The sequence below is a fragment of the Sebastes fasciatus genome, chromosome 22, assembly GCF_043250625.1.
Source record: "Sebastes fasciatus isolate fSebFas1 chromosome 22, fSebFas1.pri, whole genome shotgun sequence".
Classification (NCBI taxonomy): domain Eukaryota; kingdom Metazoa; phylum Chordata; class Actinopteri; order Perciformes; family Sebastidae; genus Sebastes; species Sebastes fasciatus.
The window spans coordinates 4,856,775-5,085,758 of record NC_133816.1 but is presented as its reverse complement, the minus strand read 5'-3'; the positions used below and the strand labels follow the sequence as shown (position 1 = coordinate 5,085,758).

The 228,984-nt window shown below is 40.9% G+C and overlaps 6 protein-coding genes and 1 non-coding gene across 20 annotated transcripts; 6 read left to right on the top strand and 1 right to left on the bottom strand.

Moving 5' to 3' along the window:
* Nucleotides 1-34,023: 34,023 nt before the first annotated feature.
* Nucleotides 34,024-56,764, bottom strand: LOC141760805 (B-cell scaffold protein with ankyrin repeats-like). 2 transcript variants are annotated; one of them, XM_074623883.1, is made up of 16 exons: nt 56,636-56,764; nt 55,837-56,232; nt 53,497-53,639; nt 53,272-53,410; nt 53,041-53,183; nt 51,850-51,964; nt 50,926-51,122; nt 43,824-43,887; nt 43,373-43,585; nt 40,481-40,543; nt 38,166-38,332; nt 35,759-35,822; nt 35,531-35,560; nt 35,210-35,289; nt 35,009-35,043; nt 34,024-34,487 (listed from the first exon to the last, which is right to left on the bottom strand). In XM_074623883.1, the coding sequence occupies exons 1-15, from the start codon at nt 56,646-56,648 to the stop codon at nt 35,011-35,013; spliced, it is 1,860 nt and encodes a 619-aa protein (XP_074479984.1). In that variant the 5' UTR covers nt 56,649-56,764; the 3' UTR covers nt 34,024-34,487; nt 35,009-35,010. The 2 variants fall into 2 exon arrangements, with proteins under 2 accessions (XP_074479984.1, XP_074479985.1); XM_074623884.1 differs by having other exon boundaries at nt 35,759-35,819.
* A 4,587-nt stretch (nt 56,765-61,351) lies between these two features.
* Nucleotides 61,352-141,609, top strand: LOC141760213 (protein phosphatase 3 catalytic subunit alpha). 3 transcript variants are annotated; one of them, XM_074622822.1, is made up of 14 exons: nt 61,352-61,702; nt 97,926-98,126; nt 108,746-108,870; nt 109,392-109,503; nt 109,948-110,093; nt 110,867-111,006; nt 115,744-115,821; nt 116,840-116,934; nt 125,318-125,443; nt 126,122-126,193; nt 129,493-129,577; nt 130,933-131,030; nt 134,810-134,839; nt 139,859-141,609. In XM_074622822.1, exons 1-14 carry the CDS (start codon nt 61,642-61,644, stop codon nt 140,059-140,061), a joined length of 1,572 nt encoding a protein of 523 aa, XP_074478923.1. In that variant the 5' UTR covers nt 61,352-61,641; the 3' UTR covers nt 140,062-141,609. The 3 variants fall into 3 exon arrangements, with proteins under 3 accessions (XP_074478923.1, XP_074478924.1, XP_074478925.1); XM_074622823.1 differs by lacking the exon at nt 134,810-134,839; XM_074622824.1 differs by lacking the exons at nt 134,810-134,839; nt 139,859-141,609 and adding an exon at nt 131,559-131,753.
* A 2,583-nt stretch (nt 141,610-144,192) lies between these two features.
* Nucleotides 144,193-153,497, top strand: LOC141760540 (uncharacterized). 4 transcript variants are annotated; one of them, XM_074623418.1, is made up of 12 exons: nt 144,193-144,394; nt 146,756-146,812; nt 147,528-147,758; nt 147,875-147,985; nt 148,239-148,337; nt 148,691-148,729; nt 149,247-149,288; nt 149,420-149,461; nt 150,342-150,440; nt 150,572-150,596; nt 150,684-150,766; nt 152,639-153,497. In XM_074623418.1, exons 1-12 carry the CDS (start codon nt 144,334-144,336, stop codon nt 152,650-152,652), a joined length of 903 nt encoding a protein of 300 aa, XP_074479519.1. In that variant the 5' UTR covers nt 144,193-144,333; the 3' UTR covers nt 152,653-153,497. The 4 variants fall into 4 exon arrangements, with proteins under 4 accessions (XP_074479519.1, XP_074479517.1, XP_074479518.1 ...); XM_074623416.1 differs by having other exon boundaries at nt 149,220-149,288; XM_074623417.1 differs by having other exon boundaries at nt 144,194-144,394; nt 149,247-149,294.
* Nucleotides 153,498-159,851: 6,354 nt separating this feature from the next.
* On the top strand, nt 159,852-162,840 carry LOC141760730 (DNA damage-inducible transcript 4-like protein). Its single transcript, XM_074623793.1, has 3 exons — nt 159,852-159,948; nt 160,198-160,351; nt 161,403-162,840. Exons 2-3 carry the CDS (start codon nt 160,261-160,263, stop codon nt 161,891-161,893), a joined length of 582 nt encoding a protein of 193 aa, XP_074479894.1. The 5' UTR covers nt 159,852-159,948; nt 160,198-160,260; the 3' UTR covers nt 161,894-162,840.
* Nucleotides 162,841-169,089: 6,249 nt separating this feature from the next.
* On the top strand, nt 169,090-204,092 carry LOC141760220 (sperm-associated antigen 17-like). 8 transcript variants are annotated; one of them, XM_074622847.1, is made up of 49 exons: nt 169,090-169,348; nt 170,681-170,821; nt 171,349-171,408; nt 171,548-171,676; nt 171,839-172,001; nt 172,301-172,513; nt 172,653-172,834; nt 172,913-173,059; nt 176,095-176,170; nt 176,277-176,395; nt 176,720-176,920; nt 184,013-184,117; nt 184,284-184,434; nt 184,559-184,771; nt 184,921-184,958; nt 185,049-185,165; nt 185,308-185,462; nt 185,648-185,757; nt 185,846-185,925; nt 187,063-187,320; nt 187,444-187,558; nt 187,732-187,872; nt 188,032-188,142; nt 189,142-189,323; nt 190,230-190,338; nt 191,414-191,577; nt 191,722-191,821; nt 192,404-192,543; nt 192,778-192,922; nt 193,088-193,530; nt 193,679-193,864; nt 194,044-194,192; nt 194,620-194,750; nt 195,009-195,142; nt 195,234-195,422; nt 196,861-196,974; nt 197,220-197,268; nt 197,738-197,828; nt 197,938-197,988; nt 198,992-199,085; nt 199,237-199,345; nt 199,548-199,587; nt 199,727-199,791; nt 200,220-200,356; nt 201,583-201,761; nt 201,965-202,025; nt 203,074-203,221; nt 203,616-203,769; nt 203,865-204,092. In XM_074622847.1, the coding sequence occupies exons 1-49, from the start codon at nt 169,241-169,243 to the stop codon at nt 203,872-203,874; spliced, it is 6,507 nt and encodes a 2,168-aa protein (XP_074478948.1). In that variant the 5' UTR covers nt 169,090-169,240; the 3' UTR covers nt 203,875-204,092. The 8 variants fall into 8 exon arrangements, with proteins under 8 accessions (XP_074478948.1, XP_074478949.1, XP_074478951.1 ...); XM_074622848.1 differs by having other exon boundaries at nt 172,650-172,834; nt 185,052-185,165; XM_074622850.1 differs by having other exon boundaries at nt 172,650-172,834; nt 189,142-189,299.
* Nucleotides 177,024-177,094, top strand: trnag-gcc (transfer RNA glycine (anticodon GCC)). Its single transcript has one exon. It is a non-coding gene; the product is annotated as a tRNA-Gly (tRNA).
* Nucleotides 204,093-204,362: 270 nt separating the features above from the next.
* LOC141760226 (transmembrane protein 151A) lies at nt 204,363-225,203 on the top strand. Its single transcript, XM_074622862.1, has 6 exons — nt 204,363-205,253; nt 216,790-217,131; nt 218,548-218,682; nt 218,955-219,094; nt 219,209-219,248; nt 220,306-225,203. The coding sequence occupies exons 1-6, from the start codon at nt 205,185-205,187 to the stop codon at nt 221,521-221,523; spliced, it is 1,944 nt and encodes a 647-aa protein (XP_074478963.1). The 5' UTR covers nt 204,363-205,184; the 3' UTR covers nt 221,524-225,203.
* Nucleotides 225,204-228,984: the final 3,781 nt, after the last annotated feature.

Below are 228,984 nucleotides of genomic sequence, written 5' to 3'. Positions count from 1 at the left end.
ACTTTATCTAGCAGGAAGTCATTAAGGCAGAATTTGTGCAGATTTTTCATTGGTTTATGACTAAGGGAAAGATTTGCATTAGTGTTTGGTGCAGACAATGTAGAGCTCATGATTTCAATACAAAAAGGAAACAGCCTAAATAATAGCCTATTGACTTGTTTGAAATCTCATATTTCTCTCTTTGAAAATCCACAAGGGAAGATGTTTCAGTAACCAGTACTCCACTTAAAGCAGTAGTGGGTAGAATTGGAGCAAATGTGATTTTTATAAACGGTCATTATATCCTGACAATAGTGCATGAGACAGGTAATCTGAAATAAATCATGTGCCTCTGTGTCCTCCAATGCTCCTAATGGCATCTGCAAGATTTCACAGACCGGAGGAAAACAACCAATCACAGCCGAGCTGGAGCCCTGCCGGCTCTGAGCAGCTGTCAGTCACTCGCCATCTCCAATCAAACGGTCAAACTAGACAGCGCTGATCAAATATGAATCAATATTCTGTTACTGTAATGCCTATTTCTCTCCTCAAATGTTTTCAGAATCATCTTGTAGTGTACTGTTTAGCTATAAAATGAGAAAGTTTGTGACCCGGCAGCCATGTTGAGATCAGTCGAGGAAATACCAAGCACCGCCCACCTGCCGGAGCACAGTCAATAGGAACACTCAATAGGAACGCTCTCTCTCTGAAATGACCTGTGATTGGCCAAAGTCTCCTGTCACGGGATTTAAAGTCTAAAAACAGAGCCATGAGGAGGTGCAGAAGTCTAGTTTTTTTTTTATCGTTCACTTAAAAGAGCCGGCTCTTTGAACCGGCTCTTTCGCGATCGACACATCACGAGTTGGTAATGCTTTGGGCTCCAGTAGGGGGGCTCGCGCTGGGCGTGATCTGTTCATCCCTCTCTCTCACTATATCACTATAAGGTAAATACCGTCCACAATGCAGTAGAAAAGTTGGAAACACATGTTGATAAGAATTTGTAATGTGTTATTGTTGTTCATTATGAGAGAAAAAGTGCACATCTTGTACTCTGTGTAGTGTTTGAAAGTTCCTTGCTGACTCTGTATTTAAGGTAACTTAGCTGTGTTTACCCTGTCGTTAGCATTTAAGATAGGCACTGTTCCATTCACATCTGTCTGTGCAGTGGTTTATTGTATCACTGTTTTAGGTGAATTAATGTGTCAAGTGAGCTTTCATATGTGAGACTTCATGCTGTAGTAAAATTAAGAACATCTACAGTTAAAAGATGTTTAAATGGTTTAGAGGAAGTTAAAAATATAATTTAGTCATGACTAACATGACATGATGTGAGTTTTTGTTTACATTGCAGCTGTCAGACTCCACAACCAGCACTGCTCCCAATAGACCACATACACTTACACACCGAAAACTGACAATAACTGCACTATACTGTATAATGACCGTGCAATATCATTATCATTATTACTACTAAGGTGTAATTCATACTCTGCAATATTTTCAGGTGGAATTTCATTTCATTCTCCCTGTGCAATATCATTATCCACTTGTGCAATTTTGTTAATGGTCTGTTTATTGTCAATACTGTATATACTGCTCCTATTTCTATACTTCCTTCTATTTAAATGGTTCATATTTTGTTACACTTTGTTTAGCTCTTTTTTACCGTGTTAGCTGATGCATCTTGTTTTTTGCACTATCCCCTTTGCTGCTGTACACTGCACATTTCCCCACTAATAAACTAATAAAGGAATATCTTATCTTATCTTATCTTATCTTATTTAAAATGTAACTCAATACAGATACTAGTGAAGGGAAGAGCTGCTTGTTTGATTTATTCATTTATTTCCACTGTTTAAGGGCACAACATGAGCATACCCCGCTGGCTAGCTCACGGCCGCCGCTCTGCACTGCTTTCATACGGCGGCTACAGCCGACAACGCTGCCCCGACCAACGGCGTTGTCACAGAAGCGTAGCATCCAGCCTCAGGTAAACACTGTTAGCTCTATAAGCACAGTTGCCATTGTTTTCACTGTTAGCTGCAAGCCGTCGCCATGTTGAGAGCTGTGTAGAGGCAACAGAAATGCTCCCAACCTTGCATTTGCACCTTTAAAGGAATAGTTGTGGTTCTCGCAGTAGCTAGTCATAGGTAGCTGTTCCCCCCTGATTGTAGTCTTTATGCTAAGCTAAGTTAACCATCTCCTAGCTTCATATTTTACAGACACTATTAAATGTGGCACTGATCTTCTCATACAACTCTCAGCAAAAAAAAAGCATATTTCCCAAAATGTCAAACTATTTCTTTAACTAATAGCTGTTATGACAATAGGGTGTGCTTCACTAAAATATATTTTGGAGATATCCAAAGGGCAAGAAATTTCACGAGAGCCCGTCTCTTTTGATGAAGAGCCTTCGTGAAGGAACACTCAAGATCTCAGACAACAGCCTGCGTCTGTTTGCAAAAATGCAGTTGAAGAGAGCTCAGGGAATAAAAGAGGGCTGTCTGAAAAACGCACTAGTCCTAAATAGTACTCTCAGCTCTGTGTATTCCCACACAAATTTGCATAAATTTCATAGTCTAAGTCATGGACTGTGGCAGGAGCGTGTTATTAGTCTATCGTTGCGTGGTAGTACAGGCCGATCACACTGAGGGTCGTTGTTATCTCATTGAAAGCACCCTGGTATTACACCCGGCGGATTGAGAGTGGGTCTTAAGATCGTGGGATTTGTTCACATATTAAAGCATGTCTGTTTGGATGCGCAGAAAAGAAACAGGTGTTCACTGTTTGTGTGTGTGTGTGTGTGAGAGAGAGAGAGAGGAAGCGAACTCATGTGTGCGTCTTTGTGTTGCCCCCCCGTGATGTTTATTCGAAAGCACACATAGGATGAGAACACGCCGTTCATGTGTGTGTGTGTGTACATGTGTGTGTTTGTGTGACTTGACAGAGGGGTGGGGGTGCTTTATTGAAAAGTACTCCTCTCCTCCCCTGTTCAACATGCTGGATTAGCACCAGCAGTTTCCCATGGAGCCGTCCCCTCCCAGCCCCCTGGCCATTTGCATAAGGCGCAGACAGGCGGAGATGTGACAAACAAACCTGGCACACACAGCGCCGGCTGCCTCCTTTTACATGAACTCTTTCCCTCGTTCCCCTCGCCACGACAAGAAAGAGACACAAGATAGAGCTCGGGCGAAACCCACCTGCGCACCATAAATGTCCAAGGGTCTACAGTGTAAATAAAATTAGGTTTGAGGCCTGGTGATCATAGTGATTCACAAGTAAAGAAAAGCAAAGGGCTGAAGGAGGTGAGAAAGGCTTTCATTGCTCTGTCATTTGGACAAAACTCCCCTGAATCAAAGTATCCTCCCCCCTCGTTTTTCTCTCCCTCCAAGATGGTAATGTTCACCTTAAAACATCTTTACTGTACTGTAGCTACATAACACAGCTCTCTGCACTGCTGTCCGGCAGCCAAGTTCCTATCAAGCCCCTGATTTATGGCGCTTGATGCATTCCTTGGCCCTAGCGAGGAGGCAGTTTAGCTGAAATATGAGAAGAGATGCAGAGAGAACACACTCAAAGTGTGTTTCAGTTTAGCCTGCCTGTGCACCACGACGCTTAGAATTTTGTCCGTGCAAAACCTGAGAGACAACTTGGGACATTTTTTTATCTGTAGATGGCGAAATATTTCAGCAATGTGGCACGGTCTGTCCGCCTCATCAGCATGTCGTGTTGGGTGATAACAAAAAGAAGAACTGTAACCCAGCTGTCATGAAGCCCACAAAACCCCTTTTGTTGGTTGTGACATGCAGTTTTCGGCCTCCTAAATTACATCGGGATTAAAAATGTTAACTGCAACTCCTTTCCTGTCCACTTACATGTGGAAAATTGCATGCAGGTGTATGACGGAAAGAAAGATCAACAACTTTACAGTAGTATTTTGTCGTAAATGGCTTTCTTGCTCGTGTGGTAAAGACCTGTAATCAATCATAGAGGCTTTAAGTAGCTGTTTCTCTTCATTTGGGTCTTAATGCAAAATTGCTGATAAACTGAAATCTGATAAACGGAAACAGACATTTCTAAAAAAGGAAGGAAAAAAAAGTCGGTGTATGAAGCGTTCGCTGCGCGTTGCTTTGTCTGCTCCCAAGTTACAACAGTGTGATTACATGCTTTATTAAGTGCTGAAGTGCTCTCCCTGAGTAAAAGCAGATGTCACCACAAGGTCTGTCACTGAGTCTGGATCTGGGTGCCTGTGGTCAGTGTCTCAGCCCGCTTGTAGCTCCCTGTGGTTTCCCATCATTCAGCACACAAAATCGTCACCAAACGAAAAGTTGGTGAAAATGCAGACCAACAAAATCACTGCATGTTTCTATTTCCCTGAACATATACAACAGCAGTATACAGTGTGCTAGAAATAAAAACACTAGCCAGATGTTCTCTACTGCTATTAATGATGTGGCCTGGCATGAATATTTCACAGTTAAGTGAGTTTATCTGCTGGACAAGGGACCAACGCACATACACCGAGGGCTGCACCAGACCTAGTTCAGAAAGAAGTTGATTTTTGTGTCATAGGGAGGAGGGTAACCGTCCATAACGCCCTTGTGTTGGTACAAGCACCCACTCTACTAATAAGCAACACACTACATCACTACCAGCTCCAGCAGGGCTGCTAGTCTGGATATGAGTCTGACCTTTGACCTTTATATTAAGGAGAACAAATGAATGATTTCCATATTAGGCCACATTTTATCACATTTGTAACACCTGTTCTTGTTATTGTTCATGCCAGTCAGGAGACTGCTGTTCTCATCCTGAAGAAAGCTGTTGGCTGAAACATCTGCCTGCGAGCCAGCGCCTCACTAGAATAGGTGATTGTTTCACCTCAAGTTTTTTATTACATCACTTCACACCGTATTATAGATCACATTAAACCACATCAAAATCATTAGTTTGTCAACACCTCCTTGATCAACAGAGGCAAGGAGAGGGCCAGGGCAGGGCCCAAATGCGAGGTTGAGGGGATGAGGTTGTAGGGTACAGATAGTAAACCTGTAAAGTGTTTTCAGAAATGTGTTTTTGGCTAAATTGGTATCATTTATAGGGATGTCACAATATCAGAAAATTAGTAGTCGATACCAATACCAGAGAAATTCCACGATTCTCAATACCAATTTGATCCCACAGTAAAAAACGAAAGTAAAAACAGTAAATCCCATGTACTTCAACAACTTTATTACCATTTGCATAGTGGTGTTTGTTAGGAAGTTAAACAGGTTCCCTCTCTATTATTTATTTTAATTGCTGTGAAAACATCTCCTTCAAACTACTGGATTTATTCAAGTTTCTTGCCAAAAACTACATTTTACAAGATTTCATTTGAACACACCATGATAACGTTAGAATTTACCTTCGCCCTCATTTTTACTGAACAGACGCCTCATAACGTAAATCAATGGCACCTCCCGTGTTGAAATCGGCAGGACGATAGCTAGTTAACCTTCAGCAGTCCTGCATGGAGCTAACAGCTAACGTTAACTAGCTCTCGTCCTGTCGATTTCAACATGGACTTGTTGTTCGCAATGTAGCATTTTCAGGGAAAAAAAGGGGCATGCATCCCTTGGACACATCAGCATAGTGAGTTTACTGCGTCCCAAACACATTTTCAATCGTCCCCCGGATGACGGGACAAAGTTAGTCTCGAGTCCTGATGGTACTAGCGGTACTGTGGAAAGACGATAATGAAATTGACAGAGGCAACATGTGAGTAAAAAGGCTTGATATGCTATTTGAAAAGCAACTTTTGTATCTGACACATAAACGGGCAGGGTGCACACCCTCATGCACGCCACTGCATTGTGTATTATCACATCACAGCACACATTTACCCATGAAAAACGAATCTTCTGGGTATGAAAACAACAGACAAAGTAACTCTGCCTTTATATAGTACACTACAGCATCATGTCTGAGAAATAAATCTAAGAAATATGGCATCAGAGTATTTCAAAGGCTAATGTAGCAGCTAAATTCTTAAAATATGTGGTATTCTGCTTTAATCTGACTCTTCACATATGTGCTCGCTGAGTTTCCCAACACTGGGAGAGGAACAATGGTTGGGATTGACCTACCATAGTATTAATGAATCATCGCACATCTGCAAGTGTGTATGCCCATTTCGGTGCCTGTTAATGTTTGTTGACTTGTGTGTGTGTGTGTGTGTGTGTGTTCCAATGGTACTGTGGCACTTTGGCACCTGCGCTACATTATAAACCTAAAGGCTCGGATAATAAGCTGCAGGTGCACTCCTGGCAAACAGAGAGGAGATGCAGGGGGTGGCAGTGCTGGAGTGTGTGTGTGTGTGTGTGTGTGTGTGTGTGTGTTTGGGGAAATGGGGGGGTCACCTGCTGTTGCTGGTGGCACTCTACATTAGCAAGTATATGACATCACCCTGGCTCCTATACCTCGCTCTAAACAGCGCGTCGACTGGACTTTTTTAGCAGCCGGAAACGACGACTTCTTCCAGGAAATTGGCTTCAAAGCGCTCCGACAAAAGAAACCAACTCTTTTGTCCATCATTCCCTCCGGTCTGTGGCGCTGTCAATAATTATTGATGTTAATTACCGCGATGATTAGGGTAATTTCTTCATAGCCTGTGTTGGCAGGTATGCAAAGTAAAGATGGGCTGATGGAACAGACCACAGACGGGGCTTCTCTCATTGACAGTATAGAGTTGAAGTGACAACCAATAAGGAGGCAATCTACTTCATAAAAATGTAATTAGGTGATGAATGGTGCAACGTATAGACTGTGGCATAGTAATATTGCACTCCCACCTGTGAAAATACTAGCTGGAATAATTGTTTATGTTGGGGGGAAGCTGCTTTATGTACATAAGACTGGCAGTATCTTAACTATGGTATCCATAAACATCTGCCTTATGTAACCCTGCTAGAAGATACAGCTGCATATATTACATTCTACCAAGATAATGGTCCTGCAGCACATTGAAGTTAGCATTTTAAAAGTGACAAAAGATGTATTTCCAGTGTGAGATATTAAAAAAAATATTGCCAAGCTTGAAAATAACGTTGCAGACGTCACAAAATCTTTTTTCCAGCTCTTTTCTGTTGAAGATTGATGAGTAAAATTCACATCATTATGGCTTTTCGAATCCCTCACCTGCTTAACATTTACTGTACTTTCTGCTGAAGCCCTGCTATACCCTCGGTTAATGGCTTCCAGACTTCATCTTGGCTGAAGCACTTCGGTGTGATTGAGCGAGAATTCTCCTCTGAAGCTGGAAACTGTGACCGACTTCTGCTGAGATTTGTTTGTATGTTTAACATGATACAAAAGGAGTAGGTTTAAACCTTTCTTACAGCCTTTACCTTCAAGGTTAAGGTTGTATCTGGGTCCCCGCCAACTGTTCTCTGCATTGCATTTTGGTTTCAAAACGTATTAGCGCTGCAACTGTTAGCTTAACATTAACAAAGAGCATCAGCCGACCTGAAACAGGCTGTCTGGATGTGAAGCATATCAAAATGACAAATTTAAAAATCCTTGGTTTTAGAAGTAAGGTAGCGAGGCAGCATACAACATATGGCGCCGCGCGTTCAAACCTGGCAACAGGCAACGGATTAACAATGAAGATTTCCTCTAAATAAAACAAAAAACCCATCAAAAAAGGACCATCATTAAAAAGGGTAACCTTCACTTTCATGTGCCCATGGGAGTGAGCGCGACAAGAGAGGGAGACTTTTTGATTCTTTCAGCTGCATTCAGAGGGAGACCGAACATGCACTGAGCTCTCGGATCTTCTCATCCACACTTTCCCATATGGCATATGGATCCGGGTGTAGATGGAAGGATAAGACGAAGAAAAAAAAGAGTCCCATATGTGTGTCTGTTTCTCTTCATTAGCTCCCAGCCAAACAGAAGTACCTCCTCAGCAGCTTGATTGAAATTAATGTTGTTAAAAAATGTCAAGACGGACGCAGTTCATTAACACAAGGACTTGACATCACAAACGGGAATGTTCTCAGAGATTTTGACATTGCCTCGAAAAAAGACTTAAATCTAGGACATATATATGTTAGAGTGCGTTTAAAACATTCATTTGATGTCCCTCCCATCTAACACTGCCGTTGGTGTATGAAGGAGGAAGAAAGGAGTGTTAAGACCAGTCAAACAACATGACTGCCAGTCATAACCTGACATGACCCTGACATGATTTTTACTGTAAGATACAGCTTGGTACAGATTATTCCTGGAATTTATATCAATGTTAAACAGAATTCATCGAGACATTTCAGTTTTTTACTATGCAACCTTCAACCTGCAAAACATATTTATTTTGTTTGCCACTTGGAACACAATAAGCTGTAAACATATACTGTATATAAGAAGTGGACGTAGTCACCATGATGTCACCCATTGGTTTGTTGAATACGGTGTTGAAGCCTCGAGTTCGGCATTTTGTCCGTCGTCATCTTGGTTTTTGCAACCAGAAGTGACACGAGAGGGTGGAGCTAAGAACAACCGAACGCTGAATAAGACATTTTAGGTGACCAAAAATGTTACAATCAACTTTCATGAACTGAAAAAACATTGTGAAAGAATTAAACTCCCAGACCGGACAACGCCGTGGTAGCGACTTGTCGATCACAAGATAGCCACACTCTAAAGCATCCCCTGCTTTATGGTCCATTTGACTCTAAATGGGACCATAATTTACCAAAATGAACACGAGTGAAGCTTAATGTTACACATAGTCATCTATCCAATATTGATTAGAGCAGCTTTGAGGCACATTATCTGCCAACACATGTCACAGTTTAAAAACACAATTCTGCCACACAAGAGCCGTTCTCTGTATTTAAAGGAATAAATGCCCCGCTGCGGTTTGAACGGTTGAAGCCCCAAAACTTGAAGATTCCAAGCCAACTACTTAAGTTCAATCCATTAATGCCGCAGCTCCGTTCCCACCGCAGTGACCCCTCCCTCCGCTAGCTACCAAGTCTAGACAAAGTACCCATTGTGCCACTGTCCTCATTCTTCCTGCAACACCACCAACACCCTTTTAAGAATTTCCCTATCCCCACCCCTATAAACCTAAATTTAGTCATATATACCCGCATCTAAATTTGAGAATGTAGATTTTTGATTCATAGATAATGACTTGCCAAAACACCACTTGGCCATAAATTGGGCCTGACATCTTTATCTGGATTAAGCACTTAAATGTTACCTGTGATGTTAATGTCCAGTCAATGTCCAGTCCTGTGACCTTGGGTTTTCAGCTGATGAAGATTTTAGAAGTGATGCCCTTTTTTCTTTTTCTGTCCATTTTTTTTGGACTTTTTTTTTTAAACAGAAACCTCACTTGAGGTTTGAGGGAAAACTGGTGTCACATTGGGTCGCTGTCTGTCAAGTGGGCATCGTTCTTCACAGATGATTCACTGAATTAGACCCACGGCACCTCCGGGGGCTCATCAGGAAATTCCAGCATCCTAAACCAATCCAGTTCTGACAACCCTTCACTGCGTTGAAAGGCGTGTGCAATATTTCTTATCACACAGACACCATCAATTTGCACATGGCCTCCCCCTTGACACTTTTTGCCCACGTGATGTCCCTAGCGGGATGGGGGTAAAATCCGCTGTTACCTCGAAGAAGGTGTTGACACTGGGCCCGGCACCAATGAATTGCACCGTTGCCTCAATTAGCTGCTCGGGATCTTGTGTCAGAGCCACGAGGACAACTGGGCGATGTGATACTCTGCAGTGGAGGCTCTGTCGCTTACCTGGTGGCCCCCATAGTGTGTTTTAGCGTATCGTATCTCCCGCGCACGCTAACGCATACACGCTCTCAGCTCTTTTTACATGGATTCGGCAGAAACGCAGCCACGGGGGCCTCTGCAGGTCCGTGACTCCTCCTTGGGCCAGGAATGCACCTCTCTAACCAGGGCCAGGCCTGACGGGGAATAAGTTACAACTGATCTGATGTAAGATATTCTCTGGAAACCGGTAGTTGCCAGCAGGATTAAGGTTAAGGAGCATTCCAGTGCTAGATCAGCGCTTGGGGGCATCATGTAGCTCGGAGGAAGGAGCGCCGGCAGAAGGGGGCGAGTGTACCTCCCTGTTACCCCCTAGCCACCCTCCTCCAACCGCCATCTGATGTGAGGTAACATGTGAGGGCGAGCTTCCATCTGTCCACGGTATACGCTAGCAGAAGGTGCAGCTAATGAGGCTTGATTTGCTGCTGCACCTGCCTCCAATCTGGGGGGTGATGGTATAGTGGTGATGGTGGTTGTGTGTGTGTGTGTGTGTGTACTGGGGATGGTCTATCTCAGCAGCCTCTCCTCCTCCTCATCCACCCGCCCCCTCTCCCCCTCAAGGTGTAATCATTGGTTAGCTTGTATGGGAGCGCCTGCAGGTTGATGGACCCTGGGAATTCATTAGGAAGTAGGTGAGGACTTGGGTTGAAAGGGCCTTTTGACCTGCCTCCAAACACCCTCACGTTACAAAGCAGAGGACGATTCAAAGGGAGAGAGGAGTCAGCCAACTTGTCGATGCGTCTTCACTGCTAGGGAACATTTTGACGCTCATATTGTAGCTCCGCCAGCTTTTTTCTTTGCAACAATTCCTTATTCAGAACCAGTTGTTGCATCAGAATCTGCGGCTAGTTAAAGTTTATGAAATGCAACCAAAACAAGTTGTGTTTTTTTTTTAGTAGTAGTTGAAGATGAGGTTGTTTCCCTCCAGATGGTGTGAGGGGGAGGCGTTATGTCCACATGTTAAATGCAGCATGTTTATCCCCCTTCTCTGTTCCCTGTCACAGATACCATTTGACACAAGAGCTCTTCGGGGGCCAGTTATTCCAGACCATTGAATCCAGATCAAAACCAGCCCTGTGTTTTTTTGTGACTCAGTTATTCGGCTCCCCCTTTTTCTTCACAATCAGTAGCTTCTGGAACCGAGAGGGGAGGCAAATCCTCACCGCAGCACCGCATTAGAAGCCACAAATATGACCAGCTCTCTGGAGGCTGACATCCAGACACACACAGTGTGTTTTCAGGTCTGTTGTCACTCACATTCTTGTAAAATGCTGCATTTGAGCACTTAAATTAAAAATAAAATAAATAAATAAATAATAAACATAAAAATAAAATAATAATAACAGTAATAATAAAAATATAAATAAATAATAATAATAAAAAATTAAATATAGAAAACCCAGTGCCATGTGGTTCGATGTAAAAATGTTATTTTGGTGGGAAAAAAAGATAGAAAAGAAAACAAAAGAGAAACTTATACTTAATTATAACTTACTTAAATTAAAAACAAACAAATAAATAAATCAATAAACATAATAATAAAATAAATAATAATAATAAAGAAAATAAAGAAAACCCAGTGCCATGTGGTTTGGTGTAAGAATTTTATTTTGGTGGGGAAAAAAGATAGAAAAGAAAGCAAAAGAGAAACTTAAAACTAGTAGTGATAAAATCGTTGGGAAACCTGCTTTGCAAGATGCGTGAATAATCCACACGGTGATGTCATCGCCGACAAAAGCTGTGTGCCACTCTTGATTATTTTCAAATTAGCTTCCCCATTCAGAAAAGACTCCTATACGTGGAGGCCCAAATTAGAGCTTGCATATTAATGAGTGACCTGGGCACACTGGTAATACTTCACACATTCACATTTGATTTAGAGAATATAGTTGAGCTGGACACCTTTCCGTCAACGCTTATGAACCAAACTCTGTGGATGTTAACTTCATCAAAAAGGCGTTTTGAGTTTTATCAGGTCTCGTATCAGCATGCTACAGAGTCGCTGAACATACTGTACGCTTGACCATGTTATTCATCAGCATCTGGAAGGAAAAGCACATCCTTGATTTGCATTCCAGCCACCCTACTTTATGCTACAGCTCATGATTTCATGAATACTTTATGGCTCAAGTTTGTCCAAATGGGCTCCCATTTCAAATTAGTTGAACTTACCACAGTATCTGACCTGAAAGTAAAAAGATACCACTCAACATCTATAAATAATGGGAGCGACCGTGGCTCCTCGCAGCCCTGCAGACGCTCCCTAAGTTGCATTTTATTCTCACTCTTCTTTTAAAAAAAGACATCAAATCTGAGAGCTGCTGTAAATCAGAGCTTCGTCACCCGATTGAATCGAGCGCTGAGAGATAAATCCGAGGCCTTTTGTTGAAATTATGAGCCGGCTCCATGGGAAAAGAGTTTATGCTGCGAATCTGAGAATGCTGATCATCCCATCGGGCTCATTTGTTTACTTTCAAATTCCCCCTTTTGTGTGGTTTGGAATTGGAGCAATGTTTGTGCTTGCTTTGGCCAAGGGGGAAATCACTGGAGATGTGATTAAGAAAATGGATACTGCCCTCTTCTGGTGGAAACAATGATCACTTCCATTTGAATCTATAGCAATTACACAATTACTACAGTAATCAGAGCAATTAAAAACCACAAGATGATTTAAAATCTTTGTTTGAGCTTTTTTCCCCTCAGAAAACAGACTTCTCCTATCATTTCATCTATTATATTTTCCCTAAATTCATAGTTTTAATAGCATATATGTGTGTGTTTGTGTATGTGTGCATATGTGGATACCACTTTCCCAGCTCCAGCATGTGAGACAGGGGAAATAATTCAACTCTAGATCCTGAAATAAAAGCAAAATTAACAATTGCTAGTCAATTTACCAGGCAGGCCCATCCTGCTCTAACCAGGTAATTGTCCAAGGCTTTTAACGACCACTGCAAATCATTCATTAAAGCGATGCATAAATCCCATATGTTTTCCTGCGCCTCTCTCTTGTGTATAATGGTGCTCCATCCTCGTGGCTGACGTGGGTCAGATCTTCAGGCAGGTGGCTGGGAAACGGAGGCAGATGGGCCCGAGCACGCCACCGCTGAATCTGTGAAGTTCTCTCTTCACTTTCAAGCCGCACCGATGGGCCCTTGAATTATTACCGGGCCCCCCATTCATAATTAGCCCGGGCCTGGTGGGGACCAAAGCCCCACTAATGATGCCTTTGTTGACGCTGATCCACGCTGCACAATCAACAAGAGGGGGACGTATGACTGGGAGAAGCAGTCCCACGTTGGGCGATAACGTGCCTTCAGGGCAGCCTCTCTAAAACAATCACGCACGGTTGCAGCTCTCCCCTCGTTAGAGATGAGTGTTCACATGGGGCGTGAGACTGAGTGAGTAGCCTATATGCATATATGTGTGTATGTGTGTGAGAAAAGAAGCTTGAAGGTCCTCAGATATGCCAGTTCCCACAGGCAATATATAGCTATTTGATTCATAAGCTCTCCAACAACAGTCATTATACAGTATGTTAAAGATGTCTCTATCCTTCCAACAAGATTCAGTCAAGTTTTTTTTTTTGTTTTTTTTAATGTATGTGCTTAATTTCCAGCGTGGCTTATTCTTGTTCTTCCAATATATATCAATTAGACTACATTTCCCGAATGTTGTTCTCGATTTGTTATAAAAGACATAGCCATGAACACTTTTTTTTTTTTACTTTATTTGGAAGACATACCATTAGACAATATGCGTTGAAATTGAACGTTAGGCTCGATTTCAGTTGAGCTGCAACGATTAATCGATCAGCTGTCAGATTTTAAATTTATCGCCAACTATTTTGATAATCGAGTAATCAGTCTGAGTAATTTTTTAAGAAAAACAAGCTGATTCCAGCTTCTTAAATGTGAATATTTTCTGGTTTCTTTACTCAGTAAACTGAATATCTTTGAGTTGTGGACAAAACACGACATTTGAGGACGTCCTCTTGGGGTTTGGGAAACACTGATTGACATTTTTCACCATTTTATAGACCAAAACAAATTGATTAATCGAAAAAATAATCAACAGATTAATTGATATTGAAAATAATTGTTAGTTGCAGTCCTAGATTTCAGCATTTTCCCCGATCTTCCAATGGTATCATATAAGGAAATAGTTTGATATTACGGTTTTCAGGTAGTTTAAAACAACAGCTGAGTTGCTGATGTATGTCAGTGTAAAACTGTGTGCACTTGAGACAATTTTGATGATGTTTAGACCACTGCAGTTAGTGTTATCTCTAGATTCTCATTCAGACAGATGAATAAAAGCATCACTATTGTGAACTATAGACCGGTAATATGTGCAGCATCATATTATATATATTCTTAATCTAAGGTGAAACTTAAACCAACACATTTCAAAGCCAAAAACATTTCAGGATAAAATTGCAGGAACTCTCAAATACCATCTTGTTGGCCAGAGGACACAGCTATGTGGCCCCTAATGACCTGAATCCTTCTGAGTTACTCTTCAGCAGAGATGGAGGAACTAGTATTGAGATTTTTTCCTGTCAATAAAAGTATCAATATCACAATGTAAAATACTCTATTACAACTAAAAGCCCTGCATTAGATTCAAAAGTATGAGGAGCTAAATGCACTAGTATCAGAAAAGTACTCATTAGATGGCATAAATTATAAGATTGGATTATTAGTACTGATATTCCACAGTTTGTTGAGGTGATGTTAGTCTTGAGTATTTTATTTATTTTTGGATTTTTAAAAATATTTTACATGACCTAATATTTATGAGATGATCATGTAATTTATGTCAAATAAATGTTGGGATATGGTAAAAAAATTCCCTTTAATATGTAGCGGAGAATGTATAAAGTAGCATAAAATGGAAACACATGTAGTCATAAGGTTATTTGACTCCCACATAGTGCATTAATGTACGAGAGAAAGACATGATTATGGACACTAGTATGGTTGATTGGGCAGGAGTCTCAAGATACCGAAAAGTTGTACATTTTCAGATGATTTTAAATAAGTGATTTCATAATACTTAACGGAAATCACACTTTTACAAATCAATACATCAGCCCACTGCCTCCCTCTGCCAGCTCTCCTTCACCTGCCCATTTCACCTATCCAGTTCAGAAATACACTCCTACGTACAAGTGCAGATGAGAGGAAAGGTCACATGCAGGTCTGAAATAATATCTCTCTTTCTTGTTCTTGGTCACGACAACTCATCTTCAAGTTGAAGAAAAGGAAGAAAAAAAGGAAGAAACACGTGTTGTGTCATATTTCACGTATGTCCATGATATTCCAGATATTTTACATATGAGACAATTCCTTGAGTTTCCTTGAGAGGATGCACTTGAACATCACTTGAGCCTCCACCACTGAAGGAGAGTGATTTTTTTGGCAGCTCCTGTCATCTTGTCTGCCATTGGGAGAGCTGGCAACATGGTGGCATCAACATCTGTTAGGAGCTAGAGGAGGGGAAGGATTTATTTTGCACTTTTTGAATAAACCTACAAAACACTGGTCAAATATGCAGTTTCTAATGGCTGCTGGTGAACTTCGGAGGTGACGGCAAAGATAAATGTTTGGTAGCGCAATGCAGATCCAGGATGAGGTTTTTAGTTAAAGTGTGTGGGGGTGCAGTGAATGCAGCAGGGAGAAGACGCACGTCTATCCAAGAGGGGGTGGATCCCAAAGTCCAGAAACTTGGCTCTTTTTCAAATGAAAGTGTTTTTGTGCATTTATTAGTGTGCATTGACAGCCTGTGTTAAACGATTGCTCTCCACCCACTGGTTAAGTCCAGCTTTGAAGTTACACGTGAAAGGATTACCAAAAGAAAAGAAAAAAAAAAATTGGAATACACTCTCACTGATTGCATTCACTTCCAGTCAAACTTGAGTGATGTTGGCTTTTACAAGGAATTGGTTTTAAGTATGTAGACAGAGTGCATCTGGCCAAATTCAGTTCAATTAAGTTGAACTTCTTAAATTTAGATGAACGTAGCAAGAAGCATTGTGTTATTGTTACCTTAGAATGAGCCGTTTATGTCTACATACGGAGTTGGTTCTCTTCATGGAGCCGGCTACCATGTTTCTACAGTAGCCTAGAACCGACAAACCAAACATTGGCTCCATATAGGGCCATTCACATTTTTGCGTCGGCCACCGTAGTTCTCCTACACCGGAAAAGCTTCAGCTGGTTTGCAATCTGCAACCTCACCACTAGATGCCGCCAGATCCTATGTACTGCACCTTTAAATAAACAGTTTGACAGTTTGAGAAATAAGCGTATTGGCATTCTTGCTGAGAGATGGATGAGAAGATTTATACCACTTTCTGATCTATAAACTAAATATGAAGTTACACCCAGCAGCCTGATAGCTTAGCTTTGCATAAAGACTGTAAACTGGGAACAGCTACACTGGCTCTGTGCAAAGGTAACAAAATTAGCGCACAAGCACCTCTAAAGCTCTCAAAACTAGTTCAAATTGTAATGTTTGAGTAATCCATAGAAAATCCAAGACACATAACTCCCCCATAAAACCACATTTGTAGCTATAACTGGCTGTTATCCCGTTTCCAGTCTTTATGCTAAGCTAAGCTAATTGGCTGCTGGCTGTAGCCTTATATTTACTACTGACATGAGAGTGGTATCAATCTTCTCATGTAAACTTTCATCAATAAAGCGCAAATTAAATGTCAAACTATTTTTTTTTTTTAAAGCTACTACGAGGAACTTTCATTTTGTGTTGATTTTGGCGGTCCCTGTGGATAAAAGTGTTACTGTCTCCGAACACCCTTGAGTCCATTGAGAAAACTTCTCATTTTACTGCCAGTCTGCCCCGCACCATCCTGGTTCTTGTTCTCCCGTGCCTCCCAACAATACGGCCTGGGCCTCCAGCAGTGTGGTGTCGGTGTTGGCTCCCAGCGGGGACCGGCGGGGAAGCGGGGTGAAGCTCTGCTCCTGGCCGGAGGAGGAGCTGCTGCTGCCGGGCACGGAGCTCTCCACCTCCCACTGGAGCTCTCCACCTCCCACTGGAGCTCTCCACCTCCCACTGGAGCTCTGACTGCAGGTCGAAGGCAGCAGCGTAGCCGGATATGCGTCTGTCCACTGTGGGCTGGTATAGCTGCCGGAGGCCCCGCTGGAGTCTGAGCTGAAGGAGTTTCTGGTGAACCTGCATGATTTTGTCTGATATCGCGCAGAATCCGACCTGGTGGCACCGATGAAAAGCATTAAGAATAACTATATAGAAATAGCCAATTCTTCTCGCTGATGGTCTTGTGTAGGTCATATAGAGGCATCAGTATTAAATTGAGACTGTTTCATAACCAGTTAAAAGTTCCTCACAGTAATTATAAAAAGTTTTTGAACAGCAGGAAAGTCTCAGGGCATGTAATATCTAAAGGATGCATCCCATATTGCTAACGGAATATTAAGACCTTTTCAGCCTTAATACTCACCAAGGTTCACTGTACTGTGAGTTAAGCCCAGAAATGTAAGACGTTTAACCATTTAACCACTCAACTACGGCCCTCTTTTTGATGACTGTTTCATAAGTGTCTTGTTAATGTCAGCCTGGCATGTTTTCCGAGATCTAATAATTCCGCCTTTGGCACACAGCTCTTTGGAAACATGCTTGTTAAGATGTTGTTACAGTTGTGTGAACCCTGCGATTAACAATGTCTGAGCAGCGCGACTCACTGATTACATTGAAACTAGGATGCAGGAAGTCAGCTGTGGAGAAGCCCTTGATGGTTTTTGGCATGTTGGAGAGAGACTGTTTGCAGCCAATTGTTCAAAAGTCTTGTTGTTTCACAGATCTGAGCAGAGAGCATTCAGTGATGCAATGAACTGATGAAAAGAGGAGATCATAGCTGTGGCATAGTTGTAAAGTACGATAAGTGAAAGCTTAAAAGTAGCAGCATTGACTCCGTAGAGAAAACCAGGCTGTTTTAGATTCCTCCAACTTTTACTAAATCACATATGTTTCTGTTTATCACATGGCTCAGTTAAACACCTCGTGGGCACCATTTTTAGAAAGTGCTTGCAATCAGCCCAGAAGCTAACAGTTTCCAGATAAAAATCCCACTTTCCCCAATACTTTCAGTCCCCCCGCTGACCTCCCTGTCAGCAAAACACATAACATTTACCTGGTCAACAGTGCACGGCTTCTTAAAAGAAATATATGAAAATCCATAATGTGAAATGTGATTTCCTCTTGTTTCCGGGCATACTTTCGGGACAGACGCGGGGCAGACAGCCACAACTGTACCTAGTAGATTAGACTTCTCCACTTCTTCCTGTTTCATTCCATCCAGGTGCATACTGGGAACGCTGCCATGTATATCCCTCGGTGCACAACAGTACAGCGCAGCTGTGGAAGCCACCTAAATTTGATTCCTCTCGTCGTAGCCTAGCAACGGTGGGTATTAGCGCACACAAGCTGGATGGGTGCAGTTCTGGTGCCAGAGGCAGGATGGGCGCCTGGTTGCAGCTCATTGGCAGATGACATTGAGTGAAAGCTGGCATTCGGAGATTAGGGGATCAGATGCTCACAGTGCTCTATGCAGGAAGTAGTATGAAATGTAAAATCAATGCCAGGGGGGGCTTGACAGGTTCTTTACACTTGACGTACAGATGTACACAGATACACCATACATAATGTTGTTACACACCACGTAAACCCACATTACATCAACTCTGCTTTAATTTGTTGGGAAAGCTTTTTTGTAACAATCCAGTATCTCGTATGAAAATGCAATATTTGCTGATGTAAAACAAACTATTTTAAAAAATCTGTTATCAGATCTTGGCTCCTGCTGCAGATAAGAAAAGTGGCCCAGGATTTGAGCAGATGTACTGGCGTCTTTCCAGCAAGCACAAATTCCTAATGTCACCTTTGCTATTGATTTACTTTGAATAAATAAGCTACTGTTTAGACTTGTTGTGTTAGGAACTCAGCACAGGGGGCGTCCTGGCAGCTTGGTGGCCTAATATGTGTGCACCGTGTAAACACAAATTGCTGGTTTGAAACCAGCCCAGGACCTTTGTCACATGCCTATCTTGTGTCTCTACTTCCTGCAAACCCCCACCAGCCCTCCTCCCAAAAAATAACCTTAGGACAACACAGCCAAACAATACACCTCTTGTGGATTTAAAACACAAGCCCAGTAGCATTTCCACTGGCTTGAGGCCGCTGAGCGGGGGAGGCAACTCTTCCCCTGAAAGCGTTGGCAGCTACGCTAGCTTCTGTTTGCTAGAATACCAGATGCCTCACGCCACATGCTTCAACCACTTTGATTTCATCTCCGTGCAGTTGTTGATCAGATCGCTCTCTGTTTGACGCAACCTGCCTCCCGTCTCCCTCGTAACTTTCATCTTCTCCAAGCTCGGGCAGGCGGGCGGCCGCGGCTGTCTTGAGATGTCACCCGGTGACGTGCAGTGTCCATCTGGTATACGTTGTAATGGGCCCGGATGAATGAATGGACAGCCACTCCACTGCTTCCTTTATGACTCTCAGCAGTGGTGCTGTCCAACTTTGATTCCCCAGTTATTAGGGAATCGAATTCCCCACTGAGGCGACGCCCGGAGGAGAGGAAGAGAAAGAGACACACAAAAAAGAGTGTGAAATCTGTGGCAGCGCTACAGAACATACTGTACAGCCCACCACTGCTCTCTTCCTGGAGCCTCTTCTTTCTTTGTGTTTCCCTGTAAACATGTTAACGCCACAATCAGCACTTTAAAACTGGAAGTTAAAGATGTAGCGGCAAACCGATGCGTTAAATTGTATGAATCTTGTCTTTTTGGCTCAGGTGAAGTGACATTTTAGGCTTGTTTAAAGAGCAGAAGATCACAAAAAAAGCAGCCTGAAGGTCATGTAATGAACCAATCACCCTACGTCAGAGACAGACTACATTGGGTGGAGAAGCCTCCGGGGATTTTCCTTCATCTTAAAAACTATCGACCGCTTCCCTCTGAATTTAAAGGGCTCCTACTGGATCCCATCACAAGGGGATTAAAGAGGAAAAGGGCAACTGGGATCACTTGGAGAGCAGACCCCTTCCACTTGAGCCAACACTCAAGCAGGGATGAAGTGGAGGCGCAGAGACGACCCAGAGGGAGAGAGCGCAGAGGGAAGGGAGAGACGGGGAGGTGGCATAGTTTGGATTCCCAATATGTGTCCGGGGAATCCGAAGCGAGGCCAGATGGCACAGGCCTGCCGGTCTTTGGGAATCACAGCATACGGCGGCGGGACGCATGGCAGAAGGTAGCGGGAAACAGTGCCGGGGTCAGCTCTTGATGTTGGACGCTCCCCGGAGCGGTTCCTTCCATCCCTTTGAACAAGAGAGCATCTCCACACAACTGTGTCGCTTCTCTGCTTAATGCGGCAGTTGACTTCAAACGCCCGCGCTATTCCCTCCTGCCCAAAGCCTCCTGAGTTCGAAACATATGTTATCAGACCTGATGAAAACGCTGTGCCAATAACATGCCACTGAGCGCCACACATGGACATATGTGTTCTGTTTTCGCCGCAACTTTCATCTCGTACAATTTCATTTGACTCACTTGTGAAACCGACATGTGGGAGACCACGTCACGAAGCTCGCTTCTCGGCGCCTGTCACGCCGGTGTGCTTTGCTATAGAGTGAAGCACGATATGATGGCAGCCAATTATATCAGTCAGCTCTCTGAGACAGATGTCCAATATAACCTGGTTAGCGCTAATAGGCAGATTTTTAAACAAGAGTAATTATTCATCGCTCACAGACCCAGTAAAAGAGACGGATGCTAATATCTGATGCTGAATGTGTGTGACAGGTGTTACCACCAATTTCCCTCAGTCTCCTGTGGCAGCGGCCACTATGAAAACATCTTAAAACACGTCTACATCCACATTGTAGTGATCTCACATATTTTAACACATACTCTTTGACTTAGGGAAAGGAGCTATTCTGCATGTGCATACTGATTATCTGCCTCTATTTCTGTCTAAATAACAGTTTTTTGGAAGCCAAGTATGGTGTTATGATTGTTGTTGCATCTCCATATCCGTGTATAGACTAAGATCCCCTCGTTATTCTCATTAATGGTCCATCTGTCATCTTGGCAGAAGCCCACTGGTATAGAGTTAGCTATGATTAACATTTAATCTATATGATTTTCTAATGAGAGCGGGGTGCCACACTCAGTAATGATTGATTTGTTCGCTTTTTTAATAATGGCTACGGTTGTTGAGGGAGATGTTTAACTGTGTGCTGATTATGATGCCATTGTTTTCTGAATATCACACAGTGCTACTTCTTAATATGAATTGCGCAACTGTCGTTGAGGGGTGCAGTTATTATTGTAGTCGTGCACACTAGGGAGGATGAAAACACTGTCACTCAACCGTAAGTGATGCCACTTTCTGTAGTTTGGCTTTTGATAATCTTCATATCTCAACGTTACAGACACAAGAGTTATTGTATCATGTAGTTTGCTTGTTATATCCATTAGGATTGCAGCTAATTATTATTTCTATTAGCAGTTAATCTCTTAATTATTTTTTTTGATTAGTTAAAGGTGCCAAATTTCAAATTCAGAGCATGACTATGTTTGAGGGATTGCCTCCACATGGCTCTCAATATGGCGACGGCTGAGCCGGTGGCTAGCAGCTAACAGTGCTAACAGCACGAACGGTGCAAATTACGGCAACATGCTGACAGGGCTAACAGTGTTAACCTGGGGGGGGGGGAACCCGGAGGGTGGGCGCTACACTTCCATGATGACACATTGGAAATATGCTTATTAATTTTTTTTGCAGAGAGTTGGATGAGAAGATCAGTACCACTCTCATATGTGTCTATTAAATATAAAGCCACCGCTAGGAGATGGTTATCTTAGCTCAGCATAAAGACTGGAACCAGGGGGAAACAGCTAGCTTCAACTAGCTACTGCCCCATAAAACAACAACTTGTCTTTTTACACGTTGGTTTTTGGTTTATTTCCCAAAAGGTGGAAGTATTTCTTTAAAGCCTCTAAATTTGAAATTATATCAACATGGCGGCTACCAGCTAACGGTGCTAACAGCACGAACAGTGCAAACAACGGCAACAGGGCAAACAGAGCAAAAAGTGTTAAACCTGGGGGGGAACCGAAAACCGCCCCGGTTTCTGCGCCGTCGGCGCGGGACGGGATAGCGTGATCAGTTGTAACCGTTGTGTGAGCGCAGTGCAGAGCGGCAGCATTAGCGGGCTAGCCAGTTGGGCCCACACTCTGGACTCAAATGCATGCTTGGCAGTTGTCACTTCATTCTCTGCTCAGGTAGACATTACTCCACTATATCTTTACATAGCAAATATTTTAGTTTATAATAGTTTGCTGCCATATTGTTCAGAATTTCAAATTTAGCACCTTTAATCATCTGTTTAGTCTACAAAATGTCAGATAATAATGAAACGTAGTCAACTCAATTTTCTTTATATGGCTCAAAAAGTGCTTCACAATCAGCACATGATACCATCAACTCATACACTTAGATAAGGAAAAAACTCCCTCAAAAAAAACTTTAATGGGGGGGAAGGATCAAAACTTCGGGAAAGACTTGGGATCCCTCTTCCAGGATGGACAGACATGCAACAAATGTTGTATGAATAGAGTAGACAGAAAAAACGATAATAAAATTACACCGAAATTAAACAGAATGATAATAGGGTACAAAAATATGAAGAATACGGATCCGTAAGCCATCAAGCAACGACCGGGTGCTACCAAAACAGGTAGAACCTGGGTCAGACAACCTCCTCCCTACCACCCATCTACCAACAGTTCAAAACCCAAAGATATTACATTTAAAACAATATAAAATGGAGAAAAACAGCAAATCTTCACATTTGAGAAGCTTGAGGCAGCAAATATTTGGTGTATTTGCTTCTTACAATTTGTCATTGGCCACAGAGTGACCAAGTAAAGGGCTAAGGAAATCAATGGGATGTTAAGAAAAAGGATAATTAATGATGAGATTGAGAAAATACTGGTTGCCCGTCCAAAGGTGTACAAGTCAGAAATGATAGACTGAAAGGCGTATTGTTTTGTTTTACCAACGCAGGTTTTTACTGTCGTTAACTCGCTCTTCTAACTCATACTCAAAAAATATATTTGCTGTCATATTAATGAAAAAAATAAAATACCTCCACTCCTCACACACTGCAGATGCCTCAAGACACCAACTTGCATTGCAGTTGTCCATCTATATGAGCAACGTAGATCTGTAACCTTCCATAGGCTCACTGAGACATCTGCCATACATGGTGACATGAATAGAGCTGTTGGCTTGAGTTCAAGCTTTCGAGAGTGCCTTTTGTCTGTGAACGGCCCATTGTGGATGGATAGGAGGATGGTGTTTACGGTCGCCGCTACCTCCGTGGCCCCCACAAGGAGGATAATGAGATACAGTTGTTATCAGTGACAGCCGAGGGCCACGAGGAGTTGTATCGGTCTGGTGTCTCCGCTCTGATCCTCCCAGGGTGAGAGAGAAGATTGGGATGACACTAATGTCGAAATTGCTCCTTATAGGAGGCTAGAAACCACACATTGGGACTATGTTATATATAAAAATGTTTCTGAGCAGGAAATATGACATGAATTTTAGATTGTAATTAATCAGTTGGTCCAGTTTGTCAAAGGACTTTGCAAATTAAACAGTAATACTCAGGATCTGTTGACTGTTTAATGTAAAGTATAAGCAGGGTTGAAAAAGTAAATTACAAAAAGTAAGTCATCACTTCACTAATTACTTCATAGCAAAAGTAATTAGTTACATTACTTTAATTACTCAGGCTAGCTCTGTCAAATGTGCCTTTAAACAACCTCAAGTCCTCCACACACACAGATGCACATATTCTGTATTTAACACTTGTAGAAATAGAAAACAAGACATTGTGGTTTAACAAGACGCCAGCCCACGGTTTGGAGGTATTTTACTGACCATCAACAGCTAACGTTAGTTTAGACATGCTGAACAAAACCAGGTGACTGAAGGTTTACTAACCAAATGTACAGCCTGGTCTCATTTCCGGGGGCGTCAAATCCTGGCACTTGGGCAGTAGCCCTCAGCGTCTTGATACAGACGCACAAGACACCCTTTAGCGTCTGTATGAGACGCACTGGGTTGTCAACTTATCCCAATGTAAACCTATCAGCGTCATTATTAGACGCCCAGAGCAACGGACGTAGTATGAGGGAGGGAGGGAGGGAGGGGTGGTTTCACCCATGGGGTCTGGCGTTCGTGTGCCATGTGAAAAAAAAAGTTGAATTATTTGTACTGATGACGTTATGTCCAACACGTTCTCATCCCAACTCGTCACATATCGCCACTTTGTCACGCCCCTTGAAACCACTATAGTTACCCTGGCATCACTTTAGGATTAGGCAACAAAACCACTATAGTTAGGTTTAGGAAAGAACTACATGGTTGGGCTTTGTAACTACTGTTTGTACAGCGAAAATGATGCTGAACGTTGTGAACACGGGACACAAACGAACGGATGATTTGAACGTGACGCACGGGACATCCGTCAACATCAGTCTCCTGGATGAAAGCTTTGTGTTTGCTGGACCCATCCACCTCCCCTCTCGCCCACCCGGCGTGTCTCTTTGCGCTTTTTAAACTATGTCACCACACTACTGGCGCACTTTCTTGGAGTGTTTACGGTGTTTACTTTATAGTTAATGGAATGCCCGGTGCGTTTCATACTGTGAAAAAGCCTCTGTATTTGACGCCCTGGGAATGAGAGCAGGCTGTTATGTCACGTGACATATGTCCGTACCTAAAGTTACGTTAAAACTGTAAAACTATTTTAACCTAACCATGAGGTGTTTTCGTAACCTAATCAAGTAGTTTTGTTGCCTAAACCTAACCGCCAACGTTTGACAACGTTAACCACGTGTCACAACGTTAACCGCAACCTTTTTTCACCAAGTTAACCACGTGTGACAGCGTTAACAGTGCGTGAACCTTGAGTGTGAATATACTACGCAAAGTGCTGATGCTGTGGGATTCTGCTCAGGCAGTAAAATATGACGAGTAGGGATGAGATCATGTTGAAATGTGGGTAAAGCCGGAGGCTAAAGAAGCTGGCAACTAACTCAAAAGTTATCTTGTAAATAACACAACTTGTGAGTTAATGGTAGGTGCATTTCTCCTCTCCAGCCCCCGTGCTAAACTAATGCGTCCCACAAGTCCAAGCCAACCTCCAAAATGTTGAAGTATTGAAGCCTCACTGAGGTAAGTAACTGCAATGTGATTACTGAATTTCAAATTGTAATCCCTTTCACTACTCGCTGCTGAAAAAAGCATTGGCATAACTGTCGCGTGTTAATGTGTTTCTGCCCAACACTGAGAAGTTTTGATATGAAATATACCTTTATCTGAACTTTGACATTTCTGTTACTCAACCAACCTCCCCCTACACACAGATGCCATTCATCCTTATCTCACAGCTCAGGCCAAACATAAAAGCGAATCAGTGGTGGCACACTTTATCCAATATCCATGCTGGATGTGTGCACAACATCTTAATTGATTTGTTCCAAAACCAGATGAAGTGAGTCACAAAAAATCTGCGCTATATGCCCCTAGATAAGTGCAAAGAAACACAATTTCTGCTTTGAAGGGTATCCAGCAATTATGTGTGGTATTTGCGGACAAACGCCATTGTTCATGGAATTTAGGGTCGAAGCTGAGGCCCTTACAGATGATTTATGTATTCAGCTGGGGATGGGGGTGGATAAAATGGGCAAATTTCATCTGGCTGTAGAAAGCTGCAGCCCAGCGGGCCCGGAGAAGGCTTAAACATAAGCAGGACGGGTGCCAGGTCCTCTCCTCGGCCATTGTGCTTTAATTAACCTACATAGGAGCTGACTGCTTAAATGTGCAGTGATAGATAAGGCCCCTTGGATGATTGATTTATTTACTGCACATGCTAGTGATTTCCATAACATTACTACCCCAATTACTAGCCATATAAGGCACAGAAGTCATTAACAGCCAGCCTCAATGTATGTATGGGCATGAATGTACCAACATACAGTAAAACATGTATTACAGTGGATGTTAGCTACCAAAAACATGCTTCACAAAACTGGAATCAGGAGGAACAATCTCGTCAGCCAAGGTCAGTGATGTTTCAGTGAAGGACGGCGAGGGACAATTACGCTAAATGATTAAGAGATGGTGGATCCACGACTCTTGGAGACATTGTTTTACAAAAGCACACCGGCTTTGTCAAGTGAAGTCTGGCACGGGCCCAGCAGCAGTCTGAGGCTGTGATTGCAGCAGAACGTCTCCATCAGAGAGCACTAGAAGGTAACGGTGGGATTAAAATGGGCACTGCTGGCACATACAGGCGGGCAGAGTGTTTCTTTTTTTTTTTTTTTTTTTTTTCGCTAGGCCATTGTTCCATATGTGCTCCACCTGCGCCTCTCAGAGCCTCGCGCCAAACACACGGCCGGCAGGCTCCACCATCCTTGCTGATTGGAAGTTGCCATGGTGACGCTGGAAGCCGGTGCTGAAAATGGGGATGGTGGGGGCTGGTGCGCTGTAAATCTCAACATGGTATTTTTTTAATTTAGGAAATTGGCAAAGGAAGTGTAGTAAATGAATCGTCGTTAATAATAATTCACATATGGGACAAAACACAATTAGGCTGTTTTTGGCTACAGGCAAAGAGCAGGCAGCTCCCTCTAAAAATGTGATCTCATCTCATCAAAGGCACTTCAGCTCTCCCAGTAGTCCTGAGTGAGGACATAGTACGTCTCCATCTGATAATGATGTTTATGGAAATAATATCAGTGAAGATAATCATTGGACACAGAGAGCAGCGAGATGGAGACATCAATCATGTAGTGATGACCCATAAATTGATTCCTTATCAGTGCATGCAAATGGATGGTATGAAGGATTCAGTGCATAGGCTTATTAGACAACTCACAGAAAACTCATATTTATTTTTTTCCCTCTGGGAAGCTTACCCACTACCCAACGCTGTTTTGTTTCATAAGTTATTTTTTCATAAAGTGTTTGGTGTGCAGAGGAGAGGCGAGCTGCAAAGCTCACCCGTAGCTTTTAATAACACGATGGCCACCATCCAGCTTCAGACGAGTGCTGGGATTGGCTGATCCCTTCACACCCTGGCACCTGGAGAAGCCAGAAGTGTGTGCGTCTGTGTGTGTGTGTATGCATGTGTGTGTGGGTGAGAGGGAGAGGGAGAGGGCGAGAGAGGCTGTTATTGGTGGCTGCACTATTGGAGGCGTGACATGACGAGAATCAAAGGCCCTCACCTGCAACCAAGTGAGAAGAAAAATCATTAAAATGGTTTCAGGCCAAAAGCCTTTGCATAAAACCCAGAAACTTTTAGCTTAAAAAAACATTTTCTCCTGGTGTTAAATTCAAAGTTCAAAGTACATTCAAGTAAATTCTTGGCTCGGGTTTTGGTATTTGCAGCAGGTGTGTGTGAGGGAGTATGCGAGGAGGAAAACCTCCCCGTTTCAAATCTGCAGGGCTTGAGTTTGTACGAGGCAGACAAAGCTGCATTGATGCTCACCACTCGCCGTGGTGACCCGCATATTTGCCTGTGATTAGCAGCCCCTGCTGAAAACGGCTGTGCAAATATGATATGTACATTTGCGTGTTTGTCGTCATTCGTTTGACCATTAATCCATAATCCAAATTAAACTGGTGGTAAACAGCGTTGTGTGGATGCGCGTTTGATTGTTCAGCTGTGGTCTGCAGGATCATCCAGAGGGTTGATATGTGCAAAAAGGAGCAGCATCGATAAAGATGAATTCATTAAATCTCCTTGCTCTGACGGAGAACGTAAAAACTATCCTGATCTCAAGATGTCTTTTTTAAGTTGCTGCTGTCTGCGGGGCTCTTGCGCCGGCTTATCCAGTGCGGATGTGACCTTTCCGAGTCATTGAAAATGCAGAGTAGCAACACACAAACTGACCTGCAGAGGAATTAGCCGCTGCTCCTTTCGTCTCCTGCAAACCCAACAGCTTGAACACGCCTGGGCGCTGCCTCACAAAGGCGCTCTACGGAGGAGGCCTATTAATCTTCCCAAAGCCTCAAAAAGCAGAGGAGCCAGCGTGGGCCCCTGAGTCTGGTGCCTGGGGCCCACAGACAGGGGCCCTTGGCAGCCTCCGCGGGGTCACTCTTGGCCCCCGATCAAATAGGCGGGGGCGGGACAAGGGCACAGGACGGCGTACCTGTGCCCTTTAGCAGATGCCAGGCTGAGGCGTGCTCCGGGGAGAGGTGAGAGGATCAGCCCCGGTGCTGCTGGCCTTCACCAACATCAATCAGGACGGAGCTGCTGCTTCTCCATCATTAAAGAGGAGATAGATGGAAAGCGGGGCAGCTTTTCTCTCCGGTGTTCAAGGCCCAACGTGGAGTCAATAAGCACTCGAGTGAATAAGCAACACCTGTGGCACCACTTTTGCCTCGACTGTTGTCTTTGTTGTTCAAATTATCATGTGGAGACATACTTTCACTACCAGTTTGATCCCTTGATACATGGAGCGATAATACCTTGACAGCACAACACATACATTGTGGGTGTTTGTTGAAGCATTGTTAGTTAGTGGAAGGATTGTTAGTGTTTTTCAGTCTTTTGTGGGATCTCAATAGGACACAATGATCGCTGCCCTACAGAGTGTGTAGTACATACTGTAATGAAATAAACAACCCTGATGCCTTATGGGTAGCAGTTGTACTAGTAGGTGTACATCACCATTTTATGGATCATTTGGGTAAATATAACGAGATAGTCTGTCTGTTCATCTGCTACACACTGGTGACAAGCTTTCATTGAAATGAGTCCTAAAACCTGTAAATGAGTTCCCTTGTTCCCTACTCGTGAATTTTGAAGCTTTTACATATCTTAAAAAAGGCGGTTGCTAAAAAGTGGCTAAATAAGACTACTAAATGTCATTACGCCGAACTCTAGTCCGCCTTTGGCTTGGTGACGTGAAGTCATGCGACCGTGGTGTAGTTAGTTTATAGCGTAACGTTAGCTTTTTACTTCTCGTGATTGAAGTTACGCTTCAAAAATCATAAAAGTGGTGTTAATTTGTGAAGATTATCTTGCTGAACAAAACGTGTAAGCATCATAAGCGTTTGTTTGCCAGAGAGTTGATTTTCTGCAATGATCCAAAATCCAAGGGAACAATTCCATTGGGTTTTTATCGAGGGAACCAGTGCGATGCTAACTTCATGGTTGGCCTACAAAAATACATCATCCCTGGAGCACTCTATATCTTATTCCTTGGTGGTTGGTCAGACAAAAAATGTCCCTACTATTGTTGTACAAAAACTATTAAAAACACAGCAGGGAGCCGCACTGTTGCACTGAGTGATACGTTCCTTCATTATAATGAATGTGGGCGCTGTAGCTTATTTGTCGATCCAAGTACACCGGCCTGCTCCTGTAAATACTCACAAGCACACCAAATGTGTATTCATTTGTGGCTGAAAATAGTCCCCCAACAAATGCACTTTTTTCTCCTGTTTGAGTAAAGTTTGCTAAAAACCACAGTGCCCTGCTGTTTTAGGAAATTACTAAACCTTCTTTTAAATAAAGAAAACTATATATTTGTGAGCCTTTTAGAAAAAAAAAAGAATTACACATTCGGTAAGAACTATTGGGCTAGAGTAGGGGAAGTCGAAAAGTATTTAGAAACAGACACATTCCAGGTCTGTTTATGGGATTTGTTGACAATAAGGAAAAATATAGAATAACAACAATTTTATTTAAAATTGTATGTTATATTTATAATATTTTAAAGCATTTTATGAAACTCATAATTGATCATAATTAAAACATAATGATATCATTATGTCCAATCTCTAGCAGAGTTCAAATTCTTAACTCTAATACTGCTAAATCATTTATGTCATTTATGCAATGATATTAATACAAACGTGTGGTTCAAAAGGTTTATCTTAAAATATAGTTAATCACATAAACCTCTTACACTCCTTGTTTCATCATCAGTGAGTCTTTGTGTAATACCAGTTTCCTACCAGTCCCAAGGGTGCAGTTTTGAATCCAACACTGACCTTTGACCTTTGTGGAGGAGGTTATGGGAAACCAGAGTTTCACCTCGGAGATCAAAAAAGAATCCCATTGTTAATATCATCTACATCCATTAACCATTTCAAAGCGATGTGTGTAAAAAAGGAGTCACTGTAGGAAATATAGGCAAGGTGCTGCCCTCTTTGAGAGATATTCCCGAACCCTCTGCATAAATCAGAATTAAAAGAAGGGAGAAGAATGCAACTCTGTGCTCTCAAGTCATTCATCAACAGAAAACTGTGATTTAAAATCTCTGTTTTTTTTAATATTTTACACCCAGGATGTGAACCGAGGTTTGCTCCGATCTCTCCAGAATAATTTATCCTCATTCACATCATTGAAATTTGTTGTAGTCTGAAAATAAGTTTGTGTTTAATATGTTGTTTTTTTTGACACAGGTCAATGTTTTTTGAATCAAAAACAATAATCGAGTTTCCTCAACTGTTAATGCTCAAACAGCAAACAGGAAACATTCCATTTTACTCGATTACCTCGACGTCGTCCAAAAGCAAAACCATAAAATTATCCTGTTATCGTGTTAAAGCTTCGGCATCCTTCCGCTGGGTCTATTGCCTCTTAAACAAATAGAGCTCGCTCGGGCTTTTCAGTGTGTGTAAGGACTTGTCAGAATAGATGTACCCTGCTGTGGCTGCTGCTCTTTTCACCCCACAGCCCGCGAGGACCGAACAGAGCTCTACTGTGCCTCAGCGGACATTGAAATTCCCCCGACGTTTGTACAGTGAATTCCATTTCCTTTGCCTTTTGATTCATACTTTTTTTTTCTACCCCCTTCTCTCTTCTTTTTTTTTTGCCGTGAAGTACCTTTTTGTCCCCTGTTTGAACTTCGGTGAAGAATTACTCTGCAAATGGAGGTTGGGGTCAGACAAAATGGGTGAAGTGGGTGATTTGAGAAGGGGGGGGGAAACTATGAAGAATAATGGCTTGCAATGACTAAGGAAACGCATTAACAGTCTCTATAAACGAGGGTTACTCCTGTCAAGGCTGTGGGCTGTTTCTATGAGTGAAAATAGGACTGAACACTTCTTAAAGTGGTTTAAAATGATTTGAACGTGCAACAATTGATGATGAGTCCTTAAGAATATAGTTTTCATTGACATTTTGAAATTCCAGTTAGTTGAATCTCAGAAACCGTTGCTCACTAAAACACTATTTTTGCTTATTGCATTAGCTGTAATCCATGCTTGCTGTTAGTCGACACATAATCATCTTATTGGTGGTTAAAAAGGAAGCAGGAAGGTCAATATTGGACTGTATACGTCTTCCTTGCTTCTGCACCCTACAGTCCGGCCGCTCGGTGTCTCTGTATCCAATCGAAGGTGTCCACAATGACCAGGGGGGTCAGCTCAGAACAGCTTGTTCTCATCGCAGTGAGGCTCATCTATACTGTATGCCGGTTGTGGATTAGGGGATGAAAGAATGCCACTGACTGTGAAATTGCCTGATTTTTATCGGGGATGTTGGGGAGCAGCTGTGCACAATCCTCTGCCCTAATCCTGGGGTCGGAGAGAGGACCTAGCAAGAAGGGGAGGTGTGTATGCGCCTCCCTGTGTGTGTGTTGCATGCAAGCCAAGGTGTATAATGGAGAAGTTCTAAATGGTTGTGTTTATGCATGCTCCTTCAGTAGACTAGTTATCCCTGATAAGTTGTCCCACTGTTTGTAGTCCCGTGAGTGTTTTTGCAGCAGCGTGGAACCAGCGGCGTCGCCGGGATGCAGGAAAAGGACTCAGCCGACGACTGAGGCGACAGCTCGGCTTTTCATGTTTCAACCGGTCGAGGCCATCGCCAGTTAAGAACTGTGTCATAACAATATTAGTGATGCGTTGACTGTATAATCCTGTCTCTCCACTATCTGACCAAGCCTGCTGCTGGAATAGAGAGCAAGAGGAAATCCAACTGGGAAGTTTGTCAAGATTTTTCAATTCTTCCGTTCACTGCTGAAGGGAAACTTAAAGCTGCACTAATCAATTTTTTTCGTATGAGTCAAATGACTATGAGTTATGTTCATAGTTACAAACCCACACACATTATCACCCAGCTCTGCAGTTACCCCTCAGATCTACGGAGTCTTTTAGCATCTTTCAGCTAATTGTTTTGGTTTTAGCGTGCGCTCAAATGTACTGTTTTGGTTCAGTCACACCACTCTCATCAGCGTCGTTTACAGTCACAGCAGGCAGCTGTTTTCAGCAAGAAAGCTTTGATAAACACACTAAACGGCAGACAGACAAAGTTAGCGACCTGCTAATGAATGTTGAGCGTTTAGCTGCTATCGGGAGCCAGATGTTTGTCTCAGGAGTTGGTGGAGACCAAAAAAACTAAAGCCAAATGGAGATACTTTGGCAATTCAAGTATATTTCAATGCTTATACTTTTGTATTTTTAGTTAAGAAACATTTTTGATTGTAGGCCTTTTACTTGTAGCAGAGTATTTCTAGTACTTTTACTAGAGTAAAATATCGGAGTACTTCTTCCACCACCGAAAGTCCGGCATTGAAAATTTTGCGTAATCATAAATTTAAAATAAAATTAACCTTTCACATTGCCTATTACCAGAACCCTTTAAGATGTATTAGTTGTAAAATATTACAAAATAGATGTTGAATAGAAAGTCTCACTAAATGGAAAAACCTCTGCTATAACCCCCAAAATTGTCTAAATACACAGCACTTTGTTGCTTTTCGCTGCTGAACACAGGCATTAAAAACTAATTTACAGGATAGAAAGAGTCAGTTTGGTCAACCAAATCATATCATAATTAGTGTTTGGATGTGGATATACAGGGTTTTTGAAAAACAGTGAATCTTTGATCCCTCGTCTCTGATGTGGCGCTGCCCGCATATAGAAGCGTGGTTGGCGTGGGCGACACATGCCACTGAAGCTCTCTATCTGCTTGTCTCTCTGCGACTGGGGGGAATCATTTCTTGTGGCGGCGCTCAGATGTTTGTGTACACGACGAATCGAGGCCTATCTCGGTGGCCATGCCTGACGCACGGACTGAAATACACTCAGCAGGTGACAGGCAAACATATGCCTCAAATGCCATGGGGTCCTGAAGCCGGATCATCTCCAAAGGCTAACTGGCAGGTCGAAGTAGGGACGGCATTAATACATATTATTCACAAAGAGCATGATTGAACAGAAAAATGTGCCCGGCGTGTACCCAGCTGCTTTGTTGGCACACGGCTCAGCCTCTGCCTGGGTTTCAAGACTGAGCTTGGATTTAGCCATGCATTCACTGAATTCCCCATGCAGCTCTTATTCATTCATTCAGGCACAGGCTGGCCTGTACCAACAAACTGGTATCTCTATGTGTGTGTGTGTGTGTGTGTGTGTGTGTGTGAAACCGACTGTGTGCGTTTGTGCCAATTCCTGAATAGTTTTGTAAATCGCAGCAAATTCAGATTTTTGACAAGTATATACAGGAAACGTTTATTATTCAGAAATTGAATGGATGTGATTTAAAAGGGCCTCTTTCAGCTTTATTTATTTCATTATTGTAAAACTGTTTGTTACACACAGATGCTGAACACAATGAGTTTCCCAGGAAAATGAAGCCTTTGACCTTTAATTTTACACTCACTTGCTGCTACAGCACCCCTCTGTGGATGTTTCTATTCATCCCAGTGAGCTGAGTTATAATAGTCCTACAGTTTCCATTTTATTTCAATTATACTAAATTAGTAGATTCGATTTGACATGTCTTGGCCGATGCGAACCAAGATTAAGCATTTCCTGTTTGCTACCAGGCCCAGCGGGAAGCACTGCGCTGATGTTCTCACCTGCTGCATGAGTATTTTACGTTCCCTTTACATTCATAAACATGTATGGACACTTTTTTTTTTTTTTTTATCATAGCTTGCCTCCCAGCCATCAGGAGGTCAGCAGGTGCTTCTAGGCTTGCCAGATGTCTTTGGTTGCTTCACACAGTGAGTGTGTGATGGATATATTTAGAGATACAGCGCCCTCTAGAGGCAAAGGTGTGAAGGGTTGCAGGCCAATGCTTGCTGGTAAATGGATTCCCTTTCCCAAGAACACAGACCCATGAAAACATATGACAATTGCCATTTAAACATTTTTATATGGATATTTAATTTCATTTTTCACCGTATGAAAGATTCATGAACAATATTTATTATAATTTTAGTAGAGTAGAAGAAATAGACAATTGAAAAGTGTCATTTTCAAAATGAACAAGGTAGTTGTTGACATGGAAAACTTTTAAGATTAAGATAAAATGATACTAAAGATGCAAATTTGATTTCAAAAGTTAAGTTACACACATTGTACATTGTATATGTGATTTTTCCTTAAACCAGAACTTTACTATTTACTATCATAATTTCTTAAAAGAGGCAAAAAAAAGCTGAACAATCAGTAAGAAATACATCAAAAATCATTTCACTTGTTAATTGGAAATACAAAACTTTGTTAATAATACAATTAAATCGACAGATTATGTTTTCAAACAGATTATACCTGATATAATTGGTGGATGAATAGAGTCTTTGTAGAGTGATGGAGCCTGTAAATATGGAAAATATGAAACAATTGATGAATAAATCTGAAAATTAAAGGTGCTCTATGTGATATCCAGAGCATTAGTATAGCAGCAAATTACAATTTGCTATATAAAGATATAGAGGAGTAATGTCTACCTGAGCAGAGAATGAAGCCACTCTGTGTTTGTTTTAATCCGAGCATGCTTTTAGTGCATATTCGTGCATGTGAGCGTGCCCTACTGGCTAGTTTACGGACGCTGCTTTGCACTGCTCTCATATGGCGGTTACAGCTGATAACGCCGTCCTGAACGACGTAGCGCCCACCTTCCGGTTATCCCCAGGTTAACACTGTTAGCTCTGTCAGCACTGTTGCCTTTGTTTCTACTGTTAGCACTGTTAGCTATGAACCGCCGGCTCAGCTGTCGCCATGTTGGGAGCCATGCAGAGGCAATAGAAATGCTCCCAATCTCGCATTTACAGCAGCACCTTTAGGTTCAGTAGAAATGTTTTAATATGAAACTAGATTCATTGTTTTAAGTCTTACCTTCACCGTTTGTCACCTTTCGAGAAGAAACTTAACTGCAAAACAATTCAGAGGGACACTTGTTATTGGTTAATTAGGCCTTGTTTACTGTAACATCATGTCTATCTCAACTCCAATAATAGCCTATGCAATATCATGCAAACTTAATACATGTATGCTAATTTCTGCCAAGCTTTCCTTTGGCAATTAAAGTAAACTCACATGCTGTCCTTTAAGTGGCTTGCTGTAAAAATTAGACTCCACTGCTCGGCTTCCTCTTTGATTTTCACTCACTGCAACACCTGGAGGGAAATGATCCAATATGCACAGCTGAACAGAGAATTGTTCAGTAAAAGGAAATAAAAGACTCCCATTTAGTGCGAGTGAAACTCACTCGATCAAAACAGGGCACCGGGGATTTGATTAAATAACACTTCCCCGAAGATTAATTCCCCACCACTGCAACTGGGACTGGAGAAACTACAAAGGCATGCAAACACCAGTTTTCTCTGTGCACACTGAGATAAGTTTTTAAAGACTCACTTGGCGTGTGATGAACGATGTTGATTTTATCTGTGGGGGAGAGAGAAGAGTTTCTAAACCATCTACAGTATACAGTTTAATACTGTAAGGTGGCTACTTGCTCCAACTTTAACTGCACTGCATAGTATTTATTTTGAAGTTGAAGTTCCAGGAAAGCTGAGCTCTGTGGAGCCTCTCTGTGATGACAGCAAAGCTTAACCCTCATACCCAGGATGGAGGAATATTTACCATAGACACTGTCATCGGCCTTTCTGCTGTTGACGATACTGGCTCTTGGCTGACTCGACTTCTGCTGCAGAGGCAAAGATTAGTGCTTTAATATTAGACCGACACACAGAAAACACCTATTTATCTACAAATTATGAGATTTCCATAAATGAGATTTGCCTCTGGAGGTCTGCTGGAAAACTCACATTCTGCAAATAACGTCTAAATATGCAGCAAGAAGCATGAAAGAGTACTAAGTACATTTACTCAGTACAATTTTGACATACTTGTAGTTTACTTGAGTATTTTTATGCTACCTCATACTTCTACTTCACAACATTTCAGAGGGAAATATTGTACTAATATCTATAGTTACTTTTCAGATTCATATTTTACATTGTCATATTTTGATGTCAAAGAGACATTTCCCTCTAAACTTCCCAGATTGGTTACATTTAAATAAATCACAAAAAGCGGTAAAATTATCAATATTACACAAATAAATGCAATGATGAGATAAAAGTCTTAAATATCAATACAAATTTGCGTGGAACAGTTTAGTTTGTTCTTCGTTCCTCTCCCGTTAATCATCTCTTATCTTTATGTTGTGATGTTGGAAGGGCCCGACCCTTCATTAAACTACCCAGCTGTTACTGCACATGAAGTAGTAAAAATACTACTTCATGTACAACAGTACTTATTGATGCATCAGAAACAATCTAATAATGTAATAATATATCAATCAAAGACAAATTAAAGACTTTCACTTGGAGTATTTTTAGATTATTATAATTTTATAGAGGACCTATTCTGCTTTTGTGTTTTCCCCCCTTTCCTTTAGTGTGTTTTATAGTTTTTTGTGCATGTAAAAGGTCTGCAAAGTTACAAAGCCCAAAGTTCACGACAAAGAGAGTTACTCTCCCCCACAGAAATACTGCTCCTGAACTGCCTGAATCGCCTCGGTTGAAATCCCGCCTTTTCTTCCGTAACGTAGTGATGTCACCAAGTAATACATTTGCATAATACCTGCCTAGCAGCTAGTTTGGCACACCATCAAATAAAGCTAGTTATAGCGGAGCGGAGTCTGAAGAGTATTGTTCGGTTGACCAATCACAACAGAGTGGGCCAGCTGGACATGAAAAGGATATGAATGCTTCTTCCATCACTAATCTCACTTTACATATGTGGGTATTGTGACCTTTTTTTTTTGCGACATTTTAGAAAAAAGTAAAAAAACACACGAGACTGCTTCTTCTACACAAGCATATAGGATTGTTTCACAACCTTTGAAACGAATGATAAGTCTGATAATTAATTTGGACTTCTCAAGCACAGGTGTTATGAATAACATTAAAGCAGCCATCATTAATTTGACTATTTACACCTGTGTTTTTCCAACTGTGATGTGACAGCTGGAGGCAGGACTTTAATTTAACATTCATATCAGTCTATTGTCATGGCGACAGCACCGTTTCGGTTTATTTTTCTACCATTTTCTGCCATTTATCCCTATCTGACCGTTCCATAACAACTCCTGTCGTTCCCTCCCAGCAGGTGTCCTCAGCTCTTCCCGCCGTTCCCCGACCACCTGATCGTCCGTCACCTGCCTGCACACCTGTCCCTCTTTCCCCTAATTAGCCACTTGGTATGTATACTGGCCCACTTTCAGTTTGATCCTCTGTGTGTTCCATTACCCATACTACCATACTATTTAGTATGCCAGAAAAAGATTTAGTATTTACATAGTATGTTAAATGCAGTCAAAAATACCAGAATGTCCTACTACATCCGGTTGCATTTTTGCAGTATGAAAGCCAGCATGCTTTTCCGGCTATTCTGACCCGCAGTCCTCTACACAGTGGATATATGAGCAAGAGGGTCAAAGTTCAAGGGACAATGTTATGACGAAGTAGTATGTCCCAATCCTCCATTCAACAGTGCATAAGGGCAGCTGCAGTACGCACTTAAAGTAAGAAGAAAAAGTATGCGATTTGTAACGTAATCCTTGTTTTAAAAGCATCAACACTTGATTGGCTGACATGGGAAACAGACAAATAAGTTCACCAATCACTAATCAGTTTTTTGTCTGTTAAACAAGCTTGAAACAGAGCCACACCACCCACCTGCGATCACATTATCCCTTCTTGTATTGTGACAGTAATGTATGCAAGACAAGCAGCGATAAGTGGCCCTTCATCACTATCTCTCCTCTCTGTGGGGCCGTCCAAACATTTGGGGCTAAGCTAATGTTGTCATAAATAGCCATTTCCTTGACTCTATGGTATCTTGTACCTTCATGCTCTACTGTGAGTAGATTGTTTTGCAGCTTGGCACAGCACGAGCAACAGATGGTTCTAGTTTTATTAGGGTTCGGTCCTATTCATTCCAAGTCCAGTGTGAGTGAGATCGCAGTGTGTGATAGCCCTACCTGCTGGACGCCGTCCATGCCCTTCTGAACCCGCTGCCAGTCCACAGTGAGTGAATCTGCCTTCACCCTCTGCTGGAGCTCAATGAGCTGCTGCTGCTGGAGCCCGTTTGTCTGGTTTGGCACAAAGGTATCATAGGTGGAAGAGATGCTGTCTTCCCGCCCACGTGCTGCAATGAACAACAATTCAATAAAAAAAATCTGACCAAAAGGTTGAAAACAGAATAATCACCACACATGTGAAGACAAGTTAACAAGCCAGATTTCTGTGACAGAAATAAGACAAGACAGAGTATAAAGCCACTCCAGATGGCATTCATAGAGAGGATTGGTTGCTAATGTGATTTTGCTCAGCACATCTGTAATGCCAGTGAGTCATGACGATGGCAAGTAATTTTCTGGGTGACCGTGATGATCTTTGGTTCTGTCACTCAGTGTCACCAACAGTACAGCAAAGCAGAAAAATAGCTTTGTATCTCTGTAGCAGCTCTTTCACACATTGATTTTTGTTCTCATCCTCTTGGCACCCAAATGTGTTTAAATGTGCTACCTTCTCTTTTTATTGCTTTTTTACTGTTTGTGTGCCCATTACTGCTGGAATAATGGCTTATTCCCCCATGGTGATCACTACCATTTTAATTCATTTAAATTAACAAAGCATCACTAAGAATATCAACATTAACTGATACCGCCCAGCAGGTAATTCCACCAGGTAATCCATCATAAGGGAAGAGTCAGCAAAAATCAGTGGCACAGTAAAAGTCCTGCTGTTATGTGTAAAACATTTACAATCTCAAAGTCATTTAAATTCTGTCCAGAAAGTAGAAATGGAGATGCATTTTTAGAGACAGTGCAAGCAGAAATTCATGGCTTTTTTATTGTATCTCGCGTTTCGTTATTTTTGCTAAAAAATTGATGACTGCAACTGTCTTTTTGTGAGTGAATGATAAAGCCACCCCAACTAGAGCAGAGTGTGGTGATTTAGGTGTACATGCATTAATATGCAGATGAAAACTGAGACGTACCATAATATCGCAATGTCCCCAGTTTGATTCCGACATGGACCTTTGTTTTGCAGTCATACCTCGCTCTATTTCCTGTCCACACGATTCGACTGTTATCAGGCCATTAAATAGGCGTTATCAGTTGCCATAAGCCTCATAGATGTGGGTCATTGTGGGCCTACTAAGCCTACTACGTTGTAAAAGTGAAAGCGAAACTTAAAAGCAACGCGTTCTAACATGTAAAAATTAATGAAATGTTTTGAACACAACCAAATCGTCTTCTTTAGGTTTAGGCAACAAAAACACTTAGGTTTAGGGAAAAACATTGTGTTTTGGCTTAAAGGTCCTAAATATGATATCAAGAGCATTAATATAGTGCCAAACACCTATTTGCTATGTAAAGATATAGTGGAGTAATGTCTACCTGAGCAGAGAATGAAGTCTCTCTCCCTCTGTGTGTGTTGTAATCTGAGTTTCTCTGTGCTTTGTTGACATAGCCGGGCCTTTTAGTGCATGTTCGTGCATGTGAACGTGCCCCACTGGCTAGCTCACGGCCGCCGCTCTGCGCTGCTCTCATGTGGCGGTCACAGGTGATAACGCCGTCCCGACCAACGCTGTCGTCATGGAAGTGTAGCACCTACCTTCCAGTTCCCCCCTCAGGTAAACACTGTTAGCTTTGTCAGCACTTTCAGCGTGTTTTGGACTGTTAGTGCTGTTAGCTGTGAGCTGCTGGCTCACCGTCGCCATGTTGAGAGCCGTTGAGAGTCAATAGAAATGCTCCCAATCCCATACTGTATATAGCACCTTTTAAATAACTGTTTCAAAAGTGAAAGTGAAACTTAACGCTTTTCGGATTTCCGCTTCTGCTCCTGTCATAATTACTACGGTCATTTGAGGTTGCTGTTGTCTTCTTTTATTCCTTCGTTCAGTGATACACCATGTGAATAGATTATAAAACCTGATATTGGGTGTAGCAGGGCCCTAATGACCCACATCTCTACGGTGCTTATAGCCCAACCTGACAACAGTCTAATATATACATACAGGGTTGTTGAGTTTGAAAGACATGGGTGTTTACTAGGTAGGGAAGATCTAACAAAAAGATGCTATCGAGCTTTTTTGTAGCTTTATTCATTTTAGAGACGAAAAGTCAGGATATGCCGGCCTCTGCTGCTTTGGTATCGATCATTCTGTCTCTAATCTGTCTCTTGTGAGCTCTCCAACGTTATGAGAGTGCAATACTGAATTGCTGGAGTGATCCTTTAAGTGTCACATCTATTGATCTGCCTTTTTCCCATATCACCTGACACTCACATTGTTTGGTGGGAAGTGAATACAGATCAGCATCGCCCTGTTGTGTCTTCTTCTTCTGGAACACTGTGAACAGAGAGCAGCTTACAAATGACATTATATATTATAATTATTATTATATAACATAACATTTATTTAGTAAGCTATATCATACATCATTTTCTACTTTTTTTGTGATGAAATTATATTGATTTTAAAGATATTCATTAAAAAATATTAACAAAATAATTACATAATTCAAAACATAAAATAAAATAATAAATAAATAAAATGAAAATAATAAAATTATCACTAATAAAGATAATTCAAAATAAACCCCCTCCTGAAAAAAATAATTTTCTTACAGTTGAGTTCCTCTCAGTGAAAACATTGCAAGGCTGCTACAATTCAGAGCTGATTTGACAGATTTCTACAAAAAGGTTCCTGCATTTTATAAATTTTTCCACAAGATGGCGTCATATCCTAAACTTACAAACAACCAACTGACTACAGAAAGCTAAATGTGAATACACAGCAGAAAAAAAGAAAAACATCCCATTAATGTTTCAGAAAAATACCAATATAATTGAATGTAAATAAATGTGAAATGACGTTTATCCTGGTTTGTTATTCCAGTGCTTAAATCAGTGTTCCTCTCAGAGAAAGACGCATACACACATAGAGCTCTGGATTGAATTAAACGCCCTGAATGATGCTTTTTGGTTTTGGTAGAGAGCACTCAGAATGAAAGGCTACACTGTTCAGCTGTCAGAGGCGGAGGAGCTGCGGCTGCGTGGATTGAAATTCAACATCCACACCCTGCAAGATAATCCCACCTCTGACCATTTCCTCCATGACGGCGTCTCTCTTTTCCACTTCATGTTTCAAACACAGCCTGCTCATAAGACAAGCCCGGCTTTATGGCTTAATTCAGAATGAAATTCACATGACTGGCCTTGCTTTCAGACTGTATACATTACTCTCCATGTAGTTTACATGGAGAGTAATTTCACTCTGTGGGATTGAATTTCATTCACATTTCAGCATTTCAGTCTCATTGAGCTCTGCTGCTGCGAACAAAAGAAAACTCCTCATTATTTCCACTTGTGCCGTGGTCTCCAATAACTGGCTCCTCGCCTGATCCTCCACCAAGCCTCATCTCTCATCTCACATCCTTCACTGCGGCAGTGGGAGCGAGGAGCAAAAAATGTGATCCTTGTGTGGTTTTGAAGCTCCACTGTCTCAATAGATGGAAACCCTCAAAATCCCTCTCCTTTCTCTTCGTGCGCTCTGGGGACAAGGACGATGGAAAACATGTGTAATGACTTATTCTGGCTGACTTGGCCTTGGTCTGGCCAAGATTGGTTGCAGATGGCAAGCCCCGGTAGTTCCCTCTCTGTTACTGAGGGGATGGCTGGGATGCAGAGAGTTCAGCGGTGCACTCAATTTCTTTTTTCGCTTTGTGGGTCCCATCGGGGCAGAGAGTTAGCTCACTGGATACTATAAAAAAAAAGCTGCATAATGGAGATAGGGCGCCTGTTGCACATCATTTTTGTGTGTTTTGATCGTGATGGTTAGTGAAGGAGAGATGAGCGTAATATCATCTGTGGGAATAACAATTAATTGCGGATGCATGTTTTGCATTTGCGAGATGAAAGGGAGAAGTCGCGGATGTTTTAATGATTTATAAGCCTTAATAATACCACTCACTTTTGGATGTTTCATCTTCATGAAATATTCACGCGGCTGAAATTGAACAGTTAGGGGCTGTGGGCTCTCGGCGCAGGCAAATCTTTCCTCACTTTTTTTTGTTTGTTTTGCGGCGGGGAGCGAGCATGTTCTCGTGGTTTATGGGATCAAAACAAAACTGCATCTCTGCTGTGTTCAGCACTGACAATGGCGATGCACATTCCAGGCACTTCCTCCCTCCCACATGAGCTCCCAAACTCCCCTTCACATACTGTGCATAGCAGTGTTGTTTTGACTCCAAATCAGCTCTATCATGTCTGTGATTTGGAAGAAGAAAGGGGGCCAAAGGATGCACTACGCATTCTCATCCTAGCTCATCCCAGCTCATCCCAGCTCGTCACATACTGACGCTTTGTCACGCCCCCCTTGGCATCACTTTATTTTTGGCATCAATCACTATAGTTACCCTTTAGGATTAGGCAACACAACCACTATAGTTAGGTTTAGGGAAGAAGTACATGGTTGGGCTTAAAAGTACTACATTTGTACAGGGAAAATGACACTGAACGAACAGCTCAGGGCCGGCTCTAGCCCTTTTGGTGCCCTAGGCGAAATTTGGATTTGGAGCTACAAAAATTAAGATTTTAATTTTCACTAATAACTGTATTTATTATAATATAAATAAACAATTGGCCCCTGATATTGTTGGCTTAAAAGTTTTAAGTCAATTTCAGTACAATGAGATTTACTGGGGTGAAAAGTGTATTTCATTCTTTATTTATTTATTTATTTATTTGTTGATTTGTTACCTCAATGCAGGAGATGAGGAAGGGCGCTCACCAGCATTTTTTTTTTTTAATTTAGAATTAATTTAGAATTTTTTTTTGAGGGTGATCAGCGCCCCACAGAAGGTGGCGCCCTAGGTAACCGCCTATATTGCCTATGCCTTAAGCCTTCCCTATAACAACTGATGACGCAGGGGATGCAAACATCTGTCTGCTGGATGAAAGCCTTGTGATTGTTAGACCCATCCACTTCCCCTCTCACTCTTTGCGTACTTCCTCTGAGTGTTTACTGTTGCCTCGGATGGGTTTACATTATAGTTAATGGAACGCCCGGTGCGTTTCACACCGGCGCTAAAGGGTGCATTGTGCGGCGGTACCGAACGCCAACGTCTGTATTTAAAGCCCTGGGAGTGAGAACGGGCAGTGATGCAACAAACGTTACCTTTAGTGATGTAAGGGGTTCTGTCCTCCTGCAGGGTGCTCTCAGGCCGAGGTGTGGGTGCTGGTGGGCGATTGGCAATAGCCACTGCTTTTGTTGAGTTCATGATGCTGTCATATTCATCATTCAGCTCCAGTGGTGCGTAGATATCCTCATCCTCCCCCTCTTCATCCTCTCCTTGTTGCTCATCCTGTTCACGCTTGGTGGAAGGAGTCCCTAATGCACAAAGTGTTACCGTCACGATGAAGTTCTGCACGCTGCTTTTTTGCTACTGTCATTTCACAGCTAATCGGAAGCAAACGCTACACGCTGTGCCCATCAGCAAGGGGGAAATATTCAGTGGTCGGAAATGAACCCAGCATAATGATGTGCTGGAGGTGGGGAGAAAAACAAAACGATGCCATTATCGGCTTTCCTTTGTCCTCTTTCCACTTCCCATCAGCCCCTCACTCACCTGCACCGCTCATCATTTCGTACACACCGGCATCCCCATTGTCCTCGCGCGAGTTGAACATATTCTGCAACCACAGAGCATGAAGAGATGTGTTTTATGCTTCATCCAAATCACAAAGAAGCAGCTCAATAGAGGCAATTTAGAATTGAAGGAAAGAAATGTCTAATGTTGAAGCCGGGCATTTGCTATGTGAGAGTGGATATTTTTGTCTCAGTATTCATGCATGCTTGACGAATCTTGATACAATGCAGCCTGATTTTTGTAATCTCTCCTTGGCTCACTACATCCTTCCTGTCGGCTCATTTTCTCACCTGAATCTTCCTCCCAAGGCACAATAATAAAAGCTAGATGACTATCCGCTAAGCATGTTCTAAGCTTTGTCACACTATATAGGCTAATATCAGCCTCCACGTCATGCTTTAATATTCAGCGTTTTTATGTCAGGTGTGACAAACGTCCAGATTATTAATTGAGGTTTCTCACCGCATCTGTTAGGAGAAGCAATTTCAGGGCTATTGCAGGAATTAGAGAGGTGTGCTGTAAGTAACCCTGCCTGACTGCTGCTGGATAACAGAAAGCAGTTTTCCCTTTTGACAGCAGAGCTGCTGCAGAGTCGGCCTATTTGCTAATAGCATGCTGAGGGACAGACGGGGGTATGATCAGGGTAATTATGAAATCAGACAATCTTCCCCTTTCAGTCCAAACATATCATTTAGTGAGCAATTCAAGACCCTTGGCTTGATAGTTAGACTGCATCCGTAATTAGATTGAGATACGGATATTAATTTACTGCCATCTTTCAACTTCTGATAGAGATCATGTGAAGAACTGAAGAGTTGCATCATTCCTTTTGACTCACATTGAAAAGCTGCTTCCTTAGAGTATCTGTATTGACAGAGAAACAAGAAAGGGAAAGCGAAAAATGATATTTGACGATGTACATAACATTTTCTCAGATTTGCACGAACCACTACAGTCAAATAAACTGTATTTACTATGTATTAACGGGGACATATCATGAAAAACTCACTTTTTCAGTGCTTGTGCACATGCATTTGGGTATCTGGAGTGCCTACCAACCCACAAACTGTGAACTGTGTCAGTTTTTTGTTGGCTGCCTCGATCAGAAAACATGTGATTCAACAAGCCATTCAGATTTGGCTCCCCTTCCTATGTCACATACAGACTCATTAGAATACATCACCACACAACTACCTTTACATAGGTGCACCCAGTGGGATACGTCCAGGTCTGAAAAGTGAAGCCAATGCAGAAGCCCTTAAAAATGAGCCTACTTCTCACTTGAGTTATTACCTCAGTAAACATTGTAAACATGAGTTTATGGTCTCAATCACTAGTTTCAAGTCTTCTTCAATACAGCATGATGTTCTTTTAGTGAATTATGGTCCCATTTAGAGTCAAATAGGGTATGCTTTAGGACGCGGCTACCTTGTGATTGACAGATCGCTATCATGTCTGTGTTTTCGTCGTGAAACTTTAACCCTTTCACAGTGTGTTTTCAGTTCATGAAAGTTAATTATAACCTTTTTTAGTCGCCTGAAGGTTGTACTTAGCTTCACTCTCTCGTTTCACTTCTGGCTGCAAAAAAAACAACGACATGGTGACGGCCAGAAACCAAGATGGTGATAGACCAAATGCCGAACCCGAGGTTTCAAAACTGTAGTCCACAAACCAATGGTTAACGTCACGGTGACTACGTCCACTTCTTATATGCAGCCTAAGGGTGCACCACGTTTTTCTCGCAAGCCAATCAGAGCAGACTGGGCTTTTTCAGGAGAGGTTCTTAAAGAGACAGGTGCTAAAGCGGAGCGTTTCAGACAGGGACAGACAGTTTGAAGAAAATAGTGGTTTTTGAGGTTTCTTTCAAGTATAAAACCCAATACACAAGTATGAACTTAGAAATGATCATGATATGTCCCCTTTAAAACAGCTGCTGAGCTGTAACGTAAAATTTTGCCTCCAAACAGACATGGCAACAAAAGACTCATAATGCATATGACAATGCCTCTGAGTTACATTTGATTCTTTTATCAATTTAAAATGATATATTTTGAATTCAATAAGAATAATATAAACCTTTGCAGATACAGCTCACTTTGATGGAGATATCCTGCATATAACCGGCCATGCTCTGTGTGCAGTTTCCAAGCAACACAGCCACTCATGACTCAATTACAATATTACACTGTTCCTAGTATTGCAAATGACTTATTGGTTGCCATGAATGCATTACTTAACAGTGGAGGTTCATAACCGGCCCAACAGGTAGAAAGGATGGGTTAATTACCACCCCAGCTTGAACATTGAATTATAATAGTTGGATGCTGTGCTTGAGCACAGTGTGGTATTTTCAGAGGTAATTTCTGGACAGGGGAGGGGGAATTTATTTACTAACCACGAACGCTGAATCATTTTACAGATGTCTGAAACTACAGGAGCCCCGGGCATTCCAGACAAATTCAGTTTCACCGCCGCAATCCAAGCAGCAGTGCTTCAGACAAAACAGCGGGTTTGATTTTGTTAGAGGGAAAGCAAATCTCAAGGGAATCTGGTGTAAGATAAGGAGTGTAAATGTGTTTTCAGCAGCTGAAATGGTCAAAACACAGGCCGGCTAGTCTCGGCTCTCAGTGCCAGCATGCTGGCTGTGTTTTGACATAGTGGTTTCAGGATAAGAGTGTTGGATGCGTGGCAGATTGTAGAGTGTTTTGGCGACGGCCAAAATGCCGTACTCGAGGCTTCAAAACGGCAAGGCCACAAACCAATGACTACATCCATTTCTTACGTCTATGGCTAGTACTCTACTCTACCTTCATTGGTTGGGTTGGTTAGGTTTAGGCATGAGGAGTGAGATTGGTTAGGGTCAGGGTAAACCATTAAGAGGTAGAGTAGGGTGGATCATGCGACTGACGTCATTCTGTTTTTTGTTTGTTGTATTTTCGAAACAATGGTGGTTTGTTTTCAGGATAATGGGCTGTCGGACAAATGGGCTTTCGGTCCAATGGGACATTTTTCAGACTATCTGGGTTTCGGAATAATGGAACGTCGGGACAAGCGATCATACACTAGCGGAAGTATGATCTGAGGGAACATAGGGCTGAGGGAACATAGACACATGGAGAATTTCCTAATTAGCACTGAACATAAAGTTGAGATATTTCAGTCTGGACCAAAGTGGTGGACTGACATTGCCATCCATAAAGCACCTCTGCTAGCATAAAGACTGAGTGTAACATTGTTCAGTAGTAATGCACTACACACGCAACATGTAACCTGAGGGATGAAGATAAGCGTATCATTCAAATGATAAACAAATCTCCGGAGTTTTGCCAGTGATGATTGTGCCGTTACTGACCAAACCAAACATAACATGCAAAATCCCTGGTTTAGAGTGTACAGTTGGGTGTCACACAATCTGTCTCTCTTGCATTTGAATAGGAGTATACAGTACACAAACACAGCATGCAGCACGTAAATAGCTCTTTGTAGCCTTTGGAGGGCCGTACAGTTGCGAGCTAATTTGTATTTATCGAGCCCTGCTCTGCTTTGATCTGAGAGCACAACACAGCGGGATCTTGGTAGGTGCGCAGAGTCCATCTAAATGCCAAGTGACCCAGTATTGAAATATTAAATAAGGACAATGTGTGTTTGTGTTAGTAATAACGATGAGCAGGCACAATATTGCGGTTTGTGGACATAAAACATCGTAGATAACAGCGGAGTATTTTCTATATTTATATTCTAGTTATGCTCTCCCTGAATAATTCAGCTTTCCCCTCCGGAGCGGTTCACAGCTAATTAACAAAGAAGTGTGGTGCCAGGGCAGACTAGTGGATCTGACGCAGGCCCTGTGAGTGATTCAGCCTGTGCATGAAGCAGGGGACCGATCCATCTAGGATTTATTGACAGAGTGCTGCTACACTGACGCCCAAATCACTGATGCATCATGGGTTGATTAATTGGAGGTGGGGGAAACACTGCAGACGAGTTAATGAAACTGCCTTGCAAAAAAAAAAAGGAGCAAGAACAAAACCCCACGTACTTCCTCTCTTATACTTCCTCTAACGCACCACACAAGCGTGGTTTTGGCTGTTAAGATGAATTTTAATTACCCTCCAAGAAAACCACAAGTGTCAGTTGCTTGTGCATGTCGGATCTGTCTGTTATGTCACATCTATAGGCTTGTCGAAGTCCCTGTGGGGAGACCTCTGTTTGACTCTACCGCTCCCCTGTCAGCTCAGCCGACTCACTTTGACTCGCAGCGAGCACTTTGACTCACTAGAGCAGTCTGATCAAACCTCGCTCCATCTGCAGTCACTCTCAATTAGCACCGTTGTTAGGGGGATAAATACATTTGCAACAGCTGTCGGAGTGTCTAAATTTCCCTCGAGGGCTAATTCTCTATAGGTTGATCTGAGCCTTCAGAGAAAGTTAAAAGTTGTCAGTACTACTGTATAAGGGGACGGGGAGCAGAGATTTTCACATGAATGAATGAGCATTATGCTGCTGTCTGTTACAAGATGACACATAAGGGATTCAACAGCTGATACAAGCTTTAAAGGGTTGCACCAATACAATGGAAGTGAATGGAAGTATTGTGCTCACAACATTGAGAAATTGCATTAAAAAACTTTGACAGCAACATTTCTTTTCAAAATCAGTGCCCAGTGGTGGAATGTAACAAAGTACATTTATTCAAGTTCTGCACTTGAGTACAAATTTGAAGCACTTGAATATTTGAAGTGAAGTATATTTCAGATGAACTTTTAAATCCACTACTTTTTATGACAGGTATAGCTACTTTGCAGGATAAGATTGTATGTCCTACAAAACATATGGTTACCTTCCAAATGTGATGCAGTGCTATAGGCCTAGATGAAACTACTCAACGGGGAATGGGAACTGTGGAGCATTCTGGGACGCGCCGCCATTTTTGGAGTAAATATCACTAGTCTGTTCATCTGTCATCTGTCAATTGTTCATCATCAGAAATGTATAAAGTAAAGCCCATATAAAGAGAAGCTGACAGAGGCAAACGGGAGACATATTACAAAATTGAAATAGTTAGTGAATGATATCAATCCTTACGAATAAGAAGGGACCTTGACAATTTGCCTACCATTACAGTCACTGATGTGTTTTGGCGTTAGTGAACACCTGTCAGCAGTTCAAAATATGTAAATCTTTGGAGGCCAATGTCCAATTTACAAACGGGTAGGTAGGCTATATCTACATGCTAAATGCCAACTACAAAATCATCCCGACAAAGATAAAATAGTTTATGTTAGCCTAACAGAATAATAAGAAAACGTTGGTTACTGCATAATTAATCTACTGGTATCTTGCAGAATGAAACCCATAACGTTAGCCTACCTTTGTGTCTGACTGTACGCTATATATACTACAATTTGGCTTTTGAATCATATTCACCGTGTAGTGTTTTGTGTTATCTTTTGACACTCGCAGTAAACAACCAACACTCTTATCCTTCATCCTCCAAAGATGGGCGACTTGCTGTCGGTGACGTTACATTCCCGTTCCCTACAGCTAGTTAAATATAGCTCCACATCGACCTCCTAATACATTCAAATGCTGATTTCATGTTAGCAAGCTAGCACCTACAGCAGGCCAGCTTAGCTTAGCAGAAAGACTGGAAACAGCTAGCCCAATAGCTCACTAATTAACATCTTATATCTTGTTTGTTTAATCCGTACAGAAACCAACGTGTAAAAACAAAAATGTGACGCTTTATAGGGGGTTATTATGTGCACACTATTTCCTGGTCGGGACCATAGGCTATCTTCAAGGAGTCTCCAGGAAGTCAGTGCGCCAGGCAAAGAAATAGTGTGACCTCCCAAGATGTAATTTTTACACTTTGTACGGATTAAACAAATAAGATGTTACAATTTAATTTAAAAATGAGTTTTAGGGGTGCTGGAAAGTGGATTTTTTGGTCTGTTTTAGCTTTAATAGATAGATAGAGCAGAGCTAGCTGTTTCAGCTCTATTGATTTTTTTCCCATCAAAAGGGATCAGGTGGATTGTTCATTTGCTTCTTGCATTGTGTGCATCTGTAATGTTTGGTTAAGTATTTGCAGGACACACCAGAAATGATGTGATGTTTTCAGCCTGCCATCTTGGCTAACGCTACACCACTGGGTACATCATGTCTTTCTTTTAATGATAATGTCCTCGCTGCCTAATGAAATTAGCATCGGAAAGAAACACAATGATCCTCGTGTGTCCTCCAGATTCATCAGATAAAGGGATGTGCATGCATGCAAGGGATCTATTAAATTTGGATTGCTGCTCTTGTGTTACACTCCTCATAGTGAAATGGGAGGTTGAGCTGGAAGAGGCTCTTCATATTAACATGGCAGCCATTACGCAAGAAAATCCCGACATTAGTGGCTGCATTAATTGTCTGAATGTATGCAGACGACCTGCGCTCTGAGCCAATTGTGCATGCATGAACAAACACAGCCTTTCTAAGTCTCTGCGGGGGTGTTCCATTAGGAACCTGGCAGGCCAATGAGGGGGGTTACCATCAATCCACTAACTATGCCATGAGCTGGATGCAAAGACACTAGTTAGGAGAGAGCGAGGTCGCCCCTGACATACAGGTCACTCTCCGTGCTTTCCACCTTTCTATCCTCTCAATTCTGTTCATTATTGATAACCACTCGCCACTCACTCGCACTCCTAACGCTGTATTGGTGTTAGTAAGAGCATTCCTGAGTGCTGTACTGCAGATCTCAAGAGCTGAGGTGCATACAGTACATTGTGCTGTTTTCCTCAGCTGTCAGCAGGTAAATGAAAACTATAAGGAATCCCATTGAGGTGACATTACATCCAGCCAGCTTCTAGATAGACAAATAACATCATCGGGTGGATTTAATTAGCTCATATAGCACTGAACATGAGAAGCTGTCATCAGATATTGGCATTTTGAGAAATGTCTTCATTGTATGGAGGGTCAATAAAGCCAATACAATATTGAGGAATATCAACTGGAGCGAGGTGAAAATTATCCAGACAAAAGAAATAAAACCCTATTTGAGAGTTGCAAATATGGAAGTAGTTACCAGTGTCTCCTTCAATAAGACGTGAAGCTCCGTGTGGCCTTGACTCTTGGCGATCTCAGTGGGAGTCTGTCCGTGGCGGTTGGCTGTGCGCAGCGCTCGTTCAGCACCTGGACACTGGAGGAGCAGGCTGGAGACGCTCTTGAATCCGTACTGGGCGGCAAAGTGGAGGAGCGACGGTGCATCTGCTTGGCGCAGCTCTGATGTGGATATTTGCACGTTTTGATAAGGTTGGGGGAAAAAAAAATAAAAAATTGACAGCACCAATTAGGCCTGAATTTGCATTTGCACATAATATTCCCTAAGATTTCCCCACTCACCACAGGTGATAACTTGAAGTTGGCCCTCAATCTAACACAGTCAGGAGAGTCGAAGAAAGACAGCTTGGAGGCACTTATTGACCTGTTTGTCATGGGAACATTTCCCTGTGCCCTTTTTAGCAGAGTTAAGGATCAATTTCGGTAGCTGATGAAGCCATCAGTCTGCTGAATAATGAGCCAAGAAATAATGGAGGGCTTTCTTTTTCATGGTGGATAATGTGCACCATGCAACAGGAACACATTCCAACTGTGAGACTTATGTTCAATCCACAGTGTTGCATAAACACATGCTTGGAGTGAGAGGAGTGAATTGGCATTCTGTTGTGGTTAATGCATTTGCATAAATGCTGCGAATGTCTCATATGGCATCATTTCATCATCACTTGGTACAACATGTGACATGTTACTTATGTGTAGATCTGCACTAGAACTGTGTGAAAAAAGTGTTTTCCAGTAAATAGTTTGAGATCCTTGCTCATGTATCCCTGAAAGTCCAAACAGCATTTAAAGTAAGTTGTACCAGTTTGGGTTTTCCTCTCAGTGTGATTACTCAGCAGATGTTTTTTTCAATGCAAAGTTCTGAGTAAGCAATCTTACAGTGCTGTACCTCTTTCAGGAGTGTTTTCACACTGCAGTCCCCGAAAGCCTCCGGTGGGCATGCTCTCCAACAACATGGAGGACAACTTCTGATCCAGTTTCTCCACAGAGGACTCACGAAGAGCCTGAAATCCACAGGGACGGACAGTTCAGGAGCGGAACACATTTTTGGAATAATTATTTGAGGTGAGGCAAGTAAGCACAGTCTTAAATAAAAGTCAAAATTGATGAGAAAACAAAAGCAGCGCCTAAAAACAGAGGATTTTATGGTGAAATACAGTCTACAAAGGCACAATAGAGATGCCAAGTTGAATATAACCATGCACATCAGAGTCCAGTTGTGTCAGTGCAGGCTTTTAGTTTGAAATTCTCTTGGCAAATTCTTTTTTTGGCATTGCTCAAGTTTGCCTCTTCAGCAGAAGAGACCTAATCAAATCAAGTGTTCATGGCAGTAGGAAGGCTGAAACCTGCCGTCTCTTCATTTCCAGAGAGGAGACTGTAAGTGGTGCGCATGAACATCAGCAAGAAATATGCAGATTCAATTAATCTTCTGTTTTTCTGGGTCTTTCTAATGACTTGAAGTGGATAGATTATTAACAGTGTTTTGGGGCGGCACTTGACTAATTTCTATAACTGTGTTCCATAACGATGAGTCACTCTTAAGTAACATAACACATTCAAAGTGCCTCCGAAGAGTTGCTTTTATAGAGGAAGGGGGAGAATAGGACAGCATTCAAATGTGTTTCCTACATTACTAAATCAATGATTGATAGACTTATTTGAATACATTTGCCAGTGTAAGAGGTATGCTCAAACAAATGAATACTGTAATATTACATTTATTATTTACAGAAAGTAACATTAAATTAATAAAGTTTAGAAATATGAATGCACATCTTTATTACAATGATGCTGTTGAAAAGTTTACCCATGTTACCAACCAGTCTGCAACTCTCCAGACTATGATTTCATACAGAAAAATAAAATAAAACCCGTACTACTTTCTATTAAAGGGCTCCTCCATTCAGTATTATTACACTCCCATAAAGTTGGGGGGATTGACAACAAACAGATTAAAGAAAGAATGGTCAAAAGCAAAGCAGCAAATGTCCTGACTTTTTGTCCCTGATGGGTCTAGCTTGAAAAATCAAAAATCGTACATTTCCCATAATGCAACTCAACATCCCTTTAATGGCGTTACCTGACACATGAAGTCCACAGGGTCTGCTGCCCTCGCTAGCAGGGAGGTTATTTCCTCCATGTTGCTGTAGTACTGCAGCTGTGCCTTGCTCAGTGGCACCCCACCGCTATACACAGTCACTCTCACATTTCCTGCTGGAAAATCTGCAATAGAAACAGAAGCTGTACACGGGCATGTCTAAAACAGTTATCTAAAGTATTTAAATCATTAGTTCGTTATTATTTTGTTCACCTGGTGCATTGACGCACAGGATCCGCTCATTCCAGCAGACGGGCTTCACTCTCAGCATCTGATTCTCACCAGTGAACTCAACCTCAGCGTCGCTGCCAGCCGACTCATTTTTCAGGAGAATGAACACTTCCGTAGAGCGCTGCCAAAGAGACAGTACAGTGAACTGCAATGCAGTCAAAGTTTTATGAGAAAAAGAAATGGCTTACTACTAACTGAGTGTCTCACCCCGCATGGAACTCTGGAGGGAACGACCGCAATGCTGGATCGGACAATCTGGCCTCCAGGTGACTGCATTTGTTCCGCCTTTTGCTCTGATCCTGATAGTTTACGAGTCATGGGGTTGACATTTGCCGCTGTGGCTAACACACCTACGAGAGATGGGACATTTACTGTAACGTCATTGTCTACTAAATGCACCAGTGATGTCAACAAAATGGGTTTCAGATAGGCTACCATAAGCTATACAGGTGCATTTTTAGCCACGCTAGCAGCCTGGCTCTTGGATGGAAATGTTGGTCAGTTGGTTCACCATCTTGGTCCAAACTGAAACATCTCACTAAAAGATGCATTGCCAATAAATTTGACATTTATGGTCCTCAGAGGATGAATTATACCGACTTTGGTGATCTAGTGACTTTTCCTTTAGCACCATGATCAGCTCAAAATGTCAAAGCTTCATTACTAAATACCTGCAAAACTAATGTCATTCCCATCAGCCTCCGCTGTACTTTGTGATTAGTGGCAATTTGCCAATGTTAGCATGCTAGCAAACCAAAGTAAGATGAAAATGGTGATCATTACACCTTCTTGGCACAATAACATTGTCATACATGCTAGCATGTCATTGTGAGCATGTTAGCATACCTTTAGCTCAACACACTACTGTATCTCAGTCGCCAGAGCCGCTAGCACGGCTATATAGAATCTTTGTCTTGTTATTTTAAACCAAATTAGGTTAAATTACATTAAAGGGGACATATGAAAAACTTTTGAAACACTTTTTCAGTACTTGCGCACAAAAACATGTGATTTAACAAGTCATTCAGATCTGACTCCTATTCCTATGTCACATGCAGGCTCATTAGAATATATCGTCCACGGCTTGAGAACTACCTTTGCAAAGGTGCACCATGTTTTTCTCGCAAGCCAATCAGAGCAGACTTTGGGAGGTTTTCTTAAAGAGACAGGCGCTAAAATGGAGCGTTTCAGACAGAGGGTGAATACAGGTATATTCAGACTGACAGGATGAGAAAAATAATGTGTTTTTTGAACATTAAACCATGTAAACATGTTCTAGTAGAAACCCAAAACACAAGTATGATCCTGAAAATGAGCATGATATGTCCCCTTTAAATCCCAAACTCTCTGGTAGGCTACATATTGTTAAAGCTGACATTTTGAGTGATGCAAATAGAAAATAGAAATTGAAAAGGTCATTTTGGAGGTCATTTTCACGACTGTTGATTTGGCTTTTCTGGCATTTATTAGAGAAACCAGTCATGAAGTGCACATCCTTCACCTGTTTACACTGAACCTCATCAAAACACCCACATGTCTGTTGCTAACAAACAGACAGCATCATCCTGTATGAATAGGGAAAGTACTTCTGGGTTAAAATATAACTGTTCGTGGGAGTCTGGCCTGAATCACTTCACTGTATCAGTGCAATCAAGTGCACTTGAATTTGCATGACTAACGAAGATTATCGTCAGTGGTGGCTGAAGAGGAAAGACTGGCTATTTGCATCAGATGTTCCTCCTGCACACACACACACACACACACACCTGTTTAAATACAAGCCACCTCCTCCGCTTTATGATTTTATACAAATAGTGCAATTAGGAAAAACAGGGAAGGAGGCGAAGGATAATTGGCAGCTAGGGCAGATGAGGACATGCTAAAGATACACACAGTTTCACCAAAGAAGTCTCTGCGGCTGCTGGCACCTAAAAAACATTGGATGTCAATCTGCAGCACACACAATTCACGGGGAAAAAAAGTCAGTAAACAGGTTTCCAAGCTGCCGCTCAGGCATTCTCACAAATAATGAGCATTCTTTCCCTTCGTATTTATGGCAGCAGAACGGTGAGGCCATGTGAAATATTTTCCTGAAGGAAGAGCATGATGAAGAGGGTGATTGTGTTCTGGGTTTGCAAGACTAGGAAGCACACTGGGACTAAATTGCACTCTGTTTTACCATCATGCATCAAGATATTTCAATTCATTAATTAATTTTATTGCAATGATCATCGGTGAGTAAAATGATAATGTTGGAAACTGTAGCATTTGGATTGGAATAACACTTCTTAGATTGAATATAAGCACACGATGAGGTGGGATTTGATACCTCACTGGTTTCTGAAATAAGGTCAGTGACCTCCAGGGGTCTTTGAGGGCATCCTAGGAGGCCCCCAGTAAATGATACAAATAATTTGATTTCACAATTAATTAATTTTGCAGAAGCTGGCACAGTAGAGGTGGAATAATGTGAAAGAGCATTTATTTTGCACTTGATATGTGATGAAAAAAAGTCAAAAAGACAAATTTTGAGAGCCAATATCCTACCTTTTCTCACGATATCAATCACAGTGGACGTGTACTCATGAGCATCTTGTTCACTGGAGACCTGCAGGCACTCGTCGCCGTTCAGGGGCACCAGCTCCAGCAGCGGGGTCAGGCTCTCGACCCCGCACAGCAGCACGACCACACGGGCCGCAGGATGCAACACGCGGGCCAGGAAGAAGCGCTGCTTCTGGCACAGGCCCTCCAGCATGCCCTTTGAAAGGACCAGGAACTTGCAGGCGTACTGGGCCAGCCTGAGGAAGTCATCCTGCCGGCTGGACACTGCGGCGATGTCATAGCACCGGATCCCGGCCTCTGGGATTGGACCGGCGAAGGCTAAATGCAGATAGGTGGCCCATTGCTCTGCCTCCGTCTCATAGATGATTAACAGCTGCTCAGCTGCAAGAAAAAGTATTCAAGTATTCTAATGAAAAAAACATCATATTCCCACTACATTAACTACTGCATATTTATAGCAAAAGAGTCTCCAGACTTTTCAGCAGCTGACCCACATAGTGGAAAAATACTCTTTGCTGTCACTGTCAGTGTAGCATATTAAAATATAACACACTTTGACATTGACTTATACAAAAACAACCAAAGCTTTTTACTTTAAAGTTTTTTTCAATATTGTGCTAAGATATATTGAGCCAATATTAATGAAAATGTTGCTCTGAGCATCGCAAACAATCATAAATCAGCAAGACTCATACAGTATATTAAAGCAATGAATCATTTTCATCACCCCAGTAAAAATGAAATGAATGAATAAATAATTAATGCAATGGGACAGCTAGCTTACCTGCCTGGCTCATGGCTACGGTGCTGTTTGTCCGCTGGTCTTACTTCACAGTGACATGGAAAACAGCACTGCTATTGTCAGGAGGAGCTCAGATAAGAGGAGTTTCCTGCTACACCGAAATGAGATGAGAATATTTGAATATCACGCCTGTTCTCTGGTCTGGTGATAAGGAAAGTTTGTTCCATGGGAGTCTTTTTTTACAGCACTAATTCCATGGCAGCACTTCTAAGTAATTTAATCAGTGGAATTAAATGTGCTTCATGCTTGTGATAGAATATTCTCAAAATTGATTCTGTGGTTTGGACATCAAAAGCTTACCATCCAAGTTTAGTTTTGCTGTCAGCATGTTACTGGCACTGCCAAACCTGGTATGCAAAATGGGTAGTTATAAATGTCATAAAAGGCCAGTTTTATTCACTGAAGAGGGCGGCACGGTTAGATGAAAAAGGTCACTGTTTGTAAAATTTGGACATTTTTCAGTTATAAAAATGACCTTTGGCCTTATTCAAGTGTCCTATTAGTATACATCTTTTAAAACTTAAAATAAGAGAGTATGCTTTCAGTTTACTTTTTATGTACTTATCAGAAATATACTTAACAAAATTTTACTTAAATATACTTGGCTTATACTCACAGGTATACAGAAAAGTCCAAGTATACTTGGCTTATACTGACAAGTATACCGAAAAGCCTAAGATAAGATAAGATAAGATAAAATATTACTTTATTAGTTTATTAGTGGGGAAATTTTCAGTGTACAGCACCAAAGGGGATAGTGCAAAAAACAAGATGCATCAGCTAACACAGTAAAAAAAGAGCTAAACAAAGTGTAACAAAATATGAACCATTTAAATAGAAGGAAGTATAAAAATAGGAGCAGTATATACAGTATTGACAATAAACAGACTATTAACAAAATTGCACAAGTGGAAAATGAGAATGAAATGAAATTCCACCTGAAAACTTTGTACGTATGAATTACACCTTAGTAGTAATAATGATAATGATATTGCACAGTCATTATACAGTATAGTGCAGTTTTTGGTGTGTCAGTGTAAGTGGTCTACTGGGAGCAGTGCTGGTTGTGGAGTCTGACAGCTGCAGGAAGGAAGGACCTGCGATAGTAGACTTGGCTTATACTGACAAGTATACTGAAAAGTATATTTGGCCTCATACTTACTTTTTGATAGAGTAGCCTATTAGAGTGTGTGAGAGTTTGTAAATGTATGTTTTGATATGAATTTACTTCATACATTAAGAATTTTCTAATTTTTTCCATTCTCCGTTAACCTTGGACGCATGCGAGAAAAACTAATTTTCACTAGTACTAGTACTACTACTGCTCCTAAAAGGAGCAAGGCTCTTTTTGTAATTCATAAATCATTGGCTAAGTACTAGAAGTTAAAGAAAACTTACAAGTATACTTGCAGTAAAAACTATTAAACTAGTAATTTACTGAGAGTATACTTTAAAGTGTATTTTCATAAACTAAAACATGGGTTACACGTATATAACTAATAAACTAACAGTATACTTATAAGTTCACATGTAGTATAGTTCACTTCATAGTATAGCATGCTTTACAAAATACAACTTAGATGTAAACTAGTTATGCACTCAAAAATTACTATTCTTACACTTAAAGTACACTTAAAAGTATACTTTTATAAACTAAAAAAATGGGCCAGTTTAGTCCCAAGAAGCATTGAAGTATCACACTTACAAGTATACTACTAATACATTGACATTAGTATACTTATTACATTAAGTATACTTGGAAAATATACTTGAACTTTACTTCATAATAATAACTTGTATACTACTAATACTAATACTAATACTTGTATACTGTAAGTATACTACTTTTTCGCAAGGGTGGATATATCTTCATGGAATAAAAACTACTCAAACCAACAGTGGAAGTAGTCTAAACTGAAACACAAACAGAAAATCATATGTAAAATAGAATAACAAATAAAAAAAACCATAGCTTAGTATTTTATGATACGCCATTAAAAAGACAAGAGCACAGCAAATAATGAACTCAAAGGTCGCTGTCAGGCAGACAACAGGTGATCAGAGAGAGGGAAAAACTTGAGTCACAGAGTTTAATTAAGTCTGCAGAGCCATGGGTGAAAAGCGGAGCGCTAGAACCTGAGGCGTGTTAAAACTAATGATCTGGTGTGAATGTCTCCACTACAGGCAGAGACAAAAAGGCTGTGGGATGCTCTGACCTACACACACAGTCCCTCACTAAGAGAAATGTTAAACTCAGGGCTTCATTAACTGCCTCCACCTGCCAAACAACTGACTCATACCACACCAGTGTGTCGCTAATAGCAGTTTGCCACCATTTATATCCTTTGTGCAGCAGTAGTGGGGTAGAACTGAAATGCACAACTGTTGAGAAAATGAGCCGGTGAAAGTTAAGGTCTCCTTCAGGCAAATTGCCGGTGCCGTGTACCTGATGAGTCACCAATGAAAGATCACTCTGTTCCATGCAGATCCACACACTTCCACTCACTCACATTGTCCGTATGCCCACTATTATCCAAACACAAAGACAGCCCGCTAAATCCTCTTCTAGATATGTGGTGAGTTCACCTGAGGAGAGTCCTCCATAGCAGGCAATAAAGCTATCACAGCCAGCTACTTGGAGGCAAATAAAATGTCAGGTTAACCATGACCTCAACGTGATATGTTATTACCACTGTTAACAAACAGGACTGAAGCTGCAGATCTTGTCCTGAGGGTGGCACTAGAGGAAAAGTATTGAAGAATCCAAAATAGAAAGCTCAGCAGTTCATTGAAACTATCAGGATTCATCCTCAGGGAACTATGAAAATCCAGAGCAAATTTCACTGAAATGGTGACCTTTAGTTAGAGGTCGAGATATATTTCTGCTGTTATTGTCGTTGACTAAAAAGTGGAGAAAAATGAAAATAATGCAGATAATTTTTTTTTTGAGTGGCCCTGATATACGGAGGCCCATTTTTGCCAGTAAAATAAAACAAAGATGAAAAGTTAGTCATGACAAAAATAACAATAAATAAAATATTTTATTTTCTATCTCATAATTTATATATTTTTTAAATCTGATAATCTTTTACTTACTATCTGAAAATATTGACTTTTTATCTCATAATTTATGACTTACTATCTCATAATTTCGATTTTTCATCTCATAATCTTTTACTTAGTATCTGAAAATATTGACTTAATCTTATAATTTGTGATTTACTATTTTATAATTTAGATTTTTAATTTCATAATATTTTACCTGAAAATAGTGATTTTTTATCTATCTGAAAATATTTACTTTTTATCTAATGATTTTTACTAACTATCTCATCATTTTTATTTTTCATCTCATAATCTTTCACTTACTATCTGAAAATATTGACTTTTAATCTCATAACCTTTTACTAGCTGAAAATATTGACTTTTGATCTCCTAATTTGTGACTTACTATCTTATAGTTTTGAATTTTCATCTCATAACCTTTTAATTACTATCTGAAAATATTGATTTTTTTATCTCATAATTTGTGATTTACTTTCTAATTTTGACTATATATCTCATGACCTTGACTTAGTAAGTCAAGACGATTCCCGTTCATTGGTTTTAGAACATCTCGCCTGAGAGCTGCAGTTGAAAACTGGCACACTTGCACATATACAGAAATGTTGATTAATGTCTAATTAATGTCTGTATAAACAATGATAGGCTTACCATGAACATTTTTATCATTTGTTTTATTTTTTACTTTTCTTTTCTTTTTATGGTGGACATGGGCTTCCATACAGACAATATATTTCAAGAGTCCAAATACATTCTCAATAGATAGACCATTTGTGCTAATTCAAAATAGTATCTGCTTTTGTGAACATATATTGGATACAAACAAATTATATTTTTTTATCTGTATATTTAAGTATTTATTGTGCATACATGTCTCTATAAATAAAAACAGGCTTGCCATGAGGATTTTTATCATATGTTTTATTTTGAACTCTTAATTTAATTTTTAATTTTTATGGTGGAAATGGGCTGCCATACAGACAATATATTTCAAGGGTCCAAATATATTTTCAATAGATAGACCATTTTTTTGTGCTAAATTCAATATAGTATCTGCTTTTGTGAACATATATTGGATAAAAATAAAAAAAATACATATTTTTGTATCTGCATATTCAAGTATTTCTTATGCATACAAATGTATTATAAGGAATTCATACCAGCCTGAGAGCTGCAGTTTTTATAAATTGGCACACTTACACATATACAGAAATATTGATTAATGTCTAATTCATGTCTCTATAAATAAAGATAGGCTTACCATGAGCATTTTTAGCATTTGTTTTATTTTTAACTTTTATTTATTTATTTATTTTTTATGGTGGAAATGGGCTTCCATACAGACAATATATTTCAAGGGTCCAAATACATTTTCAATAGATGGACCATTTTTTTGGTGCTAAATTCAATATAGTATCTGCTTTTGTGAACATATATTGGATAAAAAAAAATTAAAAAAACATATTTTTGTATCTGTATATTCATGTATTTATTGTGCATACAAATGTATTATAAGTACTTCATACACAGGACAGATTGACACAGAAACAGCCCTTTAATAAAAGTGAATGTGCAGCCTGAAGGGCTCTCCACCAATCGGAAGCCTCGGTGTGAGTTGTGTAGGCGGGTCCTTTAAGGGTTAGCATGTTTGATTGCACACTGCGCTCAGACAACTTGCTACAGAGTAACAGTAAATGAGACACAGAGCAGCTCCTCCAGCTCCAGCTCCAGACACACAGAGCACACAGCAGCAGCAGCAGCACTGAAACTGTAAACCCTGTTGCAAGTATTTTTGGCCGCTGCTCGGACCGAGTGAGATCACTGCGGTCTCTTTTCTCTCGGCTACAGACTCAAAGAGTGAGCAACGCAGGGACCGCTTTTCAGTCTCATTTCTGCTAATATCTCAATATTATATCACACTGGAAATGTCCGAAAACAAGCCGAATGATGAGCCGAAGTTATCTACGACGGACAGGGTGGTGAAATGTAAGTGTTATTCTTCAGACTAGTCGCTAGCACACAGCTCTCTCTCTCTCTCTCTCTCTCTCTCTCTCTCTCTGAGCAGCAGCAGAAGAAGCTGATATCACGGTCGTATAGCACGACAAATAGTGAGCTGGCTATGGAGGCAGAAGGGTGTTAGCCGAGCTGTGACAGCAGCAGGCAACTAGGAAGTGAGGGGGTAACTCCAGGTTGTAGTCCAGAGCAAGAATTTGTCTAGAAATGTGTCTGTGTACATGCATTGTTTTCATTAGCAACAGAGCAGTGATCCAGATGCATGATCCACATCCACACAGCTTTTACAGTATATGCATGCACATATTGCACAACCAGTGCATTCAACCCACCCAAGGGCGATTTCCCCTCATTTTGCATGCATCACCAAGCATAGTCTGTTTTTTTTTTCTTCACCATTGCACAATACTACTTGATGATGTCGCCCTATGTGTTGTAATAATCTCTCTCATTTTGATTGTGTTCATGCCATCATATGGGGGTGGTGCTTCCTCTGCCTCCTCCTGTGTACATTTTTACTGACATTCCACCTTTGCAGTCTAGCATAAGAATGCCATAAAGATCACAATCAAAGTCGACCTACCTCCTTTTGAACACAGCAGTAAGAGCAAAGCAGCCTGCCTGCAGTTTCATGCAGTTGACATGTTTGATTTTACACTTAAAGTTGCAGAAAATCAAAATTTGTGTTATAATATGAGCACTACTAAGTGAAATATCTCATTGCCTTTCCTCCCCTTTTCCCCTCAGATGACAGAATGTGTTTATCTGTGCTGACTTGGTTGGTTGTGATCCAGCACTAAGTTGCAACCATTATTATCATCATCTCCAGCTCCATCACAACAGGCATGTCCACAGCGATCACTAGTGTGCACAAGCAGCACACACAGGAGGGGAATCGTGGGGAGTAATTTTTTCTATTCAGGCATAGTTGGCTTAGGGTTCAACCGGTTGAAATGATTAGATCATCGGTGACCATTAAACATTACGATTTAGCTGAGAAAGGAGGCAACACTACAGTGTTCAAAAGACCATGACTGGAATCATTGACTATACTGGCTCGCTATCGCAAATATAGTTCCCACTTGATTGCCTTCTTAGCTTGTGCCATTTGAAACGGAAAAAAAACAATATTGACAACTGTAAGCACAGAGCTAACCAGTTGTGTTGTTGGCTACAGAAAATAGGTTTCAGTGTTAAAAGAGAGTCACAGTATGTCTTGGTTGCTTTTGTGATGAATATTTCAAGAGATCATCCCCTTACAGTCACCACCGACTTGAAGGGTAATGAAAAATAGATATTACAAGTATGGGGTTTTGAAGAGATTTGACATCATCACTGGGGGGTCGGTCGTGTTATAAAGATCTGAAGCTACTTTTCCCTCTTTGTCACGCTGAGGAGATGCCTTGGTGTTGCACGTCTCAACGCTGGGTTTCCAGTAGGTCTGCTATGGTCTTAATCAGGTTAAAATGTATTGATTAGTCATTAGAGAGGCTGTCAGGGAATCTGAGAGCCTCGTTTCTACGGGGCTCACTCTTAAACCCGATGATCGGCAAAGTAATTGAACTCATGATTCATTCAAGTTTGGTGGAGTCAGTGTTTTGGTAATGCATCAGTATTATGACAACAGAGACGCTGGCTGTGTACAAAGCACCTCTCCAAAATAACTGCAGGCTATAGGTGTGAAGTAATTTGTTTTCGGCTGCCCGGTTTGCCCCGCTACAACGTGTCAGTCCAACTTATCACGAGTGCTTTGCATCCACCTGTTTTCCAAATGCATTATCATAAGGCTCCTGGAAGCCACCGCCGCATGCATAGTAATTACTCCTACGAGTTTAATCAGCTGAGGCAGGAGAAGTTGCATCACGTTCTCATCCCAGACCGAAATATGTGAGCATTTACCGAGCTCCATCACGTGCATGTTAGTCATTTGTTTTGATATTGTTGTTGTATATACAGTGATTGACCATTGCAGTTGTTTTGCGTTAAGCGGCATTTGTTTATGTTGTGACTCAAATGATAATGCTGATTATTTAGGCAGATATCGTGGTCATGATTTTTTAATACGATTATTATCCCTACGGCTTCAACTAATAGCTATTTTTGTGATTAATAACCTGTCGCTTAATCTTTGGGCCATAAAATACTAGGGCTGTGTATTGGTAACAATCTGGCGATACGATACGCATCATGATACAGGGGTTACGATTCTATATATTGCGATACTGTATGCAAGGCCATATATTGTGATTTTTTTTTTTTATAATCTAATTTTATGAATACTGTCATGTTATAAAGAATACAACGCCATATGTATGAAATCTGAGGAAAAAAAGTAAGCTGTGCACCCTTACGCTACTTCCTGTCTCTGTTTATGTTGTTACGTTGGAGTGGAAGAGTCTTACACCTGAAGATAGATTACAACACAGGTCAGGGGTTTAAACGCAACGGATTAAGACACTTTCTGTCACGTAAGCTATTAATTATAAATCAGTCTTTTTTTTCAGAATTGATCTACAAAACATTATAATCGATATTGATACTCAATTATATTGATATTTCCCCGCACCCCTATAAAATGTCAGAAAATAGAGCAAAAAAAGTCTATCAGAATTTTCCACAACTCTAGTTTATGTACTCAAATTGCTTGTTTTGTCTGACGAACAGTCCAAAACCCAAAGATGCTTAGTTTAAAATCATGTAATATTTGGAAAATGAGCAAATATTCCCATCAGAGAATGTGAAACCAAACCAGTGCATTTTTTTGTCACTTTTGCTTAAAAAAACAATCAACATTTTTGTTTCAGCTCAAATTAGCCACTATTATGCATCATTCATTGAATTCATATCTTAAATCAACATTAGTATTTGCAGCCACAGTCTACAGCTGCGACGATTAATCGATTCGTCGTTATTAAATTAATCGCCAACTATTTTCATTTTTTAAGAAAAAAAAAAGTCTAAATTCTCTGAATGCAGCTTCTTAAATGTGAAAAATGTCTTTGTCTTTTTACTCCTTTATGACAGTAAACTGAATATCTTTGAGTTGTGGACAAAACAAGATATTTGAGGACATCATCTTGGGCTTTGGGAAACATTGATCAACATTTTTCACAATTTTCTGACATTTTATAGACCAAACAACTAATCGATTAATCAAGAAAATAATCAACGGATTATCAGCCCTACTGCAGTCTTTGAATGTGGATACAAAATCTTGCTCTCCAGTTGTATACAGAATGATAGTTTGTACTAGAGCTCCCCTCAGTTAGATATAAAATAAATAAACAGTTAGTAATATGGTCGCCATGGTGCAATCATGACAACCACCATGCTCCAAAAGCAAAAACAAGCTCAGTAATGGTGTTTTTCCAGAAGCAGGGCCTCCGAGCCCCCGATGGTGGGTCCTTCTCTACGAGTGGGGATGGATAACATCTGACATTTGACTTTTGAGGAGAGGCCCCCATGCTCAGACATGCGTGGGTTGGAGAAATGGTGGTGGTGACAGCGGCGCAATGCCAGCCACTGATCCCAGCAGGATAGCTGAGTCATTTATAGAACAGAACATTAAGTAATGCCACATACTTGATCCTTGCCTTACATGTGATCACCTGCATAACGGTTCTGCTTTATGTTCATAATCCGGCATGTGTGCCATCATCTTTCTTATCAGGTGCAAACACAGTGTAATACAGAGGTGTAAAATTAACCATTTGTCAGGAGTTTCCCTCTGGGTGTCATCATTCTCAGTAATATTTCCTCATTAGCAATGCGTAAACATTGTCATTAGCTCTATTTGCATGGCAATAAGATTACTACGGGAAAGTTAAGCGATTTATAATAACTGCTGAGGCTGTTTGTGATTTTAATCATGTGTCTGTAATTTGTAAAGTTTAAATTTCAGTAGAAATCGTCTGCCATATTTTGGTAAAGCCAGAAGTCCTTTGGTGTTACTAATCCTGGACCAATCAGCAAACATGCTTAGTTTGTTTTTGCCACATAATTTATTCCACTGCAAGACCGTCAACTTTAATAAAGAGTGAATAATGGCGTATGTGTGCTGCGACAAAGCACTCTAGATGACATCAAACTGTATTTATGCATTTTGACTTTCCAATATTCTTGGGTGGTTGCACTGTAATTTGACTGGCTGCCTAAAAATGTAAGTGTTTATTGTGAGGATTGAAAGATACTGAAAATTGCAACGCAGTGTATTCACTCTATTAGATTGCTTTCCCTCTAATGGATTGAATTGATCTCCTCCTGTGAGAGTTTGATTCATTCATGCTAGATGCTCAGCATTTCTTGGCTTACTTTCTAGAAAGTGTGAATGGAAAAAAAGAGGTATTGAGCACAGCATCTGGTGAGATCATGACAAAAATAATAAGGGTAATTACTTATGGTCTATTAGGGCTGCAAATAATAATTATTTTTATTGTTGATTAATTTGTCAATTATTTTCTTGATTTTTCGATGAGAAAAAGAATTTTGACTTTTTTATCTTAAAGGTCCCATATTATAAAAAGAGTGAGATTTTCATGTTTTTTTATTATAAAGCAGGCTTAACTGCTATATAAATACTGTGAAAGTATCGAAACACAATCCACAGGAAAATACACACAGCCCGTATTCAGAAACTGCATTTGAAACAAGCTGTCAGGATTTCTGCCCATTTGTGATGTCACGAATATACAATATTTAGACCCTTGACACAGTTTTAAACGTAAACATTCTAAATGTGTCCCAGTTTATTTCTTGTTGCAGTGTATGTGAATGAATCAGCTGACAGGAAGTACACATGGACCCAAGCTGTTGCCTAGCAACGCAATTCTGTTGCAATTCCGTCAAAATGCGGAGGGGTAAATACAGGCATATTCAGGCTGACAGTATGTGGAAAATAATGTGTTTTTTTTAACATTACAGCATGTAAACATGTTCTAGTAGAAACACAAAATACAAGAAGGGAACCTGAAAATGAGCATAATATGGGACCTTTAAAAAATACTCATTCCGATTAATTGATTAACAAAATAGTTGCTGATTCATTAAATAGTTGACAAATCAATTAATCGTTGCAGCTTTATGGTCTATATTAATATCCCAATTATTAACCAGAAGATAATACTAGAGCTGAAATGACAGAAATCAACCAAAAATGTACATATCAACATAATTTTGATAATTGATGACCATAAATCATTTTTCAAGCAAAAATGCCAAAAACATTCCTTACTGTAGTTCCAGCTTCTAAATTGTGCTGATTTCCTGCATTTCTTTGTTTTTTTTTGTGATTTGGACTGTGGCTTTGGACGAAACAAGCAGTTTCAAGGATACCGATATCAGGCCAATACTGACTCAGATAGCTGGATCGTATATCGGTGACCATGAGGCCGATGTATTCAGTTCTATTCCATGTTTATATGCTATATATTATGTACTGGCCTTTTATTTCCTGTGTAAGTTTTGACCAATTTGTTGCTGCATTAATAAGGTTTCTACTTGTAATTCCTGTTAATTTTGAAGATTTGTTTGCCAAGTCGCTGATATACTAATATTTTAATTATAAATAACAATTCAGTAAATGCATATCTATGAATTTATTTGTTACATTTTGTTTTACAAAGTTAATAAAGCAATGTTAAAGTCCAGCCTGATGTTGTCTTACACATAAAGGAATGATCCCAGTCACTTCCACACAGTGAGGCATACAGCTTATTAATTAAAGACCAATAACGGATCGGTACTCGGTATCGACCGATGCCCAAAGCCCAGGTATGGGTATTGGTATCGAACTGAAAAAGGCGGATCAGTGCATCCCTAATTTTATATACAGAATAACTCCTCAATTAATAAAAAGAAATCTCCACACTAATTTATAATAAAAGTAATCATTAGTTGCATAACTTCAAAATACTAATACTGCTAATAAATATTACTATGCTACTACAGCATGCAGCTAAAAGGATTTAGCCCTCCATACGTACAGGTGAAAATAATCTTGCTGGCAGCCGCTTCAGTGTTTAAGAAGCAGAGTGGTTAATTAGAGCCTGTGATTGGCCAGATTGGACAGTTGACCTGTTAACAGAGAGTGCTTGATCTGCTGCATCCGTGCAGGTGCTTAAATAGCTCACTGTCAATATCATAGTTTAATTGTTTGCAAAAGGAAAAATCATGATGACAATTATTATGAATCCTGCAGCTTAGTTTGCTGATTGGTGGCCTCAAGGCTACAACCTTGTCCTGAACAATGGGCCCGCAAGATTTAGGTTGGGCGTGCGAGGATGTTGCTCTCTGGGTGTTTTTAAAACTTTTCTGAATGAGAGAAAGTTAGTCCGAGTTGGTCTCCAGGGATGCCCCCTCCCTGCTTGCTGTCATGTCTAAATTGGCATGTGAAGAAGAAGCCTGGGTGCTGGTGGTGGCTGAGGGACCAGCTCCTCCTCAGCATCTTTTGACAGCCGTCCACTCAAAACAGCTCGACCTGGAAATGTCGCATACAGCAGAAAGTGACAAGAAGATAACCAAACAAGCTATCAAAGCCTGTCATGTATCCGCTCGCCTTGTCTGCTGTGAAGTCTTTTTTGATGACAGTGTATTGCGTCATGGTCATAGCGGCGGAGAAGACCTGAACTACCCCTGTTGTGATGTGACGCTGAGATACACAGTCTGCGGTGTCCCGAACCTGAGTAAGTGCACCTTTACCGCTCATTAGATTAAAGAGGAATTAGGCTCTGTTGTGGATTTAGGGCACAGCAAAGCGGCGGATTTGGACAGATTAAGCTCCATATAGGGGGATAAAGGCGGCTCTGCTCAGAGGTTGTAATCTGACTCCATGCATTAAAGCTGCTGCTCTTGCTAATTCATGTGAACAAATGGATGTTGGGTCTTGATAAAGCAATGGAGGAAAGAAAAACTGTTTACCTACCTTGGCATTTTGTAGATTGTTGCTAAGCCTACGAGAACAGTTCTGGGATTTGCAAGCCTTTGAACTCACGCTGTTGATACATTTGAACCAGTGTAGTTTTGTCAGCAGACGGTTTTGTAGCTTATATGTTGAGTTTTAATGCAGCTTTTTACTATTGTGGCTCGTCATATGGGGCATTACATGCGCCACATTTTCCTCTTGCAGCACCCAAAGTGCCATTTTGCAGAGGAGCGAACAAACAAAATATTCCACTCTCGATTGCCCGTACCCACAGTGGCATGTGTGTGAGCCGTAGATCATAATGTTGTGCTATCGTAGTTGGTAAAAATTGGCCTCCGTATAAACAAACACTCAGCATTTCCCATTTCATGGCTGGCATGGCATTTCACCAGCGCACGGCCCTTTTGTGGCTAACAAAAGTGATTTGGTGCAGGGACAGGAGTGTGTCATTGGATCCCTCCCTGGAGCTGGTCACAGCACAGTCACAAATCAATCAATACAGTGTCTACAACACATGTAACTACATGTTGGGCACCCAGAACAATGAGTGGCTAACCCAGTGAACTGGGAGCAACTGGGTTGCTGAGTTAAATTAGAGGCCAGTTGAGTAGTAAATCTACTTTCTCACCTCAAGTCCCAAGAAATTGGATTTTGAGGGTGTGTAAACACTCGTGTATACATGCACATTAGCTGAAACATGGGTCACTTTTAGTTAATTTAGGAAGTGGATTTTCTTCAGTATTCAGATATAGAAAAACCATCTGTCACGGGACTGTTGCCAGATGCTGTTTAGCAAAAATTGAGAGCAAATGCTTTGTCAAGGGCTGTGACTCATTGGCTTAACATTCAATTAACAACAGTGGATGATGATTTGGTTCAGGAGTGATTTATGTGTTGTTGTTTTTTTAGCGTAATTTGATTTTGAAAATTACAGTCCGATTTGGTAACAGTTAGCCAAAATCGGCAACAACAAACAGCTGTCTTTATTGTTTTGCAAGGTGAATCAGAAACAAAGACAGCAGGGTTACATTTAAAACATTATTCTGTAGGGGGGAAAAAATGTCTTTCAATTAGATTACAAAACATTTAACATTTGAGCTGAGTTTTCCTTCAAATTGTGTCAAGCTGAAAGACTACTTTTAAACATCTTACTATCTGAAGGTTTGATTTCTTTTGTACTGTAATAATAAAAGTAAACAAATGCCACATTTAAAAAATGCTTTACGAAATTAGTAGTAGTCATAATTACGTTTAGTGTTTTTATAGCATTTCATTACTTTTGCAAGTTTACAGAGTACATTTTGGTTTTTTTTTTATCTTTCCTGCCCCATTAATTTCAGGGACAGGAAAGTGGAGGGTGCTTTAGCAGGCGGTTAGACTTTTATCAGGTTATTAGATGGGCTCATAGATGTGGGTCAGTAGGGCCCTGCTGCACCCACTAGCAGGTCTAAATAACGCTCCAAACTTACGCTAAACTTTGGCAAGGAAAAACTAGCATGGCCATTTTCAAAGGGGTCCCTTGACCTCTGACCTCAAGATATGTGAATGTAAACGGGTTCTATGGGTACCCACGAGTCTCCCCTTTACAGACATGCCCACTTTATGATAATCACATGCAGTTTGGAGCAAGTCATAGTCAAGTCAGCACGCTGACACACTGACAGCTGTTGTTGCCTGTTGGGCTGCAGTTTGCCATGTTATGAGGTACTGCTAAATGCAGTACCTGTGAGGGTTTCTGGACAATATCTGTTATTGTTTTGTGTTTTTAATTGATTTCCAATAATAAATATATACATACATTTGGATAAAGAAAGCATATGTTGATACGAGTATTAAAATACTTGATAAATCTCCCTTTAAGGTGCATTTTGAACAGATGAAAAATACGTGATTAATTTGTGATTAATCGCAATTAAATATTTGTAGCCCTAGTTTTAAAAAAACAAAACGATCTTTTCCGCTAAACTTAGCCAAGTGGTTTTGTTGCCTAAACCTAAACAAGCTGTCTTGTTTGTGTTCAAAATGTAAAGTTTCATTCAGTTTTATAACATGTTAGAACGTGTTGCTTTTAAGTTTTACTTTCACTTTTACAATGCAATAGGTGTAGCAGGTCCCTACTGACCCATATGTATGAGGCTTATAACGACTGATAACGCACGTTTAATGAGCTGATAACAGTCGAATCGGTTGACTTTACGGATCTCGTTTGTTCACCTGCAGTGCTTGTAATTGCCAGTGTCAGTAATTATTAATATTAATAATTATGGTGATGCGGTGGTGAGACAGTAAAGGTATCGTTGCTGAAGCCACATTGACTCATTATTTTTTTTCTTTAAGCAGATTGATGCAGTTAAATCCTGACACCCCTAGCTTTATCATCAGCCTGTTTACATTTTGAATTGCCTGAATATTTATTTAACCCCAGCCCACAGGTATGCACACACACACACAGCCACCTCAAACCGCATGCTAAATGAGAAAACCATTTTAGCGCCACTGAATAATGTTTTGAGCCTCCGAATGAGACGTGTTTTTATTGAGTACAAACCTCTACAGTTTTGAGCGCACAGTATTTTCGTGACCTCGTTTTTCCTTGCTATGCTTGTCTCTGTTAGAAGGAGGAAGTTCCTTGTGGTGAAAACATACCTGCATGCTAAATGGGAGACTTGTCTTCGTGGATTCGGGACAAGCCCCTGCACGCTGCTGTGTGACAGATGCAAACACAGACGCACACTCCCGTGTTGTGCCGGGCGCTGGTTAGTATTTAAATATGGGTAAAATGAGTAAAGCCATCTGCGGGCTGCCTGTAAATGGTAGATTAGTAAGCAGAGAAAAGACACCGCAGCGGGAGGGATGTTGTAACTCTTGTGTTGGCTCTTGACTCAGTGCATGTATCGGGGGGGAATGACACGGGAAGGGTGCGCAATATCTCATGGTAACTGTCTAGTCGAGATTGCCTCTTCTCTGCTATCATGTAGGCATCGGTACTTGTTGACACCCACACACACACACATCGAAGCTGATGCAAATGCGACCTGTTCCTATGAAGAACTGATGAATATGCAGATTCCTGTCATTTTCAGTACGAGGGTAAAACGTGTGAGGGAACATACAAGCAATATACAACCTGAACACTTTATCCGGCATTATATAGGTGAAGTCAAACCTTAGCCATGAGGGAGTTTGTTGTGATGTCTTTTTTTAGGGCTGTCAAAGTTAATGCGATAATAACGTGTTAGCGCAAATTCGCTTTAACGCCACTAATTTCTGTTCTGTTGTTTTTTGTCGCGAAGGAGGCCACGTAACACTCTAAATTTTGGCGAGGAAAAACTGGCATGGCCATTTTCAAAGGGGTCCCCACAAGTCTCCTCTTTACAGACATACCCACTTTATGATAATCACATGCAGTTTGGGGCAAGTCATAGTCAAGTCAGCACACTGACACACTGACAGCTGTTGTTGCCTGTTGGGCTGCAGTTTGCCATGTTATGATTTGAGCATTTTTTTTATGCTAAATGCAGTACCTGTGAGGGTTTCTGGACAATATTTGTCATTGTTTTGTGTTGTTAATTGTTTTTCAATAATAAATATAAACATATATTTGCATAAAGCAGCATATTTGCCCACTCCCATGTTGATAAGAGTATTAAATACTTGACAAATCTCCATTTAAAGGTACATTTTGAGCAGATAAAAAAAAGTCAGATTATTTGCGATTAGCTATGGACAATCATGCAGTTAATCGTGATTAAATATTTGAATCGATCGACGATTGATAGTCTTTTTATGTTACCACACCTGAAACGGGGACAGTGATGCTGGATTTCAGAAAAAAAAATCGCTTCAAAACTGTTGCACCCATTGGAGCGAGTCCTAAGGTATGACAGCCAGTGAGGCCTAATTTTCTCATTTCAGTCAATCGTTACTGTCTATTATTTTTTCTTGGGGCGTTTGAGCAGAACAGGAATTCTCCACAGTTGTCTTCGGGTTGGAGCGCCGCAGTCCACTCACTGCAGCTTTATTTTGGCGGGGGTTACGGTTTGGCCAATCACTGAAGCATAGGCACAGAGAATGGCATCGGCGCTGTGCATTCAGACAATTTGCCCAGTGGTTTTCTGGCAGGCTTCAGGCCTTCAAAATGCAGTTTTGACATTTTTAAGGGCATTTTTCAGCACCGGCGGCTTTTGACTACAAACCAGGAGACCTTTTCGAGTGAAGCATGTGTAGTGAATGGCAGCTACTTAAGGGGCTTGCCGGTTGTTTTGCTGCACTATGAAAGAATGCAGTGGATGGTTAATGGCACTTCCTCACCGTTTTATTAACCACTTCATCATTTCAGCCGCGGCCCGAGAACCGAATCTCCTGCCGGACAGATTTGATCAGACAGGGAGGGGAGATCATGTTGTATACAGTTCCTTTTAATTATCAGACCAATCAATACTTTTAATCATATACTTCATTAAAGCATCAAGTGTAAGTGGGGGCAAGAGCAATTGAACCACTTTTCCTTTTTATTTCTGGCCGCCTTGTAGAATGTGATTTAGTATTTTTATTTAGAAAGAGAGATTTATTTTCACTCTGCTGTGCAAAGCAAAGGCTATTTTTCTGCATGGAGCCTTGTAACATTTTTTATTTTTTTATTATTCCTTAGCTCCATTAAACAAATGAACAAAAATTAGCTTAATTGAGGAAAGCCCTAATTACAGATGGGTAAATAAGCGCATTATATGCCACGTTGTTTTTCCTCTGTTCATTCACTGTTGATCCTGCTCCGTGAAAAGACAACCCCGGGGGTTACTTTCCCTTTCTTTCAGGTGTTGTTGGCTAACTAGCCAAAGTACCCAGTGTGTGGACGAGAGAGAAACTCCAGCTATACAAATACAGCTGGAGGTGAGTCGAGGCCCCAAGGTTTATTTACACTCTTTCACACGCGTTAATTATAGACCACCTGGCTGAAAATTAACCCTCTTATTTCACGTGGTGGTGGTGAATTTGGTTGTTGTCTGCTTATCTCAGTCTGCCATAGGAAAAAAAAAAAAAGTCTTTCATTGGATGTCAGCTTGTTCTATAATTGACCTGACAGGATGTTGTTTTGTGAGATTGGCATTTTGTTTAACTAGACAAGACAGCACTTCCTGGCTAACAGGCTTCTCATCCACATATTTATTTTTTTCCAGAATTTTAGAAATCAGGATGTCATTTAACAATTTGTACTTGCGTATTTTCAAGCTTATGACTGAATTTTGCATACAATCAAGCCTTTTTATTTGGTCCTGTGTCTTGAGACTATACCAGGCATACAGGGGTTAAGTTTGGCCCCAGAGCTGATGATGGCAGGCCTCTCAGTCACTGCTGCCCACATAGAGAGGAGAGGGAGGAGGACCGCTGCCTGGCCCACTCACTCAAACACACACTCTGCAGGGGCTGACCACAGCTAGAGTCGTGACTGAGGTGTGTGTGTGTGTGTGCGTTGGTGGGGAGGTAGGGGGTGGACATACTGCAGAGGTGGCGTGTATTTGTTACCGTGCCCTTGCTGTTTAGTCTGTTGAATCAGGCCCCGGGGTCAACTCTGAACACGACCACCAGGTGACATTTCATTACTGGCAGTTCACTTAGCAATTCATTTTCTCTGGGTATAGTCTGCAAGTTAAATTTATCTTGGTTAAAGTTAGATCTAATTCTCATTAGAGTTTGTCCATGATAGACTGTAGCTTGCCAGCAACACAAGGCCGAGTCACAGATGGTCACAACAAGGCATGTCATTAACCAATACTTCGGTACCGAGTTGATGCCAAAATTTCAGAAATTGTGACAGTACTCGTTTTTCTACAATACTGCAGGTACCGTCAGGGCTCCAGACTAACGCCACCCCGTCGTCCCGGTGATGATTGATGATTGGAACGCAATAAACTCACTATTGACGCACCCATTTTCCCCCCGATAATGCTACATTGCAAACGACAAATCCACGTAGAAATCGGTAGGAAGAGAGCTAGTTAACGTTAGCAGTAAGCTCCCAGCAGGACTGTACCGCTTACCGGCTGCTAGCAGCTGACGTTAACTAGCTATCATCCTGCTGATTTTGACACGGGACTTGCAGGATGATGATGTAATTGTAGTTAAAAATAGTAGTTTTTAACGAGAAACTTGAATAAATACAGCAATATAAAATGGATAATAGAGAGGGAATTATGACTTCCTAACAAAAAACAGTATGTAAACATTAATAAAGGAGTGTATGCTGAAGTACATGGGATTTATTGTTTTACTTTTTCTTCATTTATTTACTTTTTTAACCGTGGTATCGAATAGAGTGCTGCAGGAATGAGTCCTAAAATCTGGAAATGACTTAGTATTTTTGCACCTCCGGTTCCCTCCTTTAAAGTCAATGTTTTTTTTGACTGGGTTTTTAGTTAGATGCCTGAAATAAGGTCTGTGGTTAATACAAGATTAAGAGATTTTAACGTTTTGTTCTACGACATAAAATACGTCATTAAATACCCCACTCATGAATTTTGAAGTTTTTATGTGTCTTACAAAAAGCGGTTGCTAACAAGCGACTGCTAAATGTCATCACGCCGAACACTTTATCTTAGTGGTGATGACGTGAAGTCATGTGACCGTGGTGTATTTTGTTTATAACGTTAGCTTTTTACTTCTGGCGATTGCATTTATGCTTCAAAAGTCATAAAAGTGTTTTTCATTTGTGGAGATTATCTTGCGAACAAAACGTGGAAGTATAATAAACGTGTGTTTGCCACAAAGCTTGTTTTCTGCAGTAATCCAAAAACCCAATGGAAAAAAATCCCATTGGGGTTTGGTCGAGGGAACCAGGGCGATGCTAACTTCCGGTTTGGCCTACAAATATACGTGATCCCTGCAGCACTCTATAGGTATCGAGAATCTGGGAATTTCACTGGTATTGGTATCGACTTGTAAATTTCTGGTGTTATGACATCCCTAGTTATAACCCCATGGAAGTAAAGCGGACTCTGGAGTTGGCCTCCGCAGTTTCCAGGCCGAGGGGAGCCCGATGATAGTGCAAACTGATATCTCATCAGTCCTGAGCTCACAGTGTGCCTCTGTTAGCCAGATTGTGGAGAGGTTAGTGTGTCCCAGGGCTCCGATTGATTTTGTGCCTGTCCAAACCCACGCCGGGGAGCCATACATTACAACGACCAATCATTTGAGCTTTAATGCCGTCCCGCTCCCTATCGGACCATTAGGAGTGGAGGCAGGGCTCGTTGACTGTATCTTTTTGCTGTCAAGTGGGCCGGCCGCTTATGAGCACTTGCATTTTGCTTTATTGATTGCATGCAGAGAGATCCTGTTTCTCAGCAGACTGTGTGTTGGTACACTAGTCCGCTGTCATTGTTGTTGTGCATGTTCATACATGCACGTGTGTTTTCACGTGACGGTGAGGACTCTGAAGAATGTCAACGATGTAGTAGGAGTCTCACATGCCACAGATTTTTAAATTTTTTGTTTGTGTGAAACTTGAAATCATGAAACCGTGGGAGACACGTTGTTTCAACGAGCTAATCTGTGTTAACTCCTGAGCCCAAGATGTGGGTCCATTGTTGGTAATTAATGCCGTTGTCACACCCCAGTCCTACACACACATACACGCTAGCTGTCATGTTCTCTGGCAGCTTGTTCGCTGCTTTGCTATATCATGCGAGGCTTTAATAGTGGCCCAGCCCCCACAGAAACTGGCAAGGTTGAGGAGTGACACGCAAGCTCACTGGCGCACAGTTACCGCTGTGAACACAAGAGCGGGTATGCCCATGACACACAGTCTGAAGAAGACTAAAGAGTACAATGTCTTTGACAGCTTTTCTGCCGGGGCTCGACAGTTACTACAGTCGGCACTGTCTTTTTTTCTGTCCTGTAAAAAAAAATGTGAGACATACACTACGAGGCCGATTATTTTATTTTTCACCGGCTCGACTATTTTCTGTCTTCTCTTGTCATGTATCCCAGCCACCCTCCAACAACATATTTCTTGTCTTTTTTCCTCTGTTTAGTTCTAGCTGCGGTTCTGCCATCCCTCCTTTCAACCCATGCTTCCTCTAGGCCGCCGTCTGCCATTCATTCAGCATTTTCTTTTCATTCCTTTTCGCACACTCGCTCGCTTGTGCTGCTGCTCCGACTGTGCCAGACCCGTGTTGTAAGACCAAAACACCCAGAATGCTTCAGGCCCGTCTCCCTGTATAGAACGTAATCCGATCCCCCTGGAGGAATGCGCCGAGCCTTGGGGACGGCCAAATCGAGGTACAAATCTGCCGGTCAGCCGGCAGATAGTGTATCTCCAAGTGATTTTAAGCCAGCGATTGGCAAGAGTCAAATCAATTTAGCATTCTCCCTCCACTAGACCAAATTCATGTTTTTTTTCCCCCCAATCTCACATGACAGTAACGTTGGCAGACAGTAGTTGTAAGCTGCGTTAAACATTTGTTGAGTCTGTTTTGTAGACAGCAGCTAAGAGTGCAGGGACTTCTTTTCAGCTTAACAGATGGTGTATATAGAACAGCGCTATGCACTTCCACAGTATTAAGCTGCAGCTCTGCATGGGATGTCGTTTTAAAGACTATTTGCTTTTGATGAAAGTAAATGTAGTGTGTCTTTTAACTGCCAGGATGTATGGCAGCGTATGCTTTTTGTGTCTCTGTTTGCATTTAGTGAAGGAAATGGTTATAAACACTTTGTAGATAATTTACAGTCGTTCAATACATCGTGTCCTGCATGTTCAGTCTTTTTATATAGGCTACATGTAATGGTAATAAATGAGCACCAACTGATGCTAAGGATAGCTCTGCAGAGGAACATACCTAGTAAGTATCTGGCGATACGATACGTATCATGATACAGGGGTTACGATTCAATATATCAATATATTGTGATTTTTTTAATCTAATTTTAGGAAACTGTCATAGTATAAAGAACACACCACCATATGCATCAAATCTGAGTAAAAAAAGTTTACTTTTTTTGTGCAATCAGAACAGTGGGGGGATCTGTATCTGCATTTATCACAGTCCCTGTAATTTCCAGCATCATAGCACCACTTTGAGAGTGTGCATACACTGAGAGGGCACATATCGTTGCAAATGAAACAAAGTATTGACTAAGTTAATCTTTCATGTAAACTATTAATTAAAAATGTATACAGTGGTTTTGAGAATCAATACAGTATCACAAAACGTAATATCGCGATACTCAATATATTTGACTAAACATACCACGTGTCACACGTCTTTGAAAGTTTACAGATGTAAAGAAATCTAAAAAAAGCTGAGCTACGTTACAGGACTACATGTATAAAGATCTGTATGTACAGCGAAGGCAATGCAGAGGCCTTTGACCACAGCAGAGGAGAGTCTGGGAATGGAGACTCCCTTCAGGCAGTCAAGCTGTCAAGTGTCCCTTTCTGAGTCCTGGACTTACTCACTGACCTGATCCTCAAGGACACATGACCCTCGCAGCAGGCCTGTTTGGCCCCGAAGGGATCAGGGGCACGACCTAGGCAGTGCACTACAGCTTGACCCACACTACCCAGCAGCACCTAGAGCTTTATAGGGGCCAGAGGCCCCGGCTCTTACTCACACATCTTATCTTTGATTGGACGCTGACGGCAGAGATGGCTTTCGAATGTGATGCTTTAACCGCCCTTTAATCTCGCGGCCGCTAGTAAAGCCTGCACAGATGGTGCCTTCAGCATAATACTCCCGCTAGTGAATTTTTGAAAGTGCTTTCTGTGCAGTATAGAGGTCAGGCTGGCGGCAGAGAAGGATGGTTTACTTTACAGTCACTTTTAGCCCAGAAGGGTTGCATAATAGCAGCTACTTCAGGGGTTCCGTCACAGCTTCTCCTGATATATAGAGCTCCTCCAGGGGGCTGCGAATGGCGAGACAAGGAGTGTGTGTGCGGTAAGGTCGGTGTGGAGTTATATCCCTTGCTGACTCAGAATTCCTTTGGTCTTTAGAGAAGTAATTCCTTTGTTGCCCTCCCTCCTATTCCAGCTCCGCTTTTTGCTTTTCTTTCTTGGCAGTCAGGTGCCCCTGCTGGCAGGAGAACCCACCACACCCGCACAGTCATGGCCTAGATACAGAGATGGGCTTGAGAGGTGGGCGTGGGCAAGGGAGGAAAGGAAGCGGTGGCAAAGGAAGGGGACTCTTAGGGGCCTTGTTGTCTTGGCAAGAGGTGGGAGGAGGTGGCTGGCTGCGCCATCCCATTGCCTCACCACCTGTCTCTCAGCAAAACCACAGTCCGTCTGCCAGAAATGAAAACTCAAACATGGATCTCTCGGGCACAAACATTTGTTGCCAGAAAGATGCTTGTTACGATATTAGATGTGTCTTATTATTCTTGAATCGTACAATTTCAAATGACATATTTCAGCTTTATATTTGTTAGATATGTGCTTCACCCTTTCTGTCCTTTTGACACAGCGTGGAGGAATGCCATTTCACATATGCGATGAGGCTATTCTAGTATGCTTGGGAGGGTTTGCCCCAGTTCACAGATCATTGCGATAGTGGCAGGGACGTATTCGCTTTCAAGTCAAGCAGGTAACCTCGCCAGCTGAGAGGAGCACGGGAGGTGAGTTAATTAATGATGAGGAATGTTATCTACAGTTCAGTCGAGTGTTTTATTCGGGTCAGCCTCCAGTCTCGTATGCCCGTCCGTTTCACCAAGTGCGGGTGCAAATATAGACCGGCCCTCATCCCCTCTGTATGCGTCTAGTAATTGCATTCTGGAAATGCCAACATCTCGGCTGCCAACGAGCCCTCCTTGGGAGGTGCGATCACGCCTGTTGAGGCATATTATCTCAGAGGCAAGCTGTGAATGAGTGCAAAAACACTGAAGTCAGTTGTAGTTTCTGGAACCTTTTTCTATTGACTTGCACATATTGTATGGTATTAAATGATAATGTATTGAATTATATTGTGTCGGAGGTCATGTAATTATAATCCGTCTAGATTTTAGTTGAGATGTGGTCGTAAAACTAGGGTCAGGACTTGACAGCCAGATATCCACGATGTTCAAGGTATCGCATGTGGTTGCCAAACGAGATTTTTTTTTAAAAATTCAGTGTAATACTCCACGAACAAGACATAATACGTCCTGCAGCAAACGTGTACTGCCAGCTGAAATTCCTTTTCAGTGTTCTGTCCAGAGGGATTACATGTGTGGATTGAAATATTTAAAAGGGGCTGGAAAAGAAGGAGCCACAATATGGCTCTTGACAGTTAACTGTAGCAGGCAGTGAAATAGATAATAAAAAACATTCAGTAGCAACATTTAAAAACCAATCCCAGGTGCAAAAATGTCGAACTAATTTGCTTACGGAGCGGACAATTTTACGACCGACCGACATTTTAAAGCACTTGCGGTATATAGTTTTTTACTTCTCTGTCATGGTTTCATTATAGTATTGAGTTTCACATGTTTGAGCTTTTGAAGTGAAATTTTTGGTCCTGTGACAACAACTGCAACCTCAGCTGAACTGCACACAGCCCATCTGTATCGTGTCCAGCCACCCGCTCTGCATGTCACTACACACTCCTAGTACAAGCAACCAACAAGAACGCTTTGTCAAGTGGCTGCCTGCGCTCTGGCGAAGCTCTCCAGGGTTAGTGGGGACATATGTTCTCGATAGACCTGTGTCGTCAGTCCTTCCCAACACAAGCGCCAGTTGACAGCATGATGGAGAGTGGCGAAGGACTCGCACAAAGGTGGTTCTGTGCACGTGTAGGGCCAGGTTTTTTTGTCCAGACTGGAATCCAAACACGCCCACCAATCCCTTCCTAGGCTGCCTGACCTTTCTGTTTACCATCCGGAAAAAAAAGGGTGAAATTGTAGCCTTGAAGCCCTGCAGGAAGATGACACCGTTGAGACCAAGAGCAGACACATGATAGCGCAGACCTTATTGGGAAGCCTGATTTACTTTCATTTGATTTATGAATGACCATTTAGAGTTGTGATCAGTTGTCATATTTGTAATTTATTGTATTGGATTTTTGCCTCTGTGTGTATTTTTTCAGTGGCGGAGCAAATTCTTGATCTCACTTTGTGCAATTCCACCGAACAAAGACTAACGCTGACTGCCAGTTGACCCACTGAGCATACTACGGGTGGGAATCACCAGAGGCCCCTTGATACAATATTATCACGATACTTACTGACCGTTTTATTGCGATTTTAATCATTTTGCAATATGCTGAGTATTGCGATAAGATATATTGTGATTTAATACCTTTTTTTTTCAACTGCAAATTATGCAGTTTGTCAACATCTGTTTTATCTAATAACATTTCTAATTTCTTTTATCCAATAAGATTCTGAGTTTTCACTCATCTCAGATTTTTCATTCACATATTTTGATGTCAGAGGTCAAGGGACCCCGTTGAAAATGGCCATGCCAGTCTTTGTGATTCTCACCAAAATTTAGCGCAAATTTGAAGCGTTATTTGGCGTTCTTCCCGAGAAGCTTACATAAGGAATCAGTTGGTTGATACCAATCGATTAGGGTTTCTAGTTTCATACGATTCATACTCTAGCTTTAAGACTGAGCCCGCTACAACCTCTGAAAGACATAATAGTGGCATAATACGATGGAATAATTAAGAGCTTAATAATTTATATTATAAAAGATCGATACTTGACGTACGTGTATTGTTACAATATTGCTACGCAAAATATTGCAATACTATTCTGTATCGGGGGTTTTTTCCCACCCCTAGAGCATACGTTCTGCACATTTCTTTTTTTTGCTTTGCATCGGTATTAATTTTTTGCCCTTGCTTGAACGAGAGCAATTAAGGATAAACCAGACTAAATAGGTGAAATCTCAGATTCACTGGTCTGAACAGCTAGTCACATAGCTTTCTCTCATTGTCTGTAGACCCCCAGTAAGGGTCAGCAAATGCGAAAAACAGCGTGGTAGCAAAAACTATCGGCGTTGGTCGCCCTTAAAAAGCTCAATGGCAGCTCAGCGGTGCCTCATAGTTGACCGTCTGCTTGTTGTCAAGGCCCTAAAATGACAAGCGAAGCAATTAGCATGTTGCATTTGTACTGTCTTTGTCATGAAAGCAGCCTTTTAAGCTTATGACATAACACTGGGGAATATGCAGATAAGTGTGGCTATGGCTGTAATGTGCCACAGGTTCCATTTGTGGGTTGCATACAGCCGAGCATGCACCCACAGCACCCCGTCTTCCAGATCCTTTCAGCCTCCTCCATTGTTCCGTCTAGCTATGCTCCAAAGCTGATTACAGCGCCTTCTCTAATGAAAGCTAATCCTGTGTCACGGTATTGAGGAGGAAGGGGGTGCGGGAGGGGGGAGGGGGGTGGTAGGCTTCAGCACGGCAAAGCTAGCAGGGGATGTCTTCTTTGGGGCCTGTCAGAGTGGCTTTCAGAGGAAATGCCGGAGAGCGTTAACGTCTCCGCAAACCTGGAAATCTAAAGTGTTTTACATTAAGATTGAGCTTTTTTTTTTTATGTGTTGGTCTGTTGGCCCTTAACGCTTTACACACAGCACTGCCCAAACTGGTACTGGCCTGCAATAATTCACTTTAACTATGTTGAGTGCAGCCGTTCATCATAGTTGCTTAGTAGTTGGAACTGACATGTCTAATACTTCAATGGTGGTACCTAGAGTTTGCTGTTCTATTACACTGCAGTTCTCTCTGACCTGTGTCGCACCTTTACGTGGTCTTAAGTTTAAGCACTTTCTTTCTAACACTTGCTATATACTCAGTCTACACAGAAATATACATTTACACATCGGCCCAGATTCAGGTGGTTCGTAGTCTTTAGCCTATAGGACAAGGCTCACTATTGATTCCTTGCACTTTTGTTTCCATGAAGTAAAAATGCAATCCCAAGTCTAAGTCCAACTATATCTTGGAAGTATTAGCATAGCTTGTCCTCTATAGCTTGTTTTAAAGCTTGTTGTGGTTGTGTAAACATTTTAATGGCAAAAACTGAATGTCACGATTGAAAGTTGGATGTTCTAAGTAGGTTTTAAGGATGCACTAATCCAACTGTTTCTCTCCCAATACCAATGCTGATGCCTCAACTCAGGGTATCTGTCAATACCGAGCATCTAGCTGATACCAGTACTCTCTTTTCCCCCAAATTTTTAATTTCTGCAACTCATTGAAATCATTTTAATGTACGGTAATGTGAGGCCAGAGATGGCTATGACCCTAAAAACTCTGGCCCTTAATGACAGAATGAATGTGATTGATAGTAGGGATGTGACGGTGAGGAAATTTTCCCACCGTTTAATAAACTTGTGATATCACCGGTGTTACCGATTACACCGGACATTTTTAAAAAAATTACGACTCTCAATATCTGTAGAGCGCTTACTTTGATCCTTAACGTTGGATGTGCTCTGTGTCGGGCCACTCGAGCCGGTCGAGCTTCGGCTGCCGGTCCGCCGCACACCAATTGTGACCGCTCCATCCTCCGCACAGCGATTTCCTCATTAACGTTATGGTTCCATTGGGTTTGAATCCAAAATATTGCCAAACAGGCGGTTTTGCTTTTTGCTTTGACACCAAATCCTCTGCCATCGTCTTGTCTGTCAACTCTCTCTCTCGTCCCGTGTGTGGAATCTGACTCCTGCTACTCTGAGCTGAGACTCTGTACGGAGCAATCACTTTCAATTTCAATTTGTAGCGTCCGTCGTCTGATTATGTATCGATAACACTGCGCTGATATGCAAAAATGAACTAAATGTGTTTGATTTCTATAAAAAAAAAGGAAAACGGCGGTTGGCAAGTAGTGTAATTGGCGTGTACCCGAACACCATGTAACACTGGTAACACGGACTGACGCGGCAAGCCTGATTGATAGCTGAAACACTGAATTTTATAATGACATTGTCAAAGAAAGTGTAATATAATGTACATTGGTCATATCGTGGCTGATACCAGATGCTTAATAAGGTCAGTATCAACACCAAAACTCACCTGAACATGGTTCATGATTATGTAAATATAAAAAGCACTGAGGTAGAAAGAACCACCGAGGCAATATGATAATATGCTTCCATTGTTTTCCTACATTTACCATGCTTACTAGTTGAATCTTACATCACTGAGTGAAACAAAAGCCACCCATGTTGCTGGCTACTAATTTGCTGTAGACTGTAAGTTGTGTGAGAATGGTAAACAGGGAGTGGGTCGTTTTTGAGATATTGTCAGGTGCTCTTTCCCCCCAACACACTTTTTTTATTTTTTCATCTTGACCCTTGATGCATTTGTATTTTATTGATCTTTTCACTCTCCCTGACTCATGCACCTCCCCCACTCCAGCTCCAAATCACTGTAGTCATTTGCCAGCCGTGATCCAGGTCCCGGCCGGCCTCTCACTGTGTCATCGATCGGCTGCTGCATCGATGGTTCGCCGCGCGCCCCACCAACCCCCAGGAAACACAGCGCAGGGACATCCTTTTAGAAAATGCCCATCCAACCCCCCACCGCAGCATCCGCCCGCCTACTCCCATCTATCCATCCTTCCATACATTTATCCATCCCTCCATTTACCCACGCACAGCCTCCCACGCTTCAGCCCTAACCTCACTAATTAATCAGGGACTTAGTCAGAGTGCTGTCTGAGCAGCGGTGCATTTTGATCACCTGCTGCTGCTGCTGCTGCTAACGCTTTCTACATCTCTCATTTAAAATCTGTTGAGCCAGCAGCAGGATTAACGTTTGCTTGTCACTCACTCTCGCATTGCTGTGTCGCCCGGGTCTCTAAAACTCTGCTATGGGCTATTTTCTGTCAGTGCATGATGGTCTTTTGATAACCATGACAGCCATGGCAGGATGGATGCAGGTCTTGGGTGTATTGTTGGTTTGTTTAGTGTGAGACCTGTCTATCTTAATAATGAGGATCCCTGGATAACTGTCATCGATGGGAACCTCTGTGGAGACAACCAGACATGTTATTATTGCAGTGAACAGCTGTGGTGTCAGATGCACCATCACACTCCTTTTAGTTTGTGTTCACCACATTCTGCTAATATTTCATCTATTAAGCATGAAACAGTGGAATATATATGATACGGTTTCTGCTCAGATTCCCAGCCTTGGATCACATCGGTGCAGAATCTAACATGCTGCCGGCGACTCACTTTTAAGCCAATATTTTGATGGATGAAAGATTAAGACTGAGACTCCACAGCGCTGTTTCCCTGGCAACCCCTTTTTTACTCACTTGTATCTAATATCTCTCCTGTTTGTTGATGCGATGTTAAAGCTTATACCGCTGCTGCAGATAATGCAGAAAAACTCTTTAAAGTGCAGTAATAATTCACTGGTAGCATTTAATAAAATGTATGGTCATTACAGCTACAATTAGTTATGGCACTGACCACAGGCTATTGAGTGAAGTCGTGAAAATGTGCAGTTAGAGAAATTTAAAGGGGACATATCATGCTCAATTTCAGGTTCCCACTTGTATTCTGGGTTTCTACTAGACCATGTTTACATGCTTTAATGTTAAAGAAATACATTATTTTTCTCATACTGTCTGTGTGAATATACCTGTATTCACCCTCTGTCTGAAACGCTCCGTTTTAGCATCTGTCTCTTTGAGAACAGCTCCGGAAAAAGCCCAGTATTGCTCTGATTGGCTTGCAAGAAAAATATGGTGCACCTTTAAAAAGGTAGTTCTCAAGCTATTAGCTAGGTATAGCTAACTAGGTATATTCTAAGGAGCCTGCATGTGACATAGGAAGGGGAGCCAAACCTGAATGGCTTGTTGAATCACATGTTTTCTGAACTAGGTAGCCCAGAAAAAACTGACTGGGTCGTCTTATTTCACAGTTTGTGGGTTGGTAGATACTCCAGATACCCAAATGTATGTGTATAAGCACTAGAGTTGTTCCGATACCGATACCAGTATTGGAAATGCCTCCGATAATGCCCAAAATTCGCGATCGGGTATCGGCGAGTACGCCGATCAATGCACCAATCCGATACATCATTTATTAACCTAGAAAAAAAGCAACTTGTTTTACCGGAAATCAATTCTTCTTCGCCGCTCCAAAACAGTAACCTTCACTGTGCTGTCGTCCTGGATGTATCATGGTTGCCACTGGCAACTACTGTTTTAGAGCAGCAGAAAGAACTGATTGCAGGTAGTCTGTCACGTGACGACAGCAAATAACAACAAAGATAATAATCATATCACATCCATACATCGTCAGTAGTAAACAGATGTTAAATAATAATAATAAGAATTAAATACATATTTTTCATCACTCTTGTATCGGATCAGTATTCATTATCAGCCGATACTGCAAGTTCAGGTATCGGAATTGGTATCGGGAAGGGGAAAAAATGGTATCAGAACAAGCACTGAAAAGGTGAATTTTTCACGATATGTTCCCTTTAATATGTTTTCAAAGCTTGCAATGTGTACATGCCAGTACAAACAAATATTTGTTTCTTATTTGTGAAAAAGTAACGGGTAATTTAGGTTGAAAATATAGTAAATATGAGCAGAATTGCTGAGTTTATTGGACACAGCAAGTATCAGGGGTAAAATTATATAATGGCAGTTGCGCTCCATGTAACCAAAGCTGACCAGCAAACAGTGCAACGGGTGCTGAAACACCATCCAGTGTAACGCCGCAATTGTATTAAGCAGTGTGCTATTCATTTGAGGGAATTAATTGAGTAATTTGAAGGCTCAATTTTGTAATTTTAGGGCATGAATTATTAATTACAGGGAGGCAAATTAAGTAGTGCAAGAGCACAAATTATTAATTCAAGGCCCAGGGAACGATTGATAATTTGTGTGCGCACAAATGATTAAATATGTTATCCTTAATACCTGCTGGGCTGTGTAGCATTACTAGTGTTCATGGCGAGATATCTTTGATACAGGCCCCCTGAGTCCTCTTTTGCATTTTTATTTCCTCCGACGCAGCCGGGGGTTCTTTTTCCCCCGTCTTCTTCCTTTCTCTCTCTTTCTGTGGTCTGTCTCTGGGAAGCTCCGCTCTCCTTCCTGCCTCCACCACAGAGGTAACCACTCCATTCCCATACTGCGCAGATATATTCGGCAGACTCTAAAGCACTGAGCTTCAAAGCCGCGCTCTGTTAAGCGTTTGGTTCAGGGCCGGCTTCTATCCCTACTAATGCATGGTAAAGAGGTTCACGCCAATTTATAAGTGACCTTTTCACCGTTAGCCCTAAAGCCTGCCGGCCTTTTAAATCTCTGCTCTGTCCTCGGTGGCCAGATGGGGGGGCTTATATATGTTCTATAGGCTGACTTCCATTTCAGTACATCTTCATATAACGTAGTGTATCTTTTCTTTTACTGAGTCAAATTGCAAATGCCACTGTGGGTGTATGGATCCAGCTGTGCTTCTGCATCGGCTCAGTGATGAAATCCAGCCTGTTTCATCCAGACAGAAAGACCACATTTTAATTGTTGTCTTCAGGTGCAATTCTTTTACCATCCATTAAACAGTGTGTACCATGTCGGGGGATATATTGGCTGAAATGGAATATAATATTCATAACTATGTTTTCATTAGTGTATAATCACCTGAAACTAAGAATCTTTGTGTTTTCGTTAGCTTAGAATGAGTCCTTCATATCTATATATGGAGCGCGTCCTCTTCACGGAGATCCTACAGTAGCCTAGAACGGACAAACCAAACTCTGGCTCTAGCGTGAGCCTTTCACGTTTTTACGTTACCTGAAGACCATCGTAGTTCTCCGACACACTTGTGAAACTGTGGTAACATGAGCCGCAGAGCGCAAAACCGTGGTACCGCCAGCCAGCGTTTGACTTCCGTTGCTCCTAAAGTAGTGTTATTATGGTAAGGATGACCTCTGAGCGAGGCGAACGGCGTTACCGCGGTTTTGCACTCAGCAGCTCACGGGACTGCAGTGTTGGAAAAGGAGGAGTGAGCGGAGGGGTACTCAGTTGGTTGCAATCTGCAACCACACCACTAGATGCCACCACATCCTACACACTGTACCTTTAAGGCACACAATATTGCTATTCTGAATCATACAAAATGTGGAGAATGATGTATTCTGTGGTGATTCAGAGCAGTTTTGTTCTCTTATTAAAAGGAAGAAAGTTGTTTTTGTTGGATTAACCTACCATTCGTTTCTGTTTTTATGAGTTCTTTGCTCAAGGATCATCTCTAAATTAAATATGGCAGCCTCTTAAATATTGGTTTAATCCTTTAGATATTGTATTACACCATTTCTACTGAGGACTGTGGGCGTCATTCTGCAACTGGAATTTATATTGTGTTAATTGTATGGAAGGATTGCATTACTTCTATGGATTTATGAATTATTGATTGACAGTGAAGGCTTTCTAGATGGGTTGGAGGGGGAGGCGGAGTTGTAGAGAAACCGAGGCGCCAATTTCAGACCTGACATCACGCCGGTGTATCCGGTGTGTGAGGTAGACCATATTGCAAATAATTTATCACCTCATGAATCAAATGCGGTATATGGTTCAGCTACTGCAAGTCTCTGTTGTCAGCAAAGATAGCCATATCTTTTGCATTATGCATGTCAGGTAATCAGCTTCAGAATGGACTCTGTGGTTGTGTAATAATGAAGCAATGACACTGCTGCCAGATGACATTTCAAGTTGAGGTGCTTTCTGATGTACAGAATGTCCTTTGTTTCCTACCGCCTACACAAGCTCATGCATCCTGTTCATTTTCGGACTCCTAAACGTATCCCACTCTAATTGAATGTCGTTGGGTAATTGAATTAAGAAAACTCCCGGTTATCAGTGGAGAGTGACTTGCACACTCTTGATGCCCTATTCAACACTTGGCAGTCGTCCTCTGTGCATACACCGCGCGCAGTGGATGCTTCATCACTAAAAGGCTTCCAACTGGAAAAAAAAGTCTGAGTGTGATTGAATTTTTTCATTTCTGCACCGTCGATAGCAGATTCATCTCATGCATATAGTGCAGCTCCATTATACTGTTATTCTGAAGCATTATCCCACATTTGTCGATGTGCTAGTGGGTGTTTTTCCTCTTTTTGTATGCTGCCTATTGCAAACAAATACCGCTGCATGCCACTCCACTTTGGTTGTGCCTATGGATGTATTACTGAACAGGCCTACTGGGCACAGGCTTAGGGCCCCCTATCTTCACCTGCAAAATGTCCCAGAAGAAAACGCAAAATGACCACAAAGAGGCACACAACATCTATAAAGAGAAGCAAAATGACCACAGAGAGATACAGAACGACCACAAAGAAACACAGAATGACCACAAAGGGACAGTAAACATCTCCAAATGGATGCAAAACAACCACAAAGAAACACAAAACATCTACAAAGAGACACAGAACGACCACAAATAGATGCAAAACATCTACAAATAGACGCAAAACAACCACAGAGATTCAGAATGACCACAAAGACACTCAAAATGACTACAAAGAGACAGAACATCTAGAAAGCGCAAAACGATCACAAAGATGCACATAATGACCACACATGGACACAAAACACTGACAAAGAGACACAGAATGACCACAAGGAGACATTAAACATTGGCAAAGAGACACAGAACGACCACTAAGATACAGAATGACCACAAAGAGACACCGAATGACCACTAGGAGTCATAGAACATCAACAAAGAGACACAGAACGATCGCAAATAGATGCAAAACATCTACAAATAGACGCAAAACATCTACAAATAGATGCAAAACAACCATAAAGAGACACAAAACATCGACAAAGAGAAGCAAAATGACCACAGAGAGATTCAGAATGACCACAAAGAGACTCAAAACGACTACAAAGAGTTAGAACATCTAGAAAGCGCAAAACCATCACAAAGATGCACAGAATGACAACAAAGAGATGCAAAACGACCACAAAGAGATACAGAACACCGACAAAGAGACACAGAATGACCACAAAGAGATGCAAAACGACCACAAAGAGACACAGAATGACCACAAAGAGATGCAAAACGACCACAAAGAGACACAAAACACTGACAAAGAGACACAGAATGACCACTAAGACACAGAATGACCATAAAGAGACACAGAACATCTTCAAAGACATGCAAAATGACCACAGAGATGCAAACAGAGAGGCACAGAACGACTTCAAAGAAGCACAGAGCGACCACAAAGAGACACAAAACGACCACAAAGAGACACAAATTGACCACAAAGACACAGAATGACCACAGATAGACACAAAACATTGACAAAGAGAGACAGAACGACCACAAAGAGACACAAATTGACCACAAAGACACAGAATGACCACAGATGGACACAAAACATTGACAAAGAGAGACAGAACGACCACAAAGAGACACAGAACAACCACAAAGAGACACATAACAAGCAAAGAGGCACAGAATAACCACAAAGAGACTCAGGACGAACACAAACAACACAGCTCTGTGGTTTGTGGTTGCATTGTGTCTAGGTGTCTTGCTCCTGCAGGAATTTTGACGGAGGCTTTTACATGTCTGTGCCAATGAGCCCGTTGTGGCGTGATCCGTTTTACCTGACACTGGTATTTACGTACCATTTAATCAGATAATGAGTTACCACTTGATTCATTACACGGAGATCTTGCTAGTGCTGCCAGCCACTTGCCTTGCCCGAGGATAAAGAGCACAGCACCGTCGTTCGAAAAGGCAAATGGATCAGGGGAATAGTGACTGCTGTTTTTGTGCGAGTAAGGAAGTAAAGTTATAGATCAGTATCAGGCTTTGGATCAGACACCGCTCTGCCTTTTGCATAATAACGTGTGACCATGCAGTCAAATTACTTCTGGTATTCTATGCTTTGTATGAACTGACCTTTGTTGCACTCGCACATAGTTCGGGAGCCTTTGTTCTGCCTCAGCTTCCTGTTGGTCATGCTGAGATTTCCACTGGTCATGCTGAGTCTTAGGGGAGGAAAATTGCTGGTGAGGTGGCTTGTCTGGTGGAAGGGGGTGGGAAGGCGGAGGGTTTGACGTGGGCAGTGACAACCCCAAGTCTCGCCTAAACTCTGCGAGGGCTCCCGCTGCATCATGCACCGTCAGCAATTTAACTTGGGGGTCGATTGGGCATCTGATGGAAAGATGCTGTGCATCGCAGGATTCAGGCTTCTGGCCCTGCAATTGTAAGAACGTATCATGAGTTGTTGTTGCTTTTCTCGCCAAGCAGTCTGCTGCATCTGTACGGATTTAAAGGAATTAATTTGTTTTATCAGTGCCCACTCATTGGCCACAATCCCAACACAGCTTGGACAGTGCTGACTTAATACAGAGGCAGTTAATAACAGGTAGCTTGCCCTTCATGGCCGTCTGGGGCAGCCACAGTCAATGTTTGCTATAGGTATTTGCTGTGCAGTTGATGAAAATAAACCGGCACCATGGCTGCCAGTAGTGGCGCTAGTTAGATATCGATTGACTGACGTTATTGTCTGAGCGGAGCTGTATCATATCAATAAAAGCATTTCTTGAACAATTCCTGATGCTATATAGTAGGGCTGGGCGATATGGACAAAATTTTCGATCCGACAACGACAACGCGTTAACGCAAATGTGTTTTAACACTACTAATTTCATTAACACATTAACCCCACTTGTAATTTTTAGGTTGTTGCGGGTTCAGTTTTAAAGCCAGAGTGAAGATACTGGTTTGAAACTAGAAAACCTAAAGAATCCATTGGTACCAACCATGTCACATTAGCTTGTCACGAAGGACGCTAAATAACAACTTTTATAACTTTTAATAACAATTCTAAACTTACACTAAAGGAAAATCTGACATGGCCATTTTCAAAGGGGTCCCTTGACCTCTGACCTCCAGATATGTGAATGAAAATGACAGCTGTTGTTGCCTGTTGGGCTGCAGTTTGCCATGTTATGATTTGAGCATATTCTTTATGCTAAATGCAGTACCTGTGAGGGTTTCTGGACAATATTTGTCATTATTTTGTGTTGTTAATTGATTTCCAATAATAAATATATACATACATTTGCATAAAGCAGCTTATTTGCCCATTCCCATGTTAAGAGTATTAAATACTTGACAAATGGTACATTATGAACAGATAGAAATTGTGTGATTAATTTGCAATTTATGTTAAACGATTGACAGCCCTGATATAAAGACAATAAATTATCATATTGAATTATCGCCCACCGCTACTACAGTGTATAGCACAAAGTACAGGCTTTGTTCTGTTGTTTGGAAGTCATTTTTTGCTAAGTAGTTGTCTTCTGAATCCCAGAAATCTCTCCTGTTTTGTTTTTATTCTGTATTCATAATGTAAGGTGTAGCACACACAGCTTTCAGACATCTGACAAGGCCAAGAAGGAAGATGATATACAGGAATCGCAGACATCTGGGCTGCCAGTTCAAGCAATCACGGTTGCACTCCGTGTTCTTCGCTAAATGAAGCCGGGGGGCTGCATGGTGAGCTCTGCAACAGCCTGTCTCACTTTCTCCAATTAAGCTGATCTGTCCAGCACCATATGACTGCGCACCTCCCGCTGTCTCATTCCTCTGAGAGATCGCATTAGCTCTGAACTACACCAACCTGAACATAGCAAGCTGCCCGCTTTCCCACTGCCTCTCAGCAGTCTCCGATGCACCGTGCCCGTGTGATTCCGATTTCTCAAGAATCACACCTGAATGTCTGCTATGCTCGGGGATAATTATTCCACGCACGGATGTTGCATGAACAAAGGTGGCTGCAGGGGTGGATGATCTAAATCTTTGAGAGTTCTCTGCGCTAATCCACTGAAAAAGGAAATCGTTAAATGTTCCTGTAAACCTCGCTGACCAACGCAAGATAGTATACTTTTATTAGATCAACTTTAAAGTTAATTTAGCACACCCTGCAGACATTCAGAGGTTTAGTGGTCTAGTAGTCTTTAAACCTAATGGCTGATGGATGTCTTTAATTAGTATTTTGGAAAATTACAATGCTAATCTGAGACAAATTAACAGGGAAAGTTAAATCAGACTGCAGAGTTGTTTCTTTTTTTCATCCTCTCTGACCCTTTCTCACTCTCTCGTCATTTCACTCTCATTCAAGGCTGCAGTGCAATTTCCTGGTTACATAAGAGAAGGGAACAGAGAAATGGCAAAATTAATGAAGGCAAAAGCGACCGGCTAATGGAGACCATTTTTGAGGCAGAACGCCTCAGGTCAGTTTATGCTCTAACAGCTACAAAGCTCCGTCTGAAAGGATAGAAGCAACAATTGCTGTGTGGGAATGCTGTTGTTAAGGAGGAAAAAGGGTTGAGATTTTGACACTTTATCTGTTTTGACTGTCAATAGCTCATAGTTGAATGGTTAATTACTGCAATGAGAAAGATGAAGCCCATTTTTTTATGCCATATTTGACACCCCCATTTATTTTCTTGTTCAAATAACAGAACGCAACAAAAGTTTGATGATTCCTCTTCCTTGTCTGAGTTGTTAATCCACATTGTGCTTTTTCGTTAGCTCAGGAATTTTTGTCGTGGGAGTAACGCCTTTTTCTTTAGAACCTACCATTACAATGTGTCATGTAATGTTTTGGCAGAGGTGGGTGTTGCTCCTTTTTAATAAGAGGGCTGTTAGAAATTCCAACGGGGGAAAGTTCACAGTGTTTCCATTGTCATGACGCTAGGAAATGGAGGGACGATGTGTTGAAAGGATGCCAGTGCGCCAACAACCACAGCTTTCGCACAGGTTATTTCTATTAAAGAATAATGTTATTCTTTAGTGTTTGAATTTTCAGATGTGTTGTGTTTTTGTCGCTTCAGTGGGACCAGATGTGGTCAACATCACCAGCTACTCCGATGGTACCACCTGTTTTTGCATCACCAACAGATGTGCACATTCAGTATAGCCGTGGTGATATTTTATAAACGGTTTAAGCGATGGTGATTGCGTTTCATAGAAAATCAAACTAGAACAGTGCACTGAGTAGTGTGCAGATCTCCATCAGGTGTGACTGCAACGACCACTGCTGTAATGTTTGATTGAATGAATATAAACCACAATTGCCCCCATCTAGACCACAAGGTTTTCACTCACACATCTTACGCAACAGATACACTCTCATTTTAATTTATGCAGCCGTCTGCACCGGCTAACCCCCGTTAGCTGTAAGCTTTGTTAGCCAAACACACAGCAGGACTCTGCTGCCCACCGGCTGCTACAGTCAACAGCTAACTAGCTCTCCTCCTACCGACACACTGTAAGAAGACAAGCTCCGTTTTACTCCCGCACTCGGTTCAGTTTGTCATTTGCTAAGCAATAATTATACATTCATACATACATGCAATGTCTTATTCAGGCGTGTAAATCAAATGCGGAACAATTCGTAATCCCTAGCGTAAATAAGAGTCTAAACTGAAGCAGTCGTTGATCACTTGCGGCCCTTACTGGCCGGTTAAGAGTAGTGTGGAGTCAGCTGTCAATGGGGGTATAAAACAGTGTGAATCACTGCAACCATGAGAGGTCCTTGCGCATACAGGCATAAATGAACCACTAAACGTATTAGGCTGATGGGTACAGTAGTTTGCAAGATTAGCCGTGGACAGACAGACAGACACAGATATGCTCATACACCACGCCTGAATACATAATCTCCTGGCGTAGATAATAGCTATTACAACCATTCGATATGGGGCTTCCCATGCATCCTCATAAAACTCAATGTTGTTACCAGCTACCTCTCCACACAGACATATGTTTTGTTTTTTTGCAGAGAGTTGAAAATAACTTAGTTTAGTCTCATAAAGTTCAGATTTAAGAAACCGCACGGTTGCGGTAGACTGCCTTGAGAGTTTACCTGTCATTGCAGTAATGCTTAATTGGCTAATGTGGGCTAAGGAAAATACTGTAAGCACTGTACCCTCTGCCCTTATCTGACAGTTTTTACACATTTACATGGAGTTTATTATGACAACCCACTAAAATCAATACCCCGTTCATACTGGTGCCCCTAAATGATTCAAAGGGATATTTGTGACATAATATTGTTGCAGCTTCTTGACCTAGCTTGTCATGTCATTCTCTTCAGGAAAGAAAATTCCTTTCAAGCTGGTCCATAAGAGTTCACACGACTGTTCACACTGTACTGTATATCTCCAACATCTCAGGGGCTAGAGTGGTGTAGTCGCTCAAGTCAAAAGCCCCAAGGCCCTGGCCTCGGGCTAGAGTTGCATAGCAGGTGCTCAGGGGAGGCCAACCTGGAGGCTTGGGTAATTCTATCTCTCTATTTCTGAATGCCCCAGATAACTACTGGAGACATTAGGCTGATATTGTTTTAAAAAAAAATAGTTTTAAGCACATTGAGGATTCATTTGGCTTCAACAAAGCTTCTGTTAAGAGCCAATTCTGTCATTTTGGTCTTAAGTATGCAGATGGTGGTTGCAGGAAAGAAGACAAATAGCTTACCAGTATCACAATGTTGACTTTCAGATATCAGAAATAGGTTTCCACTTCCTTTGTTGACTTTAGGCAATGTTAAAGTTTTCTAAATGAATCGAGCAGTATATTTTAGTGTAGAGAAATGTTATCATCAGTCAGATAGCCTGTCTCTTGTAACTTGGTGATTTAGACTGTTCAAGATACAGAAATGTTGGAAATATTCAAAGTACAAAACTGCAAGTCCGGTAAATCCGCAGTTTCAACATAACACCTGTTAGTCAGCTTTAAATACTGCAGTTGAGATCCCAAATATCGTCTGTCACTAAGCACAGTGTGGCACAGATAAAGTGCAGGTCTGATTACCACTGATGTCACCTTTGGGAAGGATGGATGTTAACACAAACACTCACACACACATAGCCACCAACTCAACAGTATTTGCCACTGGCTTAGCGCATTAGTCACACCCGTGTGCTATGTGCAAAGTCTGCAAGTGGACATTAATTAAGAGCATGTCTTATTTCTTTAGCTGCTGAATTGAAAAGTTCACCACAGGATGTGATCTTTAATTATGTCCTTTTTGTACCTGTCAGTAAGTAATATTCTCATCATCATGAGGTTGTAAAAGAAGGAAATATTAACAGACTAGGCTTTTGTTTTGGCCACTAAAAGTACCTTTTAAATAATGGTTTCATTTAAAAAAAAAAAAACCTTGAGTTCCTTTTTACCTGTTTGATGTCAGCTGCTAAAAGGGCAGTGACATGAGGTCCATTTTAAATAATTGCATTGTGGGGTTTCTGTTCTTTTGTTACAAGAGCACACTTTCCATTTAAAGTCTGTCTAAAGACTAGTTGGGCTATTAGCATAGAGAATGTGCTGCACCATCTATTTTTTTGTGCTTTGATTAGATTGAAAAATTCACTTTTCAAATTAAAATGCATGCAAACAGGATTCAGGCTTTTGAATGCGTCTGTTGTGTCCAAAATTGCTAGAGCACATTGAAATGGTGTGAAAAGCTGTCCTTAATAAGCCACTAATTAAAGGCAGAGTGAGTAGGATTTGTCCATTGTGGTTTGTAAACACAACATTCAAAGACGGCCCCTCCTCCCCGGCTCAACGGAGCTAGCCAGCGAGTTTAGTAATCTTTAGTCGAGCTAGCTGATGGGCTTAGTGTTTGTGTCCAGACAGGAGAACTCAGCCGACAGAGGCCGAGGAATGACAGCTAGAGGCAGAGAGAGGGGCAGAAAAACGCCCAGAAACGTCCCAAACACAGCAACATGAAAAGAAAAGAGAAAATTCAGGCAGAGGGCGGGCAGGGTCTCTGTAGATACAGACACCACCACTGATGCACAGGTCCACACTAAACCCACGGGTCGGGCGGGTTCGGGCCGAGCTTACTAGAAGTTATCACGCGTTCGGACGGGCGGTTTAGAAGTGACAAAGCAGCATTCCGAGTAAGTTATTAAGAACTTACAGAAACATTGCGTGCAATAATCCACCCATTCTTCCATAATGCCGCCCCAGTGTGTGATTTTTTTTTAGATAGTAAGTCGGCATCACAGAAGCAAAAGAGGCGTGACGTTTCACAACATCAGCGTCTAGTGTTTGTGTAGTCCCGCCATACCGGCTGTCCCTTTTTACACAGACGTTGGTTCGGCTCTGTGACTACCTCCGCTGCCGACTCAGAGGTGGAACAACTCTGTCCCCCCGTTACGCCTCTGTACCTTTTATACAGAACAGCGAGGCGGAATAAGAGCGCAACAGTCAAAGGAGCTTCTGTGTGTCACGGCACTCGAGTCCACTTGTCTCAGACCTGACAATTGTGCTACTATAATGCATAAAGTTGGCGAATTCTGGGTTGGGTCGGGTTTGGGTGGTTCATTAACGCATATTTTTGCAGGTCGGGCGGTGCGGATTGGCTCTCATAATGTGTCGGGTGGGTGTGGGTAATTGCTCGATTATGGCAGAAATCATAATAAAGAAAATGCTGGTCAGTTGGGCGAAAGCGCACCGCTGTAAAAGAAAGGGGTGCGCTGGATTTGTAACACAAGACAAACCGAGAGCATCATTGCGAAACGAAATGCTGCAATAAATGTTTTTAGTTGATTATCTTGTTTTCATAATCATTTGAAGCCAAAATCATAATTGTAATTGAAATTTGATCAATTGCACAGCCTTATGGGTAAAAAAAACGTTGACCCACGCATCGCTATGCCACATTGTGCCTTTAAATTGACAGTAACAGAGATTTGTTGTGGATTCGGTTAGTCTAATTTCCGCGATGCCTTCAAGACTCTCAGGAATAAACATCATTTTACTCTTTTAAATAATTGTGACTGACAAATAAGAAAATGCATTTCAGACTGGAGATTATGTCTCACTTCTTCTAATCACACATAAAAGAGAGCATGTTTGAATATAGAAATGTTTACATATTAAACACCGCGCAAGATAATACTCCAACGAAAGGCTTTTTATGTTAATGAAAACGTTTTTTATTATGTGCTTCATTTTCAAAGCGTAATCTCATTCGCTATGAATATTGCCAAGCAAACTAGAAACTGTGGGTCTGTTATAAATATTGAAAATTGAATGACTCACAGATCATAGCAGCAATCTGGTAAATTGTCTCAGAGGGTGGGCTGGAAGCATGGGAGTGAACACGAACTCCGTCTCCTGTAGGGAGCAGATCCCCTGGAAGGTACAAAGTACCTGCTAATCAAACAGCTTAAATGCCTTTTGCACAGCGATGTGGAATTAACTACGTATCCTCATAAGACTTTTGTCAATGAAAAGTATATTAAAGCGCTGTAAATATGTTATAAAAGCAGTCATAATGATGCTATTTTTCCCCCCCCTTGCAGCTGTCCCGTTCCCCCCCAGTCACCGGCTGACGGCTAAAGAGGTGTTTGACAGCGATGGGAAGCCCAAAGTGGACGTGCTGAAAGCTCACCTAACGAAGGAGGGCCGCGTGGAGGAAGCGGTGGCCCTGAGGCTCATCGCAGAGGGCGGTGCAATCTTGCGGGCAGAGAAGAACCTGCTGGACATCGAGGCCCCTGTGACAGGTCAGTAGTCACATTTGGCACATTGCGTTAGAGCTTTAACATCTAATCAATTAGTAAATTGACTGAAAGTTAATTTGCGGATATTTTGATCATCAATTTTTCATTATTTCTAGCAAAAATACAGAATATTTATTGGTTCCAGCCTCCAAATTGTGAGGATTTTTTTTTATCTTATGTGACAACAAACTGAATATGTTTTGGTTTTATACTGTTAAATGGACAAAACAAGACATTTGAAGACGCCACCTTGTGCTTGGCAGAACATTTTAATTGATGGATAATGAAAGTAATCAACAAGCTCTAAACCTTGACCTGCATTTGTGCTTGTTTTTCACTAATCACCTTAACAAATGACTGAGCGATGATGATCCACTTTAAGAGATGAAAACAGGGTTTGCATGCAGACGTGGCAGAAGAAGCAAATTATTCTCAGATTCTCGACTATGACGCCGTTTCCTTCCTTGTTTGTCACTGTGTTTTTCTAAAAACAGTCATTATTAGGACCGCCTGACAGTACACGAGTCCACAAATGCACTTTACGTTAACCTGAAATCAACTTGTGCAGCCCTAAGTGTTTGCTTTATGCTAACTTGCAGAGACACGTGGTACTGTAGAAACGCACACGCTGGGTTATTTTAAGAGAAGACTGCATGCTTACAGTCCTATGAAAACTTAATTTTCTTAATTAAATGAGTCACCGTGCCTCCGGGCCACGCGTGGGCCATGTGGCTAGCCATAGCAGTGTGTTTTATTTTAGGAAACACACAGGTTTTAGTTCATCCAATTTGCCAAAACTAACAAGCTTGGTGACACTCACTCGCTTGGCTGCTTCGTGCATTAAAAACAGCTCTGACACAGAAAAGCTTCACAGATACTCAGCTGACTTTGAAAACACCTGCTAACCTTGGAGAAAAAAAACGGACTCATTTATCTCTTTTTATCAGAGCTATTAACCAGTGTGGTAAAAATCTGAAAATATTTCTTTTTACACTTATTCAGTCTCTAAAGCGCCCCGGAGCTGAAGTCCTGCTCATTCATGCCTGCCTCGCTGGAGGAACACACTGTAGTCGGAGGCTCGCTGATGCATATGCACGGATCCAGTGCGTCTATTGTTGTCTTTCTTCCTGGTCAAGTGCCCCCTGTCCCTCCATTAGACTTTCTGATGAGGCTTCTTTGATGTTAATCAGAGGCACGGACCCACTCAAAGGATCTATGGCAACCCGTCATCATCGTTTCCTAATACACAAGATCGTTCTCAAAACCCAGTCCGGAGAGGCCTACAGTATGCTCATATTTGGCAGGCGTCGTACTTAGTTGAATTCATGAATGCGCGGCCCTTATTAAACAATAGTGTGGGTCTCGTATGTTTACGGAGGCCATTATAATAATAGAATATCTTGTCTGGCTGTTAAAGAGAGTGAAGCTTAACAACAAAGATGCAAACAGGCTGGACAAAAGCCTTATTTGCTGCGTCTGTCTCTGTGTTTGCAGGCAGCAGGGATTAAGCGAAATCCTGTTAAACATAACTAGATTTCTGGTTATTTAGACAACATAACTGGCTCTCCTAAAGGTTTTTGAGTGATTCACGTGTATGACAAAGTACCACCCAACGTAGAGGGGTGAAAGGAAAAATCTGCACTCGAGCGTATCCAAATTAATTTTCAACTCCGACTGAAACTCAACAAAAAAAAAATTGCATTGATCTTCCAGTTTAAACTAAACACCGGGAAATAAATGAATTTCCACAGCGAGACAGTAGTCTATTTATAAAACTTAAAACACATATGCACAATAAGGCAAAGCTGTGATCTTTCTCAGAGCCTGTCCTCTCACTATGCTGCAGCTCAGAGCAAAAACAAATCTCTTAAAGTGACAGCGTTTTTTGTAGAAAATGTTCATTTATACTTAATACTGGTTTGACAATATGGTAGTGGGGTAGGGGGGAGGAAGAGAGAGAGAGACAAGGGAGTTAATCCGATGATGTAAAACTGTACTATGATTTCCTGCTTTAACCTGATCACAATCTGGTTTCTTGTGTGTACACATAACTCTTAACGCTGACCTTCCAGTGTGTTCACATTGTCATTTAAATTCTGCTCTTTCACAAGCTGACACATTTTGATTTTAGATTTCATAACAGTTCATGCGTTGGTTTTGGCCAGTAAAACCTTCTTCCTTTGTTGTCTTGCATAGAAACAGTGGACAGCTCCTGTTCTGTGTGCAAGCCGCGGATCCCGAGGAGCTGTTTGTGTGCGTGCACTTGTGTACACGAGCGCGGCAATGAAGCACTTCTTTCCCTCCCACTCAACACCCCTGTCTCAACCCCTCTCCCACTCACTAGTCCTTTTCAACAAGGATTTCTCTGCTGCGCGTGCTCGTGATCCTGCTGTGTTTCCCTCTCGCGCGCACTCCCGAACTCGCACACCGTTCTCTATAAACATTTCTTTGTTTCTCTTCCCTCTTGTCTGCCATGTTTTATCCCTCCGTCGTGGTTCTTTCCTTCTCTCTTTCTCCCCCCCCCCCCCCCCCCTCTTTAGCACACCTGCAATTCCAACATGACACATGGACAGCAGATTAGTGAGTAAATATTTATCATAGATGTAAAGCACTATGACATGTCAGCTATCTCTCTCTCTCTCTATGCGTCTCACATTCACACAGTCACTTCCCGGTCGGGCCAGATGGCAGGTGGGGTTTTTCGTGGAGGGAGGGGTGCGTGTGACGAACGGAGCTGGCTTAGGCCACTGAGTACAAGCTGCTCCCATGGCCGTCGCACACCCAACAATAGAGCCCCTACCGCCACATCACCAGGCAACGGCGAGCTTTTACACCACCCATACACCTGTTTGCAGCGCGGGTGCTCCACCCTAATGGAGCTTTAACATACTAAAACACCATGAAACATGTTTCGCTCAAACCAAAAGGGGCTATTTTTCACGAGACGGTGATGTAACCGGTAAATGCTTCCAATGTTCAGTCGATTTAGCCTCGGCTGTTTGCATTTCATAATATGACATATTTCTTATGAAATTGTGATTTATTCTAAGTGAGGAAATGTTAAGACCTTGGTTGTGGAATTTCCTGTGTAAACTTTAAAAAGGTCTTACTAAGACCTTGATAATGGCAATGTATGAGTTTAATGTGAAGTGTTCTCAGTCTGTGCAGCATGGCAAGGCTATTAAACCTTTCCAATAGGTTCTTACACAACAGTCTTTTAATGAGAAATACATTAATGTGGATGTTAGAGCCAGACGGATAAATCGTCCGGGGCGATATTAGCTTACTGTAGATTTACTGGAATCGGTAAAATGACTATTGGCGGATTTCTTTTTACATTCTCAAATATCGATTGACATCGGCCGCACAAATTCAGTATTAGTTGGGCTAAACTGTATATTGCCACCACAGTTTACACTATATAAGAAGTGGATGTCGTCACCGTGACGTCACCCATAGGTTTGTGGACTGCCGTTTTGAAGCCTTGAGTTCGGCAGATTGGCCGTCGCCATCTTGATTTTTTGCAACCGGAAGTGACACGAGAGGGTGGAGCTAAGTACATACGAACAACGGTAACATAACTCCCATGAACTGAAAACACACTGTGAAAGGGTTAAAGTTCTGTGACGAAAACGCGACAACACCAAGACCGGACAACGCCGTGGTAGCGACCTGTCAATCATAAGGTAGCCACGTCCTAAAGCATCCCCTGCTTTCTGGTCTATTTGACTCTAAATGGGACCATAATTTACTAAATGAACATCATGCTGTATTGAAGAAGACTTGAAACTAGAGATTGAAACCATAAACTCATGTTTACAATGTTTACTGAGTTAATAAATCAAGTGATCATTCTTTTTGCAACCAGAGGAGTCGCCCCTGCTGGCTGTTAGAAAGAATGCAAGTTTAATGCACTGACTTGGTTATAAAGGGTCACAATTTGTAAAGGCTTGGGAACCAGTAGTTTACACCACTCAAACAGTAATTTGAAGTTGGTCGAGCTCTTCAAAGTCCAACTCTAAATCAGACATTGCAGCATTGATTGTCGCTGCTGTACTGGAGGTGGCAGCTTGTTAAACATCACATACAGCTTGATGTTCGTGACAGATTGCGAGCAGCACCTCCGTCTTTGCATAAATGCATGCTCCGCTGGATGTAAGCTCTCTGAGAGCGCCACCATAAAACCGGGGGTATTGTTATCATTCCGGTCTCAATCAAAACATGACCTGGCACAGTGTGCCTCGCCGTGGATTTCTCTCCCTTCAATGAGCCCGGCCCTTTGGAGTGGCCTGTGTAGGTTCTGAAACCAGGTTGTGTAATGCCCACCACCCACTCAATAGCTGCTGCCCACTGATATGCTGCTACTCAGGGAGATCACTTTAGCGCACAAGCAGGAGATGGCCAGAACGAATTGTTTTTCACTCCAGATAATGTACTCCCACCTGCTCTTCTTATGTGGGCTTCTGGTTCTCACCTCGTTCTTGTGTGTTGTGTGACAAGAGGGAGGGAGGCAGAGCATGTCTGTAGGTGTACTGGAGCAGAGCGATGGATGGATTGTGTGTTTGCTGTGATAAAGCAGAGCTGGAGGAGTGAGCCGTTTGTTTTTCATCGACCGGCATCGTCCACCACGCTTGCACAAAATGAGGTGACTGCAATTCACAGTGACCGTCGCGTCGGGTCTTTTTGGCCAAGTGATTAAACTCTCGTGTCACCACGGCTGTTTTCTTCGCCGGCAAGTGACAGCTTTCCAAAAGGTCAGCCGGGGGTGCAGTCCTCCCACACACAGCGTGTTTCACGTGTGCTTCAGGTGAAATTGCAGCCGCTTACTCCCTCGCCGGACTCCCCTCCTGCAGAGCTGACTTCTAAAAGACATGAAAATATTATTAATTTCCCTCTGAGCATTGTGAGCACTACATTTTCACAATAATTGCTCTCTTGGTGGCCTTCAGACAGTATTGTACACTAGGGCACAGTGTAATGTGAGTTTTTTTTACAGAGGAGATGGCTGCCTGTTGCATCTGTGTTTCTACACAGTGGATACATGGCATTGTTGCCATTGGTGATGCTTGTAGTGGTCCTTTATCAGGTCAGCAGCAGCTTAGTTCTGTTGTTTCTGTTCTCAGTGATATAGCCTGCCATTGTTAAAAGGATTCAATGATTCGTTTCCATAGCAATAACCAGCCTTAGCATCTCACACACCTTCTGGATAAAACCAGATGAATCACTTGGATTGCTTGTGTTTTAAAATATAGCCACATTTTATTGCATCCTGATATTCAGTAGTACCGTTAACGTGGAGCCTTAAAGGGGACATATGATGCTCATTTTCAGGTTCATACTTGTATTTTGGGTTTCTGCTAGAACATGTTTACATGTTCAAAAAACACTTTATTTTTCTCATACTGTCTGTCTGAATATACCTGTATTCACTCTCTGTCTGAAACGCTCCGTTTTAGCACATGTCTCGTTAAGACCCGCTCCCCAAAAAGCCCAGTCTGCTCTGATTGGCTTGCGAGAAAAATATGGTGCACCTTTGCAAAGCTAGTTCTCCAGCTGTGGACGGTATATTCTAATGAGCCTGCATGTGACATAGGAAGGGGAGCCAAATCTGAATGGTTTGTTGAATCACATGTTTTCTGATTCAGGCAGCCCACAAAAAACTGACTGTGTGTGCACAAGCACTGAAAATGTGAGTTTTTCATGTCCCCTTTAATGGTGACCATGATGCAAAAAAAAACCAGAATATTTCAAAAAATATCTGTAAAGAGTGCCCTTTTAACTTTCAGGAATAAATAAAATATCTGTCTTGTTTTAATTGCTGTTTGTTTTTAGTCACACATTTGGGTTTTAATAGGCTTTGAGGGTTCATGCAGGTTTTAATTTCCTTCATCAAGTGTCATGGTTTACTCCAATTAAAACTTAATTTAAAAAGCTCCGTGAACTTTTCACTTCACCACCCAAGTAAACCAGGCATTAAATAAATTAAATAAACGCAAATTATTTGAATCTTAAATGAGATAATGTCACCAATGTTTCTCTCTCTTTTTTTTATAGTTACAATTTTTATTTCAGTTTCTTTTTTTTGCATTTTAAACACTGATAAAACAAAACAACCTGTCATAAAATTCAGAGTTATACATACGTTAATATAAACATAGGCAACATGAACATATGCTCAAATACATCCGCATACAAACATATATAAATACATCCCTTTCACACATACATATCCAATGTTTCTCTCAATCCGCCTGTCATTACTTAATAAATGGCCACATGAAAGTCAAAAGATGGAGCGCAATAATTTTGCACTAATTGAAGGCTTTTGTGTAGAAACATAAAATGGAAGAAAAACAATCATGGGCACATAAAACAAAGACTACCGATGTCTTGTGTCACTGAAAGAGACAAATGTCTCAATCACTTAGAAAAATAACAGATTTTTTATTGAAGAATATGACATTTATGTGGCCGGGATGAATTGTAGGCACTGTCACCTAATGTTGATTAAAAAAGTTGGTTTTGTAAAGACTAATATAGTATAGGAGGAATGGTAAAATAGAAAGCAAATGACCAAACGTCCAACACATGAAGGTATACAGTATTTTTTCTCGTAAACTGTTTATGAGACTGCCAATAAATAATAATAAAAACAAACCTACAATTTAACTTATTTTCATTCAAGCATCGTTTGAGCCATTTTTTGTTCCAGTAAATCAAACCTTAATCTAAAATAAACCAGCACTACATGATGTTTATACTGTAGTAGTGTTGGCCTGATTGCAAGAATGAGGACATCTTCAGAAATCGGACACAAGTAACGAGGCTCCTTTTTGAAGTCGGTCCCCACTGTGGACTTAAACAGTTACACAGTGTGGGTTTAATAAAAGACAAATGGTAAAGCGGAGGTTTACGATACAGCCAAGGAGAGCTGATTCTCCGAGCTGCCTCACGAGGCTCGTAACTTGAGATAATTGCTCTCCAGCGTTGTCCTCCAGCTCCCACTAATTGGGTATCTCTCTGAAAGGACTTTTTTTCTTCACAGCCTCCTGTTGTAAGTCTTCCTGCTAGATACAGTTCATAAAGCGATAAACAGCCTCGCGAAAAAGAAAAAGTGTGTCCTTTTTCAAATTACATCTCAATCCATTCACCCTGTTGTTAATCACTTAATTAGCTTGAAGAATAGAGGAATTGCGGCACTTTGCCATCGAACATGGATGCCGCGCTTTATCGATGCTGTCACAGTTGATAATGCTGATCGGCACCTTTGTGTCGTATGTTTATTACAGCTATCAGGTGAAGAAGGTGACTTTTCAGACTTGTTTACCGGAGTGGAAAAGTCAAAGCTGTTAATTGCTGTTTTGATCACCCCGGCTGTATAGATTTAATTCTGTCTTGACATTTGTTGCCCACAATGCCAGTGGTTATGACATCAGAGGTTGTAAACCTTATTATATTAGATACACGTTGACAGCCTTTAAATTAAATAAGGAGCACTGTATCAAGTAAATATGATTTAAGGATAAAAGCCATCATTTAGCGAAGCATTAAACGCATTGCAATGGTAGTTACAACAAGTTCAGGTTTACTCCATCCACTCAAACGTTTTTCACAACATCAGTAAATTGTCCTGATAAATAGAACAGGAGAAAGGGCAAATACAACAGATGAAAATGAATAAAGTGAATTTTGTTGTTTCAAGCCAGGTTTCAACCCAGGCTAGTACTTCAATGCATAATACCTTTTTTATGTTCGGTGTCAGTAAAACCAATTTGAATATATTCTGTGTCAATTATGTTCACCGGTTGCGGAGTAAGCTATCTTCTCCTCAGGGAAATAGCACTACAGAGAGGTTGAATTTACCAAAATCTGCTCCCATTTCCCGGGAAAAATACCTGCAGATATAATACCTGTGATTTATAGTGTGTGTGTTCTTGTGTACTGAAGACTATGTACTGAAACAAAAAGACACCCTTCTACAAAACCCATTAAAGCTACCACGCATTTAGGGTGATAAAACTGGATCTACTTTTTGAGCTGCAGGTTTCAGCTGGCAGCTTACAGACCAGCTGTGTGGTTAAATATTGTTCAGGATCCACGGTTGAGCTTTCAGGTACTGTCTCGCGTTTCCCAAACAAAGGCGTGTGCCAAATAAGAGAAAGCCACTTAGCTAAATAAGTGCAGGTTTTATAGGCTAGTCCTGAACTCCATCAGAGCTTTTTTTTCAGCAGTAAATCAGTTTGTTTGTTTTTTTCACCTTAAAGATAATTTTAAAAGAAATGGATGTGGAAAAGTTGAATAAGTATCATTATAATGCTAATTATATTGTCTTTATTTTTTAATATTCTGTGGTTAAAATCAAATTGTATTCATCTATTGATTACCCGTGGCCTAAAAGTGGACGGTGGACCAGTTGGGAACCACCAATAAGGAGATTTCTCAATAATAAATAATAAATTCAGGTGTAACGACCCCTTGAACCAACCTTTAGAGTATCTACAATATTGACCAAAGGCCCTTAAATCAGACGACCTCCCATGCACCCTGTCAGTCAATGGCAGCTAAGCAGCACATCTTCTGTGGCCTCTGCTCCCCTCGTCTCCCCAGAGAGTATTAGAGTATAGGGTCACGTATACCAATCCAGGTTGAGTGATTTTGCGCTTCCTGATTTCTGACGCGGATGGGTTTCTCCCAGAATGCTCCCCTGACGCTATTTAACAGCTGCCTGCAGTGCTGTTAGTAGCTGTACTGAATGGATATGACACTGCCGATATCGTGGGGATGTTTTGAAGTGGGGTTGTATGAGGTACTTCTCCATAGTCAGTGTATTACCTACAGTAGATGACGGTCGGCATGCCCCCAGTTTGGAGAAACAGACAGGAGTTACCGCCAAAGCAATGTACTGCTGTGGACGGGGCCAGCAGCAAAACATATTTTAGCGACCTAAAAAAAAAGGCTCACCTAAAAAGATTGATATCCGTTCAAGTGTACACTATATTTGGAATATTTTCGCCTGTTTACCTTGCCGTCAGACAGTCCTTTCCGGCAGGGAACTGAAGCCGCCAAAGCCACCAGACTCCATTGGAAAAAAACAGTAATTTTACCTCGCAGAACACGGGGTTGCTGGTCTACCGCTGCCTCAATCAGTTAGTTTGTTTGTGCTATTGTGTGACTTTGGTGAATCAGAACTAACCAAAGTCACTCAATAACACAAACAAACTAACCAATCAAGGCGGCGGTAGACCAGCAACTCCTGTGTTCTGCGAGGTAAAATTACTGTTTTTTACTGGTTGCGTTGGCGAGAGCATAGATAACTAGACTGTATAGCTGTCTCACAGCAAGGTAAACCAGCGAGAATATTCTAAATATAGCGTACACTTAAACTGATATTGATTTTTTTCGGTGGGCTTTTGTTTTAGGTGGATAAAATAGATTTTGCTGCCGGCCCCGTCCACAGCAGAACATTGCTTTGCTTCCATGCTGGCATTCCTGTCTGTTTCTCCAAACTGGGGGCGTGTCGACCGCCATCTACTGCACTGACTATGGATGAGTACCTCATACAACCCCACTTCCAAACACCCGAACTATCCCTTTAACTGTGGTCTGAATATACTGGGATTCCTGGTAATATCAGTGGAGTAACAGACTGTGATATTAGGACGAAGTGTTCCTAGCAGTTATCTCTTTATAATAGCTATGACAAGCCAGATTTGTAACCACAGTTAATACACGTTAAGAAATGGATACAACTGAAAGCTTTCCAGTTGTTTCAGGCAGTGAGCTTTTTAGTGTACTTGGCACGGATTAGATGTGTTCAAATTACGAGCCAGTTGAAACACCTCAAGGTTTTAAAGAGGCTGAAAGAGGATGTGGTGGAAAAGCGAGGCATGGAAAAGGCACACAGAAGCTTGTGATCCCTTTCCATGTTGGACAACTACTATTGACACTGCGTGGTAGTTGAGCTTGTAGGAAGACGGCCATAACACATCCTGTTTGTGATGTGATTCACGGCATCGAACCACACTGAAACTCTAACAGGTACCTGCCGCCATTGATGCTCAAAGCTAAACGCCTGGTACGGACTGTGATTCACAGTTATGTTCCTGTTTTCTTTGAATGGAATGGATTCAGATTAAAAGCATCATTTTAGTGAACATTGTGTTGGGTAAAGCACCTGTTATATGTCCTGTTTGATACAAACCGGCATTGTTTTTTATGTTGTCTTCGGTTCTATTCTTTGCATAATTTAATGCAGTAAGCGTAGGCTGCAGAGCTAACAAGGAACAGTGATCCATCTATAACAAGGCCTTTTGGGGTTACAAATGATCAGTTAATGTAAATAACTTTCACATAGTTTAATAAAATAAACGGATTAAAATGATATAATAAACTAGAATGTTGTCTCTATAGTTATGAATAGCAACTGAAGTAGGTTGTTCCAGGATACTGCACGTAAATTATGTCCTCTGTGGTCCTGTATATTCCAGGTTTACAGGGATATCATTCATTGTCGCAGCTCTTTGCCTTTGATGGAGAAATATGGAAATAAATAAGATAATAATAAGCTGTAAAAATAGCAGTTACCCTGATACGCTTCTATCCCTCTTCCTGTCTTATTCCAGTGTGCGGAGACATCCACGGGCAGTTCTTTGACCTGATGAAGCTGTTTGAAGTCGGAGGATCACCAGCATCCACGCGCTACCTTTTCCTGGGGGACTACGTTGACAGAGGGTATTTCAGTATTGAAGTAAGTCCGCCGTGTTTGTTTTTGTCCTCACGAGGGCCTAATCAAGCGCGACGCGCCGTGTTTATTAATAGCTTTCTTTTGAGCGTAGATCAAATCCGGCTGCAGTTATTGGAGTGGTAATATGCTTTTTGTAATAACTTCAAATGCAGCCTCAGATAGCAAAATGCCACGGTGCATCTCAGGTTATGGAGAGAGAGATTTTTTCAATATGAAGCAAAATGCATGCATTTAATCTGCAAACTGCAGGTTCGGAATTTACTTAGATCTGTATTTCCTGCCATCTCATCGCCTGATATTTTTATTAATAAAACATATTATAATGGAGCGTGCCGCGCCTGTCCTCTGAAGGATTGTCATCTCTTCCAGGGAGCCTGAACTGTGCCACGAAATGTGCCGCATGAATGTTTCATTATGAGCCGAACTGCTTGTATTCTGCCACTCGGTGACGAAGTCTGACTTGATGTTTCTAGTGTTCTTTAAAGATGACAAGCTAACTGTTCCCCTTTTTTTCTCTGTTTCAGTGTGTGCTGTACTTGTGGGCCTTAAAGATCCTTTACCCCAAAACACTGTTTTTGCTGCGTGGGAATCATGAATGTAGACATTTAACAGAGTATTTCACATTTAAGCAGGAATGTAAGTAATGCTTTGGCACTTCATTTTTCTTTACCTTTGATCTAAATTGAGTCTGGTCTGTGAGTCTCTGTACAGAGTGGAAGGAGAATTGAGTTATTCTTTTCTAAAAAGCTGTTTATTATGCGTCCAGTTCAGCCGTCGACCTCAAACGCTCACTTAAAAGCGCCCTCTAGCCCGGTGCAGGATTCTGTCAGGATTTTTTGCCCTTTTCGATATTTACACATGTCAGAAGTATTTCTGTTGGACTCAGACCTAGAAGAGGGGAAAAACCACAAAAGAGCTGTGAAATTGTGCTGTTTTTTAAAAGTGTGTTTGGGAAGTTTTTTGGCACTTCGGAGAGCCTTTTCCGTCCCAGTCTCTAACACACTGCCCCAATGTATGAGAGCTGCGTTGTTTGACTTGGCATGCTTACCTTTCCCCTGCCCTGTTTCCCCCCCATGACAGGTAGAATTAAGTATTCAGAGAGGGTGTATGACGCATGTATGGACGCCTTCGACTGCCTTCCCCTGGCTGCACTTATGAACCAGCAGTTCCTGTGTGTACACGGAGGACTGTCTCCAGAAATCACAAATCTTGACGACATCAGGAAAGTATGTGTCTGATTCGAGACCATTTTTCTCGATCATTTCATAAAGCTGCAGTTTGTGTGTGTGTGTGTGTGTGTTTTAACAGCAGGTGGTCGCTAATGGCTTTAAAAATACAATTGAAACTTCCTGTCCGCCTCATGTATTCTCTGCATTCATTCAAAGTTAATGAGGGAAAAACTGTATTAGCATGACGTGCTGTGAAAATAACAACCTTCGTTGCGATGCATGAAGTGATTCGCCCAGATGTGTCTCAGACAAATACTGCTCAGGACTTGGACGCGAGGGAACGTAAGCAACCGGATCTGATTTAAAAAACGTTGAGGAGTCAGAATTCAATAATTCCAAATGGATTTTGTGGCTGCAATCAGAGGGCATGCATAATAGAATTTGCTCTATTGAAGTGTCCATCATGCTACCCATCCGGTAATCCACAAGCTTTTGTTCGAGATAGAGCTATCCTTGTCTGAAAGCAAAGTCATTTATGTTCATCGCTCCAAAAAGAATGGCTGCCATCGACTATTTTTTTTTTCACGTCTTTCCAAAAAAAAAGCCTTCTAGGTACCGAAAGACGAGCGCCGTGTCTGACACCTCATCCGTACTGTATATTCTGAATGGAATTTGAAATCACTTCAGTGAACGCATTAGTTGGAGTCACGATTTAATTATGATGGCATGACGGCAGCAGCAGCAGAAGTATTTGCTCTGCAGCAGTATGCATGCACACTCCACGTGCAATTTTTCCAGGCTGACAAGAGTTCCAACTTTTTCTTCCACAGCTAGACAGATTCAAAGAGCCCCCAGCGTACGGACCGATGTGTGACCTGCTGTGGTCCGACCCCCTCGAGGACTTTGGGAACGAGAAGAGCCAAGAGCATTTCACACACAACACAGTGCGAGGCTGTTCCTACTTCTACAGGTGAGTAGTCCGCCTCTTACAATTAGAGTGTAATCTGATGTTTCATATAGGGCTGTCAATCGGTTCGAATATTTATATATCACAATTAATCGTATGATTGTCCATAGTTAATTAAAAGATGACACATTTTTTATCTGTTCAAAATGTACCTTTGTCAAGTATTTAATACTCTTATCAACATGGGAGTGGGGAAATATGCTACTTTATGCAAATGTATGTATATATTTATTATTGGAAATCAATTAACAACACAAAAAAATGACAAATATTGTCCAGAAACCCTCACAGGTACTGCAGTTATCATAAAAAATATGCTCAAATCATAACATGGCAAACTGCAGCCCAACAGGCAACAACAGCTGTCAGTGTGTCAGTGTGCTGACTTGACTATGACTTGCCCCAAACTGCATGTGATTATCATAAAGTGGGCATGTCTGTAAAGGGGAGACTCGTGGGTACCCAGAGAACCCATTTTCATTCACATGTCTTGAGGTCAGAGGTCAAGGGACCCCTTTGAAAATGGCCATGCCAGTTTTTCACGACAAGCTAGTATGACATGGTTTAGTACCAATGGATTCATTAGGTTTTTCTAGTTTCATAGGATACCAGTATCTTAACTCTAACTTCACTTTAAAACTGAGCCCACTGCAACCTATAAATTGCAAGATGCGTTAAAGAAATTAGTGGCGTTGGATTTATAGCATTTCTGTGTTGGTAATTTTATTTTACCACGTTGGAAAATTGCATAAAGGATTCCAGCCAACGGCCGGATAGACAACAGCTTTATTCACTACCAGCATCTGCACTGTTCAGTCTATATGTCATGTATTAAGCCAACACTTTGTTTTATATTGGGCTGTGGAATTAAAAACATAATCTTAGTCACCGTATCTCAAAAAGCTTATATTTTAATTCGGTGTTCTGACTACTTTTAGGAAAAATAAATCATCTGCTGATTAGTTTTGGACGTGCTATCTGTGGAAACCTCGTTGCCAAAGAGATTTTCAATACAATGAACATTTTTCCGAGGCCGAATATTCGAACATAAAGACAGATATGGAGGCTGTAATCATAAACAAATGTTTCAAAACAAAAAATGGAAAAAAAAGAATAGCCATCTTGTCAAAAGAGTTGATAAATCAAGAACCCCTTACTGCCAAATTTCCATTTCTCATCGCTTCATTTTCTTACCCCTGCAATCCCTCAGCAGTGAGCGGGAGACCAACAGTTAGAACATGGCGTGCGTTAGAGTCTCCTCCTCAGACCGTCGCCAGTGTTTATGTAACTCACATTGCCTTCATTTGAGCTGAGTAACTGAACAAACAGAGGAAACGCTCGGAGCAGGCAGCTCGCACTGTCACAGAACGTAATGAAGTGGCACATTACCACGAGGCACAGTCCTGTCTCTGAATGCGTCCGGCGCTCCCCGCGCTCATTATGGCCTGAGCAATGCTTACTTGGCCCCGACGTGCCCGGAGCAAGCCGGCAGAAGTACTCAGAAATATCCTGAGGCTCCTCATTTGCATTTTCTTTTTTTCTTTTTTTAATAACAGGTGTTTCATAACTTCTGACTTAATAGTATTTTAATGTCCACGCTTGGAAATGAACTCCCAGTGCTGCTGTTGTTGTGAATTTGCGAGGCCTGATCGTCTTTGTATCTTTATTTGAGCTATTACTGCAGATCCACAAATTGCCCACTAATGTTCACTAAAGAAAGACCGAAAAAAATGAAATGTAATGTTAGGTATGTGGCCTTTTTTTACCTCAAACTGCTGATTTGTGTTGTACCAGTATCCCGGTCAGCATTCTGCCATTTGGTCTAAATTCCTCCGCAGTCTTGTTTTCATCAGCGTCCCTCACTTCATCCGCCCCGGGGCACGCTCGCTAATTGGCATCACACTGGCATCCAGGATTTATGAGACAGTTTAAGCCAGACTGAGAGAGAGCCGTTCCTCAACACCCCCCTCCCCAAAAACCATCAGCCTCTTTGTTGCTCCTGTCTTGCAGCAACCAATAACATCCCCCCACCAGCACCGTAGGCACGCTCGTAACTCTTTTACAAACGCAATTCAGGCATGAAATTGCACATGTTTCGAATACGGTCCCTTTCATTTTAGCCTCCACTCAGCGGCATAGATGAATCAGCCTAAAGTGGTTTTCCTCGCATCTTTTTCTTCTTTTTTTCCACACTAGTTTTAATCCAAGCTATTGATATCTAACCAACATTAAAAGCTTTAATTTTAACATGCAAAAATGCACGCGATGAAGCCATTCCTTGCACAACTCCTCATGTTGTCCAAGAAGCTCATTAACATCTGTGCCCTGTCGTTGGACAGATGGGAGAACTCAGAAAGCAAACTGACAAAAAAACAAACTAGGCCAAAACGTATCTTGTCTAGCGAGCGGCTCCATATGGCATGTATCTGCATCTGCTGCAGGAAATCAAGTGAGAAATAAAACATTTATTTCTAATTCTCCCCCCAAAAAACTCATTGCATTTTTAATTCCCTCTCGGCGACCGCTCCCTCCTTCTCACATCCCTCCCAGCAGATGTTTGTTGTGATTGTCAGGAATGCATGTGTTCTCATGTCTACATGATTGTTAATGAACCTTTCCCTAACTCCTTCAATTTCAAGCCTCCCATAATGGCTTTTCACACTATTTAAATTTAGAATAATTGACCTCTGCACCAAGCATTGCTATCTGAGCACGTGTACAAAAACAAGCAAATTAAAGTTAATTTACTTATATAACACTTTATTACAAGCCTGTCCCCAAAGGACTTTGCATTAAGAGATGCAATAAAGCTGCCGTAATAGTGTGCGCTGTCAATCAAAACTCTGCAGCATCTTAGCACAGTCATCATGAAACCTCAGCAGAGCGTTGTGTTGATTATAGAGACAGAATCGTGTCTTAAAAAAAAACAGCTGGCTTTGTTGTGCAGCATTTTCTGGGCAGAGCAGCAAATCTCTTGGAACTTTTCCCATGAGGTCGGAAGCCAAAATGTATAGTTTGGTTCTGATTGCTGCGTGTGGGTGTTGTTCATTGTTGTGCTCTGATTTTGCAGTGGGTGGGGGGGGGCGTTGAGCTTGGATTACAGAACTTAATACAAAATCATGACCTGTTTTTTTGAACAAACACAATATACTTCTTTATTGAACCACAAAGTGGGTATTTTGGGATTGTTTGCGGACTCGGATTGTACCGTATTTTCGCGGTAGGATTGCCACTAATCGAAAGACACAAGTTTGACATCACACATTGCAACGGAGATGCCCTAAAATTGCATCCCCTATTGCTTGAAAAGCTGTGAAGTGACTTTTATGTTAATGAGCTCAAATAATTCTCGAGATGAAAACTTGCAAAAGCAGCTTTAATTAAGCCCCCCTATTATTGTTGGAAAAAAGTCCTCCCACATTCACTAAGTGGTTCAGATGCAATGCAAAGGTGTCACTCATTCATCGTGAGCTGTCACTCACTTTGTTCATTACACAGCAGCATCCCACGATTCACAAATCCCGGCGTCCACTGGGGGTTTTTTAATCATGTTTGTTAGAAGAAGAAAAGTATTGTGTGCTAATGCCGTTTTAATAGCGACGTATTTTCAGATGATTTTACTTAAGAAATGCCGTCTTCTGCCTTTCTCATTGTGAGTAAAGGAAATTTCCAGTGGAAGCCGGTGCTGAGGAGTGAAAGGTTGTAGCATGGAAAAACTCTGAAACCATACTGTAGTCTGATAGTTGGCAGCGAGGTTTTTGGGTCTCTTTGCTCACAGACTGAATAGATCAGCGTGAGCCTAAAACACGCTTTAACACTCCCCAGCGTTCGCCTTTTTTCTCGAAAGAAAACGGTCTGCTATGAATCATGTGTCATACTTGACATTGTTTTGTGTTTCATTCTGAAATAAAAATCCACCATTTGAGAGGGATCACACCTACTCCTCTTACAGTATGAAAGCTTGTTTAAATGTTAAGCATATTATGGGTTATTATTTAGACATTATACCTGCAGTCGGTAACTTTGAGCAAATATGATAAAAAAGTTATTTTTGTAAAACTGTCACTATATCCTGACAGTAGTACACGAGACATAATCTGTGCAAAAAAATCTGCACTATCTAATCTGCTAAACTATCAGCAACATTTTCTCTCCATCTCTGAAACGCTTTGCCGATATTGTAGCTCGCTAGAGCCTCGAATCACAGTTTGTCATCTCAAATGTATGCAATATCTCAATTCTGGCACCCAACAACACAGCAAGATGACATTTTCGATGTGTAACTTTAGCCCACTGCTAGCGTTAGCCTCCAGTCTTTCCTTTGTTTTGCCTCCAGCTCACACCGTGACGTTATCATGAAGTCGGCTTTAAAAAGGTCTATTTCACAGATTATCTGTCTCATGCACTACTAGTTTTATAAAAAAACAACTTTTTATCATATTTGCTCAAAGTTACTTACTGCAGCTTTAAAGGGCCTTTTTAAAATTTCAGTCAAAATTGAGATGAAAGCCTTCACTTACAGCCAACCCGTCAAGGTAGTACACCTCTTTATGAGCCACAGTTGGTTTTTAGGACTAATTTAGCCTGAACTCAGTGTTGTATATCCACTCTTTCTCTGAAGCACAATCAATAATACCCATGACTTATTTAGTTATTTCTATTGATCGTTCTTCTTGATCTTACTGGGGTTTTTTTTCTTCCTGTATGAGTAAACCAAATGTTTGTCTCTTTATTCGACAGCTACCCTGCAGTCTGTGACTTTCTACAACACAATAACTTATTATCTATCATCCGGGCCCATGAAGCGCAGGATGCTGGGTGAGTGTTGTTGGCATTTCGTCTTCTCCCATCGCACTGTCACACAGCAGAGTGAGTCAGACCGGGGGTATTAAATGAAAAGCCACCCCGGTGCTCTGGGGGGGGTTTTGCTCAAGCCTGTCTGGAGAGCCGGTTCGGTGCGGTCTGAACTTGTGAGAGAAGTCGCGTTAATCCAAGAAATGAATATCAATACCAGCATGAGGACTTAGTTGGCCATATGTGATGTGACAAGTATGATTCATGCAGTCGAAAAAATAAAAAAATGTGATTGTGAAGTTTTTATAATGTTGTTTACTTCACATTCGGACGCATACAGTGTTTTACGACCGGCAAGCTCGTCTATTATTCATCCGGAGCGATTAGTTCGCCTAACAAAGGCACTTGAAAGCCTCTTTGAAAAGTTTTAAAAAATGGGCAGGTGGGTGGATGTGTCGAGCTGATCTCCCTCCGAGCGAGGTGAAGGCGGTGGGATGCACAGCACACAGTTGTTTACCATAGCACTCCCACAGCGCAGTCACATGGGACGCCTCGCCACGTCTCAGATGAGGTTGCCTCCCCAAGCCACCTAAAGACCACACATCTAATAATGTTGTTGAGGTTCATCCGTGTTTTCTTTTTTTTAAAATCTCTGTAAATAGTTGCTGCGAGGTGTGGTGCAGCAAACAAATCATCTGAGTTAGTGCTTTGTTTACCTAAAGCTTGATTCCAAATATCCAAACACAGCGCAGGCGTTCGCCGGGAGATCAGAGTAGGTGGGTTTGCATGCTGAGTTGGTTCAGTGCGATGACTACTTAAGGGCATGTTTAACCTGCGACACAGGGATTTACTCTCCTGAGGCTATACGCCGAGTTGCCCCCCTTGCTGATGCATCAGCTTACAAGACAAACAGCCACAGTGAAAACAAGAGGCCGTGAAAACTGTCGCCACTAATCATATCCCGAGGGCTTGAACGCCAATGAGTACAATGTTGTAAAAATGTTTACTAAAGCTTACCTCTCCTTTTTGGACGTTTTACCAGATACCGCATGTACAGAAAGAGTCAGACCACTGGCTTCCCATCCCTTATCACCATCTTCTCTGCACCCAACTACCTAGATGTCTACAACAACAAAGGTAAGGAGAAAGGAATCTATCATGATCAATCTTCAGCGGCTCAGAACATGAATACCACAGTGTCATATTCATGAGTTGCCTCAGGGGGACGCATCACAGTTACCGACAGGTGGTTCCAGGTTGGAGAATCGCTGTTGAGCTGTGCATTTAATAGTAGCATGGGGATATTCCTAAATGCTTTGTTCATGTCATTTTGACATCTTAGCAGAAACTAATTAATACTGTAACTTCAATAGAACACTGACGCATATGCTGTTCCTGCAATGACGAGTCAAAATATGTGTTGCAAAAAAGAAAAGCCCACCTGTTTTGTTTCTGGTTTAGTCCACTTACTCCTGAGGAACATGTCTGGGTCTTTGTTTTGCTAGTTTTTGACTTCACTTGTTTATTTAAGCTCTTCATTAAGCCATGTTAAACTGGGAAAGCAGCATACAATTAGGTTGTGGGAGTTTATTTTCTTTTTTAATTGTTAACCAGGATTTTATATTTGTGGGATTATGAGAGTTTGAGGACCGGCAAACCAAAAAATAAGCTGAAAGTGACTGAAAGCTACACAGGGCTTTAGGCTGGAGTATTGATTCTGAGTGGGACTGGTAGTACTAATAATTTTTTTTACATTACGATAGACCTTTGTTTTAGTGTCATTATAAAAAAAAATATTGCTTTAAAAGGCCGTTGAAGTCTTGGCAAATTTAATACCACGCCAAGCGACAACAGTTGAAAATTTGCCTTTATGCTAATGCTGGCACATTCACAGTGATTTATTTACAGTGGTTTATTGCCCCTATAGGAAATAAATAAATACATTCTTTTATTTCCATCCCAAGAAAAGATAATAATAATAATGTTATACATTTTCACCAGTTTATATTTAATCCAATATGGTGTTAACAAGGTCTTCAGGAGGCTTAAAGGTGCAGTGTGTAGGATCTGGCAGCATCTAGTGGTGAGGTTGCAGATTGCAACCAACTGAAACTTCTCTCGTGTGCCAAGCGCGTAGGAGAACTACGGTGGCCGACGCAAAAATGCGAATGGCCCTCTCTGTTTCTACTGTAGAAACATGGCGGCCGGCTCTCTGTATGTAGATATAAACGGCTCATTCCAAGCAAACAAAAACAACGATTCGTATTTTCAGGTGATTAAACACTAAAGAAAATGATTAATATTATATTCCAATTCTGCCAATAGATTCCCCTAAATGTTACACACTGTTCCTTTAAGTTTCCCTTATACAGTGCATATGCAGCTGTTGGATAACCATTTCACCCCATGTCCATTGCACACAACATTTTGGTCACATTATTACTTGTTCAATCACACACATATCTGCAACAGTGATTTTGGTCAGGTCGATTCAGGGACGAAGCTGGTGAGCAATGAGATGGCCTGGTGCCGGTTGACTTGGCACCTGGTGGCGCCCTACGCTGTGCTGCGGTGCCCACGCAGCAAGATAGGCTTGCCTTTGTGCTGTGAGTCAGCACTTTTCCCCGGAGAACAGACAGTATATTACTTTGGCTGTGGGGGCATGTTTGGATGGAGGCGGCGGTGGGCACACCACAGGAAATGGAAATGGGAAGGAAAGAGTGATGGTGCGCGCTGTTCCGCAATTCCTCTCGTGATGGAATGCCATAACTGAGCTTTATGCTGCAGTGCTGCCGGTCGGAGGTTATTACACAAGGGAGCGAGGGTTGTCCTTTTCTGTTTTCCCTTTTTTGGCCCATTTGCAGGTGTGTTTCTTTGATCGGAGATTAGGTCGCATTTGTTTACTCTTTTTCCCCCGTGAGCTGCCTCTGTGCCTCCTTCCCTGCACAGTAAGGATAGTCAAGAAACTGTGGCAGTTTGCCTGTCTGGATCCTTGTTTATTATTAGGACCCCATTTGTTCCATGCCAACTAATCTTCCGAGGGCTCACAGTCGACACAACAAAATACAAACAAACAAAGGGATGTCAAGCGCATGTTTTTTTTTTTTTTTTAGTTTTGGCACCCAATTGCCTGGCAAATCATTTGCAACCTCTCGAGCTCAATATGGAACAATCAAAAAATGATTCGGTCTGTTCTTAGGCTGACCTTCAGTTGATAAAAATGCCTCGCAGAGCACGAGCGGTTATCGGAAAGATTACTCTGTTTGTTTTTAGACCTCATTTAGGCAGCGCAGATGTGTACATCTAACCTGGCAGGACTACATGTTCTTTATTTCTCTCATCATCCACCGCTTTAAAATGAGACACACTTATCACACATTGTCCTGAAGTGGCTTAAAAAGACAAAGCCCAGAAAAGGAGCAACTCCCTTGCAAATAAACATCCCTCAAGCTAAAGGTCTGGCCAGAGATTTCATGTTAAAGCTCCTTAAACTTCAACAAGTTGTGGTTATGTAATTACTCGGGTTCCCAATTCACTTTATCAATCATCTGCTTGATGTATTTTCCCCCCGCAGTTGCACAATGCCATGGAACACAAGCACAGCTAGCCAATACAGCCCCATCAGTCCTGTTGATGCTCTTCTAATCAGTCATGTGGGTGGGGTTCACTGGTGGAACCAAAGCCTCTGTAATGAATTGGTCTGCTCTTAGCTTCTTGCCGGCGCTGGGAGCCCACTGAGCATGTCCCGTGATTGATGGCCAATCGAGCGGGCACATAAATCTTGAAAGGGGAGGGAGGAGGCATCAGCAGGTCCCATCGATATAGCGCCGGGAGTCGGCCCGATTAACCAATGAGGCCATTCTCGTCAGAGAGGAGGAGGCAGCGGCGGTGGCGGAGGATATCTATGAGGCACCACAAACAAGTGAGGAGAAACCAGCAGAAGTAAATTGGACTTGCAGCTGAGTCATGAACACATGAATGATGCTCAGGATGTGATTCTATAAATGCCATCCCCAATCCCTCCCCATCCCTCCTTCTTCACTCAAGTCAAACTGTTGGCTTTGCAGTAAGCGTCAGGCGCTGACCGGCTGCCCATCGCAGCTCTGACCCCTGCACACTGCACCCCCGAGCTGGCAGGGGAGCTGCGTTAAATGAAAACACAGCAGCAGTGATTTAGCAGTTTTCACTGTTTGAGCTTTGTGTCCTGAAGTGACTGCAGTGGAGAGAGGGAGAGGAGGGAGGGGGGGGGGTGTAGTTGGCAGTTGCACACTTCGGAGATTGCTTGCGGTTTTGTATTAATGGAATGTTTTCTGCTGCATCATTATTGACTGGTCCCGAAAGCCAACAACTGAATTCTAATGGTTATGGCGCTTGGATAGAATGAAAGGTAAACGACAGGGATGTTGCCAACGCTGTTGATGCTTATTTTAATTTTTTTTTCTCGGCCCCGAGACAGTGAAGGATTGATTGGGTTAGATCCATCTCACACCTGTTAGACCTTATATAACCAAATAAATGTCTCGTTCCTCTCGGTTAGACGATGAGGTGGAAACAGGAATGGAGTGATGGAGTGGAAACTTGAATTTGAAAAAAACAAAACAGGAATGTGCTGTCGCCAAGAGAAGGAGGCGAGGGCATCACTCTGGTTCACTCACCGGTCAAACTGGACAGCGTTCGCATTTTACACCGTTTCCTGCCTGCGGTCATGTGCTGATTGGTAGGTAGCAGAGATGGGTGATTTAAAGAGAAAGGAAGTGGAGTGGTATGATTGGCTCCTGGCCCCGACCACTGGAATAAATAGCAGGATGGAAGCTAGGGCAGCGATGACGCCAGCGCAGCAGGGAATTCATTTTTCCCCCCGCGTAATGAGTGCCAGCGAGAAGAGTATCCCTGGCTTCAGATGCCCACCCATCTGTTATCATTCTGGTCATTACTGGGCTTCCCTTCAGTTTCCTGTAAACATGCTGCATCAAACAAGAAAAATGAAAAACATAATGTTATGAAGGACAACCTCTTTTTGTTCGATACCAAGTGGGATCTAAAACTCATTACAGTATATTATAATTTATACCCAGGTATGGGTATTGTTGAGATTTGATCAATTCTGATTCCAGGTGTGCTTATTGGTTAGAGCCATTGTTCCCATTATCATCATATATTTGAGTACAAAAACTTAACTAACTTACTTTATATTGAGCTATATCCATGACAACTCTGTCCACTTCAAGAAATCTTTGTTTTAAAACCAAAATATTTTCAGATTAAAAGCTTCCTTCGTCCACTAAAGAAGACCATGAGATGCTGTTGAAAGTTCCAGAAAAAGATAGTAAGTGGACTTTGAGTTAAAAAAAAAAAATTTAAACCATCATCATTTTGAAATCAAAAACAACTTTAAAGATATCTTTATTTTTAAACTAAAATATTTAGAAATTTAAAGCTTCCTTCGTTCACTGAAGAAGACCATGAGATGTGGTTGAAAGCTCAAGAAAAAGATACTAAGTTTACATTGAGTTTAGATGTTTTTGTTTTTTCAAACCATCATAATCTTGAAATCAAAACAACCTTTAAGATATCTTTGTTTTCAAACTAAAATATTTTCAAATTAAAAGCTTCCTTCATCCACTGAAGAAGAACATAACATGTGGTTGAAAGCTCAAGAAAAAGATATTAAGTGGACCTTGAGTTCAGATGTTAGTTTTTTTCAAACATCATGATTTTGAAATCAAAAACAACATTTGAGATACCTTTATTTTCAAACAAAGTATTTTGAAATCAAAAGCTTCCTCCATCTACTGAGGAAGACATTGGGTTGCAATTGAAAGCAAAAGCTAATAAGTGGACCTTTTAGTTAAGATTTTTTACTTTCAAACCAAAATGATTTCCAATCAAAAAACTACCTGTTGTCAGCTAGTCATTAGTCCCAACTCTACATGGGAGCTGCAGTTTTCTGTGCTACTGTAAATGGTCTCATTGATTTATTAACTGAAAATGAATTAGAAACTATTCATGCATTGTTCGACTGTACATGATCTACATTCAGCCCCACCGTCCACGTGTCTGACATCAAATGGAAGTAGAGCACTGACTGTAATGGACCGAGAAGGTCTAAAACGGTTTGGCCTGGAATACTAATCCAGTGGAACTTGATACGAGAGGCCTCGGAGAGACAGATCTGCAGTCAGCATTAAGCGTCAGGGCAGGACGGTGGGAATCTCCCCCTCATCTCAACACAGATTTAACAGGCCTCGTTACCGGGGAAACCGAGTCAAGGCACTCCCTTATGAATAATTAATGAGCGGGCGTCGCCTCGCAATATCTGTGTTACCGTGGCAGCAGGCTTGGCCTCAGCTAAACCTGCGAACCACCTCCAGAGCAGCAGAGACATCTAGTGGATGTCATGCAGTGTTAACCACAGCTGGTCACCTCAAAGGCAGTGCCCTCCTGCTGGATGAGACACAACTTTGCATATAATTGTTGTAAAGCGTGTTCTGATAATGGGGCAGCGGCAAAGTGTTGCTCCTGTCACCCTTATCTGCATGTCTAATGCGATATACAAAAAAAAAAAGAGCGTGGGCTTTCTTGACCTGCTCGTACCCACAGCTTGTGTTTGTTTTGCACGGGGGAGGTTGTCGGGTGTGTCTGTTCCTTTAAAGGGAATCGAGTTTTGAAGGAGGGGACGACAGGGGAGCTGACCTTCTCCCCCGCTCTGCCTTTTTTCCCTCCGGGCGTCCATGGCTGCATTCAATCAAGTGCCTCGACCATGTTTATGCAGTATGTGATGTTTATGCAAGGCCTGCCCACGCGTGCGACTGCTTTCATGCACGCACATGTATAAAACACCCACGGCCCCCATCTGAGTGTGTCAGCGCTCGGCTTTTTCTGATTGAACTGCATAGTATTTCGCTGATATCGAGAATAACGGTACAATAATGATACAGTATGTGGATGTTCCCCCCTGCAGGAGATTGTTCCGTTTGTGCTGGAGGATGTGTGTATCAGAGTGGGATAAAGAGGTGACGGCTGTGGAATATAATGCTCTGCAGTACTTAAGGGACCACTTTGATTGCATAGTTACCGCACTATATGCATTACCATGCCTCATTGATTCCACACACACACACTGAGGCAAGCCCCAGCCCTAGCAGGATGTTTTCTGACCCCATTTGCGTTGCCACCGAGGTTATAGCTGCTTGGGATGCCAGGTTTGATGACTTGCTATTCCCGAACCGGAGAGACAGGCCGAGGCAGGAAAGTCCCCCACGGTGACCCAGCCACGGTGTCCGCTTACCCCCAGATCTGGGCCACCAGACTGGCCTTGTGTATGTAAGAGGCCGGGTTCTCTATATACAGCACGGGTATATTTATGTTGGGCATGTTTTCCTCGGCGCCCACGTTCACACCGTGGCTTAATCACGGGTGAGGTCACGCGGGGCACCCTGTGGTCAGTGTTTTTTATGTCGGCGTGTGATTATGATAAGGATTTCTGTAAATATATACTAAATACGTCACACAGAGAAATACTTTATATGCATCCTGTCAGCAGGCTGGAATTAATCACACAACAACACACGGCTTAATTAGCTTTTGCTGCTTTTATTCTGCTTCCCTTTCTACACCCTCACTGTGAACACCAACCGAACCACACCCACTGGAGTCTCCACTGTCACCTGATTAATATAATAATCTAATACTTAATACTAATAATTTAAAGCCACTATGTGTAGATTTGTTTTTATGATTGTAGCATCTTTTTAATTGTTCTGATAGAATTAATTTTACTTTGTAGAAAAAAAATAAACATCATTAAAATTACCAAAAATAATTTGTTTTAAAGTTCGATATGTAGACAAATAATTAAAAAAATAAAAAAATACATCTACAGAGCTTTTCAAAAGGTGACAAATAAAAGTAACGAATATTATGATGGTGAATTAATCATTTGAAAAATGTTGGCGGGTCCAAAATGTTTTGTTTATATCTGTGGAAGATATCTGATGTTTGGTTCCCACTTCTAACTAGGCTTGTGAGACAATAATATAACGTTGGTATCACGTGTCTCAGTGTCACTCCACTCGACCATAAAATATGCAGGTTGTGCAACCACTTGTTGTGAAGTGAATACAATGGAACGGGGGAGGGAGAGTGCGACATCTAGTGGCTGAATGTCTTCAATAGCACCTTTAAAGCAAACTTCAGTCTTATAAATTATTGAACTGATGCAGCACATATTGCCTGGAAAATGATCATCACACAGTGTTTATATGATCATTACCTTAGCTTCCTGTCTCTGCTGGCTACTCTCTCTCCCCACCCCCCTCACCACCACCACCAGGAATTGATGGTTTTCTGTTAACTAATGAAAAGTGCTCCGCCTATAGAGCCCAAATGCTGAGCCATGTGTTTCTGTGCTGTTATTCGTGTCCAATCCTGTGAATGACAGACATGCTTCAGCAACTGGGGGCGGTAATCAATACGCAGAGGAAATGCTCCAGAGCGGGGAAAAGGGGGATTGATTTTTCTTTTTTTTTTCAAAAACCCTGGTTACCTTCATTTGGATGCAGTTTTAGAGCCTGGATTTACACGTCTCAACCTGCAATACAGTGTATATATATTAGTCCTTCTGTCAGAGTGGGAGATTGACAAACGCTGATGTTAATACATCACCTTAGAATTTGAATAGGTAGCTTTATACTGGATCCTTTTATTCACTCTCATCACCCAGAGGTTGACTGACAGCATCTGACAAAATGTTGAGTTCCATCCAGGCCTCAGCTCAGTCTTGGTGTTGATGACAGTGTTTTTTTGTTTTTTTTAACACTTTTCTCAATTGTTTTTTAGCCAAATGGAGCTCCATAGCAAGTGGTGATTTTGTTTAGTCACAAGTCTGCACAGCACCTGCAGCTAATGAATCATTAACCAAGCAAGGTAAACAACAAAAACAGCCAGGAACTTTTCACATTAAACTCAAATGTGTTATTCTATTTAATAATTGAAGAAGAAATGCTTCAGACCGTCGGGGAATAACTTAACGGACCGCATGAATATACAAAAAGCCAGTTTAGTAAACTAAAGTATTTATTTCCATTTAATGTGCTGGCTCCTCAGATGGTGATGTACTCCAACAACCATCCCTGTTTCTTGGTACTTTAGGCTGAGTACTTTGTGGGTAACCCTCTCCGGGCTAATAGCATGTTGGACAGTCCGACAGAGGGATATGTACTGTACCTTGGTATGTGAAGCTGCTGAGACCACACAGTATTTCTAAGTGGTGGTTGGGAACAGGATGGAGGCTGGTAATGGACCTGGACCTTAATCAGATCCGATGCTTTCTCTTGGTCTGTTGAAGTATGGAGTCAAGTATTGATTTCAGACTGCTGTGTTTGTTCTATCTGAGACTTTAGAAGAGGAAAAGATAGATGTCACATAGATGTTACAATAATCACAACCTTCGATACACACCTTATATATTTGGACATATTTTAACAACCGCCTGTCCTCGTCTTTTCTTCCCCCTCCGCAGCGGCAGTGCTGAAGTACGAGAACAACGTGATGAACATCCGACAGTTCAACTGCTCACCTCACCCTTACTGGCTGCCCAACTTCATGGACGTTTTCACCTGGTCCCTGCCCTTCGTCGGGGAGAAGGGTGAGCACACACATACAGTAGATTCTCAGTACGCTCTCGATGTGATATAATGAGAACATTGAGTACGAGCAGTTTTTGCCAAATGTTGTTTACACCATCAAGTTGTAATGCACATTTAGTTTCCCCGAGTCAGTAATGAAAATGGCCCTGCCTCAAGAAATGAAGCAGTATAGCCAATTACAGTTCATAAATACAACACGCACTACACATGCTTTACGAGCCAGAAACATGCAACGCTAAATCCTGCAAATCAGCAAAAAGTGCAAGTCATTGAAAGTTTAAAAAATGGCCAAACATGAGCAAAGGTTTGCATTCTCTTACTGCTTCGAAGATTGTTTCAGGCGTTTGTTTTTTTAGGGCACCACACGGCCATATCTGTGACACTTCTGTGTCAATGAATCACACATAACTACGACCGATGCACTCACTCCAGGAAGCCTATTTTGGGTGTGACCCTTCCGCACAGGGCCGTTCCTAACAATGTTGCAATGTCACTGGTGGACACTGCTCACTGGGTGTGCAGGGAGGGGTCACCAGGGTGAATCTTTGTCCGTCTAACTGGACTTGTCCTAGCTGGATACCTTCAGACACACTTACCAGGTGGAATACATGCAGAGATATGTTAAAAAAAATAGGTGCCATGTTGTAAAATATATGTTTTTACTCATTTCTTCACAGTGACTGAGATGCTAGTGAACGTATTGAGCATCTGCTCCAATGATGAGCTGACGACTGACGAGGAGCTGGACGGTAAGCACAGCAGTTCTCACTACAGTCTGACTTTGCTCCACTAGAGGGAGTCCTCTGCTAATAGGAGTACCAGACACACACACTCATTCAAAACCTCATACACAAGCCTTGTGTTTTTGCACATACACACGGCTACTCTGCCCTATTTTCAGACCATTCGGTTAAAATGGGTTTCATTTTTGTAAACATTCTTCAACATACTCCCCAGCAAAGAGACAATCCAGAAGCTATTTGACACTTGACTCAGTCGAATCAATAAACCATTCTTGTATTGCCTTCAGCGGCTTGAAAATACTTCCTTTAGATACACAGGGCGAAGCCTTAGAGAGTCTTCAAAGAAAAATCTAAATTTAAGGCCTTAAAAATGTTTGAATGCCGTAAATACAATTATTTGAAATGTTTTGTTGTGCTATATCTCTCTGTGGTGCACGTCCTCTTGGGTTCAAACAGCACAGTTAGTCAGACAGTAGTCACGCTTTATGTAATCATATATAATAGTGGCAGTATCGAGTCATCTGTTTGATCCCGGGTCACAGCTTATCTACAATGAGATGGCCAGTTTCCCTCATGCCAGCCCCACCTCTTACTGCCAAACAGGAAATGATCTCAGCAGTCCTCCTCCCTCCTCCTCCCTCTCTCTTTGTGTTTACTGATGCACACAGTCTGACTCTGTAAACACCACCAAAGGCCATAAAGTCAGGATATCACCAGGTTTCAACCACATTTAAACTTTTTAAAACATATAAATGCAACCTGTTCCTTCAGTTGATTGAAGTTAAGCTCATATGATTGGCTAATTAATAATCAGGGAATATAAATAAGCAGTATATGAAAAAGTAAAAAAAAAAAAGATAATTAGATTGATTTGTACGGCAGCGTATTGCTGCCACGCCAGAAACAGAAAAAACAATTAGCATCACGTTATTAGGTGAAAAGCTTATTGTTATGACGAGATTTTTTTCACGTTATAACAAGAATTTTTCATGTTCTAACAAGATATATTCACATTATTACGACATACAAAATTATTACGTCATAACAAGTAACTTTTTTTGTTATAACAATATACTATTTATCTTGTTGTACATAAAACATTTAATGTTAGAACCAGATATGTTCACGTTATTAAGACATACAATCTTATCACATTATAACAATAAACTATTCTTGTTATAACAATATACTGATTATATTGTTATAACGTGAAACATTTCACGTTACAACAAGATAAATAATATATTGTTATAACAAGAATAGTTTCTTGTTATAGCGTGATAAGATTGTATGTCGTAATATCGCAAAAATATCTTGTTAGAATGTGAAAAGTTTGTTGTAACAAGATGTTTTTCACATAACAAGATATTTTTATTATTTTATTATTACATACAAAAATATCACATTATAACAAGAAACTTTTTCTTGTTATATATATTTTAGTTCCTTGTTATAACATGATAAGTTTGTATGTCGAAATAACGTGGCAATATCTTGTTATAACATGAAAATATCTTGGGATAACTTGAAAAACATCTTGTTACAACAATAAACTTTCAAGTTATAATGTGATACTGATCCGTTTTTTTTTTTCTGGCGTGGCAGCAATAGGCTTCCGTACATCTGGACGGTGGCACAACTCACACACTGAACAGTCCCTCAAATAATAATTATTATTATATATTATTATAATCATTATGTTCCACCAACTCATTCAATCAGTGCTTTTAGTTGATCCACTTTATTCCACATTTCCTCGTCCTCACTTTCACCTTTCACTGTTTCCTCTTTAAGCTCATTTCTTTCAGTTTTTCGAGCCACTTCCACTCTCACATATTTTGTTTATGTTCACTATGTTGTCTTTCTCACTCATGTCCTTTTTTTCTGTGCCTGTATAATCCTTTTTGTTGCACTGCTCTTTATCTGCTATTGTTTCCATGGTTTCCAGTTACCATTATGTTGATGGTTTTCACACATTTCTTTTGCATTCTCCTCCTCTTTTCTCTCTCTCTCTCTCTCTCTCTCTCTCTCTCATGCTGTGATGTCGTCACAACCGTGGTTTACCTCATCTAATTTCTCTTTTCTATGTTTTCCAGAGTTTTGTGTTCAAGGCATCGCTTTTCTTTACACTCTCGGTGCTTTTCTTGCCTCTTATTTCGCCGTCTGCACCCCTCTCCGCCACCTCCTCTTTTCATTCTACAGCCATCCACTGATCTCTCTGTCCTTTTTCTCTTGTCTACTCTTCTGGGGGTGTTTCATGAGAAGGACAGCTAATATATCCCCCCAAAAAAGGTACAGACATTAGCCGTAATGGTGTGTGCAGAGGTAGATAGACTTTTATGCAGTGCTTGCTCTCTGCGTTTTAGTAGTCTGTCAACTAACGGCACTGTTTAAAGCACCTTCTAACACTACTACTGAGTGTTTCTGTTGATCTCGATGTGTCAGTAATGTTACAGTTACATGCTCCTGCTTCTGATAAAGCCAAATCTGACACACACAAAATGATTTCCAGGAAGGTCATTCTCATTCGCTTAAGTATTTGCTGTACACGTTAAAATAAGAAGCGCTGCTACGGGAGATAAATCCCGCGGAGAAGCGTATTTTAAAGTTATAACGGTTTGTTTATTCATCAGACGACGAGAGGAAGAGTCTTAAACTAGACATCAGACTGTCAGCTCTTTCCTTTACCCAGCCTTTCACCGCACATCAGCTTCATTTCCATCCTTCATACTCCATGCATTTTTTCCAAGCTGGCTCCCAGGGGCCTTGAAACTGTTATTGTGCAAAAAAAAAAAAAAGGTCTCTTTAAACAAAGTTTTGTTTTCCAGTCCAGGAAAATTCCTGTTTGCAACCAAAACACAGCACAGGAAAAATTCATGTAGTGTGTGTGCTCATCGAACGTGCTGAAAAGCCATGTTTGGACCAGGCCGTTTTACAGATGATGTAACAAGGTTTAGTAGTACAAGTACTACCTGGGGGAAATAGTATGTAGGGGTTGAAGAGACTTCAATTGAACACCGCTAGTGGAACAATACAGACAGGCAGCATGAGTGCACCGAATGCTGAGAAATACTCAGTTGTTGTGATGTGTTGAGGGGTTCAATAACCACACTGTGTTTGTGTCGTGTTCCTCTGATGCACTTCTAGTTAAAACTAATAGTCCAAAAGTACCCGCTGTGTCTTAGCACATTTACTAAATATCACGGGACACAGACAATGAGGTCTATATTACACTTCCACAGGACATGGTTTAGTATACATGAGTCACAGTTTGCATGACTGTGTCTGACCTCTGACTCCTCCAGGTGCCACAGCTTCTGCCCGTAAGGAAGTCATCCGCAACAAAATCCGTGCCATTGGCAAGATGGCCAGGGTATTTTCTGTGCTCAGGTATGCAAACATGAACTCCCTTTTTGTCTTTTATGTTCTGCCATTGTCCTGTTAGCTTTGATACTACTCCATTACAAGAGATTGAATTAAAGCTTCACTAATCAATATTGTTGTATGAACAATAAGTCATGTTTAATGTGAACAGTCTTTTGTTGCGACGAACCAAAAGAGGATTATAACCCTCAGCTCTACGGACCGTTGTAGCGTCTTTCAGCTCATTGTTTTTGTTTTAAGGCTATTTCACAACTGGCGTTTTACGTCACTTAATTTTTCGAATTGTTGTTTTTGTCATGAGTAATTTCACACACAATGTGAATATTTCGCCTCAAAATTGCGACTTTTTTTCACAAGAAGGTTGATTTTTCTGAGCTTTCACACTGCGAATAAAGACATCAACCAATCACGTTGTGCAGAACCAAGACCGCAAACTTTATTACTCCTTTCAGCCTTGACAAAGGAAGCACAGACCAGAATCACTCTTCCGTTCTGACCTTTCACAATAAAAGTCTAGACATTTACGCTGTGTAACTGTTCACCAGAGGCAAATTCACTCAGAGCATGTAAACTAAAATAGCTTACAGTAGTTTAGGCTGTACAACAAAGACCGACTGCCAGACGCTGCTCTGGGTCAATAGGATCCTGGTTTTGGCCTCTGCCTGCGCAAATCTATTCAAACCTTTCATTGAAAAACTGTTGCAACTGTTGCAAATTTACATCGCCGGTATGAATAATTTCGATGCAAAATATATGCTATATAAATTTAGCATTTTCAAGTTGTTGATTCGTCACGCCCCCGTTGTGTAAAGGCCTTTACAGCCCACAACTTTACTGAATTGGTTGAGTCTCGCTTCTGTCTTCAACCAAGCAGGCTCTATTAAACTCACTTTACACAACTTGTCCAGCACCAAACAACAGACAGACAACGTTAGCAACTAGCTTGTGAACATAGTGGAGCATTTAGCTGCTAAAGAGCTAGACAACTAAGACCAAAACGACCGATTAGTCGACTAATTAACTAAGAGGGGGCACCCCTAGTTGCCACATGTCTGTTGAATGTGTAAAAAAAAAAGCAACTGTTTGCTTACAAGTTTACAGTATCAAAATTAAAAGCTGATGATATGTTAATGATGTGTTTTCAGCTTGTTGCACTGCTTCCAAGTGGCCTAAAAAATAATGTTTTTACTGTAACTGAGTTTGTTCTACAAGCTTAAATTATGTCTGACATTATCTTGTAGAAAGTAGTTAGATGTTTAGTCGATATTAAAGTACATTGTCCAAAACAAAATGAAATAATCCTCAAGGTAGTAATACTTACTGTAGCAAATAATGTGTATATTTCCGTGTTGATATTTCAGAGAGGAGAGTGAGAGCGTGCTGACGCTGAAGGGACTGACCCCAACAGGCATGCTACCAAGCGGAGTGCTGTCCGGTGGCAAAGAAAAGCTGCAGAATGGTAAGACTGTCACCAAGTACCCCGAGACCCCCAGCTTTGGCCCCCAGAACGGATTCTCACACACACATAAATTCCCCTTACGCAGCAGTACCCTGAATAAAGTGCTAGCTCAGTGTTTAGGGCATACTGTATATGCAGACTCCTTCCCTTTTCCCTCAGTGATGGTCCAGGAATTTGAAATTGCTGCCTCAAAGTAATACTGTAAGTGTAGTTAAATGTTTCTGGCAGCTTCACTGTCCTTTCTATACTGCATGTTTTAGTTAAATACTTCTAACAGCTGCTCTACATAGCCTTTTTCCTGGATAAATGACGATAGAATATCAAGTTATATTTCCTATAGATAGTCAACTCTTCCCGAACAATGCCGGATACATTCAGGATTTTCTTTGTCCCTTTGTCTTCTCTAATGTGTCTCCCTCCCGATGTCTCGCATTAATACCCTGTCTCCCCGTCCCCCGTCTCTTTCTGTATTCCACTGGTTTTATCTCAAATATTACCTGTATCTTTTTCTTTCTCCTTTCTTTCTAGAAACTGCAGGTATAATCGGTTGTGCAAGTATTCTGTTGTGTTATTTTTTTCTTCTTCTTTTTTTCTTTTTGTGAGACAAGTTTAGAGTTCAGTCCACCCTCTTATGTTGAATTCCAAACACTCCCTAAATGAGTTTGACAAGCTGCTGCAGCGAGGAAGTAAAGGCTTTCTGGAAAAAACGCCTTTACAGACACTTCAAATTTACCCTGGGACTCCTGACAGAAATGGTCACTTTATTGTCCAAATTTGAGCGCTTTTTTGTTAGTTGCGGATCCCAGCAGTGCTCCGTCGGGATAGACGCGGGACTCGCTGTGATTCAAAGGATGAATTGGAATTGACACAAGCAACTGTGAATGAAAGGGGGATAGCTGCTGTCTGCCTTTCCTTTACAAAATAAAGCAGAAATCCAGACAACTTCCCTCTCCTCTCACAGGTTCTCGCACATCAGCTAGCACTTTCCTAAATGCATGCATAAATACGTTGCACAAAGAAATATTACATAGTTTTTACTTTAAAAAGCAAAATATCTTATCTTTATAAGAATAGGTACCGCTTTACTTTAAAGGGAGCGTATATAACATTTCCAGAACAGCGACCACTGTGGAAACAAGTAGCAAAACTGTGATAATGCTAAAAGCTAAAAAGCTAAACTATGTTTTAGTATAGCATACACTAGAATAATAAGTCATGTAAAGTTTGCTAACATTAGCAACAAGAATCTTCTGGTATATACCAGACCAAGTGAGGCTTTAGCAGCAAAATCCCTAACTTAATTGAATCGAGCAAAGGTGTTTTATTGCATATGAATTCAACTTTTCTTTTCTAACATGAAAGAATGTGTCATTTTTTATTCCAAAAGTCCTGTAGTTTGACTTTAAAGAACAATAGCACTCAGTTTCAGCTTTAACACATGACATCCGCATGATTATGGAAGATGCAGGTAGCAGATGGAACAATCTTTTCCACAAATCAAGTAAAAAGAAACAGAAACTACACACAGAGCACAGATTGTGAACTGGGCTCATTTTTAAATTGCATTGTTGTTTTGATTTGTGACCTCTGGTGGGAGGAGAAGCAACCAAATTGGAACGAGATAACATCTGGACAAAGTTGGCAATTCTGCGTGTCTCAATTAGGGAGGATGGGATGCTCTCTATGGAAGACCACAAGTGTCACGTAAATAGTAATAAAGCATTTCATTAATTAATAACTAATTGTACAATACAAAACAGCCATTAATAATTTTTTTTACAAATAAATGTATTAATCATGAATAAATAGACTAAACTACAAATTATATAATTATTTGATATTTTAATGTGCAATAACAATATTTATAATTTCTCATTTTATTTCCCATAAAAGTATCAAGTAATGATTTACTTTGTCATTTATTTATAGATTAATAAATTGATTTGTAAACAAATGTATTAACACTTATTTGTTATTGTACATAATTTAAAAAGACATTAAAACACATGAGTACATCATTTAAAGATACATTAATTAATTAATAATTACATTTAAAAATATATATGAAAATGCAGTTTAAAAAGAGAAACAAAAATAACTGCATTCACAAATCGAATTAAGATACAGATTTTGATCAGGTATTTAAAAGGGCAATTTCCTTTCCCTATTAGTTAATCAATTTGATTAGTCATATATCTTGATGGATTAATATTTCATTTGTAATCTATTTTTATAATTCCTCTTTTTATTTCCAATTAAAACATTGAATAATGACTTACTTTGTAATATACTCTATTAAATCATAGATTAATAAATTGATTTGTAAACAAATGTATTAACACATATTTGTTATTGTACAATTAGTTATTAATTTATGAAATGCTTTATAACTATTTCAAAGACACTTGCGGTCCTCCGTAGCTCTCCTCCTTTATGTCAGCCGTACTGATTTAGGCTGAACAGACAGGACTACTTTTTACATTCAGATGTACATTAAGTAATAAACAAAGCTAAAAAACGCTAAACACTAACTCTAAATTCATAGAATGCAGCATATCCAATGAAAAATGTGTAGTAGACTCAAATACCATATTTAATATACGGCTTTTAGCCCAACATTAACTGTTCTTTTAGATTTACATAAACACACTTTGTGTTTCTGCTGATGACCTGCATACCAGTGGTGGTCCTAAGGATTAACATATAGGATTATGGAAGTTGAACAGTGTTTGTTTCTAAGCCATTTGGAAGCAGCTGACACTAAAGAGAACCCCCGTGAAGGTAGAGTGATGTTCAGAGATTCCTGTTGCAACATTGGTAGAATCACATTGCTCCCCTCCTTTATAAGCAGACGCCAGTGTGCTTCTACTGTAATGTTGACTCCCATCAACCATTCTGTTTACAGTCTGTTGCTCTCGTGCCTTTTTTGTAAATCTCATCCTCATGGTAGTATATGTCCTGTAGTCTTCAGTACTGTATAGCCGTTACTTTGCTGTCACCTTCTTCCTCATCCGTGTCTTTGTGTAAAGCTGATTTACACACTTGTACTGTGAATTTATGAGCTCAAGGACGACTGTGTGAACTTGGTAAGTGGTTAGAACACCAAAGGTTTCTTTTTCTCCCCTCGCACTTCACAAAAGTAAGCCAGCATTTTTGATATTTCATATCAAAAGATGCTAATCCTGCAGTTCCAGATGCTGCTTCATGTCGCACACAACACCACAGTAACGCTGCTTCATGTGTTTTACGGCGCTTCGATTTTACATTAACAATGAAGCCATAAAAACCCACAATCACACATGCACTTAAACCGTATTCCTGTTTTCCATTCATCCTATTTCAGCTCTCCCTTCTCTGTGTGTGCGTAACAGTAAAGAACTAATATACTTCCAGCTTTAACGTGTTGTATTTGCTATCAGTGTTCGTCCCCGCAGTATTCATTTTTTTTCTCTCACCACATCGACTCGTTTGTCAGTACTTGTACCTCAAAGACGCAATCCTCTCCATGAGGTCGTTCGCTGCCACAAACATGTGTCACCTTCCCTTTTTACAGATCTGGAACTCATCAAAAAGCTAAGGCTCATCCCCTCCTCCTTCCCCCCCCCCCCTCTTTTGCTAACATCCATGTGTCCTTTTGTCATAAAAAATGTGGAGATGACGTTAACCTCTGTTGTCGGCATTGGCTGTCTTTGCTGCTCATTGACTTGTTCCTAGGACAAAATGAACTCCTCTGCTCACTTCTCTCATTCGTTTTGCAACCCCCCTCTTCTTCTCTTCAGCTACTATTGAAGCTATTGAGGCTGACGAAGGTAAATGGGTCCGGCCGCCCTCTTCTGTTGCTTTTCATGGCAATAGACAGGGGGCTCCGCTGGGTTTTCATTCATCTCGCTGGTGCTTGAATAGAGTGTGTTGGGTGTTTGGGCTAACAAAATGTGGCATAGTGTTAACGGAGAAAAAAGAAGTAAGTCAAATTAGGAAATCCTGTGGTCACACGATGTTTTAAAGGGGAATGGATTTCATAGCACAGATTTTTTTTAAATCACACTGGGATTTTTGAGTGAGTGCAAAGCAAACACATGTAATGTTTCACGGAAATTTGCAGGTTATTCTTAGTTAACCGCAAAAAAATTAGCTTTCAGGACTGTATACCTTGCTTTTCATCTCAGAAGTTTAAATCTTTCATTGGAGATTATCAGACCATCCAGGTTCAGGATAGAGGTTGCACTTGATGAAGTGCACATTCACACTCACATACTGTGGGAGGTGTAAATAAATGGGCATCATAAGGTCATCTGGCAGCTGTAATGAGCTTTTTTCCAGATACCAGAGGCACCGGCTGGACCGGCATATTGTGTCCAGTAGAGCTAGACCACCACAGTGTTTGGTAGATCTTGTCTAGGAGTACACAACCCTAATGTGGTGTAGAATGCAGACACAGAAGGAATCAACATATTTTTGTTAAATATTGTAATAAAGTCGTGTAAAAAGGTTACATGTTCTCTAAGCTAAAGCTTTATAGGGGTTGCCCAGAGAGAGGGAGTTCCTTAAACAAACAAGTACTTTATTTAAATCACTCAACATGGTAATTATACCGTGGTTCAGATAGTCTACCTCCCTGCTCTGCCCTCACGCAATACAGTGAAATCTTGCTATGAAAGCTTCTAATGGTATTTCCCCTTTGAAACAACTGAAGCAGTTGTGCATTGTTGTTGCTGTTGTATTAATACCATAATACTACAGTTTTCTTTATCTGAATTGATAGAGACAAACGCTCCACAGGAGGCTTGGAAAATCCAAATTGGATTCTCCCTTCAAAGTAATTTTTATTTACATTGCCTTTGGCGCAAGTACAACCTCAACTGCGAGCTAAATAGTAGTTTTGTCGGCTGCTATTTACGTTGGAATTGTCCAGTACTTCCTCTTTTTAGCCCCATAGAGGACAGTCCATTGTAGTGTCGAGACACTTCTCTACTTCTCTCTCCATGTGGATCCTCTGTGGCCCTTGCTGTGTCGTGTTCTTTCCTGTGAGCTGCTAATAACCTGTGTCTGACCTGTGCTATGCAGCAACACAACTACGCTACCCATCATGCCCCTCTCCAAGCTCCCCACGTTGTTGTCTAAAAATGATGCCCCCCTCTCACTCCGCTCCTCATTCTAGTAAAGGGTCGTCATCTTTGCAATCATAGTTGTTATTACCATTAAGACCCCCAGTCTTTATGAAAGGTGGAAGTAACAAAATTTCAACTTTTTGGCGTTAACATTGGGCTGAAATGAAACTCGATCAAGCTGAATATTGGAGTAATAAGGCAATACTTATGAATCCCATTGAATTGAATAAAACAGCGTTGAGTGGACAGGTGTGATGCTATAGTATCAGTACTAGTGCAGTGCCCTTTCAAACACGAATACTTGGCCTGTGGTATTGCTGCTTGCAGCTTCCTTGAGAACCGCTCATACAAACAACTTCACACTTGACATTACATTTCCTTGGGTCTCGAGCAATACACCCGACAGGACATAGTTGCGTCACACACCCAAGTTGGGGCTACTCACGGTCAGAAACTCTGGTGAAATACACTCTGGTTCACGAGACAAAGACAACACACGGTGAAATACACTTAACGGAGGCATTAATTTCCAAATCACCGTATTAGTCGCGTGCTTTGACATAACCACTGCGGTTATAAAGTAGAGCATAGATTTAATTAGCGAGGGTATTTTGTTGGCGGTAACGTTATTAGTGTTATAAGTTAGTATCAAGTCTTACAGCGGGGAAATACAGTTTTACTCACTGGGGAAAAACACAACCAAGTTGCTCAAATAGTGCTGGCTGCAACATACAGTAGGTGAAATACACTTAGCGGAGGTATTATTTTCCAAATAGGTGTATTAGTCGCTTGCTTTGACATAACCACTGTGGTTATAAAGTAGAGCATGGATTTAATTAGCGAGGGTAATTTGATTGCGCTAACGTTATTAGTGTTATAAGTTAGTATCAAGTCTTACAGCAGGGAAATACAGTCTTACTCATGGGGGGAAAAAACACAACCAAGTTATGCAAGTAGTGCTGGCTACGACATAGGTGAAATACACCTAGCGGAGGTATTAATTTCCAAATAGGCGTAATAGTTGCTTGCTTAGACATAAACACAACGGCTATAAAGTAGAGCATAGATTTAATTAGCGAGGGTATTTTGCCGGCTGTAACGTTATTAGTGTTATAAGTTAGTATCAAGTTTTACATCGGGGAAATACAGTCTTACTCACGGGGAAAAAAACACAACCAAGTCACGCAAGTAGTGCTGGCTGCGACATATGCGTGAAATACACTTAGCAGAGTCCAAATAGGCGTATTAGTCGCTTGCTGTGACATAACCACTGCAGTTATAAGGTAGAGCATGGATTTAATGAGTGGCGTTATTTTGCTGGCGGTAATGTAATAAGTTAGTATGGCAAAAACCTACACAATTTCAGTTTCAATGGCAGAGTCTGCACGCTGCTGATGACATGCTCATCTCAGTCTGCAGAGCCTTGAAACTCCGCCCCGCTGCTGAACAGAGCGCCATCGCTTGTTTATTCAAAGTTGATTCAAATTGAACGTGTCGCATGTCCAAATTGCACCAAATTCGAAAATGCACCCCCTTGATTCCCCGGCAATACACCCGCCAAGTGTGAAGTAGATCGGATGAGCGGTTCTGGACATATCCAAAGGACACACAGGCAGACAGAGATTCCTCGCTTCATAGTTAGATGTATATGTATCAGCCTGGTTTTATTCATCTCAGTGGTATTTTCATAGTGTTTTCTCTACTTCCATTATTCAGTTCAATTGAATCTTGTTTTTTATTTAACTCCAGTCTAAATCATATTGTGCCCTCCACCCCTCATAACCTCCAGTGAACCCTTTAATTGCTGCATGCTCCAAGCAGACTAAACAAGTGGTTAGCACCCCAAGTACCTCTGTAGTGTCTTTGTACGTGAGCTCAGTCTCAACGTGGTTCTATTTTGTGGAAGTGAATGTCTCAGTGGGCTCCACTCTAGTGTTTATTTCCCTCCCCTTTGTTCTTTTTTGTCTCTTTGATCATTCTCCTTCTTCCCTTTTTTGTCGTTTTTTAATCTGTGACGTGACGGGGCGATCTGGATGTTTCGGGTCCTCAGGTGTTCTGGGATGTGCCCGAGTCAAGATATTCTTTAATAATAGTCGTATTTTAGTGTGCATACAATGTTTAAAATTTACAAAATAGCAGTACAAGATGGCCATTAGATGGTCGGAAGTCTTTCCACAGATTTAAAGCACAGATTGATGGCACAGTGAAAACCTGTTGACCCTGATTCCAGGAGCACCCTCTATAGATTTAGAAGGATTATTTAATCCTTTTTGTCTGTGCAGTTATGTATCATTTTGAAACTCTGATAAATGGTGTTAATGTGTTGTCATTTCATAAAAATGAGTTATATCCTTTTTTATATTAATTGTTCATCTGTTATTAAACCACTAAACATTCAAAATGATGAATATGTAAATATGCTGTACGATATATGCTGTTGTTCATAAAACGCATTTAAATAATTATATCAATGGTTGAAGATTCAGTTCAGCCTTATGAATAGTACACATTTGTGTTGCATCATACATACTGTATGTCCAGTTGAAGGATTAGGTGGACATTTTGGGAAATATACTTATTTACTTCTTTGCACAGAATTAGATGAGGAGATCGATACCTCTGTTATCTGTCCGTTCATTATAAGGCTACAGTTAGCTCAGCTTAGCTAACTTCCAATGAAGTGTTAAAATGACTTGCGAACTACCACATTAAATTCCGCATATTGTCACAATTTTTTTGTTGTTACACTTTTGTTTTTTGTACGGATTAAACAAACATAATTTAACATGTTTAATAGGCAGATTTTGTTACCGTCTTCTCATTCAACTCTAACCTGACGCGCCAGATGGTTTGTTACACCGAACAATCTGAGAAGCAGTCATTAGAAACTGTTTGGAGAAGGGCAGGCACTTAAAAAAAGTACTTGGCAGTCAATTGGATGAACCATCTGTCAATCAAACTGTTGCCGAAGCCAGTCCGAAGAAGAGCGAAAACATAATTTCCATTGAGAAAAGCCTCCAGTGCCGTTCTTTGCTCTTCTTTCAATGAAGAAATACTCTCCTGATCTGATATAACTGATGCTATTGCAGCATCTACGCTAATCTCTTCAGTAGCCGCCATTGTTGTTTTAAACAAACAGTTGCCTGTGCGTGCCGTCACTCACACCTAAACGACGCCCGTAGCTGCCAGTAGATCCTCACAGGACGCTGATTGTGCTTTGCTCTGGCTTGCCGACCACAAACGCATTACTTAAAGCCTGACAAGATGAATTTTCGTGTGATATGTGATCCTGCGATTCTCGCGTGATCTTGTGACATCGTGAGAAGCCAGCTGCCATGCAAGGTAAATTCATCTCTACCTAAGCAAGCGAAAAAGCATATTTTCCAAAATGACAAACTATTCCTTTAAATTAAGGTCTTAGATGATGATTAGTGTTAACAAGCCCTTCATTTACTCATTTTTCATGGATGACTTGCAGTTGAATTAGCCAACAGCTCCTCAGATGCCGTCTGTATGTTGTCGTTTTCTCAGTTAAACAAGTTTTTTTTTGTTACAACAATTCCATGAACCGAGACCAAACCAAAGATAAGACAAATCTGGTGATGTGTGGGTGAATGTGAGCAAGTGTGACCCCATTCCTTTTTAATCATTTAACCTCTCCCCTCTAAAACCGCTCCTGATTTCTCCCCCATTTTTTCCCTTTTTCTCGCATCTCAACAGCCATCAAAGGCTTCTCGCCCCAGCACAAGATCACCAGCTTCGCGGAGGCGAAGGGCCTGGATCGCATCAACGAGAGGATGCCGCCGCGGCGAGACGGCTTGCCCTCCGACGCCAGCCTCAACTCCCTCAACAAGGCCCTGTCTTCGGAGACCAACGGCACGGACGCCAAAGGGAGCACCAGCAGCGGCAGCAACATCCAGTGAAGGCCAACAGCGGGCGCCACTTTGGCCGACGGAGCTGCCTCACCACGGCCCGCCACTGCAGAGAAGGGGGTGAAGGAGTGAAAAAGGAGGGGGAGTGTGGAGGTGGGAGGCATCTATGGCTCACACTGGGGGGACATCTTACTTTCTAGTCTTTGGATATGCCTTCAAAATATTAGTTCATAGTCAAATCTGCTAAGTTATTGCCAGGTCACATTTCTGAACGGTCAGGCCTTTATTGTGCTTGATTCTCCACCACACTGCAGTATGTCAAAGAGAAAGAGAGGGATACAGAGAGATCTTTGAGGCGATTTATTTTCTTTTATTTCTTGAAAGACCCCAGTCGTGTAACTTCTTACTAACTATTGTACGTTTACAAAAATACAGCACTAAAAAGGACAGAACATGAGATAATGTTTTTAACATATAAGGGTGTACAAACTAAATAAGGACTATTTATTGATAACTTTTTTTTTGTTTTGCTACTCTTATAAAATAGCTCTGAAATTAATTAGGCAGTCTTAAAAAGAATGTTGCAATGTTGTCGAAATGCCAAATAATGGAACGTTTTATGGTTTTGTACATATTATGCTTACCTCAGGTTCTTTTGGTGTGTGCTTTGACCTGATTTTTCTGTATAATGGCTAAATAACTCGGTAATGAATACCTATTTTCTTGAGTTTCATAACTGGAATTTACATTTTACCTATCTATCATTTGCAAATATGTTTATTTTTTGTCTCTTTTGGAAAGGGGAGGGGGGGGTAGATTTATCGTGGCTTGCTGGAATTGAGTGTTAATTTTATCTCTTTTTAAGTATTGCGAACAAAGTAAAAATAGAGAACCTATATTGTGTAAAAAAAAAGAATACAATAAACATAAAAGTGTCTGCCTATGCATGTTTTATAAAAATCAAACAATGGAAATAGAAAATCCGAATACCTTGGCTGTGGAGGCCTGTTTTGAAATATACTGCGCTTTAGTGAACATATACTGGAAACGTATACCTGCATACTTTCAATTAACACCATGATGCTCTATGCCTTCAACTTCTTTTGTAATTGAAGCATTTAATTATCTACGATGGATGAGAAATCATATTTTTAACCTGCGCTTGTAAGTGCACACAGTCCAATTAAGCATGTTTGACAATTCTTGTGAGGTGTGTGGTTACATGTGTAACTCAAAAATGCATGATTCGCTGTTTGTGTCATATAACAGGTAAATCAGTTTTGTTCTGTTTTGTAAATGTGCCACAGAAAGTGTAATTTGATTATTATTATTATTACTATTATTATTATTTGGAACTCTGCTTTGTATATCAGTTACAGGTTTGATACTGCTCAATACTTTAAGATGAAACGAAAAAAAAAAATAACTTCGATCTTTTTTAAGAACTGCTTAAGTGCCCAAGTAATTCACTACACGACATGAAGCCTTGCTTTTGTAATTTAACTTCAAAACTGTTGGCAGATGAGGCATGCACTTGCAACTATGAAAAGTATTTTATATAACTGTTCAATAAAAATGTGCATGAATTTCAACTTGAAATGAACCCGCTTCTCCTGTGTGTGTGTGTGTGTGTGTGTGTGTGTGTGTGTGTGTGTGTGTGTGTGTGTGTGTGAGAGAGTGTGAGAGAGAGAGAGACTCCGGCTGTCCTACAGTCCTCCGCCAATGAATATGCAACCATGTAAAATAAAATAAAATACATAATACACATAGTCCTTTGGGCGTTTTTTGCATCACAAGTGCATAAAGCTGCGTTGTAGAGCTACGTGATGGTTTTTGTTTTCCAACAAGATTACAGGAAACGCACTCGGCTTCAACCCGTAATTCAAACCTGCGAGGAAACCACAGTCACAATAGAGTCACAATAATTCATTCACACCTCAGAGGTCAAGAGGGGGATAGATGCCTGGAAAAGAGCTTTAAAGCTCTTATTAAAAACATTTTTATGTAGACGAATATTTAAAAAAAAATAATATAACTACTATAACGGAAAAAAATGTCTTTTCCTGAAAAAAATTATGATTCTGAATTAATCATTTAAAAAATGTTGGCGGGTCCAAAATGAATGTTTTTGCTTATCCCTGTAGAAGATATCTGACATTCGGTTCCCACTTCTTACAAGGCTTGTGAGCCAATAGTAAAACAACTGAAACTGGTTGTGGAATAAAAAACAGTTAAATGGCTGAGGTGGACGGTAAGTGCCTGGCAACCATTGTTGTATTATTAACAATAGCACCTTTAAAAGTCCATGTGGAGCTATCATCTTTCCACTGCCACGACTTCAGCCTCCGTAAATTAGTGTTTTGCTCTCCTGTGTCCAGTTCCTCTCAAGAATTTGGCATTGACTGGCCAGTATGTAGATCCTTGTCTCTGTCCTTGGCAGTTCGGCAACAAAGGTGTTTCCTCTTCATCAACCTCAGTGACTTCTTTGATTAAACTATGAAGACTAAGCCAAGATTTCGCAAGCATACCTGTGTACACAGGAGACAGAGATCTGCAGGCTTCCTCCTTTATACAAAGATAAAATGTGGAATATGTTGCAAGAGTTTTTCGATTTATTGGTTTAACTCAGCCAAACGTTTTTTCACAGTATGTGATGGTATTTTAGAAATTAAACCTCATATCTTGAAGTACATGAGCTATTAGAAAAATCCAACCTACTTTCTTACATAGTTGTCCAAATAAAACTAATAAACTGAACTACAATTTAACTAAGCAGCCTGCATTTCTCGTCCTTGGTTTCTGAAGTGTCTCTCCTTGGTCTCTCCTGCTGAAATCAAACACAATGCTCAAATGAAAGGAAGTAAACTCTGGCATCCTGTTTTTTTTGGGAGCGCCAAAAAAACAGGAGCTAGATTTTGTAGCCTCAGAGGGATAATCTGAAGACCAACTAAAACAAACATACTGCCAAAATGAAAATGAAATTAACATAGGAGTGTTCGGCTAATCTTCAGTGGTCGCAAACCTCTTCTTGGTGTCGTGTCCGTGACTTTTCAAACTATCCACTTAACTCATGTAGAAACTAGATTATTGCTTATGAACAGTGCACGGTGACCCATCTGAGGTCATCTCCATGCTTTCTGGAGGCACTGTTACATAAACAATGAAGAATAGTAAAAACGTCATGGCTGGTATTTGAGCTGCTCCCCTGGGCTGTCAACACTTGCCTCTTTGACATTATTTAAAGAGGACCTATTGTGCTCATTTTCAGGTGCATACTTGTATTTGGGGTTTCTACTAGAACATGTTTACATGCTTTAATGTTCAAAAAAACACTTTACTTTTTTCATACCGGCTGTGCTGCAGCACCTCTTTTCACCCTCTGACTGAAACGCTCTGTTTGAGCTCAGTCTGCTCTGATTGGTCAGCTGGCCCACTCTGTTGTGATTGGTCAATCGAACGAAACTCTTCGGACTACACTCTATCTCCGCTCTAACTAGCTTTGTTTGAGGGCGTGCCAAACGAACCGCTAGGCAATGTGTGTTACTTGGTGACATCACCACGTTGCGGAAAAAAAGGTGGGACTTCAAGCAAGACGTTTCAGGCAGTGCGGTGTTTCTGTGGGGGAGAGTAACTCCCTTTGGCGTTTGTAACTTTGCAGACCTTTTACATGCACCAAAAACTATACAACACACTAAAGGAAAGGGAAAAGGCACAAAAAGCATAATAGGTCCCCTTTAACAAAACAAACTGCCATTTTGTGATTGTTTTTGTAGTTTATGTTGTTGATGTATGCATATGACAGTTGATATGGATCTGAAATGTGTGGCAGTGTGTGTGCATGTGATGCAAGTGGTTCCAAAGTACTTTAGATCTTTGTTTTTCTCATCATACAATTGCTCACATACAGTTCCTGGATACCACATTGTTTATTTAAAACTTGGTTGACATCCTTTACCTGACTTGATCACAAATGAAAAAGTTTTTGCACCAGTACGTCCCAGTCTCCTCCCAACTGGTAAAGTGGTGTCAGAGCAGGAAAAAAACAAGATGATGGGAGTTGGCGATGCATTCAAACACATTCAAACACATTATTCAAAACTGAAACTCTTGTAACAAGTTTGCACCCACTGACTGCCCTGTGCTGGTCTCCACAGCCACCCACTTGTACGTCAGGAGGGAAGCCAGTGTATTTCCTCCCCTTCTTTATCTAAAGGAAGTGCCAAAATAAGCATCAGCAGCGGAGCGCCCCGAGCACCTTTTCCACTGGCCACTCAGTTAGAGTCCGAGGAAGAAGTCGGAGGAGTTTGCGGCCGTGGAATCACCATGAAGACCATCAGGGTTCTTGTCCTCCTCCTGCTAGCGTCTGTCCATGTCTTCACACCAGGTGAGGGAACCATTCAAACTGCTTTTGGCTGAGATGCTGTTAGATTTAACAGAATCAGAGCTTAGGGCCTTTAAAAGTCTTCAGCTCTCTTTAACTAAGATTAGTTAAAGTTTCAGCCTTGTTTCTGTGTACTATCAGTGTGGAAAGGATTATAAAATAGCCTTCTTTACTCATGTTTTAAACTAATTTGAATGTAATGTATTATAGTCAAAACATTTCCACAATTAGGGTTTCCTATCAAGTTGATTGGCCCCATTGTGAGAAAATACAATAACATTTTAATAGTTGTTCTGATTGATAATGTTGTAGGTTTTAATTGTGTTTTATTCTCATGTAATTTAGTTTTGTTTTGGTATGTGCAAAGATAAAGATCACAGTTAAGTTCAAAAGACACTCACACTTTGAACGGTACCTCGGAGACATCCACTCAAACAGTGTATTTCCGTTCATTCAGGCTGAGATAAGCTGTGTGTTTCTGTGTGTATGTGCCTTTAGATGTACTTTGTACTAACAAGTAGGAAAAAAAATAAGTCTATTCTGCCATGTTTAGTCAAAGTGAAGGTATAATATATTTTTAATATGAGCGTAAGATATCAAGCGTGAATCAAAACCACAGGAATGAAAAAAAAAACAAGTGCCAAATGGGTGTCTCTTGGTTGAAGGAAAGGAAAAAGAGGGTGGCTCTGGAGTTGTTTGTTTTCCTTGTGCGGAGCCAAAAGAACTTTTATCTGTTCTATGCTGGGCAGATATGTGATCTAACAGCAGATAGCCAGTGGGAACCAAACTGCCCCCTCTCTCACAGAGACAACCGATCATTGTCCTGAGACCCAAATGTCCCAACTGGCAACATATCTACTTCCAGCGTTTAGCAGTAAACATCTGGAGGAAACACCCTCGCCCCGGCTGCTGCTCACCCAGCAGAGGCATTACTCAACTTTATGAGCTTTTTTTCCCCCGCAGCATATAAAGAAAATCAATGACAAGAAAATTAACAAAGATTTCTCTAAAGACAGACCTTTCAACACTGACAATTTACTTGCTTATGAAAACATGTGATTTGACTTGGACTTGCCACAAAGGACTGTAGACATGACTTGAGGTTTTACTCAAAGGACTTGAGACTTTAAGTGACACTTGCACCGAAATACTTGAGTTGACTTGAACTTGTCTCGAATGACTTAAAGGACTTGAGACTGACTTGAAATTTGCTTCAAGACTTCACAATCAAATTACTTCTAGGACTTGAGACTTGACTTGTGACTTGCTCCGAAATACTAGAGGCATGGCTTGAAGACTTATCTCGAATGATTTTTATAGGACTTGTGACTTGACTCGAGACATGCTCCAAAATACCGCAGACGTGACTTGGACTTGTCTCGATCGATAGGACTTATGACTTCACTCGAGACATGCTCCAAAATAACAGAGACCTGACTTAGACTTGTCTCGAATGATTTATAGGACTTGTGACATGATTTGTGACTTGATCTGACATACTCAGGACTTGGTTTTGGCTTGTCTGTAATGACACAGGACTTAATAAGACTTGAAAATTTAGACTTTACTTGCCACATGATCCAAAATACTTGAGGTTTGACTTGGATTTGTCTCGAATTAATTAAAGTACTTGAGACCTGACTTGAAGCCTACTCTGAAATCTGTGAAACCTGTATTGGCCTTGTTTTTATGATTTAAAGGACTTGAAATTTACTGAAATGACATTGAAATGTAAGGACTTTAGACTTGACTTGAGACTAGTCCAAATGACTTGAGACTTGAGTTGGATTTGCCCACATAGTCTTGAAAACAGCTCTGGCAAGGAGAGCTGCTTTTTCTTCCTGATGAAACCAGACAGAGCTGCATGCGGTCGGTGCTTCAGCGTCTGGTCTGGTGAGAAATATGTTGAATGGGATCCTAATTGACAGCAGTGAAGACAGGATGCTTAGCTGCTTAGGTCAGGGGACAACAATAGTGTTTGGGACAGGATGCAGCTTCACACTGTTGCAGCGCTTCAAGCAGAGGATATCCACCTCAACACGCCACGACCTCCACCACCGTCTTGACTCCTCATCCCTAGTCTGACACTTGGAGCGAGGGCATCCCTTTGTCTCGGGACGCTGGGCTTTAAAGCCGTGCCAAACAGGAATGATGCAAATATGCAACTGTGAACCTAAAATAGAGAATCTGTCGGAGGAAATGTTTTACATAGACAAAGTGATCCTGGTGTTTTCTTGATGGAAGCATTCTGAATACTTAGACAGCATATGAGGATGCAAAGCATTGGAGCCAGCATGGCGGTTTGGTGATCGCAGCTTCTGGTTACTGTGTCGGCGCTCAAATAGTTGTGTTTCTGCTTTACAGTTTCATCAAAACACCCAGTTGCGCCGTCAGCAACACCAGACACAAAGTCGATAACATGTAAGTATAGCATTAGCATAGCAGTTCTACATTTTGGGAAATACATTTATTTGCTCTTTGCTGGAGAGACCAATATCTCTCTTATATGTGTAAGTTCAATACAGTATAAGGTCAGCAGCTGGTTAGCTTAGCTTAGCACAAAGACTGGAAACGGGGAAACAGCTGGCTTGGCTCAGTCCGAAGCTGACAAAATCCGCCTACCAGTATCTGGGGAGTGCAGAGCGACGGCCATGAGCAAGCCAGTGAGGCACGCTCACATGCACTAAAAGCACGCTCGGATTACAACGCACAGAGGGAGAGCGACTTCATTCTCTGCTCAGGTAGACATTACACCACTATAGTTGTTTGCTGCTATATTAATGTTCTAAATATCGCATCTAGAGCACCTTTAAATAGTAGGCAGATTTTGTTATCGTTGGACAGAGCCAGGCTAGCTGTTTCCCCCTGTTTCCAGTCTTTGTGCTAAGCTAAGCTAACCAGCCTCTGGCTATAGCCTTATATTTAACAGACAGATACCGTATACGAGTGGTGTTGATCTTCTGATATAACTTTCCGCCAGAAAGCAAGTCGTTTTTTACGCAGTAGACAAACTGCGCTGTGTGAACTCTGGTGTGGGTCATAGTGTAAATTGAGATTTTACATTCCTGCATCTTTTCTTTCTTTGAGTTTCTGATTTTAGTTTTCTACGTCAATGTCTCTCTTTGTATATCAACAGCATCTGCAGCATCAGCAAAAAACCCAACAACAGCCCAAAGTGCAATCCCAACAGTAGTCCCAAGTGCAACACCAACAGTAGCAACAGCAGCAGCAGCAGCACCAACAGCGCCAGCAGCGCCAGCAGCAACAACACCAGCACCAGCACCAGCAGCAACAACAGCAGCAACAACACTAGCCCATGTATCCTCCACTGCTCATCGTGATGACACCAACAAACCCAATGGAGCTGGTGAGTGTGCATATAAGTGAAGTGTACTGAAGATAGATATTCATGCTCATTGGCTTATAGACCTATTTTACTATATTCCTGAAAAAGGGTCTTTAATTTCCTTTTTTTCCCCCAAGGAGAACCTCAGGTTTCAACCCCAGCTCCTACGAAGACTGCCTCAACTATAGCAGCATCTACAGACCAAAAGGTTGCGACCCCTACATCTCTAGTTGTCACCCAGACGGACGGTAAAAGTTACACTTTCTTAGTTTCTATTTTGCATTTTTTTAATTGTTTTGGGGATGATACACAGCCGTATATCACAATTTTAACAAAGTTTACACACATGCTGCGGCACAAAGACGAGCAGTTAAATGGACTCTGTTGGCCTGACGGTGATGCTTTGTTGCACCATTGGGTCCATGTTTGTGAAATTAGTTCATCCAACATCTGTCAGATTTGTTATATTTCAATGATATTTTGTTTTCTTTTGTCTATTAGCTGAGAAAAATGACAGTCTGCAACCAAGATCTCATGGACAACAATCAAGCCTTCCTGACTCAGGAATCAGCTCTTCGGTCGAGACAACTGAGCCTCAAGGTAAGAGATTCGGTACAAGTAGTACATCATCAGCAATTTCTAATTCAGACAGATAATAACATTTTATAAAACTTTATAAATTCTGGGTTTTTCTGGCATGAGAGCAAGGCGTGACCATGCTGGATGGAATGTTTTTAAAAATGACAATTGTATTTAAACTAATTTGAGTATTGTTTGGATGCGATGAGAGCACTGAAAAACCAAACACAGTCAAAGGTATGACTTAGCATCACTTCTTGTTTTCATGGTCGTCTCAAAACCATGTTAAGCGGTTAAAAGCGTTTTTTATGAATGTTAAATGCAGACTTAATCATTTTTCCATGTTTGACTCAAATGATCTTTATTTTCTGCAGTTACAATTAGTCCTCCTCCTGCCCCAAGTGGGCCTACAGGTACAGTATACATTATATACATTTGTACATGCTTTGTCTTGTATAGAACAAGCAGTTCTCTTTCTTCTCCGTTTATTCTTTACATTTACGCATTTACATTCAGAAATAAAAATGCAAACGCCAGCACCGTCACAGAAGTGTAGCACCCCCCCTCCCGTTCCCCTCAGGTTAGCACTGTTACCTCTGTCAGCACTGTTGCCTTCGTTGTAACTGTTAGCGCTGTTAGCAGCATTAGCTACGAGCCGCCGGCTCAGCCGTCGCCATGTTGAGAGCCATGCAGAGGCAATAGAAATGCTCCCAATCTCCCATTTAGCACCTTTAATGTATTTTTTATTAATACATCTATCTGTGTGGATAGTAGTTGGATTGTAAAACACTAAAACCAGCAGATTTCTAATCTTTGTAGACACATTTTGATATAACATTGATTGACTTGTAATATTTTCATTGCTTTATTCAAGTAAATAATTCATTAATTTCAATATTGTAGCACCAACTCAAACCATTCCATCTTCAGGGACGCCACAACAGCCGGGTATAAAGGACAAAGACACGAAAGGTGCTGGTAAGTTCCACTGTACTACCATACTGTATATGGTTATGCTGCATATGAAGCCATGAATAAATGAAATCATATCAAATCATAAACCAGATGCAGGAAGCTGATCATAAAACTCATTGTTTTGAAAGGTCCTCAGACTGGCAATGATGAGAAGGTACCCCCCAAATCAGGTAATGTACCAAACTTAACTAAACTGTACTCCGCTGAACTCGTCGGTCAAACACCACAAACCATGCCACAAACACTTATTGGTGATTTAAAGACAGATTAGAACAAAGCACTACTGACAATATTTCAAATAGGGATGACAAGTTTTTGGCACTACAGCATGGAGGTTTCAAAGTTACATTATTTGACTTGATTGTGAAATGGTCATTTAAAGGTCCCATATCATGCTCATTTCCAGGTTCATGCTTGTATTTTGGGTTTCTACTAGAACATGTTTACATGCTTCAATGTTAAAAAAAACACATTATTTTTCTCATCCTGTCTGTCTGAATATATCTGTAACGTAGATACAGAAACGCTCCGTTTTAGCGCCTCTCTCTTTAAGAGCCCCTCCCAAAAAAGCCCAGTTTGCTCTGATTGGCTTGATAGAAAAATATGGTGCACCTTTGCAAAGGTAGTTCTCAAGCTGTGGGTGGCATATTCTAATGAGCCTGCATGTGACATATGAATGGTAGCCAAATCTGAATGGCTTGTTGAATCACTTTTTTTTCTGATCTTAGGCACTCCAGATACCAAAATGTATGTGCACAAGCACTAAAAATTTCAGTTTTTCATGACATGTCCCCTTTACATATCATTACATTAGCTTTTAAGTTTTGTTTTTACTTTTACAATGTAGTAGGCATAATAGGCCCCTATTGACCCACATCTATGGTGCTTATAGCGAATGATAACGCCCATTTAATGGCCTGATAACAGTCGAATCGGGTGCCTTTATTTTTAACTTTGAGGTGCTGCAACTGCTACATCATTGGTCCACCATTTGACATGAGTCAAACTAAATAGATGCTGATGACCGTGTCGTTCAAATGTTACCCTCAGACAAAAGGCTGTGGTGGATTGTGCTGCCGGCCCTCCTGGTTGCAGCTGCTGCTGCCATCGTCCTCAAATTCAAATGCAAGAAGATGCACGATCACACAGGTACGCATACAAGTAGGCTACAGAATGTACTAGCATGTATCAAACATGAAACTGGAGTGGCATATTGTTTGATTTTGAAATGAGAAGATTTTTTACATTGAATGCGTTGTCTGTTGTCTTCTCTTCAACAGAAACCATTGATAATGGAACTGAGAAGTAAGTTTGAACTTTACAAACTCTATTTGAAAAGCGTGCGAACAACTAAAGCATCATCCCTTTGTTCTTTCTCTAACTTTCCCACAGCGCATCTTTCCAGAGCAGAACCGAAACCTCCAAAGATGGTGTCATGCTCCTCGGAGTGAAGTCATCAGCTGGGGAACAAAATGGTGAGCTGCCCTTCTGTCTATTTCCTGCGATAGTTGCTTCCAACTTCGTTGTTTATGCGCTCTTCCATCACTTTATAACGCTGTTTCTCCAGACACAGACTTGCAATGATTCCAGGGAAGTTACCAAGCTTTTAATATCTCATTGTACTGCACGGGCTTTTGGGGCTTTGCTGGGCAACAGAAGGTGTTTCCTGTGATTTCGCGCCCCCCCACCCTCGAACAAGCAGCAGGGCTTGAAAGATAGGGACTTCCTAACATAAACACAGATTATTTTGGACAGCGGCTATTGTGCGGCCCGTAAATGTCAGTGTGGCCCAGACGCTGTGAGGCGTGTGCATGTTTGTTGGTGGGGGTGAATGCATGTGCACATCCGCATGTGTCATACAGTACGTGGTTTGTACATAGACTCAGTGCCCCTTCACCCCACCCATTAAAAAAAAAAGAAAATCTGGGCACTAAATGTCCTACATTCCTTCCCTAATACAATCAGACCTAGATGACTTGGCTGCGAGCTTCAGAGGGAAATGGAGTCATGCTTTAGGAATTTTGCTGAGGAAGAACGTGTTTATGTTGTTACTTCTTTGGATTGTAGCTTTATAAATTCTTATCTGATCGCAAAACGTGTTACTCATACACGCTACGCACTCGTAAAACCTCATAATCCCACGCTCAAAGCTCATTAACAAAAACTGCTGAGTTAATGAACTTAAAGGGGAACGCCACCTAAATTAAGTTATTTCCTTGGCATAGGAATCAATATTAGTGAACATAAGCAACTCTCTCTCAAAGCCAGAAACGTTAAGTAAGTCTCAAACTTGTGATATCATAGGGTATAAAGTCTGGAGCTGCTCCATAGATAATGAATGGGAGAATATTTCGTGGACCCACAGAATGTTTCTTTTCTTTTTTTATACCCAAATGAGCTTCATTCTATTGTAGTGTTGTCAGTTGTGAAACAGATAATGTTCCCATATACTCAGAACATCCCCCTGCGTAGAACATCTCCCAATTCATTGTCTATTCATTGTCAGCTCCAGACTTTATACCCGATGACATCACAAGTCTGAGTTTTAGCACTCTAGTTTTAGGATTTGGGAGAGAGCATAGACTGTATAAGAAGTGGATGTAGTGCACCGTGACGACACAAACTGGTTTGTGGACTGCTGTTTCGAAGCCTTGAGGTCGGCATTTTGGCTGTCGCCATCTTGTTTTTTTGCAACCAGAAGTGACACGAGGGGGTGGAGCTAAGTACACCCGAACGCTGAATGAGACATTTTTAGGCGACCGAAAAGGTTATAATTAACTTTCATGAACTGAAAACACACTGTGAAAGGGTTAAAGTTGAAAGACGAAAACACGGACAACTCCCAGACCGGACAACGCCGTGGTAGCGACCTGTCAATCACAAGGTAGCCATTCCCTACAGCATGCCCTGCTTTATGGTCTATCTGACTCTAAATGGGACCATAATTTACTAAATGAACATCATACTGTATTGAAGAAGACTTGAAACTAATGATTAAGACCATAAACTCATGTTTACAATGTTTACTGAGTTAATAAATCAAGTGAGAAGTAGGCTCATTTTCTTATGGACTTTTTGCAACCAGAGGAGTCGCCCCCTGCTGGCTATTAGAAAGAATGCAGGTTTAAAGCACTTCCTCATTGGCTTCACTTTTCAGACCCTGGAGTTGCCCACCTGGAGAGAGTTGCTCATGCACAAATGATCTTCTCAAAACACCATTTAAAGCATTATTTTTTTTAGCATTTTTCGGGTTAGGTGAAGGTTTAATTTTTTGGATCACACAGATGTAATTTTTTTTCATATCCTTGTGGTTTCATCATTTGCCTCTGTTGTTATGTATGTTTCAGCTGCTGCAAGATAAAAAGAAGAAAAAAAGTGGCAGCAGCATCCAGAATGAGTCACACCTGTCGCCCACGCACTGATGGTCTGGAGGAACCGTTTAGATGTTTGATTTTGTGAATTTTGTAGCAGATGATTCTGTATGCTAAAAGCAGTTTTGTTTGTGACTGTGATCATAAATCTCAGAGTAAGTGAACATATTTTGAACCACAACATGTTCCTACAGACTTAATACAGTCAATGTTTGAATTGATAGCTACTGTAAGCAGATAAAACACTGCCTGTGGAATATAGTAAATGAACTTAGTCTTTATTTCAGTATACTGTTGACAAAAACACACCTAATACAGCTCATTTCTGTCTATATGTTGGGCCACAAAACACATCTTCTGCACAGTGCACTGACCTCACGTCCATCACTTATTTGATGTAATGAATCATTGTTCATTTCATGGTTTTATAATTATCCTTTGGTTGTGTTCTTACCCGTCATTTATGTGCTTTGAACTATTTTGTGATGTTTTTGGGTTGTTGTTGTTTTTTTTGCGTGACATTCAATTTCACCAATAGATGGTATAAGAACAGGCTCTTTTGAGGTGTACTCATTTTTACTTTTCATGTATCTCTGTAAAGTATTTCTAAAAAAAGGTTGTTAAATATTCCACCAGGCTTGTACACTGGAATCATTTTTGCTGAAGGAGGTTTTGCAGTAATGGTGGTTTTGAATTGTTTCAGTAAATATAACATTCAAGCACAAGGAATAAGTAAAGCAGATGATGGGGATTGTATTTAAAGACACTGGAACTGCTTTATGGCTGGAATTTGTTGCTCTAAACCTCAATTTCCTCAATAAATCACTAGAAAACAGTTTGGTTGTGCAGCTTCAGTTCATCGAATCACATTTTTAACTTGTTTTTGGTTATTTGTTTGTTAGTTTGGTTTAATATCACATATGTTGAATGACTTGAAATAGTTCTTTGAGTTTTGAAAGCTTTGCTCTGTGAGATATTTGTTGTAAAATCACCCTTCGACAGCTGACATTGGTCTTCATCATTTTCAGCCTCTATATTTATCATTTTTTCTCAGTAATTCTGCCAGTTTAGACCAAGAAAAATCTGCCATATTGCTCTTTGCATTGCTTGTAAATGAGGTTTAATGCTCTGAATGTAACCCGGATCAACACCAACAGTGTCAGCTCAGTGATTCACCACTAGATGGAGCAGACAGTCAACACAAAACCAAGAAAGCAGCCATGGTTCTGCCCCAGTTTATAAACTGGTGTTTATTACAGAGAGGTTGTTGACAGAGGAGTGAGATGTAGGCAACCGGTGTCAAGTCACACGTTCATTCAGTGCAGGACAGATATGCACTCATAAACAAGATCTTTTTCCATGCATGGAACTAATTAAATGTCACAGTAGCCTATAAATTCAAACGCTTTTTGCAATTTTGTGGTCGTGACCTCCATTTTTAATTTGATTCACACACCATGGTTATAAGGACCGGCTCTCTCTGTGGCCTTTGTAAGCTGAGACCGGTCAACAGCTTCGACTGTGGGCACATTTCCCTCAAAGAGACAGTGAGCAGATGGGCAGAAGGCCCATAACACACAACTATAATGCCAGCTGTGGCACGGGTCGAGTTACATTCAGGGTGTCATGCCAGGCCTTTCTCCTTCAGCTTCACTCGATAACTTATCCAGTGTTCAGGGTTCTCCCTCTTTAGGCCAGATATCATCCTCATTTTCACTTTCAATTTAAAGTGGATCTAAGTGTCTGAAAAATCTAGTGAGTGCCTTTTTCTGTTGTTACAAAATGAAGCCTTTCTGAGTATTGCCTTTGTAAAGCAGCAGTCTTGATTGAAAAATCCTGTTTGCGAGAACTAACTTCCGCATATTAAATCTCTAAATCTGTAATATTTGCAGCACCACAAATAAATTACAGATTAGAACATAAAGAGTGTTTCTCGGGGAAAAACACATCTTGACATGGTTACAATTTCCATCAGGAAATGGGATCCTTAGATTGTCTTGAATTCATAAGTTACACAATAACAGGACCAAATAAAAGCTGAAAATGTTATTACTAGTGAAGCTCCTGTGTATGTATGGAGGACGGGTCCTGCCAAAATCAATAAGAAATAAATGACTCAATAAATTAATGAATAAATATGCCCTTAAATATACCAAAAATAATATTAAAAATAAATGTAGGCATGAATTAATTAACAAAATGTGACATAAATTGATATTTCTGTTTTAATTTGCTTCTCTATTTATTTTCCTTTGTATTAATTTCCCTATCTATCTACTCTTCTATTTTTTATTTTTTTATAACTTTTAAATTATTTATTTATTTTTGCACTTATTTTAGATTTTTTACTTATTTTTAAATGTATTTAGTCATTGTTAAATTGCATGTATTTATTTATGTATGTATGTATTTATTTATTTATTCTGCACGATTTTCCCCTTTGCATTTCCCCCCCCCCTGTTTATTTCCTCAAACTTATCTACTTCTGTATTCTTTTATTTATACATTTCTTTTTATATTTCTTTATGCATTTCTGCCTCATTTTGCAAATGAGGGGGCTGTGAAATTGCAATGTCCGTTGGCTTCAGTTGCCCTTTGGTCTGTTCTATTGCATCATGCTGCTCATTTGTGCCAAAACTGCACCGCTTTCTCAGCTACCAGTGACATGTAGGAAAGTCAAATTATTCCAACTGTAAGATATCATTACGCCAAAGCTGCATTAAAGACAGCTGTTAACATCAGCAGGATTTCGTACGTTTGCAAGGACATCTATCTCTAATCAAGTAACAGTAGATGCTCCTTTTCACAACTTTGGTCATGAATAAAAGATGAATAAGTGGATATTTTGTGTCCTGGCTCTAACAAAGAAAAACAAATTACATGTTTTCAACTTACTTGAAGGAGCTCTTACTCAGCTGTGTGCAAGGCACTGATATGCACGAAGAATTCTCCTGCACATGCACCCAGCTATCTCCTGTGGTAGAGAAGTACAACTCAGCAAAAGAAGGCTCCTGTTGTTAAATTTCATGGGGGGAGGGAGGAGGGTGCGACAAGAGGGCACATTTTCACTGAGCGGGGAGCGGTGCCAGACTGGCATACTGGGCGTCTCGATGGGGGATAACAGAAGGTTCATGGATGGATTAGTAACCTGAAACACAACACATTTTATCTTCTGCCTCAATAAGGGAAACAGGAGTTGGCACATGGAAGAAATTCGCAAGGCTGACTCGCCTTACACTACCAACACGGGTGTGAAGGTCAAAGGCCGAGGTGCTTCACATTACTGTCCTGGTTTCTGCTCTTTTACTGTATATTTCATCATCACGGCAAAGATTTATTTTGCCAAAGTCTTTGCCAGTGTGACAGGAGCACAGGAAGCCACAGACAGATGGGGTTGCACATAAAAAAGCAAAGCTAGTATTGAGGCAGAATGTACTGCCGAGGCATGGGAAACATCTTAAGCACTGACAGCAGCAACTGGATTGATCTTGCAGAGATCTGACATTTGCTGTAAACACATTGGGTCTCTTGAGCGTCTAGCTGCAGAGTATTATTTCATGCATGAGTGCAGAGATCACAAGGGCTTTCTTTCTGAACTCGGTTTGAGCTGTAAGGACAGTCAGAAACTATACTGAGCTCCATATATAGTATCTGAATTGTAACTTTCTCATTCTGTACACTTATCCCTTTGCCTTTGTTTTTCAGTCTTAAAGGAACAGTGTGTAACATTTTGGGGATCTATTAATGGAACATAATATTCATAACTATGTTGTCAGTAGTGTATAATCACCTGAAACTAAGAATCTTTGTGTTTTTGTTAGCTTAGAATAATCCCTTCATATCTACATAGGGAGCGGGTCCTCTTCACGGAGTCCGCCATGTTTCTACAGTAGCCCAGAACGGAAAAACCAAACACTGGCTCTAACGAGAGCCTTTGCGTTTTTACGTTACCTGAAGGCTACCGTAGTTCTCTGACAGCCTTTGTGCGAGGCGAACGGCGTTACCACGGTTTTGCACTTGGCGGCTCACAATAAATGGTAAATGGATTTGCATTAGTCTTGCGATCACTCCAAGCGTTTACTGCAGTCTTGCAAAGGGAGGAGTGAGCGGAGGGGTACTCAGTTGGTTGCAATGTCATATGGTCATTTCATTGCCCTGAATTTACTGCTTTATATATATAATTGATGTACATCTACTGTAGACATTGCTGTAATCAGTCACTACTATATTTTCACCTAGTTAACCCACATTGTTGCAAATTATGACAACATCTGCAAATACGAGTTGGACACTATGAAGACAGGCATCGTGTCTACTATAAAAAAAAAATTTTTTTTCCTCTTCTTAAATGGTTCACTGAAGCTCACTCTCAAGATACTAGATTTTTAAGATGTTCTGATCTTATTTTACCTCACTGACCTGCATAGATGTCGTTTTAAACACGTAACGGGTCTATTCCAGCTCGTTAAGTTTTTTATGACAGTGTGAAATGTGGGTCTGAATTGTCAGCAACTGTAGTGACCTTGTATATTCAACAGGAATGTAGGTCAAATCCTCATTACAACCATGTGATAGTGAGCACTGATGCGATGCATTTTTGAACTGTCTGGGTCAGAAACCGGTTCTTCCTTGCACAGCCTACATTGCAGCTGATGAGTGATCAAATAGCCAATATTGTTATCATTGTTTTTTTTTTATCATTTTAAACAGAATCCAAGGGGTGTAAATTTAATTTTAATAAATTTAATACATATTTCAAGTACAGTAACATGACAAAATATTCCCGTAGACCTCAACAAACTTTTTCATATATTTTAATTATTTTTTTCCATATTTTCTTTTTACAAATAAACAATTAAAATAAAGATATATATATATATATATATACATATGATATATACACATACATACAGTATATATATATATATTCACATAAAAACCTGCTAAACCTAATATCAAAGCCTTTTGCACATAACTTAAACAAAAGCCTTGCTTTTCCAGCACTTTACCCAGTATATACCTGCATGCACAAAGGCAGTAACACTAGCTAAAGCATGTGACTTTTTTTCTGAGGCATATCTGGTTCTCCCCATGTGACTGTAGGAAAGCTCTCTCTCTCTCTCTCTCTCTCTCTCTCTCTCTCTCTCTCTCTCTCTCTCTCTCTCTCTCTCTCTCTCTCTCTCTCGTCCACTGGATTCCATTACCCTTTAGCCAGCAGAGCTGCTGGGAGGTAGCCTAAGAGGGGCAGATCCAGTTACTGGGAGAAACTTTCTGTTTGGACAGTGTATGATGAGGGATAAACTGCTGATGAGTTGAACAAATGGGCTCAGTGTTTACCTGCCAAGTGTAATGTACAAATGTATACACATACAGTAAAGCTGGTCGAGTCGGTGCTTCCTCCTCCCGTATGTAAAGTAGGCCACAGATGTCTGTGTTTTAGACATCCATTTGGGAAAACGTTTCTCTTATTTTGCACATAATTACATGCCCGTCTGATGTGAAAGCCACTGAGAATAGTTTTCATTCTCTGGCCTTCTATTTTTGGGGTACTTTTCCATATGGCAACCACTAATAATGCTTTATTTTGCTGCAGACCCTTTGGCCCTCTGGGATTGGTGAGTGAGGACTCCAAAAAATAATGCTCTTGAGGTCAAACTCCATGTTCATGCTTTGGCCTCTTAATTCAAGACCAGTGCTGTGTTTGAATGTGTTAATCCTGCTGAAAATGCTGTAGATTGTTCAACAATTCTTTTTTTAAATTGGGATAACTACAACATTTTATGCATGATGTTAGTTATCTGATTTTTATTGTTCAGTCTATAATAAAACCGTATGGGTATCTACTACAGTACTTGGTTGTAAAATAGATTTAATCATCTCTTTAGCAAAGAGTAAAAAGAAAAAATTGTTATTTCCTTAGCATTTGACAACAGCATGGCACACTGTCAAAGCCTCATGGGAGATGTAGTAGTTGTTGAATGCTGTCATAAAAAACATTGTTTTATCTTTGCAGATGGGTATATTTTATTCATCTTGTGTTGAAAGAATATGAACTCTGTATTATTGCATGGTTGTACTTAACTTAACATACTTGTATTTGGTGATGCAACATATGAGTCTAAATGGACTATTTTGAACATTGACATTGAATACTGACACTAAGTAAGTCTTTTAATGAGATATAATGACCAATATGATACATCATACAGTATAAGAGGTTGGTTGTCATTCTGTATTTGATATGAAAAATAATATTTAATTGTGTGTTTGCCATTCTTAGTTTAGTTTTGGTCACTTTCATGGTGTCAGTATTGCAAATCCTATCAAAGCTCCATTTTATCTTATCTTAAATAGGTGGATAAATAATAATAATAATAATAATAATAATAATACTTATAATTATATTAGTAATAATTAGATTAGATTAGATTCAACTGTATTGCCAATGCACATAGTACAAGTATAACGAAATGCAGTTTTGCATCTAACCAGAGTGTAAACTAGTAAAGTGCTAAATATGAGGATATACAGTATGTGGTTTATATACATATATACAGATTGCCGTTAAGTGCAAAGGATAGACATATGTTATATTCTGATAAATAAGAGTTAAGTATTAGTTGCATACTGATGAAATCTTGTATACAAAATGTTGTGTAATAATAATAATAATAATTATAATTATAAACTTTATTTATATTGCACCTTTCATACAGGATGAGTAGTTCAAAGTGTTTTACAAAACAGTGGAGAAACAAAAGAATAAATAAATAAACAGACAGATTAAAACATGAATAAGCAATAAAACAAAGGAAGGCATAAGAACAATAAAACATGTAAAAGACAAGAATAAAACAAAGGAAAAGTGCCAGTTATTTAAAGGCTAAATAAACAAGCCCTGTGTGGAAATAAAATACAGGGTTGTAGAAAATTAATCCCAAAAAATCCCTCTTTTTTTCAAAGCAAATACCAAACTTCACTTCATAAACTTCATCTTCCTCGTCCATGTAGCAACACAAATATTCTCCCCCCAAGTACATTGGTCAATTATTTAATTCAAACCCTCTTTGGCAGCCAATCAGGGAAGAGCTACGTATGACGTGAGGAGGCGTGTTCTGATTGGTCAAGCCCTCTGGTCAGCTGAGCTGGATGAGAAGTATAAAACCTCCTCAGAAGTGCAGTCAGCTGCAGTTTAATGTGTCTGTATGTATGTGTGTCAAATTAATAATAACTTATTTATGAGAAACCGTCTTAAGTAAATAAGTTTGCACTTAATAATATTTAAGGTAAGTCATTTAATATTTCAAACAAGTGTCTGTTAGCTAGAAATGAGCAGCTAAAGAGCTTAAATAGTTAACTTCTGTTTAGTTAGGACGGGTTAACTAGTTGTCTACTTGTGGCTAACGTTTTATTTTGACAGTTTGAATCGTTCACATCATAAAGTAGCAGCCTAAATGAGCCACCTGTCTATTAATGAGCTGAAAACAACACTCTTCTGACTGTTGCACTGACGCTGCTATGTCGTTTTCTTCCAGGTATCTTTGCTAAAACCAGAGGAAAACAGCCCACTCCTGCCTGGAGAGATCAAGTCTGTCACCATGGTCGCCACAAGCACTTTAAAAACCAAGAGCAGCGAATGCATCTCAGATCTGTTTGACCGAAGATATGACCAGGCTTGCATTGAGAAAGGTAAGCTAGGTGCTATAGCTTTTTCTCTGTGTTTTTGTCTGTATAGAGAGAGAGATTCGCCAGTTGCTGGATACTTCCAGTGGTAGGTGCTTGTTTATCCCTGTGTGGTGCATGGCTGCAGCAGTGGAGGGGAGGGGAGGGGTGAGGAGAGGGAAGTCAACAGAGGATGAAGTCATCCCTTCAGCCTGTCTTCACAACAGCAGCAGCATGTGGATAATAGCCAGACATTTCTTTCCTGTCCAAAGCTAAATTATTGTATTGCAAAACCTATAATGTGATGGTTTGATTCGTAAATTAATATTTTGGATGCTGTCTGGCTGTGATGTTTATCCTTCTTTTTTCTCATGTGATTGTTGACTCACATCCACACACTGCAACCAGAGGGGATGCAAAAGCAATTCCCTCGATCATGTATTTATTTGTAGTTTAGGTGTGGTCAAAACTAAATAAAAAAAATGTGATTTGTGCATGTCTGCATCTTGAAATAGCCATTTATTGTCTTTCTGTTAGTATTAAAGAGGACCTATTGTGCTTTTTCTCTTTCCTTTAGTGTGTTATATAGTTTTTGTTGCATGTAAAAGGTCTGCAAAATTACAAAGCCCAAAGTCTACTCCAAAGGGAGTAGCAGAGGAACTCTGCTCCTGAAACGCCTCGCTTGAAGTCCCGCCTTTTCTTCCGTAACGTTGTGATGTTACCAAGTAACACATTTGCATAACGGCTAGCTTGGCACGCCCTCGAACAAAACTGGTTAGAGTGGAGCTGGAGCGTTGTCCAAAGAGTTTGGTTCAGTTGGCCAGTCGTAACAGTGGGCCAACTGACCAATCAGAGCAGACTGGGCGGGGCAGAAGCTCAAACAGAGCATTTCAGACAAAGGGTGGAAAGAGGTGCTGCAGCACAGCCGCTATGAGAAAAGAAAAGTGTTTTCTGAACATTACATGTTCTAGTAGATACCCAAAATACATGTATGCACTTAACAATAAGCATAATAGGTCCTCTTTGAATATAACATTGGCATTGGTCCCTAAATGTTCAACTTGCATTGTTTTCCCAGAACTGGATTTCTGGGATCACTGCCTGGCCGAACCCCAGAGGAACACGGATGCCACTGAAGACCGAACTTGTCAACAGCTGGCCAAAATGTTCGAAAACTGCCTGTCACGAGCCAAGAAGACGACGCTGCACTGCTCCTCTGTGCTGGTACCAGAGAAGCTCACGCGTAGAATAGCTCGCGAGGTCCTGCGGCTGGCGTCCTGCGAGCCCTGCGGCCTGCGCGGCTGCGTCCTCTACGTCCACCTGGAACTGGAAAAGGGCTGCAAGCGGCTGGAGCGCATCGTGTACGACGCCACCGTGGTGCCCACGTTTGAGCTGACTCTCGTGTTCAAGCAGGACGGCACCGCCTGGCCCAGCCTGCGGGACTTCCTTTTTATGGGGACCTGCTTCGCCCCGACTTTCAGGCACGTACTTAAACTGAGTCCAGGTTTCCGACTTGTGAAGAAAAAACTGTACTCCTCCTCGGCTGGCACCGTGGTAGAGGAGTGCTGAACTATGGGAGGGATTAGCGCGGGATATCGGGTTTCCAGTGGGTAAAAGCACTTCTGCCCAAATGTAAATGACACTCTGGTGGTGTCATATTTTCTACAGTGTTTTTGTACAATACAGTTTGTCAGTTCAACTATTAGTAGCCAGTTTGGAACTTGGGATGTAAAGTTAAAAGCTTGATAGTTCTGGTTTTGGCTTCAGTGTTTCTAAGTGCATTTTTTTTTTTATCAGCACAATTGTAATATCCTGAATGTTTTTTTCTTTTCTGTTCTAATCGGAGCATTTGTTGCTCAAACACAATTTTAAACTGTACATTTTGCAGATGAATGTAAAACCATGTTCACGTCAACATGTTTAAGAGGGACATACTGTGCGTACACTTTAGTTAAAAGACACTAGCCACTTTGTTGATGTGTCTGTGTGTTTCCAGATCCATTGAATGTGTTCAGCAGCAGTAAACCCACCTGGGCTTGAATAGGAGACTGAAATGTAGTCTTTGGGGGCCATATGTAGCTTGTTGTGTAATGCTGTATTTAGAGCTGCGGATGAAGACTGAATATCTTGTGAAGATGCTGCTGTCATGGTGTGGGCTTCTCACACTATAGGGGAATGTGGATGCCTTAAATGTCCTAGAAATGTACTTTTTTTTTTTCACTCTGAGCTGTTTGATGTAAACGTTTTATGCATTTTTTTTTTACACCCCCTCCCCCAGACGCACCTTTTCAATGCAGAGCCTTTATAGACTATTAAAAGGATGGTTGACCCAAATGTAAACACTTATTTGATTTTATGTAATTTTGTTAACTCGGGACGTGCAAAGAAATTACTGAAGGTCCAGCTAGCAATTCAAGGTTTTTGGTGAATTCCCTACAGTTTTTTGTTCTTTTTTTAAAATGCCATTTGAACAAAACTACGTCTTGTCTATTGGACAATAAAAAATTGAAACCTTACTTTACATTTTTAGACTCATTTGTTCAGTCACAGATAATTGCTGAGTGTTTTCTGGAGCCATGACCGAGCCAGCGATCCTGGAGTGGGCAGGCAACAGTGGCACAATGCAGGCTTTCGAAACTGGGACAACAAGATCTCTACAAGCATGTGATGTGTTTCTTTATCATGCCGGCCAGTATGACAAAAGAATATCTCAGCTTGACATCACGGAAAGCCACCAGCAGTCGCTGTAGAGCAACTTTATAGGCATTATAAGGCTTATTTGTCATAACTAATTCATAAAAAACTATCCCATCTGCTCCCACAGGTTAGTAGTTGAGAAACATCCTCACATAAGTAGCAGTTTGTGCTCAGGCACTGCTGTAGCTCTTTATAGAAGCACATCAGCTGCTTGTGGCGTTTGTGTGACATTTCTCTCGCCGTCTTTAATGGAGGCATCTCCATAGTGATTTTGTGGGCCTCCATTTGTCAGCCATACAAATGAGATTCAGAAAGATTGTGGCACCTGTGTGGGACATTTGTAGTAATGACATTTGTGCTTGAGACCCTTTTTTTCTCCATTTCAGCCTCTTATCTTTGTAAATGCATGATTTTTTTTTTTTAGGCTAAAGTAAGTATGCTATTGATGTAATGGTGTACTACATATTGATTGCGTAAGGGTTTCACTAGTTATCGTCATTTATGTACAGACAACTGAACAGGGTCATGTGGTTACAGTAGGTTAATGACGGAAGCCACATGATCTTGTGCAAGACGCATCACCGTCATTGTGAGGGGACAAAGCACCGGTGATCATTTACTCGGTGTCACATGTACGCAACCTCGTTCGACCCCTTTCCCTCGCTGTGCTCATGTGGGTCAGCAATGCAAGTTGGCACTGAGGGGCCCAAGGTAAGGTCTGTCTGTGGACATATGCAGACAAGCAGGAGCCGTCACAAGGGTCACTGGTAAATATACTGCTACTGAATATCATAAAAATAAGTTGTATAGAACACGTAACCATTACTAAATTTAACACCCCTATTTATAGTTGAGAATTTATGTCTATTCTTTTAAAAAGTACTTGAGTGCTTAAAGCAGCAGTGGGTAGAAATGGAGCAAATATAATTACAAAAAAGTTATTTTTATAAAACGGTCACTATTTACTGACAGTAGTGCATGAGACAGGTAATCTGAAATAAAATCATGTGCCTCTGTGTCCTCCGGTGCTCCTAACGGCATCTGCAAGATTTCACAGACCGGAGGAAAACAGCCAATCCGAGCCGAGCTGGAGACTTGCCGTCTCTGAGCGGCTGTCAATCACTCGCAAACTCAAATATGAATTAATATTCTGTTACTGTAATGCCTATTTCTCGCCTCAAATGTTTTCAGAATCATCTTATAGTGTACTGTTTAGCTGTAAAATGAGAAAGTTTGTGACCCGGCAGCCATGTTGAGATCAGTTGAGGAAATACCAAGCACCGCCCACCAGTTGGAGTAAACTTTCTCCTTTCACAGCTAAACAGTACACTACAAGATGTTTCTGAAAACATTTTAAGTGATAAATAGGCATTACAGTAACAGAATATTGATTCATATTAGATCAGCGCTGCCTAGTTTGACCGTTTGATTGTAGTGATTGACAGCTGTCTCCATTGAATGAACAGCCAATAGGAATGCTCTCTCTCTATGAAATGTGAAACCTGTGATTGGCCAAAGTCTCCTGTCACGGGCTAGATTTTTTAAAGCCTGAAAACAGAGCCGTGAGGAGCTGCAGAAGGTTATTATTTTTGCCCAATGATGCCCAAAACATTCTGCCTACTGCAGGTTTAATCCAGCCTCTTGGAAAAGTACTGAAGTCCTTTCATGCTGCTGCAACCAAAAGAATCAGAGCTGCACTCTACTGGCCGGGCAGCTCATTCACTGAAGCTCATTGGTGCTACTTGAGACACTCAGTGTCGACATGATTCATCTCAAGCCGCGCAGTGTGGGTTTCAGTGACAGTACCGTGTTGTGAAATGCCTCCCTGCCGCAGCTGCAGAGTCAATCACACTGATCAGACTGATCACACATGCCCTCTGCCTGCACAGCACATTCTGTAGCCTTGACAGCCTACAGATGTTTACCAGCTTTTGAGTCCCCCTCTCCATCCTCGGCGGGTGTCCGGGGTCACTTGATAGGCCTGTTTTGTTCCCTAGACGAACTGGGCGTGATTCCACGTTTCCTCCTGACCCACGGGACAGCCTCTTCCTTGGAAAGTGGAAATCTGATGAACGTGGCTTAAGGGTGCATGCATGTCACACTAGGATCCAGTGTGAGCCAGATATGTTTGTCTCCTCAGTGTTTGTATCCATGTAAACAATGTTCTTCTTTTGGGATTTGCATAATCATCTTTTCTTTTTGTTAAATTACAGGACATTCCCAGCCATTCTTATCAAACTTGGCTGTGCATCATCATATATCTTTACACTATAGTATACCTACTGTATAGTAAAAAGTACAGTAGATATAAATGGATTTATAAATAGATGCTTGTTTACTCATTCATTATTTCCATTTGGCATCAGGTAGCAAATAGGATCAGATTTTGGACAGTGCATTGTAATGCCAGCTGCCCTGTGAGACCGTAATTTCACACCAGAAAACAAAAAAAGGAGTCAATTTTTTTTTAATGTAATTGTAATCAAAATTGAAATGTAATTTTCAAGTCAGGTATGGTTCAGTGGTCCCGAGCCACTGTGACAAATCAATAATCACGAACAGCAAAGAATGAGGTCCATCCAGAGAAAGTTGAACTGGTGGGGGTTGGTAAACACGAGCTTGCTGTTTGCTCTTTATATCACATGGTTTCTGGGTATTGAAATTCAAATCTTTCTAACACTGCTGCAGTTCGAGCTGGCGCCATGCAATGTTGGTGAGCGGAATTTAAAATCTACTTTGCATTGCCAAGTAGCACGTAAACACCATAGCTCAGAGGGCAGTCTGATACAGCGGGAGTTAACACAGGCTGAGGGACAGTGCCCATAATGGATCACTGTAGGCATCAAGTATTGAATTTAATCCAACAGGAACGCAAGCGAAAGTAGAATATTATAGAATTTTTTTTAAATTTAGATATCTTAATTTTTTTATTTTTAAGAAATGTTAGCATGCTTACACACTAAACTAAGATTGTGAACATAGTAAATACTCTTAGGCTACTAAATATCTGCATGTTAGCATCGTCATTGTGTGCATGTTAGCATTTAGCATTGCTGTGCCATGTTCCCCAGCTCAATATCCACTTAATATGACACATTAAAGGAACAGTGTGTAGCATTTAGGGGGATCTATTGACAGAAATGGAATATAATATTAATAAGTAGCTTATGTTTTCCTTAGTGTATAATCACCTGAAAATAGGAATTGTTGTGTTTTTGTTACCTTATAATATCTTTTTATACCTACATATAGGGAGCAGGTCTTCTTCATGGAGCCGGCCGCCATGTTTCTACAGGAGCCCAGAATGGACAAACCAAACACTGGCTCTAGATAGGGCCATTTGTGTTTTTGCGTCGGCCACCGTAGTTCTTCTATATGGGAGAGGTTTCAGTTGGTTGCAATCTGCAACTTCACCGCTAGATGCCACCAGATCCTACACATATAAACAGTATACATATATAAATACCTGAAATTACAATTGTTGTGTTTTTGTTTGCTTAGAATGAGCCCTTCATATCTACATAGGGAGCGAGTCCTCCTCACGGAGTCTGACCTCCGTTGATCCTAAAGTAGTGTTATTATGGTAAGGAAGGTCTCTGAGCGAGGCGAACGGCGTTACCGCGGTTTTGCACTCGTTGGCTCATGTTAAAACAGTCTTGGAAAGGGAGGAGTGAGCTGCTGCCAAATCCTACACACTGCACCTTTAAAATTATATAATACATGACTGATGTAATGGATTTGTCTGCGTGTTTTTTCCTCACATCCTCTTGCCCTTAACAGTTATATCATCACTTTATGCTTTATGAACTGTTGACCAACTTGATATTTGAAGACTACCCATCATCTAAATACAGCATTAAAATGTTTGTGAGCACATGATTTAAAATTGATTGCTGCAAGAGGTCATAGATACCTCGAGGTAACATGATGTAAAGTACAGACAGTGTGTTCCTGAGAACTTGGTTTCTTATTTTAATTTATGTTTTGGTTTTGAACACCTCTTGGGTTAGTCATCAATCAGCAATTTCCCTTGGGATAAGATAAAGTGTTTTATCTAATAATTTGAATAAGAGTCATTATTTTGAGTAACCAAGTAGAAAGTGGATGAGGTTCTCAAATAAACCATTACGACTGTGTAATGAAACAAAATAGCCCCAGCAGACACATGATGCACACGTTTAACAGCAGTGTATTCCTAAAAAATATGGATATTTTGAGATGTTGCTATGCTATTCGCAGCAGTGGCGGATGGAGTGTTATTTAAGTGTCACTACAGTGTTTATCTGGCTGGTGTGTGACCTTTGTATAGTCCGCTGCCTCTGGAAGGTTTGGAGCTGACAACTCCTCCATAACTAATGCCCTGCTGGCTTCAAACATGGATTTCTCTGGCATCTGACAAGTGGGCGTCGTCTCACTTTTGACCTTTTACGGCGAGCTGCTGGAAGTAGGTTGTTGCCTGGGTGAAATCACCTTCATGACAATGGCCCCTTGCATTAATAAAACTGCCCCAAAATCTGTGCCAAATCATGACTTTGGTGCAGAGATGTGGTGCATGCAATTCTTTATAATAAGCTCTGATGAATAGAGCAAGAAGCATTCCAATGAGTCTTTTTTAACAGAGGCCCAGTGTATGCGCTGTATTGAGTCATTAATTTAGAAAATGGAGCATTTTTTCTGGCTCAGAGACACCTCATTGAGACAGCTCTGCCATAGTCCAGAAAGCTTCTATTGACAAAGGGAATATATTGTATAACAATTGTAGTAAGTGTATGTGCCATGATGTTAAAGCGCATCTCTGGTGTCAATCTTGCTTATAATTTCAGCTGCGTTGCACAAAAAGTCGGAAAGTAAAACAGGAAGTGCTTCAGCATGACTGACCATGCTTTTCTTGCTCATTCTTTTCCAGTAAGATGTCAAAATACAGTCATGAAAGTGTCTTTGTCTTCCCCTGAAAAGCATGATAACAGCTCTGCTGGAACTTTTTTTTGGATATGTGAAATCATATGACATATATACTGTATGTATCATGAATAGAACAGGCATATTATATATATTATGTTTTTTTATTCCACCACTATACTTGAAACAGCAACTGAGAATTTTCTTTTCCATTTCAATAACTGAATTATAATTGAACGCAGAATAAAAAAAAGAGTGCATGATTATTAAGATATGTTGTAGCTCATTTAATTGTTGCCTGATAGTGTGTAGGAGTGCTGAAGTGGCCACGACCCCCTTCACACTTCACTCTTCATTATCATTAATTTAATACAGTATATTTATATTCATTCCACTTCAGTATTCATCTAATTAGCATTAAAAAATCTCCCTGGCCAAGGTTAAATCTGCCGTGTCATATATTGAATGCATCATTATGGTTTAAAATAGATCTTTATTCTACTCAAGATTCATAGAATTAGAGACTATTCATCTCGGTGTTGCTATAATTTAACCTCTGTCTTGTTGCTCAGCTCATCTGGTCATTACATAGATTAAATTACATTGTTATGTCAGTTTATGTGTTCCAGATGGTGCTCTGAGAATTCCTTTTCTGATTCACTGAAATCAAACCAACTGTTTATCACAGTTTTGTGCCTTCATTCAATGACTGAACCAAGCAGAATTGGTTACTTTTTGGATGCCAGATGGTTGCAATTTATGGATTATGCCCTTGTGGAATGGCTGCACAGTGTACCATTATAATGATAGGCAATAATTATAATTGTTGTGAAATAGTGAAATATTGTGTAAATTGTAAAAAAGTAAAAATTAATGTTTTGGACAAGGAGTATTGTCTCACAGTCCAGAGAGCCCACTGCCATCTAGTGGAGAAAAGGAATACTTGACATGTTACCTACAAAATATATATTTCTATTTAAACTAAATTATTTCATTGTTGAAAAGGGAAATTCTGTTCCACAAAAAAAGTGAATTCTTTTTTTTACTACAGATTCAATTCAAATGTGTTTTATTGTTTTGACTTTGTAAGATGTATTGCTCTGTCCAACAATGTGAAAACCGAAATGCTTTTGTTTTGAAAGTTTACAGGAAATTATCACTTTGGGAAACTTGATGCTTGGCGGTTGCCAGGGGCAACACAAGCACCAGGTGACAACAGACGACTTTTAGTTAACTTGCAGGTTTTATCTAGCTTAATCTGATGTTTGCCCTGGCGACTTTAAGCTTAGCTTTTTTTTTACTGTAGATAATTGAGTGTAAATGCCACTTAAAGCAGCTAAGAAAGGCTCAGCAGCCAGAAGTGCTCCTGGAGTCGCAGCTGTCAACAAGAACTGGGAGGCTGCTCTCACCAGAGAACAGTTTCAAGAGGTTTGTTTACTCAATTTGACTTCTTTATTCGGTTTAACTTCATTCATTTGTTCAAAATATATCTCTTTCATCACACAAAGTGAAACTTGTAACGTTGCAGGTGTTATTACCTGGCTACACACGGTAGTTAAACTTCTACAGGTTGCCTAGCAGCCAGCTAGCTAGCTAACGTTACTCTTCATTTCAGGTAGAAGAAATGATTTAAAATGGGGTGTTATCCACCAAACTCCTTCTTGGGACAATTTCAGTAAAGTTAAAAATGTCTATCCTGTGAAAAAAGTGTTGTCAAACATACTTCCGCCATAAAAAAAAAACAGCAAACATTTGAGCTTTTATTTCGAAAGTAAGACATCCGAACCGGAAGTCTATGTGGTTGAGGTTATCTTGAGGCACTTCTCTCCAGTAAATCCAATGAATTGCTAAAACTGAGATTGAATGTTGATCACAATAACTGCAACTTGTCTGAGACTGAGATTGAAACTACTGATCATCTGTTTTTCCACTGTATTTATTCTGCGGCATTCTGGGAAGATTTGCAGGACTGGCTGTCAACCAAAATCCAACTACTTGCTCCTCTCACAAGAGAAAATATTGTGTTTGGTATTAACATGAAGGACATGAAGGAGTTGATATTGAACAATCTGATACTGCTGGCAAATTTCTTCATCCATGCATCCAAATGGAGGAGAATGAAACCCCTATTTTCCGTTTTCAAAAGGGACCTTGTGGACAATCATCTCAGTGCTTTAAGACTAATGGAAGGACAACATGCAAAGTGTCTCCTCAGAGCTTATGAAGAACTGAACATATATGATGATGACCCCTAGAGCTACTATGGAAGAGTGCAGTCTTATTATTATTTATTTATTAATGCATTTCTTTTTTTGTTCCTTGAATTATTTTCTACCCCCTTTTATTTTTGTTATTGTATTATTTTTTATAATTTCAGTTATCTTTGTGCCTTGTATGTTAGAAGTATTGAGTTTAGATTACAATGCCTTAATGTTTGTAAATTAATTTTCTTCAATATATTAATAAAAAATAAATAAAAAAACTTCCAGTAAAACCTTCTAAGTTACATTTGTTGTACTATGGCGCTGCAGCTACATCACACTGCAACATTTCAACAGTTGTGTTAGTATCATTTAGCTTTTTTCTATCAGTAAAAGTTGTGTAATGTATACACATTTGTTTAGTCCACGCAAAATCCACCTGTCAGTTAACTGTAATGATGTGAAATCAGTGTAACCTGTGGTTGTTGACTTGGATGATGTATGCGTATCATAGCATATAGATAATGTTATTATCCTGGTATTCTTATGCCCTTTCCAGGAGTCATGGCAGGCCTGTGTGTCTTTGGTGGTTGGGAGAAGTCCAGAGGAGGAGGAACTGACCCAGGCTTTGTCTTTGGCCGTGCAGAAACCACTACGCAAACTTTTCACCTTGTTGACCTGGGATAGCACCCTTACAAAGGTATTCTTAGTTTGGTCCGAGTTATTTTTTATTCATAGTGTCTCCTGTATTTTTGTAGAGCTCTTCATGCTGTCACTACAGTACACTTAAACTGTTATAAAACTAACTGAAAACGAATTTATATTAAATAAACTCAGCTGAACTTGGCACTGTCATTAAGTTATCAATCTAACCTCTTGTGTGTCTATGTAACTTTCCCATCTTATATAAACAGAAAGGTTAAATTTCTCACATTTTATTCTAGTATCATTAGTTCCAAATTTGTAAACTCATTTTAGCCACAATCTAAATATCTCCATGTATTGAGTATTCAACAATTAGGTATTAGATCTCATATTTTATGAAATAATTTGTAGCTTTGATCGCCCTTCTCATTGTATTGATGATAGCATAATTTAATGACTACTCAGTATTATTTGTCATCAACTTATCTACTTAATGAGGCACCAAAAAATGGTGTCAGTGCACTTCTAATATCTTGTATTTTGTCAAAAATCAAAATGCTCCCCTGTCTGACTTTATTGCAGATCCATGAACTGGGGAATCCCAAAGCAAAAAGACCTGATGACATCCCCGAGTTCTACGAGGTAGGGTTGGGAATGAGGGTTTCTAATATGTTGTGTGTCAGTCTGTCAGACCCTCTGGTTGTCTTAGAGAAACCCTGGGTGTTTGTGTGCATGTGTGTCTTTGAGCTGGCTTTGTTCTCTGTGTTTATGTCTCGTGTAGGTTACAGAGCTTGCTAAGGTGCTGCTGGATGCCGGAGAGGAGATTCCTTGTGACCTGATGGCAAAAATACTGAAGTTCCAGCTGCTACAGCTCAAAACCAATGATCAGCAGAGGAGGGAAGCCAAGAAGGTGAGTGCTTCTACATATATGTGATTCTATGTGTTAATTATAATTTAGTAACATTGTTGAACTGGAGTGGATTTTCACTCGGGTTTGTCAAATAGAGGAAGAGTTAATGGGATCTTTCTCAGGGTTTTTATTGTGCAATTTTGTCATTTTTGTCTGTTTAAGGCTGAGGAGAAGGCAAAGGCCAGAGCTCCCTCTGCCAGCAAGGACAAAGGAGGGGCCAAGGTCTCTGACAAAAAGGAAAAGAATCCGCCCTCACCTGGACCTTCAAAGGATAAGAAGACTAAGTTCAGCCGCAGGGATGATGTTGAGCCACCAAAGTTCATAGGTAAAAACTCTAATTAAAACCAACTGTAGGCTATGGAGTTCAAAAAGCTAAGATACTCGGACACCCCGGTAGCTCACCTGGGTTCAAATCCGACCTGAGGCCCTTTGCTACAGGTCGTCCCCTACCTCTCCCCATTTCATGACTAACACTATCTCTAGCAATTAAATGCAAAAAGGCCCAAAAAATAGTCTTTAAAAAAAGTGAAAATACTGAGAAAATACTAGTAGTGTGTCTGTGTTTGTGTATGTGAGAGTGAGAACTCACTCTGTGTATTTTGTCTTTTGTATGTCTGGCCATAGATGACGAACCACAGGATGGTCCTCAACACTACATCCTACTGCTGGGCTTCTACCAGCCCCACCTGATTGCAGAGCTTGATGCCATAGGTGTACATGTTGCCAATGTCATTCAATTGTGTTCAGAGCACACACAAACTTCTGAGGGACAGAAGGAGCAACACCCCTGTGAGGGCAATGAGCAGAATCTGGGAGCTTCTCCAGTTATGGATGCAGGTAAAGGGCCTTCAGTATACACAATATACTGTAATAGCTTTTATTTGGATTCAGACTCATCAGTATACCCCTTATTTTTTATATTTGTTGTATGTTGTTATCAACATTACATCATCCTTTCCTTTGTGTGTGCCAGAAGCAGAGGTTCATGGTAGCGTAGAGCTGGCTGAGCAGGCCAGGAAGTTGGATCTATTCTGGTCAGGTCTGAGACCAGTTTTGGACAGCGGGCCACCTGACTCCAAGCTCCGTGATGTGGTTCAGCTCAGCTACACTGTCCCAGATCTCGGGCCTCCCATCGACACACAGGAACCTGAGGCTGAGGTGAGTTGGATTTGTTTCGTAGATCTAATCTCATTGAAGCTTTACTGTGAATTTGAATCCTAATCTGTGTGTGTCCAGCTGGAGATGGGAAGCCAAATATTCGAGGGTGTGGCCAATCTCATGTATGACTGTCTGGACTGGCGCAGGCAACATCAGCACTACATGGACAACATCAAACTCATCAGTGTACCCACTATTGTTGAGTTGGGTCCACAGCCTGTAGAGGTACACATCTACACACATGCATGCACAACAGTCAGTATAACTACACAATAGGGCTGCAACTAACGTTATTTTCATTATTGATTGATCTGCTGGTTATTTTCTCAATTAATCAAATCCATTTTTTTATATACCACATTTCATATGACAGGTGTAGATTCAATGTGCTTCAAATAAAAACAAAAAAATAGGCAAAAATCACATATGACAAAAACATAAAAAAAAACATAAGAAAAGAAGGTATTATTATTATTAATAATAATGGAATAATAACAATAATATAATATAATACTGATTCTAAAATAAAAGTTTTACTTGTTAACCACACACTAAACACAACTAAAAGGTTGCGAAAAAAGATATGTTTTGAGTCTGCTTTTAAAAGAAGAAACTGTTGTAGCAGACCGTAGTTCAAGTGGCAGAGAATTCCAGAGAGTAGGACCATATTAATGACTGAAGGCACCATGAACTGATTTTGAATTTATTCGTGGCATAGTGACGAGACCTTTACTTGATGATCTAAGCCTTAGATCATCACGTTAGCTAGCTAACAGTGGCAAACACGTTTGTCTCTACCTGATGATGTTTGGTGTTTTTACACAAGGCCTATTGAAGGAGGTTGGGTCACACTTAATCAACGCGCCTTCGGGGTACCGCACATGCGCAGTAATATCTGCTCTGCACTCGCCGAAATTGAGCCGATCGCAACGCACGACCGCAGCTCCAGTTACACTGCGCATGTGTTATACCCAATACAAGACCCGTGTCCGTCCGTGTCTAAGCCTCCTTCAATAGGCTTTGGTTTTATGGCAGCTTGCATTTTACCTCCTTTAGGTTTTACCTGTTCACTTTGCTAAATAATAATAAAAAAATAATCTAGTACCACTGCCTCCGCGGCACACTAGATGGCGCTCTGCGGCACACCGGTGTGCCGGTTGAGAATGGCTGATCTAAGGGATCTGTCCGGTGTGTATTCAGTGAGCGATCGACTAAATGTTTTGGTGAAATGTCTGAAAAAAGTGAACAATGTGAACGATATTCAGTTTCCTTGTAAAGGAAAATGCAGACACAGCAGAGGATGGTTTCAATCCACCGACCTCTGGGTTATGGGCCCAGCAATGTCTAGCTTAGAAAGTCAGTGCTGTATTCATCAGGCCACTGGGTTGCTGCACCTGCTGAAGAGCCACTGTACACAATACAGTGCTAGTTACATTGACACTGTAGTGTCTTTAAGTGCATTTCGTTTGGACAGATGTTTGTCCAACCAACAGTTCAAAACAAGAGTCAGTGAATTTGTGGCATTTTTCTTCACCATCTTATGAAGGGTACATGAAATTATAATTGCCAAGGGTATTCATTTTCATACAGTACAGAATATCATGAACAGCATATGCTGACACCAAAGAATAGTTACAATTTACCCAGTGTAGTAGAGCCCAGCAGTGACCTCTAGTGGACTAAAGCGGAAGTGGCACAACCAGAATGCCTGTTACCTCACTCAGTCAGACACGGAGGCACCACCGAGAGATTGGACAATTAAGGAGGCAGCTTTCCATGTGGACTATTTTGTTGTTGTGCATTGATGAAACTACGTAAGTACTGATTCTTTAGCTGCTAAAGACATCTCCTGTTCGAGTTCAAAGGTAATTGTTGAGATTTTGTCGAGTTTTAGCCATTTGTGGTGTAAATTGGTCTGATGCAACAGCTAATTAGCAGACATGCTGCCATGATTCTGCGTTTCTTCAGGTGGTGGTTATACATTATTAATGTATGTATTATTTATGTTGGTGGTTAGTTAATGTTTTTGGCATAAATACTACGTGTTTTTGCCATATTATTACTGTATTGAATCGCCCGTTGCTAATTACTGGGGCGGCTTTGGCTCAGAGGTACCAAGTGGAAGGTCAGCGGTTCGATTCCCCGGCTCCTCCAGTCCAAATGTGGACGTGTCCTTTAGCAAGATACTTAACCCCAAATTGCTCTCGCTGTGTGAATGTAGTGTAGTGAAGTGTAGTGTAAAGCGCTTTGAGTGGTCGGGAGACTAGAAAAGTGCCATATAAATGCAAGTCCATTTACCATTGTGCATCATGCAAATCTGTAACTTCTTAGTTATTCTCATGTTCTCTATCGGAATAATAGTTTTGCTTGATTTAACTAATGGTTTCCTATATGCATGTCTATCCACAGACCACACACACAAACACACACACACACACACCAGGGTTATTATAGTAAACTAAAACGAAAATAAGCAGTGAAAAGTAGTGTTAGTGAACTGAAACTAATTAAAATTAAATCCTTTAAGAAAAATCTAAAACTAAACTGAAATGATATTGCCTGGTTAAAAAAACTAATAAAAATGTGAATTGATTTCAGTTTTAGTTTTTTTTTTAGCTATAATATATCACTGCCAATAAAAGAAACAACATGAATTTCCATCATGTCTTGTTGAATCACTAAAACTGAAAGGACTTGACCAGGAGATGGCGCTGTGCCGCCATGGCTTCAGACTGTACACTCAAGTAGTGTGAAGATTAAACAAACATTATGGCCATTCTTACACAGTTCTCCAACCATGTATTTTGTATGTATATGTAGCTACATACTTGAGACATTATAAAACTATATATATAAACAAATATATATAAAAACGAAAGCTAACCTTTCCAATAAAGTAAAACTAAACTAAAACTAGCATATGCACTCTGAAAACTAACTAAAACTAAACTAAAATGAAATTCAAAAATCAAATAAATTAAATTGAAAATGTAAAATTATTAATGCACACACGCACGCACACACGCACACACACACACACACACACACACACATACTGTACACACACAATTAAACAAAACAATTGTGCAATATCCCCTCTCAGGACCCTGATTCTTTAACTGGAATCAATGTCTTTAAAGGCCGCCTCAACCAGTGGAATTTAGAGTGGCAGTGTTACCTCCGCAGTGAACAGTAATGAAGTTGCTGGATATTGGGTGTATAGTTAAAATATCTTCCTTTGTGTGTGTTTCTTGTGCCAGGTTGTGCCGACCCCTCTCCCCCTGACTCCACGCTCCAAGAAGAAATCAGAGCCGAAGGAAAACCCACCGGACCTAGGTAAAACCTTTCTCTTTAATCATGTATTTTTGCCACATGCTTGCAAAACTCAAGACTAGTATGACAAACTATCCATTCCCTTTTGTCCTCTCTACTTTGTGGACAGGTATCGAGCTGCCTCCTCTCTCCACAGATGTGGACATGCGTTACTATGGCAACCTACTCGGCCTGGTTCCCCCTGAAGCCTGCTCCGTGCCTCTAATCGTGCACTGTATGCTGGAACAGGTCTTTATGCGTATTATGAGTGTGGATGTGTAGTGTGTAGTCAGGCCAAGTTTTAGATTGTTTGAAATTGGTCCCTCATTATCTATGTGTGACATCAACAAATTGTGATATATATATATAGATATAGATATAGATATAGTCAGCAGAGTGCTTTTGTGATCAAGATAATATCTAACTGAAAACCTTTGAATAAGGCAAAAATTAGAAATTTGTACTCTTTGTTCTCTGAAATTAGCCAGATGTCATGTGAAAAAACCTGTGTAGTATGGCCTTGTTTGGGTGGTTAACGCTTTTCCCCTCATATCTGTGCATTTGTGTGTTTAGGTGGTGATTTCAACAGAGCAGTCTTTGTCCACCCTGTCCCGTGTGGCTGAGGAACCCAAACCTCACAGTGGTCCCGGGTTAGACTATGAGCTGGTCAGGTTCATGCTCCAAAGCTTCCTGCCTCTGGTACACACAAAAGATGAGAGAAGCCACATGTTAAACAGCTTGCTGACAACAGCACAGAATGAAGAGGACAAGAAGGTATGCACCAAAACACACATACCTACCTATCTCTAACATGTGTGGAGTATATGATAGCCAACAGAACTACAAAAATTTAGAGTCTTAAGAGCAGATATATGTAGCATTGGTGGTTCAGTGGTAGAATTCTCGCCTGCCACGCGGGAGGCCCGGGTTCGATTCCCGGCCAATGCAACACACTCTTTTCGGGGCGGCAGGAGGGGCTGAAATAAGTGGCTTGTGTTTCAGTGGGAAGGGCTAGCCCACTGGAGCACTTGAGCCAATCCCCGCCAGCTCCACTGTCACGTTGAGAGTGGGCTTAGATGTGACGTAACCGGGGGAGGGTGTAAAGCGGGCTTTCATGAGTGTAGACAAAGCAAGTTAGAGTGAATGGGTCTGCTCTCCCTTTTGCTGTTGTTATATTTCATCATACAACCCTAGGAATGTTTTCACCATGAAGAGCATGATCTTAAAACTTGAGACATGTCTTATGTTGTTCCTCCTGATTTAACATCAAGAGTCCTTTTTATGCTTTTTCCATTTTAAAATGAGAGGTCCCAGGATGGCTGATAGTCCAGCACAGAGAAGCCTGAGTGAAAACAGAGGACGAGGAGAAAATAGGGAGAGAGAGAGAGAGAGAGAATGGGAGATAGGCACACAGCTTGGATGCTCATATGATTGAGGGACACAAACAAACAAGGGTTAGAGAGATGCAATGCAAACGATCAGTGGTGTCAAAAGCCGCACTGAGGTCCAGTAATAGAACCACAGATGTAAAGTCTGAATGCATAGTAAGCAGAAGATCATTCACTACTTTAGGAAGTGCAGTTTCAGTGGAATGACGGGCCCTGAAAGCAGACTCGGCCGGGCACCGTGAAACCGAAACTCTGACGAGCGCCACGACGCCTGCCGCAAGGCTCTACGACAAGCGGTTCAAGAGTTATGAAGGGGTGCGTGGCTAATGTGTAGGGGGCGGGGATAACAACACCAACTTAACAGGCACTCTCTGCTGAGCGATATAACACCTCCCACAAGACTCTACGACAAACGGATCATGAGTTATGAAAGGGGGCGTGGCTAATGTGTAGGGGGCGGGCATAACTTTCACCAATGAAACAGGCACTCTGCTGAGTGATATGACACCTCCCACAAGACTCTACTTTAAACGGTTCATGAGATATGAAAGGGGGCGGGGCTAATGTGTAGGGGGCGGGCATAACCTTAACCAATGAAACAGGCACTCTCTGCTGAGTGATATGACACCTCCCACAAGACTCTACGACAAACGGTTCATGAGTTATGAAAGGGGGCGGGGCTAATGTGTAGGGGGCGGGCATAACCTTAACCAATGAAACAGGCACTCTCTGCTGAGTGATATGACACCTCCCACAAGACTCTACGACAAACGGTTCATGAGTTATGAAAGGGGGCGGGGCTAATGTGTAGGGGGCGGGTATAACATTCACCAATGAAACAGGCACTCTCTGCTGAGTGATATGACACCTCCCACAAGACTCTACTTTAAACGGTTCATGAGATATGAAAGGGGGCGGGGCTAATGTGTAGGGGGCGGGCATAACCTTAACCAATGAAACAGGCATTCTCTGCTGAGTGATATGACACCTCCCACAAGACTCTACGACAAACGGTTCATGAGTTATGAAAGGGGGCGGGGCTAATGTGTAGGGGGTGGGCATAACATTCACCAATGAAACAGGCACTCTCTGCTGAGTGATATGACACCTCCCACAAGACTCTACGACAAACGGTTCATGAGTTATGAAAGGGGGCGGGGCTATGACTATATTTTTGCATTTACATATAATCAGGACTGGACCCTTATCATACCTGAGAAATTTGGGGCAGATCGAACTATGTACAGTTGAGTTAGGGTTAACCCACTCTCTGCTGAGTGATATGACACATCCCACAAGACTCTACTATAAACGGTTCATGAGATATGAAAGGGGGCAGGGCTAACGTCTTGGGGCGGGGCTATGAGTATATTTTTTCATATACATGTCATCAGTACTGGAGCAACATCATACCTGAGAGATTTGGGGCAGATCAGACTATGTACAGTTGAGTTACAATAACTGGCGAATGGCTCAAAATGGCCGCCACGCCACGGTCCGCTCGTTAAGTGAACACTCACCATTTTAATAACTTTTCATCCTCAAGGTCTTGAGATGGTCCTGACCAAATATCAACTCGATCTGATCAAATCTGTAGGAGGAGTTCGTTAAAGTACGCGGCCAATAAAACGCAAAAATTGGGAAAATCGTACATAAAATCCAATATGGCCGACTTCTGGGTGGGCGGAGCTAATGAAACCCAATGAGGAATATGTTTCAAATGATGAGTGGGATATGCATACCAAATTTCATGAATATCGGATCAACTTTGACAAAGTTAAAATTTCAACGCGTTAGGGGGCGCTATAGAGCCGGCTAAACACACTGAGCCTAATGGCTATACATTTAAATAAAGTTCACAGGTGTCTATCATTTTGCCAAATTTCATGAGTTTTCGAGTACCTAAAGGTATGTTCAAAATCTAAAAGACATAAGGGGGCGCTAGAGAGCCAACATGCCACGCCCAAGCAAAAATTCACCACTAAAATAAAGTAATTACTAGTTTGGATGTGTGTGTAAAGTTTCATTATTTTTTGTGCATCCTAAAGTCTTCAAATATGCGTTCGTAAATTTTAAAATCACGCAGGAAGTCCAACATGGCTGACTTCCTGTTGGCCGAAGAAATCTCAAAATCATTTAATCCAGGTATGAGGGCGTGAGCAATGACATACTTGAATTTCGTGAAGATCGAAGAAACTTTCTCGGAAAAACTGCGTACGTTAGGGGGCGCTATGGAGCCCCCTGGAGAAACCCGAGCCCAGTCACTCCAGAACATTGAATTTCCCACCAGTTCTGACGCATACTCCACTTTTGGTGAGTTTTTGGGGATGGCAAAGGTCCCAAAAACGCGATCTCCCGGCAGAAAAATAATAATAATACTGACAAAAACAATAGGTTCCTTGCACTTCGTGCCAGGACACCGTTGGGTCCTGGCACTTTCGTGCTCGGGCCCTAATAAAAATTTACTGAAAATTGACTAATGAAAATCAGATATTGTTTTTGAATTGTGGTTCAACAGAATCATTTTAAAAAACAAACTGATGAAACTGGCCTAGACAAAAATGATGGTAGCCCTAGAAAAGATGTAAAATAATGTGACCATAGGGACATGTTAACTAAGGTGTGTCCTGTAATTAGCATCACAGGTGTCTTCAAACTTGTAATCAGTCAGTCTGCCTATTTAAAGGGTGAAAAGTAGTCACTGTGCTGTTTGGTATCATGGTGTGTACCACACTGAACATGGACCACAGAAAGCTAAGGAGAGAGTTGTCTCAGGAGATGAGAAAGAAAATTATTGACAAGCATGTTAAAGGTAAAGGCTATAAGACCATCTCCAAGCAGCTTGATGTTCCTGTGACTACAGTTGCACATATTATTCAGAAGTTTAAGGTCCACGGGACTGTAGCCAACCTCCCTGGACGTGGCCGCAAGAGGAAAATTGATGACAAATTGAAGAGACGGATAATACGAATGGTAACCAAAGAGCCCAGAACAACTTCCAAAGAGATTAGAGGTGAACTCCAATGTCAAGGTACATCAGTGTCAGATCGCACCATCCGTCGCTGTTTGAGCCAAAGTGGACTTAATGGAAGACGACCGAGGAGGACACCACTGTTGAAAGCAAATCATAAAAAAGCGAGACTGGAATATGCCAAAATGCATATTGACAAGCCACAAAGCTTCTGGGAGAATGTCCTTTGGACAGATGAGACAAAACTGGAGCTTTTTGGCAAGTCAAATCAGCTCTATGTTTACAGACGCAAAAATGAAGCATACAAAGAAAAGAACACTGTACCTACAGTGAAACATGGAGGAGGCTCGGTTATGTTCTGGGGCTGCTTTGCTGCATCTGGCACAGGGTGTCTTGAATCTGTGCCGGGTACAATGAAATCTCAAGACTATCAAGGCATTCTGGAGCGAAATGTGCTGCCCAGTGTCAGAAAGCTTGGTCTCCGTCGCAGGTCATGGGTCCTCCAACAGGATAATGACCCAAAACACACAGCTAAAAACACCCAAGAATGGCTAAGAACAAAACATTGGACTGTTCTGAAGTGGCCTTCTATGAGCCCTGATCTAAATCCTATTGAACATCTGTGGAAGGAGCTGAAACATGCAATCTGGAGAAGGCACCCTTCAAACCTGAGACAGCTAGAGCAGTTTGTTCAAGAGGAGTGGGCCAACATACCTGTCGACAGGTGCAGAAGTCTCATTGAGAGTTACAGAAATCGCTTGTTTGCAGTGATTGCCTCAAAAGGTTGTGCAACTAAATATTAAGTTAAGAGTACCATCATTTTTGTCCAGGCCAGTTTCATTAGTTTGTTTTTTAAAATGATTCTGTTGAACCAAAATTCAAAAGCAATGTCTCATTTTCATTAGTTAATTTTCAATACATTTTTATTTATTATTACTTTTCTCAGTTTCAAGTTATTTCAGTGACCTTTGTGGGTTTTTCTTTCTTTAACGGAAGAGTACCAACAATTTTGCCTACGTCTGTATACTGTAGAGCATAGCTGGGCCAGAAATACATACAATATAAGTCCAACAGATGGTGCTATAATCACAATAATGTAGCTAACATACAGTACAATCAGAATTGGGATGTTACAGTGGCTCTTATATATAAGTATAAAGAAATATGCGAAAAATTGAAATAAAGGATTATGTAAAATGTAAATTATGTACATACTAATACAATATATAACAATATATGGAGTAATATAAATAAATAATAAAAATAATAGATAAATGAAAAATATAAGAAATATGTACAAATACGTATGTACATCGAACACATAATTTAAAACCAAAGTGTAAATAAGTAAATACAAAATGCTGAGAAGTGGGATCTATTAAATGTGTGAAATATAAATGCAAGAATACAATAAATAAGAATATTTATTGAAATCTACAGTACAAATGCAATATTAATGCCAGAGTATTGCACAGAGTATTGGTTTTGGTCCTGTTTTCTCTTCCTGGATCAAACTGCTGTACACACGACCTTCTGCCTCTGTATTAACAAATAATCATTACTCTAAATATTTTGGACTTACACCGTGGGACCGGCAGGGTTGCCCTTTGAGTCCGCTCCTTTTTCGCTATTGCCATTGAGCCGTTTGCAATTGCAATTTGTAGCAATAAGCGGCTACAGGGGATATGGAGGGGAGGAGTAGAGCATAAGGTCTCGTTATACGCAGATGACTTACTTCTGTTTGTTTCAAAACCAGCCACTTCTTTACCAGAAGCCCTCAGTTTGTTGGAGGTTTTTAGTCAGTTCTCGGGATATAGACTTAACCTAAATAAAAGCGAACTCTTTCCAATTAATAAGGAAGCTCTTAAACTTAACTATAAAAATCTGCCATTGAAGGTGGTGAAAGAACACTTTAGCTATCTTGGGATATGTGTCACTAGGGAATTCAATAACTTATTCAAATCAAATTTCCTTAGTCTATTTGCTCAAGCAAAACAAATTTTATCTGAATGGTCCACTCTGTCTTTGTCCCTTATTGGAAGAATAAATTCAATTAAAATGACACTGCTTCCAAAATTTCTTTATCTTTTCCAGCATCTCCCCATTTTCATCCCCAAATCCTTTTTTAAGGCCCTTGACACTTTAATTACATCTGACATTTGGAATGGCAATCACCCTCGGTTACGGAAAGCATTCCTTCAAAGACCCAAGCAAGTGGGGGGAATGGCTCTGCCCAGTTTTCAATACTATTACTGGGCAGCAAATATTCGTAGTTTGATGTATTGGATGCATTTCCACCTTGATTCAAAGTAGTTCATCGTATCCACATATCTAAAACAAAATTAGCTCAAATGTACACTGACGTGGACCCTACATGTGATAAATGTAAAAGGGCACCTGCATCACTCCTCCACAGTTACTGGGCATGTCCCCTTTTGACCAAATTTGGGACATCAGTCTAAGGTACTATTTCTGAAACCCTTCACCATCAAATTGAGCCAAATCCCTTGACTGCCATTTTTGGCATCGCTCCAGACTTCAACTTGCCCAAAGCAAAACTGAACGTCTTGGCTTTTACCTCTTGATTAGCTCGACAAGCTATCTTACTTAAGTGGAAGGATTCTGCCCCTCCTTCCCACTCACATTGGATCAGAGACATTATGTCCTGTATGAATTTAGAGAAAATCCGTTATACTACCCGGGGAACAGAGAGTGTGGGGCCCCTTTTTGTCATTTTTTGAGAAACCCACTACAGTAATCTCTGAGTAGCCAGTAGTAGTATCTTCTTTTTCCCTTTTTTATTTATTCATTATTAATAATAATAATAATAATAATAATAATAATAAACATTATTATTATTATTATTATTATTATTATTATTATTATTAATAATAATAATAATAATAATAATAATATGTATTATTCTTATTATTTTTTTTATTATTGTTTTTTATTTATTTGTTCACTTATTATTGTTATTATTTCATGACTTATTTGCGGATACTCTCCCTGTATTTTCTACAATTTGAATTTTATGTATCCATGATTGAGAATCAGTTATGTCTTATGTCCTGGCCAGCTGTGGCTGTCTGTGTGTATTGTTGTCAGGTATGATTGATGTGTTGTGTCACAGGTGAGTGTTGTTCAGAAAAACAAAAAATTAACTTTCCCTGCATGGTGACTGTTCTACTGATTATTGACAATTAATAAAAAGATCTTTGAAAAAAAAAAAGTATTTCTTACAATGATCGATGGATTATGACATGAAAAAATTCAACATTTACAGTACAGAAACCACCTGACTCAATCAACTGGGGTCACATGGACAATTTGCATTGCATGGTATATATTTTCCTTTCTTTCACTTGTTTCTCTGACCACCAAACCCCGGTATGGAGGTATGGTGTGTAATGTTTGTGCGCCCTATGACTCCAGAGTGTTCAGACACACTCTTCACAGAATTAAATTAATCAGTCATTTGTGTCTGTTTCATTCTCTTTTTGTTAGAGGCTAGTTGAGAAGTTTGGAGCAGAGGAGACGCAGAAGAAGTCTGAGCACCCTCTGGTTATCAGACGCCATAATGAGATGGCACTGCGCTTGAGGGATATCAGTGCAAGTAGATTTTTTTTTCATGTTTACAGTTGTGTATAATTGATTTTTTTTCATTGTCCATGTGGAATTTGCCATTTTAGTTCAAAATAGACCATATAATTAATGTAATCTTGACCTTATTTTTTTAGAAATGTATTCATATACTGTGTGTGTGTGTCCCTCTTAGGCGGTTCACGGTTTTGATCCAGCAGAGGTGGAGTCGTCCATGATGAGGCGGTCTCCAGTGTGGGAGCTGATCCACTCTGCAGCTCAGGATAGAAACAGCAACTCCTGCTGGATGACAATGAAACAGCAGCTCCAACACTACTGCACAGATGGTCAGAAACCAGCTACCTTTCAGAGGCGCACACCTTAGTGTTTTCAGAGTTTGTATAGTCATGTTTCACGACAGTATTGATCCAAATAGGGAATTACTTATAGTGATGTTTTGATATCCCACAGATATTGTGTTATGGCCGGAAGCGGAGCGTTTGATTCATCAGAGTGTGTTTGAGAGTATGCCACTGACCAAGCTGGACCAAAATAGCTTACTACTGAATGTTACTGGGCCACTGGAAACACTGGAACCAGCACAGCAACAGACACCCTCAATAATCCCCTGGGACGACCCGCTATCCTACGCTAAACAGCAGCTTAATAACCTACGGACTAAAGGTCTCTTGCTATGTTGGTTAATTCAATTACTGGGAACTTTGGCTCACATATAGTATATTATAAGGTGCAACTTAAGAAACTTGATAGCTTCTCTCAACTGTATGTCCTACTCAACAAGTGCCATACCTCATAATTTATTTCCTCTGTAGATCCGACATTTGTCACTGAAGATCCTGGTAACACAGAGGTATTGTTTCTATGTTCATACCACTGTAGCTACTCACATTTTTTTTGTACGCTATAATAAAAGAATAAATTTGTTCTGATTCTCCTCCAGCAGATCAGTGGGAGAGCGCGTTGCCAGCTGGACTTATCTGACATTCAGAGTTGTAGGCTGAGATCTCTGTTTGACTTCCACTACGCTGAACACCACAATGCCTCCATCTTCCCACAGGTGACCTGTCTAATCCTTTTTTTTTTCAAGGTTAAAACACCATGATAATCATATTTCAGCTAAAAACGCAAATTGTTGGATTGAAACCCCTCGTATTTTTCATGTTCTTTCAATTTTACACATGCAATTTTTTTATGTGTAGGTACTCCAGTTAGCCTCAGAAGAATACTGCTGCTTGGACACCTTCAGGGGAAGTCATAATAACATCCTGTACATTTTTTGTCACAATCCAATGAGCTCTTATCGCCAGTGCAATGAGTCCTGGGATGTAGCCCTTCACACTGACGTCAAGTTCAGGTCAGAATGCAACTTCACATTTTCAGGTGTTTTCTTTTATACAGTATGACCTCAGCAAACTAGAATATCTAGACTCTTTCTTTTATCAGTCTGTAGCATATACAGTGTAACCCGACTAGTGAAATAGCGTATCCTGTATGTGGAGTGTTACATAGACTTTAAAAGTCATTGTTACCCTCTGATAGGAAGTACCTGGAGCATGTGGCAGATACCATTTTGGATTGGACAAAAGAGGAAGAATTTAAAAGAGAGACAATGCAACTCAGCAATCTCAGCCCTGCTGAGTCTCCAAAAGGTACTGTAGCTTACCAACATAAAGCTTTGGCAATGTGACTATACTTACCCACCATACAAATACAATGTGTGTTTTGTTCCTGGACTAGATGAAAAGGCTACAGATTCTGCAGAAGAGGAGGTGGAGGAGGACACTCTGGAGCCAGTCATCAGGAAAGGCTCCCTTAAAGTCAGTACCAACTGAAACATTCACTTTCACAGTCGGCTCTGTGTTGGACTCTTTGGACCCTTTACAGAAATCTGGAGGGACAGCTAAATTAAACCTGATCCAGTGGCGATTTTAGACTGTTTTTAGGGGTGCTTAAACACACCTAAATTTCAACTCAGCACCCATAAAATACTACAAAACCTAAGGAATCCATTTGTACCAATCCTGTCATACTAGCTTGTCGGGAAGGGGGCTAAATAACGCTTAAGTTAGGCTAAATTTTGAGAAACTGGTATAGTCATTTTCAAAGGCATCACTTGACCTCTGACCTCAAGATATTTGAATGAAAATGGGTTCTATGGGTACCCACGAGTCTCCCCTTTACAGACATGCCCACTTTATAATAATCACATGCAGTTTGGGGCCATTCATAGTCAAGTCAGCACACTGACACACTGACAGCTGTTGTTGCCTGTTGGGCAGCAGTTTGTCATGTTATGATTTGAGCATATTTGTCATTGTTTTGTGTTGTTAATTGATTGCAGTTTTGTGCAACCCCAAAATTGCTGCAACAACTTATGAGGCATAATAGAGCATATACCTCCATCATAATGTTCTAAGCCTTTATACACTTTCACAATTTATATATATACTGCTGACCTGCTATTTTCCCTAAAACGGGTCTAACTCTGAGGGTTAATTACATGGCCTATTATTATTGTTTTCTGAAATCTTTAGATTTTGCAGATTTGTCTGTTAGAGATGGGGGACAAACAATTACAGGTTTAAAGGGCTTTATTTAAACAGGTTTAATATCCAGTATTCCTTGTAAAGTAGTCTGCCAGCAAAACCAAAGGAGAAGAAGAAGTAGGTAGTGAATTCTGTGATGGTTCAGATTCAAAACAATTAAGTTGAAACGCTAGATGCTTGCTGAATGTTCTGACAGAGAATGTTGGGTCAAATTGGTTGTTATTACCATAGATATAGGTTGAGACGGGATAACAATAAATGAGAAAAGTTTATCTACAGGAGAATAAATATTTGAAAGCAATACAGAATGACGGAGAGCCTTACTACACTATATTTCATTATATATGCATTCATGGACAGGTCAGCACTGGTACAGCAATGACTGCAGTGTATATTAATGTGTTACAGGCCTGGAAGTTGGAGCAGGAGCAGCTGAAGGAGGAGGTGGTCAAGAAATCAAAGAAGGAGAATTCACAGAGTGACAAGCAGCAAAAGGAGGAGGCCACGTCGACGGACAATAAGAAACGTAAAACTTCGCCTCGCGACGAGAAGAGCAGAGCAGAGACAGCAGACGGCTCACCCAAGACTTCCACTGACCCCATTACTACCACAGCGCCCCCTGTGGTGGAAAATGAGGAACCGCATCCGACAGAGGAGCCCTGCAATGTGAGGGCACACTGAAAATAAACAGCAGAATATACATTGTAGATGATCAGTTCTGTCTGTCTGAAACACAGAGGGATGCTGAAAAATAATCATAACAACACTTAACGTGTGTGTGATGTGTAGGGTTTCATAGGCTACAACATGGATGGACAGTTGATCCACGTGTCAGGTCGTTGCCAGTACCTTTTCCCTTCAGACGGCGGACACATCACTGTGGACAATGTCAGCTATGTTGAAGGTAAATCTGCGTCTAAAGCACAACATGTATTTGTTGTGCTGTGTAATTGGGAAAGTCAGTCACTGTAAGTCAGGTTGTTCATGAAAAGCAATGTGCAGCTCAGCTATTCATCACTGATGCCTAGCGGTGATTTTCCACATGCGCCCATGCATTTTCTACTGTAATCGCTCCAGGTTCCAGCCTAATGAAAGTGGCTGTGAAGAAGGATGGGCATCGTTTCTACACACACATCAACCAAGTTGTTGTTCGTCCAGAAAAACCTCCCCTGCAGCCCCAAGACAAAGAAACAAGTGACAAAAAAAAAGAATTTAAAGGTAAAGATGCTGATAATACTGCAGGCATTAAGCAGCGCCCTGTGTCCTGAGGGCCTGTTTCGTCATTTTAGGATTCTTTTCATCCATCCTTGCAACATTTTAATGTCATTAATGGATAATACTGATGAACAAGTGGTTCTGTGTGTGTGTCCTTTTCAGTGTCAGAGTCTGTGGAGGTGAAAAGAGAGAAGCAGGGCTCCCTGTCAGCAGTGTTGGACAATGGAATCCACCTCTCATACAGTTTCTATGGTCCCACAGGAGAATACAGAGGTATTGCCCTTAAGACACATGAACACACAAGATTTTCAGCCGTTTGTGAAGTTTTAATTTGTATTTCAATATTTCAATTTTTACTTAAAAAAATGCAGCATTTAGGGGATCTATCAGCCAAAATGGAATATAATATTAATAAGTATTAAGACTCTCAATTGATTAAAATATTTAATCGCATTATAGTCCATAGTTTTATCCATTCAAAATGTACCTTAAAGGGAGATTTGTCAAGTATTTAATACTCTTATCAACATGGGAGTGGGCAAATATGCTGCTTTATGCAAATGTATATATATAATTAGTATTGGAAATCTGTTAACAAGACAAAACAATGACAAATATGCTCAAATCATAACATGGCAAACTGCAGCCCAACAGGCAACAACAGCTGTCAGTGTGTCAGTGTGCTGACTTGACTATGACTTGCCCCAAACTGCATGTGATTATCATAAAGTGGGCATGTCTGTAAAGGGGAGACTCGTGGGTACCCATAGAACCCATTTTCATTCACATATCTGGAGGTCAGAGGTCAAGGGACCCCTTTGAAAATGGTCATGTGCCAGTTTTTCCTCCAGCTTAAGTTTGTAGTGTTATTTAGTGTTCTTCGTGACATACCAAGTGTGACATAGTTGGTACCAATGGATTTCTTAGGTTCTTTTAGTTTCATATGATGCCAGTATCTTCACTCTGCCTTTAAAACTGAGCCTGCTACAAACCCCGGAAGATCGAATAGCAGCCAGGCCCAACGTTTCTACAGACCAACTGCAGTCAAAACACTGAAATTTTTTCAGTTGGTTGCAATCTGCAACCTCACCGCTAGATGTCGCCATATCCTACACATTGCACCTTTAAATTTGAAAACAGATTATATATGCTTATAGACTGGTCCATCTCCGTGCTCTGAATAGTCTTATTATTATGTCTGAATTAAACAAGGTTAAAATGTCCTCACAGTGCAAGCAGTATTAACTGTGTTCCTGTTTGGTGATGTTCTAGTGAGTCCCCAGGAAACAGAGCAAGGGGCCCCAGAGACCTCCACCTTCGTCCCCATCCCTCTGTCCTCCTCCACCCAGGACTCCAAGGGGATAGACCTGGATTCAGTTCCCTCAAGGACACACAGTCCAGCCGGCGACACCGGACCTCCAGAGTCCCAGGTTCCACATACGCAAATGAATACAGTGGGGGAAATAAGTATTCTAACAAAGGCTTTGCCACTAAGTATTCATGTTCAATATTTTTCCTGTTTCATTCCACTTTATTGCACATAACTTTTTTATAGATTGGAATGTTACATTTTCTTTTTTTTAATATGTATATTATTTTTGAGAGCATAGCAGGAATAAAAACAAACAAAACACAAATGCAAACGGCACATCCTAGGTAATAACAATAACCACAGTCATAATTAAATTAAATGCAAAGCAGTTTTTCTTTAAAAATGATGAAAGTGTATATACATAGTAAAAAAAAAGGCACACAGCAAGGTGCTTTACATTGGACACAACATACTAGTCCTCACCCTGAAAGAATTCAGTCCAGGGTCCCAGATCTTATCAAACACTCCTCCTCTATCTTCACTATAAAATCTCAGTCTCTCCAGATGTAATGTCTTTGCTATTTCTCTCAACCACAAATCATACGTGGGTACAGACTCCATTTTCCATTCTCGCAAGATTAACTTTTTTGCAATCACCTTTCCAAACAAAACACTTTTTTTTTTAAACTTATATAAGATAAGGAGATTGCCATTCCAAGGATGGCTATGAGCGGATCAGATTGTTACAACTTCTTTATCTGTGTATTTTTATTGAGTTAATACCAATGTCTAGTACAAGTTTCATGTGAATAGTTGCTTTGGAAATATGTTTAATACTTATTTCCCCCACTTTACATGCGTACATACACAACATTTTAACCATAAACATATTGTTAAATTGCTCTCAAACCTCAATATGAAATAGTAAAAAACATCTTGGGCCAAAGGTACCTGTACTTTTGAGCTACTTGTGATGTTAATATTACTATTATTAGTGTATTGCTCATACCATATGTGTATGTTAATTTTTGTGTATGATTTTGTGTAGTCTGAGGTGTGTGAAGGCCAGCCAGCATTGCTATCAAGTCCATTCAACAGTCTCAACCTGTCTGTTCCTAATGGCCTGCTGCTTCAGTTTCTGCGAGAGGATGCACAAGGTCAGTGATGCACTTTCTCTGGAATTTATATACACACACTCATACACAGGTGTGTGTATCCTCACAAGTGCTGGTGCTGTTTGCGTTGGTTCAGGGGGCTCACTGAACCCCCTAGAAATGCATCTATATTTTTTTTATAATAACACAGAACTAATAATTTATTGTAATGATGAATAATATTGACGTTGTGTCTTCTTGGCTGAATAAGAAACCAACAAGATAAGAAGATAGATTTGTGGTCTTTTTATTTACTTATAGCCTAATTACATCAGACGCTCTCTGTCCACACACCATTAAATATTCTGTTACGTCATTTAAAGTTTAAACAAACCACGTACCTATGAGCTGTGCGCTCGAGATTAAACTGGAGACGTGACCACTTAAAAGATGGGTGAGTAGTACTTGGCCTCTTCCGACGTTTGTGTGTTTTAAACAGAAAACACAAGTTTTATACTGGGATATTTACTGAAAATGACTTTCAGGCGATCTCCTGGAGATCTCCCTCCAGCCAACTGCTCCCTTACTTAGGTGTTTGTAGTAAAATGTGGAGGTATCGTTTATAACTCTTCATTTCAACTTCATGAATCGGCCGTTCCTCGTCCGTTGCTGCTCTTTCAAAGCGAGCAACAAGAATAAATAGAAACAGGGCGTCAGACTAAAGTTCAGCCCAAAACGGCACGCTGCGCAGCGTTTCGTCGGTCATGGCCAGTTATGACATTCCAGTAGAAAACATCGCAATCAAACTCATTTTGTCACTGACGCTTGCTCGCGTCACATTCTGTTTGGCGGGTGCAATATTCACTATGTCCCAATACATTACATTCCCTCTATATTTTCTTTTGTGAACCCCCAATCTTAAAGTTCAAACTGCACCAATGCTCACAAGTGTAGTTTTATAAATTTGCATGTGTTACTTTGAAGTCAGCATAACAATCGCCTGAAATGGAATCTAGCTGCAGACAGAAAGTTATACCCTCTATGAAATTTGAGCATGATATTCCATAACTGCTATATTCCCATGTATAACTCATTCTCAGTTATTTATTACATAATTTGTGTGTGTTTGTGTGTCAAGGAGTGTCCTCAGAAGAGCAGGGTATGTTGGTGAAACAAGGCTTTCCTCTTCATGGTCAGGGAGCTGTAGGGCAGCGTCAGGACCCTTCCCTCTCCAAAGAACTGTCCCGCATCGTCACCAGCCAGGGAGCCGTGATCCGATACATGAGAGATGGGTCCACAGAGGTAAACACTCTGTACACACATGTTCATATATATATACTGTAGGGGCACGCATACCAGCAAATGTATGACTTCTTACTCAAAAAATGGGGACTAACTCTTATGACACACACACACACACACACACAAATACCTTGTGTACTGCAGGTTCTGCATGCAGATGGCTCAGTCAGTTTCAGCCAGGATTCTGGTCCCGTATGGGTTCCTGATTCCGAGGTTGAGGAGGAAACCGAGGACAGCGAGAAAGGTAAGAGTGCAGCACCGCTGAATACAAAACACCTTCTAATGAACATGGTGAGCCCCCTGCTGTGAGGACGATTAAAGGAACAGCGTGGAACATTTCGGGGGATCTATTAGCAGAAATGGAATAAAATATTCATAACTATGTTTTTCATTAGTGTATAATCACTTGAAACTAAGAGTCGTGTTTTCATTAGCTTAGAATGAGCCCCTCATATCTACATAGGGAGCAGGTCCTCTTCATGGAGTCCGCAATTTTTCTACAGTAGCACAGAACGGACAAACCAAACTGTGAAAGGCTCTAGAGAGAGCAGGCTCTAGAGAGGCTCTAGAGAGAGCTCCAGATAGAGCCTTTCACAGCCGCCGTCTCACTTTCATTGCTCCTAAAGAAGTGATATTATGGTAAGAATGGCACTCGGCGTCTCACGTTACCGCAGTTTGAAAAGGGATGAGTACTCAGTTGGTTGCAATCTGCAACCACACCACTGGATGCCGCTAAATCTTACACACCGTTCTTTAAAGTATCACTTTGAGTGGTGCGCCGTGTCAGCTGTGCGTCAAACTGTTTTTGTGTGTTTTGTCTATACAGAGCAGGATGGTGCTCAGAGAGGGTGTTGGTTAACTACGACTCCATCTGGAGCTCGCATCTGCACTGTGGGGACCACACACAAGCACTTACCCACCACGCCTCTCCTCGCCTTCAAGGCTACAGACCCCATCACCCATGAGGTAAGAGTGCAGTATCACTCCTGACAGTACATAGGTTACCAGGTGTCTCCACTATATCAGTTATTTAAGTTGTTTTCAAGGTTTCACAATTCATTTGACAATGGTGTTAACGTTTCAAAATTTCGTCCCTGTCTGAGCATCTCAAAGTTTATGATTAGAGTCTCAAAAATGATGGGATTTGGTCCCATTCTGCTGGGAGTAGCCTCTTTAGCTTGGCTTGTGTTGCTGCATCAGGTGATGCTGAGCCGGGAGGATCTGGTGGTTTCGATCCACCACCCAGACGGATCTCTAAGTGCAGAACATGCAGACGGAACCAGGATCACCACTCTCTACCAAGACAGACCACTGAGCACACCGCAATACATACTGCTGCACACAGGTAACCGGCATAAAGTGCATACACACTGTGGTAAATACTTGTGCTCACATGCACACACAGCAACGATACAGTCAGATCTGCACATGTCCTGACGTAGCGCAAACATGCACTTAATCTTTGAATTAAGTTATCTGACCTGAGTCCTTGTGTCTGTTAACTTTCCAGGGGAGCAGCCTGAGAGTGTGTCCCTCAAATCAACTTCTGAATGTGAATGCGGCTGCACCGAGTGTGTGTGTGTCACGCGCTGTGCGGACAGCATTAATGAGAACGTCCACACCCAGGATACTTGTGACAATGGAGACGAGATTAGCGGGGACGGTGGAGGGAAAGAATGTGACACGGAGGCTGCTTGTACAGAGTTGAGCGAGTGTGAGCATGAAAGAGAAAGCAGTGTGTATAAGAATGGTGAGGAGATTGCAGAAGATGCTGAGAATGGTACGAGGAGTGCACAGGAGAGCGATAAGGGGAGCGTGTCTACCAAAGAGCAGGTGGTGTTGGTGGAGAAGGAGGGCTGCGCCACTGTGGTGATGTACCCAGAGCGACACACAGCTCACCTCTTTTTAGCAGATGGAACTGTCATCACTGGGGACAACCAAGGAGCCTATCAGGTGGGTGGTTTACAGCAAATCACATCTAAGTTTCAAGTTATTATATATACAATAGATATATTTGTATATATTTGTGTATACAAATACACATTTGTCTATTTACCTACGTGTGTGTGTGTGTTTGTGTGTGTATGCTTGTGCATCCAAGGTGTTCCCATCCAGCGTGGGGCTCCTGGAGATCCAAACTGATGGGAAGTGTGTGTACTCATCTGACCCACTCATAACCCCCAGTCCAAAGGGTGGCCCCCCCACAAACCACCCAGGAAGCTACGCCATGAGTCATACAGATAAAGTGGCCTGTGACGTTACAGACCCCGACGGGAACCACTTCCAGGTTAGGATTATTAGAAGACGGGTTAGTGTTCGTGGCGAGGTGTTGAGACAGCCAGTTATGTAAAAAAAAGAAAAGTCACTGTAAAACATCTAAAAAAAACCATCAGTGTCAGATTCTGTGGTGATAAATAAATCATTTCAATCATTAAATATTCTCTGAACTTTGTGTGTGTGTTACAGGTGATGGAAGATGGACAGGTATCAGTGTTGAACTGCAGCCCTGCTCCGAGCACACTTGAACAGGAGGAGGAGGAGGAGGAGGAGGAGGAGGAGGAGGAGTACAGAGAAATGTCCAGAATTAATATAAAATACAGAGATCATTGTCCCAGGTGGGCCTTTATCCATATGTACTGCACTTTTGATTTGTTATTGTTTAATACCATAGACTGTATATAGAGAAGGACGGTGCATCTCCGCTTCCTCCCTCTGTCCACTAACATGGAGGGGGCGGGCTTTATGACCTATACTGCAGCCAGCCACCAAGGGGCAATCCAGATGTTTTGGCTTCGCTTTTTGGGAGCTGTCATGTCCTCCATCTTTCTATACAGTCTATGTTTAATACAGGAAACTGAAAATAGTTTTGAGCTGTATTGTCGGGTTTTTTTCTCTCTTAATGTTGCTGTGTGTACAAAATAATATTTGTTCTGCATGAATACAAAGTCAGCAGTAATGAGACAATATTTAAACATTAGCGTGGTACCGCTGCTGTGGATGGCAACGTCACAGAAACTCTGTAAGCATCATCTTTTGTTCCAGGCTGTTTCTGGTGCATGAAGATGGCTCAAGTACCGAACTACTGAGCTCTCAAACCGTAGAGGAACTGCTCTACCAGGCGTACTCTGACCCGGCCATAGCGCTGCTGAAGGAACCACTGCCAGACACACAAGGTGCCCTGTTGCTTCAAAATCAAGAAACATTATACTGATAAAATAGAATTTTAGAGCGGCTGATTCAACTACAGCAGTTTCATTATTTGATCTAGCCATATCTTAGTTGAAAGCACAATATTTTTCCATTATATGTCGTTAATAAGTAACTCAAGTTGAGCGCTTTTTTCTCATTTTATTATCTATCAAAAGAGGAATAAAGGTAGGGAAAGCCATCTGAATCTTCAGAAAATAATGTGAAGTTTGTGACTGTTTCAGATGGGTCTGGCATTACCATCCTAAAGCCCAGCCACCAGAGCGTTTGGTCCCAGTGGTTTCTAGGGAAACAGAACCCTGACATTACCCCTCCCAACCTCAGAAACCGCAGCTGGCATGACTTCCCTAGAACAGAGGTAGAGGTGTGAACACATTACACGCAGGCAAACAACACACTCGGGGCCAAACACTGACATTTTTCACTCTGTGACTTTCTCTCTGTTCCAGAAGAAGACCCCAGGTCCTCCATTTGGTACCGACATGGGACACGGTTTGACTCTGAGAGAGAGGTCTGGCGGTTCTGCAGCACAGCGGCAACCTGTCAGGAGCTGCCCTAAAGTCCTGGAGATGAGGGAGCTGTACCAGCATCGACCGTGCACCACGCCACTCAGAAATACTGTAGACGCACGAATGAAGGTAAAACAAACCCATGTCTGTGCTCATATGGCTCACTGTGTCATTCAGTATTTGATTATTGTTAAGATTGATTATTATTGAAGAAATAAACTTAAAAAATCTCACAGGATAAGGGCACTGTGAAGATCTGAACACAAGCTTAGAGCCTCCCCTCTCTGCTAAACAGCCTCGTCCTGCATTAGAAAAGTACGCAGTTAAAGCAACCAAAGAGCTAATAGAACAATGGCCAAGCGTCAAGGAGAAGAAAACACTGAGTTTGTCAAAAAATAAGCCTTTTAAGTATAAATGATTGTTAAAAAAATAATAATAATACAGAGAATAGTATTAAAAGCTCCTAAAAATAACAGGAAAATTCATCTCTGATGCAATATTCACAGGAAATAATCTGCTCAAAATTCATCCAAATTGCTAATTTTACACAAACTTCCTGCAGTTTGTCAGTTGTTCTGTACTCATATTGTTATGCATTGAATATAATATGATATATCCATAAAATAGGTCACTTAGTCAGGGGTTCGTCAGTTTACTCAATGATAGAAAAGAGGTCCCCTAAGCCACTGGTTCCAGGTTCAAGGTTCTTTATTTGTCATATGTGAATTCCAGCAAAGCAGTCATTGGCAATTAACATCTTTGGTCTCAGGTTCCTTCAACAATGCTCATAAAATATGCATATATAAAAGGGGAAATCACACATGAGAAGTAAGATATGTACACAGAGGTGTAAATAGGAATGTAGTATGTAATAATGAGAAGTACTAAAATATATATACAGAGGTGTAGACAGGAATGTAGTATATATAGAGGAGAATAATATGTGTGTGTGTATATATATATATATACATATGTATATATATATATATATATATATACACACACATACAGAGGTGTAACAGTTTGTAAAGTATATAAAGGTAGATAAACAGGTCACTTTAACTGGTCTAACAGTGATATTTTTGCTAAAATAAGTAGGTAAAAACGATATAGTGGCTTTATTATTTCTTATACTGTAGATAGTGATGGGGGAAACAAAGCTTTCTGAAGCACTGAATCACTTTGAAGCAGTTGAAAATGGTTTGATACAGGGCCAAATCCTTGGTATTGCATTTGTATGGATGAATTAAACCTTCCACGATGAAACAGTTAGTCAGAATACAAGTGGTTTTACTGCTTTATTTATTATTTTTTCAATAAAGCTGGTTTTAAACAGAGTCTGTTTTTAAATACTGAGGCAGACTGACAAGAACATCCCGTATTCAAAACCAACGCGACACCTCTCTGATACGAGTGATTTTGGCATAGCGAAGCGAGGCATGGAAATATGCACAGCTCCGCTACTTCTGCTGTGAAAGGTTGACACTGTGTCGAGCAGTCTGCTTTGAGCGCAACGTCACATTTCGCGGGATCCTGACAAAACGTTGAAATGTGGCTTTGACCGCAGGAATACATAGAGAGTTTGATGGAGAGGGAGCAGCGATCAGAGGAGATGAAAGCCAAAGACCCTCGCACTGAGGAGGAGAGTGTCCATGCCAGTGATCTGCTCAATCTGGTCCTGGTCAGCATGCACGCACACACACATGCACACGCACAGGCACAGGCACACGCACATGCACACGCACGCACACACACTCAAATTCAGTATAATGCACAATAGATATTCACTTTGACGAGTACAACAGACAAGAAGATGTTATCATGAAGATCTTTCCCCACTGCATACTGAAATAGAAAATTCTACAAATAATTAATACACTAATGTTGCACAATATTAATGTAAATTATTAATAATCTGTTTTAAAGTCTTTTGCAGAGGAAGATGCCGGCCACATCTTTGACAAGAGGACTTCAGGTGGGTGACTGCTTGTGTTTGAACCATGTATTGTCTTACGAGTCCACTGAAATAAAAGTTCCATTTGCAGGTTTACTTTACTCAATTTTGACTAATTAAGCATATCTATTTAATTGCAACTATTTTAAATTAGTCAAATTCGATTTTAATCTGTTTCTTGGAATGTTTCCCGTCACTTTTTGTATGAATAAAATTGGGTTTAATAATGAGTAAAAACTGAGCAAAACCAAGAAATAATGGTGCATTGGAGGGCTAGAGGAGGCTATTATCAGAGGATGAAAATATTGTTTGAAACACGACTCAATTAACATGCAATGAATTGTCTAATTTCTGTTAAATTGTGAAGATGACTGAAGGTTTCAAGTTAAATATTTAGTAGTCAGAGTTAAGTACAGTAGTACATGTAGTTTAGTTTTAGTGTTTAGGGCTCGGAACAATTTCTTCTAATTAATTCTGTGTGTATCCACAGTGGACGTAGCCAGTCTGTACAGCCAAGGAGTCGGAGACCCGGTCGAGCAGTCGGATGATTCAGAAGAAACAACCTCAGTAGCTAGTGACAGGTTGGAGAGATTAAAATGGCATGCATGAATAGATAATGTAAAATGAGTGTTCCACGTACGTTTAAATAAGTATGTATTAATATCCTCTTAAATCCATTCTCCTGTCCAGTTTTACTGACGGAAAGGAGTCAAAGTGGACTGAAAGACTTGACCAGTACAGGTAAATAGAGGTTTCTTTCTCGCACTATTTTGTTTTTCTGCGTGAAGAACTAATGACAACCTTGACATTCAGTAGCTTCATCGAGTTCAAAGTTTTACTGGTGCTCTTTATTGCACTGAGATAACATTTATACAGAGTTATACAGAAAGTTATACTAAAAATATGGAATATAATGCAGTAAGGCTCTCAATCATTCTGTATTGCTTTCAAATAATCATTCTCCTGTAGATCAGCTCTCATTTAATGCTGCTTAGTCAACACCTGTGTAGGCGTGATTTACTCTTCCATCCTCTTTTGTGTCTTTTGTTTGGGGAAGTAACCACTTTAAATGAGCATGTGGCACTTATTTACTTCAGAGATACATGAATTAATTTTGATTAATTTTTGCCAGTCACATTGGTGTGAGTTAATTGCGGAAATGGCTTTTGTAAACATGAATTTATTGATTTTTAGATTTGTTTAATTTGACAAACATCCGCTACCCCTCGTTAAGGGGGGAAAAAATAGCAAAAAACACAACGTACAAACAGGGTTATGACATTAAAAGAGATACTGGGCAAGATATCATAGTTAGACTCAAGAGTTACTATACAGCGGCATTCCCTAAGGATATAGCACTGTAAAGTTTCTGAAGCTTCCCCAAGTTTACAATTCTCCAAAAATATAAGATAGGGACGACAAACCTCATCAAATTTGGCTTATTTCTTTTTCATTGTGTATGTTAATTTTTCAAGGACACGGCACGCAGGCAACTCTTTAAGCCAGCGACCGACAGGGAAATGGCTATTTGCCCGTCATTTTCTGTACGGCTGCTGCAGTGATTCTCCTTCTGAAGGGAATTATTTTTAACAAAACTACAGCAGCTACTGCTGAAAGAAGGTTGTAGGATAGATAAAGCACAAAAGTGGTAAATGATGATACCACCATGGCTACAAGTACATTGTGTTTGCACTAGTAGCCATCAACTCATCATTTATTGTCCCTGTGTGCATGTGTGTGTCAGACAGGAGATGTGTGAGGAGCAGGCTCAAAGAGAGGCTCTGAGGAAGAAGAACATTATTCCTTTTTTCCACCCAGAAAATATTCCATTATACCAGGTACTGTATGTGTTCAATTCAATATATTTAAATATATTTAAACAGTCAGCATTATGATTTTTTTTTTTATAACACACAGTTATTCACTATTTCTGACTTTACATAGAAAAATACACAATGTACAACAAAAGACACAGCGCTTGTTTTCCAGAATCTGCTACAGCAAACACCAGACATGAGGAGTCTATCCATGGATCTCCCTCCGTTCCCCAAGACAGACAGTCCTGAGGCCTTCCTGACAGATGCCCCCCAAGAGAGCAGTAAGTTATCATACTGTCAGTATTCACTAAGATGAAACTCATTTTAAAGGCTGTTTCTGTTGGGAATCCTTACAGAGAAACGGAGGCTTAATTGAACAGAATTTATTGTTATTTTAAAGCAACTGTAAGAGGTGCATAAAACCCTGTTTATTCAATAACATGAATACTATATAATATGCCGTATTTGTGTTTGTAACTGCAGCCCCACGACCCTTAAACCCAACACCCTCTCAATCTGCAAGGTAATGAAGAGGATGTTTTTTTTCTCCTGTGTTTGATTTTGCTCTCAAAAACATCTGTTAACATAAATTGCTTGTCTAAATTATGTTAACATTTGCTGTTGCGACACAGCTTGACCTCTCCTGTTTTTTTTGCTCTCAGTCGTGTAGGAAGAAGTGACAGGATGCTTGAGAAAAGACCCACCAACCCCACGCCTCAGACCGCTGGTTTGTTCCCCGCCTTCCTTTGTTTTGCTATATTAAAGTTAATTCCCTAATCAGCAAATTTACCAATAATGTGTCAAATTAAGTAAAATCGCTATTTTCAGATTAGCAAGAAGCACAGGGAGGGAAGAGCATAATCAATCAGGAACTACATGTGAATATTTCAGGGACATTTTGAGGGCATAGTCTGAGTTCTATTTAAAGCATCATCAGGCAAGAAAGTACAATAACCTTTCCCATTTAAGACCTACAGTACTAGAAAAACCTACTTTTCTTGTCTGTTTGAGGGTGTTGATCATGTTCCGCAAGAATAGATATGATTTACAGATAATTTCTAAGTTGGTTGTTATGCAGGTTAGGTGCATTTAGCACTTTAAATGGCATGTAAGGATGAATGACCATGTCTTTGTGTGTCTTTGTGTCTGTGCCAGGTGAAAGCAGTCTGAGGGGTTCATCTGGGCAGTGCAAGTCAGTCCAGGTGGATGTGACCGGAAAGCTCAGGAGGACTAAAGTCAGACTACCAACCTCTATCCTCGGCTCTAAACCTCGCAGCGAACCAAATCAACAGGTAGCCAAACAGTCACATGACAAATATTATTCCGCAATATATCACTGCATGTAAAAACTTCCCTCACAAAAAAAGATTGTGAAAATGTTATTTATGCCAACAAATTACCTGTGTTTGAGTAAATGGAGTGAATATAATTTCTGAATTCTAAAAATGTTGATTATATTTCAAATGTCTTAAATTATTTTGCAAGCAAAGATTTATATTTTTACCAATGAGTAGTGCGGTTACCATAGAAATGTCACATTTTATTAATAAAGTAATAGCTACATTTATTTTTAATATTAATTTAGCTACATTTTTTTTTTTTATTATACATACATGTACACCCACATAACATGATGATACCAAGAAGGAAAGGAAAAATAAATAAATAAAAAGGAGATAAAAAGGACAAAAGGTGGGCAGGGAGTGCAGAGCAATCACGGGTTACAACAAACATTTTAACTTACCATAGAAATAACTTCCTACCCCAACAGCCACTTTTAAAGGACCAGTGTGTAACAATTAGGGGGATCTATTGGCGGAGAATATAATATTAATACGAATGTTGTCTTTAATGCTCTATCGAAAAGTTAGAAGCTTCAAAGCTTCATTCATAATGTTGACATTGGGATTATTATTATTAATTACTTACAGAAACATTACCTTCCACCTTCTCTTCCACTCTCTCTCAAACACACACAGAGCGAGCGACGCAGTGCTCAGTCCGTCTCTGTAATTGTCGCAGTCCACAGTCCAAAAGTCAAAGGTTATTACAAAAAGATGGATGCAAAAATATTATATAATAATAATAATTTATCTAACAAAATATTCTGCTTCAATCCACATTTGTTGGTGTTTAACCTTTCAAAAACAACATTTTGAGAACCACTGAACTATAGACATTAAAATTGTAGTTTGTCAATAAAAAGTAAAATAAAACAAAAACATGTTTGATATGTTATCTATGTAAAAAGTATCCTAAAGTGACATCTAGAGGTGGTGATATGCCACTGTAGAACGTGTTGAAAGAATTCACTGTATTTCTGCTGCGCAACCCATGATCAGTGATGTGACCCATTTTTCCCTGAGTATCGTGTAATCATGCTATTTTTGAAAAATATGGTTTCCTTTTCCATATACGGACACCTACAGTACCTGTACACATGCTTCTCTCTATATCACTCACACATACTGTTCACACATGTATTCACACATCACTCTATCTGCGTCACCTGCTCCAGTTCCTGTCGGTGGAAGAGCCAGTGAGGAGGAGGTGTCGGACTATTTCTCTGACTGATCCGAGTGTCGTAGTGAGGGGATTCCAGCTGCTCCCGTCCAGCGTTGACTTTGGCACACTGCGGGAGGGCACCTCCTCGGCCGTTACCGTGGCGATGAAGAATGTGGGTGTTGACACCTGCAGGTAAGACAAACGTAGGCTTCAAAACCAGGAAATAATGAAAAGAATTATTAGTTTACAACTGGTTTCAAATGTCCTTTAGTGTGTCGGGAAAAGAAATGAGTGCTGTGGATAGTTGCAAGCGATTTGTGGGCCACCTTCAAGTCCAAAGGGAAAACTTTGACCTGTAACTATTTGTGGTTTGTTTTGATCCGTCTCTCTGCAAGGTTCCACGTGAAACAGCCTCCTCCTGCTTCAGGCCTCCGGGTCATCTACAATCCTGGGCCTGTAAGTTCCCAGCTGGATGTAACAATTAAATGTTTATGTTAAAGGGATAGTTTGGGTGTTTTGAAGTGGGGTTGTATGAGGTACTTATCCATAGTCAGTGTGTTACCTACAGTGGATGACTGTTGGCACGCCCCCAGTTTGGAGAAGCAGAGGGGAGTTACCGCACGAGAGCAAAGCAAAGTACTGCTGTGGACGGGGGCAGCAGCAAAATGTATTTTTGCCACTTAAAAAAAACATATCAGTTTACGTGTACGCTATATTTAGAATATTTTTGCCGGTTTTCCTTGCTGTAAGACAGCTATACAGTCTATATTTTTACGATGGGGAACTGGAGCCGATATCTATGCTCACGCCAAAGCAACCAGCATACATTGAAAAAAAAAACAGTAATTTTACCTCGCAGCACACTGGAGTTGCTGGTCTACCGCTGCTTCAATTGTTTAGTTAGTTTGTGTTATTGTGTAACTTTGGTTAGTTCGGGTTAACCAAAGTCACACAATATCACAAACAAGCTAACCGATCGAGGCAGCGGTAGACCAGCAACCCCGGTGTTCTGCGAGGTAAAATAACAGTTTTTTTCAATGAAGTCTGGTGGCCTTGGCGAGAGCATAGATGGATATAACGACTTCAGTTCCCCGTCGGAAAGGGCTGTCCCACGGCAAGGTAAACCGGCAAAAATATTCTAAATATAGCTTAAACTTAAACTGATATTGATTTTTTTAGGTGGGCCTTTCTTTTAGGTGGCTAAAATACGCTTTGCTGCTGGCCCCGTCCACAGCAGTACATTGCTTGCTAATTCATGCCTATTTCTCCAAACTGGGGGCGTCTGACTATGGATGAGTACATCATACAACCCCACTTCAAAACACCCAAACTATCCCTTTAATAATTTGATTGCTTTTTTACTAGTTAACCTATAATTTATTCATACATTGTTTTGTACTATTGCTATTTCTAAATATACACATTTTAACCCAGTTAGGAAAAGTTATCACCTCCCCCTTTGCTGTTTAGAATCTACATATGCAGTGTCCTGTTGTCTGTCTAGGTGGCTGCAGGTTTGCAAGTTGAAGTGCAGGTCCAGCTGTTCGCCATGTGTGCAGTCCAAGCAGGAGAGGTAGAGCAAAATAAGTACATCTCCCAGGATATCATCATCCACACTGAGACAGACATCCTCTACCTACCCGTCACTGCTAATATCCTTTGAACACCTCAAGAAGTGTTTCACCATTGAAGAAACATTTTTCCTTTATAGTCTTTGGATATGACTTAAATCAGCCAGTATTCAGCCTGTTTGCGTTGTCCTTAATAAATATAAAGGTGCAAATACTTCATGAACTCAAATCTTAGCATACCTTCATGTCTCATTTTCCAGCCTTCTTTTTAAATTGTTTCAGCGCTGACATGAGGGTCAAAGGTCAGGCAGGTTAACAACTGGTGACATAATAGAGATAATGCAATTTCCTCAGAGGAAGGAAACAGTGAATGAATTGATGTGTAATTGAAGACAAAGTGCAGTTTTTGTGAGATGCATCAAGTCTGAGTGTATAGAGGAAACATACAGTGAGGTTGGTCCTTAAATAATTCCACCCATCCTGTCTGAGAGGTTATATGACATTTGGCTCAAGGACCGCACCGGTACACACAACAAGAAGAGAGGCTCCAGGGTCCGTCAACTGTCTTCCACCCTACCAGTCGGACGGTTGACCCAGTACCCGTCTGACCAGGCCGTCAGCAAAAGATGGTCAGTATCTTGTACTAATAAAATAAACAGAAATGTCTCATGTGGATGGTAAGCAGTCACAATATTTGAACCAGTTTTTTGTTTGTAAATTTCAGGACATCTTAATCGCACCACTTCTCTGTGAGGATATACACATACCAATCTCCCATCAGATTTCACATCGTTCAAGCCGTTATCCCATCATCATCCTACCACACTCACTCACACTCACTTGTACGAATTCTCAGATGTACATCGCTTTGGACAAAAGCGCCTGCTAAATGAAAATGTAAATGAATTTGTACTCCCTTTTTTTTCAACAACGAATGAAATATTTTAATGGATTTTTATATTTTCCTCTGTTCCAAATAAAATCGTTATTAATGAAATAATTGTAAAAAGTGAATTTTAGGCTTTTGTGAATACATATTTGGTTTGATGTCTTTAGGACACACACACACCAAATGTGTATTTTACAATTATTTAATTGATAACAATTTTAATATTTCCTCTGTTCCAAATAAAATCGTTATCAATAACATAATTGTTCAATAAAAAAAATGAAAATAATTGTAGCAAGTGAGTTTTGGGCTTTTGTAAATACATATTTGGTGTGATTGTCCCAAATCAAACCAGACATCTTTTATAAATATGTAATTCGCCAGGAGTTAGATGCCTGAGTGTGTGTGCGCGTGTCTCTCTCCACAGAGGGGAGACTCGCGCCTGTGTGCGTGTGCTCAGGTGTATAGATGGGGGTTGGTATATGACGTCAACGGAGACCCGACGCAAGGTGCCAAAACAAAGTGGAATAACGACAGACAGTCCCCCTCGCGCTGCATTTCGATGCCTCCTCGCGTTTATTATCCTCGACGTTTCTCGCGACCGACACAACACAACAACACGCGCTCATTATTAGGGTTTGTTCTCACGAGCGTCTTCCTTCTTTAGTGCAGCTGCAGCAGCTTTTATTGGCTCCCCCCTGCGCGCTGTCGGTCACGCGCGCACACGTGCACATACGCACACTCTTTACCCGCCGAGCATCACGAGAGGCAAGAAGCGAAAACGGTGTCGGCGAGGAGGGCGACGGACGTACGGGGCTTTGACTTTGGTTGCTTATTCTGCCGTGACACCGGAGAGGCTCAGGATGGAGATGGAGATGGAGCGAGGAGAAGAGAAGCACTGAGCCGGTCCGTTGGACAGAAGACACGGGAAGAAAGCAGGAGGTGTGTACGGTACCGCTGAATCCGGACTAGATGATGCTGATTTGCCGCAGGCCCCGCCATCGTGAAACTGGATACCGACTTACCGCGGCGGATGGGGTGACCGAGCTCGCTGCTCCGCCGGGCAGGAGGTCCCTGCCTTCGGACGTTACCGGGGCTGGAGCTGCCTGTGCCCGGTTCTAAGGAAGGAAAGGAAGGAGTGGCAAAGAGGGGAAAATGCAGACGGAGGAGGAGACGGCCACCGCAGAAGAGCCCATCTTGGAGGAAGGGTCAGGACGAGAGCAGGTAAGGACATTTCTGTTCTGTCCACCACAAGGTTGTTTATATACGCCAAAGAGTAGTTTAAAGTTGCGCATATATCTATTTTGATGTCATTGCTGGTCGTTGCCAAACAACCCATCATGTATGACATACTGTATGTCAACCCCCTGCTCATTCATTATAAAAAAGAAACGTCTAAACCTCTAAAAGTCCTTCATGCTTTTGCACAACAGCAAGGACAACGAGACAGGACCTTGGCTTTAATATGAATGGAGATGATGAGGAGGAGGCTTGGTGGTTTTTGGGTAAACAGAGAGAAGGGGAGGGAACTCTAAATCCCTAGTCTAGAAATAAAGCCACAGCATTGATGGGATGTGTCTCTATAAACGCTGTTCCTCCTCCTGGGATGAGAGATGGTTTGGTCGTTTTCAGCATATAGTAGAGAGATGTTCATTTACCAGCTGACACCACTGAAAACACCAGAGGGTGACATCACAGTTCAGCCAAACACACACCCACCTTTCAGCCAAAATTACACTGACACAGTGGGAATGGTGAGAACATGGAATAACACCTCCAAGCAGTATAAACAGTGTTTTACAGGGATTCACTATTTATAGTAGTAGGATATACCCACTCAGCAATGTGTTTTATTTCATGTTTGGCAAACTTATTCATAATATACTAACCTCCTTAGCAGATAACACTGTTCTTATACACAACTCCCCCAACAGTACATCGACTATACATACATCCCTCCTTGACGCCATGAATCTGACTCCCTCTGTTTGAAAGACAGTTTCCGGTAGATTCAAGATACTTTTGTTGTCATTGTAGACATACAACGAAATTACGTTTGGTATCTTCCAGTGACCAGCAGCAAGAGAACAAGATAAAAAACAAGACAATAAGATCAAAACAAGAAGAATAAAAGATAATATATACTATACAGAAAATACCAAGTATTGCACAGCGAACTATACCACCTTGCTTCCACACCACACCACACACACACACACACGCACGCACGCACGCGCGCGCACACACACACACACACACACACACATCTTTAGCATGTAACCTCTTCTCCTAAGCAGTTCACCACTTCCTCTACTAGCCTAACACTTCAATACTTAGGAAGCAGCATCATTTATTCGAACACGTCATCTTTATAATAAAACAAAAAGGGAAATGGAATATGCATGATAAAACATCACGTAAGCCAGTTGCCAGGAAAAAATAACCATGGATTCTCACAACACCATTCCCAGTTGCACTACTCAACATGATGACGGTCTGTACCCTTAGAGGAAGAGCAGAGCTGTGTATGCGTGTGGTGTAATGGATATAAAGACGCGGTTATACTGCTATGGAGGAAGTGACCAGTATCTATACCAGTGGAGTTTACTCAGTTTGAGCAGAAAGGCGGGGTGTGTTACGACGTAGGTACCAGTGGTGATGGGTTGGTGTCACACTAGGTGCCTGTTCTGTAGGCCAGCGGTTCCCAAACAGGGATCCGGGCCCACCGTAGGGGGGTGCCAATGCCAACAGGGCGTGTGCCAGGATTTGTCTTCTCTGAGGTTGTCAAAATTAAATTTGAACATTTTTGACTAAAACCATAATAACACTTACTGGATAATTTATACAAAAGTCTTTATATAAAACTATTTAAAAAGTTATATTTTTTTACTACTTAGTAGGCCACATTCTGTTTAAACCCGGTATATCTGCAAAGTTGCAGACAAAGATTGGGCTACATTAGTATTATACTATTTGTAGAACTAGATAGGTAGATAGATAGATGTACTTTATTGATCCCAAATTGGGACATTATTGTGATCCCAGTGGTGGCTGCGTAGGATTGTTTCCGACTCGTGTGATCCGAACATTTCCAATAATTTAAAGTCCAAAAGTCAAGATTTATTGGAAAAAGATAGATGTAATCATTTCCAAAATTCACAACATGTTTTTATCTAACGAAATATCCATATTTGTTGGCGTTGCCTTTTAGCTGACGAGTTATATTCATTAAAGAAAGTTGATTTAATAAAAACAGAATAACTCTTTTAATACACTGAAACACCATATTGAAATTGAGGGTTTTATTCGAGGATTTGTAAATTGTGGGTGATGACGTCAGAAAATATGGACTCAGCTTTCCTTAGATAAAAATAGGGGGGGCGTTGAGGAAAATAGGTTGGGAACCACTACTGTAGACTATAGAAACTTGGTCACACCTTAACATCTTCTAAAAGTGAGCTTTAGGGACGCAGCAAACTATTCATTTAATTGTCGTTTAATCAGACTATTTATATATTTATTTTTATTTAATTAATTTCTTGTCTATGAAATGTCAGAAAATGGGGAGAAATGGCTATCACAAAAGCAGCAAATCCTCACATTTGAAAATGTGGAACCAGCGAATCCTAGGCATTTCATTCTGACAGCCATTAATTCTTTGTCGACTGAATAGTCGATTAATTGACTAATAGTTTTAGCTCTAATGAGCTATAAGTATCTTGTCAGAGTGACCTGAAACTCCCATTTTCTTTAACTGACTATAAGTGGTAAGAGGAGTTTTATATCTTTACTGTCCGACTACTTTAATTTCCTTTACAACATACAGTATATGACTCATGGCTAATAAAACTGACAGAATAAAGCAATTGGCTTCTGGTAATTTAAAGACTTGTATATGTAGAGTCTCTAAGCCTGTTAAATGATCCCTTTCACTTTATTCCACATCTCCCGTCTGTCTTCTTTATCCATGCCTGCAGTGCAGACAGTGCAATGTAATGCAATGAATTCAGTCATCTGTTCTGTGCCTCCATTACTCTCTCTCATCTTGCCCTCCTGGTCTCCTTCCTGTTTTAGATTTGCCTGTCATGGAGCATAGCGCTTCATCCTCTTCCCTCTCTCTATCTTTGACTCTCCCTCTCTCAAGCATTTGCACACTCATGTCTCACTTAACTTTATTCCCTCTCTGGCCCACACGGGTATGCATGTACGCTCTCACGCAAGCATTATCACAATTGAAGTGGAGCCACTTGATTAATATTAAAATAGCATTTTTCAATCATACGTACCTCCATGCACGTATTTCCATTAGCCGAGAGGTCTGTTGCATCAAAAGCAAGTGATCCTGATTTCTTTGCACGTTTCGTCAACAAATGACAATACTGCATTCATCTTGAACTGTGCACAGGCAGAGCGAGGGAAAAACAAATCAATCACACAAATCAAATGTGTGTGAGAGAGGCATGATGGAAGTTTCAAAATAATATCACGAACAAAATCAGAATCAATAAAAAAAACCATCTATTGATGGAAGAGGAAATAAATGTATCCTACGCTCATTCTGACAGAAACGTTATGCTGGTACTGATACCTTTTGCAACTATCTGCTGTATGTCATTAGAACAAAATGCAATATGATGAATATTATAGCTAAAAATGATCAGAAAATCCAAACTGCCACTCGGCCACACAAACATCTAGAAGTCCTATACAGTGCCTCGACACACTGGACAAAAATAGCTTCCCTAAGAATCATTGACAGAAAAGAAGAAACCCATTTCTGATTAAGAAATCCTAATTTTCTATAGAATCGTGCCAACCTATGATGAATATATGCATACGCACTGTTAATGGGGAATGGCTAGCAAATCTAGCTTGGAGGCAGGCTGCAATAAAAAATAATAACGGTACATAACAGCATCATGAAGCAGGCCAACAAGGTGTTGAACAGCCATTAGGGTTACTAATAGAGAAATTTGTCTTCCATGAGATAATACAAAATTCAATTGCTAAACAGGAGAGGATGATACGAGACATGGAACATTACAGAAGAGCAAACGTGTTACGTAAACCACCGGTTTCCTCAGGAGAATATGTTCAAATGATATTAACAGCTGAATCAGGGCTGCAACTAAGATTTATTTTCAAAGTCGATTAATCTGTTGATTATTTTCTCCATTAATCTATTATTTGCATGGTCTATAAAATGCCAGAAAATGTTGAAAAATGTCGATAAGTGTTTCCCAAAGCCCAAGATGACGTCTTCAAATGTCTTGTTTTGTCCACAACTTGAAAAGAAAAGGAAAGAAACCAGAAAATATTCACATTCAAGAAGCTGGAATCAGAGAATTTTGACTTTTTTTTTTAATTTTAATTTTTCAAATTTAATAGTTGACAATTATTCGATAGATCATTGCAGCTCTATTCAAAATGAACACTCGCCAAGTTTACGCTTGTTGTACATCCCTGCTTACTCTAATACACAAAGCAAAATTCAAATAAGTCGTCCCAAGTTCATAAGTTTAATTGGACAACAGATATTTCACGAGTGCTGATATTCAGTATAGCAATGTTGCAATAAGTATATCACTCCGCTTTACAGATGTTCTGAAATAATTGCTGACGAATTCAAACTTAATTTCCATCTGCCACTCATAAGGTAGCAGATTGCACTTAATATGCTCTTGAATTTTTTTATTTATTTATTATGGTACAGTTTTTGTCATGAGATGTAAATGAGCAGTACTTAGCAGTGAGACTTTTTTGCAAAATGCAAAACAATGACTGTTTGGAAAATACTGATCATACAGATAGACAGTAGAATGGTAGATTGTACTGCAGAAGTTGTTTGAGAGGTTTCTGTGGATATTTTGGTACTTTATTCCACTTGTCACCATACAGTGCTACAGGAATGAGTCCTAAAACCCGGGAATGAGTTAGCATTTCAGCACTTCTGGTTCCCTCGTCTGGAAGTCAATGGATTTTTTGAAAGGGTTTTTAGTTAAATGCCTGAAATAAGTTCTGTGGTTAACACAAGCTGAAGAGATTTTAACGTTTTGTTTACGACATAAAATACATCATAAATACCCCTCTTGTGAATTTTGAAGCTTTTACGTGTCTTTAAAAAGGCGGTTGCTAACAAGTGGCTAAATGAGACTACTAAACATCATAATGCCGACTCGTCTGCCTTTACAGCCTCGTTGTGTATACTTGTGTCCATGCGACCATTTTGTTTATAACGGTTTACTTCTGGAAATTGCATTGACACTTCATAAAAGTGGTGTTCATTTGTGGAGATTATCTTGTTGAACAAAACGTGTAAGTATTCTAAATGTGTGTTTGCCACAGAGCTTATTTTCTGCAACAATCCAAGACCAATGGAAAAATCTCATTGGCTTTTTGTCGAGGGAATGCGGGGCGATGCTAACTTCCGGGTTGGCCTACAAAAATACGTCATCCCTGGAGCACTCTAACGGCATCTACAGCAATGTAACTGGCATGAATTCAAGCTTACATGTACGCTGACTGCTGCTTTTCATTAGGAAATAGGTGACCCACACATTACCTGATGATAATTGGTGTTGGTGAATAATTAGCCTCAATTGAACACACTCTAAAACAAATCATTTGTAATGGAGGAATAATGTTTTCAGCATATTAGCATAGGTAGTAGAAACCGGACTTCCTAAATGACCCCCTCCAATTGAAATTACATCATTTTCAACGGTGTACTGCAGGCATCAACAGCACATTTTCCTGCTCTCACTTCCTCACTTCATTTGCCACCCACATGCACGGATGGCTAATTATAGCTGCTCCAGTCACACCTAACCAGCTGAATCAGTACGAGCAGAGAGAGGACAGAGAGAGAGAAATACACATTTTCTACTACTGTAGACACCTTACCTTAATGCATTAAAAAACATCTCTGCACAGCGCAGAAATGTAGAATTTTCCGATGTAATTTTATGTTTATTAGAAAGTGTTTATGTGTCGGTAAGGTGGGAGGGACGATTAGCTTCACATACTGGAGACAAACGTGTAATTCTAGCTAGTTCTACTATTGAAGCATAATGTTGAAGTCGAGTGAAATAGTAAGAGTTATAAGAGATTTGACCTGTGCACACATAAGTACAAGAAGCCAGTAACTAAATATGTGGCAGAATTGCACAGTTACAGCACCATATTACAGCAAATGCTGCAAGACCATATTACAGAACAATGATTGAATTCGGAGACATTTACTGGCTGAAGCAAATCCTATTAATGAAAAAGCTCTGTCAATTGCAATTTCAGTAGAGGCAGGAAATAACTACAGCACGCACAGGATCTTCAGGATCTAGGCAATGTTTCTCTGAAAACAAAGTTGTGTGTGATCTGTGTCCAAAAAATACAAAACCTGTGGTCTAGGATCCGTGCCAGCTATGTGGGCTCTTCTTCAGACGGCTGCCTCTAGTGACTGTGGATGCTTAGGAATATATATAGCGACAATATGTCAAAGTATCAGCATTTTCAGCCAAGCAGATAATGGTGTCTTTTATGCAAATGCAGGCACTGTAAGTTATTAATGAAACATCAATGAAGAATTTGTCGTGTAAGTACCACCCTGTATCAACCCTCTTCAAAAGAGCTTGTAAGAAGGGCGGTCTAAACTTCAAGTATGACAAAAATGAAAGCCGACACCCTCCAGACTAGGCTATATAGATTTCTTTTCATAATGATTTCAAGGGGAGTGAGCTTTGCCTTTGATCTGTTACAGCCTGACACAAGAGCCAAGGCTCAACCGAGGCAGTTGGAACGGAAAGAGGATCGTGACACAACCAAAAAAGCTGCAGAGTTTTGAACCAGGAGGTTCACTAGAATCTACTAATTTGGCCCGAAGTGCATCCCCATTGGTCACTAGTTGGGAAGAGCACCCACCCTCCGGTTCCCCCCCAGGTTAACACTATTAGCTCTGTTAACATTGTTTGCACTGTTAGCGCTGTTGGCACCGTTAGCTGTGAGCCGCTGGGTCAGCCGTTGCCATGTTGAGAGCCGTGCGGAGGCAATAGAAATCTCGCATTACAAGAGACAGTTTCTCATGATACACTACCACAAACCTGATTTGACAATTTCATTACTGCCAGACATTTCACTGAAAAACAATCTCCTCTCTTTAATAAAAATAGACTTCCTGTTGTTGGAGGTCTGGTTGCTGGTCAATGCTGGTGAGCGGCTTGTCAATAAAATTAGAATAGCCGGAACAGCCCACCTTAAGTGAGCCAAAGCTGAAGTTGTTGCTATCTTCGGGGCTAAAAATCCCCATCACTTTAACCAGCAGGTAGCAAGCAAGACACAGGAGCTTGGCTTGGGTCTTGAGGAAGGATGCACCGATCTGATTTTTTCAGTCCCGATGGCGATACCTGGGCTTTGGGTATCAGCCGGTACCGATCTGAAACCAGTGTTTAATTGATAAACTGTATGCCTCACTGTGTGGAAGTGACTGGGATCATTCTTTTATGTGTAAGGCAACTTCAGGCTTGACTTAAACATTGCTTTCCTAACTTTGTAAAACAAAATGTAACAAATAAATAGACATGAATTTAGTGAATTGTAATTTGTTAATAAAATAATAAATTGTACACCAGCAACTTGGAAAAAAAATCTTCAAAATGAACAGGAATTACAATTCAGGAGGAAACCTTTTAATGCAGCAACAAATTGGTCAAAATGTAAACAAGAATTAAAATTCCAGTATATAATGTGTATAGTATACAAACATAAAATTAAATTTAATAGATCTGCCTCATTGTCACCGATATCCGATCCAGCTATTTGAGTCAGTATCGGCCCGATATCCGATCCGGTATTGGTGCATCCCTAGTCTTGAGTAGCTGTAGCATTTATTACATAAATATATATGTAATATGTTATATAACACTGCAGCTATAACGTTACTGCTACTCACCATCACAGACTCTCTCTCTCTCTCTCTCTCTCTCTCTCTCTCTCTCTCTCTCTCTCTCTCTCTCTCTCTCTCTCCTCTCTCTCTCTCTTTCTTGGCCGACCGCACACTCGCTAACGTTACGCTGCTAGCACCGCTCGCTAACGCGTCTCGTTTCCTCGTCATGATTCCACGTCAGCTTGTGACCATGGAGCCGTCCTTGCAGAAAGTATAACTAAAGGTATGCCGTTAGCACTGTTGGGATGTTTAGGAATGAGCTGCCCTTGGATGGAAACGGTGAAACAGACTTGCCATGGGAATTTCAAAATAAAGGCGTATCTTAAAGATGATATGTATTGATGTTTTTATTTTGCATCGATGACATTTGATCATTGAATCAGTATATCGTTCCAGATCGATGGATTGGTACACCCCTACCACAAAGTGACGTATACAGATTTTAAATTTGTGAAAAAGAGAGCTTGAGTATCCCAGATTCCCTGAGTTGAAGTAGCGGGATGAAAAAAGGTTAGATCAGGGCATCCCTAAGAATAACAAGTACAAGGGCAGAGGACGTGTTGGTGGGAGCTTTTGTTATTTCCGAGTTGCTTCTGCTCCATAATTCAGCTCAGTCTGCTGTTTACTATACCATTTGATTATGCTGTATGTGTGCATTGTTATTGACCTTGTATTAGCTACTATGCAATAATCAAAATGGCTCCTCAGTCTCACTCATCTAGCAAAGTCCTATTACTGTAAACTGCCAGCATCCTTTAGAGTTGAAGAGAGCTGATATTTCCTCGTACGCTACATCAAAGTAACAGTTGACCCTGGGATAGACTTTGTGTGGTATATCTCTCTGTAGGCCCACTAGTTTATGAGCATCTCCAGTGACAGAGCATTTCAGCAGATCTGGTCTTTACCTTCGGGAGCAAGAACTGCTCGTGTTGACAAATAGTGATAGGCATAAGTGCATACAGGAATAATTTGACTCCTGTCTTGGGGCTGATTTTCCTCTCACTGGGCACGCACCAGCTGCAGCTGAGACTTGATGGAAATGTCAGCAGAGACCCATGCAGGTTCTTTCTTTTTTTATAGCTAGAATATCCTTTTTTTGGCAACATTTATTTGCACAAGGTAAGAGGAAAAGGACAGGAGAGAATTGGAGCCAGCAAGACAAAATGAGACAGACAAGAGAGGGAGGGTGGGAGAGGAAAGAGAAGGATGAATTTTGGCAGCGGAGTTCCCTGGAGAAAGGTGCAGTCTGTCACTGCTGCCTTCTCTTTAGTCTCCCCCCCCCCCCTCTCTCTCTCATTTTGCTTCCTTTCATGCTTGCATTCATGAAAAGTTCATGACCGTTTCTCTGTCTCTCTCTCATGCTCCTCATCCCCTCTCTCCTTCCTCTCTCTCTCTCTACACTACACTATACTTTTAGCCCAATCAATCCACTTAGAGACAGACTTTCAGAGAGGATGTAACAGAGGAGACGTGAGGATGAGGACGAAAGGGAGGAGAGACTGAGGTTGGAATTGGAGAGTAAATGCTTAGGAGGTGGGAGGGAAGATTCTGGGAAGGAGAATGGAGATTACGTAAGGAAAGGAAGGAGGATGTGGAGAGAAAAGGCAAACAGCCAAACAAAAATCAGTTGCATTGGGATGTTTGGGGGGGTTTTGCAGAGAGATGATGGACTGGTGGAGTGTAGCTGCCCTTCACGCCGCCTTTCACTACTTGCCCTTGACGTACAGTAGTATAAAAAAAAAATGAAAGGCACTGTGGGTGGGTGTCGCAACCAAATATGCTAGCGGATAGCAAATTGTGGCTGCATTGAAGGAGTGAGAGATGAAGAGGGGGTGGGGGGGGCGATGTGCTGACAGGACAGGCAGACTTGGCTGGGAGGAGGAGAGGACATTGGTATCATCCCATCTTTTTTTTTTGTCATCTGCTTTGTTGCTCTTTTGCCTTGTCGCATCCAGAGTGTAACAGCATGGAGAGGACACACACGAAACAGTACAGGTGTGTGTTAACTGTGTTTCCCTCTTGTTTTCTATGACACACAACATACATAATACATAAGCCTTTTTTTGGTACAACCCCCTCTATATCTCTCCCTCCTTCCCTCATCATTCACACACACATATATTGAAGCAGCAGTGCGTTACGCTGCTGATGTCGGAGTGGAGTCTGTTTGCTAGAGAACAGTCTAGAAGTATCGTTCTCATCTAAATTATTCACGTACTCTCCGCTGGCTGCATTACAATGCCGAGAACGTGTGTGATGGCGTGTGCGTGGATAGAGAGAGAGAGACGTCGAGAGAGAAGAGGGGCACATTAGACCACCCATGTCTGCGTATCTAATGCGTATGTTTGAGTGCAATGTAATATGATGTCTTCCCAGTGCAAGTGAGGCTGTGTCAAAGTGTGCACTTAGAGGCATAAACTGTGTGTGTGTGTGTGTGTGTGTCTAATCAGCAGCACTTATCCTATGATGGGTATGGGGGTAGTTTAATGCACTCCTTTGTTCAAGACCTCAGCCTACACACTTGCTCAGAAATACAACCCCGTTTACCAAACAGGAAGATTAGGATTATTAAAAACTCACTAGGGGGTCACAAGCTACGCAAAATCTGTGTCGCCTCCTTGACAAACATTTTCTATTACCACCGTAGCTGCACTCGTTTTCACCTGTCAGACGTTATTAAATATTAACATTGTGAGGCATAATGTATTATTTATTATAATCCTGACTGTCAGTCAGCATGACAGTGTAGAAATATGTCAAATCTAGTGGCACAGATCAGACTGGTTTCACCATATTTGTGGCTAATTTTAGTGTTAAAATAGCTACATGTTACACATCTCTTATAGCCTTACGATTGGATAGATGTAGCTCAAAAGTAAGGACTGACTGTAAACGATATTTAATCATGGCATTAAGAGCTTAAAACAGAAATCTAATTGGAAGTACAATTTAAAGTAATAATAATAACCTGTGCCCAAGTAACCCAGGGTGTCTTTAAATGGAGAAAACATGATTAAGTACCTTCTAGGGTGCCCTTCCAGTGGAGAAAACATGATTAAGTACAGTACCTTCTAGGGTGCCCTTCCAGTGGAGAAAACATTATGCAGTGCCCTCTAGGGTGCCTTTAAATGGACAAAACATGATGAAGCGCCCTCTAAGGTGCCCTTCCAGTAGAGAAAAAGTGATGAAGTGCCCTCAATGGTGGCCCTAAAATTGGCCCCTGCCACTCAGACCTGAGTCCGCCACTGCTCTGTTGATTTAGTGTTGCGCTAAAGGAGTTTACATCCATGCTAGCAGCAGCTCTGCGAGGCTGTACTTAAGCACAGTGATACTTTGAGCTGAAAGTTAACATCATAATATGCTCACAATGACGATGCTAACATGGTAATGTTAAGCAGGTGTAATGTTTACCATCTTAGTTTAGCGTGATAGCATGCTAACATTTGCTATGCACTAAATACAAAACACTTAGTACCTAGTAGTGCTAAGGAAGTTAGTTCTGAGGATGATGGGAATGTCATTAGTTATGCAGGTATTTGGTCATAAACCACTGGATATTTTGACCTTACAGTAGTGATGGTGATAGGGGGAAATCGGGGGGATCACCAAAGTCATTACGACCATGATTGTCTGTGCAAAATGTTATGGCAATCCATCCAACGGTTGCTGAGATATACAGTATAGTAGATTGACTTAAATGTCATTTGGTGGAGTGTCCGTTTAAACTTTAAAATTTTTCATTGTATATTTATTAATGGTTACCTCAGTGTGCGGTCAGCAGCATCTTAACATCCATCCTCTCCTCTCCCTTTGTCTCCACAGCAACGGCCGGTCCAACAGTCTCTGGCCTCCTCCCTGTGTCGGGAGTCCCATTGGAAGTGCCTCCTCCTGACCCTCCTTATGTACGGCTGCTTCGCCACGCTCGCCTGGTGCGCCCTCTGTCGCGTGCCCGTCCTCGGCTCCTCCTCCTCCGTACCTCTCGGTGCTGACGACGACGCCACCTCGGCCGCCTACTACAATGACATCCTGCACCTGGAGAGCCCGTGCTCCAGCGGCTACGTCTACATCCCCCTGGCCTTCCTGGCAATGCTGTATGTGGTTTATCTGGTGGAGTGCTGGCACTGCTTCTCCAAGACGGCCATGTTGGCTCATGCTGAATTCCAGGTTGGTGTGAAAAACAGTTTTAGCATCTAATATCTTAAAAAAAACACCTGAAACCAACAGACTGTGTAGTCTACTGCTGCAATAGGAGTTTCGGAATGGGTCTGTGACCTTGAGCTAAACAGCAGAATCTTTTTACTCATTGAAATTTGTTCAATATAATAGTGTCAGTGAAATGCTTTTAAATAATGAAGTAAAATAAATAAAATTATTGTAATGTATAAAATGTATGTATTAAATGTCTGCACAGACAGTTGCTGTTCAGGAGAAATACGGGATAAGTTTCATGCAGTTTAGTCAGAAATTTTAAAGTGGACCTATTATGCTCTTCCCCTTTCCGTTAGTGTGTTATATAGTTTTTTTATGCATGTAAAAGGTCTGCAAAGTCACAAAGCCCAAAGTCCACGCCAAAGGGAGTTACTCTCCCCCACAGAAACAATGCTCCTAAACTGCCTGAAACGCCTCGTTTGAAGTCCCGCCTTTTCTTCTGTTAGGTGGTGATGTCACCAAGAAACACATCTGCATAATACCTGCCTAGCGGCTAGTTTGGCACGCCCTTAAACAAAGCTAGTTAGAGCGGAGCTGGAGCGGAGTCAGAAGAGTTTGGTTAGGTTGACCAATCACAACAGAGTGGGCCAGCTGACCAATCAGAGCAGAGTGGGCTTTTCAGGAGGGCGGGGCAGGAGCTCAGACAGAGCGTTTCAGACAGAGAGTGAAAAGAGGTGCTGCAGCACAGCTGTTATGAGAAAAATAAAGAGTTTTTTTTAATATTATAGCATGTAAACATGTTCTAGTAGAAACCCAAAATACTAGTAAGCATCTAAAAATTATATTATATAGGTCCTCTTTAACATTTCACGAAGAGAGAACATTCTCAATTTCCTGCTTTCCTAAAATAACATATAATAATAATCCACTCATATGGAAATGAGCTGACCTGGGGCCATCAGTCTGTCTTTTGTCTATTCTGGTCTGCTCTGTCTATTATCAGGAATTCCAGGAGCACATTGCTCCAAAAAGCACAGTAGTTACTGTTCATCATAGCACTCTGCCACTGCCAAAAACAAAATATTTTTTACGTTAGTCCAGACTATCAGGGGAACATAACCGATTAAAAAAAATAATAATCATAAACAGACCTTGGCAGGGCCTGACTTTCACCAGATTGCACAGACTTTGCTATGCTGTATGCAAACAATAGGAACTTAATTGTTCTGCTTGTACCAAAAAGTGCTCAGGCAATGTTGCATCTTTATGTTTTAGATTGTTTGTCCTCGTTTTTATAAAGTTTGTTTAGAAGGAAATCTTTACAAAAATGGCTACAGAATACATGTTTTTTTCAAAAGTCATGTGTAGAAACTTACATTTAGATGTGACATCAATGAAATGATTTCATTATTCCTTCATTCTTTGACGCAGGAAGTGTTCGAGCGTGTGCAGAGGCTTCAGCAGGCCACGCCCTGCATTTGGTGGAAGGCCATCAGTTATCACTACGTGAGGAGGACCAGACAGGTGACGAGATACCGCAACGGAGATGCATACACGACCACACAGGTGAGGGGAACTCTTCATAACAAACATACTAACACTTTCTCTCATATTTACTCGTTTGTATTTATATTGTTCATAGCTACTAATTTCGTAAACTTTTAAAATAACTGCTATGCAAATCTTGATTTCTCATAATGAACTATTGCGGGGCTGTGTGCAAACAGCTGTGTGCAGTAAGAAGAAAAATATTATTCTAACACCCCATCTGTTCTCCTTCCTCCTCTCCCATTTCCCCTCCATCACACTCTTCCCTCTCCATCTCCTTCCTTCCTCAGGTCTACCACGAGCGGGTGAACACTCATGCCTCCAGCTCAGAGTTTGACTACGCCCGCTACGGTGTCAAAGACGTATCAAAGGAGCTGCTGGACCTGCAGCTCCACCCTGCTGTTCGCCTCCGTTTCACCAAGTGTTTCAGGTTAGACACCCACCACTAACCACAACTGGGCAAAAGACATGTTGGGGAAGGTTATTATGTTGAGGGGGAGGGGAGAGGGGAAGCAAGTTATTAACCTATGTTTGTGCTCTTTAGTTTCTCCAGTGCACGTGCTGAGGCTGCCTACCTCACCCAGGTAAGATCTGATATAAGAAAATAACATCTTATATAGTGAATTCTGTTCTGTTCAATCAATTTAATCTATAAAATGTGAAAAAATAAGTACCGATGCCCAACCCAAGTTTCCAGAGCACAATGTGTTATCTTCCAATTGATTGTTTGCCCCCTCAGCTACATGTTCAAGCTTTCTAGTCACTGCACATATGCAGTTTACAATGATAACGATGGCAGATTTACCATTTTTGAAACAATCAGTCCTTGATTTTAGACAGAGATAGACAAAAGCAGGCTTCTTATTTCTAACCGGCAACCATCGATTTAGCCGTCTGAAATGACAACTGTCGCTGGTAGAATGAGCTGTAGCCAGCAGCTGACTTTTTAATGTTTATAGCCGACTAATTTTTTTATGAGAACTCTGTAAAAAGGGTCCTTAAATGTACAATTGATGGCAGGCAAAAAGTTTGCCTCCTCACCAGCTGATGATCCATGTTGGTTGTCAAAGGTCAAAGGTCACTCTGACCTCAGAAAACACATTTTCGGCCATAACTCAAGAATTCATATGCTAATCATGACAATTTCACACACACGTTTAACAGAATAAACTAATGTTGTTAGTTTAAGATAGACTCCTTGGCTTTGGAAGTAATGCTCAATTGTTTTGGTTCAAAGTCTTACATATTAGTGGAGTCTTAGGGAGAGAGAGAAAATGTTGCTTGTGTAACTCACCTTGGTCGGTCTGTGCTGTTCTTGTGTTTCTAAGTGTTTTGGCAACGTGTATCATGTTATATCTGGGAGCTGACTTTATGTAATCAACAATATAGCATTTTGACCTGTTTCCCTGGTTCTGGAATTATCCTCACTTAAATGCCTCTTTCCTTATTCATTTATTTTTAACGTTATTTTATTATGACTTTTATATATTTTATTTTTATTTAAAAAAACAATTACACCATCAGCCAAACATAGTCTTAAACAGCTCATTTGCTTGTAAATGTCTGTCTTGTCAAATTGCCTTCGTGGATTATTAAAGTGGTATTAAATTGAATTGAATATTCTCTTTCTGTTTTTCCAAGCGAGCGCGCTTCTTCGGGGAGAACGAGGGCCTTGACGACTACATGGAGGCGAGGGAGGGAATGCACCTGAAGAACGTGGATTTCCGCGAACACATCCTGGCGTTCCCAGATCCCCTTCACCAGCCCTGGTTCTCCAGGCACAGGGTGTTCTGGCTGGCTTCCGCTTTCCTCCTGTCGTGGCCGCTGCGGGTCGTGTCAGAATATCGCACGGCGTACGTCCACTACCATGTAGAGAAGCTGTTCGGGGAGGACGAGGACGGCGGCGGAGGAGGTCCGGGTGGAGGAGGAAGAGGGGACGGGGTTGAAGGAGGGACTGAGAATGGGATCCACCCTGGGATTGGTCTAAGTGGGACGAGTTACAGAGCCATCTCTCGGGTCAACACGGTGGACATGACAGAATTGGAGTGGCACATCCGCTGTAACCAACAGATGGTCCCGAGCTACTCTGAAGCCCTCCTTATGGACTTGGACATGAGTGGGGGGACAAACCCCACCGCCTCTACGCCCATCTCTGGGCCGACAAGCTCCACCCCCAGCCAGGGGCCCAACCCGCCTCCTCTAGCTCTGCCTGTTGTATTCAACTCGGCTTACCTCCTCCAGAGCTGCCCCCGGTGCCGGAGGACCACGTCAAGTTCAAGTCTTCCTTCCAGGCTGAGGGCCCCCATGGGAACCACAGCCCTCCTGAACGCTACCGTGGCAGGGATCAGGGCCGTGGGGCAGGGAGGCGGGGGTATAGGAGGAAGGTTGGTGCTCAGTCGGAGCGGATTCTCTCTAGGGAGACTCGGAGGAGGGCGCCAGAACAGCCTGTTTCATTCAAGAAGCATGGGAGGAGGGCTGGGAGGAAGTAGGGAAGATGGAGGAGGAAGTGCAGGAGGAGGCGGAGGCGGGGGAGGTAGTGGAGGCGGAGGAGGTGGAGGTGGAGGTGGAGGATTCCTTGGTTTAGGTTCAAGGCAGGACAACGAAGAGACCAGAGGAGTGCTAGAAGGAGAAGGGGACGACGACGAGGAAGAGGAGCAGGAGGAGGAGGAGGTGAGGAGAAGGGAACAGGGAAGAGAGAGGGATGAAGAAGCAGAGCAAGACAGCGGAGGAGGGGGAGTCGAGGCGAGGGAGGGCGACGGGGCAGGGAGGGACCGTCCTCCATCCTACCAGGACGCATTCTTCTTCCCCGTCCTCATTATACACGGAGAGGAGAGCTGCCACGCCGGAGACGACATGTGACGATCAGACAAAATAAACACGCTGAGAGCAAGACAGTCTGGGCTGAGGCCGAGGGAGATGAAAGAACACAAAGACAAGAGTGGATCAGAGAGGAAGTAGAGGAGGGAAAATGAGATAATGGCGGACATGAAGAATGAATGAAATGAGAGCAGAATGAGGCTGAAAGTAAAGAGTTGGTAGATGGCAGAAAGAAGAAAGGATTCAGTCAGAACAAAGCATAAGAGGTAAGAACAGCAGTGTGACAGACAGAGGGGTAGCGGTGGTGATGGATAGACGTATGATGGAGTCGAAAGGGAAAAGAGAATAAGAAGTGGGCGAGTGCATACTGTAAAAAAGCCAGAAAACACACTGGCTCAGAAGGAGATGATAGGAAGTCTGAGAATATGAGCGAAGGCAAGAAAATCCATAAAATTGTAGTTTTTGCTACACAGATAGAGATTGTGAGAGAGAGATCGTGAGAGAGAGAGAGAGAGAGAGAGAGAGAGAGAGAGATTGAGGGACCGATCGAATACTTAGGAGGAACTGGAAGACTGAAAACATGGGAATGTCTATTTCCAGATATATCTATGCAAGAACAGGAGGGGGAGGAGTAACAAGTCTAAAGATAGCAGATCGGAGAGCAGGCGGAGAGACTCCAAACCAGCTGAGTGGTAGTGGGTATTTTTTCCAAAACGAAGCAGAAGCAGAGGGGTTGCAAAAAAGGGTATTTCGAAGGCTCGAAGCTTTGCTAAAATCAAAATAGGCGAACTAAAAACAATGGCTCATTAACAAGATGAAATGCAGAAAGAGGAGATCCTAAATATTTCAGTTGAGAGAAGAAGCAGATGAGATCACAAAGGATTACAAAATGCAATGTAGAGAAGTAGAGAAACGATGCTTTTGGCAAGGTAAAATGTATTAAAAAAAAAAAATGGCAAGGAAGGAGAGTAGAAAATCCAAGTAGAATAGAAAACTGACCGCCCAGATTACCCTAAATCTTGTTTTCCAAAAAAGATTAAACTCAAGAGGAGGAGAGAAAATACAGGATTTTTATCACAGAGACCAAACAGCCTCTGAGCAGCAATCCTGACATTATCTAATCAAATAACATTCAAATAGTTTTCAAACAGCTACCGACGAGGTCTCTCTCAGATTTACTCTACAACTTCACACAGCATGTGGCCAGCAACCGTAACAGTATAATAAAAGAGGAGCGACATTGATTTCCTCCCTCCCTCTCTCCGTCTTACTCCTCACTTCACCATTAGCTTCCGCACCACTCTCTATCCATTACTGATATGGAGCTGATAGAAAAAAAACTCGATTGCTTCCTTCCTCCGCTTCTCGGCTCCTCTTTTCTCCTTCTCTGCTCTCCTCCCCTCCATTTTGTCACCTCTTCTGTTCTCCTTCTTTCCTTCCTCACCTCTCTCTGCACTGACAACCATAAGTTACAAGTGCAGAGGTGTAATTCTGATCAACACATCTGTGTCATCTATCTCATCTTATTTTTATACAATTAGCACATGATGTGTTGTAAGTGAGAGGGCGTTGCACCAAAATAGATTCATCCATCGTTAACTTCTCCCTCCTCTATTCCTCTGCCATCTTCTCTCACTTCCGCTCCTCCCTTTTCCTCTTTTTTTAAAGTGGTGGTTACACCTCTCTCTGCTCCTCAGATCAGATTTCATCTCTCGCTCACGCCACATATCACATCTCCTCTCGTCGGAGGTTTCTTTTCCAGGATCAGATTTTCTGAACCAGATATATGAAGTTTATTTTATGACCTCTCGAAAAAGAATGAACAAAAAATGTGGGCACTTTGATCAGTGAAATTACCCAATGCGTAGTGGAGCAAAAGACAAAATTGGCCTTTTCAAAGAAAAGGTTGTTAAAACAGGGAGTGATTTTCATACAAAATAAGAGTAACATTTTTAGCGAATTTCCACCAATTATGCCTGTGTAGTCTAGTTTTAAACATTTGTACCCAAAGATAACCTTGCGCAATATGAAGAAAAAATAAACAGTAACCAATAAACCTTCCACCAATATCAATATACTATATATCACAATACTGTATGTGTTTTAGGCATGAAAAACCACCTCTTTATCTCATTTATGTCCAAAATATCGGACTGCATGGGAAGTAAAACTTGAGCAGACGAGCTCAGCTGGCGTTCTCCTCATAAAGAAAAGAAAAAAAATCTGACTTTTGATTGCTTTTTGCAGTGAACAAAATCGCTGATGAGAACTTACAATGTTAAAATAAAACCAACCATATGATCCCAATAATCAATAATGCCCTGCCCTGTGATAGAAGATAGATTTTTGCCACGCTGCTACCTCCTCCTCTTGAAGAATCACCTGCAAAATAAGTAACCCTGCTCTCTGAAACATCGCCTCACTGTAAAACGTGTAAGAGTATAGCTGGCATAGAGATGCATGTAACTTAATAACAGCTATTGTGCAGGAGCTACTAATAGAGATGTAGCAAATATTTTTTTTGCCATTGCAAAATGCAGTGCCAAAAAAGCAGTGATACTTTAGACAGATGTAGACAAGGGCACAGACAAGAATCCACAGGGATGTCCTACTTCGTGAGTTGGTGTGTTTTCGTGGAGGATCAGTCCAGGGAGAGACGATTGGCACAGACGACACAACCATCAGTGCATAATATATATTTTACAAAGCACACTAAACCTGCTACAGTAGCAAGAAGCAGTTAGAGTAGTTAGCTGAACATTTCTTAACCTTTCCTGCATACTAGTGCTCTTCAGAGGTCAACTTCAGCCACTCTGCAACGTTGGAAGGGTCTCCCTCGTTCTCTATCCGCTCACTGAAAAGCACACTTAAAGAACGAAGAGCAATCTCTTACGTCAGGAGTTTCCTGACAATAGAGCAAAAATGATGCACTGCATAAATGATAGAGATGACGGACTTGTTAGTGAGCGTACACACAAATATGGATTACCGAAACTAACAGCCTGGATTCAGCAGAGACAGCAGGGAACTTTCAATGAAACTTTTCTGGAAGGATAAAATAGAGCGCTGACGAGCGCTGACCTGGTTTGGTGTACGGGACACACACTCTGACACACATTCACACACATCGATTCTGGCTCACGGAGCTTTGGTAGCTTTGGGAGGACATCAAGCTGAAAGTGGGCACAAGGAAACGAATGGACGGAATAATTATAACGGAAGACAGAAAATAAACAGCAACAAGGACAAGTGTTTCTATATGACTGGACAACTGGAAATTGACGTTTAAACAGCCGCTGAATGGGAGAAAATGTGAGATTAAAGGACAATTATTTTTACAGCTATTTATCATTATCTCAGTCTCTTGACTTGTGGATAAAAATTGTCTCCATTAATGTCCCTAAAACAAAAAGAAGCACTAAAAAAGCACTGACCACACTTCTGTGTTCATTTGACTGAGTTGCTTTCGCACATTTTCAATCACTCCGTTCGTTACTTGTATGTATTTTTGTTCATATAGCCACTTAAATTTCTATCTAAATACAATCCAGTCTGTAATTTCTTACTTTTATATCATCTGCATACTTGAGTAGACATTATTTCAGGTTGTTTAAGTGATGTCTAAAATCCAAATGCCTTTGTAAGCTTCAGAAATATCCCATGTCTTAGCTGTTATTTTGTATTATTATTTGTTTTTTTATTTGGTAACTCTTATATAATTTATAAATGGTAAATTGATAGTTAATTAAACTCAGTTAATTGTTATTTTACTGTTAACAAATGATGAAATTATAATTTATTAATAATGTTTACTAATTTTTTGGTAATACTTAAAATTCTTTTATTTCACATTACTTTGTGTAATGTGAAATAATTAGTTTATAAATTCAAAAATGTATATTTAAGAAATAAAATATATTTAATAAAATCATAGCTGATAAGAGACTATAACAATTACATTCTGATTACATCATTAAACTATAATCTGTTTATTGTTGCACACATTATACTATTTTATATACTATATTAAATATTTGTTAGTGATTACCAAATGGTTTGTAAACCTTTAAGAAACCTTTATAAAATTATATCTATAAATATTACCTAGATAGATGGACCAGACAAATGTTAACTATATATCTAAATATTGTTTATAGATTCTTTATAAAATATGTATTAACCTAATTAATTTGTGTTACAAATACCTATCTATGTAATGTTTATAGATATAGAAATAATTTCTTTAAGGTTTACAAATAATATCTTAATCCTTGCTTTTATACAGTGTGTATATTTATATATACACACTGTATAAAAGCAAGGATTAAGATTATTAAGGATTATTTATATATATATATATATATATATATATATATATATATGTATATATATATATATATATATATGTATATATATATATATATACATATATATATATATATGTATATATATATATATATACACACAAGTAAGGATTAATAATAACTTAAAATAACAAATTATATCATCACTTATTGACCATCAATTTACCATTTATAAATGATGATTATGATAAAGTGTTTCTTTTTTATTTTTGTAAAACAATGCTCTTGGCTTCCCAACGAGCTTTCATGGGCGAGCCTCTGGTTCTGAATTGCGTAGGGTACTTTGGACCCAGTTATACTTGCTTTCAAGTTTATTTATTTATTTATTTATTTATTTTAAACAGACAAGTGTATTTCACTCATGTGTGTCGTGACTGGATATTTATATACTGTGTTTTATTATCTCAGAGTGTGTCAAAAAGTGTGTCCTCAGCCGCTTCAGGTGTGCCAAGAGAACTTTGTGCCCATGATGTCTTACACAAACGCACACTCACACCCTCATGCGCGCTTGCATGTTTAGTCACAACGCGGTAAAGAAGCCATTATAACAGCTTATTTTAGACTAGACTAACATTAATACGATATCCATACTAGCCCCACACATGCTGAGTCTTAACATGCACACACACACACGCACTGAAAGCATGGAACTGTCCTGCTATTGTTGCCTTTGTGTCCGACGTTGCCAACTTTTTTAGCTCAGGATTTCAGTTTATGCTGCGTTCCTGTGTCAACACGAGCTGTCTTTCACACATTCGTCATGCCAAAGCAAAAAAAAGCATCACAGAGAAAATGCCTGAGCTTATAACATACACATAGACGACGATAGCAGCTGGTACAGGTGGTCCGCACCATGTGTAATAGTGTGATCTGTGCTGGGGGTGCTGTCTGCTACAGCACCAAACATTTACACGAGGTGACAAAAGGGTGGGTTTACTCAAGAGCAAAAATAACGTGATCTTTATCGGCAACATGCACAGGTGCAGCTCGTGTAAATCCACCCAGAATGTGTCTTATACATTGGTATGTTTGGTTGAACCTCGCAGGCTGCGTTATTGTCCACTAGGTGGCAGCAAAGCCTTATATATTGTGACAGCACAGAGGGTTAACCAATGGTGAATCAAACAGGGTAGAAAACCGCTGCTGTCCTGCTCTCTGTGGGTTCCACATCAGCGATGTTTAAACAGGGTATTTCTCTAAAGCACCTGCTATGACATCACTGATAAAGGTCTGGGCATAGTTTATACCAGCAGAGAGCAGTGCAGTCCTATGTGATTGTGCATTTATCTTCACTGATCTTATTATTTTTTCCTTTTAACTGTGACTGAATGTGTTGCAAAGCAATATTTCCCATATCCCTCTGCTTCGTGGCCGGACTTGTAGATGTTGCTAAGCAGCTTTCTGAACTTATAACCGCAAGCAATGGGAGCTTCAGTCATTGAAATGACAGCACTGTTAGATTAAGACACTATTTCCACTGCATTATCTGGCTGTGTTGCCGCCATATATGACACGAATTACAAACAGAGAGGAAGGTTTGGTTTTTCCACTCTAAAATACACACACGTTTTCTTGTGCCCACATACAGCTTTTTTTTTGTTTTGCGCAGGCACAAAATCCCGCTCTCGTTTCCCACCTTTTTTTTTATCAACATCGTCACTTGACTATCTTATAAAAACGCTCTAGCAATTATGACCGATGTATTGTTGTCAATACTGTTACTGTTTTTCTTGTGGTCATGGGAAGAGTCGAGTAGTCATATACCGAGTTCGTCAAACACTGTAAAAAACATGTTTAGAGTTGGTTTGACTTGAAATCACAAGAGGTCCAGCTGCATTTTCAGTTTAGATTTTCACTTGGGTTAGTCCAATGTGGATACTACAAACTATCAGGTAACAAATAGAAACGTGGACTATGTTTCACACACAGTTATTGTAATGTATATGAAGTAATGACCATAATTCAGGGTATTCTTTTGACCTTTGACCTCAGACACTTTAATGTGAATTTGTGTGCATTAACAAGTCTCCCTCAGCATTAAAAACAGCAGCCAAGATTACTGTCTGTTGTTATCACAGACACGTTTGTGCTGCTCTTTTAATAATGAATAATAGCAGTTTTCCATTGTAGCTATACTGAGCCTTGTATCGTGTGTTGTCGCATAATCCTCGATGCTGTCTGTAAGTACTCTTCCGAGTTTAAAGGAACAGTGTGTATCATTTTGGGGGATCTATTAGCAGAAATGGAATATAATATTCCTATGTTTTCATTAGTGTATAATCACCTAAAAATAGGAATCATGTTGTTTTCGTTAGCTTAGAATGAGTCCTTCATATCTACATAGGGAGCGGGTCCTCTTCACGGAGTCCGCCATGTTGCTCCGCCATGTTTCTACAGTAGCCCAAAATGGACAAACCGAACTCTGACTATAGAGTTCGCGTTTTTACGTTACGTGAAGGCCACCGTAGTTCTCTGACACACTTTGTGAAACTGCGGTAACGTGAGCTGCAGAGTGCAAAACCGTGTTACCGCCAGCCGCCGTCCGACTTCTGTTTCTCCTAAAGTTGTGTTATTACGGTAAGAATGGGCGAGGGGAACGGCGTTACCACGGTTTTGCACTCTGCGGCTCACATTACCGCAGTCTTGGAAAGGGAGGAGTGAGCAGAGGGGTACTCAGTTGGTTGAAATCTGCAACCACACCACTAGATGCCGCCAAATCCTACACACTGTCCCTTTAAGGCAATACATTAGTGTCAGTATAATCAGCCGAATGATATTCAGTGTCTGGGTCAAGAGGCTAATTTTATGATCACGGTCAGATTTGAATAAAAATGTGGTCATGATTAGAGCAACAACTTGCGTAAATATGTGCTGTGTCACCTGATTGTTAGTTGAGTATCGCCATTGGACAATAACGTTATAAAAAAACTCCACAAATTGTAACCTGGCTTGTCAGTGCAGCTCTCTCAATTCCAGAAATGATCACGTCACAATGACATTTCCAAATGCTCCTTTACTTCCTTGCTGAATATCTAATGCTGCTGGATTACCTGTGAGCCGTCAAACAAATGAACTGTTACCACAATGTAGTCGTTATGTACATGCAGCCTCTATGGAGTTCAAACAATAATGTCACATA

Excerpts from the sequence above, each read along its gene's own strand:
- LOC141760805 (XM_074623883.1), bottom strand. Across the intron at positions 53,184-53,271 it reads CCTGTGCGTCAATGCACCAG|ATTTTCCAGCAGGAAATGTG; the intron begins GTGAACAAAATA and ends TTTCTATTGCAG. Across the intron at positions 38,333-40,480 it reads TTCACTTCCCACCAAACAAT|CACGTGGGCGGGAAGACAGC; the intron begins GTGAGTGTCAGG and ends TGTTCATTGCAG.
- LOC141760213 (XM_074622822.1), top strand. The coding sequence starts at position 61,642 with ATGTCCGAAAACAAGCCGAATGATGAGCCGAAGTTATCTACGACGGAC. Across the intron at positions 61,703-97,925 it reads GACGGACAGGGTGGTGAAAT|CTGTCCCGTTCCCCCCCAGT; the intron begins GTAAGTGTTATT and ends CCCCCCTTGCAG. Across the intron at positions 125,444-126,121 it reads GCCCTTCGTCGGGGAGAAGG|TGACTGAGATGCTAGTGAAC; the intron begins GTGAGCACACAC and ends ATTTCTTCACAG.
- LOC141760540 (XM_074623415.1), top strand. The coding sequence starts at position 144,334 with ATGAAGACCATCAGGGTTCTTGTCCTCCTCCTGCTAGCGTCTGTCCAT. Across the intron at positions 148,338-148,690 it reads CGAGACAACTGAGCCTCAAG|TTACAATTAGTCCTCCTCCT; the intron begins GTAAGAGATTCG and ends TATTTTCTGCAG. Across the intron at positions 149,295-149,419 it reads CAAAGACACGAAAGGTGCTG|GTCCTCAGACTGGCAATGAT; the intron begins GTAAGTTCCACT and ends TTGTTTTGAAAG.
- LOC141760730 (XM_074623793.1), top strand. The coding sequence starts at position 160,261 with ATGGTCGCCACAAGCACTTTAAAAACCAAGAGCAGCGAATGCATCTCA. Across the intron at positions 160,352-161,402 it reads CCAGGCTTGCATTGAGAAAG|AACTGGATTTCTGGGATCAC; the intron begins GTAAGCTAGGTG and ends TTGTTTTCCCAG.
- LOC141760220 (XM_074622846.1), top strand. The coding sequence starts at position 169,241 with ATGCCACTTAAAGCAGCTAAGAAAGGCTCAGCAGCCAGAAGTGCTCCT. Across the intron at positions 172,002-172,300 it reads TGAGCCACCAAAGTTCATAG|ATGACGAACCACAGGATGGT; the intron begins GTAAAAACTCTA and ends GTCTGGCCATAG. Across the intron at positions 184,959-185,048 it reads AAGATCCTGGTAACACAGAG|CAGATCAGTGGGAGAGCGCG; the intron begins GTATTGTTTCTA and ends ATTCTCCTCCAG.
- LOC141760226 (XM_074622862.1), top strand. The coding sequence starts at position 205,185 with ATGCAGACGGAGGAGGAGACGGCCACCGCAGAAGAGCCCATCTTGGAG. Across the intron at positions 205,254-216,789 it reads AAGGGTCAGGACGAGAGCAG|CAACGGCCGGTCCAACAGTC; the intron begins GTAAGGACATTT and ends TTGTCTCCACAG. Across the intron at positions 219,249-220,305 it reads AGGCTGCCTACCTCACCCAG|CGAGCGCGCTTCTTCGGGGA; the intron begins GTAAGATCTGAT and ends TGTTTTTCCAAG.